This window comes from Heloderma suspectum, chromosome 7 (genome assembly GCF_057233095.1).
Source record: "Heloderma suspectum isolate Gila_16-S chromosome 7, 16-S_ref, whole genome shotgun sequence".
Taxonomy (NCBI): Eukaryota; Metazoa; Chordata; class Lepidosauria; order Squamata; family Helodermatidae; genus Heloderma; species Heloderma suspectum.
Genome location: NC_139464.1, coordinates 45,054,165 through 45,307,530, shown reverse-complemented (window position 1 = coordinate 45,307,530; position 253,366 = coordinate 45,054,165). Strand labels below are relative to the sequence as shown.

The 253,366-nt window shown below is 42.2% G+C and overlaps 2 protein-coding genes across 14 annotated transcripts; both read right to left on the bottom strand.

Moving 5' to 3' along the window:
• Positions 1 to 14,226: 14,226 nt before the first annotated feature.
• TNRC6B (trinucleotide repeat containing adaptor 6B) lies at positions 14,227 to 156,707 on the bottom strand. Of its 13 annotated transcripts, none has more exons than XM_084809896.1 (26): positions 156,639 to 156,707; positions 149,322 to 149,394; positions 147,005 to 147,090; positions 128,693 to 128,760; positions 81,066 to 81,153; positions 76,512 to 76,533; positions 72,665 to 73,009; positions 65,581 to 67,902; positions 63,521 to 63,676; positions 59,878 to 60,056; positions 58,658 to 58,732; positions 55,858 to 55,903; positions 55,022 to 55,170; positions 46,807 to 46,977; positions 45,999 to 46,124; positions 44,769 to 44,900; positions 43,859 to 43,969; positions 43,517 to 43,688; positions 37,075 to 37,212; positions 36,489 to 36,665; positions 34,705 to 34,851; positions 34,132 to 34,227; positions 31,366 to 31,590; positions 21,091 to 21,161; positions 17,934 to 18,073; positions 14,227 to 15,127 (listed from the first exon to the last, which is right to left on the bottom strand). In XM_084809896.1, exons 3-26 carry the CDS (start codon positions 147,047 to 147,049, stop codon positions 14,740 to 14,742), a joined length of 5,589 nt encoding a protein of 1,862 aa, XP_084666022.1. In that variant the 5' UTR covers positions 147,050 to 147,090; positions 149,322 to 149,394; positions 156,639 to 156,707; the 3' UTR covers positions 14,227 to 14,739. The 13 variants fall into 13 exon arrangements, with proteins under 13 accessions (XP_084666022.1, XP_084666020.1, XP_084666017.1 ...); XM_084809894.1 differs by lacking the exon at positions 156,639 to 156,707 and adding an exon at positions 156,025 to 156,242; XM_084809891.1 differs by lacking the exon at positions 156,639 to 156,707 and adding an exon at positions 150,135 to 150,273.
• A 14,637-nt stretch (positions 156,708 to 171,344) lies between these two features.
• SACK1F (scaffolding CK1 anchoring protein F) lies at positions 171,345 to 211,832 on the bottom strand. Its single transcript, XM_084809890.1, has 5 exons — positions 211,265 to 211,832; positions 198,017 to 198,184; positions 186,844 to 186,965; positions 182,777 to 183,489; positions 171,345 to 178,056 (listed from the first exon to the last, which is right to left on the bottom strand). Exons 1-5 carry the CDS (start codon positions 211,718 to 211,720, stop codon positions 177,992 to 177,994), a joined length of 1,524 nt encoding a protein of 507 aa, XP_084666016.1. The 5' UTR covers positions 211,721 to 211,832; the 3' UTR covers positions 171,345 to 177,991.
• Positions 211,833 to 253,366: the final 41,534 nt, after the last annotated feature.

Genomic DNA, 253,366 nt, shown 5'->3' with positions numbered 1-253,366 from the left:
GGCTGAAAATCCCAGTTCACTTTGTCCAACATAGAATCATAGAATAGTAGGGTTGGAAGGGGCCTACAGGACCATCGAGTCCAAGCCCCTGCTCAATGCAGGAAGCCTTATACCCAGGCAGTCACCCATCCAAGTACTAACCAGGGCTGACCCTGCTTAGCTTCTGAGATCAGACACATCCAGCCCAATTCCCTTAGCATGGAGGTGAGATTTCCTCCTCCAATGTATATTAACAAAGACATCAAAGGAATTCCTATTTTCCTGCTAAGTAGTACTTGGAAAGTTCACCTACCCTAAACCAACAATTGAGGATTGGCAGAGAGGCCCAATAATAGCTGTGCGGTGTCCTTGATATCCAGGAAAACCCAATCAGATTCCGGGGGCCTGGCATTTGACATCAGAATGACAAGATGCTAGTGTGGTAAATTAATGAAACACACTGCCATTGCTCAGAGTGCACTGAAGTAGCTATTGACATGGAAAATGTACCACTAGGATACAGTAGAGCAGCCCCCCCCCCCCCGGTGTCCTCCAGATCTTTTAGACTTCAACTTCCATCACTCCCAGCCACCATGGCAAATGGTTGGGAATGCTGGGAGTTGTAGTCAGAAACATCTGGAGGGCACCAGGTTGGGGAAAGCTGCAGTAGTGTACTCAAACTCATCTCTTCACTTAAGCAGCAACCAATTTAGTAGCTCTTCCTATAGGTGCAGAGTGCTGTGCAAATGCACCTATACATATGCCAGGAAACGATGGGGATAGCATATGGGAAAGAGGGCCCCAAATCCCTGACAGATGTTAAGCACAACAGAAAAACAAGCTCCTGCCACTTTTATAGTCATATAAAGACTATTGCTAAAAAAAAATATATTAAGGGACCATAGCTCAGTGGTAGCTTTGCATGCAGAAGGTCACAGGCTCACTTCCCTGGCATGTGTAGTTGATACTATACAGTAGGAGGTGAGGGAAATTTATCTGCAAGAAACCCCCGAGTTGCTGCTAGTCAAGAGTATACAATACTATGTCTACATGGACAAGAAGTCTGAGCTGATATAAAACAGCTTCCTACTTTCCGAGGACTCAAGCTGTATTTAGACCAGTGCAAGTCTCATTTTATTTTGGTTTTGTCTCACTGTCTTGGAACAGTTCTATACATATATACTTCTTCCTGCCGGAATTTAATAGTTCTTGCTTAATAAGTGCTGCTGCTCATAGCAGATGAAATTAATAGTCTAGAGATGACTGGGTTCACAGGCACAATAGTGTAAATTTATAAAATCCGTACAAACCCTTTAGGTCCAAACAGTATGTGACCGTGAAGATGTATGAGTGCGTCTACATGTTTGCAATTTTTTTTGCATATAGTAGGTGGATGCGGACTGCAGCGCAGTGGTGTGGTGGTTAATCCTGCCCCCCATTTCATTTTCTCAATTAAAATCTCTCCTCCAAAGTTATTTTCATCAGCAGGAAAAATGTGTGCATGCGCAAATACGTTTTCCCTCTCAACCAACGTATTTGGCTTGTGATTTTTCTCATTCTTCTGCACTGTAATAGAACATAAACTATTATGTACCCATAAAACTGGATCTTCAGTTCTTGGTCTTGTTGCAGAGGAACAAATGAGCTTTATCAAGTACATCACACTTAGGGCACAATCCATCCAGTACAGTGCAGGAAATCTGTATTATTTTATTTATGTGACTGAGGAGATAATGAAGGCAGAAGGTAAAGCCATCAACAGATTTGCTACAAGACTGTGAAGCGTATGCACTCCAGCAGGCATGATGCACAGCCAAAAGGGTTACATTCCAGTAAGACAGCCTTGTGTAAAACACCCAAAATAAAATAAAATGACAGGGAGTCACAGAACTAAATGCTTAGCAGCCAAACACATTTATTAGTCTTTCTTTTTCCAGGAACCCAAAAATATTTTGTAGTTATAATGTAAGCAACTGAGTTGCACATAATACAATCATATCTTAAAAAAAAACAAAATAAAAACAAAATAAAAACAAAAGCTGTTTAAAAGCAAAAAAACCTTCAGAAAACGTAATATATGTATTACACCATCTCTCAATTTCAATGAAATGACGACGACTTAATTCCTTATTACTCTCAACTTGTCACACTCCAATAAAACATCACCCTTTTGTTGGTTTGAAATCCAGCATGAGAAATACAGTACCTGCTATGGCAAAATACACATAAATGCAACATTTCAGCTTATTTGTACATTAGTAGAGTTTAAACATTTTATTGTCTTTTTAAGTGAACCAGTGATTTTAAGTACCACTATACTAAAATAAAAACAGAGAAGAGAGGGAGAAGGGGAGGGCAGTATGCCATGCAAAAGCACAATGTGCTGAGTTTCTGTGTCCATGTGAATCCTAGGATAAAAAGTAAACTGGAATTAAGGTTATATTGGGGCAAAATTAAGAGTAAACTCTAGTATGAAAAGATATTGTGCCTTTTCCTATTTGCCACTGTCCTGCACAGCTTGGATGCTCAACAGACAAATGGAGATGGGTATGTTATTTCAAGTATAAGGAAAAATACTAATAGGTATCTTTGCAAAGAGCCTCAATGCATGTATCCACTATTATGCCTGTGTGATGAAGGGACAGTGTTTCAGGCAATAGCATTTCAGCTGTACCTTCGTATTAGCTATTTATGTGCAAAGTAGAAAAGCTGCCTTTTCTAATCCAGATGGTTTGGACATAAAGGATTGTTTGATTCACAAATAAGGCTAGATGGAGTTTACTTCTTTCATTTCTTGTTAAGACATTTTCCACTACATGGCTTGCTCACCAGAAATGAAGGAAAATTCACGAAGTTGGATATCCACCATTGGTCAGTTTCCTGATCTTTGTAAACATAGCCCCATAGGAGCTCTAAAATTAAAGCAGCATATCAAGTCTCTAAATAGTGGAAGCTAAGGTAGTTCTAAACTCCTCATTCCACTGCTTTCCTTGTCCCTCCCACCACAAATTGTTTTTTACGTTAAAATGTTAAAAGTCTTCCAAAGGGAACAGTGCATAATTAGCAGAGCAAAGCTGCTGTGTTTGTTTTATGTTAGGAGTTTTGCACTTCATTTTTTTCTAGACTGGTGGAAAGTGGAATCCAGAGTAAGCATGCATAAGCACAGATCCTGTGGATACACCCACAACATGCTGAATTTGATCTCTGTAGAATAATTAATTACCAAACAGTTGTGGACAGAGTTGCTCCTTGGGGATAAAGAATGGAAAAGATAAGGGGAGTGTCCAATATGGAGATTTCAAATACAGAATGAACCACATCTTATGTTTTCCAAGATCCAAACCCAAAATCCTGGGCTCAATATGCACATCCCTGAGATGCATGTCTAAGATTGGAAAGAGTGACATTATAATCAGAAAAGGGAGAAAGTAGCAAAGGCTCCTTGACAACTGTGGAATTTACCCCAAACCTCTTCTTCCATCCCACCTCCCAAAGTTTTTGGGAAGGCTGTAAGGCATATTCGCAAGCAGCTTCTATTAACTAAAATGCTCTATTGGCATACAACGGCTTGTGCAAAATTGGGAATGAGGCGGCATATGTTCATCAATCAGGCAAGGAAGCTAGGATACTGTCCCCATCTTTAAGCAGAGTACTAGAAAGTTCTTGTCATTTTAGAGCCCTCATGCGAACTGCACAGTGATGTCTCTTTCTCTTCCCAATGGCAGGAAGAGATGCTCTTCCACTGTAAGGTGAATCTAGCCAAAAGTCCATGTCTAAATAAAAAGTAGGAGGAAATAAGACATGTAAGAAATGGCAAATCCTACATACTCCAACCTAAGAGGAAGTGTACTTTCTCCTTTAAAATGCACCTGTTAAAGACAGGCATTTTTATCAAAAGAGGGTGACTGACATAAGAGGGAAGGAGATAATATGTGAACAGTTCAGCTCTCTAATGCCTTCCTAATAGTTAGAAGTAGTTTAGAGTATCTGATGGCTTAAAAAGTAAAGAATTACAGAGATTCCTCTCCCATTCTCTATAGAACAGGATGGGAAAGGAAGTAATCTGTTAGGTATGTCCCCATATAATAATACTTATAAAAAGTACTTTTTCTTTGAAGCACTTCACAAAAACCTTTAATCAATCCTCACAAAACCCTGTGAGGTAGGCAAGTATTATTATCCCCATTTTATAGATGGGGAAACTGAGGCAAAGGTTAAATTACTCTTGCCCAAGGCAAAAAGAGGGAAGAGTAAAGGCCAGGACTAGAACTCAGGAGTTTCAGCCTCTCAATCCAGTCTTCAAACCCTTGGGAAAATTAAAGGAAAGTATAATCTCACTAAGTATGAGAGAGAATATAAGACTTCCAAAAGGCTGGTTATACTAAAGGTAAATATGCACCACGAGGTATGTTGTGATGAAGAGCTGGAACCTTTTTTTTTTTTTTTTAAAGGCATCTACCAGAGTAGAATCCTGATAAGATCACATCAGCAAGGCAAGTATGCATATGAGAATGAGTGATCAAGTCTATTATTCATTACAGTACTGTGAACACCAACAAAAAATTGCTGCATGAAAAACACTGAATTACAGGTAGGAGAATCTCTTGGCTATGATACTACATCCAAGATAATGCCACAGTGAACCAAGGCAGACACCACAGTTCACAACACCCAAGGGAGACAGTCAAGGCAACACACCTCCATCATCACAGGAAGCAGCCTTTACATTCTGGGAGGTAAGCATGTGAAATGTGTTGCCTTTTACAGCAATTTCCTGTGAGTAAAAATGATTGTTAGACCTAGAAGGTCTTCCATATAAATTTCCCCTTCTCATCACTACTATCATTCACCTCTGTTTTATTATTGGTAGCATTAGCCCAGACAAGTTACAGATGGTCACTAGCATGTTTCTGTCTTCCTTGACCAGTTCTGATCAGCATTAGAAGGAATTAAATAATGCCAGTACAGTATATATTCTACAGCAATTCCTGGTTGGTATTGCTATTAAAGTTGCATCTGTGATGGGAATTTATAGAAAATTTTAGGACAAAATTTCAGAAATGCAAGAGGGGAGAAGCCACACTGCAGCTCCCCTGAGGAGTAAGGGCAGTTGTAATGGAGAATAAGTAGTAGAGTAAACCCTTAAAGACAGTGCTTGATGTGCCATTTCCTGAGGTTGAAAAGAGGATGGAGAGGTGGTAGTGGTAAGTTCTCTTCTTGGGGAAAATAAGGATGTTTCATATGCTGCTGATCCTGGTTTAACACTGCAAGAATGCATAGAATGCATAGTCCTGTGGAACAGGCAGAAGTTACTTCTGAAACCAATTTTTAACACACACACACACACACCAAAAGTATTTGCCTGGCAATCAAAGTAGTCCTCCAATGATGACATCAACCTCTTCCTTCCTACACCAATGTGTGAATTCAGTGGACACAGAAACAGTTTCAACAGTTTAGCAGGGCTCTCTCTCTTCCTCCCCCAAATCATCTCTTGCTGAATGCATAGTTTACAATTCACTTACAAGATAAAGAAGCAATGCTGACCACATATGGGACCTTTTTTTGTTTGAAAAAGAAACAACCTCTTCTTAAAGTTCAGTATCAAAATTCACATTTGCATAATAATACATTTCAAGGCCATTAGAGAGGAATGAGAGCGAAGCAAAGAAAGCTGCAGCATCTCTCCTCCTTCTGTCTTCCTGAATGGAGCTGAAGAGAGACTGCTACAGCTTTCATTTGGGAAGGGAGCTGAGAGGTGCTACAGCAGCTCTTAATTTTGTACACCTTGCTTTTGAGGTGGGGAGAAGAAGAGGTGGAATATATATGAAAGAACAAATAAAAGGAGACACTGCAGATTCCCATGTTTAGGTACAAACAGCTTCAAAGAAACAAAGAATTACTTTAGTTTTTTTTTTTAAACAAACACAACACAACACTTCTTTCTCACCATTTCAAAAACATCTTATTTTCTTGTGTAATACCCTGTTCATTTAAATGGCAACATTAAGTGTGCTAGAAGTTATAGGGTAGAATTTTTTTCTATCATCAGGATGCTGACAGAGAGGGCAAAAGTGTGCCTATACCCACGACTGGCAGAAGTGACAAAATACCTTCTTTTCTACATGCATAAATGTGTCTCAAACATCACTGCGTTTCAGTTTTCCAGTGCTTACAAAAAAAAAAAAGGTTAAAGCAAGCCACATACACAAATGTAATAGATACATAATACAGATACAAATTCAACCAGCAACTGAGAGCTAGCCTAAATAAAGTCAATTTATGTGAAATACAACCCATCCACACCTGGATGCATCTGCCACACATGACTGCATATTGCGCAGCTTAGAGACCAGCCCCAAAAGACACTGTTTGTCAAAAGGTACCAGCAGGCTGGAATCTTTGCATTTGACCTTTAGAGAGAATAAACTGACCATCATCCCCCGCCGTCAAGCCCAAGTAGTCTCCTTGAACTGACAGTCACATACTCACAAAGGCACATTCAGAGATACCACATTTAACTTACTGCTTGTTTAAAACTAAAACAAACCAAACAAAAACCCCCACAAGGGAATGTTAAGCGCTTATATCCCAGATCCCATACCTACTGACCCAGCAAGAAGCATCACAATATATCACTTCGTGAGACCCTACTCTACCTTCAGAAGGTACATATTTCTTTAAGACGTTAACACCTCTTTTTGCATAAATGATTTTTTTTTTCATTTTTGGCTTACACAATTTGGAATACAGCACACCCTCACTATAAAGCTCTGTTGTAAGGCTACTCCCTAAAGTAAGGCTGCTCTACCTTGGCTCCCTTTTATTTCCTTTATTCCACTCCCACCCAAACTGCAAAGCACTCAACACTTTATATAAAAGGAGGGTGAGCCAATCTGGCTGGGATAAGGGAGGAGAAGAAAAGCACTTGATATTCACAACCATGCCACAAAAATATTACCCAGCAAGCTAAATGACTTTTATAAGGAGGATTCAGCGAAATGTTGCATTTTCTTAAACAGAAAACATCCATTCATTTTTTTCAGGTGAAAACATGGTAAGAAATGAGGAATTTAGTTATTTGAATGCATTGATTGGTACACTAATACCTAAGATGAGGCACTAAGCGCTTAAAAATACTTCTTGATCAACTCTGCCCATCTATGTTGTTTACGCATTGGACATCTTCCCATATCCCTATTTTCTTCTGTTCTACACACAGCCAATAATATGTCAAGATATATCCACAGTTTGCCTAGCACAATGCTTTACCTGGAGTGCACTGGTTTGTATTAAAATGGATGGTTGTTGGGCTCAAGTAAAAACACATCCCAACTCTATGGCTAAAAAATACAAAAAATAGACAAGGATATAACTTTAGCTGTCACCACTACCAAGTATATGAAGAGGAAATTGGCTCTTAGTTGAGGTTGATTCTTTTGATCCTTCTATGGCCCATTTCTCTGAGAGATTTGCAAATATATGCCATACTGCACAAACAGTATCAAGAAGCAGGTACGTGTTGACACTGTTCCATATGTCACAGATTTGGTTAGGTCAATGGTGCCCATTTAAACATTCTCCCAGCCATGTGGGAGCTGCTTTTTCTGTTAGAGAATCCTACCTAGCTGGGGACTGTGTTTAAACAATGTAATCAAAGTTGATCATATGGGTCTTTTCCAAAGAAGCAGCATCCTTACTTGGCTAGAACATATGAAGGGAACATGTTGGTCTGACAACATTTTAGGAGGCCTGCCAATCACAAGACTTGGTTAGAACTTTGTTCCCCTTTGTAGCATGGGAGGGGAAATAATCCTTTTAACTGGCTACTGCTTGTATAGGTTTTAAGAATGTTCTAAGCAGGATAAAAGTTCTCACCTTCAATACAAAATCTATTTCAGTCCACTCAGCCTTACAAGCACTACACAACATTTTGTACAACTTTGCATGTTCATAACAGATTAACAACTGAATGGCCGAATTGTATGGATCAGATTGAAAGGTACTGTATTTTTGCAATACTTTACTGGAGAAGGTTTAAAACCTTTGAGATGGATTGCTACAGTAGGAAATTCTGCAAAGCATTCCTGGAGTAGAGATTAGACAATAATAGTAGGACGTTGTCTAAACCTTGTATATAGCAGCTGCAATGGTAAGGTTTAACATACTATCAAGCCATGTATCTACATATCGCTCCCCATATAATTAACACGGAGAATAATCAGTATTGATATGAACAGTTAATTTTTTGGAAAAATTAGGGAAACCAATATTATAGATTCTATACATGTTCCTTCAACTAATATGATTTAAATAAATGCATGTTCCTGAGAGCATGTATTAATTTCAGCATGCATTAATTTTAACTTCATTTTGGGTAGCATTTATTTTGTATCTAGAGTGTTTTTGTTATTGTTGTTGCATATTTATAATGAAGGAGAAATATAGCCCAGCTAAGTGGAACCTTTTCAGGGGAGAACAGAGTATCTCAGTCAGCCATTACTATAAAATAATTAAGGTGTGTGATTTGTACAGTACTGTTTGGATAACTAATGAAAGGTATAAATAGAAGAGACAGGGTAACATTCACCAAGGCAGTGGAGGAGAGAATAAAGCGAAAGCTGGCTTGAAAGAGGAGTCAATACTTCTCACATTTGCCAGTTCAAAGGCCTGCAATTAAAATCAAACTGGAACTGTCTGCCTGTTTGCATTCACTAATTTATATAAAAACCTTCAACAGTAAATAAGAGAAAAAAAGTGTCCCAATTTACATTAACAGTAAATTGGTTTCTAATCTTTGACGTGGCTACTGCAGCCAAGATGAACAGTTATGTTTCAGGACAATTGGCAGAGGAGAAACATGCTTTAAAGTCTTCCTCTATAAAAGGAAGCCAAGGACTAAGAAAAAGCTCACGGCACCCAATTTATATAGGTGTGCTGCGAAAGACCACAACACTTCCCAAGCTAGGAGCCTGCCATAATAAGCAGGTTTCCAGAAATAAGGTCATAGTATTGTTATAGGAAAGCTGTTAGAACAAGACAAGAGAGGAAGACCAAATCCATCCAAATCAGATTCTGAACGTAAAACATAGGTCCATCTAGGCCATATTTTAAACAAAGTGAGAAGTAGAATAAATAAAAAATAAGAATTGAATTTTAAGTTGAGCATGTGCATTTACAATGATAATATAAGGCTAAATAGAGGAAGGACAACAAATTGATGTGGGCTGTTTCTCCCTTTCTTGGTGGAAGCAAGACTTTAAGAGAACAGGAATAATTTGACCCATGGCTTCAAGCTGTGAAGGGCATACCAGCAATTCTAAGAGGTCTCCAACACCCCATGCTATTCTTGCCTTTTTGTGTAGAACATACACGAAGATGTGGTAACGCCACTCCACAAAACAGCTATTGAAAATATTTTTCCTGTTGTATTTTTCAGAATCCTTCTTGAAAGTAGAAGCTATATGAAGCTACTCACTGCAAACATTGCTTGCCACCTTATGCATATTTCTATTTCTCATTTGGATCAGATAAGGCAGTCTGTCATCGTGGGGAAAAATATGTTCTCGGTATAGTTTGGTGCTTATGGTTCCCAAAAACATCATTCTCACAGGCCAGACAGAACACGTCAGATTCAAAACAGAAACAGTGATTGGAAACCTGTATTGCTATGGTCTAAAAAGGGACAACTACACATTTCAGACATTAAGAAAGCAATCCTATGTCCCTTAGACAGTGTCTGGAGGAGATAGGATTTTTTTGTTTCCCTGCTATGAGCTTGTAGCTTGGAAACCATGCTCCCCACCTCCTCCCCCTCGTAGCCAGGGCAGAGAGAACTGCATTGCCACCGCCTCTGTGCTCATAACACGGAACATGGAGGGGTGAAAATGGGGCATTCCTGGAGGCAGGGATGGGAGGAGACCAGTGAAGCTGTTTTAGACAGCTTCCTATGTGGTCTCCAGCCCCATTCACACCCCCTCTCTGAAGCACACTGAGACACACGAAAGACGCATCTAAGGCAAACTGCAGGGTAGCTGCAGCATGGAGGGAATCCTCTCCTCTTCGAGGAATCCTCTTCAACTATCTGCATTGGATAGTTGGTCACCTCCGACTTCAGTGGAGGTTGGAGGTTCCCGTCTATCTCTGTAGGATTGCACCCTAAGGGATGGAAAGTTGCTAAGATTTTGTTATTTTAGTTGACTTCTTAAAAGAAATGTGACAACTTCACTATGCATAGGTTGAAATGCTGAGAGGTAAAGGAGGCTTAAATATACCATTTTCAGCAGTTTTCAGCCAAGGTTCTTGTCAAGAAAGAAGTTTAGGTTATTTTTTTATATTTTTACTGAAAATTTGTCTTCTGGGAGTCTGTCAGCCAATAAGTCAAAGTCTCTCACAAAGCATTCAGATAGCTTCCTTTCAAAAAATAAAAGAAACAAATCCTATCACTGGCAGATCACACAAAATATTCAGTTGATGCACTTGAGAGAAATAATGCAAAACACAGCTACAGATGGCAACTGATGTCACAGAACACCAAGCTATTTCACACTTTACTATTTCCCTACACTAAGATAGCAGTAGCAAATGAAAATAAGAGTGGAATAGTGTTTGAAGTGCAGTGTGCATTTCCCTCGATTTTTTTAGTTATCAGCACACCAAACAGGTAACTGGGGTGGTGGCGTGGACTCTAGTACTCACACATTCTGGTCAACTAATATTTTCCTATATGAAGAGTATCTCAAAACAGGAAAATATTAATGCATGAGACTGCCTTAGCCAAGGAACATTTGTCCATGCACATCACTTTATGTGTAACTCTTTGCATAACAGGCCTTTGAGGCTTCTTGTTTGCATGCTCAGAACAATTGTTTTAATTTAGAAAAAATGGATTCATTATTTCCTTGGGAGTGACTGGACTGCATATGTCCTTTTGCAGGATGCATGGGTGTATTACAAAGGCACTAAAGCGGTTTGTGATTCCATTCTATCTAAAAAGCTTCAAGCAGATTAAGTCTTTCCCTCTCTCTGTTGGAAGCTAGGAGCTAACCATCCCAGAGCAGAGTTTCAGTAACTGATTCTCAAGGATGGGAGTCCTGATGTCTGGCAGCAACAGCTGGTGTATCTTACTTCCTCCACAACATTCCAAAATGTCTAATTTACACATCTCTGGATGAGCAATGAAAAAAAGCAAACATCAAAATCTTCAAAATGATTATTAAAATCAACCAAAACAATTTTTCTCCAATGTACACTTCACTGGATTCTTCAATAGTCACTCTTCTTTCTCATTTGCTGTTTTAAAATGAATACAAGTTAAAACTGCTCCATTACTCAGGCACAATAAAGATTCTGCCTTTCTGAAGCACTCTGTCAATTTAAAAGCGGTTTCAAGAAGCACCATCCTATACTCCCAGCAATTCCTTTTAACTGTGGTTGGCTTACTTAGTCAAACCAAACGCATTTTATATTTTTTCCCCTTTCTTTTCTTTTTTTTTTTAAAAAAAGGTGCTTGGAGGAAGATTATGTTCATTGTGAAATGATTACTTTCATTCATATACAATCCTCTCAGCTGCACACACAGCTCCCACTTGAGACTAATAGACTCTACAAGTATAAATCTTCTCACAACTTGGACTTTTAAGAATACAATGAATTTTTGTTGCTGCTGTTGAGAATTCTTTTATAATCAATTTGTACTTTTTAAAAAATTTGATCCCCAGTTCTGACAATAATTGGAGTTTGTATTCGTTAGGTTTTGTTTTTAATTTTTTTTGCTTTTTGTAAAGAAAAAAAACCTTTTAAACTTTTTGAAGATTCAGGAACTTGTAAAAGTTTATGAAAGAAACAGCCATCTATCTAGGATAAGGTAAAGGTTAAATAAACCATCTTCAAAAACTGGCTTCCTACCCTAGAATTCCTGAGAATGCTTGCAAATTTAAAGCAGGAAAATAAATGTTAAACACAAAAACACTGTTAAATGCTCCCAGAGTTAGTCTTCATCTTATATATATATATATATCTATATATATCTATATATATCTATATATATATATATATATGCACACGCACTTTTTGGTCTTTTTTTATAACTTTTAATTTTTTTCCCTTTAAGCTTGTGATGGAAGAACATTTTAGCTTTTCATTTTTTAAATATTTCATATCCCTCATTATGTCTTGTAAACAAGAGGGGCTCTAGCACCCGGCTTTCACCGTAGTATCGTAATGAACTCAACAAATCCAAAGTGCAGGCAAAGGGGCCATAGGGCAGATTGGGAGAGAGTGGTAACACAGTAGTGAACCAGCTTGTGTGTCAAGTCACATATTAAAGCACACAGCTGTTTTCTGGAACATGAGGTGCTGCATTCTGATGTTCTCCCAGCTCAGGGCTTTTTCTATACTTTATCCTGCATGTTTTCAACACTGAGGCCCCAGAGACAAATACAGCTGTTTAAGGAGCAGGCATGTGTAGGGGCTGTAATGGAAACCTAACTGGCAGGAATAGGGATGAAAAACATTTTGCTTCAATGTATGAGACAGAATGAGAGAAAAAAGGGAAAACACTTAAAAGGTCCACATATGCTGCAGATTCTGAAGTTTAAATGCGCAACACCTGTCTATGTTGACCAACAGACTTACTTCACGTCAAAACAATAAGCAGATATAAATGCAGCAATCCCCTTATTTAGTCATCTTTGTGACATTGGGTTCATCTTCAGAATTCACAAACTCCTCCCTTTTGACATAAATGTAAGGAATTTTGCTTTAATTTTGCTATCAATACTTATATACCAGACATATTGGTATTTTTCAATGAAAGCTGAAGGAGAAAGACTTTTCTGTTATGATCCCATACAATATGATCTGCTACTTCCAAGTGCCGGAGCATGTAGGTATTTGCTGGTACAGAATATTGCAGCACTTTGTTATTAGGTATAATGTAACGCTAGTGAAAAGCCAGAGCTAAGTTCTAACACTTCAAAGAAGAATGCCTCCACCTCCCTCCCTGTTCTTATCCTCTCTGCCCACCCCCAAAACTGCTTTGTGTAAAGGCAATGTTTGCTACAGCTTTCTTCACAACAAACAATTCTGTTCCCAGTGCACACACTGGCTATCTTCTGAATTAATGACAGGTCTCCCCTATCCTGCCCAGAGTACTACTACACTGTTGTTTAAAAAAACAAAACAACAACAACATACAACCTTTCTTTAAATACCGACAATAAAAAGCAACAGTACAGGGAAAAGTAAAAATAATAAAGGTGCAATACTTTATAAATGAAAGAAGTCTTTGCTAGTTATATGCCTGCCTAAGCAAAACCTAAGCAAGACATACACAGGAAAATACACAGAGAAAAAAAATGCTCAAAGTACACACTGGTTTAAGAACATTCGTAAGTAAACGTTTCTGTCAGTGATGGTCTGGTGCTGTAATACACCTAGGCCTGGCACAGGTAACGCTCACCATAGAGAAAAGGAGAACAGAAGTTGCTGCATGTGCTTTCACAATACGAGACAGGCCAGCAAACTACTGACGTTTTAGCTTTGTCACAAAGAGCAGATCACTTAAGAAAATACAGTTACGCCTGAATTTTTGGTGGATTTTTGGAAATGAATCTTCATATAAAGACTTGAGAAGTAGATACAAGACTCAGTTCTTAAGGACTGCAGAAGCTTCAACCATTAGATAGGTCTTTGTCACAAAGAAATGTTATGCCCTTTTCCCTCTGGTGTCCTCAGAAGGCGAAAGGCCTTGTCATAAAAAATAAGCTTGGGTTCACTCAAAATGTCTCATTAGAGACAATACACTTCTAGACAAAACAGATCCCCCCCCCCCCCCACGAATCCCAAACTCCCACACTGGCACCCATCTCACCAAATCCTTAGGATATGGCAGTGTTTTGCTCTATGACAGGGTCAGAACAAGATCTGTACTGCACTGGATACCCTGTTGAAATAAAAATACCACCAACAGACGTATTTTAATACAGGTCAATTTGATTTTGCATCAGTCACAGGCACCATCATTATTCAGTTTAAGAGTCTAGCCAGATAGGTTGCTGACCAACAGCAATGCAGCTTTCCAAGACAGAAATGTGCACGCGTGTGCACACACACACACACACAATCATGCACACATACATACTCGCACAGAAACACACACACATGGGCAGTTACATGTGCCAGAACATACTGGTATATATCAACCAGCCAATCACAAAGTGTTTTTTTTTCCTTTTTTTGTTTTTTAAAGTGAGGCTCCGTCAAGTTTTACCCTCCCACCCCACCCCCAATTCTTTTGAACCCCACCCCATCTCAACATAGTAGACCTAAGGACGGAAACACACCCAGTGCAAACAAAGTTAAAAAGCTATTTTTCAGTATATATGTTTCTTAGCAACAACTTCCGTATAACATGAAAAAGTGAAAAACTAGAAACTAATTTTTTTAATTTTTTGTGTTTAGATTTAAATGGTATGTGTACTTGCTTCACATTGTCTTTCTAAGTTGGCGTTCATGATTCAAGTATTTCAAGAGTGATATGTTCTCTTTTTGGATTCATATTCCAAACGAAAAAACTGAAGTTATAAGGGAGGCAACTATGTGCTCAGACAGTCCTGTCAATGACCCACCTTTTTTCTCTCTCCATTTTCTTTTTTCCTTTTAAAATGTATTTATTGCAAGTTGAAAAAAAAGAAAAGGTCAAGTTAGTGCTGCTGCTGTTCCAAAAAAGGTCACGAGGTCAGAGTTGAAAGTTTAAGTTCAGATTGAATCCGACCCTCCGCCTAGAAGGTCTCCAGGTAGTAAGGGAGCAGGGCTTCCCATCCTGTGGGGGTCTTCTACACTTTGAACCCCCCATAAGCTTGAAGAATAATTTGGGGGACCCCATAATGAAGCACCAGCAAGGTCACCCCCACTGCTGCCACCACCACCGCTGCTCCACTGCCCAAGCCCTGTTGACCCACCAAAAAGATTCAAAGCAGGTCCAACTGGATCTGTCTGATTCTGTCCTGTCTCTAGAGACTGCCAGCCTGCTGCAGGTGCGCTGGGTGTTGCTGCAGGTGTAGGAGGCTGAGCTTGTGCCAGAAAGCGACTAACCTCCTCGTCTGTGGCAAACTCAGCCAGGATGGTAGTGTTTCCCAAAACACACCTACAAAGGGGGGAGAGTGAAGAGAAACAGAAGTCAACAAAAAAAGCAAACCAAAAAACATGAGCAAAAACCAGTTTTGAATATTGCATGTGAAAGAAACTACATAAATTAATAGGGAAAATCGGTGTGCATGGTAGGAAACAGTCTGAACGCCTGCTGCCTCCTCTGCACCTCTCGGGGCCCACAAACCTTACCTGGAGCAGGAAAAGAGAGGGCAACAGCAGTAAATATCAAGCACCCATGAATGTTTTGCATGTGCTCACATGGAATGCTTGCAAAAGATCAAGCTCCTTTCAGGGTGAGCACAGGGATGCATGTGCATCCTGCTAGTTGAGTGGTAGAGAATATACCACTCATAATTTGGGGTTAAGAAAATGTCTTACTGAAGTTACTCAAATTATGGTTCATAAACACTTGCATATGTGGCAAATAATGAACTATAGCAGACAGGGACATTACCTTTACAAGAGTTAGAAAATGACATTAAAATAGTGTATGCACAGCATGAAGATTTAACTCATTTTAATAAAAGTAAAGGTTCTCAAATAAAGTCATCTTTGTATTAAAGACTGCAGCTTGAATGCAAAGAACTACACAAGGCAATCTATTTGTGCAACAGGGCTTTCCTACCCCCACTTCCTGCTGCAGCTCCTTATGTTCCAGAAAAGCTGCTCTTGAGGGTCAGGGTATGGTATGCGATGCAGCAAAGGGGAATGGTATGCGATGCAGCAAAGGGGGCTGTAGCTATGGTCTATGTGGAACGGGCAACCTTCCTATATACACATGGAAAATCTTCCATTCATGCAAGGGGCACTTTGGATCTTTAACTGATCCTTAACAAAGGTATAACTATGTTGATAACTCTCCCCACATTTAAAGAAGGTACAGATAATTCTAAAAACTGCCAAGTCCTCAGTTACTCTGTGCTTGCATTCAGATGTCACAAGAAGCCATGGTTTGCTGTGACAGTAATGTGCTACTGCAAGTCTCAGGCTTAAACCCCCTTCTCTCCTCCCACTTCAAAGCAGTTTCATATCCCGGTTTAACTAGTTTTACTAACCTTCCCAAATATGGTTCCCTCCAGATGTTTTGGACTACATTTCCCATAATCCCTGATGATTGGCCACTCTGGCTGAGGCTGATGGGAATTGTTGTCCAAAATAAATGGAGGGAACCACGTTGGGGAAAGTTGTTTTATACAAACCACAGCTTCCCATATTCAGACAAACGAAAAGTGCCGTTTGTTCCAAACTGTGACTGCATGCTTTAGATTTCCTTTTGTTGTGAGCAGAGGAGGGGAAGGGGGAGCACATGAACCAGAGGCTTGTTGTGGCTCATGTTTGTAATGACAAACCATGCTTTGCAATTATGTCTAAATCAAATCCCTGACTAATTACATCTCTTCTCAGACCTAATCTCTTTAAAGCATTATCTAAACCAGAGAAGTGAACTGAAATATTATTGGAAACAGGCAAGTGACTACCTTAAACAGAATACTGACTGAAAATCCCTTTGAGATTCCTGTTAAAAATTAATTTACATTAACTTAAATTACTTTAACTGAAAGCTTTCAAAAGCTTCTGTAGATAACACTAGTTTAGATTTTAAACATTTTTTAGGAGAAAGATCATTTATTTACTTTTTCTGTTTGTCTAACTGGACAGTTTGCCTAAAAATGGACTTTGCTTAGAGTTCGGAACAGTTTAATTAGATAATAGAGTACTCCCCTACTTTCTTCACTTCTAGATACTGTGTAAGAACACAGAAAGAACCCTGTTCGATCAGATAAAGGATCTGTCTAATCCAGCACCCAGTTTCCAAAGTAGCCAGCCTGATGTTTTTGGGAAGCTCATAAGCAGGGTGTGAAGACAACAGTCCTTCCCCGCATTGACTTATCATCCGCAAAGATGTTTAATCCTCAGTGAAATCCATCTAAATCAGTTACCATCACCATATCTTGTAGTAGTCACTTTTATAACTTAATTGCATATTGTGTGACATACTCTCTTATCGGTCCTGAAACAACTGCCAATCAATTTCAAGTTCTAGCATTATGAGGGGAAAAATTTCCTTCCACTTCCTTGAAATTACAATTATTATAAAGCTCAATCATGTCCCAGCTTAGTCACTTTTTTCTACCCCCTCCTCCAACAACATTTTAGCTTTTCTACACAAAGAAGGTGTTCTAACCCTTTAAACATTTGGTTGCCCTTTTCTGTGCCCCTTTCAGTTCTATGATATCCTTTTTAAGATGGGGCTATCAGACCTGTCCTTAGAATTCCTAATGTAGCTGAACCAATAGAACAACAACAACAAGAAGAAAAACTATAAATCCACACAAATATTACTTTTTAATGTGAGAATCACAATTACCACCAAAACAATACTGTCTGGAAGAAGGTGGCCCTATAACAATGAACAAAATTGCTGATTTAAGCCCCAGCATTCCTTCATGACTTCTGGTTTAGTTTTAAAATGAAACTGATTGCCTTCAAAGACTGAAGATGAATGTTTGTCTGAAGCAATAAGTTTTGGGAACAAGTAAATGGAATACTAACTTGCCAGTGGGTTCCAACCATCTCCCTGTCCACACTCCAATTTTAACATCATAGTATGCTACTGTTAGAATATGTGCTCAGTTTCATCAATTACTGCAAGATAAAGGCCTTCAAAAAGAAAGGAACTACTCAGTATAAATATGTCAGTCATATCTGGGCGCTGAGTAGACAAAACACACACACAGGGCTTGCATCTCCTGATAAAATGAGTCTGTGAATGGCTGAAGAAGGTTGTTGGCATAACTCACATGTGCAGTGCAGTCTGGGCCTTGGCTGCCTCCTGCTTGGTGCTGTATCGGATAAGGGCGGTGCCTTGGGTCAGGTTCAGATGGAATGTCAGCAGTGGACCATGCTGCATGCAGATGGTCCTCAAAGTTGACCCATCAATCTTGAGAAGAACAGGAAACACAAACAGCAGGTTTACGGAAAGAAAGGGTCTGAGATTTTTAATCTTATATATCTACTTGAAATGGCATAATTAATATATAAAGCAATAATATCAGGCAATAGAGTATAAATGCCACAAGGTAAATAATTTGAACTCCTAAGATTGGCAAGCGACACGATGTCTGAGACCTTATAGCTATCCTCTTGATTTTGTGCAGGCTAAACATCAACAAGCCACTGTGGGAAATGACTCTCTTTAAGAACCCAGTATCAATTTGTCTTCTAACTTTTATTTTGTCGGCTATACCCATGCATACACTTTCTAGAATGGTTTATGATATAAAGCCTGAGTGTTCTGTAGGAACAGGCAGCTGCTCCAGGGTAAACTCTCTTCTCTTGAATAGGAGACAGTCTGTTCTCAGGCAACAGTTATGATGACAGCACTATGAACAATCTGATTCATGGCCTTGAAGAAGAGCATTATAATGTTCATCTGCTTAAGGAAAGAATAGTAACAACAGAATGTTATCATCATCATCATCATATATACTGATAGAGATCTCAGTTCACCAAGTGCCACTCCTTGAGTACCACCCAAGTACAAGAGCAAGATACTGGCATGCTCAAGGGAATCCCAAAGTTTGCAGAAGTACGAAATATTTAGAAACAAACTAAAGGGGCAACAACACCTATAAGCAGCCCAATGAGGGCTGAGCATGCTTAGTGGCTGACTGTTGGGGTGTGTGTGTGTAGACGGAACCATGCGAGAGGGGAAATGGAACTTATTTACTGATTTATTTTTTTTTTGCTAAGTTATACCTAGCCTTACAGTTTTACTCTGATTACCATCATATTCCCTGCATTTTATGTTTTTTTAATACCTAAACAAGAGATTTATCAACTTGATACTATTTGAAAACTGGAATTTTAAAGGCATGATTCACAAACCTTGGTATTTTGCACCTGCTCCCATTTTTGTTGAACTTTGTGGGACAGGAAAACTATCAGCATTTCCCTAGGTTGATCAAGACACAAGGTTAAGTCCAAATTTGTGTCCATCACACAGGATGCTACCAGGGAGATCTTATTCATAATGGGGGCCATAATCTATGTCTCTGGGACTCAAAGAATGAGAGGTGTAGCAAAGTAGAAGCCAACTAACATGATCTTAAGGACTATTGCCCATGCTGTGAAATTCTGAATGGTTTTCACTTTGGAGGCAGGACTGACTCCTTAGACAGGGTTACAGTACCTGCCCTAGATGCAGAAAAAAACTGTGTTTCTCTGAGAGGAAGAGTATTTCTCAGAGCGGATTTGCCAATTCTGATAGACCTGGACAAGGCTGACCTCCCACCTCTTATTAACCAATCCCTTATTAACCTTTTAAAGGTGGCATCTAGCAGTATAATAATTGCATGCCTTTCAGTTGTTGGTGTATGCATGCCTGTGCAGTTGGGTTTTGCATTCAGGCACTATCTCCAAGATGCTACCTTCTACAGAGTCTTGGAGACAGTCTCACAGTGAAACCTGCCCTACTTCTTTTCCTCTTTTCTTCTCCATGGTCCAGAAGTATGGGGAATGGCCTAGACCCTGTGTTCTGTACTTTGGCCTACAGTACCTACAGTATACCAATCAACACTATACAAACTGGTAGTGCTAGGACAAGCCTGTCTGGAAGCACCCAAATGCCCTTTCCTTCTTGATTACAAAATAAATGTTTGTAAAGAATTAGTCAATAGTTGTTATATTTTAATATATTTTATATATCCTATTTATAAGGAGAGATATACCAAGTCTTTACTCTGCTTGATTTTTATTTATCAGCTTAAGGACATGATAAATATGCACGTTTATAAAAACTCCATACAAATACAGTCTTAAAATAATTTTTGTATTAAAATTAAACCCCAAATATGCCAACATATGCTCTTAAAATAAACATTATTTCAGTTTCTTCATGGCCAACTCTTTAACAAAAGAGGATCAATTACAATTGTTCTTTTTCTTGTTACTGACAGACTCCTGCTTTTCAGAGACTGCTGAATCATCCAGATATTAATTAACGCTTAGGAAAATTTCCTTTTAATCTCAGCTGACACAAAGTTCTACCAACCCCTATGCCTCCCCTCCACTAAACACAGAAATGTAACAGTGCAATGTGGTGCAGCCTCTTACTCTGGCTAGAGAAAACGAATGGGTTTGGACAAGCTGCAGCAGCCGCAAGTGCCAGATTCCATATGCAAACCCCCCTCAGGGATTGTCGTGTTATGCGAACCTGGCAAGTGTGGGTTATGTGAGGGTTAATTCTTGCCAGGTTTGCACAACACAACAACCCTGAAACAGGGGTTGCCTATGCGACCTGGCACCCATGGGTGCTGCAGCCTGTCTGAACCTGTTCATTTTCTCTAGCCAGAGTAAGTGGCTGCATGCACCCCATACGCATCACAGCCTCACTGTGGGTTAAATAACTGTGGGTCGTGTAATGTGAACTGCCCCAATACTTGAAGATCCCAATATCCCATGAGTTGGGGACTCATTTTATTTGTGATTGGTATCTAGCAGTAACAACATAATAAACTGTTGAAACCAGGAATGCAAAATAATTTTGCATGGAGAAACTGAGACACAAATAAATGCAGGAGCAACCTTACTAGACTGCGTTTTTCTGGAAACAGCGCTGGAAACATTCTGTGGTTTCACTATGGAAACCACAGACAGAAAACTGGCAGTTCTGCCTATCCAGAAGAAGCTGGAACAGTAGTGATAAACACTATGTTTTGCATTTGCATAATTGTACACTTACCGAAGTAAACAAGCATTACAATTAATTAAAAAAAACAAGAATGACTTAAGTTGAAAGTGTGACAGTATGGTTTATAACAGGTACCTTATGTCCTAAACATATTTATCACACCAGTTAGCTTGTATGGGGTAAACAGAACTACAATGGTATTAAAAAGAGTCAAAATTCAGAATTTTCAATTTTCAGTAATGAAGGGGGACAGAAGATGGAAATACCTGTGGAGTAAGATTGTGAAGAACCAGCCAGTAGCTAGGACGAACAGATCCACCATCACTCCAGGTAGAGGCTGCAAATATTAAAGCAGCAGACATTTGGATGAGACTCAGTTAAACATTTGTTAAAACTCAAAACCAAAATGAATTTTAGGATTTACAGAAACTATTTCACTTGCCAAATTAAGCATTAAAGACAGGTTGCTTAGCTGTAACTGTTGTTCAAATGGTTATCTGTGCAGTCACGTATCTGGGTCCTGTGCTTGCGCAAACCAACATTTGGAACATTTTAGAGCCAGGCAAAAGAGCCAGCCCAACCCTCAGTACCCATGCTCAAAGGGGAGTGGCTCCTTCCTTCCCCCTCAGTTCTTAACCGACTGTCACAGCAGCTATATAAGAAAGCACGTGAGCAAGAGCAGGACAAAAACAACACCTGCAGAAGGTAAGGAGGGTGGATTGTTTGACTGCAGAGATGACCACTCAAAGAATAACAGTTATGGGTAAATTACCTTTCTTCGTTATGGTTTCTGCGCAGTCCCACATATGAGAGAACAGTAAGCTGACTTATTTGGAGGTGGGAACCACAGAGCTCAGCACAGCCCTTCCAAAAGAGGTATCTGCTCTTGCCTAAACATCCAACACACAATGTCTGGCAAACATCGACAGCTATGACTGAATAACAACCCAGCACAGCTCAGGGACATGGACTAGAAGGTAGGGAATCCACCCATCCCTACACAGATCCCTCTAGGAAAGTCTGAAGGGTCTCATAAAATGTGCATGGACCTTTGTCAATACAAGGAGCTGAGCCAGTTCACAGCAGATTTTGATAGCTGACAAAAGCTAAAGCAAAATGCTGAGTCAACATTGGTAGACCCTTTCTAGGGTCCTTAAAACAGATGAAAATTTGAGTTATTCCAGAACCCAGCTGTTCTGTCAACACAGAAGGCCAGAGCAAGACTGATGTCTAGTGTACGAAAACATCATTGTAACCTCAATTAGTGGTTAGGATAAAACAGTGGCAAGACAATATCTTGCCTTAAGTGGAAATTAACTGTCTATTATCTTTGAGAAATCATGGAGGATGGGTGAAGTGCCAGATGACTGGAGGAGGGCTAATGTTGTCCCTATCTTCAAAAAGGCTAAAAAGGAGGAACCTGGGAACTACAGACCAGTCAGTCCGACATCAATCCCTGGGAAAATTCTGGAGCAGATGATAAAGCAATCCATCTGTAAGCACCTTGAAAACAATGCAGTGATTACTTGAAGCCAACATGGATTTGTCAAGAACAAATTCTGCCAGACTAATCTGATCTCATTTTTTGATCAGGTCACCTCCCTTGTGGACTGTGGGAATGCTGTGGACATAATATACCTCGACTTCAGCAAAGCTTTCGACAAAGTGCCCCACGATATCCTGATGAGCAAACTAGCTTAAAGTGGGCTAGATGAAACAACTATCAGGTGGATCCACAGTTGGCTACAGAATCAGACTCAAAGAATGCTTCTCAATGGGATCTCCTCAAACTGGGGAGAGGTAAGGAGCGGGGTACCGCGGGGCTCAGTCCTGGGCCCAGTGCTCTTCAACATTTTTATTAATGGCTTGGAGGAAGAGGTGGAGGGAATGCTGATCAAATTTGCAGATGACACAAAATTGGGTGGGATAGCTAATTCCTTGGAAGGCTGAAACAAAATAAGTGATCTTGATAGACTGGAATGCTGGGTAGAAAACAACAGAATGAAATTTAATAGGGATAAATGCCAAGTGCTGCACCTAGGAAAAAGAAAACAAGTGCCCAGTTACAAGATGGGAGATACTTGGCTCAACAATACTACAAGCAAGAAGGATCTTGGAATTGCTGGAGATCACAAGCTGAATATGAGCCAACAATATGATTTGGCTGCAAAAAAGGCCAATGCTATTTGGGGCTGCATTAATAGAAGCATAGCTTCCAAATCCCAGGAAGTACTAGTTCCCCTCTACTCAGCACTGGTTAGGCCTCATCTGGAGTATTGTGTCAAGTTCTGGGCACCGCACTTTAAGAAGGATGCAGACAAGCTGGAGAGGGTTCAGAGGAGGGCAACAAAGATGATCAGTGGACTGGAAACAAAGCCCTGTGAAGGGAGACTGAAAGAACAGGGCATGCCTAGCCTTGAGAAGAGAACACTGAGGAGAGATATGATAGCGCTCTTCAAGTACTTGAAAGGTTGTCACAGAGAGGAAGGCCAGGATCTCTTCTCGATCATCCCAGAGTGCAGGACACAGAATAATGGGCTCAAGTTACAGGAAGCCAGATTCCAGCTGAACATCAGGAGAAACTTCCTGACTGTTACAGCAATACGACAATGGAACCAATTACCTAGGGAGGTAGTGGGTTCTCCCACACTGGAGGCATTCAAGATGAAGCTGGACAGCTATTTGTCAGGGATGCTCTGACTTGGATTCCTGCATTGAGCAGGGCTTTGGACTTGATGGTCTTATAGGCCCCTTCCAACCCAACTATTCTATGATTCTATGAAAGCTGATACCACCTTAGGTCGAAAAGATAATATGGTCTGAGCACCACCTTATCCCTGCGAAGAGCTGAAGTATGGCAGATAGTCTGCACTGTAGAAGTAATGGCCACTTGGAAAATGACATTGAATATGAGCAACCACAGGTCACAAATAGCCAATGGCTCAAAAGGTTTTGCTATCAACTAAATGAGGACTGCTGACAGGCTCCACGGAGGCAGGGGAGCTCAAACAGGAGAGTAGAGATTCAACAGACCATTAATAAACTGTTTCACCAATGGATATGAAAAACAGTTTGGTCATCAACAAGACACTGAAAAGCACAAACAGCCATCAAATAAACTTTAAGGGAGGAGAAAGCTGCTCCTTCAGATCTAAGGAACAGCATAAAGCATAATATACCAGCTACTGAGCATGAAAAAGCATCAATACTGTACTGTGCCACAAACCTAAGTAAAAAGACCACTTGGCTGTGTAAGAGACCTGTGTAGACAGCTTACATGCTCTGTCTCATTGGGAAGAAGCGCTAGGAATGGATCCACCATGCTATCAATTTGTGGTTGAGGAGATCAGGTTAGAGAATCTACTCTTAGCCCTGAAAGTGGAGGTCTGACACTTCCTTGGCCACCACAGGATGATGAGAATACAAACCACCTCATTTTGTTTTATTTTCATTACTGTCCTCATTATTAACAGGATTAGGAGGAAAATATAAACAAATGCTTCTCCCACTTGAAAAGGAAACTATTCCTCTCAGCAATTTCCTGCTCACACCCACCCAGCTGCCCATTGATGGTGTCTAAAACCACGATGTCCCCCAGTGATAGAACAGGCAGTGGGCTCCCCACTGTGCAAGGGTCCACTCATAGGAACAATATGAGGCGTGGTTGAGGTAGTCACCGGGTCACTCTCTCCACTATAAAACTAAATTGTCATAGGAGTGATGCAACTGTATGCACCAGTCCCACAATTCCAATACAAGGACCAGGAATCTTTAATCCTCTACCAACTTGCTTATTTATGTAAAGCATGGTGGCCACATTGCTGGTCACCTGGATGGACCAACACTCTGACAATGGCTAATAGTTTGAGGGCATTTATGTAAAACCTTGACTCTGCCTGGGAGCATGTGGCAACAATCGTGAATCCCACACAGTGCCCTCTCAACATCCCTGGCAAGATGTGCTAATAGTAACTATAGCTAATAGGGACTGAAGCATGAATGAGGTCCAGTGGACCAGGTTGGAGTGCTGAACTAAGGGATGTGGGAAGAGATATTTGGTCTGGGAGTTGCCCTTTCCATTCCTGCTGGTTGAAGACGTTCAGGCACTGAAGAGGATACATTCTCAGAAGAGCAAAGAAAATGACAGCTGAGTGGTCAGGTCCAATAGCCACATCAGTAACCAACCCAATATGTGTTCAAGCTGTGTTAAATATATGCACAGCTGTCTCCAGAATCTAGGATAGTGCCAATGAATGTGCTAGTGTCAAGTGAGATGTGACACAAAGGCCCGGAGTGCTGAGGAGGCAAAATATGAAAGCAACTTGGCCAGCCAGATGGTGATTCATGGATGTGGCGAGTAGCCAATCATTTTAAGTACAGGAAGACTCAAGAGTCCTTCCAATGCCTCTCCAGGACTGAGTGCTGAACTGTTTCAGCTTCTACAGGATCAGCTGAGGGGAAAATGAAGCCTGAGCATCTGACACAGGCTGGTTGGAAGGTTCTCAAGATACAGGATTATCCCCACTTATCCTTGTTCTTTTTTAGGTTTTGAAGCAGCAGAGGGAGACTACCTAACCTTAGATTTCCATGTCTGACAGACCAATTGAGACATTTGCCTGATGTGGAATTCCTAACAACTCTATTGGTATCGAGGTGGTAACAGCCATGCCCAGTGTTGAGGGTGGATTTGAGTCCACATATGGTGGTGGTATAGCCAGGACAGAGGAGACTACCATGGTGACAGAGACCCCATGATCTGATGAGACAGTCTCTTCCATCAACAATGATATGGATAGAACAAAGAGGAGGCAAGTTGCAAAGTTTGTGGTGCTTGGTGTCCATTGTCAAAAGAGTCTGCTGCCACATCACACATAGCTGGGAAAAGAGATGCACACCTGCCTGATGAAAAACTGGCAATGGGAGACCATATCCACAGTATGTTGTTGTTGTTGTTGTTCAGTCGTTCAGTCGTGTCCGACTCTTCGTGACCCCATGGACCATAGCACGCCAGGCCTTCCTGTCCTGCGCTCTCTCCCGGAGCGTGCTCAAGTTCATATTCATTGCATCCGTGATGCTATCTAGCCATCTCATCCTCTGCCGTCCCCTTCTCCTTTTGCCTTCCGTCTTTCCCAGCATCAGGGTCTTTTCCAGGGAGTTTTCTCTTCGCATTAGGTGGCCAAAATATTGGAGCTTCAGCTTCATTATCTGTCCTTCCAATGAGCACTCAGGGTTGATTTCCTTTAGGATGGACTGATTTGACCTCCTTGCAGTCCAGGGGACTCGTAAGAGTCTTCTCCAGCACCACAGTTCGAAAGCATCGATTCTTCGGCGCTCAGCCTTCCTTATAGTCCAGCTCTCACAGCCATACATTACTACTGGGAAAACCATAGCTTTGATTAGACGGACCTTTGTCGGCAAGGTGATGTCTCTGCTTCTTACTATGCTGTCTAGGTTTGCCATAGCTTTCCTCCCAAGGAGCAAGCGTCTTTTAATTTCATGGCTACAGTCACCGTCTGCGGTGATCTTGGAGCCCAAGAAAGTAAAATCTGTCACTGCTTCCATTTCTTCCCCTTCTATATGCCAGGAAGTGATGGGGCCAGATGCCATGATCTTCGTTTTTTTAATGTTGAGTTTCAAACCAGCTTTTGCACTCTCCTCTTTCACCCTCAACAAGAGGCTCTTGAGATCCTCTTCGCTTTCTGCCATTAGGGTGGTATCGTCTGCATATCGGAGGTTGTTGATAATTCTCCCGGCAATCTTAATTCCGACCTCTGATTCATCCAACCCGGCATTTCTCATGATGTACTCTGCATATAAGTTAAATAAGCAGGGGGACAATATGCAGCCTTGTCGTACTCCTTTCCCAATTTTGAACCACTCGGTTGTTCCATGTCTGGTTCTTACTGTTGCTTCTTGACCCTCGTACAGGTTTCTCAGGAGACAGGTAAGGTGGTCTGGTACTCCCATCACTTTAAGAATTTGCCACAGTTTGTTGTGATCCACACAATCAAAGGCTTTAGCGTAGTCAATGAAGCAGAAATAGACGTTTTTCTGGAATTCTCTTGCTTTCTCCATGATGCAGCGAATGTTGGCGATTTGATCTCTAGTTCCTCTGCCTCTTCGAAACCCAGCTTGTACTTCCGGTAGTTCTCGGTTCGCATACTGCTGAAGCCTAGCTTGTAGGATTTTGAGCATCACCTTGCTGGCATGTGAAATGAGCGCAATTGTGCGGTAGTTTGAACACTCTTTGGCGTTGCCCTTCTTTGGAATTGGAATGTAAACTGACCTTTTCCAGTCTTGTGGCCACTGTTGAGTGTTCCAGATTTGTTGGCATATTGAATGCAGCACTTTAACAGCATCATCTTTTAGGATTTTAAATAGCTCGGCTGGAATACTGTCATCTCCGCTAGCTTTGTTGTTACTAATGCTTCCTAAGGCCCACTTGATTTCACTCTCTAGGATGTCCGGCTCAAGTTCAGTGACCGCACTATCATGGCTATCAGGGACATTCAGATCTTTCCTGTATAGTTCTTCTGTGTATTCTTGCCACCTCTTCTTAATCTCATCTGCTTCTGTTAGGTCCCTGCCTTCTTTGTCCTTGATCATGCCCGTCTTTGCACAAAACGTTCCCTTGAGATCTCCAATTTTCTTGAAGAGATCTCTAGTCTTTCCCATTCTGTTGTTTTCCTCGATTTCTTTGCATTGTTCATTTAAGAAGGCCTTCTTGTCTCTCCTTGCTATTCTCTGGAACTCTGCATTCAGTTGGGTATATCTTCCCCTTTCTCCCTTGCTTTTCGCTTCCCTTCTTTCGTGAGCTACTTGTAAAGCCTCATCAGACAGCCACTTGGCTTTCTTGCATTTCTTTTTCTTTGGGACGGATTTCGTTGCTGCCTCCTGAACAATGTTACGGACCTCCGTCCATAGTTCCTCAGGCACTCTGTCTATCAGGTCTAATCCCTGAAATCTATTCCTCACCTCCACTGTATATTCATCAGGGATATGATTTAGGTCATACCTGAACGGTTTAGTGGTTTTCCCGACGTTCTTCAATTTCAGCTGAAATTTTGCAACAAGCAGCTCATGATCTGAGCCACAGTCAGCTCCAGGTCTTGTTTTTACTGACTGTATGGAGCTTCTCCATCTTTGGCTGCAAAGGACATAATCAATCTGATTTCGATATTGACCATCTGGTGACGTCCATGTGTAGAGTCGCCTCTTGTGCTGTTGGAAAAGAGTGTTTGCTATGATCAGCATGTTCTCTTGGCAAAACTCTATTAGCTTTTGTCCTGCTTCATTTTGTACACCAAGGCCATGCTTGCCTGTTATCCCAGTGATTTCTTGACTTCCTACTTTAGCATTCCAATCCCCTATGATGAAGAGGACATCTTTTTTTGGTGTTAGTTCTAGAAGGTGTTGTAGGTCTTCATAGAACCGATCAACCTCAGCTTCTTCAGCCTCAGTGGTTGGGGCATAGACTTGAATTACTGTGATGTTGAATGGTTTGCCTTGGATTCGTACTGAGATCATTCTATCATTTTTAAGATTGTACCCCAGTACTGCTTTTCCCACCCTTTTGTTGACTATGAGTGCTACTCCATTTCTTCTAAGGGATTCTTGCCCACAATAGTAGATATGATGGTCACCTGAATTAAATTCGCCCATGCCTGTCCATTTGAGTTCGCTGATTCCCAAGATGTCGATGTTCAATCTTGCCATCTCATGTTTGACCACCTCCAGCTTACCTTGATTCATTGATCTGACATTCCAGGTTCCTAAACAATATTGTTCTTTACAGCATCGGATTTTCTTTTCACCGCCAGACACATCCACAGCTGAGTGTCCTTTCGGGTTTGGCCCAGCCGCTTCACTCTTTCTGGCGCTACTTGGAAATACCCTCTGCTCTTCCCCAGTAGCATATTGGACACCTTCCGACCTGAGGGGCTCATCTTCCGGCGTCATATCTTTTAGCCTTGTGATACGTTCCATGGGGTTTTCTTGGCAAGAATACTGGAGTGGGTTGCCATTTCCTTCTCCAGTGGACCACATTTTGTCAGAACTCTCTGCCATGACCTGTCCGTCTTGGGTGGCCCTGCACGACATAGCTTATGGCTTCACTGAGTTACGCAAGCCCCTTCGCCACAACAAGGCAGTGATCCATGAAGGGGCATCCACTACTGCATCCACAGTATGCCCCTCACCAAAGCAAGGGAGGCAGTGCATGTGCCTGTCAGCGGGAGGGTAGTTTATTGTTACAATTCAAACATTTCTGGAGAAGTGTGTGTATGTGAAGTAACTGCATTTACTGGAGGTTCATGTGTTTTATTTTCGGACAGGGACTGATGTGTGTGAAGGGTTAACAATGAAGAGAGAAAATCGTGTCTTTTACTTTGGCTATGGCCAAAGAAGTGATGCAAAGTTTGAATGTTACACTGGCAGTCTGTCAACTGATAAACTGCCATTTTGTTGTTTGTAGTTCCCACGGAGGTGACTATGTTATGTGTTTATGAGGTTTCTGTCTTTTTATACTGGACTGTGAAATCAAAATGTGGTCAGATATGATTGGTGAAATTCTGGACATTCTATTCAGATTTTTTGGTCCATTATTATAGACTGGGAGGGGGAGATTCTACCCCCAAATGAGCTGATCATCAGGAGCAGGGCTCCCCGACCTTTTTGGACCCATGGGCACATTTGAGAAACCTCTGTGGGCACGAACCCAAAATGGCTGCCATGGTGGACGTGGCTAGTCACATAATGGCTGTTGTGGGGGCCTGGCTAGTGAAAAGAGGTGGGGGGGGGAGAGGAGAAATAATGAGGCTAGAGGCTGAGAGGGGGAAATAGCAAGGCAAAGGGGTAGGGGGCGAGAAAGCAAGACTAGAAGCTAGGAGGGGGGAGAAATAGCAGGGAAGTGGGTTGGGCAGAGAGAAATAGCAAAGCTAGAGGCTGGGAGCAGAGAGATAGAGAGCGCACAGGGGAAGAAGGACAGATGAAGACTGGGTGAGGCCAGGAAGCAACTCTTTCCTTTTCTTCCTGCCTGCTGAACAGCTAATCAGCAGCAGGCTCAGGAACAGGAAGGAGAACCTGGCACCCTAACTTTTAAAACTTTTTTTTAATTAAAAATAAAATTTTGAAAGGGGCAGGGAGTGGCCCCTGCTTGAAGTCCCCAGAGGCACCACACTAGGGACCCCTGGGCTTGAGGTTCCTGGCTGGCTGGGATATAAGGACAAGTTCAGTACTGGCAGAAGAAGAGAGTGGTCAGTCTGAGTTTGGAGCCAGACAGTGAGCAGGAGCAGCTCGGAGAAGCAGCTCAGAGCTGAAGGAAGACTAAAGAACCCTTAGGCTGAAATCACTTTAGGCAAGGGCTGGAGAAAATCTGCAAGTGAGAAGAGGGGATTCCTGGGGCAGCCTTCAGGAAGGAGCTGAAGCCCAAGTGACAGCTGGGTGCAATAGACCTGAAGAAATGGTGGTTGCCGGACCAAACCTGAAGACTGCAGGTGAAGTCTTGAGAAAGCACTGAGTGCAGAGAACACCTTCCAGAAGAAAGACTGCAAATTAAACCCTCAGTACAGCCTGGAAGTTAATTGTGGTGGAGCTTAGTAGGGAAATTGCCTTACAGTTGGATAGGCAGTGGAACTAGATCTAAGCTAACACATAGCCAGCTTCTTAAGGCAACAGTAACACTATTGTTGTATGTGAGGGATCCATTAAAAGAAACAGTAACATATTTTGCTATAGTTATATTGGGAGGGGGGGATAACATTTACTATCTTTGTTTTACTTATATGAATCTCTGGACTGTTTAGTCCTATGCCCACCAACTATACTGAGTAATGTAACAGGTAAATAAGAGTTTGTAATTTATGGTGACAGCAGAACTGGTTAATCGATCATTAACAGGTGGTGTGGGATAACTACATGGCTTTTCCACGTTTGATGGAAGAGGTGGGATAACCTAAAGGGATTCATACAGCGCTCAATGAGCCAGAGAGTCCCACTTCAGAGTGCTGAAGATGCCGACTAGCACAGAATTAACCCAAATAAAATAAAACACAAAAATACAACAAACACCGAAGAGAGAAAAGGAGCGAAAAAGAAAAAAGGACCTAGCTCATGCTCTCTCAGGGGAAGGTGGAAGCTCCTTCCGATGCTTCCCGCCAAAATGCTCTCATGTAGCTCTAGAAAGTTCTGAAGATTATTCTGCACAGGCACAAAACCCATATATGTGTGACTGCAGAGACGTCCACAAAGAATCCAACCAATCCCAACAATCTAAAACATGTTCTTCACCTATTGTGCTGTCAAGGACCCCTTGTCACAGCACACTGTTTTCAGAATTTCCTAATTTCTTCTCACTCAATTTCCCGAGTAGCTTCTAGTAAACATTCCAGATAACCATTGTTGTCCTTTTCAGAAACAGATATTCTTTCCTTCACTAAGCAAATATAACCATCTCTCATCTGAAGGTCTCATCATAACCAGACCATTAATGTTGGAGAATTTGTAAGCCCTGGACATCCAAGTAATAAGAGAATTCTACTCACCAGAGGCAAGCCTTGAATCCTGTGCCCCCCACCCCCTGAGTGAGCGGGGTGCTGTGCTGCTCCAGGGAGAGGATGGTTTTGGATTACTCAAACCAGGAGGTGGGCGGGGCAGCCCTGTAGTGTTTCTTGAGGAAATATGGTTTTTCCACATCTTGTTGGAGATATGACTGGGATTGGGTCCTATGGGATCCGGGGACCATGTTGATTTGTAATCACTGAACTTTGCTAAAACAGAGATAAGGAAAAGGCTATAATTAGTGACAGTTAATACACACAACACAGCTTAGAATAATTTAAACTTTGCCAACAAGTTGTCATGGTGTATCTGCATCTGATACAAATAATTCTTATTTATTTTAATTACATTTCTAATCCACTCAATAACCAATATTCTTCTTCACTCCCAGTTCAATAAATGCTTCATAATTTAAAAGAAGACAATGTTTCTGGGGCACCTTTAATCTGTGGATCTGAAAATTCTTCACCAGGGTGGTATTTAACACATATTAACTCCTTAAGTTTTAGTTTCTGTGTGCTACAATGCTCAAAGATGATACTAAGACAGGACACAAGATATCACTGCATTACTTTCCTAAAAACAATGACCCTCTTAAGTGATTTAACAAAGATAAATGCATGGCTCCTTGGGCATCCTACAATTAGTGTTAACAGTTTACAGTGTCTTTTCCCGCCCACCCCACAATATAAACCATGTAGGGGAGTATATGGTACTAAGCTCTCATGTCTTAAATTATTTACAAATATTCCAATAAAAATAATTTCCAAATAAAGCTTTGAATTTGAATATAACACTTAACCACAATAAGTGAGCTTTATTAATCGCCATCCCCCATCAAATATCTAAGCTTAAATACTTATGGATATTTGAAAAACTTTGAAATATTTATACAGCATGTAAAATTAACATGGCATGCTTTTTTGATTTATCTACAAAATATAAGTGAAACAAATGTGTAAGATCAAATCCCTATCCAGTTAGTGCATTGAAAGCTTCCCTGAAAAACCACATCAGCACACACAGTCCCTCCTTCCCCAAGCTACCATGCAAGTGAGGTAAGACCTCGCCTCTCTATCAAACTATCCATGCTTTCTAAGGGGAGATGTGGGCTCTTGCCTGACTTGTAGGAAACTTTGGTATACAAAAGCTGTGGGAAAAACATTTGCCATTTCCTTCTGTTGCCAGTGCTTCCTGAAAAAGAGAGAAGATCCCACTTTCCCACAAGCACTCTAGTAAGCACGGAGGGCTAGGAAAAGACATAGGGATTTTTCTAATTTGAGTTGCGGTTCAAATAAGAAAAGGAGCCTCGTGTGGCGCAGAGTGGTAGGTGGCAGTATTGCAACCGAAACTCTCCCCACGACCTGAGTTCGATCCCAGTGGAAGCTGGGTCTCGGGTAGCCGGCTCAAGTCGACTCAGCCCTCCATCCTTCCGAGGTCGGTAAAATGAGTACCCAGCTTGTTGGGGGAAAGGTAGTCATGACTGGGGAAGGCAATGGCAAACCACCCCGCTACAGTTTGCCATGAAAATGCCAGCGAAAGCAGCATCCCTCTAGGGATCAGTAATGACCCGGTGCTTGCACGGGAGGAACCTTTCCTCCCCCCGCCCCCCTCACATAAGAAACACCAGGCATTTCTCCCATTGTTTCTTACGTTATCCACACCTCCTTCAAAGTCAGACCACACTCCAGCTCCTTCCCAACATAATAAAAGCTGTGCTGGATTAGACCAAAGCCATAGCTAGTTCACTGTCCATTCAGCTACCCCAATAAGAAGCCCATAAGCAAGGCATAAGCGTAATAGCACCCTCCTGCTCATGTTCCCTAGCAAATGGTATTGAGAGGCATACTGACACAGATACTGGAGGTAATATACAGTGATCATGACTAGTAACTATTGATAGCCTCATCCTCCATGAATTTGTGTAATCCCCACTGAAAGCCATCCACATTGGTGGCCATCACTACATTTTATGGTAACAAATTCCATAGTTTTACCCGTGCATTGGATGAAAAAGTACTTCCTTTTATCTGTCCTGAATCTCCCAGCATTTAGTGTCATTTGATGACCCCAGGTTCTCTTATGAGAGCAGCAGAACAACTTCTCCCTATCCTCTTCCTCTACACCATGCTTTATTTTAGATACCTCTATCATGTCTCCCAGCCCACTCACTTGCCTTTTTTCTAAGCTAATGAACCCCAAACATTGTAACCTTTTCTCACTGGGTCCAGCCCCTTGATAATTTTTGTTGCCCTTTTCTGCCACTTTTCCTGCTCTGTAATATCCTTTTTGTGCTTGCCAGAGGTGGGAATGGACTTGGTAGTGAGGAAGGATAGTGGCTTCACTCATAAGCCAAGCTGGTATTTGTAAACCCCTAGACATATGGTAAGAGTCATTAGGCACTGTTGGCAGAATGTGGAGATTATGGTGACACATGACCCTTTCAATTTCAGGCATAGGATGTACTGCTCATGTAGTAATGTATTAAATATTTGCTCATTTTTGGTCCATTAATCTCTGCACTCTACCAACTTCATTAACACCTGTTTTGTTGTCAGCAAGACCCTCATCTTTGTCTGAAAGAAGTCAGTGCTTAAAATATTATTTTAAAAACTCATACTGAACCAAGGAACGGGACCCAAAACACTCATTGTTATACATGCTTAAATCCACAGATTTCAATATGCCAATGTCTTCCATCTACAGGAGAAAAAGAAAGTTAAACAGTTTGATAATGGAAACCTACATACCTGAAGTGCTATGAACATTTGTGAAGGAATTGTCAGAGGCACTGTAGGGCCAGGCACCAGGTGAAGGCAGCGAGGTGTTGAGGGAAGAATTAGACCCTGTGTCAAAATAAGGGAGAATAAGGAAAAATATCATATATCAAAACTTAGGGCAGGATTATATGTTCTGAGACAAAAACAGGGTTTCCACCCTGTGTTTACCTCCTGACACTAATGTGGAATGGAGGCGTTTGCAGGGGAGAATAAGCAAGTGAAAATAGGGTGCTCAACTATTTTCCAATGCTTCTCCTCCAAATAGACTTTTCCTTGATTTTCCCTCAGCTGATGCCAAAACTGCAAATAAGCCTTGCTAGGAGAAAAAGAATCTGGAAGAAGACGTTGCATGGAAGCATCAGTGCTTGTGGAGAGGTTAAGCACTTCCAATCTTGCTGATTCTTCTCTGCAAATGCCTCCTCCCGCACCCTTAATTACTGTTAACCAGCAAACACATATTTGCTGATGTAATATGTAGTTCCACTCTTAGTAACTGTAGGCTACAACATTTTAACAGAAATTAATAATAATAAACAAAGAAACCTGTGGTGTTGTCCCGCAGAAGTTGGTGATCAGTATCTACAATGGGGGATGTGGCTGTACCCCCCAGCACACTTCCTGGGGTCACATAGGGGTCAGATTCAGGGTCAATGTTTGGAATACCTTTCCATGGCACTCCTGGCTGAAACTCTGAAACATAACAATAATTACATTCTATTTCAAATAAAATGTTCAGCATTTTATTTCAAATTTTTGAATGTACCCTGCAAGCTATGATATTCTCTGGGATGTCAGAGAGAGTGTGAGAGAGAGACTGAGTGTTTGTATAAAGCATTTCTAGTTCTAGGGTTCTGGAGACAAGTTTGAGAGTGCATGGATGTGACATCCAAATAAATAAATAAATACATGGAATCTAGTCAAATATAGTGGCAAAAATATGCCTTCCTGCCCTTTATAATCAATCATTAACACATTATTCTAAGTTCAGGGGGGAGGGGGGATAACACCAAAATCAATATTGCCACAATTATTCAAGGTTAAAAAAAAAATATCCCGCATGCTGAATTTATTTGAGCATAAAACCAGTATTTTCTAAGCACAAGGCAAAACAGCCCAGAATAGTTGTTTAGGAATTACAATGCTATGTATAATTTGTTGCATAAAATAAATATGAGTCAGTTGCAAAAGACCCTTTAAGAACATGTGGAGCTCCCTCTTGGATGATATTTCAACCTTGCCTGAAATGCTGAATACTTTGATAAATGAGTGCACAGTGGGAAGGAAGGACGAAGGGGGATGTGGGTCACAGGGACACATTATGGGAAAGCGCGAGCAGTGGGAAAAGGGAAGACCACACTGTGGATACAGAAGGAGCTCACTCCTATGTTTTGTTAGCTGTGCCCTTTAAGGCAGCAGCAGATTCCTGTGCAACAGCACTTGTGGGGCTCCGTTCTCCTCTCTGTAAGACTACACTTCTTATGTAGCTCAACAAGTATATAAACTGGTTTCTTGTATGTTCCAGCTACCCTGCTACTGCAAATCAGGGGCCAATGCCATACAAATTAATATAACTAATGTTATGAGCCAATCCATCCCTAGAAGTTACACACCTCATTATTTTTAATAGATGGTTTTGTAATTGCACATTGCTTCACGCAATTTGAGTTTTGCAGAATTAAACGTGAAAAGTTGCTATGAGGGCAGCATAGCAGAATCCCTCACTAATAGGGTTCAGAAGAAAACCACACCAAAAGTAGGCAAACTGCCCCATGGAAGCAGGCTCTGGGTATATTATCATTATACGTAAGCACCAAAACAGGATATTAGGCAGTTTCCCAAAAAACTTAAGCTTTCATAAAAAGGAAAAAAAACCAAAATTATGTTTTCATCTCTTATAGTTGTAAAGACATGTGGTGGCAGTGGGGGTCAATGCCTTGTAAAACCTCAAAGCAGAGGAATTTCTTAATAACATTCCCCAGGGTCAAGAGTAGGGTTTTCTTTCCTGGAGCAGCTCCTTAACCCTCCCCCAAATAAATTACACAAAATAAAAACATAACTGATTTGCCTAATTTACACAGGTTATAGCTTTGATTTCTTTAAACACAGAGTATATACAACCCTGTTTATAACTATGCAATAGTTTCACACAACCTCAGGCATGCAAATAGTGGAAGACCTGAAAAAACTTTCACAAAGCACTGTTTGTACAGCAGCTGGCTACTGTGTAGACAAGTTGTCGATGTGAGAAACACATTTTATTAGATGTCCAGTGGGATGTACAGTCTATGAACAATATGAACTCATTTCAAGGAGCATGCTCAAATTACCTGGAGGCCAGCTGGCGTTGCTGGATTTGCTTCCAATCTTACTGGTTGGTGGAGATTTGGCAGGTAACCAACTATCACCAGCAGGACCTGTGTGGCTGCCCAGTGGGTCGCCAGGGATTATATCAAATTGGTTATAGGGCGATCCCCCTCGGGGTTTCCCAGGGGGCACAATCGTCCCTGGAAAAAAGAAATATATATTTTGATACAAGACAATCAGAGTAGCAGCTGAGGCAGGGCTCAAACTTAAAATAAAAGCAGAATGTGAATTCATACCAGTTCCATAGCAATAGTAAAGCTACCAGTGTGACAGAAAACAGAATATAGATAATTGGTGGAAGAGAAAATAGAATAAACTTGACTAGCAGTCTGGGTGAACTACAGGTGAATGGTAGAATTACATTTATGCTTTAGCAACAAAGCCTGTCAAAAAAAATTAGAGGTTGTGTGTGCGCTTTAAGTTACCAGGGTGAAATATACATTAAAGGAGCTGAGATTATTCTAGCAAGCATTTCACTAGGGGTGAAAAGTGGCATTGTAGAAGTGCCCTTATTATCCATTTCTGAGAACATAAGCTGGAATCTCTCACCATTTTTGTGCATATTGGCATCTTGGGAAGCTACTGATGGCAACCCATCCATCATAGAAGTCCACTGCTTAAAGCGAGATTCTGTTCCAGTTTCTTTTCCTCCCACCATGCCATAATCCAGGCCGCTTGAAGCAAAACCTGTGAAAACACCACACAATATAATTTTGGTTTATTTTAAATGCGTATATGGGCCATTATAGTAAGGAATCATATTAAATGAGGAAACCAAAATACTTCTGTCCATTTCAGACAGATCTGTGTAAGCCGCTTTGTTCATTCTCCCTCTTTCCCATGTCTTAACATATTACTTCATTAAACTGTTACCAAACGTTAAGTACAGTTTCCTACTCTTGATGCCTTTGAGTGCTGATATACAGAGGAACCATGTTCTACACTGACATGGTGAATAACGTACACACCTAGAACACATTAATTTTGACAACCCAAATAAGATTTAAACAAAAGATATAGTAACTGAGGTAAGGTTTTGTGCTTCTAGATATTGAAGTTGTTAAGGACACCTGTTTTCCCCCAATGTGCCACCACAAATGAAAGGCCCTTTTATCAAACACTACTTTTCAACTCTGTTATTCCCTCTTGAATTACAGCATACCTGAACAGTGGAACATAGGAAGCTGCCTTATACAAAGTCAGATCATTGGCCCATCTAGCTTAGTATTGCCCACAGTGGCAGTAGTTATCCAAGGTCTCAGAGAGGAGTCTTTCCCAGCCCTACCTAGATATGCCAGGGATGGAATCTGGACCTTTTACATGCAAAGCACATGCTCTACAACTGAGCTACAACCAATTGCCCATATGGTATTAGACAGAAGCACCCCATTTTTAACTACTTAAATAATTAACCTTTTGAGCAGTTCCCCAAATCTGGGACATATGGTGCATACTTTTGCAGTCTTACAAACTTAGGACACAACCCACTCACATCATGGGTGCAGAAAGACACTTGATTAACTTGCATGGAGGCAAAAGGGGGGGTGGAATGAGTATGGGAAGTGCATGCAAACTTCCCATTCCTCCTAATGCACCACTACACTGGCTGCCTGTGTGCCTGTGTGAAGAGAAGGGGAAAGCAGGGTTCAAGTATTTAAATTCTCTGCATGAGTTCCAAGCCTGCAGGGTAAGTAGAGTAGCCTCTTACACCTTTTCCTGCAAAGAGCTCAGAGTGGCTTATATACAGTCCTTAGGCAGTGCTCAAGGATAGACCCATTTAACTTCAGCAAAAGAACTGCAGCATGAGCCTTCAAACCATTCTTCTGAGCCCAAGATCACAGTTCTTTTGCCCCTTAGCATTGTGATCTTGTCCAGGATTTGAGCACAAAGCAAAACCACTCATATACACCAAAAAGACAGGTTGCTTACCCGTAACTGTAGTTATTCAAGTGGTCATCTGTACATCCACACATATGGGCTGTGTGCCTGTATGGATCCCCATTTGGGAAACTTCTATAGCTGAGGAATTTTGAGCAGGAACCCTCCCCCACTGTCCCAGTGCGCATTTCCCTAGGGGGTTCCTGCCTAGTCCTTCAGTTCCTTGAGACTGCCATTTGCAGCCTTGGAACCATGTAGAGCCCCAGTATTGACAATGATACTGGCTTCGACCGGATGGCTTTGACTAAGTGGCTGCTTGGCACAGTTCAGGGTTAGAGACTCATTTGCCGAACACCACTGAAGTTGCCACAGCATGAGTTGAGTGCACTTGTATCAAAGCCGACAGGTCAAGACTAGCCAACTCATAGGCCAACTTGATGGAATGAACCAGCCAGAATGAAAGTCTTTCCGATGACTTCAGATGTCCAAACCACTTGCCCCCATTACAAATGAACAAGTAAGGATTCTGATGAAAAGACTAAAGTCCTTAACTTGTAAAAGGTGAGCATCCGCCAAACATCCAGAGCATGTAGAGAAGGCTCAAATGGAATATCAAATAAGGTGGGTCCACATGTAAAGCACACAGGTCTCTGGACTGGCATGTAGAAGTAATGGTGACCAAGAAAGCTGTTTTCCAGAAAAGGAGTCAGAGGTCTACTGAAACAAGTGGTTCAAATAGTTTGGTAGTCAAAGCTAGCAGGATGACCAACAAACTCCAACTTGGGACCAGGTGCCAAACTGGAGCAAGATTTCAAACTCCTCGAAGAAACTGCTTCGTGATTGGATGGGAGAAGACAGAGAAACAATCCACCGGAAGGTGAGAGGCTGAGATAGCTGCTAGATACAACCACAGAGAAGAAAACTTCAAGCCTTTGTGAATCAGAGAGAGTTAGAATGGCAGAAGCTGGTGCAATGGGCAGGGGAAGAGAAGGAGAAAGAGTGGATGGTGAACTGGAGGAAGCATAGGTATTTCACAATTATGGCAATATGTGCCCTTTAAATCCACCAGCGCAAACCAGTCCCCTTTCCACAGCAGTGCAGGTATCAAAGCCAATGTAACCCTCCAGAATCTCTTGGGGGTAATGAAAGAGTTCACACCTCTGAGATCCAGGATCGATCGAAGCCCCCCATCCTTCTTCAGAACAGTAAAGTACCGAGTGTAGCAACCATGGTAAAGCCAATGCAAAGGGATGCACTCTATGGCCCCCTTCACCAGGACAGTCTCCACTTTGCCAGGATGGTCTGTACAACTCCTGTGCAGATGCTGCGCAGGAGTTGTAGTCCTGATGGTACCGAGGGGAGAGAGGGCATTGGACTCGATCCTGTAAACCCTTTGGATAATGGAGAGGACCCAAAAGTCTGATATGATGCAGGCCCATGCTGGTAGAAAAGCTGACCAGAGAGTTCCGAAGACAGGGTGAAAGACAGAGGGGTGAATAAGAAATTGAGGAGAGTCAAAGTAAGAATTTGTTATTTCTAGGGCCCTTCCTGTGAGGGCTATGGAGCTTGACCACCGTGTACTGTTATTTCAGCATAGATGCTTTGGTTTGGACTGCATCGAATACTGGATCTTTTATTCTGACAACTGGCTGTTGTCTCTAAAGCAAGCAACTGTGCCATCCTAAGGATTTGGTACAAGAACGACGAAGCCGGGTCGTGAGTGATTACTGCTGCATCTAGTGAGGAAATGGATGGAGCCAAGGAAGAGTTAAGACGTCGAGTCAGAATGATACTCAACTGTGCCAGATTGCGGCAAAACCTCAGTATGGGTGGTTGGTTGGGGATCATCAGACCATGTTGGCATTCTATCAGTGAGGTGGCCAGAGCGGGAACCAAGCATGGGCCCAAAGTTACCTTAGGGACAGCTGCACTGTGGCATCCAATTGTTGTAGCATGGCTGATAGTAAAATCACTGGCAATGCCAATGGGAGTGAACTCTGAATTGACAGCTGCTATGTCAATGGGACCTCAGTAGGTAACTAGTGTGGTAGAGGCACTGGCTGTGGTTCTAAGAATAGGCCCTAGTCAGGAGGTCTAGATGCTGTTGCCAAAGGTGCGGCTCAGTATTAAGAAGAGGTCTCCCTAATATATTGTGGACACCCAATGTAATTGGGCAATCTTTCATAACTGGGATGAGAGTCCCCCCCAAAGGAATGCATGCAGAGGAGGCATGTTCCACTCAGAGTGTCTATTGCAGTCTGACATAGAAGAGCATGACCTGTATCTGGGATGCTCGCAAAACCTATGTTCCCTCTGAACTGATGGACAATATCTGGAAAACAATGAATTTGGGGATTCTCTGTGGCATAGTGATTGGTGGCCATACTGAGACAGAAATAAACTCCTGCGATAACCAGTACCAGAGCTGGTCAAACACCTCTAATTTCACCTTCCAACATAGAGGTGATTGGTTCTGAGGCTTGTATCAGTTATACTGTGCCAGGCCAGATTGGTATTGGCAAATTCAGCAGTGATGGAGGAGTGGGTATGACCGAAGGTACAGTTGGTGTCAACTCTGTTAAATTGGTGTTGAATCAGTAGGTCGCTGTACAAACTCCTTTTTCTTCTTCAGCTCAGAAGATTTCTGAACGATGGCCTTTTTAGACAGCTTTTTAGCAACAGTATCAATGACACCCAGATATGGGTGGGTAGGTACTGCCCATGGTTTTATGAGTATTAAGGGGGGGCCTTGTAAGGATTTTCTTGGGCCTTGCAATTTACATTTGAGTACAATATGGTGAGGGGGTTAAAGCTAATGGGCAACAGGGCAAGTAGGGGAGTAAGATCCAGTGTATTAAAAGCATGCTAGATGCTAATGCTGATAAGAGATTTTTGATAACCTTCCAACTTTATCACTGTGTCTTCCTTATAAGGAAACTGGGTAAAAAGTAAGGGGTCACAGATAAGAACCTGTTGTGGTTTAGGATTGTGCTGTCTGGAAATGAAGGGAAGAAAAAAGGAGCTGTTGACCACATAAAAGGAGAACTTAGACCTATTTCTTAGGAAACAAGATGCATCAGAGGTAGGAGGGAATATATGAGAAATGTGTCATGAGATGGGACGTACAGGATGACATGGACCAATAGTTGTAAAGATTTTGGAATATGTATTAGAGGGGAGGACACCAACTTTGAGAGGGTATATAATGGGGTACACGGAAGAGATCTGGGTCTTCTTTCTTTACTCTGGGCCAAGCCTTCTACACTGTGGTCTATGTTATAGGCTATGGATGAAGCCAGGGTTCGGAGTGGGAGAGAGTCCCTTTCCTGTTTTGGGTAAAGTAGCACTTTGTGTATGGCTTCGCTTGGTTGAAGGTTTGTGCGCTTGTTAAACTTTTCTTTATCTTTCTTTAATAAATGCATTTAGCTTATGTTGTTGTTTTAATCCTTATTTATAGAATTTAAGTAAATCTGGGTGAATGTGAGCACTCTGGTCTCAGTCCCCAAAGGAACCATGCCTACCACATCAGGGCCAAACCCAGGCTGTTTAAAGTAGGTGTGCCTAGGTACCCAATACCAGGGACCCTGGAATTTTAGCCTCCAGTTTTTCCCTTACATTAGAGCTTGATATGAGGAGGAGGTAGATCATGACACTTCTGCAGGCCGCAGTGAGAGAGGGTCTTGGGGGCTTAGTTGAAACCTGTGCTATCAGTCGGCGGCAGATCCACCATCTCAACCACCCTTTTCTGGAAGATAGCCCAGAGCCTATCTGAGCAGTTGCACCTCACTTGCTTCATAAATGCTTGGCTATGGGCACACGTCTCCACTTTATGACTTTCCCCAAGGCAGAAAAAACATAGGGAATGCTCATCTGTGGATAGGAGCTTACTACCACAGCAGACACACTCATGAAAAGGTACCCTCAGGTGATAAGGGGGTCACAGAGATTGCAAGTACAAAAACGAAAGAAAATGCAAAGGGGAAAAATAGAGATAGCAATAGAAGAATAAGGTAGAACAAAACCTCAGCAGTTTGCAAAAGCTCACTGAACGACAGGGAAGTTCCCAATGAGGCTAACACAACAGTGGTTGAAAGAGAACTGAGGGAATAGGTGGTAACCTCCTACATGCGCACTGGTGGGGGGAGGGTTCCTGTCAAAAATTCCTCAGCTGTAGAAGTTTCCCAAACGGGACTCTGTGCAGGCAGAAAGACCATACATGTGATGCACAGAGACCATGAATAAGTACCTATACCTCTAGAATCTAGATGAGTCTTCCCCAACGTAGTGCCCTCCAGACATTTTGGACTACCAACCCAGCATTCTTGACCACTGTGCATACTAGCTAGGGTTAATGAGAGTTGAAGTACAAAACATCTGGAGGGTGCCAGGTTGGGGAAGGCTGGTCTAGATCAATAAGCTGTTTTGTAGGGAATGTTTGTGTAGAGAAGTTCTTATGAAGAGACATAGTGATACATTTGTTTACACTGAAGAGAAATCCACAGATTTAATATTCTATGTAGAGACTGAGAAGTATTCGTGTAGAAGCCACCGGACAGAAACCAAGAAATCTCATTATTTCTAACACCCTGTAGCTTTGCCTGACCTTAACTGAGTTCTTTGCTTTCTATGGGATTCTGCTCTCTTCCACCTGCCTTTAATTATTTTTCCTCTAGAGTGCACAGAACTAATGTTCTTAGAACATGATTGTGGACACCAGGTGTTACTGTAATGCTTAAGAACTGCAGCTAGATTCCAACCATTAACTGAAGTTTAACTAAATTGCTTCCTGATTAAGCTTTCAAATCATATGAATGGCTGTGATGATGTGACTCCTGGGTCACTGCAAGGCTGGTTTATGCTCTTGTACAAGTAAACTACTTATGAAATGATATCCTGCATTAAGCGAGCCAGTCTTAAAATAAAGTTAGTGAGTCAACATAACATTAGTTACACTCTTTTGGAAGGAAACCAAAGCTAGAGTTCTATGCAGCAAGGCATTTGAAGCAATACAACCGACATTAAAAAATCCAGAGTTTGAGTTTGGTATATGGATTCTCCGTGAACAAGATATCAAAGTAGGTAATAGAGTTTTATAGCTATTTGCAGTACTTACCTGAACTATATCCAGGAATTTGCCCTTTGGTAGATATATCTGAGAGACCCACATTTAGACCACCAGTTACTATACTGTCTAAATGTGGCTTAGGCCCAACTGGATGTGATGGAGAATGTTTCATCCCAGGTTGCCTCTGTTGTTGCTGAAGGGCACTCACCATACGAGCAAGCTGTAGCCAAGGAAACAATTAAGAAATAGTTAACCTTAGTACAAACAAATGATTACACTTTAAAGAGCATCTAGTTTAGAGGAAGTAATGAAGCTTTAGTAGAATCTTCCTGATATATTGCCAGGGTTTATTGTACGCAATGCAAACATCTTACTAATTACATAATGTACCTGTTGCTCTTGCTGTTGTCGTACAGCTTGGGAAATCTTTCTCTGATTCTGTAACAGTTGTTGCTGCTGCTGCTGTTGCTGCTGCTGCTGCTGAAGGAGGAGTTGACAAGCCTGCAAAGCAAATGGAGGGAAAGCAGCTAGTTTATTTGAACAACAGCTCTTACCAGATGTAACTGCTAGTAAACAAGCATAGCATATGATTTTTATAACAAAAAATGTTACTATGAAAGGTTTAAATTCTGGAGGGACACAGCACCTCCCCTTTTACATCTAATTAATTAGAAATGGTAATTCTAGCAACAAGTTAACACAAATAAGTCATTAAAAGTATCAGGCCACAACTAGCTTTTCAAGCAAAGCCCTTATTAAATTGAGTAACCAAGTGACTAGAAAAGATTCTCCTGATACAAACTCACCTGGTTTGCACATAACGACATCCCACTGGTTTAAAAAGTGATGGGTTGTCATGCACAAGTGGGTGCACTGCTTGCAGTATGGCCCACCTCTTCTGCTTTTACTCAGCAACTCACAATAGGTTCCTGCAGAGCGTGATGACTGAACTCAGATTCCAGGGTTGTTTAGGGGCTAAACAGCCCAGCAGTTAACCCATGGTCTGGGTTTGGATGTCAGGCTCAGCAGGAGCGGAGCACAGGTTGCTGAGCATGGGTTGTAGAGTAAAGCTGAAGTGGTGGGCATGATGTAAGTAGCGCACCCATGTATCCCCTACAGCCCATCGGTTTTTAAACTGATGGGTTGTCGTTACGTGAACAACAGCCTCCCTGTCTAAGTGTCTCATGTGTGCATTTTCCAGTACACAGTATACCTATGTACAACAGATCCAAAGTAACATATTAAAAAAAAAATATGCATAACAATTTCAGACTGCCACTATAGGAGACTGGCTACTTACAAGTTGGAACTGGGGAATCTGTGGAAGTTGGCTCAACATAGCAATCTGCTGAGGAGAAAGCTGGGGCCCCATATTGAAAAGACCTGGGTTCAGACCACTGTTAGGAAACTGCTTGAGCATGGAGGCAGACACCTATATAAAAAACAATACATACTTCAAAAAAGAAACTGACAGAACTACAAACACATTTCTAGACATAAATCTCTATCCAAATCCCAAGTTACTCGTGTTAATTTTTTTAAAGGGACACCAGATCTTACTCATAATAAGGGGTGAGGAGCTTTTCCTCCATCAAGGGCTGTATTCCTTTGGGTGTGATGTACTGAGGACTGATGCCAGTGGTGCGCAGGGTGAGAGCTGGCACTGGGTGTTGCCAGAATGCCGCTGTCAGGAGCGCCCTAGCTGCCTCTTGCAGTCTCCTCCCAACAGCCAACTCAGGACACAGATGACGAGGATTCTTTCCGAGGCTTTATTACTTTATGACTCTTTCAGATACTAATCACTAGCGACTAAGCAAGGAACAGAACTGGGGAAAGATAGCAGAGTAATCTAAGCTCCAGGTAAGGCAGTTGGTCCCCGTTTGAAGGAGAACCGCGGGAAGACTCTAAACTTATGGGCTATGGAGAGATCCTCCCTCTTTCCCTTGGGTCCTCGGGACGCAACCATCGTTTTAGCGCCAAACGAGCAGAGCGCCTCCTTTCGGCACCCTCCATCTGTCGCTGCTGTCTGCGCCGAGCGTCCAGCAAGCCCCCCTCCAGCACTCTCTCACTGCCAGGGTCATTATCTCTCTCAGAAAGCTGGCAGGAGGAATCTCTGCCAGCTACTGTGCTTGTGAGAGATGAGTGAGCTCCTCTCCCATGGATTGCTGTTCCTCCTCAGAATCAGAACTGCTCTGGCGCTCTATGGGCTCAGTTTCCACCCTGACAGCCACTCACTCACCAACTGAAACCTAAAGGTCCTAACACTAAGAAGTCAACCGAAAAAAATTCCAAATGACAAAGCAGGCTACTCTCTGCTAAGAAAGAAGTATATATGAAGGCACTGGACCTGCTGTCCCTTGGCTCTTAATGAAGCCATACAAAATATATAGCTGTGAGACAGGGGCTGATGCCACCTCAATCTGTCAGAGCTTTCAAGAAGTTTCTGAAACTGCCCAGGTGCAACCCCATATGTGGAACTACAAAGAGACCACAACAAAATACTTACACTGAAGCTTTTAGAATGGCTTACCTGGGGAGAGAGAAATTGGGGAGGCACTTGTGCCCGGATATTGGGGGAAGGATTTAGTGGTTGCACTGGTGGGTGCATTCCTCTCGATTGTGCTGTGCTGTTTCCAAACAGACCTTGACTGCCACCCTAAAAATAAAATTTTAAAAATGTTAAGTACAATTGTTTAAATACCTTAAGTGGAATCTGAAGTTTACTTCAGATTTACATATTACTGTAAATACTGTTTACATATTACTGTAGGAATATGCCAACGAACACTAATTTTGTGCTACCTTATATTTAGAACATGCCAACGCTAGTCATTATTTCAACCTGATTCCTCTGCCTGCTATTTTTCCAACCTTATTCCCAAGACGTTTGATTACATATCATACAAAAAGCAAAACCAAGAACACAGCAGCCCCCTCCACTGCCTAGAATCTAGACAAAGACATTTCTGCACAAATTTAATGTGTAGTTTTGGTGTCAAATTGGGTTGTTAGAACAAAGTGGAAAGTGGTCATTCTTGCAGTGTATTCCAAGAAGTCTATTCAGTGAATTTTAATGAACTTCCTTGAAACCATGTATCTACAGAGACTGCTGTGAGGTGTTAGTAAGAGGTCAAAGTAACAGACACAAGCAACATGTTGAATGACTAGAAGGAGAGAGGCTGATGGGCTCCTGAATTTGAGGTTCATTTATTTTAATACATTTCTATGAAGAAAACATGTTTTAATTATAATGAATGGGGGGGGGGGAGAACAGCTGACCAGGATTAAGTATGGGGTGCAGCCAAGTAGTAATATAACGAAGAATGTGCTCTCCTTACTTGTCTAGCAGCGAAGTTTTGGGGGTTGAGCCCTGAGCCGATTGCCCCAAGGCAGACGTTGGGTAGTGTGGAACCAGAGGGAGATAGCTTGTAGTTGGGAGAAGGGGAGAAGGGAGAGCAGGGAGCCTCATCCCCAAGGCACCCATCTTGATTGGAGAAAGGCAAAGTCAGCTGAAGCAGTAGTTGGTTAGTGAAGCAACAGAATGCAAGAAGAGAGTGACTGTCAGTGACCAAGAATATGTAAAATTGGTATGATTTTAACCATTAAAAGGATAAATTCCAATAAACTACACTACTTACTTTGGAAATGTGGCCTAAAAGGAGACAGTCAAAACAAACAATTCAAATCATTTAAAACCCTTACCCATAACTAAAGCTATCCTATTATGGAAGTAATCTTTTTCTACTGAAAGGTATGCAAGACTATTCTTACCAGCAAGTTCTGTTTCTCTTCAGGACACTTACAACTGAGCAATACCTATAGTAGCGGATGCAAGTAGATCAGTTCAGCCAAGTGGGAAAGGAAATGCATCTTCTAAGCACTCCTCGAAATGCTAATCCTGCCTCTTGACAATTTAAAGGGTTTGGCTTTGGCCTTCCACCCAGTACATTATGCACGCAGTACTTGGCGACATTAGTATGCACATCTTTCTTACAAAACAGGAGAATGGATATCCTTACATGGGGTTAATATTTTGTCACTTAAATGCCCTTTAGAAGCAAAAACGAAATACAGACTGTTCTTCTTCTTAGGGTTCCTTCCCTCTGGTTAACATCCATATTTGTCTCCTGTGCACAGTGTTAGCCTGTGAGATCAGTATGAAATTCTGAAAACCTTTGCTGTCTGATCAAAGAAAAGAGGAGAGGGATGGAGAGAGAGAGAAAGAGAAAAGAGGGCAGGCAGGGCAGGGACAACAAGGCAGTTTTGATGAAGATCTGTTGGTTTCACTGTGAGATTGACACAGTTCTCTACTGTCTAGATGAGAATCAGGCCAAATTCAAGATAGCTTAGGGCTGCTTTACACTTAGCTTCTTTCATGAAAATGAAAATGCATAAATATGAAATAATCCTTAATGTCTCCTGAGACCAACCAGATTCTTGAATTTGGCTCTGCCCTTTAAGCACGCACCTAGATGGTGGATGACATAGGTGGTAGACACAGCTTGGTGTTTATGTTTTATTTATGTTTTATATTTAACAATGTACAGTGAGTGAAAAGTGGATTATTCCAAGAAATCTCTGGCAATCTGAGAGCTCAGAAAGGGAAACTGGAACTGCCATATAAGAAATACTCAGCTGCTAATTGGCAGCAGTGTTTTGTTGGACCTTGAGACTGAATGATTGTGTCATGAGCAGTATTTGTCTGGAATACAGTCAAAGGTCTTCTGTTGGAAATATCAGTTATACATCAATGACAACATATTCTGCGGAAGGTTCTAAGGCATGATTTGCATCATCAGAGGATTCAGAACTGTCTTCAGAAACTGAATCGAAACGTTTCTTGTGATGAAATGACTGAAGTACCATTGAAGATACTGGCATAGTTTCGAATCAATGGCAGTAACAGAAGTGATGAAACTGGCTGGGTCTGTGTAAACACTGGAGAACTAGGCAACAAGAATGAATGCAAACCTAGTTAGAAATGGATTTTACACTTGAGGGAGCCAGTTGTTGATGAGCCAAGGGATGGGTACAACTAAGAGATGTCAAAGCAATGGCTGTACTAGGAGATCGTAGAAATCACTGCAATAGAAGTTGCCATGGTCCAATGGCAGACGCAGGTTGGTGATGAAACTGATGGGCCTGGAATGGAGGAGGACTTAAGTGGAGTGATGCGTCACATGATGAGATGAAGTTCATACCTACTGTCATGCAACTGGGTTTCTAGGAAATCAAAGTACTATGCTCACTCAGGAATAAGCAACCCAGTTTCTTTCATAGTAATTATGGCTACCCCAGAGAGTAGAGACAGAAACCACGTCCTCAGAGATAGTAACTGAATTCCACTACCAAAAGAAAATGCCTTTTATTTATTTATTTTATTTATTATTAAATTTGTTAATCGCCCATCTGGCTGGTCACCCAGCCACTCTGGGCGATGTACAACATACAATAAAAACAGTTTAAAACAATAAAATTCTACAATAAAAACATTTTCTAAAATACCCAAACCCACCCCAAATGCCTGCCTGAACAACGTTTTTAATGCACGACGGAAGCTCATTAAAGAGGGGGCATGATGGAGTTCCCTAGGGAGGGAGTTCCACAGAGTGGGGGCCACCACAGAAAAGGCCCTCTCCCTCGGCCCCACCAGTCTAGCTGTCCTGGCTGATGGGACAGAGAGAAGGCCATCCGAGGCTGATCTTGTTAAGCGGCCTGTCTGGTGCTTCTGGAGGCGCTCCTTAAGATAGGCTGGGCTGGAACCATATAGGGTTTTAAAGGTCAAAACCAACACCTTGAATATGGCCCGGAAAACAACTGGTAACCAGTGCAACTCCTTCAGCACTGGAGTGATGTGATCTCGCTGGCGGCTGCCTTTAATCAGGCGAGCCGCCGCGTTCTGTACCAGCTGCAGCTTCCGAACCGTCTTCAAGGGTAACCCCACGTAGAGCGCATTACAGTAGTCTAAACGAGAGGAGACCAGGGCATGTAGTACCGATGGGAGCAGATGGTCGGGAAGGAAGGGACGCAGCCGCCGTATCAGATGGAGTTGATACAGCGCTGACCGGCTCACAGCTGACACCTGAGCCTCCATGGACAGCTGGGAGTCCAAAATGACCCCCAGGCTGCGGACCTGCTCTTTCAAGGGTAGCCGTACCCAATTCAACACCAGGTCAACATCCCCCAGCCTCCTCTTGTCTCCCACCAAAAGTACCTCGGTCTTGTCGGGGTTCAGCTTCAGCCTATTCCTCCCCATCCAGCCACTCATCATCTCCAGACATTTGGACAGGGATTCTACGGCTAACCTTGGTGAATATTTAAATAAGAGGTAGAGCTGTGTGTCATCCGCATATTGATGACACTGCACCCCAAACCTCCTGATGATAGCCCCCAGCGGCTTCACATAGATGTTAAATAGCATCGGGGAGAGGATGGAACCCTGTGGCACCCCACAAGTAAGTGGCCACGGGTCCGAAACCTCCTCTCCCAGTGCTACCCTCTGGTACCTGCCGGAGAGGAAGGACTGGAACCACCGCAATACGGTGTCCCCAATGCCCAAGCCCTCCAGGCGGTCCAGGAGGATACCGTGGTCAACGGTATCGAAAGCCGCTGAGAGGTCGAGGAGAACAAGGAAGGAGCATTCACCCCTATCCAGAGCCCTCCTCATATCATCTACCAAGGCGACCAAGGCCGTTTCTGTCCCATGCCCAGGCCTGAAGCCCGACTGAAATGGGTCCAGATAATCAGTTTCTTCCAAATGTGCCTTCAACTGCACCGCCACCACCCGCTCAATCACCTTGCCCCAAAATGGCAGATTTGAGACTGGGCAAAAGTTGTTGAAAACTTGAGGATCCAAGGAGGACTTCTTTAAGAGCGGTCTTATCACTGCCTCCTTGAGGGCTGATGGCATCACTCCCTTCTCAAGGGAGGCGTTCACCACCGCCTTGATCCCCTCACCCAGTCTTTTTGGTACTAAGGGATGACTGCAGCGGTATCTATCTGGTGACCTAAATCCCAAGGTATGGAATCAGTGAGAGGGATAATGCTGGGAGAGAAGCTGTGATTTACACAAGAGAACCCACTCTTGGTGAGGAAATAGAACATCGCCCTAATGTTCAGTGACTGAGTACAAGCTGCAGCCCAAACAGTGTGTCATCTATCTCTCTTTCCATCATGGAACCGAGAATTTGAACATCCAAGTTCATGCTAAATACTGTAGACAGAATATGAATCAAGCAGAGGAAAGATTCAAGATATTCTAAACAGATTCAGATTGAGCAAGTCTCTCGGTAATGATACACTTGGGACTATATGCAGACATATGAATAGGTATCAGTGGAACCTCAGCAGGTTTCTCAGATGACAATGTGAAACGAGAGTTAGAGATGGTTGCCCCTTCACTACCATGCTGCTTATTTTTCTCCTTCACTCATCAGAAATCTGAGGATCTGAAGTTATGGGTAGTATCCAACAGTGGTTCCCAGTGTGCACAGCTGGCCCTGGCGCACACAGCCCCTACCACTGGCAGCAGTAGCGACGTAGCTTCCAGGGGCAAACCCCCAAATGAATGGAAATGCAAGTTTCTGGAAGGAGTGATCTGCACCTTCAAGAAACTTTCATTTCCAATTGTTTGGGAGCGTGTCCCCAGAAGTGCTACACTGCTGCTGCCACCAGTGGTGGGGCTGCATGCACACCAGGAATTGGCAGTACTGGCCACTAGTGGTAGGACACCGCTGGATCCTGCCCTATGTGTTTCTTTTAAACCGAATGCTTAGCAGCAAGCACCAGCACATGTTTGGCCTTAAGAGACAGATGCAAACAGGCACCAGTGTAAGAAAAAACTGTAGTGGGCAGTAATGGTAGAGAGGCCAGTTTAGTAGCCTCCAAGTCTGGCCGCATTCACATGGAACAATAAGGCAGAATTCCAGAGAATCTGGAATTCACGAGCTGTGTGCTAGTGCCTGCAGCCCTTTCACTCCCACTTGGCTCCTTCCACCAGCAGTGCCTAAACTAACCATGCTAGATGCATTAGTATGCTCTCCAGAATCCTGGCTTATGGTTCCATGTGAAGGCAGCCTCAGAATGCTAACATGTCAAAGCCATGTCCTCAGAGATGATATCTGAATTCCACTACCAAAATGAAGCACAGAGTCTAGACCATCTTTCCCCAACCTGGTAACCTCCCTGTTTGGGACTTCAATATCCATCAGCCCTAGATAACATGGCCTATGGATGGAAATTGCTGGGGGTTGTAGTCCAAAACATCTGGAGGGTGCCAGGCTGGGGAAGGCTAGCCTAGATGAACAAATCCTAGAGGGTTATTTTGTAGATTCTGGCAATGAAAACACCAACAGACATTGTGTTCCTCCCCCTAAACCAGCTGTCCTCAACCTGGTGCCCTCCACATGTGTTAAACTACAACTCCCATCACCACCATCCTAGAGGGCACCAGGAGAATGCTGAGCATGAGAAAGGCTGCCCTAAAAAGATTAAACAATGGTTATGCCTGTTTCATGTGGGGATTATACGCCCGCAACCATGGTACATTTAAAACATGATCCATTGTACCACAGACACATTGGCTTGAAAAGAGATAAAACCTCCTGCAGAATAAAAAAGTAGTGTAGCCACACCAAACAAAACAGAAAACGGAAAAAAACTTGAGACGGAAGACAACAGAACAAAGCTCTTGAAACAAGTTTCACAGAAAGTTCTCAGCACTGTTGTGACAATTAGAAAAACATTTTGAAGTAGAAATTTAGAAATAAAATTTAAATATGCAATACTTTCTTAGTAAGATTTTATAGACTTATGTGGAGAGCAATCCTACGGCCCAAAGACAGAGTCGGGGGGCGGTGGCATAGGATTGTTCAGATTACCAATGCCGAGGTCGTAAGCAACCTCGGAATTGGAGTTCCAAGTTCCCTGCCCCCTCCCCCTTGCAGTTCGTGTGGAGAGAACCGTGCCGGCCGCCTCTATAAGCTTGCAAATGTGAGCTTATAGAGGAGGCTGGGGTGGCCAGCTTATGAAGAATCCTCCAGCTGCCCCAGCCTCCTTCCTTCCCACTTGGTGCAGCCCCAGCTAGACAGGCAAAATCACCCATCCAGCTAAAATACAGAGCAGTAGGAATATGGAGGGAAAAATCGCCTTTCACTCCTCCCACTCTGAATAGAAGTTTGGAGGCTAATGGGGATCCCATTAGGACTGCACTCTAAGAAACCTTTTTTAGGTTTTATGAGTATGCATAACTCAGCACATGAAACTGAACTGTGTGATATACAAGTGTAAATGCTTTCACTTTATTAGAATAATTACAAATATACCCAGTGTTAAAAGATGGAGCAGCTGCACCCTAAATTACCCAAAGATATCTAGGAATAGTAGGGTTGGAAGGGGCCTATAAGACCATCGAGTCCAACCCCGTGGATATCTTAGTTGTTCCAGTTGAGAGGATAGAGAAAAATAGAACCATGAGCATTGTGGTAGACAAAATGAAAGTTTTATTATCTGAGCTTGGAAAGATTATTTAGACCTCAGTATTATCACGCAGAAAGTGAAAAATCATTCTTTAGAGAAAGGTCAGAAAACATTCCTATAACGTAAAATTAATGAACAGCAATACATTATATGTTTTAACAGCATGACTGACGAATTCAGTGTTACTTCCTCACCATACACAAGTGTCATACTAATTGTAGATAGGTTATTATCTATTGTTACTTAATAAAATTGTATCTTGTTCTGCCTCAGTAAATAATATGTCCTTGAACATAATAGCATGACTCATTTATTTTTCTAATCTGAGCCAATGTCTAAAAGATACGGAGCTTCTTATTTTATACTTTCACTTTGAGCTTCATGGACTACAGAAAATGAAGATGAAACAAACTTCTCCAACTCTTTTCACGTTAGTTTTTTAACTGACTTTGCATAATTTTCATTTCATGTAGAACAGGGTGGGCAACTTGTGGCCCTCCAATGTTTTGGGCTACACCTCTCATCATCTCTCACCCTGGGCTTCACTTGCTAGGGTTGATGGGAGTTTTAGGCCAAAACATCTGGAGGGCCACAAGTTACTGATGTACAAGGTGGAGGAACCTGAATCAAGTGAAATGCATGAGGCTTTGTTGTATAAAGGCCTTGCCACCATATTGCCAGAGCAATATGATGACTGGCAGACTTCAAGATTGCATTCCTCTTGCACCAAATAATTGAAATATCTGAAGATGTTCTGTATTTCCAATATCAAACCCTAAGAATGTTGCTTGTTAAGTAATCCAATCAAATGCTGTAGCAATAATATTATCACTAATATTTTTATATTTGTATACTGATCTAAAGAGTTGTATAGCAGCGTGATTAGCTGTAACTATTATTTTTAAAGCTACTTCAAAAAGTATTTTCATTCTTCAAAAGAAGATATTTCATAACAAGTTTTTCAACTTTCCCGAAAATTCCCGTTTTTTCTTTCATTTCATGCCTCAAATAAATAAACACACCCCACTTTCCATTTTTCCTTGGGCATCCACAACTCTAAAGAGAACTGAACTGGTACTCAGTTCATATCTTACGTGGAGAGGCCAATCTGCTCTACAAGTGAGGAAAAGGCAAATGTTGCCATCTCCTTGATTCAAGTCCTACATAGTTTTACAGATGATCTGTGCATGCACAGAAACTGACTGTGAGATTGCACAAAGACCACGAAGACAGCACACTTTGTAATATACTGAAGTTAAGATGGTGCTCTAAATTAATATAAATATTAATATAAAGAGCAGCCATTTAGAGGAGTATTACGCTATTGCAGTATATAATGTCACAGGGGAAATGATTAGTCAGTGAATATAACGTAGCAAATTGGCAGATATTAAAACTATTGTTTCACCATGATTGTATTTTTTAAACAAGTTCGGATTGCATCTATCAGAGAGCCACTGAATGTTTGAAACAGATGATGGAACTATACAATGGGCACTATCCAGTACTGCAGTTCTGCTTCTGCACCAGCAGGACCCACTGCTAGCACGAGGAGTTTGTTTTTCATAAAGGAACCCTGGAAACGTGTAGAAATGCTCATTTCCAGATTGGGTCAGGTCAGCAGTGCTTCCTTCTGCAAGCTCCACTGATCTGCCCTATTCCAGAACAAGTATTTCTGCTAGGTTTTTTTTAAATTGTTTTAAGAACTGCTAGCTCTTAAAGAATCAGTGGGTCCTGACGGCAGCATATGATACTTACTGCCCATTATATTCAGAATAAGAATTAACATCTTTTCAACAAACCCATATGACTGAGTAATCTTCATGAGAAATGTTTTTCTAAAGTAATAATCATTATCCCAAAGATTATCCGTATGTTCAATTCATCACTGTATTTCGTATTTCCACCAATAGTTCATTCATTCCTCCAACTGACTCCACTAAAGCACCATCCTCCCCCAGCCAATTTCTTGTACTAAAACATTGCCTTCATGTTCACAGATATGGAATGCTTAAATTATATCTAGAAAAAGCAGCAGGTTTTATAGTAGATTCTTAACAGGGAAATTTGTCTCACCTTTTCAAAGTAAGGCCCACTGTCTGGGGTTCCCATGTCTTTGGAATTAGGAGGACGAAAACCAGACCGACCCTTTCTCATTATGTCATTAAAGTCCCCAAGATTCATGCCTCGTTTGTCCACATCAAACTTCTTATCCTGGAGGCCACCTGAGGGAAAAAGTGGGAACTGAAGTATCCACGTCAACTGCTGTTATAGGGTTGTGGCAATAACTGGAAAACTACTAAATGAAATATTTTTAATTCATACCCATGCATACACAAAGCATGCTTACAGTCCTAACAGACCGAGAATTTAGACAGCATCTTGGGAGGAAAAACAAATACTATAATTTTATTGAGATTGTCAATACAAGCAGGGGTAGCTGTTTGTGTTAGCTCTAGCTTTTGAGAAAACAGCAACAACCCTACTATGCTCTCATGCCTGCACATCCAGGAAGCATCTTAAAAGCATTTTCTCTGTGTACTACACCCAAAGCAGTTATTTCTTTATCCGGATAGTGAACCTATATTTTACCATTTCCCCTAGAAATGCAAGAATCTTTATGTACTGTCCAGCAGGATGAAACCCAGTTATCACAAAGAAGCTGTGCTCAAGGACTGTCACCTTATCAATGCACACACACAGCAACTAGACTCTTAAGCCCCTTTCCTCCATCCCACTCAGACCTTCCTTTCTTTTCTTGCTCCCCACCACTACAACTCCTTGCCAAATTACATAAAAGATTCGTAATCATTCAAAAATCCTCTAGAAAAAGACCTCATCATACTGCTCAGCTATAATGTTTAAAAAGCTATACATATAATCATAAACCAAGTGCCTTATTAGATACACACCTACTGATAAGTCCATCTTATTACCCGGAGTGTCCTCAGTTTGATTCTGGAAAAGAAAAAAAACCATACAAATTCTTAGGAAATTCTAGATTGGGACAATTTTGCAAAAATGTATTTTCTTGTTCCAACAAGTTCAGAATTGAAAGAAAAAGCCCATGCATATGTGAGAGTAGAGAGCCAATCTAACAGAACTAAGAAATGGAGCACTGAACTGACCTTGAACACAGCTTATTATAAATGCCACTTACACACAGGAACCAATTGCCCAGAGAAAGATAACTGGACAGCTGCTCTGGAAACAAACCTCTGTTCTTATGTTTCTGTGGTCAAGGGATAATATTCTGAGAAGAGCGGCCAGAATGTTACTTCATCCTGAAGACACATCTATTCTTAAAATATGCTGCCAAATAATTCTCCTGGCAATCTCGGACAGGACGTTCTCATAACTTTGGAAGAGTACAACCTACCATGTTGGAGTTCAGGTTGAAATTTACATGCTGCTTGCTACCAAACTCTGGGCGACCCTCAAGGGTTACCATAAGCATTATCGCAGTACTACAATATCTAATTTACCATTCTGAGACTGGGACACAAAAGGTCTTCCATATCCCAAGCAAAGAGTTCTCCATGTATTTGTAATTGCGCAAGGTTTAGGTTGTGCATCGGGTGCCTTCCTACAAGGGAAACCTCTATATGAAATTTTGTCCCATTCCTGCAAACTTCCAAGGGTTTAGAGCCGCCACCCCCCTTTTTGGTGCAGGTGGGCAGGGGGAAAGGGCGGTGCGGGGAGAGGTGAAGAGCACCGCGGGCTGGGTGGGGCGATGGCGGTGGGGGTGCAAGCACGCAGGGGGGAAGGGAGAAGCATGGAAATCCAGCTGGGGACTGGGGCAGTGGAGAGCAGTGTGGCGCAGCTTGGGTGGGGTGATGGTGGTGCTAGGAAGTGGCAGAAGATGTCCCCTAGCACGCAGCTGGCCAATTCGAGAGAGGAACGTGATGTAGCTGCAGCATGAGGATCAGCAGGGAATGGTATCCAGTGCAAAGGAAGCTGGGATACCATCCTGGACGAGAGGGAGGACTACAGAGGGTGGGGGGAAATAAACTACTCTGTGTAGCTTATTTGTCCAATCATGTGAGTAGTTTATAAACCACTATGGCTTAAAGTGATGTGCAAACCCGCCCAGGGACTTGCTCCTGTCCCCTCCTCAGACACTGACAGTAGCTCAGGCCCAGCCTGTGTCAGGTATGGCCACCAATATTAGAAGCAAAGCTTAGAGCTTCCAACTGTGATCCTGTACTAATTCCCACCAAACAGAAATGTACAGACAATACTCTCTCAGATCTAAGCTAGGTATTAAATAAACAATATTTATTACTGTTTTCAACTGGATTTCAGATACACCAAAGCAGGTATTAAAAAAACAAAAGATGGGACTTTGCCATCAGCACAACTCACAAACATTCGAAACTGCCCAAAATTTTAGGCAAACATTCCAAAGCTGTTGAAATCTTTGCAGACTGGAAATACACAAACTGGAAATCACCATGTGCACACCTGAGCCACTGCTCCTTTACTTCCTTCAAATCCTTCCCCAAAAGGGAAGAAGAAACCTTTGGAATAAGCTGCTTGTCTCAATACCCTACTCAAGACTTCAACAAAGGTACTTGTCACTTCGCCAAGAGTAGATACTTTGGTCCAGGATTTAGAATCCTTGGAGCTAAATGACAATGGGTTCAGAAGTGCCTAATTACATATAACATCCAGACACTTCATGCCCTAAAACAAGGCTTGTGGATAGAGCAGCATTTGCATTCGGCAGCAATAGCAGCAGGGGAATGTAGGTTCAAATCCTGCGTTCATGGTGATTTGCATTAGGAAGAGAATTGTGCTTGGTGCAGCTTAACAGGTGAGGAGCAGGAAAAATTAAGCCGTTTACAGCCCCAGTATGCATTTGCCTTGGGTCTGGAGGGAAAGAACAATTGTGTAAGATGCTGAGCAATGGAAGCATCAGGGGGTTGCTTCCATGAGGTGGAGGCAGGAGGGATGTTTTGTGCTATCTGTGAGAATGCAGGGGGAGGTTGTACCACTTAGCAATGCTCCGGCAGCCCTTTACAAATTTTCTTCATCTTGCAATGATTGAGTTAGGTAATGAATAAAATGTTAGTGTGCAACTGAACTGTTTTTATTTACTGAAGTACCATCACCCTCTTCTCTCCCCCCACAATCACATAATCTATCCTATGCACATTTACAAGAAGCGCGTCTTGTTGAGCTGAATGGGACTTACTCCCATGAAAGCGTGCATACAACTGCAGCCAAATCCTCTATGAACTGGAATGTTTTGTACAGTTGAATTATTTGCAGGGTATCTGCAAGCAGGTGAACATCTTGTTTTTGTTTGTTTAGTATGCATGAGACAAGGTGAGCCCCTTGTCACAGGCAGCAGATTGGGATCATTGCAGGATAACAGTCGGTAGAGACCTGTCAAACCTGTTCTTTGCAAAGTGCCATATAAACAGTAGTATATAAACAAATAACAACAATGAAGCAGGCAAATCCATTAATTTTTTTTCATAAGTAAGTCTCTCAAATGAGGCTACACGTTTTTTATTAGTGTATGGTCGCCATTTGAACCAAATTAATGCCCTGACTGAAAAAGCAACCTCATCTCATCCAGTTTACAAAAGTTTTCCTGCCTGGTCACCACAGGTGCCCAGACAGGTGACTGTTTATAAACCTGTCATGTATTTGTTAGTAAACTTTTTTTGTGAATATAATCATGACATTTAAAGGAAGTCTCACCAGCAATCCCATATTTGAAATCTGATCAGATAAAGTATTCATCCATGAATCATTACTTCCACCTTTTAACGAACACTAAAAGCAAAGAGACAATTGATCAGTTTCTATTTCACCATTTTTTCATTACATCCTTGGCTACAGAAGCTTCAATATAAATAACCTTATATGGCACAGCAATTTAAAACGGGGGCTAAAATATGGAATTTCCTGGTTCAAATCTCAGCTGTCATAAACAGAAACCAAGCAAGTCTTAAACAAGCTACTAAAGTCAAAGTTTCCCCATCTGTAGTACAGGGGCCTACCTTACAGGGGTTTGGTTAGAAGGATTATTTAAATACTAAGCAGAATTACTAGAATGGTGTTACTATCATAATTTTTAAACTTAAGGCACTCACTAAGCTTTAGGAAGATGGGGCAGATTATAAATTTCTGGAGCTGAATGTAGTGCATGTGGGGTTCTGAGGCTGTCTCCTATCCAAGCACTGACCAGATCAGCCCTGCTTAGTTTCAGCAAGATAGCTGCATCATGTGCCCTCAGACCAAGCCCTGGGCTATAAGAATTCACTGAAGCCTGTGAGAAAGATGTCAGCAAGGGGAACAGTAAGCAGCTCTGCAGCATTTATTGCCAAGATGCATGCTCTAATGATTCTAAAACTTTCATGCTTGAGGACTTTTGCAGACACTGATGATGCACTACATTCAACAGTAAAAATCAGTCACTACACAAAGCACCTTTCAATACTGGCAAAGCTACATGATTAAGATTCTTTGTTACTAGCAGCCAAGAGAAAGGCTTGATATATTAATTTATCTAGTGAAAGACTGACCTGGTTTGCAAGACATGGCACTGGCTCATTGCTGGTTTAAACCACAACACCTTCAGGTATCACTTCGCATATCCAACTCCTGCTCTGGGGTTGCTGTGTTGTGAGAACCTGGCAAGCATGGCTTATGTGAGGGTTAAACAACCGTCACATAACCCATAGTCTGTTCTAGGGTTATGGCAAAGTTGTTTAACTATGGGAAGGTTGTTTAACCCTCGCATAACACACCCTTGCCAGGTTTGCATGACGTGGCAACCCCTGAGCAGGGGCTGGATATGCAAAATGGTGTTCGCATGCACCCTGCACGTGCCACAGCCTCACCACGGGTTAAATAACCCTCAGTGGGCTTTCATGTTGTACGAACTGGCCCACTGTATCATATCAGCAGTTTCTCACCTTAATTTGTGGTTTCTTTCCTCCTTGTCCCCAGCTTGTTGAATTATGGGAGGAACTGCTTCCCTGAGAGCCTGCTGTGTTCCAGACTCCTCCCTCTTCTTCCTCTTCCCAGCTGGAATGCCGTGTTCCTGATACTGGCCCATCATTATCTCCCCAACCATCCTGAGGTGGTTTGGAACCTTTGATGGGAAATATAATATTGTCAAAAGTTAACCACAAGTATCAAAAGAAATAATGTTATTATACTATATACCAAAATCAATGGATGTAAGTCCCGCTAAGTCCCAAGAAAGTCTGCACAGGATTGCAGCCTAGCCTTCTTCATGCCTAATCAGAAAATACTAACAAAAAGACAAAGTATCATAACATTGGGTTGTATCTAATGCTAGTCCTACTTAGAGGAGACCTAGTGAAATGAATGGGACGTAGGCTAGACTAACACTGGATACAACCCATAAGGTTTTGGGGGTGAACAAACAGAAGCAGATTTCGGCTTTATGTTCTATTGCAGTACTTTGCTATAACTTAACTATTTGGGGGTGGGGAAGTCCCTCATTTTACAGTATCCAAGATACGGTTTCTATTGAAGTGCATTACTTCCACTTAAAGGGAGAATGGTCAGAAAGGTAAGCTGGAAACTAACCACACAGAAATACGAAAAGGCTGCCCTATTTGTTAAAGTAATTAGATAAAAGAATAATGGCTAATCTGTAGTCAAATTCTACACAACAGCATGTAAGCACAGAGAGGTATAATACTGGGCACTATAACTTTTTTAAAAAATCAGTGTTCTAATACATTAATCATTTCATCCACTAAAGCCAACAGAAAGAATTCTTGTATATTATGAGACAGTCTTCAAACTCTAATAACAATCTAGTCTTGCCAGCTAATCTGCAGCTCAGCCTCCACTTCACTGGCTAAATATATTTTCCATTCCTTTAGTACCTACTATGCTGTTCATCTCTCCACTCCTTTATTTTATCACCTAAAATTGATTTTTGCACTTTCCCCATATAATCATTTAATTACTTAAGATTAGAATGTATTTGGTGCATAGAAATTGAGAATGTGCACAAAAGGCAAAGTTCTGAAAAAGTAAGGTACACATATAATCACGATGTGTATACTGCATATGGTACTAATGTATTATTGCCATAAAGCATCAAGAATGCTTGATTAGTAGGCTTAAAATTTGTGTTCCATTAAATGTGCTAATGAGGCTTTACAATTCTATAAAAGGTCATCAATATCCAATGAAAACCCAATATTAATCATGATGTTTTTCTGCCCAAATAGAGGCAAAAACCCACCCATGTTTATGCCCAAGAATAAAATGTGTAATTCTGATTACTGAGAGGCCATTATTTCTCAGACACTAGCTACCCAATATGAAATGCTTAAAGGTGTAAACATGACTGTCTTGATTCTTTAACCTTTAACTGTTAAAGCTATGTATTTTAGTTATCCTGTGCATTTTGGTCAAAACCTGGTTTCCTGTATATCTACTCTGAAGACTAAATTAAGTTGTCCAAGAAGGTAATTTGAGAACTGACAGAAGAAGACAGTAAATCATATGTCATCCAGATCTTCCACCACTTAAGAAAGTAAAACATCCAGCAGTCCAATTAAGTAATTTGGCTCAATTTGGCTTTTATTGACTCTAAACCCAACGAGTTTTCTAAAGTTAACCTCTATCTTTGCGAAGGTACAACAGCTCTAGTGCTGGAACAAAGTCTACCCCCATATACTATAAATTAGTAGGACTGCAGTCACCTACTGAATAAATAATTAATCAGAAAGTTACTTTAGTTTTAGAGATACATCCAAATTACTGAGGTGTAAGTCTGTCAGCTTCCACTTTCTAATCACATAATTTTCCAAGAGGGTTATTACTACAATACTCTTTTCAGTGCTTTGACCAAAAGGATTAAGGCATTATTAACATGGAATAAGGTAAGCATATTTGAGTCTTTGCCAGATCAGAACAAAATAGTTATTAATTAACATATACAAGAGTTGCAGCAAAGAAAATAAAAAGCAAAATGTTGCTTCCAAACTTAAAATACTTGCCATAAGTTTGATTACTACAGAACCATAGAAAGGAACAGTAATAGTTCTTGAGATGAGAATCAGTCTGACTGCCATCTTGGCAAAAAGGCACAGTATGGAATTCACCAAGCATGGTTTTTATTAACTCCACACTGCAGATACTTTGCAATAGCCCTAGCTGAAGCCATAAACATAAGCTTATCTGGCAACTAAGGTGCAGAATGATACAAGAAAGCCAGGGCGACTGAGATGGTTATTCTATTGAAACTTGTCACATCTGTAGTATTATAAAGTGTAGGAAAAGAAAGGCCATTCCAGAGTTAAACAGCATTCAGTGTTAATTGCTTACTGTTCAGATATAGATTGGGTTTGGATGATTGCACAGGGAGAAGAAACAATTGCAATCGTGGCTCCCCCCACCCCTCCGCATGTGCCACATGTGCGACCACCATTTGCTTAATTCCCCGCAATGCAGTACAGGTTAGCGTGTTGTTGGCACTTGCAGTAGGGGGTTGTAGGGTGGGTACGAAGCCACCGCTGCTGTGCCGCATGCTGGGTTCAGACGACACAACAATCCGCCCTACATCACTGGGAACTATGCAAATCACAGTCATGCACACAGCACACGAGGGAGGGGAAGAAGCCATGATGGCTTCTTCTCCCTACGAGATCATCTGAACACCTGCACAGAGGGCAAGATTTACCCAAGCTTGTTCCAGCAAGACACACATTTGTGATAACTCTTGGTCCATTTCAAATTTGTAATACAAGGACCTCTTCAAACCACACCACATGCCCTCATCCGTTTTGAAAATTAACAAGGAAGGCCTTGTCTTGAAAAGTTGGGAGAACTGATTTCTGTCCTTTGTGTCACTTTGTTTAAGATCTTTACGTTTCTGGATGCCTAATTTGTGTTTATAGCAGTTTGCTGCCAAAATCTGTCAGCAAAGCATTCTCATGCTACTCAAAGGGTTATATTAACTTATTTGCAAGCTAAATGTGACCCTTTTTGCACCTCGTAGCTCTAAAAGTGGCATTTTTTTTCATTAACCCACCCCCCCTGCTGGTACCAAATTTGGCAGTATGATAGGGGCTGCTGGGGGGGGGGGGAGGTAAGGGCCACATACAGGCCACAGGCCCCAAGTTGCCCACTCTTGTGTTAGCATTTAAATTTCCTCTATTACAATGTTAGCACTGAAATAAACTCCAGGCAAGGGCTTAATACCATACTTTGATTCAGAAACATTTTAAAATCCCTGTTAAAAATCTGAAACTCCAGCCTGAAGAACAGTTCTGTGCAAATCAAAAACTTCCATACTGCTTTAGGCACATTGGTTGGTCCTAAGAAAGGTATTGTTTTACTTGAGTCTGCAAATATTAACCATACTTTGGATTTATTTTTAAACCTTTTATAAAAATTTAACACTTTTTAAGCAGTACATTCAAATTTATAGCATTTTACAATAAAGCATGTACATGTCATAAGAAAAATTACAAAGCATGTAGATATTTTATCAATAAATACAATTGTTACAGAAATGGAATCTGACAGGTACTTTTTATATTAGTACTTTTTATGACAGGTACTTACTAGGTTTTATGGCATTTGCTACACTGGAGGGTCCATTTCCCCAACCGGTTGAAGCCCCTGCATCATCAACTTCACCCCATCCAGGACTGGTTTCATTTGGTTCACCCCAAGCAGCTGTACCATTATCTGGAGCTGGAGGTGTGCTTTTGTTCCAGACTTCATATAGAAAGAGTTTTCATTATGCACTTTTTATGAACTGAAGAGGCTTTCAGGCATTTAGCACGGCATCACTTGGGGAAAAAAGCTACGTTTTGCTATATACCTGACCCCATTCTGTCATATTTCATGCTTTAGTATTTGTTCTGTATCTTATGCTATTTGATTCTTAGTGCCCAAAGAAAGTACTCAAATAGCACTGTGTCATTTGTATTAAGAGTAATCTAATCCTACCCCCCAATGCAAGTTCTCTCAATTAATAATCAGAGGCTCAATATACTAAAGGGCAAGGAAAGAAATACTGCAGCAATGTGTAACAAACTGTTACCCACACTTTGCTAGGAAACAGTGTGAGTGTGTGGGCCAGTTCACACGATCGTTGCTGCCCACTGTGGCTTAAACCACAGTGGGTTGCGGTGTGTGCTGACAGCGATTTTGAATATTCAAGACATGGCAGGTGGTCACCGAGGCTTATTATGTCAGCAAGGGTAGGCGGCTGGGGTGGCTAACTAAAAACCACCCATAGGTTGTGGGTGGTTTATTAACCATATCAACAACCCACCCTCGCCAGGTTCGGATGACATGATAAGCCATGGTGACTGCACATCATGGCTTGAATATTCAAAATGGCCACTGGCATGTGCTGCAACCCACCATGGATTAAATAAGCCACAGTGGGCTGTGGTGATCATGTGAACCAGGTCAGCGTGTGTGGTGGAGGGTGTGATGGGAGGGGAAGGATAAGCATTCCCTTCCCTTAGTTCCCTTCTCTGATGCAGATCACCCTTCCCCAGAACCCTTTGCAAGACAGAAGGAGCCCTCGGTGCTTCAATATATCGGGCTTCAGGACAACGTGTCACGCCCCTTTAAATGACCTTTAACATAATGCTACTGAATAACCCCCCTTCTAGTATCTGGAAATCCAAACAATTTAAGACAAAATTAGATAATCTGTACAATGAACAAATCACATTTGTTTATTTAAATGAACTGCAGACCAAATGCTGCCTGTAGATGAAGCTATGCATTTAAGAAAACGAGATTATAAGTACTCATAAAGCCAGATTGTCTGGCAAAATCATTATCACTGATAGCGATGCATCTTCACAGACAAGTTCTCCAATCCAAAGATAAGTGTATGTATCAGTAGACTGGTTGGATAGCTAGCTTTGAAAGCACCACTCAGGGGAACTGAATTCAATTCCTTCAGTACCTTTTACTCACAGAAGCCTTCTGCTCAGCGTGCAAAGGGACTCAGCCAGCACCAGGAAGAGCAGTCATTCCTCCCAGTGCTGGTCAAGTCCCCACCACCTGCATCCCTGCTCTTATCTCCAATCTGATAACAGTGGGGGTTCCAATTGGGAGTGGGAGCCATGCACAGGGGAATCCCCACTCTTATCTCTGGTCTCAGTTTGGAGATGACAGCAGGAATTACTGGGGGGGGGATTCCTTCAGGGGGTGGGGCTTAGAGGCTAAGCCCTGCCCCCTGAGGAACCCAAGGAAGCTCGATGTACTGGATGCAGAACCTCCACAGGTGGGAGGTTCCACAACCCTCCTGTATTGGCATCTAGATGAGGATCTGGAGCAATACTGGTATCAGATCATTCTGTGTCACATTATTCCTTAGAACATTCCACTCCATTTCCTGTCACATCAGGCAAACAGCCTTATGTATGAATAGTGAACATTTTATAAGCAGCATAAGACAAACAACTCAATTTCTCTGTTCTAAGCTCACTTATCTCAAGAGCACTTTTAAGTATTCATGTGTGTATGAACGTGTGTCTTAATAGGAAGTTTTAATGCACAGACCTAGCTCCAGATTTGGAGATTATCCTCTTACTATGTTTAGTTTTGTAGTAATCAGTTTCTACCATAATGAACAAGAAAATTAAGCAAAATACCTGAGGTTGCTACTTTGCTAGGCCTTGGAGTAGGGAGGCTCTGTTCTCGTGGAGCTTGTCCACCTTGTGAGTTCTTGTCCCACAGGTTCACATTCTTGTAGTTGTAACTGCTGGGGTCTCCCCATGCTGAAGTGCCATCATCAATATCCATTTTACGACTTATTGATTGGGGGGATGGTTCTTCCCAGCCACTAGGTTCCTCATCCTTTGAGGCAGTTGGCTGTGGCCCACTGTTCCAGTTAGGATTGGGTGGCCTCGCATTACCTGGAGGCTGTGGTGGGGGGCCCCAGGAACCAGGAGCCTCTGACTGCTGATGGTGCTGCTGCTGCTGCTGATTATTCCAGGTATTGGGTTGTCTACCAGTATCATTCCATGCTGGAGTTCTTTTATTATTATCCCACCCTCCTTTTGAAGAACAGTTCGCATTTGCACTATTACCCCAAGTCCCAATCTCATTTTGACCAGCTTCACCCCAACCTGACATTGACTTGTTTCCTGAATTTTCCCAGTTGCTGTTTTTTGTTTGGTCAACATCCTCTCCCCAGCCATTCTTTCCAGAAGACCAACCTTGATTAGGTGGCCGTCCATTCCATCCTGGGTCCTTGTTAGAATTTTCATTCCAAGATGCTATCGCTTTTTCATCTGGTCTTCCTCCTCCCCAGTTAGAACAATTGTTCTTGTAATCATTCCATCCTCCAGTGTTTTTGGGCTCTTTCCACTCTGTTGGAGTAGAGAGCTCACCCCATCCAGACTTGATTTGATTGCTTTGGCTGGGTGCATCTCCCCAGCCCCCTGAGCTCTTTGTCTGTATGGCAGAACTCTCCCACCCCTCAGTTCCTTTATCAGCCTTTCCCTCTGCCCTTGGCATCTCTTCTATATCCCAAACAGTATCTTGCTTGATTTGAATTTGACCCCAGCCAGTATTTGAAAGCACTCGGGGGTCCAAATCAGTCCTGCTCAACAAAGTTTGCAAGACTGCCTGGCAATCAGGATGTGTAGGCCTATATGATCGACGTCCAGAATTGTGACTATCACTACTTCCTGCTTTATGGTTGCTTCCAGTGCTTTGACCTCCAACCTCACTTCCTGTAGAGCTGGAAGATCTTCCCCAGCAGGGAGCTTGGGAATTGCCTTGGTTTTCAGGAAGGGGGTGGCCCTTTTGATTGTCCCATGCTCCAGTGCTAGAATTTGGTTGGTTTGGACCACTCCATTCTCCAATCTTCAGTTCATCAGACCCAGACGGCTGTTTCCATTCTCCCTGAGACACCCCTGATGTCATTTTGTTCCCTTCACTCCATTTGCTTTCACTAGAGTGTTGAGGGCCAATGGTCCAAGACCCATCACCCGTAGACCTGTTACTGTTATCCCAAGAATCATTTCTTGACCCATTAGATTTTTGAACAGAAGCTCCCTTCCACGAGTCCTCCCTATCCTTTCCATTGTTCCCATGATTTCCAGAATTGCTTTGACCAGAAGCACTGTCCATTCCAGAAGGCCCCCTAACTGTACCCCAAGACCCAACACTCCCAGTCTTTCTCTCTCCAGTGCTTTGTGAAGGGGCATCAGTGCTCCTGGAGGAGTTCCCAAAGCCCATTTCAAAGGACATTCCCTTATTCTCCATTGGGTTTGGTGAACTTAAGTTCAAGGAGTTAGTGTTTCCATTTTTTGGTCCATCAGTGTTGTGAATTTGAGCCTGTTCTCTGCCAGAGACAAAGTTAACACCCGCATTTTCCATCTTTGACTGCTGTTCCCTAGAATTCTGACCTGCTGTACTAATCTGTGCATTGGAGCCACCATTATCAGATTCCGAAATCCCTTTCCTTGAATTGCCCTCTTGAATTAGTGCTGGCCAAGCAGATGGGTTGCTAATTGGGTTAAAGTTGCTGAAGCCAGGGCTGGGCCCAATTCTGTCCTGTCCGCTCAAGTTCCTCCAGCTTGCTATACCACTGTTACTCTCTGCTGCAGGATTGGAAGATTGAACAGATTTAGCTTTAGGGTCAGATTTCCAGGCCCCAAGATTACATTCGTTACCAGAGCTTCCAGACTGGCACTGGTTTCCTTTTCCTTTGCTGCTAGTGGTGCTTCCTGGCAGAGTGCTCTTCTCCAAACCAGGGTTCGAGGCACTGTTGTTGTCTGTGGTGTTTTCGGAAGAAGACTCAGTATCTTTGCTGGCAATACAAGGCCACTCTTCCATGTCAGACCCGTCTACAATCACCTTGTCCCAGACGTGAGTTGGGTTGGCATTGGTGCTGTTGGAGGAGGATCCAGGACCCCAAGTGGAATTTGCATAATTTGAAGCAGCAGCACCTCCAGTTGTTGAATCTAAAAATGAAACATATTCAGAATTATTCACAAACACACAGAAGACCTCAAACAGCACACATCAGTTGTTTGTATTCAACATCTGAATTTCAAATTATTTACAACCCACCATTTATACTCGAAATTACAAAACTCAGTAAGATATGTGATGGCCAGTACCTTATATGGCTTTTAAAAAAGGATACAACAAATTCACATAGAGTATTGCCAATCAATAGCTACTACTCATTATACATAAATAGAACCTTTGTTTAAGTATCATGAATTCTAAATGCTGGAAACAAACAGTACGTAGGACTATTGTCTTCAGGCCTGCGTATGGGCTTCGCAGAGGCTTGTGGCTTGGCACTATTGGAAATAGGATGCTGAACTAGTTGAACTTATGATCCAATTGGCAACCAGCAAGGTTGTTCTTAAAAATGCCATATTGCATTTAATGTTGCATGCATTCTGTCCCAGTACTCACTAAGTAGGAATGCCACACAGGGTCAAACAAAATATTATTCTAACCCAATAAATTCTGGTGGCCAATATTAACTGCACTAATTAACTTCCAAAGGCAGGGTGTGAGAGATATGAAAACTAGATGAAAAACCAAAAGTTAGGACTAGTTTAGGTTGGGTTCCACAAAGTCTTTTTCTGAGAAAAATAGTATAAAATCCCTTAAAACATTTCAAGGTAGCATTTTCTGTTAGTAAGCCTTTGAATTGGAGTATTACAAATGGAAGATCCATTCACTGGTGGATTTTATTTTTTTTAATTTGTATTGCATAAATTTTGGGTACAAATAGCAAAAACTGAACATAACCAACAAACAACAAATTGGGATCATACAAAGGGTAACAGTCTTATGCGATAGAGCAAAAAGATCATTAGGGACATATAACATCATTCAGTCTGATGAAGCCCATCCGAGTCAGTAAGTCTGTCAAATCACGCAAATAAATCTTTCCATACATTTCTCTACATCGCATTGAAAACTCAATAAATTTCTACCATGATTTAAATTGCTTCTCTGAGAGACTCAATTTTAATTATTTAAATCACAGATCACTAGTGAGGAAAATTCTATTTAATCATCATAATTTTTTTTTTTAAGCAAAAGTACACTATTGTTTAATATCACCTTAATACATATTCAGAAATGTAAGTTTCATTAGAAGGTAGGTATACACTAAGCAATTATTCCGAATTCTTTTCAGATTAATTTTCATAAAAAATGGGTTGATAATGTGGTCATTTTAGTACTAAAGCAGAATGAACTTCTGAAGTCATTCAGGAGATGAACCAGCTTCAACTGTTCAATTAATCATGATATTTTTGGCACGATGTGCCAGAATCACTACCACCAAACAGGCTTTTAAATTGTAGTAATAAGATTGTTGAAGAAAACTAACAAGACGAATAAACAAACAGCATTAACAAAACACGCACATGGATTTTTGTGGAGGATACATGCAGCAGAAGTTCCCTCAGGAGTCAGAACTGCATGGATATGTTCTGTTCACTTTTGGTTTCACTTTCTATTCCCTTCCCCTATCCCTTGAATTTATATCCAGACTCCTCCTCCTTGTTCAGATTGACTCCATCTCCCCAAATTCTCTATTCATTTACCTTCTCTATCTTTGCACTTAGAGAGAGGCAAGGCCTTGAGAGAGAGAGAACGAGAAGGACAGAGAGAGAGTGCATGTACTTCTGTACACCACCTGCAGTGCAGAATAGGACTGATCAGGTTATCTCCCATCTCCATAAGCTGCTGTGAACATATTCATAGAATATAATTAGAAGTTGTATAATTAGTAATCATTATATCTTTGATCTAGGCTCTTTTTCATAGTGGTCCATCTACCCCAGAATTCTGTTTCCAGCAGCAGTCAGATGCTCATGGACAGTTCATATGCAGGACATGAAGGCCACTGTCCTCCCCTGTTGTTTGTACCCAGTATCTTTAAGTCAAAGGGGTAGTACCTCTAAATATGGAACGTAATCAAAGATTCACCCTAAAGATCTATGATTCATTTTAAATGTTTATTTCAGTTTACATTAAAAAGTTATCAAAAGTTTTATTAATATCAGGTCTGATGCGCAGATATATTCACACGCTAGAAATGCTGGTAACAACTGATCACCCATTCCAACAGCTAGTTCCAGCATTAATTAAACAGAACAATTCCATGGCAATGAGGTGGTGTAGAACCCATGGCAGAGGAAACACCACATTCAAAGTCCTCCTGGACTTATGCCAGCCAGGGCAGAAGAGGTAGGGATGGAGAGGGTGTTGTTTTCTCTCTTGCACTTTTTAAAAAACTTTGTCGGCAGCCATCACTAGCCTTTTCTATTTTATCCTCCATCAATGAGATGAAAAATAATCATGCCAATTCCAGGGCTGGGGTAGTCCCTCCCAACCCTCATCGTGGACCTGTCAGGAGAACAGGAGAGCTCTGAATCCAACAGATCAAAGCACCCCCCCCCGCCGCCATACTTCTTTTCATTCCCTATTGCCAGAGCCCTCAGGGCAGAGGAATGATTTTGGTGGAGCTTTCAATAGTGGATATCTATGTCCTATAGCCTTTGGGACATCCTCCAAGGGACCACAGGATTGTGTTCTTAATTTGTAATCCTATTTATATGTTAAATTCAAAAGTAGTAAAGACCTTCCAGATCTTCCATGCAGGATCAACAGAAATTAGATTTTTTTTTTTTTAAATCTTAAGTAGACATGGGATGCATTGTAGATAATACACAGAATAATATGTCCATGAACAAAAAATTGCAAATATTTACTTCCCTTTCCTTTGGAGAAAATTACTTTGCACAGCAAACAAATATAATTTTTTGAGAAGATTAAATGTAGAACAACTTGCAATGTCAACTGTTGCTTGCAGTGCCTATTTACTGAACAAGGGTGCATTCTTTCTTACAGCTGAAGCACTATCCTAGCCTGGAAGACGGGATTATGACAAGTAAAACAGTGGAACTTAGAATTTACAACAAGAGGCAGTCTAAGTGAAGACTTGACAAACATCAGTTTGGGTATCTGTATAGTGTAAGACTTGTGACACTCAACAACTTGCACATATAACTAAGAATATATATATAAGTAGTGGGCCATTACAGCTTATATAGACGTTAATATTTTCAGCTGCCTCCCATTCATCCAAGTATTGTCTTGGACATATCAATTAGTTTGATCCCAGAATGGGTAACTGCTTAAAAGGAACTCATCTACAATTATAAAATGACATATCATAATATACATATATGAATTCCTTTTGAACAATATAAAATAACCAATTTTTATTATAAACTATACCAGTCTCAAAAAAGCAAATATTGGCTAAGTTCCTGGTTTCTATTCCTGTTGTGTGCTTGGAACGCTGTCCCAGACAATGGTGTCACCAGTATATAAGCTGCATTTTTAATGACATAAACTGGAAGGAACCTGTTCCCCATCCCCAAACTAGATTCAGAGTGGTACAAGCAGGCTTATATCCGCTCCTGATGGTGTTCCTGAAACCCTCCCTTTATTTTGTCCCATGTAACTGGAGGATTTTCTCATGGGAAAGAAGTGCTACACTTAAGGACACTGAAGGCAAAACAGGGGTCTCTGTAATATATGGCCACTTTGTATTTCACCCCTCTGCCAATCATACTGACATAATCAAATGACATTTAAAGACAAGCACCAAAATCCAAACCTGTGAATTCTAGATAATGTGAGTGAGGGTCATGTCCAGTAACTTAACCTAGCAATCAAGTATATCTATATGCATATATGGGGCAATGGTGGCTAAGGAATCCCAGTTCACACACTGGGAATTTAGGATGATTCAAGATGAGGCTTTTATTGTGCAATCACAATAAAATATAGAGAAGAGCGGCTGAGGATGATGGGGTGAGTTTCAAATTGACTAGAAAAAGCAAGCAGGCAAGTTCCGTAACCAGGTTGTAAAACTGAGCAGAAAAGGTCAGGTCTTACAGCCCCATTGTAATTATATTTACTCAGAAATAAGGCTGCGATCCACTAGACCTGTACTGCAGACACCTTTAAAACAAGTTTAAACATACACACAGAGATAACAGAGTGGTAAAATTTTACTGAGGAGCATACAGTTCAAAATGTCAGGAAAAGGGGCGAGGAGTCAGAAAAGGCACAACACTGTCCACTCGGGTGTCACACTCACTGTGAGTTGCACACCCCCCAAAAGCACTAGACACCCTGAAGTGTGGACAGTTAATACGAATTCTTCTTTTATCTGAATTTTTAGGGAGGAGATTTCACTACTCTATCGTCTAGCAATTTAGTCCATAGAGACCATTGCAGAACAAATGCCTACTGTCCTTTTAACCACAACTTTGTTAACGTACTCAAAATCTTTGTCCCTTCCTAATGCTCACTTTCCTGAATTTCAATTCTCAAGGTAATTCTCTAATTACCAGCTCCTTCAGCATCTTTGCAATATTAATGGGATAATTCAAAAGTATTCAATATCTGTCCTATAAACATTATTTTCCCTAACTTTTAAATTAAAATAGTGACGTTAAAATGTTTTAGAAATTGGATATACATTTTGTTGTACCTATTTTTGTGTTTCTTCTCCAGCTATTAATATACAATATTTATAGGCCATTGAGGGAGACTCACTGAACAAAAGTTCAAAATTAGTAACAATAAAAGATTCAACAATATATGATGCAGCATATGTCACATTCAAAATCCAGATCAAAATCAAAGAGCAGAGAATTACTAAAGCTTTCATACCTGTTGCAGTCCCACTGTCACATGGCAGCAGCACTCCTGTTACTGGTTGTGCGTTGTTTGGATTTGCTCCAGGTGCTGGAGACAGAGACGGCCCTATTCCGCTGCCAAGGAGCATACAAGATGGCGGAGGGGGCTGCCCACGCTTCAGTAACACTTTGTGGTCCTGCTGGCAACGGAATCGCGGCGGCACCTCCCGAGGCATGTAGCGGGCGGCGCTTGGCGGTTGACCGTTCGGCACTGCCACCCTTTTGGCATTGTTGCCACCGTTGACAGGTGGCGATGGAGAGCTGCCAATTGGGCTGGCGGTCACTGGTTGGCTTAAGCTTGGTTTTGTCGCTTCGGGCACTACAATGAAAAACAAATTGGTGTTCTGAATTGTTTTGCAAATTGAACTGTGCTTACGCTATTATATTACATTAAGGATGATCTACTAAAACATTTTTAGCATTGATATGTGAGAAGCATGAAGAAAAGGCAATAGCCATTTTCAGATTGGTTCACAAAGGCAATAAACATTTATCAAAAGGGAATTTTCCTATGTGAAGAACAACAGCTTAAGCATCCAAAATCCCCAACAAAAATGAAACCAAGATGACTACTACCATCACCTAGAGCCAAAGGGTATTTAATCCAGAGTCCCTCTCCACTGGGAAAGGGTCACAAAAAAAGAGAAGACTGAGAAATTAAGAGAGAGGTCCTACTGAATCCCCAGCATCAATCAATGAACAACTCTTCTCATGACACAATCAAGACAGAAATGTAAGCACACACACACACATGCATACACATGTATACAGGCATACCCACGCGTGTGTCAAAAAAGAGCTCACATATCCGTTAGTACCTGCCAGCAGCCCCTTAGGGAGAACCATAAATTGAATCCATATAACGAGACAAACACAGAGTTTGATAAACATCTGTCTCAGTGTTCTAGAGAGATACTACATTACTAACACAAAATGACCAAGACTTCACTTTGCTCAGGTAATAAGGCAAGCCCAGGAGAAACCTGAGGAACATATTTCTACTGATATGGATAGAAAGGAAATCTCTTCTGAGGAACAGAAGCAAATAACTCAGCCAAAGAATTGTTAGAAGCAGCGTTAGATGTCAAAGGAGTAGAAGTACTGAGGAGACTAAATACAAATTAAACAAATTATTTGCATCAGTCTTCATTGCAGAAGAGATGGGCAAGATTCTCACAGCTGGGGCACAGGTTTTTTTGGGGGGTACATCTGGAGAACTGTGCCAAATAAATCCAAGATAACTCAAAATGAGAAAGTACTGATCTTTTAATTAAAGAGGTACAACTTACCAGAGGATTGGAAGATAGCCCCAAAGCCCTCTCAATTTTAAAGCACAAGGAAAAAGCCAGGAAGTTACAGACCTCTGAGCTTAACGTCTCCCGTGTAAGATGGTGGAAAGCACTACAGCTACACTTGTAAGAATCATACTGAAAAACAAGCCTTGTTTAGGGCAATCACCAAAGGGAAGTATTGCCTTAACAATCTTTTAGAATGTAAAGAACCTTTTAGATAGAAGTGATCCAGTAGATCTTCAGGCTTTCAAAAACCTTTTGACTAGTGACGTGTTCATCAACGGACAGTCATAGGATTAATCCTTTTTGGTGCCAGGGAATTTCTTATTTTTGTTTTCAAGCATTTTATGCTGTTTTTAGGTTGAAATCATTTGTTGCACTGTTGATTTCATGGTGCGTGTTTTTAGATTTTATTATTACCTTTAGTCTGAAAATCTTTTTGTACATTGTTCTGAAAGGCTTCAGACTGAGTGGGGTATAAGACACTGCAATAAATAAGCATTCATGTGTAAATGCTTCACTACAGATAGTTTTCATACCACTCAATATCCATTCAAACATACTTTTCCATGGAGGCGTTCACACATCCAGATGCAAGTCATCAAATCAGAGCATGATGAAGCAATGTGAATGAACAAGCCCAAAGTCCTTCACCAAAGTCTCTTAAGAAAACCTAGTGGTCATGTGCAGGATGGCAGGGTCACTTCTTCGATTGGAAACAATTTTTTAGAAGTGGAAACAGATAACAGTTTTCACAACGGCAGGAAATTAAGCAGTAGGATTTCCTCTAAGGATCTAGATAGGGGCTGGTGCTATTTAAGTAGTTCATAAACTATCTGGAGTCAGGGTGGTCAGTAAGGTTTGCAGATGGAATGCTAGGTCGTGGTAACTTAGGTAATGCTAAATTATGCATGATGTTAAAATCCCTGGCAGACTGTAAAGAGAGCCCAAAGGATCTCTTCACTCTAGAGAAAACAGGAAACAAAGTGACAAATGAGACTTAAAGCACAACATAATGCACATTAGAAAAAAAAAATATGCAAGGTGATGGGGTCTTACCGACTTTGAGTACCCAGTAAAAACATCTTAGGTCATAGTGGGAAGTTTAGTATGCAATAACATCAGTTCATTGTGTTGAAGCAGAAAAAAGCAAATTCTATGTTGGGATTTATTTATTTATACATGTAAATAATCTTTTCTCATAACATTTCAAGGCGGCTCAAAAACAAGCATAATATACAATAAAATCAAAACTACAATAATCAAACAGAGCAGAAGACCAAGCAATGAAAGCAGTTAAGACAACAGAAATAAAATAAAATAAAATTATTAAACCCCTATTAAAAGCCCCCCTCCCCACCACTAGAGAAAGCAACATATGTTTTAACACCACAGTGGAAGGCCAGTAAGCAGGAGGTGAAGTGGATCCAGGGTGGGTGGGGTGGGTCCAAAGTCTAGGTGTCATAACAGAAAAGCCCCCCTCCCCATTGTTCTTAAACTTGAGTTCGGAACAAAGAGAAGGCTCTCTGTAGATGATCTTAATGTACAAGCAGGCTCATATGGGTCAAAAGGATCTTGCAGATACCCTGGCTCAAAACCATATAGTGCTTTAAAATTCTAAACAAGCTCTTTGAATTGGGTCCGGAAACAAATAGGGAGTGCCAATGCAGTTGTTTCATCAAGTAACATGCTCCCAATACCTGACTCCAGTCATAGCTACTAAATTTTGAATAAGCTGAATTTTCTGGACACTTTTCAAAGGCAGGCCCATGTAGAGATTATTTGCAGCAGTCCAGTCACAATGCAACTAAGGTGTATGTTACCATAGCAAAATATGACTTCTCCAGAAATGGGCATTTAGCACAGGCCAGGAGGTGTGCATACATGTATGTATGTGTGAGGATTCTGACTCATCAGACCTTGAGGGACATATTTAGATCAGGAGTTTTAAATGCAGCAGCAGCTAGACTATATTGCACGAAACACTGGAGTATGGTTTAAACCATGTACTCTAATTTTCCATTTTGTTAAAGCATAATTTTCTTTTATCAGCCAGCTAGCAGATCCCATTAATTTCCAATGTCTTAAAAAAAGAAGAGGGAAGTTAATCAGTGTTGGGGAACAAGTAACCTTAATTCCTGCCTTTGCTAACAGATGACTCCATTATTCATTGAAAAACACAGGCCACTACCAGCACAAACGCACTATGGCCCAGATAAAATGAGCTTGCACTATTGCATCTGATGTAACGAACGAAGCGCATACCCACCAAGAACCTCTTATTCAGAGATCTTTTTCTTCTCAGACTTGAGGACTTTGCTTACATTAAGGCAACATATTTGCCCATTTCTCATATAGATGGGTGGATGGATGGATATATTCCATGCTCTGCTCATACAATACTATACCCCAATATTGGAAGAGTGGATTAACCTTTTCGCTATTAAGGGTAGTGGAATTTTGTTGGAAGAAAAAAGCCCTGTTCAAAGAGCAAGAGAAGTAATTTTAGACAAATTAAAAGCCTCTTACCTTTGGTTTTTTGATCTGTGACCTGTAAGTTAAATGATAAGAAGAAATAAAAATAGATGCAATCTTTTTAACTTAATTAAGCTTGTTTTAAAGGTGAGATTATCTATATATTGAAAGTTAACAAGTTTAGGCATGTGAAAACATTAAATGTCAGCCAATAACTCATATTACTTCTATCAGGATGCATACTTGTTATTAAGCAACACTTTCTCCTCCTTTACAAATGTCTTACTTTTTGTATTGCTTTTTTGCAATTAAGCCTATACAAGAAAACAGACTCCAATGTAGGTAGTAGGATCCATATCTCAAGATTAATAAATACATTGCTTGGGAAGATAATTTACTTCATCCAACAATGGAAGTATTTTGAAAAATCTCCCCAATTAAAGCACAAGCCTACTGACCTCAAAGTACTGGATTATTTTAATCTCGACAGCAGAACTACGGCTTTCATGAAGTATATGCTAGTAAAAGCAAGCAAAGATGGAGATTCTTCAAGACACACTATTATACATTTCTAGGGGCCACTCTGAAAAGCACCAACTAATCTCCCTGCAGATTATACCACTGCTTTCTTACACTGAATTGTCACAAGTAGAATGTCATAACTCTAGCACTTAATTCAATACAAGTTGTGTATAGAGGTCTCACTGAAAAGCTAAAACCTATTCAGGAAGTTAAACCAACCTGAACTGAAAACCAGAAAGAGCATTTGCTTTTTCCAAACCATTACAGAACCCAAATCATTATTTGAGGGGCTTTTGAATACAGACTAGTAAGAAAATTGAGATTACTTCAGAACAAGTGTTCTCACAAAACATTTGATGTGCTGGTAAACTACTGGCCCCCAACTAGAATGAACAGCGAGCACATAAAATGTTATATGGAAAGATTACTCTACAGATAGAATTGACTAACAGACAGTGAGATAAAAAGCTTGTTGGAGGAAGGGGAAAGAGAGAGTAGGGGGAGCTTACTTGTTCTTTGGTTCAATTCAGACAATCCTGCAAACCAGTTTAGAAGACTGAGAATGTGCCATGAGCTCATGCACACCCTTCTCCTGCACAGATTCCCTAATCCATTTCCAAGCTGCTGTAACCATAGCTTGCCATGATATCCAATTATAGTTAACATTAACTTCCAAATCATGGTCCGAAGTGGATTTGCAAAGCATAAGGCTCACAGTAACCATAATTTGCCCAATTTGAAATCATAGGAAACTACAATCATTATTTTATTTTATTTATTTAATTTATTAATCGCCCATCTGGCTGGTCACCCAGCCACTCTGGGCGATGTACAACAATAGAACAGTTTAAAACAATAACATTCTACATTAAAAACATAATATTTCTAAAACATACCCTAACCCACCCCAAATGCCTCCCTGAACAACCACATTTTTAATGCGTGGTGGAAGCTCATTAAAGAGGGGGCATGGCAGAGTTCCCTAGGGAGGGAGTTCCACAGAGTGGGGGCCACCACAGAGAAGGCCCTCTCCCTCATCCTCGCTAGTCTAGCTGTCCTGGCTGATGGGACAGAGAGAAGGCCATCCGAGGCTGATCTTGTTAAGCCGCCTGTTTGGTGTTGCTGGAGGCGCTCCTTAAGATAGGTCTAAACGAGAGGAGACCAGGGCACGTATTACCGATGGAAGCAGATGGTTGGGAAGGTAGGGGTGCAGCCGCCATATCAGATGGGAGTTGGTACAGCGCTGTCCTGCTCACAGCTGACACCTGAGCCTCCATGGACAGCTGGGAGTCCAAAATGACCCCCAGCCTGCGGACCTGGTCTTTCAAGGGTAGCCACACCCCATTCAACACCAGGTCGACATCCCCCAACCTCCTCTTGTCTCCCACCAAAAGTACCTCGATCTTGTCAGGGTTCAGCTTATTCCTCCCCATCTAGCCACTCAGTGTCTCCAGACGTTTGGACAGGGATTCTATGGCCAACCTTGGTGAAGATTTGAACGAGAGGTAGAGCTGTGTGTCATCTGCATATTGATGACACCGCACCCCAAACCTCCTGATGATAGCCCCCAGCGGCTTCACATAGATGTTAAATAGCATCAGGGAGAGGATGTAACCCTATGGGGCTCCACAAGTGAGCGGCCATGGGTCCGAAACCTCCTCTCCCAGTTCTACCCTCTGGTACCACTGCAATACGGTGTCTCCAATGCCCAACCCCTCCAGGCAGTCCAGGAGGATACTGTAGTCAACGGTATCAAAAGCTGCTGAGAGGTTGAGGAGAACAAGAAATTCGCCCCTATCCAGAGCCCTCCTCATATCATCCACCAAGGCAACCAAGGCCGTTTCTGTCCCATGCCCAGGCCTGAAGCCCGACTGAAATGGATCTAGATAACTGGCTTCTTCCAAGTGAATGAAATGGAAACAGCATATGGAGGAGGGAAGGAGGAAGGTTGAGGAGAAACATGTACGCTTACAGCATGATCTTAAACCTCCAAAACCTTGTTTAGACTAGAGGAATGAAAAGTGATGTCTCAACAGGCCACTATTTCTGTGCATTGCAAAATGCTTTCCCTGTGCTGCTAGCACTAAGCTATTCCCTGTAGCATTCATCTTGTTGTCTTAAGATATTGTTGTCTAACTTAGATCAGAATATGCAGCGTAATTTCTTCAACCTTTGGGGCTAGGTTTGGAAGGTCCTAGGTAGTAGAGAATGCAGCCACTTCTCTATGTCCAAGAGAGTAGAGGGAATATTGTAGTAGGAACATAGCTGGTGTGGCAGTAGACAAGAGTGCGCTACATATAGGAAAAAAACTCACATGCAAACCATGATGGCCAAGTCAAGTCAATTTTCAAATTCTCCCACATGAATGAAAAACTAAGTTGATTGAGATGTGCCAAACGTTTTACTGAACATTTACTGGCATGAAGTAGAACCAAACTGACAGCTTCAGACTCAGCTGAATGCAAAATGACCTGAATCAATTCTTTACCATTTTGATTCCCAGAACTTTTTAATCAAAATTTCTCTTTACAGTAGAATCAAATATACCACTGTAGGTTCCCTTAAATTCTGTGTTCTGGCACACATCTAGATAAACTTTAAACTTTTTACTCATGAGCATTTCTATATAATAAAGTGGAAAGCCCCCTAGATCATCATGTGTTACACTTTCAGCTACCTCTTCCTAAAAGAATTTGCTTAGCCAGACCCTAATTCTGGTTGGTGCAGTTACAGTATATAATAATACAAACACAATGTGAATGAATTGTTTGCACCAACCTAGCAAAATCTCTTTTGAATAACACACACAGACTGGATTTGGACGACCCACTGTGGCTCATTATGGGTGAGCCGTGGTGCCCATAGGTGGCAGATTGCATACGCAATTCCTGCTCAGGGGTTGTTGTGTCATGCGAATCAGGCAAGTATGGCTTATGTGATGGGTTCGGATGACATAACAGCCCCAGATGGGCATTGCATATTCAAAGTGAGGGCCACCCATGGTGGACTGACGTTGGGGATGTAAACAGCTGGGATACAGCTACTACATATAACAAATTGAAAATTATCAACATACCAATATTCGTGCATAGCGCTTAGACTAAACCAGTTTTCTCTTTTTTCCTTCTCTCTCCCAGATTCTGTTCATTCTACCAAACTAGGAAGGCTAGAGCTACCATCTCTGAATCTAATCAAGATAACCATGTCAGATCAATCTAAAAACTTTCTAGTATATATCTTAGTATATATTTAGAACCTCTGAGCAGAACTTTTCATCCAAACTTTTGGTTATAGTTCATCCACACATTATTTGGTGTGCAAATAATGACAGCCCATGATTTAAACCACCCAGAGTTCACAACCCAACAACAATGGGTTTTCTTTCTGGGTTGCTCATGGTTAACAAACCATAGTTTGTTAGCGCAGCCATGTTCACACAGCACGACAACACAGAATTCAATAACCCATAATGTGGGTTAGCATTATAGGTGAACCAGGTCAGTTTAGTGGAAGGGAAACTTTTTAACTGTTGCTTTTCTTAGACAATTGGGAGTCTACTGCTGTACTGCAAATTAGCCAAAGTTTTTCCAGTAGATCCTGATGTAACTTATGCCCAGCTTTGCTTTAAAGTGGGGGTGGGCAATGTGATCTTGCAAATGTTTTGGTTTACAACTCCCATTAGCCATAACATCATAGCCAAAACATATAAAGCATCACAAAACATGTACATCCTTGCTTTAAAGCAGCCTTATAAGTCCTACTCACCTACTGAGAAGACAGCAATTGTTGGCAGGCCAGCACACAAGCAGCAAACTACACAAACCAAACCAGATGATTTTGCAGTTTCATCAGTACTGTGTTTAAAATGGCAAGGCTAAACTAGCTGCACACATAACTCGGGGTGTCTCCTCTTCCAGCCTCAAAGACATAGCAGGCTAGAAGCAGATGCTGGATGTACCCCTCTGCTCAGCATCATGGAGATGGGGGAATAAGGACAGAGCCGTTGCAAAGTAAACTGCCTATTAATCAAATTGTGCTGATGCCCACGTTTACCAGCCTTAAAAAATGGTCAAATACCTGGCTTACCTTCTGAGTAGATTCCTTTTTTTTCTTATCCTCTTTCTTTCTTTTCTTGTCTTCCATTAACTGTTCTTCCTTTTCTTGCTCTTTCTCTCTGTTAAAAGTTTAATAAAATTTATTCCTATATAAATGCTCTGTTCCAAAAATCAAAAGAACAAATCAAAACCATGCGTAAGATACTGACCACCTCTATACGCTATAAAACAGCAATGTTTTATCAAATGCAAGATTGGCTACTTTGAGTCTAAAGTTAAGCTTTGATCCATTTTTTGAATTAAACTTAAAATGACTTTCAATTCTATAACACACTGACCTAAATTCAAAGCAACTATAAGCACGCAGAAGAGAGAATTTGCATAGTTTGAGGTTTCCTTTAACCTCACTATTACTGACAGCCAAAATGTGAATTGATTTTTAAATTTAACAGAAGAGAGTTTGTCTACAGAAGTTGCTCAGAGAAAAAATCAGAGGAAAATATCTGCACTGTTCTCTCCCCATGTATACATAAAGCATCTTTGGGCTGCCATATTCAAACAGAAAAGAGTGTTCTGGAAGATCATTTCCAGAAGGGGGTACTGCGAGACTGCTGACTTTCATGTGCCAAGTCCCACAAGGATCCATTATCATCTCCCATGCTCTTTAAAATCTATCAGTGCTAGGGGAGATCATCAAGATGCTGGGGTTAAAGTGCTACGACAATGCAGATAATATACATCTTTACCTCGTTTCCACCTTCTACTCCTAGGGAAATGGTGGATATCCTGAACCAGCTCTTGGAAATACTCTTGGCTTGCATGGGGCTTTACTAACTGAAACTTAATCCAGACAATACAAATGTGCTGATTGTCAGGGATGCTGGAAATCTACGTACAGTATACAGCTTGTCCTTGATGGGGATGCATTCCCCTGAAGGAATTAGTAGACAGCCTGGGGATGCTCTCAAACCCAGTCTTATACCCAGATACCTAGGTGACAACAGTGGCCCAGAATGTTTTTGATCTGAGAGCAGAAGCTGTACATGGATAAATCAGATCTAGCCTTAGACACGCATGCTTTAGTTACACCCAGTCTAGACTACTGAAATGCTCTCTACATTGGGCTGCCTTAAAATAGTTCAGAAATTTCAACTGGTGAAGAATATGGCCACCAGAACGTTTTGTTTGTGATGATCTCAGCACATTACATCACTTTTATATCAACTGTACTGGTTGCAAGATTGGATTTCCAGACCCAATTTAAAGTGCTGGTATTGCCCACTTGCCTCTATGAGCCTGCCCAATCTCCTCTCTGGCCAATCCCCTCTGGAAATATGGTTGTCAGGTACCTAGGACAGGCCTTTTCAGTAATGCGCTCTGTGAGATCTAATAGGCTCTCCACTCTCCTTACTTTTAGACAGGAGGTTAAGATATTTTTATTCAGTCAGGTTTTTAGCGTTTATTCTTCTGCTGTTTTAAAATGTTTTATGCTATCTCTGCTGCTGCTTTTTTACGTGTCATTTTACTTGCCTTAAATGTCATTTTAATTTTGTTACTGGGTGGTATCCAACATCACGTTGGTGTGAGTTTGTGAAAGGTGACTTCCCCATCTCTCCTTACCCTGGCAGTCCTGAAAGTCCCCCCAAAGCCTCTTTTTAGGATTGGGGACCCTCCTGAATGGGGTGGGCTATGGTGCAGGGGAGTGGAGGGATGTGGTGTGGGGGGTGGACGAGCAATATCAGAGGCACCTTCCACAAGTGAGAACTCCACCAGTGGAAAGTGCTACTGCCCAATTACCAGGAATCACTCTCTTCCCCCTCAGACCCCCACCATGCCATGGACCACCCCATTCAGGAGGGTCCCCCAATCCTCTGGAGAAGCTTTTTTGAGGATTATGGGGACTGCCAGGGGAAGGCGCAGTTGGGGAAGTCAGCTTCCACAAACTCCCTTCCACCAGTGTGAAGTTGGATACCACCTATGATACATTTTATTATTTTGCTCAATGCTTTGAATGTGTTAATATATGGAAAAGTGAGGTAAAATGTGAAATACATAAATGGATATCTTAATATTAATACACAACAGCTTCGAGCAGATCTGAAATTTGCATTAATGATGATATAACTCACCTTATTTGGATCTCGGTCATTTTGACAGCATTAGAAATGTAGGCTCTCTTTACACACATGAAACTAATTTTGAGGATATGATTTTTACCATATTGTAGTTAAATGAAACTGATTTTAAGTGAGGAAGAACTAACAGATTTTAACTCGCCTTATAAGCCAACCCAAAATTTCTGGTCACCAGGTTTGGGGGGGAGAGGACTTCTCACTGACCTTGCACTGTGCCTCCAAAATCCAGGGCAAGGTCAGAGACAATGACTTACTCCCCTCCACAGTTCCAAAATTCAAGCTGGAGAAGGGCAGTGGGGAATCATTCCTAAAATCATGCTGCACTCAAGGGTGCTTCAGAAAACACAGCAAGAAAATCAAACTTACAAGCTGATTTAAAAGGAAGGCTGACGCTTCTCATTTTGGCACTGTGATTCCAAGGTGCCACAAGAGCCCAGTTCCACAACAAGAAGCCCCTGCCTTCCTCCCAACCTTGAGGCAGGGGTGGACTGGCAGTGGGAATCATCATTTCAGTTGTACTGGCTTTTGTGGGAACCTGCAGGGTCTTGAAAGCCCAGCACTACTGCAGGAACAATCCCTGTCTTCCTCTCCAGTCCAAAGTTGAAAGGAAGGCTGGGCCATGTTTCACCCCATGCTTCCAAAATGCCTCAGAAGAGCAGCAGGAAAATAATAAGGCTTTATCCCCAACCCAGCTTCAAGGTTATGAGGATGGCTGGGGCTCACACTCAGAGGGTGGCAGAACACTTGCCATGACAAGTAAATTGCTGGACGCCTGTAAATTAGACTAATAAAGGAAATTAACAGATTCCACTGTTATATTCTCTTGTTGCTGCTATTAAAGTGCGTATGGTTGAAAGTGACTGGTTAACTCCCCCCATGTGTTCTATTGAAAGGGCATTTCCATTTTACTAGCCATTTCCACTCACAGAAGTTAACATGATCTATCATGTTTCAACCCACTGGCATTAATTCCTCAGGCAGAATGTGGACAAGAGAGATTGAGAAACATCTTCTGAAATTCAGTCCATCTGGTACCTCTTGCCATAACTTTACAAAAATAACAGCTTCAAAAAAATAATATCTTCCAAAATCTATTTATCTTTCTATAATAAGGCAAATGCAAGAGAACTGAAAATTCTACCATAATGTTTAGCTTAATTTATCAATTCACAAGATTAGTCAACTGGATGAAAAAGCTAAGATCCAATGTACTGAATCAAGTGAAGTCACAAGTTTAAAGTGTGGGCCACAAGCCTGAATAGCATGGTTGCTTGTTGCAACAGCATTTTAAAGCATTCTTGGGATAAAATTATGCAGATACTATTGAATCCATCCAGAGAGTTATGCTGTAGTATTTTTGCCCCAATCTGTATTATTTAAATTTATTTACTTCATTTTGAGTCTTTGTAAATTTGGTACAATGTCGTCATAGTCTTAAAATGCAGCAAAGTTGTAGCAGTTCTCAACTGAATTACAGTGAACTCAAATGCAGGCTAAAGGATACACAGACACATGTGTAGCATACATTATTAGTTTATTTCTGTCAGGCACACATTCTCTAACTTCAATATTCCTCGGGTCCTAGGTTGAAGGGAACCAAGCATCAAGTTACTTGTTTCCCCTTCAGTCCCACTTCCCCCACAGTGGGCAGTATCCAATACCGCCGCTCTGGCTCTGACTGAGGGACCAACTGTTTGAGCAATTGAGAATTAGCAGTTCTTAAAGTAACACCAGAAATGAGTGGAAACACTCATTTCCAGAATGGGACTGGTCAGTGGAGCTCCCTTATGTGAGCTCTGAGCCCCGCCAGAAACAAGCTTCTGCTCGTTTCTGGCTGCTTCAGGAACCACTCCGTCCTCTGGAAGGTTTAGCTCTAGAATGTTCCGAATGACTGTTCTGCACAGGCTCAAAACCCATATGTGTGAGTCACATAGACCACGAAGGATATAGTTTAGACCCAAACCCCAGTGATTTGAATAAATATTTAACAGTTTGAAAATAACCTCCCATGAATCAAACCTTTTCTGCATTAATAAAAAAACTGCATGCTGCAAAGCCTTGGGTATAAGAAGTTTTTAAATACTAAAACTATTTACTAAGCCATTTAAAATACTTAATTACAGCTAAAGGAGGCACTTATTGAACCACCCCTGAAAAAGCCTAACATGGACCTGGAAGATATTACAAACTATAGGCCGGTTGCTAGCATCCGCTTCCTGGGCATGGTGCTCAAGCAGGTGGTTGCCAGGCAACTCCAGGCACTCCTGAATGAAACCAATTATCTAGATCCATTTCAATTGGGCTTCAGGCTTGGTTTTGGAATGTAAACTGCCATGGTCACCTTGTGAGCTGACTTCTGCCAAGAGAGGGGCAGGGAGAATGTGACCCTGTTGATTCTCTTGGACCTTTCAGTGGCTTTCGATACCATCGACCATGGTATTCTTCCGGATAGGTTCTCTGGGCTGGGAGTTGGAGGTACCATGCTGTAGCAGTTCTGCTCCTACTTAGGATGGCCGACTGCTGAAGGAGGTGCTGGTGGATTATTGTATTGCCCCTTGGTAGTTATGGTATAGGGAGCTACAGGGCTCTATTTTATTCCCCATGCCATTCAACATCTACATAAAACTGCTGGGAGAGGTTATCTGGAGATACTTAATGAGGTGTTGCCAATATGTGGATGACACTCAGCTCTTTCTCTCCTTTTCATCAAATCAAGGTGAGGCAGTGGGTCTTCGGAATCAGTGCCTGGGTGTGTTAATGGACTAGATAACGGCCTACAAACTGAGACAATCCAGACATACTATTAGTGAGTGGTTTTTCTGTTTGGATGAGTGATATTCAACCTGTTCTAGAAGGGGTTGCATGCCCCCTAAAGGATTAGTTTCATAGTTTGGTGGTGCTCTTAGTTCCAGAACTGTCACTGGAGGCACAGGTGGCCTTAGTGGCATGGAGTATCTTTTAACAGCTTAGGCTGATATAGCAACTGCGATTCTATCTGGACAGATATAGCCTAGCTACAGTTATTTATGCTCTGGTAACCTCTCGACTGGATTACTGCAATGAGTTATACATACTTTGAAAATGGACTGGAAACTTCCACTGGTCCAAAATAGGGCAATGAGATTAACAGGGACTAGCTAATGTGAACACATTATGCCAGTACTGTTCCATCTGCACATTTCTGGGCCCAATTCAAAGTGCTGGTGTTAACATTTAAAGCCCTAAATAGCTTGCAGACAGGTTACCTGAAGAATCATCCCCTCCCATATATACCTGCCTGGAAGCTAAGATCATCTTCAGAGGTTCTTTTCTGGGAGCCAGCACCAAAGAAAGTGAGGTGAACAGCTATAAGAGGGCCTTTTCTGTTGTGACACCCCATTGTGGAATGACCTCCTCCGAGTGGCTCATTTGGCACCTATGCTGTGGTCTTTTTGGTGCCAAGTGAAGACCTACTTATTTCCCAATCATTTTAGTCTTTAAGTTTCTGTTGTTTTTAAATATGTTACTGTACTTTAAATCGCTGCACTAGTGCTAGGTTTTATTTTGTTTCTTATTTTTTATTTTGGTTTTAAACTATTATGTTTTATTATGTTGTATTTAATGGTTTTAATTGCTGTGAACTGCCCAGAGAGCTTTGGCTACTGGGCAGTACAATAAATAAATAGAATTCCTCCAGTGCCAGCATTTAGATCTAGTTCTCTCCTTTGTGCCAGTTTCTTCACCATACAGTCTTCACTCAGCTCACCTACTGCAGAAAAAATAAAGCAGAACACCAACATACTTGAGTGCCAGATTGGTAACCCTAACACTACATATCACAGCCTGGTATATACAAAATTCCTCAATATCTAAATAGGCTATTTAATTGTCCTTTAGGGATTTAGGTATTACAATACTAAGCCTGAAACATTAGGGTAAATAATTTAGAATAGTTTACTTTTTGTTTTGAACACTTGGTTACTAGGTCCTGGTTGAGTTGCTGCAAAAGTATGCATCAGAAATCAACTACAAATGCTTTTCATGGGGCAGAGTAATACAGAGGATGAAAAATAACATGATTTTTCTCCCTTTTGTTTTCTCCTGTGTTGCAGGGTAAACAGGAAAGAGAGATGGGAATCTGGTGTCTATGGCAGAAACTCCCAGGAGATATGAAATAAACTGCTACTCTGTAGCTACAATTTCCCTATGGCTATGACAGTTCTCTCTGAGAACTGAGAAGCTCTCTGGGGTTTAGGGAGTTGGGGGAGGGGGAAGTGGAAAGAAGGTAGACTCTACAAGGAAGAATTAAGGTTTTTTTAGTGCCACATTTAGATCAGGACGGCTAACCAATTTAAAACAATCACTCTGAGAGGCAGAAAGTTGTTCACCAATAAGGAATGCTTGCTGTTCCTTGGCAGAAATCCAAAGCAGCATAGCAGCAAGGAGTCTGCCTTCTTTAAATAGAATATCTGGAACCACTGATATTGAGGACTCTCTTAGTGAAACATCACACGTTTAATGCAGTTAACTAAGATAACAACTCAAATGGCCTGAGGAACATCCATGTTTTGATCATCAGACTTCTGAATGGAGCGTATGTTCACACAATTACATATGTTTGGGAAGACTAAATTCATTTCAAAAAAAGTCTACGAAAAGCATAATTTAACCACTGAAAGTTAAAATTATAATTGTTAAAAGCAGGACCCTCAAGATACCATTACTTAAGATTTTCATCAGATGGTTTTCTAAATTCTTCCATAAACACGATTTGTAAGGTCCCTTCCCAAAGTATTGTTGAGAACTTACAACGAAGACCCTTGACTCTGTTATTCTGGCTGTAATAGACAAATACAAACTGTTCGAGCCCACTGCCCAAGAACAAGCGGATGTCAAAAAGCTCTTGCAGGTTTTTGAGCTTGACTTGCCTTAGGCCAGGGCCAAGACGGAGGTGCCTTCTGGGCCCCAGGCTGACCCTGCTCAGGCAGATCAGCCAATTGATATCCCACTTCTGCAACCCCTGCCCACCCTCTGTTGCTTGCCAATCTCCCAAGATGTAAGGTGCCTGACATCTCAGGCTATACCATTGAATACAGTGCACCAAGTCAGGGTTGGACGCAAGTCACCACCAAAACTTGGAACACGCCTCACAGACGGGCTGTGCAGGTGGAGGGTCCGAGAGCACAGAGTCGCCACTGCCGATTATTATTATCTGCCTTTTGTTCTCCAGCACATCCCCGGACGCATAGGAGGGAAACTGCTGGCTTATGAGTACCAACCGAAGTACATGGCCAGCTACAGCTTAGCTGTGGGATCTGGTCGACGTTCAAGCCCAAGTTTAAAACTGTGCTTTTGCCTGCCATTGGTCAGACCTGGGCACAGTTGGGTATAAGAAAACCAGGTAATTGGAAGCCCAGAGATCCTTACCCACTGCCAGGAGCACCAAAGCCCAAACCTTGAGAACTTAGTATAAAAAGCATTCAATATAAAACCAGACTAGACAAAAGTTTTTAGCCCCGACCTCCTTCCACGGAGTGTGAAGTTTAACAAAATCCACTGACCCTGCCCCCCTGCAAATATCTGCTAAAAATAAATGATAATTCATCAAGACAATATTAAAATGGATCTTCTGATAACCCGAGGAATATTTAGGACTGATTTTATATTAAAAGAAAATATTTAATTATCCTGTGAAGCCAGAAACACTGGTACGTTCCTGGCTTCACAGGTACACATTTACAGCATGTTTCATGTTTATTGGGAAGCGAGTCTCACTGTCCCTAAGTGCTGTATTTAGGATTACAGTCTCAGTCTCAAAAAAGAAAAAAGAAAAAAAGACTTGCTTTCATTTTTATTGCACACAGTACAGTAGTGTCTTAACAGAAAAAGCTTGCAAAACCTATTGCTACTCATCCATTTAAAATGTTTTATATAAATGTAGAATAGTTAAGTGGAAAAGTTTGCTACCTTCTCATTTCCATCTACTTAAAATCCCTTGTGATGATCAAACTCAGGGCAGTAAACACTTCTGAACAATATTTTTAAGAGGCACTTCAAATGTTAATATAAGCGCCACTCTTTTCCTACTTTTTTAACCATAGAGGCATTATTTGGGCAAATAATCCTGAAACATACAACAAATAGATGTATGAACAAACTTCACCACAATGAGCTCTGCTTACCCAAAATGAAGCGGGTTCCACTTCTTACACAGATATTTTGCACACAGATTATTTCTCTCAGGGTTTCTTTTCTACTTTACAGAAAAAAAAGTATACCCTCTTTATTAATAGAAAAATCTACTGCCAAGATACTCGAATAACCCTACTTCTCATGTGCGCTCTGTTGTCAGAAAGGCCATGGGTTGTAGGGTGATGAAAAGTTACTACATCAGTGCTGTGCACCAGGTTCAGACAACATGGCAGACTGCAGCATGGGTAATTAGGATAATCCAGGTCATGTGACCAGTACGCATGAGGGTGGTACAAACAAACAACACTTCATTGTTTCCCCCGCTGATCGTCTGAACCTAGCCTCTAACTCCTATCATAGGTTTGAAGCTGGTTCACACAATCCAACATTGTTTGCTTGTGCAAGTAACTGCTCATGTTGATGAGCAGTATAATGTCTGAGCAAGGGATCAAAATCCTGTCTCTCTCCAAAACTGCAGTTCAAGCATAAGTGCCCCATCCTTACCTTCTTTTGTTTAACCACTAGTAGTGCTACACCAATAATAACCAGAATTAATGCTATTCCTTCTTAACCAGAGTTTGAAAATCCAGTTCCTATATTTGCAAATGTAACACTAAACTATGGTTAAGAGGGTGGACTTTTATAAAAGAACCAGATTCATTTTTCTTTACAATCTGAATTACAGTAATACAAGCAAACTTATAAAAGCCTACACATCTCTTAAACCAGAACCATGACCACATCTCTTAAACCAGAATCCAAGCAAATGGCACTAAAGGCTATTTTTCTGTCTAAAAAAGAATTGTGAAGAAAAATTATTTATTTATTTCATTTCTATACTGCCCAATAGCTGAAGCTCTCTGGGCAGTTCACAAAAATTAAAACCACGGACCACACACTAAAACAATATAGAGTATATAAAACATTAAAACCATAGTATAACAATACAACCAGACTAAAACCAGAATAAAACCTAGCAGCAGTGCAGAGATTTAAAATACAGGTTTAAAAGAGCAAAGCTAAAAGTCTAAAAAGCTAAAACACTAAAATGCCTGGGAAAATAAAAGGGTCTTCTCACCTGGCGCCAAAAGGAATACAATGTAGGTGCCAGGCGAACCTCGCTAGGAAGCTCATTCCAGAGCTGGGGTGCCACAGCAGAAAAAGCCCTCCTCCTAGTAGCCACCCACCTCACTTCCTTTGGCCGGGGCTCACGGAGGAGGGCTGCTGATGATGATCTTAAGGTCCGGGCAGGCACATATGGGAGGAGGCGATCCTTCAGGTAACCTGGCCCCAAGCCGTTAAGGGCTTTGAATGTTAATACCAGCACTTTGAATTGGGCCCGGAAATGGACTGGCAGCCAGTGCAGCTGGAAAAGTACTGGCGTAATATGAGCTCGCAGGTCAGTCCCTGTTAACAATCTTGCTGCCCTATTTTGGACCAGCTGAAGTTTCCGGACCATTTTCAAAGGCAGCCCCACGTATAACGCATTGAAGTAATCCAGACGAGAAGTTATCAAAGCATGGATAACTGTAGCTAGGCTCTCTCTGTCCAGATATGGGCATAGTTGGTATACCAGCCTAAGCTGATAAAAAGTGCTCCGTGCCACTGAGTTCACCTGTGCCTCAAGTGACAGTTCTGGATCCAAGAGCACCCCCAAACTACAAATGTGATCCTTTAGGGGGAGTGCAACCCCCTCCAGAACAGGTTGAATATCACCTAGCCGGGCAGACGAACCACCCACTAACAGTACCTCCGTCTTGTCTGGATTGGGTTTCAGTTTATTGGCCCTCATCCAGGCCATTAGTGTTCCCAGGCACTGATTCAGAACAGCCACTGCCTCACCTGGGTTTGATGAGAAAGAGAGGGAGAGCTGGGTTTCATCTGCATATTGATGGCACCTCAGCCCACACCTCTGGATAACCTCCCCCAACGGTTTCAGGTAGATGTTAAACAGCATGGGGGATAAAACAGAGCCCTGTGGAGCCCTGCAGAACCCTGTGGCATAATTGCTATGGCGCAGAGCAATAATCCCCCAGCACCACCTTCTGGAGTCGGCCATCTAAGTAGGAACCACTGCAGAGCAGTGCCTCCAACCCCAAACCCAGACAACCTATCCAGAAGGATACCATGGTCGATGGTATCAAAAGCTGCTGGGAGGTCCAGGAGAATCAACAGGGTTGCACTCCCCCTCTCCCTCTCCCAGCAGAGGTCATCCCACAAGGCAACCAAGGCAGTTTCTGTTCCAAAACCAGGCCTGAAGCCCAATTGAAATAGATCTAGATAATCCCTTTCATTCAACAGTGCCCGGAGCTGTCCTACAACCACCTGCTCAAGCACCTTGCCCAAGAAGGGGATGTTGGCCCTCCAAAAACTGATTTCTGCAGTTAAAACATTTGATACATACATTGTAATTATTACTGTGGGATTCTCAATGGACTCAAGGAAAGTTATCATTGGCAGTAGAATCTAGGACAGAGATGGGAACGTGTGGCCATCCATATGTTGTTGTACTGGAACTCTGATCGGCTCCAGCCAAACATGAGCGATGATGGAACTGTAGTCCAAAGCATCCGGAGAGGCGCATGTTCACTATCCCTAATCTAGGAGATGCCAGGACTGCACCAGGATCAGCCACTCAGTCCAAGTGGGAGACTTTGTGCTATTTTATACCCTACAATTACCTGCATCCGCAATGTGTTCAGTTCTCAAATGAACAGCATTTTTGGCTCTCTTAACCAAGCTGCACTTCCCAATATTATTCTGCCTACTACCAGCCCTCGTTTACCAAAAGTTCTGGACACTTACAGCCTGATCATATCCATGCCTCTAATAAGTAAATCCCACTTTCTACAACAGGGCTTACTTCCTAATAAGTGTGCACTTTCTGCCTTAGCAGTGAAATAAATTATTTTGCAAAGTATTATTGCATGGGTACAGGGAGCCATAGTGTGGAGAATGTGGACAGGGAGACATTTTTCTCCCTCTCTCAAAATACTAGGAATGTGGGGTCATCCCATGAAGCTGATTGGATAGATAAAAGTACTTCTTCACACAGTGCATAGTTAAACTATGGAATTCACTACCTCAAGATGTAGTGAGGGCTACCAATTTGGATGGCTTTAGAAGGGGGTTAAATACTTGGAGGAGAACACTATCAATGGCTAATAGTCCTGATGGCTATGTGCTACCTCCAGTACCAGAGGTAAGCTTATGTGCACCAGTTGCTGGGGAACATGGGCAGGAGGGTGCTCTTGTACTCATGTCCTGCTTGTGGGTTCCTGGTCAACAGCTGGTTGGCCACTGTGTGAACAGAATGCTGGACGAGATAGACCCTTGGTTTGATCTAATATGGCTCTTAGGTTCATACTGAAATCTCTCCAAAGAAAGCTCTACTTGTTGGAAATCAATGTTTTAACTGCTTTAGCAACCACTTAGCACGCTTGCTTGTACAGAAACTTTCAAAATAGTATACTCTGATTCAAATCCGACCTAGGCAATTTTCAGTGTCATAAAATGGGTACAACTGCAAATACAATTATACTCATACGATTTATTCTTGAGTGGCCCAGTTTGTGGTTCTGCCAAGTTGTGACATTTATGCATAACTAGGTACTCATCCCTTATATCTGGTAAGAAAAAACTACACTAAGTTCAAACTTCAATCCAAGCTCTTGGCTATACAACAAGCTTAGCTGAGCAATTTCTCAGTGATTAGGAAAACAAAATTACAGTCAGGTACAGTACTGAGGAAGTGAATCCATGTGGTTTAGAGGCCATTCTACCTCCTTGACCATCTTTCTTGCTAAGTGAATCTATGCTGTTGCAATTTTAGAAAATTGCAACCTGTGCACAAATAACATTGTTCAGTGATAGTAATGAGGGGTGAATTTTTTCCAGTGCTTTTTCTGCAGAAAATTTTCTGTTTCATAAGTTCATTAGTAACAATAAACGGATGCCAGTTGCAAATATAACATTAGGTGAGCTTGGCAGTTTCAAAGTTGCAATTATTCTTTTTCCAGTGAAAGTATACCACCTGTATATTGTGGCCTGCCAGGTGCCAGACAACTTGTGTTTTCTTTATTTTTTGACAGCCCAGGTTAATTGAGTCCTGGGCTGCCAAATACAGATGGTAGGCTGCATTCAAACTAGTGGGTTACAAAGTGTAGAAGCATAATCCAATCTATCCCTAGACTATTATCTGTGCTTATCTGACAGCCCTAAAGTCAACAAGGAGAACTAGATGGTTCTCAAGACTTCAACTCCTTCATGTGCAGATCTCTGTTATACCTGCTGAGGGTAGGGGACTATTGCTACAGGTAAAATTCCCAGACTGAATGCTAGTAATGTTCAGCTCTTGAATCTTCTAGGATACATGCAAACTTGAGGCAAGGCACTGACAACTACATTGCAGGCATGAAAAAGGAACTTTCAGAAACTATGGCAGCAAAGATGGAAAGGTGCCTACCAATGGATCCATCCAGTAAGGTAGACAGTTTGTGATCCAATTAGTATAGTCTGTTTAAATTTTTAGCTCCTATATTTTAATGTCACTAACCTTCTTACATAGTTCAGAGCTCCTATTAATTGAGCTGAACTGTACTACTTTGCTATTAAGCTCGGGGTGGGGGGAGAAATATTTTCCCCCTAAAGATGTGGAACAATATCCCTGAGAAAGTAACCAAAAAATAAATCTTAATGAGAGAGGTGCACACACTAAGAAAAAAAGTAGGGATTTATTTCTATTTGATACAAGTAGCAGTATAACAAAATAATTGGAAAATTCTAGTACATTTATTAAGAAACACTGTACTAAGCGTTAAATATGAATATACATATTACACTTAAGAAAAAAGCTTACAAAAAGTTAAAATCACAGGAGCTAATGAGTATGAGGCTTATATCAAGAACATATTCAATTAGATGCAATTTATAATATTCTCAAGTTTTTAGTTTATTCTAAAAGTGATATCCATCACCTCTTTCTTGATTGTATACCTCCATGAGTGATATGCAGAGCCACCACTTCCCTCAAAGTCTTTAGAGGAGAAAGTGAAGCAGTATTCACCACATTCTGTCAACTAGGCAAGCTGCTGAAAACATCATGTTCCAACAGCTTTTATATTCTATCTGAAAGAGCACGGTAGATGTATTGGGAAACATTAGTCCAAATACAGTCTTGACCAGCACTTGCCTTTACATAATGAGGCAAGAAAAGAACATTCACATAACAAGGCTTTATATGGATTTTTTTTAAAGCTGAGACAAATCTCAGTAAGAAAGATTAGCCTTAGAAAGTCCAAGACTAATGAAGTCTGTTTATTAGTTTCCTGAAGTTCAATTCTACAGCTCAGTGACTCATGCTCTGGTAATCTCTAGGTTAGATTACTGTAATGCACTTTGTGGGGCTCTCTTTCAAGACTGTTTGGAAACTGCAGTTAGTTCGGAATGCTGCAATTAGAACTGGGCATTATGATCACACAAATGGGACCTGTGAAAAACATTGAAGTGTTGAGTTCTCCTATTCAGGGTTCCAGCCAATGAGCCATGCCCAGCTCCATGCCATTTCATTCCCCTCTAGAGATGTAAAATTTCCAGAAAAAAAGGAAATTTGGAGGGGAAACGGAAAAATATGCAATTTATTATTTTTTTAGCACTCCATGCATGTCTTAAATCACATTGTTACTTTAGGAACAAGGTGTATTGTGTATAATTTGGTTTGCTCATAAAGTTATCATTAAAATTAAAACACTTTAAAAGTAAGATCCATTAGTAAATTTGTTATTGTCTGAATTAACCAGAGACCTTATCTGATAAACCACAGTTAAAATAAGCCAGGATCAGAAGCCATGGTTGTCCAGCCAACCCATATTTTAAATCAATCACATTTTGTATCTGTTTAGACAAAATTATAGAGTGCATTTAATTGAAATGGGAGCAGATGCTTCCAATCTCCTCCTCACCATCATGTGTGGGAAGGAGGGAAAACCAAGGCTCATTCATGCAGCACTGAACTATGATTTAATGGTTTGGTTTGCACATAATGCTAACCCATGGTATGGTTTGATGAATTCTGCATTGTCGTAATGTGTGAACGCAGTGATGTGTGAACACAGCCATGCTAACAAACCATAGTTTGTTAACCACAAACAGCCCAGAAGAACATCATTTGTTGTTGGGTTGTTAACTCTTGTTTATTTAAACCATGGGTTGTTCTTACTTGTGAACCCACCACTGTGGGTTGTTCATGGGTTGTTTGGACAGGCTACAGAGGCAACAGGGAAGAGTGATAAAAAAAACCCAGCCACACTACATGCCAGTACTACAGTGCTACAGAGGCACTTGGGATACAGGGAGGGAACAGATGAAGGAGGAGGGAAACAAACAAGTCAGAGATTAAGAAAATAAGTTGTAGTATGTTCAATCGGCTTCCCAAGGTTGGGTAAGGAAGACAAACCCTACGTTGAACTACAAACCATGTGTTAACCAAGAGTTAAATAAATACTGGTTTAAGTGTTATGTGCAAATCAGGTCAGTGTTGCATCCAAATGTGGCCAGTATGTGTGTGTCTGCTACTGGCTGATGTTATGTTATTCTATTTTAGTATGCATTTATTATAGGTATTGAAAGGTATAGGTATTTGTTTGTAAGCCACTTTAGGAACATCTTTGCCAAGATGCAGGATAAAAATCACCAACAGAAGTTCATTTGTACAATTATAAACCAGTGTTTGCATCTTAGCTGATAAGGATTATGATCTACGGCACCATAATCTTTCTAATCATCACAGTCATCTTGCAATTTGTAAATGCACACTGTCTGGTACTTTACTATCTTGCATGTTATCTAAGGTACACTTCCTTCAGTGTCTTAGATAAGATGCAACATAATAAAATACCAGACCATTCTAAGAAATGGTCATCTTCTAATCTGTTAAGATAAAGAGGATAAGCAAAAGGTTTGAGAGAGGTCACTCAAAGTGAAATACAGATCAACTCTTCCCTGATATATTAATCTTAAAATTGAGCTAATGTGTTTGTACAGAACTTCACACATTTAGAAAGAAGTGCATCAGCCAAAGCCCTGGTAATTTCATGGAAGGATTACTCAAGTCAAGTAGAAACCACAAAATGTTTCCAAGATTGGAATAAAATTAAACTGTACCTTTAAAACAGGTTCTCATCTTGCTGTGATGCCAAATGCTTTGCCAACGTTGCCAATTCAAAATGTGATCTAAAATTGACAGGATCATTTTCTGAACAAAACCAACTGAAGCAATCCACATGTGTTGCCTCCAGTCATTTAAACTGGTACTTGTATTTGAACTTGGCATATAGTCATAGCTGACAATAATTTAAATAGCCCACAAGAAATTTCACATACCCAAAAATGCATGAAGAGCTTGTTCTGTTAAAAACACTAAAACCTCAGTATGTATCATTTAGCATTCTCCTATACGTCCAAAGAGGAAGGCCTGGCGTGCTATGGTCCATGGGGTCACGAAGAGTCGGACACAACTTACAACAATAATACGTCCAAAGGCAGAATCCAACAGGGTGCTTACATGCCCGTTGATTTTCTTGCGCCCTGAAGGTTCTGTTGCACAAGTGGTGGGTCTCGCCAATTCTGTTGTGCAAGTGGGACCCACCACTTGCACAACAAAAATTTAGCGCTTCCCAGAGGAAGCTCTCAAATGAGGGGAAGTGCTTGTTTCTTGATCGGGACAGGTCACTGGAGCTCCCTTAGGCGAGCTCCGCTGACCTGTTCCATTTGAGAAATGAGTGTTTTGCGCATTTCCTGCTGTCCCCGGAAGCACTAAATCTTTGCTGTGAAAGCAGCAGGTGCCACTTGCTGACAGGAACCAGCAGGGTGCAAGAGAATTGGAGGGGGCTAAGCACCTCACTGGATTCTGCCCCAGAACAGGATGAACATGGAACCCACAGTTTACATGCTCATAATTTACAACTCCTAACAGGAGTGGGCAACTTCCAGAGGTCCGAGGGCCATTTTTACAAGCATCCTGAAGTACGGACTCCTGGCTCTGTCTAACAAGGTCTAGCTAATTGAAAATCAAATAAAAAAAAAGTCAATGTTTAATTATAAAGGCAAAACACAATGGTGCCTTGACAAATTCCCAGTTTCCGCGTAACAACTGAAATTTATTGTTTAAGTATTCACTGAAATTGCTTATTAGTATTAACTAAAAACGGGAAGGTCCCAAAAGTTAAAAGTTCTTAAGATGTCACTTCTTTAGCAGCTTGTTCTAATTAGACAACATAGGAATGTGTAAATTCTTCTATCAGCTTATTTAAAATAAGCAATGGGCAATCATTACTAGAAAGAAAACAGGTGATTTAAAATGTGATTCAAAATTTGACACAACTCTGGCCAACTGGGTCCCACCATGAATTATGCCTGAAACAGCCATGCATATAATAGAAATGAAGCTACCCACAGTTTACATGCTCATAATTTACAACTCCTAACAGGAGTGGGCAACTTCCAGAGGTCCGAGGGCCATTTTTGACACCCACACCTTCACCCCTTCAGACAATGGGGAGAAAAATTAAAAATGTTGTCCACAACAGCTACAAAGGGGGCAATATTAGTTTGCATGCAAGCTAATTTTGATGCTTTTGGTGCTCTGTAGCCACTACAGGTGCCTTCTTAAAAAATGTTTTTTAAAAAGAACTGGGGGACAGCCATGCACTGCCCACCCATGTTTTATATTTTATAATAAATGTTATAGTTTAATATAAGGGTTACCTTCTACAAAAAAAATGTTAACATGTATCCGATGAAGCACACTGTAGTCAAGCTTTCCCCAACTTGGTGCCCTCCAAAAGTTTTGCCATGTAACTCCCAGCATTTCTGAGGCTGATGGGAGTTGAAGTCCAAAACATCTACCGTGCAGCAGGTTGGAGAATGCTGCTCTAGGACATAATAAATATGTTAGTCTTAGATTCCTGATGACACACTTTGCTGCCACAAACTCTCATAGCCACCCCTCCAGAAAATATTTTGTCAGCTTGATCCTATGCATGTTTACTCAAAAGTCATACTGAGTGTATTATTTTATACAGCACTATTATGTGCACTGATATGATGCAGAAAATTTGCCAAAATGAATTTTTTCCAGCGCTTTATTTTCCTGCAGCATTTTTAATTTTTTTTTAAATTTCAGCGCTTTATTGGTAACAGTGAATGTATGCCAATTGCAAATATAGTATAGAATCATAGGGTTGGAAGAGTCCTACAAGACCATCTAGTCCAACCCCCTGCTCAAGGCAGGAAGCCTGATTCCCAGGCAGTCTCCCATCCAAGTACTAACCAGGGCTGACTCTGCTTAGCTTCTGAAATCAGACGAGATCGGGTACATCCAGCCCTTTGGGCAAACTTGTCAGTTTTAAAGTTGTAATTAATGTTTTGCAGTGATTATTCTGTGTGTGTGTGTGTGTGTGTGTGTGTGTGTGTGAGAGAGAGAGAGAGAGAGAGACAGAGAGAGAGACAGACAGAGAGAGAGACAGACAGAGAGAGAGAGAGACAGAGAGAGAGAGACAGAGAGAGAGAGACAGAGAGAGAGAGACAGAGAGAGAGAGACAGAGAGAGAGAGAGAGACAGATCACTGAAATACATATATGCCTCATTGTGAAGTAGAACTAATCAAGGCTGATAAAAATCAATCGTTTTTTTTTAAAAAAATGTTTAAAAATTTCAATCTGATTTTCATTTAAAGTCTGATTTCAAAACATTCTTAAAACAATTAGTAAGAAAAGAGCCTAGGTCAAAGATATCATAACACTAATTATACAACTTCTAATTATATTCTATTAATATGTTAACAATAGTTTATGGAGATGGGAGATAACCTGATCAGTCCTATTCTGCACTGTAGGTGGTGTACAGAAGTGCATGCATGCATGCGCGCGCGCACTCTCTCTCTCTCTCTCTCCCCTCTCTCGAAGTGCAAAGATGGAGAAAGTCAACAAATAAAGAATTTGGGGCGATGGAGTAGATCTGAACAAGGAGGAGGAGTCTGGATATAAATGCAAGGGATAGGGGAAGAGAATGAGAACAGAAAATGAAACCAAAAGCGAACAGAACATCTTCACGCAGTCCTAACTCCTGAGGAAACGTCTGCTGTGTGTATCCTCCACTGTGTACCTACTTTCTAATCAACCCCACATCTCTGAATATGTATCAAGGTTATATTAAACAGTAATATACTTCTACAAAAAATGATGATTAAATAGAATCTTCTCACTAGTGATTTAAACTGTGGTTTATATCACTGAGTCCTTCAGAGAAATGATTTAAATAATTATTTAAATCAATTTGATTTAAATCAAATCAACCCTGGAACTAACAGGTAGTGACAGTGAAACTGGAGGTGCCCCCAACAACCTCAGTGGAAGAACTCTGTTGAAACAGATGAGTGGTTGTCAGCATATCATGGATAGTTCTTTGGGTTGAGAAAAAATTTATTAGCGTGTCAAGTTTTCAGTACCAATTACCCCATGCAAATTAGCACAGGAAAATTTTCTAATTCAAAATTTTCCAGAAAACCCGTATCACTAATTATTTGCAGGGCTCTTTAAATAAAAACACAGGTCCCTGCCTTGATGAGATTACAATGTAATTTCCCACCAGAGATGAAGATGGAGACAAGGGTAAGAGGGGAAACACAGATATTCCATTCTGCTTAGTCGCAGTAAGGGGAGTCTAGGGGGTTGTGCCAAATGCTCCATAGAAAAGGTGCATTTTGAGAAGCCTTTTGAAAAAAAGGGATGGTGGCGACATCCAATGTTCCAGGAACAAGGGGGAAAGGGTGGAGAACCTAACAAAGGTTTAGGCAACTTTTGGGGCCCATGGGCACATTCAGCAATTTGAGAAACTGTCCCGCACAACCACCACAAAACGGCTGCCATGAGAAACATGGCTAGTAAGAAGAGACAACTAACCTGCCCAAAAGAATAAGCACAAAGCCAAGGTAGGGTCTGATCCCTAGCACACTAAATGATTTCTTTCAATCTAGTCTTCAGCACCAACAACCTATTTTACAGACAGCAAACTCCCCCCCACCCTACTTTCTGCCAATCAAATCATTCCCACTTCTCTCTCTCTCTCTCTCTCTCTCTCTCTCTCTCTCTCTCTCACATACAATCTAGTTCGTCACCAAGAGACACACGTATATTTATGTGTATACACACACTCACCATGCCCTCATCCATCCATCCATACACACTGACTCACACATCCAGGGTCAGTTTCATACCCCCCTTTCTCTTCCTCACTCCAAGTACACAAAAAGCCACACTCATTCTTTTTCAGGATCTCTCCAAATTTCCCCTAAACCCCATCTGCATCCGTCCCACACACTCACAGCCCCCAATCCACTCAGACATAAGCATACAACCCTCCTTAGCCGCTAGGTTGCTCCCAGCTGATGGCACCAACCCCTACTGGCTTCCTGCTGCTCTCCACTGGCTTCCCGCTGCTCACCCCCTAGCTGACTTACAGGTGCTTTTCCTAGTCCTCTCCCCCACTCCTCTTCCTAGCCCCCTGCTGCTCTTTAACCCCCTTCAACTTACCAGACAGAAGTGACAGGATTCCTTTTCTTTTACCACCCTTTTTTCTTGGTTGCTGGACACAATACAGAGGAAAGCATCTACCTGCAGCCATTCATCATCACTTCCTAAGAATGTCTCTGAGCCCAAGTTGCCCAGAGGCACCCATGGGAAATAAAGATGGCAGTGGCTGGAGGCATTCACTTTGCTTTGAAGCAATTCCAGCTGCTGGCAAAAAAATGTGTTTTTTTTAAACTAAAAAGTGGGACGGGGAGGGCTCCCCAGTGGGCAACAAGAAAGGTGATGGGTGAAGGCAACAAGACCTTTGGATGACCAAGAATGGTGGAGCTGAAGGATCAAACATCACAGACAGGGATGTACTGTAACATGGTAGGCAAAATATAAATTGTATGGGGCATAAGTTTATGAAAGACTTTGAAGCTAAAGAAAAGGTGTGTGTGCTGCATCTGGAAACAGACAGAAAATTAGTACAGGGATGGTGTATCTTGGCCTAAACAAAGAATTATTTTCATAGCAAAATTGAAGGAATAGGCAAAAGGGCCAAGGGGCAACAACAGAAGGCTAGAGAGCGTTGCCGTGTCAATGAGGAAGGTAACTACAGCATGAACAGAGTTTTACCAAGCAGTGGGGGAGCACATAGTTTGCCCATGTTCTATAGAGAAGAAACCAAAGAGGGGGGAATCGATAAGGCCATACCCTCACAAGAGTAGATAGTGAAACTGTCAGTTGATAGGGAGACAATAAAGGAGAGGAAGAATTAAGCAATCAAGTGAAACATCCAAGTAAAATAGATGGGCAATTGGCAGTGTGGAGTTCAATGTGAGGTTCTGGAGCAGAGAAGAGCTGGTATTATCAGCGTATAAGTAGTAATGAAAGCAATGGGATCTGATGATATGACCCAGGGATGGTATGTAGAGAACAGCGGTAGACCAACAACTGACCTCAGAGAGATCGCAGTTGGGGGGGGGGGAGCAGAGGAGAGCAATTAGACAATTAGGAAGAGAACCAGCTGAGGACAGACTCACAAGCCTAGGGCAAGAACAGAGTCAAGCAGGGAAGGATGCTCAACAGGAAGGTCAAGTAGGGAGATTTGCCTGTGATTCTGATTAGTTTCAGTGGTATGCGAAAGGCAGATTGTAGGGTGTCAAGAGAAATTGGAAACAGCATGCTCCAGGAACATGGAAGCAAAGGGCAAAAATCAGATAGTGACAGGATCATGAGATTATTATTTTTTAGAATGAACAATGTGGAAGAATGTTTGAATATAGCAGGTAAAGAGCCAGAGAACAGGTGTGTGTTCATTATGTGGTAAAGAGGAGAGATGGGAAGATTGCAACCAGTAGTCAGGAGGGGATAAGATCTGGGCATACTGAGGGATTAGAAAAGGAAAACAGGGCAGTGAAATGGGAAAAGGAAGAGAGATGTTGGAAAAGTTGGGGGAGGTAGATGGAAGGAAAGTTGGAAGAGGATGGAGATAGAGAACAGAGTAGATAAAATTGAAGTTACATTGCTTCCTTGACAGGAATCAGCAGTATATTGCTTTAAGATTATCAAGAGGTAAAGAAGAAATGCTGAGGATTCTGGGAGCAAATAGCTCAGATTTGTCCAATATGTACATAGGTTTACCTATTTCTGTCAGGAACACCAAAACCATAGTAACCATATGAACTGAATAAATGTCAAATATGTCACTCATCTACAATGAAGATTTTTAACATGCTGAAATGAAGCAGTAATTTAAAAGTGTAATATTAGCTGGTCAAATAAATTTTTATCACCTCACTTGCTCTGTATGGCCTGGATCCAAAGAACTGCATGACAGGTTCTGACTGCACAAGGGAGCTTTGGAGATATTTCTCAAACAGTTGCCTCCTGGTCTGTGCTTTCTATTTCCTTTCAGTTCTTCAAAAAGTTAGTATTAAAAACACATGCTACATCAAATAGAACTTTTATATAGGTAGCTACTGTATTAGTGATTATTCAGAGAGAGAGAGAAAATATGATTATGCATAATTTTTGGTGGTCATTAACACTGTGCTTAGCATTGAAGCCTCTCTAGGAACATGACTTTTTCCTTGTATGATGTCAGAGTTCATCAATCATCCAGATTCAGAGGAAGCAAAACCTGCCTCCTTGTTTTCAGTTGTTTTTCATGCCACTCCTCCAAGAGCAAAATACAGCATGAAACTTGTTCATGTTGTTCAGCATCTACTTCTATTTATTGCAATCAAAATTATATGCACAAATCTACATTTATTGGGAAGGGGCCATAGCTTTGCACACTTTGCAAGCAAGAGACACCAGCTTCAATCCCTAGTATTCCCAGCTAAAAGCATTTCAAGTAGTAGGTGGTTGGAAAGACCTTTGCCTGAGACCCTGGAAAGCTGCTGCCAGATGGAGTAGATCGGGGTGGGCAGAAAGCAGAGATCTCCAGAAGTTTTGTACTTAAACTCCCAGCATTCCTGACCATTGGCCATACTGGCAGGGGCTTCTGGGAGTTGAAGTCCAAAACATCTGGAGATATTTACTTTCTGCCCACCCCTGGAATAGACAGCATTCCTTAGCACTCGCTCATACAACTTCATGCTAGACAGACTTACACAAAGGAGTAAGTTAATAGCATACTAAATCCTACATCAGCTTCATTAACAAAAGTTCATATGATGATATCTTTGCGAACACAGCCCTTCTTGCACAATGAAACCATTGTTTTCTAGCTTGTTGTTCAGTCGTTCAGTCATGTCCGACTCTTCGTGACCCCATGGACCATAGCACGCCAGGCCTTCCTGTCCTCCGCTCTCTCCCGGAGCGTGCTCAAGTCCATATGCATTGCATCCGTGATGCTATCTAGCCATCTCATCCTCTGCCGTCCCCTTCTCCTTTTGCCTTCAGTCTTTCCCAGCATCAGGGTCTTTTCCAGTTACTTTTCTCTTCGCATTAGGTGGCCAAAATATTTGAGCTTCAGCTTCAGTATCTGTCCTTCCAATGAGCACTCAGGGTTGATTTCCTTTAGGATGGACTGATTTGACCTCCTTGCAGTCCAAGGGACTCGTAAGAGTCTTCTCCAGCACCACGGTTCGAAAGCATCGATTCTTTGGCGCTCAGCCTTCCTTATAGTCCAGCTCTCACAGCTATACATTACTACTGGGAAAACCACAGCTTTGATTATACGAACCTTTGTCGGCAAGGTGATGTCTCTGCTTCTTACTGTGCTGTCTAGGTTTGCCATAGCTTTCCTCCCAAGGAGCAAGCGTCTTTTAATTTCATGGCTACAGTCACCGTCTGCGGTGATCTTGGAGCCCAAGAAAATAAAATCTGTCACTGCTTCCATTTCTTCCCCTTCTATATGCCAGGAAGTGATGGGGCCAGATGCCATGATCTTCGTTTTTTTTAATGTTGAGTTTCAAACCAGCTTTTGCACTCTCCACTTTCACCCTCAACAAGAGGCTCTTTAGATCCTCTTCGCTTTCTGGTTTTCTAGCTAAAACATTGTAAATGTGCTCGTGTCACCTTCACTTAAAATAGAAAAGTATTCCATATAAACATGATGTTGTTTTAAAAAAACTCAGGGAAATAATCAATTCTGTATATTTGTATCCTTCATTTCCTCATTTGGACTTTATAGATATCTGGCTGTTAGAATTTCAATTTACTGAAAAACCGTACAACTACAGGACTCTTTCCATCATGCAAAAAACCTTATACACATTTATACTCCAGTCACTAAAACCACCACTTAGGTTGCCTTTCAGTGTCCACAAATTGTAGCTCAATATAAAAACTTAATGACTACAAATGAACTGTAGAAGTTAGATTTCCCACAAATTCAGTTCTTCAGAACAAAAGGAATATTGGAGTTTGTATCAACGTAATTTTGTTTTTTAAATTCTAAGGAGGTCTGCACATCCCCAACTACTTTTTGGCAACTGGGCAATATTGTCCTCCAATTTCTTCTATTTCAACAGCTGTTTATAGTGAGATCTGAATTACATCTATTTAGTCGTACCTTCCTTAATTCTGCTTGTATTTTACCCCCTATAATTCAGCTCCGAAAAGAAACTAGGCCTGTAATTTGCCCCCAGAAGCTTCAGGACAGTCATCAACGATTATCCTTCAAATAAACTGAAAGCTGCCTGAAAGTGAAACTCAGCTGCTTGAAAGTGAATTTCTCGCCCGTTTCAAAAAAACATGTTTCATAAAACATTTTGTATTGAATGCACAATTGTTTCAGATGGAGGCATACTAAAAACTACAGCAGCACAATCAGAAAATATAACAGTGTCAGCAATGCAACAGTGTCCAGCACATGGACAGATATCTATAGCAGATTAGCTATGCTAACTGCTTATCAGGACTAGTTTGTGACCTGAAATCTAAAAGTTATGCACCAAAATTTTTCCAGAGGTTTTCTCCATTTATTTCTGAACTCTGCAGCAGCAGATGATATGGTCTTAAAGATGCCTACTAGTCCCAGGAAGAAATTATAGTGGCTCTCCTATTGCTTCCTTAGCAATCACCCATGCTTCTCACTTACTGAAAGTAGTGGGGCTAGAGGAGGAGGATGGAGGACACTGTCTGGTTGCTACATGGAGAACTGAAACCATACCTCCTCTCTCATCACTGCGGTAGCATAACAGCAAGGGGCTATTCAATGAAAGAGAAAGCATATTAAAACTCTTAACAATTGAACAACAGAATAAAGTGCTTCTTATAGCAATTGAACAACAGAATAAAGTGCCTCCTTACAGAAGTTTTTGCATTTCACCAGTGGTACCATAATCTGGCTCAGTTTGTGGAAAAGCAGAGGCTATTCTAAAGAAATTCAGGCAGAAAAGCATTTAAGAATGTTTCTGGATTCATATAAATTCTTCAGTTTCCCTGAAGCAGTGATGTGGGTTCTATGGAAATTTTGAATTGTAAAACTTTCCAGTGCCTTAAATAGAATCTGACTTAGCATGTTTATTTGGCTTATACTTAATAAACAAAAAGCACATGCTAATTTTTCATGTTACAGAAACATTTTTTTTTTAATTCAATTGCCACAAGTAGTTAAACTGTAATATCTGATTAGGAGAAAAAAATAAAGCACATTTAATGTGGTTTAGACTGTAGCTACACACCTGGGAATAAAGCTGCAATCCTATACCCACACCTGGGAGTAAGACCCACTGAACTCAGTGGGACTTGCTTCTGAGTTGATATGTATAAGATTGTGCTGCACATCTGCTTGAACTGCAACCTGAAATGTTATATTCAAAGAAATTCCCTTCTTTTCCACTGGCTAGGTTTAAATCTACTGCTTTAAATAGCTGGCCTTCATTTTTGTTTTTATCCTGATTTTGTACTGCTTGCACTGTTGCTAATTTAATTGAGAACTAGGGGGATACAATCCACACAATACAATAAATATACACATACAACTATATAAATAAAAACAATGCAAACCTTTACTTGGAAGTTATATTTATTGGAATACTTGACCTAAGCATTCAATACCACTGACAATTGCTTGGATCTAGCAGGGACCTTCTGTGAATGGAAGGGTATTTTCACTAGTTTCCCCTTGTATCCCTATATGCCACCATACTGCTCGGCAGGGATCAAGCAACCCTCCAGAACAGATTTCCAAATGAGTTTTTACATTCATAATACTGCATTTTAACCACTGTTGATATTGTATGAATATTGCATTACCTAGTGTAGTGAACAAATACCGAAGATTTACTGTGATAATGCCTTACATCTGCATAATTTTGATGCATGGGAGAAAATATAAATGAAATGAAATAGTTGACCACCTTGCATTTATAGCATTCCAGCCATTCCTAGCAGAATGCTGATTAATAGTCCAGAATGGCTGGGTGATTGTTTCCTCAATTGGAGCTAGTCTGCAATCTGTGTTTGAATGAGATTTCATTGTTGTGTTTGAATGCGATACTTATCAGGGCTTGGGGCAGGTATCAGGTTTGTGCGCTTTTATTTATATGTAAAAAAACCAGCAGGGTTTTTGAAAACAGAGACAGATAAAGAGTGTGCTCCAAACTGGCTGAAAGCATCTTGGGACAGGGCCATTTAAATTCTAATTTTATATTCGTAAAAAAACAAAAAAACTAACCAAAATTTAAAACATGCCAATTCTCCACTGCTCTTTCATTCACAAATCTGGTGTAATTATATTATTAATACATACACACCCTACCTTTTATTCCAAGGATCTTTAAGACATTACACTGAAGTGCTCATATGCATAAGACTGAAACCTGGCTGGCTGGCTGGCTGGCAAGTCAGAAAGACAGAACGCCTGAATACCAATTTATGAGATGTGCAGATGAACTTTGATATATTAATAGATATGAACTTTGTGTAAAGAACCTGCACAATTCCACCATTTGGAAGCAAAAGTAGTACTGATAAGTGTTGCTTGAAGAACAAAGTCAGTGGATTCATCCTTAGAACCCTTGGAGACTATCCAAGTTCTATGCCTTTATTTGGCTGTGTATTTATTCTAGTCAATTTTAGGTTCCTTTATCTAGTAATTTATGCTGAACTTTTAAATTAAACATTTGTTGTTGTATAGCTAGTGCTATTTCTTAGATTTCATATATCACTAGAAATACCAAAGTGTGTAGTTTAAATCTATGTGTTGTTTCTATCGTTTGGTTATATAGTGGACAATATTACTCAAAAGTTGAAGTTCCTTTGCAATTATTCATTTGATTAGTTAATGCTCCCACCTGTGTGATTCATTAAATTGTGTGCCATTTTAAATTTCACCCCCCCACACACATCTCTGTTTTTTCTTAAAACATGAAGTGCATGTTCAATGAGAACAGAAACTAGGAGAAGAGGAGGAATGGATGGCAATGATACTATAGAAGTAGATGCAAACAAGCTAGGTTACCATTAAAAGTGCTCTAAAACCCAGTTTCAAATCCAAGGCTCTATTTTGCACAAATGCACAGATTGGTTACTACAAAAGATGTGCCAACTTAGGAACAGAGAAACTGCTGCTTTGGACAACAAAGGAATGAGACTGGCATTAGCAGGAACTGTGAATGATCTTGATGGTAAGCCAGAGGTCTTCATCCGTAAGTCACTTCCTTGGTCTAAAAACTGGTCATATTTCATAACTTGACAGAAGGGTTCATCTTGCAAAATTTGTGTCAAATGCTAATATATCACACCATAATAAAATTAATGTTGCGGGAGGATTTGCATAGGAATTAGTTTAATTATCAACACTGACAACTGATGTCATTTCTTTTAAATATGATGACAAATTATCTGACCTTAAGCCACCTGGTACATCAGCCTTCCCCAACCTAGCGTCCTTCAGATTTGGGTGATTACAACCATTGGCCTTGCTGGCTGGGGCTGATGGGATTTGAAGTCCAAAACATCTGGAGGGCATCAGGTTGGAGAAGGCTGCTGTACTTGTCTGTAAGGGCAGGTTTTATTACTGTTGTTTCAGACATAAGGGTAGCCTGTTTCAGGGCAAGGAGGCATTCCATTATATTTCAAACTCTGTGGAAAAGCTGAAGTAACTTTTTCCCAATGATCAGCCACAGCACTAGTACCCTTTCATGTACAGAGTGTAACAATGCATCACAGACATCCAGTAATACCAATCAATCATCAGGTAAGGCTTAAAATGGCACTGAAATACACACAATTTGAAAGTAGGCAAACCACCAAAACCAGCAATGTAAATAGCCATGCACAGACTCTCAAGATGACACAGCATTTAAAATGTGAATAAAGCAAACTGCCACCAAAAGCCACATATTGTACTATCAAGTCCTATTCAGAGGACATTCCCCATTGTTCTATACCACTTCTCTCCAGACCAGTACCCTGTGAACACTGGTTGGTGGTTATCTGTAGCCTCCACTGGCTCATCTCATGTCCCAAGATCATCTAAGCAACATAAAAAAGAAAATGTTTTACTTTCAAATACTGTACAGAACACTCAACTACAAAATGCCATAACATGGCTTGTGCTACTGCAGCCAGACTGATGAAAACACACACACATATTAATGTAATACAGAGTTATGACTAGCCCAATAACAGCAATTTTATAGTCTCTAGTTCTTAGTAAATGTTTGATTCAGCAGTTGCACACCATAAAGGTGATATGAATTGTGCAACCAACTTTTGGCTAAAAAGCATAAATTAGAACTGCCTACATGAGAAATCTTCAGATTAAAAAGCCCATATCATTTAAATACATCACACTCATAACCAAGTTGGTTTAAGAGCAATACAATGTCTGCATATGGACAACATGGAAGTTACTTTAACTAGAAGCCCCTGGTGCCATAGTTGAAGATTCAATTAATGAAGTAAAAGAAGGTGACACAGCATTTTTAAATAAAACTGATATCCTTCTGTGCATGATGCAAGGATAGAGCACCCTTCCACAGACCCTTAATGAAAGGGTTTTTTTCCAATATTTACTCTGAACAGATTGCTTCAAGTATAATTTGCTTCTGAGGGCGTGTCTGGACCAGCTGTTTTTTCTAAGAACAGCTGGTGCAGTCCACATCTTATCACAATACTTTATGCAAATAGGAAAAGGCTCAGCTTGCTACTTCCGCACACCTTGGACAACTTATCACAAAATGATCAGCTTGTGAGAAAAGGCTGAAACCTCCCCACTCAGCATGCAGATTAATTTGCAGAGAGGTGCTGCAGCCAGAAAGTAGCTGCTCCTTGCCACTGGATCCACTTATGAAAAGGACATTTCAGCCTGCTGCATGACAAAGCCAGCTGCAGCCCTACTTATGAATTAAGTAGATGTTATGTTATTTGGGATGCCTCTTCAGATATCCTAAGAAATAATGCGGAGCAAGAGTAACCCATTATTGAAATATTTTTGCCCATCAAGGAAGTATGAGGAAAACCAGAATTTAATAGGAGAGATAACCAGGGATGGTATATAAAAAGGCGGCTACATCAATGGAGAGATACCTATGCTATGGACAGGGAAGTAGCAAATAGATACAGTGTATCTAAGCTACGTGACACTGAAGAAAATGGAAGGCAGCGAAGACTATGAAATGTAGAATTTAAAGCCATGAATGTCAATGACAAAATCTAAAGACATAGTGTTTATGCTTTTCTGAATACCTAACAATTTCACAAATGGAGCAGAAAATCACACATCTTTGCAGAAATGAAATTGAAGGAGTGATCCCAGATCAAGAATTACCTTGTTCTCTTTCTAGATTTCTGTGTCAAAAAACTGCGATAGCTATCAGGCTAATGTTAACAAAATAGATCATTTTCACAACTGAATACAGGAAACTGATATGCAATACCCAATTCAAACTTCAACTATCTGCTCTCACTAGAACGGCTATTTAGGATACAGTCCTATACTCACTTACCTGGGAGGAAATTCCATTAACTCAGTGGGGCTTGCTTCTGAGAAGACATGCATAAAACTGCATTACAAAGCAGAAAAATGACTTCTATCCAAAGGATGACCATCCAATGGCTAGTAATTAGTTCTTCCAATTAAATTCCAAGCATTAGTTAATAAATTGTACAAAACAATGTGATATTCTCAAGTGCTTAACTTAATGCTAGTGAACTATGATTTTCATTAGATACTTTCTAGTAGGAGTAAAGAAATAGTTTACAAGTTCATGTCCTCCATACCGAAAAGGTGCATCTAGTACACCCAACTGTAAATGAGTGCATAATTTAATAGAATGAGGAAAATTAAAGGCCACTGGATGTACCGTTGGCTATAGCCAGGGTGGATATCAGACCTTGGAGTCTAATAAAGCCTGCTGCCTGAAGACCAGTGCTAGAAAGGGTGCTTGATGGAGAGAGGCTGAGTAATGCCAAAACTATATTTCTATATTGTGCTTCATTGTCTCTCCGGTTTAGTGCTCAGTTGTTGGATTTATTTAGTTTATTTGTACTGTTTTACTGGATATTGTATGTATTAATATTTCTACTATGTATTATCTGTATTTGGTTAGTTGTAATTGTTTCTATTGTATTTTTGAATATTGTTATATTTACTAGTGTTTGATATCTTGTAAATTATATTTATATTTATTCATTTGTTATGTTGTGAGCTGCTTTGAACACAACGTTGTAGAAAAGTGGCATACAAATAAGTAGATGATAATGATAAAATTGATTTGAACTGCACTGATTTGAACTGGATCACTAATTTTCAATTATATTAAAAATAACCAGGTTTACAATGAAATCTCAATTCAATGCAAACCTTTTAAAGCCTACACATAAGCCTGTATCAGATGTGATGATCTTGATCTAATAAAACTATAGTTTATTAAACCAATCGTTGCAGCGACATGCTCGCTCCTCCTCCTCTCATGTACCATAACCAAAGACTTCTGGGTTTTGTTAAGCAATAGTTCAAATGAGTTCAAATCTCCAGGGCCAAATGAACTGCATCCTAGAGTAATAAAGAAACTGGCAGAAGAACTCTCAGAGCCACCGTCTATTATCCTTGAGAAATCATGGAGGGCTAATGTTGTCCCTATCTTCAAAAAGGCTAAAAAGGAGGAACCTGGGAACTACAAGCCAGTCAGTCTGACATCAACCCCTGGGAAAATTCTGGAGCAGATTATAAAGTAATCAATCTGTAAGCACCTTGAAAACAATGATTATTCGAAGCCAACATGGATTTGGCAAGAACAAATCTTGCCAGACTAATCTGATCTCATTTTTTGATCAGGTCACCTCCCTTGTGGACTGTGGGAATGCTGTGGACATAATATACCTCGACTTCAGCAAAGCTTTCAACAAAGTGCCCCATGATATCTTGATTCGCAAACTAGCTAAAAGTGGGCTAGATGAAACAACTACCAGGTGGATCCACACCTGGCTATAGACTCGGACTCAAAGAGTGCTTATCAATGGGAACTTCTTAAACTGGGGAGAAGTAATGAGTGGGGTACTGCAGGGCTCAGTGCTCTTCAACATTTTTATTAATGACTTGGAAGAGGAGGTACAGGGAATGCTTATCAAATTCGCAGATGACACAAGATTGGGTGGAATAGCTAATACCCTGGAAGACAGAAACAAAATTCAAAGTGCTCTTGATAGGCTGGAGCACTGGGCTGAAAAGAGAATGAAATTTAATAGGGATAAATGCCAAGTTCTGCACCTAGGAAAAAGAAACCAAATGCACAGTTACAAGATGGGGGACACTTAGCTCAACAATACTACAAGAAGAATCTTGGAATTGTTGTTGATCACAAACTGAATATGAGCCAACCACATGATGCGGCTGCAAAAAAGACAAATGCTATTTGGGGCTGCATTAATAGAAGCATAGCTTCCAAACCCTGGGAAGTAGTAGTTCCCCTCAGCACTGGTTAGGCCTCATCTGGAGTACTGTGTCCAGTTCTGGGCACTACACTTTAAGAAGGATGCAGACAAGCTGGAAAAGGTTCAGAGGATGGCAACAAAGATGATCAGGGGACTGGAAACAAAGCCCTATGAGGAGAGGCTGACAGAACTGGGCATGTTTAGCCTTGAGAAGAGAAGACTGAGGAGAGATACAATAGCACTCTTCAAGTACTTGAAAGGTTGTCACAGAGAGGAAGGCCAGGCTCTCTTCTTGATCATGCCAGAGTGCAGGACACGGAATAAGGGGCTTAAGTTACGGGAAGCCAGATTCTGTTGAACATCAGGAGAAACTTCCTGACTTCCTGAATACGACAATGGAACCAATTACCTAGGAAGGTAGTGGGCTCTCCCACACTGGAGGCATTCAAGATGAAGCTGGACAGCCATCTGTCAGGGATGCTTTGTCTTGGATTGCTGCACTGAGCAGGGGGTTGGACTTAATCGTCTTATAGGCCCCTTCCAAACCTACTATTCTCTGATTCTCTGACAGTATTCTGTTACATATGAATCAGGAAACTGTAGTTTGCAAACCTGTCTCTCAAACCAGATTCTGGTTTGTAATCCAAGATTACTGAACTGCACTTTCCCAGTTCCCATGTTAACAGGAAATTATAGATTAAACAAACCTCAGAAGTCTCTCATTACAGTACATAAGGGAGAGGAATGAAAAGTGCAGGGCAACAAAATTTGTCCTCAGTATGATAAACCATAGTTTTATTAGATCAAGATTTTTACAACTGATCCAGATCACATTAAAATGGAATTATGACCATCTATCAAATAGAATTGAACAACTTTTCCATGTTAAAAAAAGAACTGTAAGGAGAAAATGCCCAACTGAAAGGAAGTTATGCATTTATTTATACTGGGCTTCCTACGAGGCCCACAGATTAGCAAGTGCTAGAATCCAGAAGATATCAGTCTGCACTGCACCAGGATCATCTACTAAACCCATATAGGTGATGAAGAAAAGGCAATTGGGTGGATGAATTCTAAGAGGCGCAGAGAAGGGCAACCAAAATGATCAAACATTTGCAGTGCCTCCCCTATGAGAAAAGCTCAGAGCATTTCAGGTGTTTTCGATTTAAAAAATGATGACCAGGGAATTATGGTGAGAACAATTCCTCCTCCCTCTCCTGTAATACCAGAAGTTCTGATCACCCAATGAAATTGATTGGCAGTAAAGTCAGTACTGACAAGTACTTCATACCTAACTGCTGTTTTTCAGAGAAAGGCAGGATAGAAGTTTAAATAAATACCTCAGTTTCCATAACTAACTCCCACAAGATGCGATGGTCATTAGGTTAGATGACTTTAAAGGGGGATTAGACAAATTTATGAAGGATAGGTCACCCACTTCTTATTAGCTGTAGTTGCTATATAGAATCTCCATGTTCAGAGGCAGTATGTCACAGAATACCACTTCTTACAGGTCAACCGCAGGAGAGGGCTATTACTTTTATGCTGCCCTTTTTGACTTCCCAGGATACTGGATGATTGGACCCTTGGACTGAGCCAGCAGAGCTATGTTGCAGAGCAGAGAAAATACAAAAGATGTATTTCTAATTTATGCCCCGTCCCTATCTGATGTTTTATATATATATATATATATATATATATATATATATATATAAATACAATATGAAAATTTGGTACTATTAACCACGTATGATGTATATTTACTTTCCATCTATTTCATGAACAGATTGTCCAATAACAGTCAGCCCTTCCTTGTGGAATGTTGTCCAGAACCACAGATGTCCAGGCTACTCTTATGTCCGCGTTGGAAGTAACCCCCACTGAACAAGATATTCACAGGATTGCCTCTTTAGTATTGGAGTGAGTGGCCTTGCTTAGTATCCTTACATTTGTAGAGAGAGCCACAGAGAAATGGATCCTCATCTCTTAAGATATCATTGTGCATGTGGGCTGCATAACCAGAAACTTGAATTATGCTCATAGGTTGTATAAAGGTTGTTTAGTTGCAAACCAATCTGTTTGAATTATCATAGCAACAAGCTAGTACTCATGCTTGTTTAAAAATATGGATTTCAAAATGGTACTCAGTTTTTTGGGGGTGATTTAATCAACCACCCTGGCCTTAAGGTTCTGCAGCCTTCACCCAAGAAATAGTATATATCAATCAAATCTACCGGATGGCCTGCATGGCTCAAGTCAAGACAGTACTCACTACCTTTGCTGAACTTCCAAAACTATTACTGTTTCTTTAAACCATTAATTCCATGCCCATCATCAGATCTTGTGAGGCAAAATTATATGATATATGCAGAAGCACACAAGCTGCAATACATACTTAATCTGTTAACCCTTCAAAATTGAGCCAAGGTTACTTTGTCTTAAGTAGGTCACCCACTTCTATAAGAATAAAGCCACTCTTAATATGACTCAAACTCAACAAAAATAAGTATTATTTCCTCAGTAATACATAATCCAATTCAACAGTCAATTTTTTAAAAATCTGGTAATTGTGCTATCAAGTTGTGCAACTGGCTAAATATCTGGTGAGATGGTTTAAGTTTTGCTTGATCTGTGCTATAAGAAACATAAAAGGATTGAAGAATAGTACCAAGACAGTGAGCTACTGTAAAGTCTATAATCCAAAAGAAATATTCTGCTAATTTATCAATTTCAGTATAAAAACTACGACTAGCTCCATCTCTTCTCTATAAAAAGAATCACAACACAAACCAAACACAAGGCCTTTCAGAAAGAGGGAGAAAATACATATCAAAATGTGCCTTATCCTATTCAACTCTACCCCACAGAGGCATTACATCACATTCTCACAATGCAGGGGGAAGGGCTTGCCCATAGAAAGCAAGATTTACAATGATCTCTCACTGCTGTTCTGCTTCTTTTGGAGAGAGATGTGAAACACAAGTCTTAAATGGAAAAGCATTTTAAATCCATAGGATACCATCTTTATCCAACTCACATGAATATTCACTTGCAACAGCACAATGTATTCAACATGTAAAGTAAGTATTTATTTCACATCTCATTATTTTTTTAAATAATGGTGCCAATATAGCCAGATTTTAAACTTGCAGAGTAAGATGGGGAAAGCTGCTAAAGAAAACGGCTACAGCAGGATATCATTTCTTAACTGGAACTAACAAGACTGCCTCTTTCAAACTACATGCCATGTTTACAGAGCACGACCATTTGGTTCCAACTGCAATCCAAAATGCACCGGCTACAAGGGAAAGGGGGGGAAGGGAAGTAGTGGCAGGGGTGAGCACCCGCACACCACGGAATGCGCAGTATACATCCTGCATGGTAAATTTTGAACTATAGGTACCTTCCAAAATCCCAAACTGCTTCAATACTGATTCTAAAGCCATCTTTAAACGGTGCAGTGCTGCATTATTTTAGCCCCGTGGATCTCTAGAGGTATAGGTTTATTATAAAAATATGTACCTCCCCCTCCTTTGGCCAATCCTAGCAACAAGAAAGAATGCAAGCCCATTTAATATATGCTAATTTTTGCAGCAGATTTAAAAACCTCAGGAGTGCGTGTGTCTAAGAGTGAGAGAGATTGGAAAGAGTGCCTTACGAAAAGAAAAGATTTGATACAGTGAAGCACTTTAGGCTAGAATGCAAAACAAATTTAAAACGCATTAAAATCCTCCCAAAATATGCCACATATTTTTTACTGATTTCCCCAAAAACCTGTCAACTGGATTTGATTCAGGATAAAATTATCACAAATGCTTATGCGAGGCAAACGTTGTGGTGCAATGTAACACGAAACGGTCAAACTAAACGCATACACAAAATTCTGTATGCTACACAAAAGCAGATATAAAACTACTAACCTCATAAAGTGCAACAGTGCTTAAATCCAGCAAGTTGAGGCATACAAGGTAAAAATGGAAGCGAAGGGATCTCAAAACGATTTTGCTGTATTTCTATTTTCTCAATTGTAAATGTTCAAAGGCCAGCGCAGACTCCGTCGGCCATTTTGGCTTGAACTCAGTCTCTCCCTCTCTCCCCCGCTCTCGCGCGCGCGCGCTCTCCCGCTCGCTCTCCCCCTCTGTCTCTATAAAGGAAGCAGCTTTCTGTGACCTTCAAACAGAGGCAAGTCATGTGACTCGGGTACGCTGTCAATCAGGAAAGGGGTTGGAAAGGTATAATCTTAAAGGGAACGCAGCTCTTTAAGCCAAAGAAGCTCTTTTATTCACTCATTTCTACAAGTTATAGCAGCGTACGCTTTCTACTACTTTGGTCTGTATATACACAACAGTATTCTACTTTTTAACAAAAATCTAGCAATAGGTTGAAGTTATTTTTCCCCTTGGATTTAAACCAGCTAGGTTTTTATTTTTGCATTAAAACTAAGTCATCACTTTAATACTCCATTTCGCAAAGAGATAAATTATTAAGTTGGTGATTGTTTTAATGGGAAAATACTTCCCTACTAACGCTAGTAAAAGGAATCGAAGTTGAAGGGAAATTTAGGATACACCAAGCTGGAGGGACAAAGCACAATCATGTTTAGTTGTCCCAGTTTAAAACAAAATACATCGTTAAATCCACAGAATATAGTTAACTGGTAATGTGAGCATGCAACCTAGAGTAACCTTGTAACTGTTATAATTTATACACCCTTACTTCTGCCAGCTATTCAAAGGTAAAACTTTGATTTTCGATAGTTAATGACTCGGAATAAAAAAATTCAGCTTTTTAAAAAGAGTGTGCATTGGCAGTTACAATTACAAACGTTTTAACACTCTTCAGCATTCAGATTCCTCTGATTAAAGGAATCTATTCCCCTATGGTACTGTGATACAAGCCACAGAAACCACAATATGTAACAATTGCTCCAGGTAGTTCTACAAAATGGATTGTTATATTAATATTCCTAGTCCTTTTAATTTAGCATATTCAGTAATATTTGAATATTAATGCACACAATAGTGTTGCACATACAAAATTGGCTTAAACACTTTGCTTACTAATGGAGCCCAATTTATTTTACCAAGCCCATTTGTTTAGGGAGCAATCCTATGGCCACTAGACAGTGGCTAGACAGCTACAGGATACGGTGTTTTCTGGGAACTGACCTCCCCCCATTTCCGTGCTGCCTCCAAGGCAGCACAGAACAGCCCCATCCTTTGCACTCACAAGAGGAGCATGGAATGGCTGGAAAAGGGCATGGCTGGGGAGCATTCCAGGGCGGGGAGAGTGTAACTGCCTGTACAGCACATCCAGCAGCTTCCTTCCCTGCGCAGCTAGACAGCTGCAATTGGCCGTCTAGCCAAAAAAGCAGGGCAGGAGAAGCGCGGAGGAGACAATCCCCTCCATGCTTCTCTTGCCCTGCTTTGGATTAGAAATGGTAGGCAAACTTTTGCAGGAAAGTCTGTCTGCTATTACTGATCTTTTCATTGATGAACTTGCACGTTTCCTGTAAGTCAATGCCAGACTGTTAATCCTTTCAGGGATCTGCTTGAAGATCCAAAGCAGTCCATGAGGTGTTGCTTAATCTCACTGAGCACAATCTGAAATAAAAGTAGTTGGCTGGTCTCTGATGGTCCATTAGAGAAGAATGCAAATACAACATTAGGACCAATGAAGCAAAACATGGGCAAACTTTCCAGTTCACCAAAAATTTTTCTTCAGGGGAAAAAAGGGGAAGTGTTTGTTACTTTTATTAAAAATCAGCCCAATATCCTAAAATTAACTTGTAATGGGCCACAGAAAAAGACGCAGGGATGATACTTTGCACCCAAGGTGTTTATGTCTTTATGGATCAAAGCCAGCACCATGAATTGAGACAACTAGAGTAGAACAATGCATTTCTATCAACGAATTCCAGTGAACAGGTAGACTTGAGTTTGGGCCAGCTGAACTTTCAATTGTTTTGAAAGGTAATGCAACATACAGCATATTTTATCAGCCTAGAGCCTCTAATGTACTATGGATCTGTTGCAGTGAGATACCCCACAATGGCCAGAGTGGTAATGTTGCAGACATTTTTCATCTTTGTGGAGCAGGCTATAAAATAGATTTTATGTACAAAAATCCTTCCCCTGAGTGTCAAATACCACAATAATCTAGCTCTTTGCCCAGCCAAGATGTATGTGAAAGTCTAAACCCAGGTAGGCTAAGAAGGGGGGTCTTGCCACTCACAACCACCTATTGGGATAGACAGCATGGACACTAGGGAGATTCCAAATATGTACATACAAAGAAAGGGCACTGCACAGCAAAACCATCAGAACTTGCATTGTAAGCGGTAGATATGGTATCAAGCACAGCAGAGAAAACCAAGAATGGCATTGCCATGGGGTTGTCCTTCACTACATCATTTCCATTTCAAGAAGAACTACTTCACTTTTCACACAATAGTTCCTCCAATCTCAGACAAACAAGAATGCATTGGGAACAATACACGCACCTTCTTAATAGTCCGACCTGAGAGAACCAGGTAGGACAATCATCCCTATATATTAAGTTTATTTATACATTTATTTTTCCATTTGTTTTTACTATGCACCCAAAGCAACTTACAAAATGAACAAATGCAGGCATCATTAAAAGCAACAATGCATCTTAGAAATCTTCCAAGAAAACCTTTCAAAAACAGATTTGTCATCTAACACTATGCAGACTAAACCTAGTAATTCTCCCTAGGCAGGGAGCTTCAAAGTATGGGCACTACTAAAGGAAGGGGCTGAAATTAAAGCATAATTGGCAATTAGCTTATCTCCACTGTGAGAATGGCTCTACTCCCCCGCTTCAAAAAGAAAGAAAAAAGAAAACAGCAAAAATGTAAGCATTAAAGTTTTTATAGCTACTGGAGGCAAGCAAATGATTGGTTATTGGTTGGTGTGGGCAGCATATAAACACAGTATGCTCCTCTATGAGCCAGTTTCCATGGATTTTGGCTTGGGGTGTAGCTGTGTAGGCCAAACTTGCTACTTATGAGTAAACAGTAAAGTATGCAGACCTTTAAAATGTAACTCTTTGTATCACCATTTATATAAAACACATTGTTGATTGCTCACACACAATGCTACAAAGGGGGAAGAGAGACCAGCTATTAGAACGGCAACACCCATAATAGAATTTCTTCTGAAGTCATAGTTCCACAATGTTTGCTTCCAGAAAACAGCAGCTCTGCAATGAAACTAGTTCTGCAAAGCACTAACCTCAATTTGTGCTTTATGTACTGTTCCTTTTAGAAAGTCTAACTGGCATCAGTATTCTGCTGATCAAAATCAGAGATGAGCCAAAGGAACTTCACAGCCAAATTAAGCTACTGGCAATGAGTTTTGGCAGAAAATCAAACTAGCAATAAATTTGAGGACCAATAGGTGTGTCTTAAACAGACAAAATTCAATTTATGGATATTCTGATTTTTTTTAAAGTATTGTAGTACCTTTAAGACCAATTGGCTTATCCGAAGCCAATATTTCACAGAAATATATTTAAGAATGTATATGCCACCTTTCAAAACAAATGTTTTCCCAAAGTAACTTACAATTATTGTCACAAGATCATTTAAACCAATAGCTGGGAATGTCTTAAATAAAAAACAGCTGCATAACACAACTCCTAATCCAGTCAACTCCCCCACAATATTATAATTTAAAGAAGAGGAATAGAGTTAAAAATCCAGCCCATCATCTTAGACAAAAACAGACAGAAATAAGAAGGAATATAAAGCCATCTTAAAAGTAAAACAGGAAAGGAGCCAAATGAACCTACCTTGAAAGAGAGTTCCATAAATACACAGCCACTGCTGAAAAAGCCCTGTTTTTGTGCCTGCCAACTGGACTGACATTACTGATTGGACATAGAGCCCTGCTTACAGGCCTATCTTAAATTCATATGGGTGGTCCTTCATGTATTTATTTATTTATTTCATTTCTATACCGCCCAATAGCTGAAGCTCTCTGGGCGGTTCACAAAAACTAACCTGTAACCTGGTCCCAAACTAGTTTAGGGATTTGAAGGTCAATATCAGCACTTTAAATTGGGCCCAGAAGCGAACAGATAACAATCTACAGGTTTTAAACTTACAAATCCAAGTATCTACATATGCTCTGCTCCCTACACTAGCCACCACTTTGGGAATCTCTACACAAAGACTTTCATAACTAGGATTCTTGCTGCTCTTGTAAACACTAATACAAATTCAGATACCAGGGGACATGAAGCCTGGTGTGTGAGATCTGTGGTGACTATAAAAAGCAAACTCATCAGGTTGTATCCAAAGGTGTCCTGACTAGCAAAACAGACATCACTGGTGGACTGAATTCCCCTGCTCATCTGCAGCCACCCCTGCGCCCCCCAAATCTGCTTTGGAGGGTTGGGGGATCCTTTGGAGCAGATTGGAGGGGCATGCAGGAAAGGAGAAGGGAAACCCTACTGTGCAACGTTAACTCCACTCAGATAATGTTGCATTTGGCCCACTAGTTTTTCTAAATTATGAGTCAAATAGAGCAACAAGCTGTACACAAAAGTTTACTGAAGTGTAAACACCAAAAGTAGGATGTTTTATTAATTTGCATATTTGAGCTGGTGCTAAGTCATCCTGCAGCACCTGCCTAAAAGGCCTTTCGGAATTTGGCTCTCAACTTTATCAAAATACTGAAATGGGAAAGAAAATTTGTGCAGGATCTAAGAATGCACAATAGGTGACCATAATAAATGGTTAGTGGCTCCAGGGGCTGGAAGCTTGGACTTCAACAGACCTCTTCATATAAAGTAAAGTGTTTGTATTTATTTCTTTAAAGCTAGTATTGCAGAAATTTAAACATACACACACTTTTCATTCCTCATAGTCACTGAGCTGATACAACCAAAGTGTGCATCATTAATGACACAGACTGTGTCAGCAGTATTAATAATGTCCATCTGGGTGGAAAACTGTGCCCTCAGTTGAGTGCTGGCAAAACTTTTACTAGCCCTACTCACCTTCCTTAGGAAGTTCTAGCCAGACTGGCACATGTCTCTGGCCTGCTTCACCCATTGTATCAGGAACACACATAAGTCTTCCTAAAGATACATACTGCACAGAGCCATTGGCCAATTAAGAGCTCCCTTCAGTATGTATATGTATCACATGTCTTGAATACCAAACATGTTAGTATATAGAAGTACATGTGAAAAGCAACATACTGATAGGTTGCATTAATTGGTATAATATGCAGCTACAAGCCTAGAGATTTGTTTTGGTTTGTATCGGCTAATCACAGGTGAATTAACATTCTAAATAACCAGTAATTTGAGCAGGGATGAATTACTTGCAAACACAGTATGGTATGGCAGTTATCAATCAGGTCACTGGGGAACACTGTATTGTTGATAATGAAGTATAAGAAAGGTGACTGATGGTCCACCTGACAATATTTGCTGTTTATGTTAAGTTTCTTCTCCCTCCACTGAGGCAGGGTGAATAACCACTTGTATCAATCTATATGAAGTTGTCCAGGCACAGGGTGGATTTAAATCAAGGCAATTTGAAACACTGACCTAAATTCTGATTTAAATCACCAAAAGAAAACTGTGATTTAAGTCATTTATTTAAACCAACGTTGCCACTGATAGTTCTCCACATATTTCTTAAAACCAGAGATAAGTAACCTGGTACTCTCCAGACGTTTTAGACTACAACTCCCATGCTCCCTGGCCATTTGCTGTGCTGGCTGGGGCCAATGGGAGTTGTAGTCCACATATCTAAAAGGCACCACATTGCCTACCCCTAATTCTGATCAATAAAACATGTTAATTGACAACTCAGCACAGCATTTTACAACATCAAGGAGGCTATACTTGTGTGATTTTTTAGTTAGCTCAATGTTTATTAGTTTAGCAAATAGTACATAATACTCATTACCTGTGTCAAGTGCAGATGCAGCAGCAGTACATTAGGAATGGGAAGAACTAGATCACACACAGAGACACAATAGCACCTTTTCTTTCCAATCCACTCCACTGTTCTATTTTACTCTCCCTCTGACCATCATTTCAAATATAATCTATCTTAACTCCTTTGCCTTGCTTGGATCAGCTCCGCCATCACATAAGCACAGAACAATCCTATACAGCCTGTGTCTTTGCACATGCGACTTAAGTGAGAAAAAGGCCTGATGTTTCAAGAAGCATGGCCTGGTAGTTAGGCTGGACAGAGTCATTTTCAAGAGATGACAAACTGAAATGAATACCCATGTTTGGTAACTTCATTTTTATGAGACTGTAAGTGTCAGTGTAGCATTTTTGTGATGAGATGTAATTGTAACTATGCCATTTTTTAAACAAGACACACATTTAGTACTGTATTGCTGATTCAGTTTTGAGCAACTTATCAGGGTGCTGTTTAGATGTTACTCTCCACACTCATGCAATGAAACAAGGAGCTGATCTTAGGCTCATATGCTTGCTCCCTCATCAAATGTAGACCTAAACACCCAAAGCAGGAAATCCCATTGTTATCTGGATACAAGATCACTCCAAAACTGGTTATTTTTTTCCTAGAAGAGGCAAAGTAACATCCATTCAGCCTTCATCTCAGCCTAATTTACATAACAGAAGATAAAACTAGGGTGAAAACTAGAGTTTGCACAAAGAATAGCCATACAGAAATGATTAAAATGTAGATCCAGTTGCCTTCAACTTCTCCTGATCTATGACCCAACTTTAAACCTATCTTCCAACATGGGATATAATTAGATACTTTTATCTTTAAGATTAATTTTTTTATCTAGGTCTGTCATCCTTGCTCATGTTCTCTTTGAGAGGAAGGAGGGAGGGAAGGAGATAAAGTAGAGAAACCATAACACAATCGCTAGTACTATTTAACTTTGGTCACCGACTTAGGTGTGGGTTCTAATCTACCAGTTAAAGATTAATAATGCTGGCCATATATATTCAAGTCTCTGTGCTGTCTTCACTGTCTCAACATGCAATTAAAGGGGCTGTCTATTTTATGAAGGTAAGAGACAGATAAACTATGGCAGGTTTTCACAAGTCATCTTATGCAGTCTGGCATCTATTCCCACAGAATTCAGTTCACTCTGAAACCTTTAAAAAACAGGTGCATTCAGCATCATAACTTTAGACTGAAAAATATAGTAGAATCCACAGCAAGCAGATTTGAATCTAATAAATGTAACAGTATTTTTAACTTGTGCATTTTAGTACTTTCTCCTGAGTTTGTGATGAATGCTCTAGAGTTCCTCAGACTACATGTAAATCCCAGCAATATTCTGAAGAGTTTAATGACAATAGGCTGGTTCACATGACACGACAGCCCACCCATGTGTCAATTTACCCACTGGGGCTGTTTCATTGTGTCAGGCAACTGGCTTGCCATATTGTGTGTACCAAAGCAGCAGGGGCTGTCTGGTTAGACAACCCTCAAATAACCCATGGCTTGTTTTAGGGCCAGCAGATGCTCGCCATTATGTGACAGCCCCCACGGATAAATGAACCCATGATGGCGTGTTGTGTGAACCAGGTCAAAGAGAATTTCTATAACCCCAGCAAAATCAGAATATAGTAAAAAGATAAGTTACACACTGGCTGAACTATGGCCTATCATACAAAATCCTGAATTTCGAAGACCCCAAACGTTTCTTAATTAATTAGTAGAAGTAGCCAAATCTAATAATGTTCCCCAAAGAAATAATAATGGAAATACAGTAATTTTTAAGGCAGATTTCTTTGCAAATCAGGGATAGGAGATCAATACTAACCCCCAATTATTTTACTACCCATATTTTTATTTATTTTATTTATTAAATTTATTAATCGCCCATCTGGCTGGTCACCCAGCCACTCTGCGCAATGTACAACATATAATAAAACAGTTTAAAACAATAAAATTCTACAATAAAAACATTTTCTAAAATACCCTAACCCATCCCAAATGCCTGCCTGAACAACCACGTTTTTAATGCACGGCGAAAGCTCATTAAAGAGGGGGCATGGCGGAGTTCCCTAGGGAGGGAGTTCCACAGAGTTGAGAAGACCTATAAAACATATAGGTCTTCTCAACTAGTAAGATTGTAACACCTGAACAATTTCCATAAGTAGCAGCAAACACGTTTACAAAAGGTACTGGAAAGTATAGGAAAAGGTAGAGTTGCAAATGGAATTGTTTGGAAGATACATTTTTCCAAAACAGTGCCTTTGATACAAGGAAGTTCTTGTAACAATTAGGTTGCAAAAACCAAGCAGCATAAAATGTCCTGGGTCTGTTTTTTAATTAGATCAGTTTACAGATACTCAACTATTATAGAAGAGGATATTCCCTTAAAATGCTCAACTGAACTACTGATTGATACAAGGCATTTTAGACTCACTATACAACAAAAGAGCTAGCTGGTGTGGTGTAGCGGTTAGAATATTGGACTTAGACCAGGGTTCAGATTCCACATTCAGACCATGGCTCACTGTGTGACCTCTGACGAGTTACTTTCTTCTAGCTTAACAGGATTGCAGCAAAGATAACACAGGTTTAACCCCATCTTTGTATGTATAAGTGTGAAGTAGGAATAAATAGTTGGGAACACTTTTCACCAGCTATTTCAACATTACTGTTCTTTAAGAATAAAGTTATGGCCTCCAGGTGCTGCTCCCATGTATTCTGCACTCTTGCTATATCCTAGCATTTAAATGGTAAGAAACAGAATTTGTCATGCATGAGACACACCAAATACAAACTTAATTTGCTGGTCTCATGCCACCATCACATTTTATTCCCCCTACTGAGAAACAGTGAGGAAAATGGGTATATTGAAATTTATGGCATAGCAGCAGCTTGGAAATACCTGAGTTTAAAACCTTCTTGAGCCATGAAGTAGCTTGAGTAACACTGGCCAGTTACTTCCCAGTGTGAACTGCCTCACAAGGCTGTTATTGGGATAAAATGGGGGAAACCTATGTGTGTCACCCTGTGTTCCATGAAGATGGGATACAAATGTTAATAATGTATCCTTCTATAAAGTTACATTGGCAATGATTAGACATACAATGTTCATATTGTGACAGCTGTTTATTAAATGGGTCGTTTTGTACTTCTGAAAATATGCACTGTGGTCCTCCCATCTTGAAGACTGGAAAGTTTAGGCCATCTTGTCAGTGTGTGTAAAGTCTCTGGGAAACTGATACAGTAGGGAAAGAATGAAATTCATGGATGCTACTGCCAAAAAATAAAGCTGTACAGGTCCCCATAATAACCATGTTCTCATTTTTCCAACACAGTAATATTCAGGTAATAGGAAGTAGAAAGATTGGTTCTCCAAACAGAAGAACCTGCTTGTAAAGATTCTCACCCCCAGTCTGTCTGGCTATATTTATGAGTTAATCCTATTTATTTATTTATTAAATTTATTAATCGCTCATCTGGCTGGTCACCCAGCCACTCTGGGTGATATACAGCATATAATAAAACAGTTTAAAACAATAAAATTCTACAATAAAAACATTTTCTAAAATACCCTAACCCACCCCAAATGCCTGCCTGAACAACCACATTTTTAATGCAAGGTGGAAGCTCATTAAAGAGGGGGCATGGCGGAGTTCCCTAGGGAGGGAGTTCCACAGAGTGGGGGCCACCACAGAAAAGGCCCTCTCCCTCGGCCCCACCAGTCTAGCTGTTCTAGAGAGAAGGCCATCCGAGGCTGATCTTGTTAAGCGGCCTGTCTGGTGTTGCTGGAGGCGCTCTTTAAGATAGGCTGGGCCGGAACCATATAGGGTTTTAAAGGTCAAAACCAACACCTTGAATTTGGCCCGGAAAACAACTGGTAACCAGTGCAACTCTTTCAGCATTTGTTCCCATGGTTCCCAGATAGTGATGGCCTAGCCATGGTGATCCATGCACTGGTAAACTCACGATTGACTGCTGCAATGTGCGCGACATGGGGCTGCCCTTGTGCATGGTTCAGAAGCTGCAGCTAGTAGAGAATCCAGCAGCTAGAGTGCTCACTGGGACACCCAGGTATGCTCACAAGCATCTGTGTTAAAAGAACTACACTGGATGCCTATTAGCTACCGAGTGACGGATAAGGTTATGTTATTGTCATACAAAGCCCTAAACCACTTGAGACCAGGATCCCTAGCAGACCGCGTCCCCTTATACATACCCAGGCAACCTTAAGATCGTCAGAGGAGGCCTTGCTGGTCATTTCAAAATTAACAGAATGTCACCATGCAATACCTCACCAGTGGGTCTTCACAGTAATGGTGCCCATCCCTCCAAAACCCCTCCCTTATGCAGTTTGGAAGGCAGAAAATGTGGCGTCTTTCAAACGCCTCCTGAAAATACACTTGTTCATCCAGGCTTTCCCTGGATTGAAATAAAATTAATCATGCTGCTCCATCTTACTGCTCCTTGTATTGCTTTTATTGCAATTGGAATTGTTTTAATGTTGTGTTTTTAATGTTGTATTTCAAATGTGATTTTAATATTTATATGTAAACTGCATAGGGATTGTATCATTTTTATCAGTATATAAATATCACTAAATAAATATTGGCTATAGCCTTTTTGTGCATATGATAACTGCAACTCCATTCCCTTTTTTTGGTTAAGTATCAGTAATATCATAGAATATTCAAAAGCAAAGGACAAAAATATCAGCAATGTAACACTGAAAAACTACATAGCTTGTGACAGAAGTAAAAAAAAGAAAATCACGCAAGATAAAGAGTACGCTGTTGGTATGGTTGAAGTACAAAGGCAAAGATGCTGGACAGGCCAAGAGTCTGAAGGCTGAGAAGCTGAATGATGTCAGCCTAGGAGGAAGGTGAACTAAAACAAGAAATAGAGGCAGGGTAGCTGGAAGTGGACATAAGAAATGAAATTGTGAAATGAAAACTGGGGATCTAGGAAGGATGGGTGGAGGAGGGAAAGGTCCAAGGGGTAGATTAAAAAATAAATCACTTTCTAGGGAAGCAGTGACAAACCTCTTTCAGGCTGAAGGCCGAATTAAATTTGGGAGCAGGTCCCAGGGGCCACATTCCAGCACTGGGCAGAATGAAAGGCAAAGGGGGAGAGCCAAAAATACCAGCATATTTTAGCTTAAAGCTGTTACCGCCAATAACTAAGCCTTAGGATAGGCATTTCAACCTTTTTGAATGGAGAAAAACTGTGCAAAAGTCAACCACAAAATGACTGGTGGTTGGGAGAAAGGACCAGGGGAAGGGGATGTGGTCATCTGGCGAACCCCAGAGGACCAGATTAAGACCCCCAGCAGGCCAGATTTGGTCTGAGGGCCTGAGATTTAACAACCCATACTAGGGAAAAATAGGTGCTATGTACCGTTGGCAGGAAGGGAGTGGATAAGCAAAGGAGCTTTGGAGGCTGATCAGATAGCCAGGGTGGGATGGGAGAAAATTACAGCCTACACTGGTCTGAAAGCCATCTTGTCAAATTATTCATTTCAGATTGCCAGTTGACACAAACAAAACATTGGAGAGTTTAAAAAGGACTGCCAGGATCATCTAAAGCAGTCTTCCCTAACATTATGTCCTCCAGACGTGTTCTACTAGAACTTCCATCATCCCCAGCCAGCACCACCAAGGCTGACTGAAAACCTCCTGCATGTTCCAAGGATCAGCTCTACTCTAGGGCATCTCTTTAAAACCCATTACGACCAATCAAAATACTAATATAGCAATCAATGCAACAACATGCCTTCTTGTATTACTGAACATGTAAACAGAACAGTTTTCTTCAGAAACTGTCAAGTTTGACTGCACTGCCAACAGTCATTCGCTATGACACCAAACCGGAATACATATTTTTATTTTGGTGTGCATTAAAAGTGACAAGCCAGATTCAAATGAATTAGGTTTATCACCAACATATTTGCATATACTAATTAGAATATAGTAAACTACAGTTAAACCACAGCTATTACTAAAATCAATGGCACTTACTCAAGTAAATTTGTTCAGAGTTGAAATGTAAGGCTCACATCTAAAATTCACATTAGTAAGCAGACTGTTCTTTGCATGCTCCTGTGCTTCTTCTAGTAAAATGATGGAAAGTGCTACACACCACTGGTAGTACACCATGCCCTCAGATTATTTCCATCAAAGTATTATTTATCCTCTTGCTCCAGAAGTAAGAAGCCTACTATGCAGATAGCACACTTACACTGCAACCCAACGCATGCTTACTCAGAAGTAAGTTCCACTGTGTTCAATGGGGCTTACTCCTTAAGAAGTGTGTTTAGGACTGCATCTTTATTCTGGCAACTGAAGATTTAATCTTAAAACAGCTAAATGGTGAATGCCTTAAAAAGGAAGCAATGCTTCAGTCACATTTACTTAGGAGTGCTTTGTATCATTTACTCTATTAAGGCCCTTTTTAAATAAACATGACTCACTGTTTGTTTTCTTCACCAGGAGGTGGAGTCTTGCCATGCCCTTCCATTACAAAATCCTCATGTTCCATCTGCGAAGGCAAGCATTGGAGGTCAGCATCGATGGAGTAAAATACATGCTGTCCTATGTGGCCCTTTTCCCTGTCACAATGTATCACCGCTTTCAACAGTTAGCTCTAACCAAGAGGTTGTCATTTGTAGTTTAACAAATGCACACGCCCATGGTCATATTGCTACTCCATAGTACACATTCCTGAATGTATGTTCATAGCTGGATGAAGGCAAGCAGGTGGAAGAATGTTTTAAGTAGCTACAATATGAAGTTAGTAGATTTGGAGATTAGATTATTTTCCTCTTCATATAAGGACTTCCTATTTTAAAATATTTTTTGCATACTTGCACTCTGACTTGTTGTGGGAGGAACAAATATTTTTGCATAAATTATAGAATCTAGTTCCATAGTTAAAAGGGTGTTAAATTATTTTGATTTTTATAAGAATTCGTCTAATCACTGACCCAGTTCGCACGTCACAGCAGCAAATTGTGGATTATTTAATGGTTTATTATTTTATAACCATCGTTATAAAATGGTTTATAACAAATGGCTTGTTGTTGGGTTAACCACTGGGTTGTTTAGCCCCTAAACAACCTATCGGTCCAGCTTTGTATGTTATGCTCACTACCGCTAATAGGAGGTTATTTACAGAAAATGAAAGCAGCTCACACGCAGCATGTGTCCCAGAAAATCATGGGTTAATTGTTTACGAAGATTTGCTGGGCCACCATAATGTGTGATCTTTGAAATCTGGTATAGAAATCTGTGAAATTTGGTACAGAAGATTCTCTTTAGTGAAGATTCTGAACTGACCAAATACTGAGGTATTAAGATAAAATATTGCTGACTTACAGTCACCTAAACATTGGAAAAAGAAGGATGTTCTTTGTAGGTTTTGCCCTTCATTTTTCGTTGAATGCAGAAATGTGGTTTAAACTTCTGTTTGGTGTAATGTTCAAATCTGCTGATGAAGCATGCCTTTCATTTACTCTTTGAAATGTGGACTTTTAATGTTCTCATGTTATTCAACTGAAACAGCTGAAGATGTAACCTCCATGCATGCTCTGTGGCAACTGACACTGAGGGGCGGGGGGGGGGGGCGTCCAATGGGTTTAAGTACCTAGCTGGAAGGGAAAGCTTTGTGAGCAGGGATCTGGTAAACAGAGCCTAATTGAAGTCATCCTAGAGAGGTTACCATTTTGCCACAACTGCTGCCACCTCCAGCAATACACTGGTGAGAAAGAAAGGAAGTGTTGTTTTGGGGACACAAGCAGATGGAGAAGCAAAAGGTGAGTAGCGTGTGGGAGAAGGCTGTGGGGGGACATTTGGCTCACTTTTTTTTTTTTTAAGTCACTGGTGTGGATAAGGAGTTCTATGAAAGGGTGTTTTAAAAAACTTGGAAATCTCAAGAGCGTTTCAACATGCCACATCCTGCCTTGGCATCTAGGGTCTAGCTCTCACTGAGGCAGTAAACCTGTGTCTGGTGTGCTGCCTCAGACTGCAGATAGAGACTCACATAACGGAATGAGTCTCCAAAAAAAGTCTTTGTACACAAGAAAGTAGCATGTCAGGGGAAAGGTCACGCTAGAAACCTCTGATATTTTACATTATGTTAAACAATCAAAATTCTATTCCTTATGAAAACAGATCTTTTCCTTAGACCCGGTTTGCATGTAACGATTAATCCATGGTTGGTTGGGGTCACACACAAATGAACACAGTGCTTCCTGCCCACTCGCCACTTCTGCTTTGCATCTGATTTAACAAACTACAAATTTAACAAAATCAATAGATTGCTGAGTTCGGACATCACAGAAAACAATTCAGGAACAGGATGTTCTTAGGTTGTTTCCTAAAGTGAAGCAGCGAACGGGCAGGAGGTAGCACACAGTCCCGACAACCCATAGGTTGCTGATACATGTGAATCTGGTCTTCGTGAACCATTGCTCTGGTGAGTACAAACTATCCACATTTCAGAGATGTTCAATGAAAAATGGCTGAATTATAGCAGTTTAAGTACTGGAAGCAGAAGGGCTTTTTTCCCCTAGGCACTGCCAAATGTTTTTTGTTGACTTGGGAAACACTGTTTCAAGTTATATTTGGAAGCAATTTAGAAGATTCAAGAGCACTGCAAGGTATGTCTTTCAATTAATTTTTTAAACTCCACAGTGTATTTAGGTTTTAAGATTTTTTTCAGTCCTCATTTTATTCAATAAAATGTGTGCATAGGTCAAGGGGGAGGAGGATTCTTTTATCACTCATGCAGAGAGAGAGAGAGAGAGAGCGCATTACTACTGGGGAGCACATTATATGCCACACTATGCACCCTCCCTGGCTTCACTCAATCCTATTGCACCTAATTCCTTGTCTATAATTTATTAATGAAGTATGGCCTGGAGCTGCCTACCTCCACCATATTCTCTGCCACAAGCACTTCCAGATTGAGCTGGCCAGCTTCATCTTGTGCTTCAGAATGTGCAAACACAGGGTTCAGGGATTTCTTCTCTACAGCTTTGAACACACTCAATACAACAGCCATGTAGCCAGACACTGAGTGCGCAGTACAGCCACTATGACTGCTTCCTGCTATCTCTAGCTGGCATACAATGGATCGAAGAAGGCCAGACTGGCTCAACTTGGGGTTGGCCTGTGAACAAAGGTTTTCACAGAGGAAAAAAAGAAAGGATAGTTTTATACTGCCTTTCCTTTTCATGGTTAACGTTGCACGTGCAACCTTAAAGCTAACCATGATTAGAATCAGGTTTGCAAACTCTGGATTCCTGCAAATCATGGCTAGGATTGATAGCAGTGCATATGTTAACACTATCCATGGTTTAGAGATGATACAGCATTAGATCTACACTGGCCCACAGACTTGTTACAAATCTATGAAATGTATGCGTTTAAGTAGTTGCCAGGATCTTCCTTTTGGAATGGAAACCATTACAGGAATTTTTAAAATGTTAAATCTGTTTTTCCTTCTTGGTTGTTTCTGAAGCGATTTACATATATTGTGGTTCCAACCACCTCCAAGGTGGGGTGATGGGAAGTCTAATACTCTAACATATAAGCTACCTTTGCACATGATGCTAAGCCATGGTTTAGCGGGATTTACACAAGCTGAAGTGAACCTCAGGTTTGTACACTCTGCCTCCCCTCTTCCCACACAGTTGGAGGATGAACTTGCAAGCTTACCCTTCAGCTTTCAGTTAATCACAGCTGGCCATGTCAACTGGACCCAGAATTGTGGTTAACACTATGATTAATTTCAATATGCCATCTTCATAATCCATGGTTTTAAGTGGGTTTGTCTGAAGTTAAACATAGTTAACCTTAACTACAGTTCGTTGTTTCAGATGACATGACAAACTGTGGTTAACCAAAAGCAACGCTTCTGAAGTCCTCTTGGCCATGCAGGAGGAGAAGGGGGTGTGCTTAAGGTCATATAATTAATGGACAAACTTGAAAATTACTAGAAAGGAGGAGGGAATATATGACAATATTCCTTCTTGCCATAGATGATTCAGAACAGGCTCTTCCTTTCCTGGTCTAAGCTTTTTAGTCAATTCTACAAATCCCTTACCTTTAACATTTCACACATTTTATTCAGTGTTCACTCTCCTCTAACCTCTCCATACCTAGGGCACTACCAGAATTCTTAAAATTCACACAAGCCTATGCTTTGAAGTTAGAGCCTAAACACCTTGTTGGGCTTTAGTGATAAGCTCTTATCATCCCTAGCAGACATTCACTATTTGGTTGTGCAACACAAGATGGCCAATTTTAAACTCTTGTCTTGCATAACTGATAGGAAGATTGTTTAAAAAAAGGGCAGGAAGTTAAAAATGTTAGAATCTAATTCATCTGGATTCAATTTAAAAACCAATTCGAAAGATGAAAGCACCCTCCTACAGGTGAAGCTGTGAGTAAAGAATAAATACAATACAAATATGGCTCAACAACTATTACCACAAAGGCTACTGTAGCAAATAAAATACCTTGCCTAACTTTTTAAATAACACACACACACACACACACTATCCTAATATTGCTAGGCACTGCACAATTAAATACCATATGCATTGTTCAAAGGCTTACAATCTAAAAACAAAGACAAATCATGTTAGGGAGGGAAAGAGAGGAAAGTAAAAGAGAAGAGTCAATTGGGATAAGCTGGGGTGAGGAGGTACATTTTAAGAAGGTACTTTAATGTAAAGACTCATGTAGAAGTTGTAGAAGAGCATTCTAGTGATAGGGAGCTACACAGAGAAAAGGACACAGACAGGGAAAGGCTTTACTTGAAGAACAGTACCTGTAGAGTGAAGGATCCAAGGAGAAGCATATTAAAAAAAAGGGGGGGGGGAGAAAACATATAAAAGAACAAGACCATTGATGTGGGGTAGAAATTTTTCTATTTTTAGAAATGTTTTAGCTAGTGAAGGCATGGATACAATACAAGTAACATTTAAAATCCAAAGTATAATTAATTCCAGCTGACTATTCCTAGGAAGAACATCTATTGATGAGCACAGCTATTCAGGCATTAGTACATTAACACTAATTTACTAATTTAATGCCTAATATTCAGGCATTAGTACATTAACAGTTTTCACGGCCTTCACTCCTCCCCCTCCCCCAGCCCCAACTTAGAATCTAAATAATGTAAGGGAAATGGCATGATATTGAAATATCATGTAAATATTTAAATATCCCAATAAAATATTTTCCAGGACAGATTATGAATTTGACATTTAAGTTACATTAGGAAAAAATAATCAAGAAAATGCTCTAATTAAATATCGTAGTACAACTACTTTGGACTATTGGAAGAATCTTAAAATTCTTATGCAGTACATACAATTAGCATGGCATTCAGTTCTCAGCAAGCGAAAACAAACATGTCAGATCTGTATTTAGGGCAGTGGGAAATTAAACATTTTCCGGAAAACCCACATAGCTAAAGACCATGGAGACACTGGAAAGTACAAAAAGCTTTATAAGACAGGGAAGGTAAGGAAAGGAAGTAGCCAGTGAAGGAGAATGGTTTAAGCAGTAAGATGATCAGAATCAGCAGCAGCATTTCTGACTGCATGAAAAGGCTTAACAGTAGAAGCAGGAAGTCTAACAAGAATACAATAACCAATACAATAATTAAAGAGAATTTAATATTTTGGTAGCATCTATAGAAAGGAAAAGTTCTAGATATATCACCTCAAAGTGACAAGGCTTGGCAAGAGCTTGTACATAGGGAGAAAGGGAAATAATTTTTTAAAATGACTTCCAGGATTCCAAACCTGGGGAGAACTGCAGTATTATCAACAAGCAATAGTTGAAAAACGCTGAGAAACAAAGAAAAAACAAAAGCGTCATTTTAGCATAGCTTAGTTTAACTCCCTGGAAAAGACCCTGATGCTGGGAAAGACTGAAGGCAAAAGGAGAAGGGGACGGCAGAGGATGAGATGGCTAGATAGCATCACGGATGCAATGAATATGAACTTGAGCACGCTCCGGGAGAGAGCGCAGGACAGGAAGGCCTGGCGTGCTATGGTCCATGGGGTCACGAAGAGTCGGACACGACTGAACGACTGAACAACAACAAGTTTAATTAGACCCTTGTATGGCGCAAAGTGGTAGACAGCAGTATTGCAACTGAAGCTCTCCCCATGCCCTGAGTTCGATCCCAGAGGAAGCCGGGTCTCAGGTAGCCGGCTCAGGTTGACTCAGCCTTCCAACCTTCCGAGGTCAGTAAAATGAGTACCCAGCTTGCTGGGGGAAAGGTAGTCACGACTGGGGAAGGCAATGGCAAACCATCCCGCTATAGTCTGCCATGAAAACACCAGCGTAAGTGGCGTCCCTCTAGGGGTCAGTAATGACCCAGTGGTTGCACAGGAGGAACCTTTCCTTTTTTCCCTTAGCTTAATAAAATGTGCATTCATCAAATGAGACAGAGAAGGCAGCAAACATGGGACAAGAGGAAAGATCAGGCAGAGTTGTAGGTCATCCATGTAAAGGAAGTATGAAGACCAAATATAAAAAGAGTAAAGAGAAGGGGGCCTATTATTGATCTAAGAAACTTCTACAGAAACGGTAAAGATGAAAAAATGGAACTATTGAAAGAAACCTTAAAAGAGCTGCAAGAGTCTGACTGAAATTGTGACAAAACAGTACTTCATCTGATACTTTTGAAATTCGTAAACTCTGCCCCACGTAATGGCTCAGTTTACACATAATGGCAATCAGAGAATTTTCCTTACCCGAGAGTGTTCCTTCTATTTGTTAGCCAGACAGTGATCCAGCTGTGGTCTCCAATTTGCCAATGAGGGTGTGGGATCTTTTAAAATGAAGACAGACTTGGCCTGTGGGCAGGATTAGGCGGCATCTCCCATTTCCTATGCAAGGCCAAAAAGTGACAAAACAATAACTCTCACACTAGCTGGCCATGCCACGACCATGGCAATAAAGCTAGGGTAGGAGCTGGACTGCTTTCTGGCTAATAAGTAGGAGAATTCACAGGTAAGGAAAATTCTCCACTCTCCCGAATTGGAGCCATCCAATGTTCCAAACATCGGGGCATAACAAAACAGTGTCCCAATAACCTGGGGCAGGGGGGAAGGAGAGTATGAGAAGACTGTAGATTCATGGCTGGATCTGCAATCAAAGGCTGCCTCTGTGGAGCCTTGGGTAGGAAAAAAAAATACAGTTCTGCTTTTTTACTTCCTTGAGAGAGGATGCCCTGATCAGTATATTGTCCAGATATGGGTGAACTTATACACCCCTCAGCCTGAGGTCTGTGAAGACAGCCACAAGGACCATAGTAAATATTCTGGGCAATGTGACAAGCCCACAAAGCAGAGCACAACTTTGAGAATGCTGCTCCATATGTAAATTGCAGGAATCTGCAGTGAAATGGGAAGATGGGAGTATACAGATAGGTGTCCTTGAAGCCACTGCTACAAGGATGGAGGACAGAGGCTCCATCTTGAAGCACTGGAATTTGATTAACTTAAGTGTTTTGTGATAAGGGTACCTCTGAATTCCCCATACTTTTTTTTTGATAACCAGAAACAGAAGGGAGTGCCTCTTTTCCTCTGACAGCTGGGTATCAGTTCTATAGTTCTGACTTAGAGCAGTCTGAATACAGCTTCTTTTATATGCTGAAGTTTGGGTATGTGGGAAGGAGAAACTAGGAAACTGACCGAAGGCATTTCCTGGAATTCAAGGGATTATCAAAGATGGGCTGTATCCTGGACCCAGAGATCTGAGGTGATCAGATCCCAGACTGGAGCAAAGTGTTGTAGGTGGTCCACCCACCAAGGTGGAGGTTTGCCAGGACTGGGCATGAGTTGAACTTTTTGGGATGCCCCATCTGGGTGGAGGAAGATTTGCTGTTTTTTTGGGATGTGAAGAGTAGCTCTTGGATGGAAAGAAGGGCTTGAAGGGCCTTCAAGTACTTTTGAGTCTTAAAGCATGCCTGGACAAGGATAGTTGTCAGACCTGTAAAAGGAATAGCCCTCCAACTTTCAGGAATGACAATAAATCCTTCTGGTAGAAGAGAGGAACTTCTTCTTGTTGTCAAGACTCAACAGAGGCCTCATTCATCCTTTCATGGAAGAGTGTCTTCCCTTTGAACTTGGCTGACATAAGGACAGCTTTGATTGAGGTTTCATTCCAATTACACAGTCAAAGAGGTATCTTGGGTATCACAAGAGAGGCTGTGGTCCTACCAGAGTATCAGACAGTATTAAGAAGTCTGTCAGAGAGAAGAAATTGTGTCAAAAAGTTCACTGAAAGGCAGCTGCAGGATCTCAAGCTTTTCAGAATGGAGAGCTTTTAGCCAGGCTAGAAAAGCCTTGGAAATAAGGAAAAGGAAGGAAGCCATCTCAGATATTAGAATGTTAAGATTCCATGGCTTTGTGTAGCACTACCTTGATCTTGCAGACCATCTGGTGTTTGGATAAATTATCAACTTCTAGAGGTAGGCAAGAGTCCCAACAAGTGAAGCATCTGCCTCATCCACAGCTAGAAGTATGAATTCCCTACAATTGGGCATGTAGAAGTAGAAATTTCCAATATTTTGTTAAATAGTGGGACCTTATCCTGTCTAAACATGTTCAGTAAGAATATGTTTGAAAGTTTGACCAAGAGCGCTAACTCTTTTAGGTCTGGGCACTTGGAGCATGAATTCCAACTCAGGAGAATAATTTCTAAGCATCCTGCATAGTAGGAGAGATGTAAGGTTTTCTAGCATCTTAGAAGCCTATCTTCCTGAACACTCTAGGCCCAGGGTTCCTCAGAATACTTCAACGAGAAGACCGATCATGGGAGAGAAGCTTCTTGACAGTTTTGTCTGTTAGCAATCTTCCTTCACAATATGCAACTACAGGGAGATATTAGGCATGTTCTAGCGTGCACACTCGTAGCAACAGCTAAGTCCAATATGTCTGGCTAGCACACTACACAAACTGAGGATATGCCTTAAAATGAGTCTCAAGATTTCTCATGCAGAGATTCCATAACAGGAGTGGCAGACAAATCAATGTGGAAAGGATTTCTCAGAGTTACTTCTCTGGGCTTTACTAAGTACCAAGGATGTTGGCCTACAGTATTTTAATTACAGTTTTTTATCCCACTGTTAGTCCAAGAAGCTCAGTGTGACTCACATGGTTCACCCTTCCTCCTCATCCACACCATTTTACCCTCACACCTGCCCTGTGAGGCAAGTTAGGCTGAGTATATGTGACTGGCCCAAGGTCACCCACAGTTTGGGGCTTCATGACCAAGTGGGGAACTGAACTCAGGTCTCCCCAATCCTAGTCCAACACTTTAATCACTACACTGGTTCTCCACCGGCTTAGGAGTTGGAAATCATAAGTGCAGCCATAGTATAAATTCTTAAAACAATCTAAGGAATATTAGGGAAGTGTGCTAGAAATTGTAATAATCTTAGAGAACTTACTACCTTATCAATATTACAGAGAACTGGCAGGCTATTGGAGGTAGCATATAGTCATCATGATAGCCTTAACCTCCATGATTTGGCCTATTCTCTTTTAGAGTCATCTAAATTAGTGGCCATCACTACATCTTGTGGCAGTAAATTCCATAGTGAACTATGTGCTGTGTGAAGAATATCATTTTTATTTTCTACTTGATGGCAGATACTATTTGATAGCTGATAATGAATAGTAGAAACTAGGTCATGAACTGCTTTTCCCTGTGAGACACTTGTGTCAAGCGAAGTCTGGGTTGTTGTTGTTGTTTTTGTTAAATAGTCCCAGTTCATCTTCCCATTTCTTCCTCCTCCCTTTGGAGTCTGGAGACTTCAGACAGAGAAAAAGATCCTTAAAAACACGGAGCATGAGATGTTGTTTATCAGAAATCTACTTCTTGACTTGGATGGGATTAAAGAAAGGGGCTTGGTGTTAGCAGCTACCCGAACTCAGCTCCCATACAAAATCTGATTGGCTTACTCTCTGTCTGAGTGATTAAATTGTCCCAGAACACTTTTAAGTGTCACAAGCAAATTGAGTCACCAAGAGCTAACTCTGGACGTAAATTTGGTATTGCATCAGTGAGAAGATGTTAAAATGAGAGGAAACAAAACTTGGACTTCCCAACAGCCAGCTAGGAGGGAGAGATGGAAATGCAAATGCACCAGTGAGAGTAAAGACCCTGTTCTTGCCAGTGGATTCTGATTTCCCTCCTTCCCTTCCAGACAATACTTAATTGAGAGCTTGCAGGGCTCAAGCTACCTGAAAATCATAGCCTCCATAAACATAAGAGCCTTTCCTCCAGTGAATAGCTGCCAGATGCAATTAAGGAGTAAGTAACTTACAGATATGATGGCCAGGCCCACACAGCACTGCACACACAGGAGGAAAAACTATCTTCCTGCCTTCTTCAACAACCTGGGTATCAGTTGCCAGGGCCAAAGAGGGCAGAGGGGGGATCAATTTTTATACTAGTTCAACTAGAAATGGGAAGTTTCTCTTGTAATATCATTATTAAGGAATCATTGAACCCAACAGAAATAATCTCTGGACAAGTATTACACAGCTACACAAAAGCAATCCAAGATCAAAAGCAAATAAACATAGTTTATAAATAATCCTTATTTTGTTTAGAAAACTAGAGACACTTTTTTTTAAATAGGAGCAAGGGAGCACTGCCCCATTAGCTGCACCATTCCTTCTCTTCAATTTCCTAACCCTCACTCACTTTCAAACTTGCCCTGACTTCCATTCTGGCTAGTATAGGAGACAGCTAGTTTGAGCATCCATTTCTGTAGCTTGGAGGACAAAGGATACCCAGAGCCCCTTGAAGCAGCACTTCTTGAAGGCCTTCCTTGTCCCTCACCTTCCCACCACACAGGCGAGGTGTGGGACAACAGAAGCTGGCTCCATTAGGAGCCACCACCTCAGGGATAGCCTTGAGATGGCATTTCTCAAAGGCTTCCTTTGTCTGCCTTTCCCAGTGACTTAGTTCACATGTAACTGCAGCGAGTCCTGGGATGTTTAACCCAAGAATTGCCACTGGTGAATGGACAAGTTAAAAGCCAAGGAAAGCTTCGTTTTCGGGTACCAACCCAAGAACTCCATGTTCCTGGGTTGTTTCATGACTTTCGAACCCAGAAACTGTGGGTTAACTCTAGGTTAAACAACCCAAGGTTAACCAGGAATGGTCCGTGGTTCATTCCTGAGTTAACTCTGGATTTCTAACCCAAAGATAACCCAGTTTCTGGGGTTGTTAACTGAAAGAAGCAACGAGTGTGTGGCTAGTCACTGGGTTAAACATCCCAGGAATTGCCACCATTACTTGCAAACCAGGTCAATAAGTCATGCATGGGGGAGGTGAGGAGGGAGAAAGTCCAGCTCCCTCTTCCCCATTGCTCAGCTAGTTCCTGCCCCCCACGGTCTGAATGGGAGGACCAGGTGAACAGAAGGAAGCTGCTATGTTTTTGTGAGCAGCTGGGGACTGCAGGGCAGGGGAAGAGAGTGCACAAATTCCCTGCAGTCTCTCCCACCTCCATCTCAGCTGACTGGTAAAGAAACAACCAAGGAGCACCTATGACTGTTGCAACTTTTTTTTTTTTTTAAGTCCTTCTATTCTCTCTTCTTTTTTTTTTAAGGCATCAAGCTCTTCTTAGCTGGCTGGCACACACATGCTTATGTGTGGAAGACAATGAAAATGAATACCCATTTTTGCCCCTAGCTCTGCCCTTCTCTATTGGCTGCCCTGTCTTCCACCCCACCAACCACTACTGGGAAACACATATGAATACATTTCAGTTATGTAAACAGAATATTTTGGAAAAAGCTAGAATACGGGGGAAATGGTGTGGGCTGGAAAAAGGGGGAACTGAATTGCACACTGCACAGAAAACTGACTGCTTATCCACTTTAACAGATTTTAGTGATTTTACCACAGTTCAATTTCGTATTCACAAGAGCGTTGATTAGAAATGTGCTTTATGAAACAACCCTTAAAGTAGATAGATTCTCAAGATTCCAAATTGTATCAGAGTTGATTCAAGAAGTTACACACAGCATGCTACTTTAATAACTGGTTATCATGGTTTTTAGTAACTATATGAACTTCCCTTTGAAATTTTTATTTTGGATAAGAACAGATCAATCCTATAAAGTTTAGGAAAAACAACAAATTAATGTTAATCGAGTAGTGATGCAAAACAGCTTCCTGTGTTCTCTAGTCACTATTTTCAGATATTATTCAGCAAAAAAGACAGGGAAAGATTTGCAACTCCGTGTTCTTTCCCTTTCTCCCCTTCTATATGGCACTAACAGTTTAAAAGTTTCATAAAAGAAGTCACCTTTCTCTATATATAAATACCAGGCAAAGAGAAAGAAAGTATCTTTACACCATGGACAAGAGAAGTACAAACCAAATAATCTAAGAAGGTCCAGATGAAACTAAGCCCCAGCAATAAATTGGCCAGTTTGACTACAGATTTCAGCAGGTTGGATAGCTTAGAAGGAAAGTAAGTAAAGAAGAATGTTACACTGCTCCAAACAAATATTACAGCATTTATACCCACACAAGTATTTTTCAGTTATGTCTCATTCACCTTAATAACTAAGCATTAATTATGCTTTTAACTGGGACAGAATGCAATTTGTCCAGGACTATCCAGTAAGTTGCTAAGAATCTAAATTCATGATGTTAAAATCATTCAGTGTAATTGCCCACTCTGGGTCTCTAACAAGTAGCAACAATAAAGCATGCAAAGCACAAGTCCATTTTCAGATGTCCAAACATTTGGATAAACTGATTATCTAGACCCATTTCAGTCGGGCTTCAGGCCTGGGCATGGGACAGAAACGGCCTTGGTCGCCTTGGTGGATGATATGAGGAGGGCTCTGGATAGGGGCGAATTTCTTGTTCTCCTCAACCTCTCAGCGGCTTTGGATACCGTTGACCACGGTATCCTCCTGGACCGCCTGGAGGGCTTGGGCATTGGAGACACTGTATTGCGGTGGTTCCGGTCCTTCCTCTCCAGCAAGTACCAGAGGGTAGCACTGGGAGAGGAGGTTTCGGACCCGTGGCCACTTACTTGTGGGGTGCCACAGGGTTCCATCCTCTCCCCGATGCTATTTAACATCTATGTGAAGCCACTGGGGGCTATCATCAGGAGGTTTGGGGTGCAGTGTCATCAATATGCGGATGACACGCAGCTCTACCTCTCATTCAAATCTTCACCAAGGTTGGCCATAGAATCCCTGTCCAAATGTCTGGAGACGGTGAGTGGCTGGATGGGGAGGAATAAGCTGAAGCTGAACCCTGACAAGACCGAGGTACTTTTGGTGGGAGACAAGAGGAGGCTGGGGGATGTCGACCTGGTGTTGAATGGGGTACGGCTACCCTTGAAAGACCAGGTCCGCAGCCTGGGGGTCATTTTGGACTCCCAGCTGTCCATGGAGGCTCAGGTGTCAGCTGTGAGCCGGTCAGCGCTGTATCAACTCCATCTGATATGGCGGCTGCGCCCCTTCCTTCCCGACCATCTGCTTCCATCGGTAGTACATGCCCTGGTCTCCTCTCGTTTAGACTACTGTAATGCGCTCTACGTGGGGTTACCCTTGAAGATGGTTCGGAAGCTGCAGCTGGTACAGAACGCGGCGGCTCGCCTGATTGAAGGCAGCCGCCGGCGAGATCACATCACTCCAGTGCTGAAGGAGTTGCACTGGTTACCAGTTGTTTTCCGGGCCAAATTCAAGGTGTTGGTTTTGACCTTTAAAACCCTATATGGTTCTGGCCCAGCCTATCTTAAGTAGCGCCTCCAGCAACACCAGACAGGCCGCTTAACAAGATCAGCCTCAGATGGCCTTCTCTCTGTCCCATCAGCCAGGACAGCTAGACTGGTGGGGACGAGGGAGAGGGCCTTCTCGGTGGTGGCCCCCACTCTGTGGAACTCCCTCCCTAGGGAACTCCGTCATGCCCCCTCTTTAATGAGCTTCCGTTGTGCATTAAAAACGTGGTTGTTCAGGCAGGCAAGCTAGCGGAGATGACAGTATTCCAGCCGAGTTATTTAAAATCCTAAAAGATGATGCTGTTAAAGTGCTGCATTCAATATGCCAACAAATCTGGAACACTCAACAGTGGCCACAAGACTGGAAAAGGTCAGTTTACATTCCAATTCCAAAGAAGGGCAACGCCAAAGAGTGTTCAAACTACTGCACAATTGCGCTCATTTCACATGCCAGCAAGGTGATGCTCCAAATCCTACAAGCTAGGCTTCAGCAGTATGCGAACCGAGAACTACCGGAAGTACAAGCTGGGTTTCGAAGAGGCAGAGGAACTAGAGATCAAATCGCCAACATTCGCTGCATCATGGAGAAAGCAAGAGAATTCCAGAAAAACGTCTATTTCTGCTTCATTGACTACGCTAAAGCCTTTGATTGTGTGGATCACAACAAACTGTGGCAAATTCTTAAAGTGATGGGAGTACCAGACCACCTTACCTGTCTCCTGAGAAACCTGTACGAGGGTCAAGAAGCAACAGTAAGAACCAGACATGGAACAACCGATTGGTTCAAAATTGGGAAAGGAGTACGACAAGGCTGCATATTGTCGCCCTGCTTATTTAACTTATATGCAGAGTACATCATGAGAAATGCCGGGTTGGGTGAATCAGAGGTCGGAATTAAGATTGCCGGGAGAATTATCAACAACCTCCGATATGCAGACGATACCACCCTAATGGCAGAAAGCGAAGAGGATCTAAAGAGCCTCTTGTTGAGGTTGAAAGAGGAGAGTGCAAAAGCTGGTTTGAAACTCAACATTAAAAAAACTAAGATCATGGCATCTGGCCCCATCACTTCCTGGCATATAGAAGGGGAAGAAATGGAAGCAGTGACAGATTTTACTTTCTTGGGTTCCAAGATCACCGCAGACGGTGACTGTAGCCATGAAATTAAAAGACGCTTGCTCCTTGGGAGGAAAGCTATGGCCAACCTAGACAGCATAGTAAGAAGCAGGGACATCACCTGGCCGACAAAGGTCCGTCTAATCAAAGCTATGGTTTTCCCAGTAGTAATGTATGGCTGTGAGAGCTGGACTATAAGGAAGGCTGAGCACCGAAGAATTGATGCTTTCGAACCGTGGTGCTGGAGAAGACTCTTACGAGTCCCCTGGACTGCAAGGAGGTCAAATCAGTCCATCCTAAAGGAAATCAACCCTGAGTGCTCATTGGAAGGACAGATAATGAAGCTGAAGCTCCAATATTTTGGCCACCTAATGCGAAGAGAAAACTCCCTGGAAAAGACCCTGATGCTGGGAAAGACTGAAGGCAAAAGGAGAAGGGGACGGCAGAGGATGAGATGGCTAGATAGTATCACCGATGCAATGAATATGAACTTGAGCACGCTCCGGGAGAGAGCGCAGGACAGGAAGGCCTGGCGTGCTATGGTCCATGGGGTCACGAAGAGTCGGACACAACTGAACGACTGAACAACAAAAGGGTATTTTAAAAAAAAAAATTATGGTAAAATTTTATTGTTTTAAATTGTTTTATGGTGGGTTGTACATCGCCCAGAGTGGCTGGGTGACCAGCCAGATGGGCGATTAATAAATTTAATAAATAAAAAAAAAATGAACCAACTTGCACATGCATACTTTCTTCTTTCACTTCCTGTAATATCTGAAGTCTAGTACTGGGCCCTCAGTAAAATATAATCCATAAGGTTTTAAATACGTTAATACTTTACTCTGGCTGATTGTGACAAACATATAGCTCAATGGCAGAGCGCATGCTTTGCATGCATTAGGTCCTAGTTAAAATATCTGGTAGTAAGGCTGGAAAAGACCTCCATCTTCAAAACTGCTTCTAGTCAAAGTGGACAGTACTGGCCCAAAGGATTAGTGTTGTAACTAAGTACAGTTGGGGCCAGAAATATTGGAACAAGGATAACTGTTTTGGCAGTTGGCCTCTGTACACCACCACACTGAAGTTGAAAGGAAACACACCCAGATGGGAGCGAAGTCAGGACTTTCAGCTGTAATTCAAGGGGTTTGGCAAAAGTGGGGCACTAACCATTCAGGAAGTACAGCCAGTGGCATACATACACACCCGTCGTTGGTGGCTCATAAGTAATGGAACAAGCCAACATCATTTCAAACTTAAGGATCTCCTTTAATACCTGGATGAAAATCCTTTGCAGTCAATGACTGCCTGAGGCCTGGAACCCATGGACATGACCAAATGCTGAGTTTCCTCCCTCAAGATGCTTTGCCAGGCCTTTACTGCAGCTGCCCTTAGCTGCTGCTTGGTTGTGGGTCTTTCTGCCTTCAGTCTTGTCTTCAGTAAATGAAAAGCATGCTCTATTGGGTTGAAATCAGGTGACTGACTTGGCCATTGAAGGACATCCCACTTCTTTGCCTGGAGAAACTCTTGGGTAGCTTTTGCTGTATGTTTTGGGTCATTATCCATCTGCAGTATGAAGCGGCATCCTATCAGTTTGGCAGCATTCGGCTGAATCTGAGCAGAAAGTATAGCCCTATATACTTCAGAATTCATCCTGCTGCTTTTATCAGCAGTCAGGTCATCAATAAACACCAGTGACCCGGTTCCATTGGCAGCCATAAATGCCCATGCCATAACACTGCCTCCACATGTTTGACAGATGATGTGGTATGCTTCGGATCATGAGCTGTTCCTTTCCATCCTCATACTTTTCTCTTCCCATCATTCTGATACAAGTTAATCTTGGTTTCATCAGTCCAAAGAATCTTACACCATGAGCAGAATTCTGCGGTCATCCACTTTAGTTGTCTTCCGTGGTCTTCCAGGCCTTTTGCTGTTGCTGAGCTTGCCAGTTAATTCCTTCTTTGTCAGGATGTTCCAAACTGTTGTACTGGCCACTCCCACTGTTTTTGCTCTCTCTCTGATGAGCTTATTTTGTTTCCTCAGCCTAATGATGGCCTCCTTCACTCGCATGGACACCTCTTTGGACCTCATGTTGGGAGTTCCAGTGAACAGCTACCAAATGCAAATGGAACACTCAGAAACACCTCCAGGCCTTTTATCTGCTTGACTGGCCATGGGGTACCCAGGAAACAGGCCACGCCTGGCCATGCAGCTGCTTATCAGCCATTCGTTCCATTACTTATAAGCCACCAACGATGGGTGTGTGTGTGTATGCCACTGGCTGTACTTCCTGAATGGGTAGTGCCCCACTTTTGTCAAACCCCTTGAATTACAGCTGAAAGTTCTGACTTCGCTCCCATCTGGGTGTGTTTTCTTTCAACTTCAGTGTGGTGGTGTACAGAGGCCAACTGCCAAAATAGTTATCCTTGTTCCAATATTTCTGGCCCTGTTTAAAGTAGGTTCTTATATACAGTGCCAGTAATATATCTCCAATATTAAATTCAGCCATGCAGTTTGCCACTCACTTGTGGCAAATAGCAACTGACCCCAGATAAGCAGCTCTACATAAAGCTGTATGTCACTTCATGTATTTTTGAACAGAGACATTATTTATAAATACCATAGACAAGTCGTATAGGCCTAAACTCCTAGCATAGCACTATGTTTGCCAGGCTGGGGAAACAGCACTCTGATGGCTGTGCTAACAAATTTCAGTGTTCTGGCCTTTAATCCTCTCAAGAATGTATGCAGCCCCCACCTCTTCTGGCCTTAATACAATCACCATCACACAGCACTGATTCACTATAACAGTTGGGTGAAGAAGCAGAGCAGGGGATGAGAACTTTTCGTAAAATTATTCACAAGGAAGAATATAACTTATTAAGCATCAGAATACAGTACTATGCTATTGTGTTGGTGGACTAATCTGAACTCTGACAACTCTAGCATTAAAACCTTCCATCAGCAACAGATTTAGGCAGCTGCATTTAAAAAAAAAACAGGCTAAGGTTGCTGATTAAACAGTAGTAGCACAACAAGTATGAATCAGTTTTACAGACTGCAACTTGCCATTTAGTATCTGTTCAGTACCATAATAATAATTTGTTATATAGAACACTTGCACCTGAGAGCAGAGAAAGATCTCTGAACTGTCTAAGACTCATCTAAACAGATGCTGAAAAGCAAGTCCATCATATTAAAGGAGTTAAAGTGAAACATCTATTAAAAGCTATGCAATGAGTAACATGCGGTGATTTGAAAACGGTTATACACCCTTCTTCATTAAGTCAACTTCAACCATTTCGATTTTAAGCCAGACTTGCAAATAAATCCACAAAAGTAACTAAATGATAAAGGTGTCAAGCCCACACAAACTCCTACATTATTTACAACACAATCCTATGTCTACTAAGAAGTCCTAATAAGTTCAATGAGACTTACTCCCAGGTAAGTGGGTATAGAATTACAGCCTTACAGTACCAAGAAAGAAAAATTCTCAACATTTAGTTTACAAAAGCTTCCCTACCCAATTGCCAAAAGGCAACATTTTCTTCTCACAAGCAGCTAGGTGTGTGACTTACAGCCCTATTTTAAATGTGTATATATTGACCTGAAATTATATATATATTGACCTGCAACACACAGGTGAGCAAATATCTTCAAGATATAAATAACCTGGAGAGAGCAGCATTCTTCTATTAATTGCCACATGCTCTAGTCTTGTTAATAGTAGCACAGGACTGAAAATCTTGTAAGAATTTCATCTTTATTAGTGCAAAGACTTTGTTTGGAAAGACCTTGTATGAATTTCAAACCCATTTCTGAATAATCAATATGCATATCAATGTTTATCCTAGCCTCATTCTGTTATCTCACTGACCTTGGAACTGCGTTCCTCCAAAATTTCTCCCTCATCAGTTTGCATGGGAACAGAATCTGTGCAAAATTCTGCTGAAATACGAAGTTCTGCCAAATAAAAAAAAATAAGGGAAGAAAACACATTGAAAAAATTAAGTTGGAATTTGAGTTTTTATGACTCATATTGCACATTGCAAATACTGAAACTCTTGGCCCATAAAAATAAGTCATCCAGCATAAGGTATTTCAGTTGTAAGCAGGGGGGAAGTTAGTGGACACAAGTATCTCAGTAGCATCAGCACAGAAGAGACAAGAGGGCTGATGTACACATTATGTATCAAGAGTTTTTGGCCTCATGGATGGAGCCTGTAGAAGGGCTTAATAGCCTCTTTCAGGACAGAAGTAGCTTTAAGAAAAACAATCTGAGCTAGACCCAAATCTGCTGTGTTTCCACGATGGTCAGAATAGGCACAAACCTATTATTTTGTTTAATCACTCAAGAAAGCCCAATCTTCATTCTCATACAGATTGTGGTTTATGAACTCTACTTCTAGAGATAAAAACAAAGTTAGCAGTCTTGCAACGTCTGCCCTAGCATCAACACATGGTACCTTGAAAGATGCAACATCTTTCATGTACAAATTCAAGAAGTATGCCACCTCTTTAATTGAAACAAAGTGGAAAACAAAGGAAGTTACTTAAATCCTTATTGTTGCACAAACAGCTAGTTCCTGACAAACTGCTTCTGTGTTCTTACTGTACAAGTACAAGGACTTCCAGATCTCACAGTATGGGTTTCTGAGCAGAATTAAAATGCCTCAGTGCATTTTTGTAGCATGCACAGAAATGTTGATTTGCTCCTTGAGTATGCATGATTCCTACTGTTGTTCACCTTGCAAGAAAATCAAATCGTGGTTTAAACAGCAACAGTAGAAATGGACCTGGGCTGCAGAAGTAGCAGAACAGAGAAAGACAGTACAGCTCCTATAGTGGAGGGGAGCAACTTTCAGGAGCCAGCTTCTGTGCAGTGTGGAATCTGCATGGGACCTGTGATTAGTGTTCAAGTGTATATTGAAATTTGGAGGAAAGCAAAATCTATGGCAGGCAAAAATGACTGAACTCTCCAAATGTTGAGGGCATCTACCACAATCAAACAAGCTCATTCAAGCAAAACAAAAATATGAAAGGCTATACAAAATTCTATTTTTTAGGAAGGGACAAAGTAAAGAAGAGACATTCCATCCTTCCTTTCCTTCATTGTTACTGCAGGCAACATTGTAGGAAAAGCGTTAAAATAGGCAATTTAACCATCAAGACAGATAATGAAACAGCTTGTTATGAGGTAATCTGGTACCCCATAAAACCAGATTGCTGGTAATATGGGGCAACTTACTTTATGTTTATGGTAACTGGATGTTCTTTGGGAATGGTGTGTACTTCCATAACCTGAGTCCTTCCAGATGTTTTGCACTACCAATCCTATAATTCCTGACCATTGGCCGTACTGGCTGAGGCTGATGGGAACTGTAGCCCACAATATTTGGACACAGCAAGGACCCAGAGAAAGCTCCTATAGAGGATGGGGAACGCTTCTCCAATGCCTATGTTGTAACCAGGCCTTTTCTGCTGAATATCAAGATGATCAGGTCTTGATTACTGTATCACTGTAACTGACATAATTATCTGAATATATGAAGCTTGAGCAATACTGGGCACAGTGTATCTGAAGCCTCACATGAGATTTGGCAGGGCTAGACAAACAATATTTCTGTACTGACAGGTATAATGTGCAACTACTCTACAACAACGGGCTGGTTCACATGATCAAAAAAGCCACCATGGGTTATTTAAGCCACGGTGGATTGCAGGGCATTCAAACTGCCATTTTAAATATTCAAGCCATGGCCGCAGCTTGTCATCTGAACCCAGGTGGTGCGGGATGTGCAAGGGTTAAACAACCCTCATATAACCCATGGCCAGTGCTACGGTTATGCAAAGGTTGTTTAACCCTTGCACAACTTCCGCAGCCTGGATCTGGACAACACTACAAGCTGCGGCTTGAATATTCAAAAACCGCCTGGCACACACCAGAGCTCACCATGATTGTCTGAACTGGGTCATTGTGTCCTTGTTCTCCTAACAGATTTGGTGTATTCCTTCAATAATTGTACAAAATATTGCACATAGGAATTAATCTTTCCTACACATTCTTCATTACATTATGACTTGTGATTCAAAAATAGTCATGCATCAGTACAGGTTTTGCCTTCTGTACCCACCTTATCCCTCTATTCCATTTCCTTATACTAATAATGTACTTGTACTTAAACAGAAGTTACCTTGACTGCTTCTCAGGGCTAATGAAGCCCGAAAGGACCCGTCCTGGCTACATTCAGTGCAAAAGTCAATCCACTGTAAAAGAGAAGGAGCACAGTTACAACTGTTCAAAACAAATAAGCACAGCAGGTAAGAACTCCCTTTAAAAGCTTGTCTAACTTCAAAGTGAACAAGGCAGCACAAGTTATCTTAAGAGAGATTTGTTTTGTTTTTGCAGTTTTTATTTTTATAACTAGCAAAGATTGCAGGAAACTTTCACATAAAGTTAACATAACATGATTGCACTTGCTGTTTTAAAACTGACACTGACAATCCAGAAAAACACTGCATTACAATGCTGTTTTACGGATTGCCATAATAAAGTAACTGGCTAAAATACATTGTGGCTGTTAAGACCAAACAGCTCCTCATACTGGTGTACTAAATTACACCCTGCAGCTCCTAAATTAGCAAAAGAACCTAAAGGTGAGAAGCAGGAAGCATGGTGGCAGCCACTGATATGCAATTCAGCAGCCTGACATTAATGAAAAGCATCAATCAAGTTGAAGTTGCTCTTTCAAAGAAATCACATTGATATACATTAGATCCCAAAGAGAACTTGTTATGGAAGTCAAGCTGTCCAGACAAAGCAAAAAATGCAATCTAAAGTTACTGGACCATCCAGGGCCACCTTGCAGGCTTGTGAAAACACAATGATATAGGGGAACATGTCCATTAGTAGCTGAGAGTGGCAAGTAAAGAATGTGGGCTGTACCCAGTGTTAGTCTAACTTAAGTGCCATTCATTTCATTGAGTCTACTCTAAGTAGGACTTACATAGGATACAATCCTGAGAGTTGATGTGCTTTGAACACGGTTCAAAGACTCCACTTCAAGCATCCACAGTAGTGAGTCTGATCATTATTGACAAGCAAATCAGATTAATTTTTCCATCGGGTAAGTCTTCTGTGCAACTCATTAAAATAATGCATTAAAAAGAATGCAGGTCTACTATCACAGTGACAATTGGGGGGAGGGGAGAGAGATTGATGCCTGATTTTAGACACCCTAACATAGTCTGGCATTTCAGTTTATAATACTCACACCTAGTTTAGCTGCATTATGTGCTAGCAATAGCTTAACTATTAATGGAATTCACTTTTTCTGTTTTATCACGCACACGTGGAATTTGTTAAAAACATAGCACATGAGAACAAAGCTTTTCACTTTTGATGGGCACATTTCTAGTCATAATGATTTCAGAAAAAACTTTGGGGTTGGGGAAAACTTGGGTATTCCTCATGGACAAAAAGGTTGGAAATGCTCTTGCCTGCTATGAGGCAATATTAGAATTATGTTGGCCACCAGAGGTGGGGCAGGAAGGCGAGTGAAGGAAGATGGAGTGGCTGCAGCACTGCTCAGTCCCTCAGAGCGTTTAGGTATAGTCTGTGACTGGGTTTGCACAACATGATAAGCCATGGTGGGTTGTGAGCCGTGTATATTTTAGAATGACTGGGTTCAGACAACCCACAGGTCACAACCCAACAACAAACCATGGGTTCTTTTCATGGGTTGTTCATAGTTAACAAACCATGGTTTGTTAGTGTGGCCGGATTCAGGGAACACAATAACCCATGTTTCAATAACAATTGACAGCTCAACAACAACCCACACTCAACCCATACTGGGTTATTGTGTGGGTTATTGTGTTGTCTGAACCCAGCCAGTGGCTTCTCATGTTGTCTGAACCTGGCAGCATGGTTCGTTCACCAGGCACAAACCACTCTGACTGGGTTCACACAATACAACAAGCCACTCTGAAACAACATAGCTCATAAGCCACCATGGCTTATCGTGTTGTGCAAACCTATCTCTAGGTGAAGATGTGACAACCTTACACGCTACTAAGCACTTGCTATGGTAAAAACACATTTCAGAAGAGCAAATGCTTTCCATCAAGTAATATACATGCAAACAAAATTTTGCACAACAAAACACACAAAAAATGCATTTCCAAACTGAGAACACACATAGCACTGGGAACGTGTGCTTTAAGGACATTCACAAAATAATCAGTGCCAATAACAAAGAAAGGCACAGTTTCTCATAGTGGTCAGTTTGTCTGGTGTAACAGAGTCTTGAGCGTGACAACTGACCCATCTCTTTAAACCAGTCTTCACCAATCTGGTGACCTCCAGATTTCTGGACAATTCCCAGTGTTCTTGACTACTGACTATACTGACTGAAGCTGATGGGAGTTGAAGTCCAGAACATCTGGAAGGCACCAGATTGGGGAACAGTGCTTTAAAATCTCAAAAAAGAAACTAAAGCCCCCAATGATGTTACATTTCCATGAAAAACAAACTGGTATAACCAAATGTCTACTATATCTAATCACCTATATCAAATCTGCAACACTCACTGGCAAGCAGCAACAACCTACGGACCCAGCACAATCAATTTAAAGAGAAGATTTTTGAGTTAGAGATGGTACTATATGTGTGCTACGTTGTTATGGCTATTTTTAATTTTGCTGCCAATTTTTAGCCTTTCACTGCTCTTTTACTTGATTTTTACTCTTGTATACAGTTTAATTTATTGTTTTGATTTGTCATTAGGCAAGCAGGAAGCCATTTTACTGAAAGCTGGGATAAAAATGTTTTAAATCAAAGTAAGATGAGCAGCCTCTAAACCCTTTCTTCATGCAGCTGAGCTGACAGCTGTGTTCTCGCTATGGTTATTTAGTATACTGCAAGCTACTGTTTAGCCATTTAGATATGAATGTGTGTGCTCCCCCATCCCTACTCCCCTCTTCTGATTACTGAACTACAAACGAACTCTGAGAATGAGTCATTTGTGCACAGAGAAAACAAGCCCTTTTGGCAACTTATCCATAAGGTGAAGGAAACAGAGGCCCCTCCAAATGAGGGAGAGGGCCTTTTCTGTGGTGGCATCCTGATTATGGAACAGCCTGCACCCACCGCCAATAGGCTTGCAGAGCATCATCCTTGTGATCTTTGGGACATCAAATAAAGACTTTTAAATAACTTTTTTTTAAGCTTGGTCCTCTCCATTTAAAATCCAGCATTCTAAATTATCTGTTTTGTTTTACTAGTTTTCATGCTTTTATACTGTATTTTAATATTACATTTGTTTGTGAGCCATCCCAAGCACTTTTGTTATGGGATGGCTATATAAATACAGTAATAAATACAATTTATGGTTAGAAAAGGCTTTTAAAAGTTTAGAAATTTGAAATGATAGAACACTGCAAAATCATTCCATATTTTGAAACCAACTACTCAAAACTTTATTGCAAGTTTAAAAGCCCTCCAATTATCCACCCTCCCTTTTACAGTAATGTTATTAAAGATCACAACATGCATGCAGCCTGAATGGAGTGTTAAATCATGTGTGTCACAGAACTGGCATTAAAATTCTTTCTTGAATCTTTCATTAACCAAAAATATCCTGGTTGTGATTTTCATACAATCAGACAAGGAGTACATTACTGAAAGGTAAGAAGCAGCCTGTCTGTCATGGTAGCTCAAATTATTTTTAAGGGCGGAGTAAAGGGCTAACAGGAGTTTCAGACTTTGTATGCTGAAATAACTAGAAGACAACTGCTCTGCGGCACACAGGGTGAATGTAGATGCAGTGCCAACTCTTTTCCAAACTGCAGGATAGGGACTAGGAGCCAGCTATAGGAATGTGCACTGCCTTCTACAATCCCAATCCTGTCACATTAACCATGGTCAAGGGATATTTTGCCACCAACTTTAACCATGGACAACACCAAGTAGAACAGAAAATCTGGCTTGTGTTAGCTGCTGCGAACTATCCCTAATGTAAACTGAATCCCCAAGTGCAAGACTACCTCTAATCCCTTCCATTGTGCTGTTATTAGCCAATGCTTTTCTTACGCTAGTTGATGAAAGTGCCATACTCAGAAAAAAGGATTGTGTGCTTAGAAGCACATAATCAAGACATCCTTATAAACCACTTGCTAATGAATTCCTCATTCTTTCAACACAAAATTCTGCTCTGCCTTTTATTGGCATGTGGAGGAAGAGAGCTCTAAAGGTAATGGGGAAGGGGGATACCAAGACCTCTACATGCTCTCACAATCAGAAACTCATCTTGTGGGTGGTACCATCAAAAGGATGCATATGGCTAAATACAATGTTTTCACATGGGACTAAGTGAAGGATGCAATCTTGAAGGTATAGAGGACTTAATTATCATCTTGAATTGGATATGCCACATCAAAGGACACTAAGGCTATGAAAGGCCAGTGTGCACATTATGTTCTGAAGTAACAGAATCCAGAAGATGGTATGTCATACTCTGTACAAGTTAGAGTCTTCCATCTCATTTGGTGTGTATTTCTGTAATCAAGTCTTAAAGTTAAAGATATGAATTTTCACTAGTCTGTGAAAAGCACTGCCAGTTCAAAGAATCTCCAGCAACCCTCCCCCATGCCCAGTAGCAAGTAAAAAAATGTTTCTACTTCTGAGGATGCCAGAATTAGCTCAGAGGGGTAAAAGACACATGTTACTCTGAGCTAACCTGTAATATGAACTACAAGCCACGCAAACAGTATGAAAAACCACAATGCCTGAATACCATCACAGTCCTTTTTGCAGCATTAAGCACTATGACATATACAAAAGCAAAATGCTTACAGTAATTCATCAGAATAAAAACTTAGTGCTAGTTTAAAAATGGAAAAACACTATTATATGTTTTCACAAAGTAGAAGTGCTATTTCTTTTTAAAAAAACAGTAACATGAGGAAAGCAGTATTTAGAAAGTTAAACTTGGATGGCAGGCACAAATCTGAAAATACATTCCTAATGTTCAAACAAAAACAGATCCCAGAATCCCTGATGAATACTCACAATTCAGGACAGAGAAATAGGAAATTACTAACCCAAAATAAAAGGATCCTTAACCAGCCTAGGAAAAGCAACATTTATCCGAGGATTCCACCAATGGCATAAGACCATCAAAGGTACTTTGAGGAAAATTTTAGAGCTAAACAAGTAATGCAGGATAGGCACTTCCTTTTAACACTACTTTGAAGTATTACACATGTCAGTATGGGCATGCAACAAAGTTTAATGCAAATAACCAGCATTACCTTGGACTAATTATGAAGGAATACAACTACCCTACTATTCTCAATTTCCATTCTACACTTCACAACAGGTTCTTAAAGATTAGGTCACTTTATTGTCTTGGCACAGGTTGTGGCCCAATTTATACCCAAACAGTAGATTTTATACACTGCTCCATCACTTACATTATTTAGGCAAGAGCAAAGAAACACCCATTTTGCCCTACAACCATGTCATTAGAAACGCAGTTGAAGTGTAGTAAGAATAGACCACTTTGAACTTGCCTATGAGTTCCCAACATCTCAATTATTTCCTGTTCAGAGTACTACATAAAGAAGATGCAGCAAAATACTACACATCAGAAAGGGAAGGGGGAACTCAAATCTAATCTATTATTTTATATGAGCTAGTAGTCTGCTGCCAGAAACAGCTGTTCTCACAATACTTATTGTACAAAAAGCTCTTCTGAATTTTGCTATTCCCCTCTCTTGCCACCCAACTGCACACATGTCAATCCAGCACAGTTTAGCATACTATGCCTAATTATCTCAGTTATCACAATTAAAAGATACTGTCTCTAACATGGGAGGGGGAGCGCTCCACCCTGCAAGGCACTCGTTCTAACATTTCTTTGTAGCTTCAAATATTATGTAAGGTGCAACACGAGTAACACTTGAGGCAGTCACCACCCTTTCAGTGGAAGCGAGAGTCCTGCTGATTGGGGCGTGGGGAGGAAGAGGAGAGAAAGAAGCAACCAGCCGGTTATATTTATTTATATCCTTTAGGATCATTTTTCATGCTGTATTCAAAGGGCTAGGTATTGCTACAGCCAGCGCTGCTATAAATAAGACTTTACACCAACACTCAGGGTACTTGGCTGTCCTCAGTAGAAGTACCCGATCTTGACTGATTGCACCACAGAACTCGACTCTAGAGGGGAGGGGAGGGGGAAAAAGAGGCGGACAGGACGGTTCTGCAGATCAGTGTCCTCTCGCACCTTTCACCCTTTCAGGACTTCCCACCCCGAACTGATAATTATCCTACGTGCTACGGAAATCACACAATTAGCTCTGTGAGGAAAGGAAACTGCTATCCACGGTAGCCCCCGCAGGTTCATCGCTCGCTCGCTCGCTTTCTCTCACTCTCTCTCTCTCTCACACACACGCACACAGAGGGGTGGCTCGTCCACCTCCCAAGCACCAGCTCTCCATCACGAATGCCCTCAGAGGGAAGCGCCACTGCGCACGCGCAGCAATGGAAACCCCGCTCCTCCCTCCCCCCCCCCTTTTTGCAACAGCCAAATAACCCCGTTTCAACTACCGAGCGGAGTTTTTGCAGTTACAACCATGGAACTGAGATGAGGAAGGGCCTCCCTACCCCACCCCCATTAAAGTAAGATGATGATAATAATGGCACTCTGGTAACCGAGAGACAGCCAGAGGGGCCGAAGCTGAGGCAGCCCTTTGCCTTCCTCTGAGGAGATTTGCGGTCTTTCCTGGCAGAAGGGCGAGGAGGCCGCGAAAAGGCCCCAACGGCCTCCAGTTCGAGGAGCCCCGACCACCGGGGAGAGCACCGAGCGGGTGCCCGAGGCCTGCCTCGCCACTCACCTACGAGGAGCCACGGCCGTCGCCGTTTCGCCCGCCGCGGTGCACAGGGGGAGCCCAACCTCCTTCTTACTGGCGCTGCTGCGGGAGCCGCTTTTCCCGCCCGTTTTACCCGCCGGGAAAACTCAGGCACCAGATACCGAAATCAAAACAAATGGCCGGAGGGGGGGAGGAGGGGGAACCACCACCAAAAAATAAACTTTCCTCGTCGCCGCCGTCTCACACTCCCTGGAGGAGCACGAACCCAAACACATCGAGACCCGCCCTCAGTGCCTTCCATTGGATAGCACTGCGATAACGTTAACGCCTATTGGCTGAGCTACCTGACCGTCTTAAGACGCCCAGCCCCTTTTCCTCCTCCGTCTCATTTCCCATTGGCTGACTCCTTAACTATCTCACGACGCAGTAGTTACAGGAGCTGCCCATCAAACGAGACTCCTCCTCATAAGCTTATGATAATAATTGGACAGCGTGTAAACCATCCAGCTCCCTATTGGTGAAACCACCTACCGACGCTGTTTTAACTCGCACTTTTCAGCTTGCTCCGCCCTAGCTTTTCTCTAATTGGTCAAGAGCACAGTCCGTCAGGCCAAATCACGCATTTCTCCCTCCCTTACCGTTCCTTACTCCAAGCGTATTGGTTATGTGTTTCGTCACTTTGTTCAGTCGTTCAGTCGTGTCCGACTCTTCGTGACCCCATGGACCATAGCACGCCAGGCCTTCCTGTCCTATTCGTCACTATAACCAACCAATACCGCCCACCGGTCTGGACCCCGCCATAAAACTAGTACCCCAAGGCGCGCCCGCGGATTTTATCGCTGGGCCTTCTAAGCCCGTAGATTCCGGTTGGCCTCTCCCACCCCCTCCTGTCATCCACATCCTCGCTCTGTGTGTCTCTGTGCGTATCGCCGCTGACCGCTTGGTAGTATAGCGAAGATGCCAAGAGAAAAAAAGATGGTTAACAGCGCAATCCCACACGCGTCTCATTGAGTTCAATGGGGCTTGATCTCTGGTAAGCGAGTAGGTCGCGGCTTCAGCCTGCGTTGCGCCACAGACTCGGAGGCGTTGGTGCAGCTGAGTCGTATAGCTCGGGGTTCAAGACGGGCAACGTCTCTGATCACCTGGGGGCCCGGCCCGGCCAGGCCTGGGCTGCTCTCACATAGGGCGACGTACGCCTGGTCAAGGCACTCCAGCCCCTCACAGACTTAAAACGGCCCCCCCGCCTCCTCCTCGCGCACGCGTCGCTCGGGTCCGCGCCGCCGCAGTGCTGAGTTCTCTGCGCAGCGGCGGCCCCACGTGGGGAGTTTTGTCGCCGACGCCTGCACGTGGCCTGGGGCGGGCTCCGCGTGACGGGGGCGCGCCGCGCTCTCGGAGGTCTGGCCGGAGGGCGGGCGCCCCTCCCCCGTCCCGCTGAGCTCGCTCCGGGCGCGGGCGCGAGGCCTCACGGTGTGTGAGGGAGCGAGAGGCGGAGGCGGTGGCCAGGCGAGGCTCGGCGGCAGAGCCTCGCTTGATATGCCTGTATAATGCCGAGGGATATGGCTCGCTCTCTGCGCGGGCGGACGCCGCTAGCCTACGCAGTTCGCTGAAGCAGTGTATTAAGAGTGCTCGATTAGGTGTTACGCGAGAGGGGAGGCGTGAAAGTTAAGCCCCGCTCCAGCCTTCCCCAATCTGGCGCCTTGCAGGTATGTTGGACTACAACTCCCAGTATCCCCGAGCCAGCCAACACATCTGGAGGGCATCAGCCCGCAGAAGACTATGACTGGTTACCCTATATGCCTGGCGATGTCTGTGCCCCCAGGCCGGACGTTTTCCATCCCTGCCTTAAAACAGTTGCTCGCTTTTTCCCTGGCACTCAGCTTTTCTGGTGCAACTGCTGTCTCATTCACGATTTTTCTGGGGGTCCAGACTGCGTCTTCCACTCATAAGTCTCCTGTGTTTCCCCACCATTTCTTCCATCTTTACCACTGAAAATCCATTAAGGAAAAAAAGACAGTAACTGCGCAGTGCCTGCTGATTTGTAGTGCTAAGAACCCGCAGTGTGGAAGCAACCACTGTCAACTGCATGGTGAATGTTGTTTTGTTGTTAAGCATTGTTAATGTACATGGCATTTTACAAAGGATGACACTACAGGCCCCTACCCAAGGGGCTTACACAATATAAGCACCACAGATCCAGTGCTCTGTGGTATCAAAAACATGGATCCTCTTGAGCAGGCCTGGCCCAAGACATTTTGTTGCCTGGGGTGAAGGACATTATGCCCTCCTGCATTCTTTGGGTGCTTTTAAGGCCTCCTAGCATTGAAGGAGGGGCAATCTTGCTGGAAACACAGTTATAATTGGCACTTAATATACCGCTTTATCCTCGCCAACATCCCTGTGACAGAGGCAAAAGTCATTGATCTAAGGGCCTAACTACGCATTACATTAATTGCATGGCGTGAAGCCACATCATAGGATTTAGGTTAACTATTCCCTCCCCAGCTACAATGTCGACAACAATTCTCCCTCCCCCAAATTGCAAATAGTGATAGAATGAAAGCTCCTATTGACACAAATGGGAGCTTTTTTTCTATCATTAATTGCAATGTGTGGGAGGGGGATTTTTTATTAAGATCATGGCTAGAGAGGGAAGAATTAAACTTCCCCTCCCTGTGGACTACAGGCACCCCACCCACCTAGGTTTAAATTTTGTAAATCCCGTGATGTGGCTTCAAGCCACTCAGTTAACATACCATGCTGTTAGGCTCTTAGATTGCAGCCTTACAGTAAGAGCCTGAAACGTTTACTCAGAATTAAGTCCCTTTCAGTGCAATGGGATTTAGTCAATAGAAAGTGTGCTTAGGATCTTAGCCTTTTGATGTTGCAGGATTATTTGTTATTTTAGTACAAGCATTCTTCATTCCCTTTGGTGTGCAACAATGCAAGTTCAGTTGTTGACACCCTTGCCCAGGACAACAAAATAGGGATATTTTAAAACAGGAAGACCACAGAATGTTATATTGCCAGGGACTGAGAGATGCACTAATAGGTTTTTTTTTTGCCTCAGAGACCCAGAATGTTAACTTTGCTTTATATGATTTGGGTTTGTGTTTGTTCTATTTATAACATATTTTTAGATATGTAGTACCCTTTGATAGTTTTGCTGAGTGATGGTTTGATGACTCTATACAAATAAACAAATAAGAATCTGACAGCCTTGCACTAAGTTTAAAAGTAATGTGTGATGTGCCCAGATTCTAAAAATATTTACTTATCTGATTTTGAAGAAACTGCCTTCAATATAGCATGCAGCAGAAAATCTCTCACCTAATTCCCCCAGAACCAACACACACAACAGGGAGACCAGTCTAGTCCAGAAACTATGGGTTCAGCTACATTTACTATAGACCAGTGGGGTACCCCCATATTCAATTTAATATAGCTGGTGCCTGGTTCTGTGTACTGGTGGATGCAGGGGCATTCACTTCAAATGTTAATATTGACTCTAGCGGAAAGGGGATAAGGCAAATACAGTCTTCTCTCAAGACCTGCCCCACCATTAGCCAGAGTGAGGCAGCTGCCTTAGGCAGCTGATTTTGAGTGTCATGAAAAGGCAGCAAATTGTAGGTTGCTTAATTATTGTATTTATATTGCCAGGGACTGAGAGATGCACTAATGTTTTTTTTTTTGCCTCAGGTACCAAAATAACTTGACTGGTCCTAGGTACTATGCATCTTTAGGAGGAGAGGCATTTGCTGTTCTACCTCAGGCATCAAAATGTCTTGAGTTGACCCTGTCTGCTCTTGCATTAGCAATGTTAGAAGATGCTGCTATTCTAGGCCCAAGCCACTTGGAAAAGGGAGTTAAATTTTCAGCTAAGTTTTGTAAATTTAAGTTACAATTAAGAGGGAATTCTGGGAGCAGAATGGTGCAATTGTAGATCATGCAATCTAGTGCTTGTTATGGGTACTGAATTCTTTAAGGAGGCAAAGAATAGGAAGATACTGCCCTGATGGATGCAGTCCATGCCATATATACCATTAACCTAGTGGAGGTGCTGGAGCAACCAAGCCACAATTATTCTGATGCATAGGTAATAATCATGGATATAGAAATGGGGGCAACATCAGATTACACATGTGGATTTGTAGAGGAGCAGGGGGAAAGTGGCATATAAAAATCTGAAGGGAAGACCCTCTACCACAGCATCAAAATACAGGTTCATCCCAATTTTTCCAAAATTGGTTTTCTGTTGTTCAGATTATTGGCCCAAAGAAAACAGAAAAATAGGAAAGTTTTCTTGCCCTTCATAATAGATCAAGATTGTTAAAGACACATATGATAAGCTACATGAAAAGTCCATGTGCCCTACAGACTTGGGGATCCCAATTTCAGTTTGCCACTTATCATTGTTACTGATGCTGAGTCTGGAAGCAATGTTCAGTCAGAAGCAAGAGGGAAAGGAAAGAGTAATCACCTATGCAAGCAGAGCATTAAGAGACAGGGGCGGGGGGAGTAAACATTACAATGTGTTTAAAGCTGGCCTGGAACTGCTGGCTGCTGGCTTTGATGTGGCCTGCAATGCCCTGATTAGGTTGATTACTTTGTGGAATCTGTACCCTGAACAATGAGAGGCCAAGCTGTGAGCAGAAGGGGAGTGTTGGGAGATTTAAAGAGGAAGTGAGAAAGAACTAAGAGAAAAGGAAACAAGAGAGAGATGAGGAAAAGATGCTTCAGGAAAGCAGACAAGCTCAAGACAAAAAAGAAGCAGATTCTGTATGAAAATGCCCATCAGTGACCAACAACCTATGTCAGGAGGGCCGCTGGTAGCAAACATCAGTGAATCACACAGTCTACAACTATGGGATTCACATTGGCAGAGAACATGAGACTGGACTGAAGTGCTTCATCACCTTAGCTCTAGTTTGTGAAAAATGAAAAGGATTAGAAAAGATCAAACAGATTAACTGCAACGTTAAATCTAAGGTTTAGCACTCGTCGTAACTCAGAGAGGAAGTGTTATAAGTATTACGAGTCTGTTATAAGTTAGTGTAAGTAAGCATTATAGCACTGTTAGTTTTATAGCCTTATTATGTTGCTGTATTTATAAATAACTTTTATTTTTCAAACTCCTCTGGTGTTGATATTGATTCCTTCTGCTTCTCCTCTATTCCTAAACTCTCTAAATCAAATCTGTGTGCAATACAAGCTGGCAATTATTTGTTATACAGAAAGTTTGTTGTTTGCTCTGAGCATAACCCATTGCAATATTTGAATACTCCTTGAGACAACTGAACAGCGGTGTGCCCCTGCTCAGCTAGCTGATTTTCTGTTTGATGTATGATCCTAGCCTAGATGTTCCAGAGTGTAGATGCTCTGTCCCATGTAATTTTGGGGAAGGAAGTTAATGACAAACAGCGAGATAATGGCTTCGTTCTGATTATGGATAGGAAGAGAAGTTTATGGATGAGAAGTTCACATTTTGAAGAGAATTGCCAGAGGAGTTTGAAGACGAAAGTAGCATTTAAAATGTTTAGGCAGAGTTAAGCAGAAACATCATGTTAAGAGGTCTCTGAAAGTGCTGTCCTGTTAAGTGACATTTAATCTCCTCTTGAGGGAGCTACACTCCCCCTAAAGGAGCAGGTTCATAGTTTAGGGGTGCTTTTTGATCCATCATCGGCACAGGTGGCCTCAGTGGCTTGGAGCGCCTTTTATCAGCTTAGGCTGATATACCAACTACGACCCTACCCAGATGTCTTGCAACAGTTATTTATGCACTGGTAACCTTCTGTGTGGATTCTTGCAACGCATTCTACATGGGGCTACTTTTGAAAACAACCCAGAGGATGGCTAGACTGCTGACTTGGATGGGCCAATATGATATCATGGCAGTAGTTCTCCATCTGAACTGGCTGCTGGTTGATTTCCAGGCCAAATTAAAAGTGCTGGTTTTAACATTTAAAGCCCTAAACAGCTTGGGGCCAGGTTACCTGAAGGAACGTCTCCTCCCATATTTACCTACCCAGACATTAAGATCATCCTCTGAAGCTGTCCTCCAGATACCCCATCAAATGAGGCAAGACAGGTAGCAACAACAGGACGTTTTCAGAGGTGTCACCCTGTTTGTGGAATGCCCACCCCACAGAGGCTCTTTCAGTGCCTCTGTTATCGTCATTTTGGTGCCAGGTAAAGACCTTTTTATTCTATCAGGCATTTTAAGAACTGTTTTTAGTGCTTTTAGTATTTTATGCTGCTGCTGGTTTTAATTTCGTTTTATATGCTAGAATGGTTTTATTCTTCACTGTAGGTTTTATTTTGGTTTTCTGTGTTGGTCTTATTCCGTTTTAATGTTGGTATGGTATGTTTTCAATGTATTGTATGCCATGCAGAGAACTTTGGTTATTGGAGGGTTTAAAAGTACAATTTGTTTTAAAATGCTGTGAAAAGGAAACTAGGTAGAATCAGAGAATTGGAAGGGACCCTGGGGATTATTTAGCCCAACCTCCTGCTCAATGCATGGATTAAGGTGCAAATTATTTTGGCTTTTTTTGAAAAGTTGGGATAGAGTGAACAGGGGAGTTATTGGAGATGTTTCAAGCACCCTGACTTGAATGCCGGTGAGCAGGATTGAGGTGAGCAGAGGTGACTTGACAAAAATAGGCTTCCACCCAGAAGGGGTTGCCTCACCCATGATATGAACACTAACCAGGTCTGAGCTCCTCTCTCCCACTCCTTTAAGGAGTGGGAGAGTCCTCTCAGACACACCCCAGTCAGGTGCTGGATGCTCAGTCACTAAGGGCCAGCTGTCAAGAACAGTGATGTTGTCTGCTCTCCTCCTGGCACTTCTGCTGGTCATTGTTTCTCAGGGCTTGGCCAAATCCTATGGGACAAAACTCTCACTTCGTATGTATATATGGTGTGCTGTTCATTTTAAGAGAGCGCAACACCATCACCTCTGAGCACTAATGCCATTACTCTTTACCTGAATGAACTATTCGCCTAGTATGCTTTCCTAATTTGAACCCAGGTAGACCAATTTCTTATTCTCTGCAACACAAACCTTTGGCCTGTTCAACACGACAGCCATTGATTGAAGGTTATCTAACCCTCAAACAACCAATCCCCTGGGTTCACACAACATGGCAAGCTGACCACCCATGGGTGCCCAAAGCAATGCAACAGCCCCCATGAGTAAATTAACCCACGGTGGGCTATCATGTCATGTGAACCAGGTCATTGCGAGTCTTGATGGTACTAGAGATGGAAAGATGCTTTGCAATCTAATTTGTGTTCCTTGGCTGAAATGTTATCCTACCTCTAGTAAAAGCTATGCTGCCCCCCACCCCTCCAGATCAGATGGATTTATAATGTAATTAACAAAACCTTTTGGCTCTTTGTTTTAAACCTTTGAACTCTTTGTCTGCTGTGTTAATTACACCCACTTGGGCATGTAGTATCACTCTGTATTGTTGCCGTTTGCTTTGAAAATATGTACCTGAATAGTTCTATGTAACTTGGAAGCTCACAGTGACAGTAGTTTGAACATAGAGCCTAATAAAATATACTGACTGCTGTGTGTGCACTTTAAAATATGAGAGGAAGAAAATGCATGGCTTCCTTTAGCCACTATGTGTCACTATTATACTAGTGGATAGTAGTTGCTGCATGCATTGGTAAAATAATTTGTGTTAGACCAACTTAAACTAGATGTGAAGTCAACAGACCGAGGATTGAATCACCACAAAGCATGGGAAGGGAACACTTTATAACACAGTATAGGAGAAAGTAGGGAATGAACCCTTTTCCCACCAAAACAATTTTGTTCTTTTTTAAAATGAGAAGTATCTGAATTAGTCTATTAGTTCGCTTATTCCTGATGATATCTGCCATCACCTGTCCAGGTTATTTATATTTAAATCTTGCCTTTCCTCCAAGGAGCTCAAAGCCATATGCATGGTTCCTTTGCCCATTTTAATCTACCCAGCAACTTGGTGAGGTAGGTGAGGCTGAGAGATAGTGGGTAAATTTGCATGACACCCACCCTGCAAAATAAGCCACAGAGTGGCTTATTTTTCTTTGCACGAGAAACAAGGCTAGAAATGGGGGCGGGGGGCATTTTCCTGGCCTTGGGGAATGTGTGCAAAAGCCTTATTTATTTAGTGGGTTTTCGGAGTTGTGCACTTGTGCAACTCTGTCCAAAATATACAGGCTTGCCCTGTCTGGAGCCTTGTATGTTTGAACTGTCAGACATGCAAGGTAACAGTCAAGGCTACACTGGTTTGACAGTCAAGGTTGGTTTGACAGCCTTTGATATTTGACAGGTGGAGAAATGGGATGTAGAACACCCCCGCAGCAAGGGGATCCCCAGGGTTCACAGGGTTGCTCTGAACCTTGGTGGTGCCCTGCTTTGAATTCCCACTTGCCCGAGTCCCCAGCAACAGTTTTCCATAGAAAAGTACATGACACCCCCTTTTTTGCTCCCAAATGCAGTAACCGCATCTGTCAAACTAGATGCAGTTACTGCTATTGGGAGTGAAAAGGGGGTGGCATGAACTTTCCTATGAAAACCAGTTGCTGCTGACTTGGGGAGGAGTAGAGTAGGATGAGGGCACCCCAAAGAGTTGGGACAACCCTTTAAGTCCTGGGGATCCCCTTGCTGAGTAATGTTGAGCACTTGACAGATGGGGAAAACAAGCCACATTGGGTTGTCATGTTATCCGAATTTGGACTGCTTCCCACAGGGTGGCTTATTTTTTGTGAATAAGCCACCCTGACAACTGATGGCTTGTTCTTGTTTAACCCACAATGGGTTGGTGTGTTGTCTGAACCCAGCAGAGCCAACCCATTGTGAGTTGCGGTGATCAGGTACAGAGCTTCTTGGCAAGAGTGGCAAACCCCCCTGCTGCTCTTCCAAGTGATCTCGCCTGTGCCACAGTGACATCACTGATGCCAAAGCAGCATCATAGGTGCTGTGCTTCCATTCCACACTTCCAGGTCTCCAGCAAGTCCTTTTAAGAGAGATCTACATTCACTGCCTTTTTGCAGCTCCCCTCTCTGCCACAGTTACTGCAAATGGGAGCCACAAAAAGTTGCTGGGGGTGGTGGTGTAGATCTCACAGGATAAACATGTTAGTCTCTACATAAAATAATAAATGGGCACATATCTGATATTTAAGTCAACATTCAGTGGGAGATCATTCTAGTCTCCCTGGATACAATGTTGCTGACCTGAAAAATCATACTCCAACAAATAAACTTCACAGAGACTCCAAAATGAAATAGCTGAACTAGTTTATCAGTAAATTTGATTGCATTTATTTAGGACTCAGTCAAGACCAAGTTTTCCTCTCCCACCACTACAGATGTTAAATTGACATAGCTAAGGCTGCAATCCTATAATCACCTGAGAGTAAGTCCCACTGAACTCATGTACTCCGAGTAGACATATATAGAATTGCATTGTGCACTAGGAAGTCTATGATCTCCAGTTCAGTACTATTGTGAATACTCACTGTACTCGTATAGATCTAGGCTTAACATAGAATTGTCACCGACTACCTCCTGCATTTCATTACCATTTGGCTCCTGTGTTTATAATTTTTATTCTCTATGAATGTGCCATGTATGCCCATATTTCTTTTACATTTTATTTTAAATTTTGTATACCTTTTCTCTTAGGAGCTCAAGGTGGCTTACAATAAAACACATACATTTAACAGTTAAAAGAAACGCATCCTTACAGCTTAAAACAATTTGCCACAATAAATTTTTGAGTTGCACAAGACTCTTGTGTTTTCTTTTTCAAAGTCATCTTTGTCCTGGTGGGTTTCTGTTACTGGAAGTAGCCTGTGCCAAGAGAAAAACAACTGGGGGGAAAGCAGTTCAGTGGCTAGGGGAAGTGCAGTCAGAAAAGCTTTCAACTTCTACTTCTCCCTGTTACTTCGTAAGAATTTGGCACATTCTGTGTTGGGTCGCATGGCATCATACCTAATTTCAGTCTTTAGCTTGAACAGATGTAGGCTTCCCAACATTCACAGAATTCTTCATTTGGCAGTCAATACGTTTGTTGGAAATGTAATGCACCACAGGCAGATCTTTATCATATGTGGTGGAATTATTGCTTTGCCCAGAATAATTGCCATCAGTTTTTAGGTATTATTTCACAGATAGTGGGAAATTATTTGGGTTTATCCACCTTGTTAGTGAGGACAAGGGCTGTCTTTTTATTGATCTGGAAGTTGCTCTCAGAGCTTTTCTGGCTGAAGAATGAGGTACAAATGCTTTAAACAAAACATAGCCCCTGCCCTTAGGCTTACAGTCTAAAAAGACATGAATCAAAAGGAAAAAGGGATGGGGAGGGAAAATAAGAAAATGTGGGCAACAATTTTATACAGTTCCTATAATGTCCATTTGTGATGGAAGCACATTGCTCACAGTTCAAAAACAGACCTCTACAGAATAGCCTGGTGACCCAACCTTCCTCAGATGTAGCCAGAAGTTGTCGACCTTACAGGGTGGGTCCTCAGCCTTCTGGTTCTTAGTTGGGATCTGCTGGGATTTTGCCATTCAACAGATGGTCCGGCTGCTCTTTGTCACAAGGCAGTCAATTTCGATAGCTTCTGTGAGGAAGGACCCCACCCACCTGGTAAGAGCAGCAGTGAGAGGAGATGGCAGTTCATTGTGGTGTGCTGCTGCTTCTCTACCTCATAGAAAAGTTGGAACTGATGGCCTCTGTGAGGATTGGGGGTAGACCAGCTGGCAAAAGCAGGAGTGGGTAGAGATGCATGAAGAATAACATGAGTTTCCCTTCTGATTGTGTCTGGTTTGGGCTTTGTTTTAGCTTCCAAGCACGGTAATCTAGAATTAGCTTCTGTATTTGTCTCTTTTGATGAAAAAGTGTCATTTTCACCATGCTGACATGTCACTCTTCAGTCACTGTTATATTAAGATAGGGTCATCCGAAGTCCTTTAAATTGCATTCTGGGGTTCTCCTGTCATCAATATGCACTTTTCTGTCAGCACCCACCAGTTCTTCTCCCTCTCTTACAATACTAGCACCTGGGGTCATCCAGTGAAGCTAAATGGTGGGAGACTCAGAACAGATAAAAGGAAGTGCTTCATACAGCGCATAATTAAGCTACGGAATTCATTACCATAAGATGTAGTGATGATGCCCGTCAACTTAAGACAGCGTTAAAAGGGGGATTAGTTAAATTCATGAAGGATAAGGCTATCAATAGGTTCTAGCAATGATAGCTGTATATTACCTCTGTTGTTGTTGTTGTTCAGTCGTGTCCGACTCTTCGTGACCCCATGGACCATAGCACGCCAGGCCTTCCTGTCCTGCGCTCTCTCCCGGAGCGTGCTCAAGTTCATATTCATTGCATCCGTGATGCTATCTAGCCATCTCATCCTCTGCCGTCCCCTTCTCCTTTTGCCTTCAGTCTTTCCCAGCATCAGGGTCTTTTCCAGGGAGTTTTCTCTTCGCATTAGGTGGCCAAAATATTGGAGCTTCAGCTTCATTATCTGTCCTTCCAATGAGCACTCAGGGTTGATTTCCTTTAGGATGGACTGATTTGACCTCCTTGCAGTCCAGGGCACTCGTAAGAGTCTTCTCCAGCACCACATTTCGAAAGCATCAATTCTTCGGCGCTCAGCCTTCCTTATAGTCCAGCTCTCACAGCCATACATTACTACTGGGAAAACCATAGCTTTGATTAGACGGACCTTTGTCGGCAAGGTGATGTCTCTGCTTCTTACTATGCTGTCTAGGTTTGCCATAGCTTTCCTCCCAAGGAGCAAGCGTCTTTTAATGTCATGGCTACAGTCACCGTCTGCGGTGATCTTGGAGCCCAAGAAAGTAAAATCTGTCACTGCTTCCATTTCTTCCCCTTCTATATGCCAGGAAGTGATGGGGCCAGATGCCATGATCTTAGTTTTTTTAATGTTGAGTTTCAAACCAGCTTTTGCACTCTCCTCTTTCACCCTCAACAAGAGGCTCTTGAGATCCTCTTCGCTTTCTGCCATTAGGGTGGTATTGTCTGCATATCGGAGGTTGTTGATAATTCTCCCAGCAATCTTAATTCCGACCTCTGATTCATCCAACCCGGCATTTCTCATGATGTACTCTGCATATAAGTTAAATAAGCAGGGTGACAATATGCAGCCTTGTCGTACTCCTTTCCCAATTTTGAACCAATCGGTTGTTCCATGTCTGGTTCTTACTGTTGCTTCTTGACCCTTGTACAGGTTTCTCAGGAGACAGGTAAGGTGGTTTGTTTTCTCTCCCCCATTAGGCAACAGAAATACTCAGTTTACATATATTTGCCAGTGCAAATGAGTGGCTGCTATATTTCACTCCCTCTGAAATAGGTGCCTACACTTGACAGTATTCACCTTTGTTCCTGTACATAAGAACCTAAGAAGAGCCCTTCTGGATCAGACCACAGGCCCATCTAGTCCAGCATTCTTTTTGCGCAGTAAACAAACAGATGCCTCTAGGAAGCCCGTAAGCAGGACATGAGTGCCATAGCGTATGCACACATGCTAGTGTTCCCAGCAATTGATAATATAGTTATATTACCTCTGTTATATTCCTCTCTTGTGCAACTTAGCCCACTCCTGTGAAGGATAATTTACTGAAGAGCGGGATATAAATAAATTTCCCTCACAACTATAGAGTCCCTAGTGAAAGAAAGCTGGAAGTGGTGATTGTGAGGATGCTTCCCTGTCAGAGGCTGATGTTTCCAAGCCATGACCTCAGCAAGAATAAAATATATGCACATTTCATACAAGAGACTATACACCCATGCTGATGTGTACGTAGCTGCTTACATTGCTACTGAAGCACTCTCCTGGTCAGTTTAGAATCACAAGCCAGAAGATACTTTCACCCAACACCAGCATTTGAAAAGTTAAAAGTCCAGAAAATGCACACTCAGAAAATGTGCATTTATTGAAAAACTCCCTTACCTAGATCCCTTCCCTTGCTCTGCATTTATTACTATATTCCTACTTTGAAAGAATAACAGCACACACTTTGGTAAACGGAATGGGGGTCATTTTGTTTCACTGCTGCAGCTATCAGAGCTTCTATATACTGCGCATTTCAGTACAGGTAATTTGTAACTCTCTGACCAGGAGACAGAGGGAGGAATAGACTCCTGTGAAATACAAATGGTTGAATCATTTACAAATCACTAGAAAATGTACTGTGGAGAATAATAGCACTGGAAAAGAGCAACGGAAAAGATGACCCATGGTTTTTTTAAAAAATCTAAGTCTAATTTCTATGATCGCTGCAGTTATCCTTCAGCACACTAAAATGGAGCCTTTTCCCATTCTTTCAAGCAGCAGCACAGTGCCACTAATGGTAATGCTAAATCAGAGCAACCAATCTTTTTATACAAATGCAGAAGCTAAAAGTGATCCCATTTTGTTTAGGCACTTCTCTTTTCCACCTTTCAACTATAAGTGTTCCATGCAAGTACTGCTGGCAGATCGAGATAATTCCTGGTAGAAGGTTAGAAAAAACAGCCCTTGTTTTTCTGAAATATGGTAAGAGTAGCAAATATTTTAACAGAAAAGCCAATAGTTTTTGAAGTTTTAAAGTTTACCTGTCAAAAGTAAAGGCAGTCTATATTGTCGCCCATGGTGGTCAAAACCTTTCTACACTTTGAAGCTTCTCTCAAGTCTCAGAAAAAGCAATCATATTGTTTTTGCTGGTAGTCCTAGTTCAATTTCAGCCAGGTCTCAGCCCCAGCATTCTGAATGTCAGGGCTCTACTTCAAAACATGTAATTAATTAATGCAGAGTGATTCCTGGTATGTGAGCGGACTTCTATGCCAAAAACTCTTTTTTTAAAAAAAATTAACCGCTATGATACTTCCTCATTTTAGTTCCTCCACTCTGCAAATGGAAAGTTGAACCAGACCTTAAAACCATCCTTCCAGTCAAGGCAGGCTAAATGCAACTTTAACCCTGATTTACTACTGCCACAGTAGAAAATGACAATATGGCTAGCACTATACTACAGGGCTCCAGTAGGCACATTTGGATTGGGTCCCTCAGCTATACCAGCCTGGAACTAGCACAGCTAATGCCCTCCATTGTTTTCAATGGGGCATTGAAAATGTCCCATTGTTTTCAATGGGGGGGAAAGAAGTAATATAAACAAAAAACGTTCTGCTGGGATGACAAAAACCAGCAAACATGCCCTGCCCAAACTGGTCTGAGCTGGCAGGGCTTTGGAAGTGGCAGAGGATCCACTCCCACACACAGGGGTGGTGTCAAGCATTGGCATGGTTGGTCTCCTGCCAAGGGCCTACACTCCAGTAGGGGCCCACTGACATGAGCCCCTTGGACTTGCTCCTTCTCTTCACCATTGCAATCTACTTGTTCACCTGCCTTTCCCTCTGGCCACAAATAGTAATGGTGAGAAAGAGAAGCAGTAGATGTCACTAGCTCTCTGCCTGTCAGGCAAGCAAGTGGCAGCAATTATGACAGAAGATGAGGAGCAATAGTATCTGGTAACAATGCTGGTGAGAAGGTAGACTCCCTGAGTGAGGGGGCCCATTGCAGGTGTCTTGCCCAAGGGCCATCAAAAACCTGGAGCCAGCACTGGCCACACACATTTAGGATTGCTCTGCCACTCATTAACCAAATACCATCTTATCATTTATTTACCTTGTGTGAGGGATAGGGAACCTGTGCCCCTCCAAAAGTTGTTAGATGTCATCATCCCTGACCATTGATCATGCAGGCCGGGGTTGATGGCAGTGTCCAACAACATCTGAAGGGCCACAAGTTCCTTACCCCTGCCATATGCCCATAGTAAAATTTGACCCTTGTTGAGTTGTAAAAATCAATAATTGCTGCAAGAAATATGTGACAGGAGCAACTTGCTCCTGTCACATACTTCATTTGTAAAAGGAGAAAAGAGAAAGAAGAGGGCTCCTTTTCTCAGCTGCATCTGCACAAACATCCATAGTTGGGCAAATATCTTTATTAGGATCAACCAAAATGTCACAAAATGGGAAACAAGCTCTTGACTTCCCTAGAACTTTTAATCAGGCCAAATGTTAAAGAAAGTAAGAAGAGGGGAAGGGAGCATTCATAGTTTACCATGAACTACCATCAAAAGGATTCTACCTCTCTATAGAATCAGTGATATGGGGTGGACATTTTTCCAGTGGTTTCTTTTTCTGTGGAAGATGTTCTATTTCATAAGTTCATTATTATTTATACATTCGGTTTATGAGTTGTCCTCACAGCCAAAGTTCTCAGGACAACAGACACAATAAAACCAAATATATGACAAAACCAATGATAACACACATCATAAGAATGTTTTAAAAAGTTTTAAAAGCAGCAATGATAATTTTAAATAATTTTAGAAGAGACAAATATCCAAGCAGTTAAAACATGGGAAAAGACCATCTTAAAACACAACATTAAACATATTAAACATAAAACAAGCAGCAGTTAAACATTCTTTTAAAAGACCTGGGGGAATAAAACAGTATTTGCCTGATGTCAAAAAATCAACGAAGTAGTTGCCCGGTGAACCTGTGTAGCCAGGGCATTCCACAATTTGTGGGACATCACAGAAAAGGCCCACTCACAAGTAGCCACCCATTGAACCGCAGTTTGTGGGGACACTTGGAGCAGGGCTTCAGATTATGAGCTCCAGGCATGGGCAGGAATATATGGGAAGAGGTGGTCCTTTAGATAGTGTGGCCCCAAACCGTGACAGGCTGTAGTTAACACCAGCATCTTGAATTGGGCTCAGAAATGAACTCGAAGCCAGTGAAGATGGTATGATACTAGTGTAATATGCTATATTGGTATAACGTGCTTTACAATTCATCCAAACTAGAAGAGAATTAGAGGAAAATGAGGTGTAATGGGGACAACCATATTTGTTCATTCACATGTCTGTCTGTTTACATATAAATGGGGGGATCACTTTGAATTGAGCCCAGAAATGGACTGAAACCAGAGCAGATCACAAAGCAGTGATATAATATGATCATACAATCTCACCGCCCCATTTTGGACCAGCTGACTTTCTGGACAGTTTTCAAAGGTAGCCAGTAGCCACACATATAATGCGTTGTGGTAATCCAAATGAGAGGTTGAATGATTTTTGGGACCTTGACCCCTGTTAAGATGTGTCATGATGATTTTTTTTAAGGAGAGCTGTATGTAAATCTGACATCTGCAATTCACATGAGTCAAAACTTCGACCCTGGAGTGATTCCCACACCCCCGCCTGTCTGAACTGCAGGGAGGTGCATACACAGCCAAAAGAGGATGGAGCTGTTAGAACGACATGACAAGCCACTGTGGATTATTTAACACATGGTGAGACGGTGGCGAGTGCACATGGAGCCACCACTTTGAATATGCAATCCCTGCTCGAGGGTTGCATATGCAATCTTGTGCCTGTGGGTGCTGTGGCTCATCATGGGTTAAATAACCCACAACGAGTCACACCATGTTGTCCGAACCCAGTTGATGTACAGTTGCCACAATCTGATCTATGATGCAAGTAAAAAGGATTTCTTGTGCCATACCATGCTTGCTTTCCATGCTTCCAGCTTAGTTCTACATACCAGAGCAAACGTGTGGCAGAGTCCTGTGCAGACCAGATGTACCCTCAGAGGCAAACTGAAAGCCTTAACAAGTTTTTCTCTTCAGTATTTTGCCAGGAAGAGTGATGCCACATAGATCAATATCACAGGCTGCTGCCATTTATTTCTCAAATGTCAGGAACACAGAATAACCAGGACTGGCCAAAATAACTAATACTTATACCTCCCCCCGCCCCTGCACATCACTGATGTCATGGAAGCTGCCAGTGTCAACTTCAATATGCCAATACATTTCAACACACTGAACATTTTCATTTGACCAGAAATAGTCTAAGTAAAATCCAAACTGTCAACATGTGCAAAAAAGTTTCAACTGATACTATCAAAGCAGATAATTGGTAATAAAGACCACTAGAGTATAAGAAAGCAAGTGCAGTGGAATTTATATGAAATCCAGAAAGTGTGGAAAGAAGTGTTAAAAAGCAAAACACTGTGTAATAAGACCTGAGATTAGATGCCATAGTTCAGACACAGAGAAACCAATTTCAAGATTCACTAAAAACTGTTCTTAAAAGAGTAAAAGGGAATTAGTAATGCGGAGAAGGCTTTTAAGTGTCAGGACGAAAATAGCGAAGCATAAATTTATATTAGCCACTGAGGCTAAAGCTTTCGGCTCCAGTACACACACTGGGACTGGTTTAGTATGCAGGCTGCTTTCTGAATGACATTTTCCTTTGTAGAGATCATCTCAGTGCAGGAAAAAGGTGTCCTAAGGTGCAGTGCAAGTATTTTTGCTGAGAGTACACAGATCGGTAACCAATGTATGCAGCACGTCACAAATGAACATATGAAGCTGCTTTATACCAAGTCAGACTATTGGTCCATCTAGGGTCAATATCTGGTTTACCCTAACTGGAAGTGGCCCTCCATGGTCTCAGGCAGGAGCCATTTCCAGACCAGCTATCCAATATCTTTTTTTAACTGGGTGTACCTGTACTTGAACCTGCATCATTTTGCATACCACTAAGTGAGGGGCCCTTCAAATAACAGTGTATACTTTTGTTTCCCTTCTAGTATTTATGCAAGTAATTTTAAGTATTGCTTTTTGCCCATAAAAAGGCAGTTGATAAATCCAAAGTCTCTCTCCATTAAGTGGTCCAAGAAGTTTTATAATCAGGAAAACACGCAAAGTCAGTAATTTTATATGGGAGGATGGGATTAAATCTTTCAGCTATTGGAAAGACAGCTGGAAGATTTTCTTGAAAGCTTATTCTTAATTAGAAAAACACAGCAAGAAAATTTGGATAACTAAGAAGTACTGACAACCTTTAAATCTACTGATCAAAATTACTCAGAAGTTGGGTATACAATAAGTCAACAGGCTGCGAAATGAATCTCCTAATATATTCCTGAGATCAGTTTTTAATAAAAACCTGTTAGTCATGGAAAAATGGAAAGTGTGGACTGAAGAAAGGTGGTACATTTTTTAAAAGAAATATTTGACAATTTTGACAAATATGACCAGATACACATTTTCAATCCTGGATAAATCAGTGAAACAAATCCCAATAATATGCAATACATTTAGTACCACAAAGGAAGAGTCCTGCACAAAAAAAATCAGTAAACGTAATTTGCATGACATTCACATAAACTGGGTTGAGTCGCGACAGCTCAATTACTCTGTGCTGCTGATTTCTAGTGTGAGAATAGAACTGGTGGCCTTACAAATATTCTCAGATGATCATCAGTTAATTGTATTCTCAGACTGAAATCCTGCTCCCAGTTACGCGCTCTTGAATTGCACCAACTTCAATGGAGCTCAGGTGCATATTACTACAATGTGCATATACCAAAGCATCAGCAATGAGAAGATCTGCTTGCTAGCATAACGTATTCCTATTGATCAGCTTCAGATGTTGTTAAAAGCTACACAGTTAAATGCCATCTGCTTCCACTGAATCAGCCAGACAATCAACAATCATTTCACATGCACACAGGAAGTTGTCTTCTACCAAGTCAGATTATTTGTCCATTTACCTCAGTATTGTCTGCTACACTGACTGACAGTGGCTCTTCAGGATCTCGGGCAGAGGTCTCTGTCATCACCTACTACCTGAGATCCTTTTTACTAGAGATTGCCAGGGACTGAACTTGGAACCTTCTGCACGCAAAGTGGATGATCTACCCACTGAGCTAGGGTCCCTCCCCAAGGTTTGTGGTAGAAATTCTACTTATTGCTAGGCAGGCTGATACAGAAAACCAAACTAACATAGGATAAAGGAGTTGATACCAAGGTTCATCCCAAGTAATTTGGTTGACTATATAACCCTGCCTAGTGTAAGGAGAACTTCATCACACATCTGTGGTAGGATATGTGAAGCAATGGTTGCTATAGAGCGTAAAGTCTCACTGTAATCTCCAAAGGGCAATTTGCGTGGCGAGTTGTGCAAAGTTCAGATACACATATGGCTTGCACAGACTCCATATACATTTGCCTTCCAACCTGATAGTGAAAGTGCAAGCCCTTTGTACGTCTGCTTGTTGGAGTGTTTAATTATATCTGAAGCTGCTCATAGAGAAGGTAGATTAAGGACGTGTACAAATGAATATAATATGAGTGGTAAACCCACTGTGGAAACACGCCCATGTTTTGTTAAGAGATAGAATTTCCTCTTCTAGATCAAGTTCAAGGAGAACCAGTATTGTGCATTTACAGCAAGAGCCAGATGTGCACAGACAGAACTAATTGGCTGGAAACAGGCAACATCACTAATTCACCTCCCCGCTCCTCTCTGAAGTAGTTCTCCAATATTTTAAAAATTCATTCTAGTTTTAAAAACCAGAATGTATATGGAAAAACCAGAATGAATATGAATGAATGAATGAATGAATGAATGAATGAATATGTGGGAGTGAATATGCATTTAACTGAATAAATGTACATACATTTATGTACATACGCAATTATTTAAAAGAGTTATTAAAAAAAAACAGTGGACATGGGAACAGAGATAAGGAGGATTACTGAATCACAGTATATCTATTAAACACATTGCAAAGATGGGAGAGGATCCTGGACAAAAAACAAGAGCTAGAAAAGTGTATTTGGAGATGCTTGGAAGGATTCATGGGACCCCATGTGGCTTGTTATAAAGGATATTAGAACCCATTAAAAAAAAAAAATCACTTGCATTTACAATTTCCAGAATGCAAAAGATTTAACCTTGCAAATACTTGCATGTACACATGGGATTTAAACATATCATTGATTTATGAAAAGAAATGGTATTTTAAGTATAAATGTACACAGTTGCTTTACATATTTTCCTATAGGTACAGGCCTGTGTAGGTAGAGCTATTACTAAATCAAAACAGACCATCATTTTCAAGGGGGTTGAGGCCGTTTCCAAGTAAATGCACTGTCACTGTAAGCTGTGGCTCTTGCAGCTACATTGTGTTGATGTGTTTTCAAATTACAACCACCTTGCTTGGCAGCTAAGCATACAGCATACACATACCACCTGTGACTGAATGCTGGCCCTCTGAATATATAAATGGAGCAGTGGAATAATTCCATTCCAGTTTTTATACATTGCTCACCTCCATGGCATCCAGTATAACTGGCCATTTTGACAGTGGAAGGGAAATCACTGCAATGACTGCTTCTAGGCAGAGTACAGCATGTGCCCAGTAAATAGATGATGGCCTAAGATATGACCTCCCCACTCCCATCCATCCAAAATTGTAATCAACTCCTAGACATTTCCTTGATATACAGACCGGAACAACAAACAAATACAAAGCAAAGTGTGTGTGACATTTTCTCTTGGATGTCTTACTGAACACTCAGAATGTATACTGAACAAGGCAAACTCTGCATCTCTCTCTCTCTCTCTCTCTCTCTGTTGATTAGTATTTTGTATTAGACAAACAGGATACAAAAAGGCAGACAATCTCTGATCATACTTTAAGCAGAAAGCTACAGTTTAAGGCAGTATAAAGCTGTAGTCTGAACTGCAGGACAGCTGTCTGGAAAACAAAGGATTTATCTTGAATAAATCCACCAGGCTTATATAAAGCAGTATGAATCTCTCCTGGATTTTGTACTGACAATCTTGACCTTTTTTTTTTTTAAACCTCTGTAGTAAGGAACTGAATTAGGCACTTAAATCATTTGATATTATAAACCTTATAGAAATACATCTGGAAAAGGATAAGGAAAGGTGAGCGAAGATTAAATACAATGTTCTTTATAAAACCCAATATTGTATTGTTTTACCATCCGCAACTTTATTATTCCATCTTTATGAGTTGTTCTATTTAGGATGGCCATGCAGAACCTCACCTGCACACCTTAGTAAGCATTCCCTGATATGATAATCCATGTCTTCATTCAAACAGCCATTCTGATGCACAATGTTTGCTTAAAAGTCTCTATACGGAATGAAGAGAAGTACTGGTATATAAATTCCATTGTCCCCTTCTCCATTGCACAGAACCATCTTAATATATCCCTCAAGAGTAACAACAATCCTGTACAGAAATTCTAATGCCATTTTTCTCTCTCAAATGAAAGTCATAGGGCACCAGAGGAGTGGAGACAACATGCACAATGTAGCACATTTTTACAAGCTTAAAGTCCCACTAAGGGAATGGTGACCACTCTTTTTTGGCAAGTGTGTTAAAACAAAGAGACTTTAGTATAATTTTTTAGTCTACTGAGTAGGCAGCCATGCAGCTCCAGACAGACAGGCAGAAGGATGGGCCTGAATCTATGCCGTAGCCAGGACCAAGGTCCCACCTGCTCTTATCTAGGCATACCACAACCCCTTGTTGCCTATGGTACTGCTAGCACCTGTGCCATGGGTTGTCTACTCATACATTAAGTTTACTGAAAAAGTTGAGCGAGAGTTCAGAAGACCTAGTTAAATTTTTCAAGGGTGGTTAGAGATGTTATAAACACTACCTTAGACAAACAAAATCTTCAGGTTTGACAATCCTCTGGAATCTACCTTTTACCTTTCTAGTTTCTAACACAAATTAATAAAAGTGCAGTACAATAAACAACAATGCAACAATCTCCTTTTAAGTCTGTAGGCATTAAAACTGAAACACCACCACAAAGAAGTGGAAAGCTCCCCTGCATGTATGTTGGGATAGATTTCAAATCCAGTTATTAATTAATACTGCTACCCTTTCACACAGGAATCTTCCAGGTCATGTTTTACTCAATACATGTGCTTTAAATTGGAGTTCCAGGTCTATCTTGGACACCACAGTGGTTATACAGACCATTGTGAGGAAATCAGATTATAGGTTTGAAGAAGCCCACAGATGTATATTTCAGCAGATGGCCCTTCAGATGCTAAGTTTTCCAGTTGTTTTTCCTCCTGTCATGAGACCACACAGGTTGACTGTTTGCCTTTTTCCCCTGGAAGGGAGCTTGGACTCATTTTACCTGTAGAAGAAAAATAAAACAAAATTAAAAGCTTCTAATAAAAGATTTCAGGCATGCTTTTTAAAAGGAGTCTCACATTTAGCCAAGCCCTGCAGGATTCTCACTTTTTATTTCGGCAGATCATGATACCCACCCACATAGTCACAGGAGCAAACTCTAGAAACACTTCCACAGATGAGCTTCTTTTCAAGCTATTTTCTCACTCTTAATTAATTTACAAATTTCATAAGGCAGAAAATAAGATCTTTCAATATATTAACAGAATTGTATATACCCTCAAGGCTCCATTTAATTAATAATACTTTTACAGAATTTTGTGCATCCAAGGCATTCCTGTAAGCAAAGCTTATCTTCAGTATTTAACCATTAGATGAACTGAATGCATTCAGTTCAAAGTAAAATTATCTGGATATCTGAACACAGGCTGGCCCTACCATTAGGCAGAGTGAGGCAGCCACCACAGGTGACAGATGCTAGGGACAGCAGCAGCCCTGCCCCCTGATTGTTCTCCCTGCCCCCCAGCTGTTCCCATCCTCTTGAACTGGCACTCCATCAGCGGTGATGCTTGCTCATTGTCTTGCCTAGTCACCTTCTCCCAATGCATCACAGACAGCACCGATGGGAAAGGCCCCCAACTGAGTGAGCAGGCAAAGAGGCAGCAAAGTCCAGGCCACACACACTCTGGAAGGCATCACACATACACATGTGTTGCTCTGTTGATGTGATGGATATTGGTGCCACCACTGCTGAAGTGCAGCATTTGTTTGAGCAATCAGTGAGCAGGTGACAGGTGGAATGAAGAGTGAGACGCAGCAAGGGACTGGAGAACAGAGCTGGGTGTGTCACATGGCCTGCCCACCATCTTCTAAACTAGCCTACACCTTCAGGTGCAGTGGAAAATGATGTCCTGTTGCCAGTGTTGAGGTAAGATTCAACTGCCCATCTTGCTGGCATCTGTATATGGTGGGGCAGGGCGCTCCTGGCCCTAACCTCAAGTAGATAAATGTCTTGGGCCAGCCCTGCTAAAATGCTGCATCTGAAGAACTCCTTGTTTTTCAGCTTTGCCTCTGGGGACTAATAATGCAAATGCATGTAACAGAAACTTTTAAAAAAACCTAATTTTTGAAAGAGGATTTTTGGAGGAGAGAAGCTGCTGGGAGGAGGTGCCTAATACTTTTCTTGTTTGCCACTTTCCCACTTTGAATAGCATATCTTCAAGCTATCCCCACCCACCCACCCCCAATTTGGATTCCAAATGCATGCTTGCTTTTCAATACGCATTTAACATGCATCAAACATACAAATACATAATGTATAGCCCATCTGAGCATTTCATTATGTCGTTTTTGACTTAGCGGAATTCCAGTGTTGGAGAGGGACCATAGCTCAGTAGCAGAGCATGTCTTTTCCACTCAGAAGGTCCCAGGTTTGCTCCCTGTTTCCAGTTAAAACAGAGGTGGGAACATGTGATCCTCAACTTATTGGTGGGCTGCAAATCCCATCAGCCTTATCTAGCGTAGCTAGTGGTAAGAGATGATAGGAGTTGCAGCCCAACACCATATGGAGGGCCACATGTTCCTCATCCCTGAGTTAAAAGGATCAGTTGATGGCAAAGACCTGTGCCAGAGACCCTGGAAAGTTGCTGCCAGTCAGAGTAGACAATACTAGACTATACGGACGAATAGATTTAGTTAATATAAAGCAGCTCCCTGTTTTTATGTTAGAACCTCAACAAAAATCACGTTACTGAACAAGTAGCCCTGTGACCACCTACTGACCCCTCCCCTACTTTTCATATTTTTTTTGGCACCTTCTGTTTGAATAGTCCCCTCTAAAATGACTATATGATACCATGGCAGGCTGGTACCAGGATACTAGTCCATGTTCAAAGGTTAAGCTTTAGATTCCCCACCATCTGCCTTTGGCTATTCTGAATAAAGCCATCTTTACATCTATAGCAGCCTTCCCCAACCTCGTGTCCTCCAGATAATTTGGACTAAAACTCCCAAGATCCTTGATCATTGTTCATGCTAACTGGGGCTGATGGGAGCTACAGTCCAACACAACTGAAGGCCACCAGATTGAGGAAGGCTGCTCTATGGGCAACATGCTTATTAGGCACCTGAGTTAAGCTGCCATTTTTAACTTTTAATTTCTGGAAAATAAAACTGAGAACAATATTTTTCACTACAGAGAATGATAATTTTCTGCATACAGAAAGTTTTGATAATGCTCATTTTGGACTAGAGTCCTGTAAAAGGCAATGCAGAGATATTTTAGAGCAGGAAAAGGCAGAGGTTAAATATAATCAAATGCAGGTTTTCCGAATTCTCAGAGAGAAGGACAGAGCCTCTGTTATTTTCTAGTTTGTCACTAGGGGTTGCTACATGCCCTCTGGTCACTTTAACAAAAATGTTACAAAAGATAAATCACTTTCTCTTGGCTGAAAAATAAAACCATCAAAGTGTTCGAACCTGTGTACGTCTTGCATTATAAAGATTTCTACTCAAAAGAAATAAGACTCCCCACTCTAATGCAGCCCTTGACATGCATCCACTTAAATGTAAATAATCTCTCTATGAATTTCAGATTCTAGTAAGAACCTTTGGTGCTTTTTCCACACTAAAATGGTATAGTTCTCAAATGTCCACCCAGAATGTTCTAGTCTACCCATTTCCTTTCCTCAACAAATGGGAAGCACCCTTCACATATCCCAACAGGGAAATACTAGTCCAGCCTTCCTCAACCTGGCGCCCTCCAGATATGCTGGACTACAACTCCTGTCAGCATGGGAATGATAGGACCTGTAGTCCAACACAGCTAGAGGGCACCAAGTTGGAGAAGGCTGCTGTAGTCATAGCCTCAAACACTTTAACTTTTCCTTGTAGGGAATGTGACCAACTTCTTCATTATTTGGGTTCCCCCTTTTTGCACTTTTCCCAGCTCAATGACATCCTTTTTGAGATGGGATTACCAGAACTGTAAACTGTATGCCAAATGCAGCTGCACCATCTGTAGACAAGACAACAGATACAACAGTTTAGATCAGACTTTCTCAACCTGGTGCCCTCTTCTCACGCCCAGCCATCCAATAGCCATTTAAGCTGGTGTTAATGAGGGTTTTAGATCAACACATTCAAACAGCACCAGGCTGGGGATGGCTGCTCTAGTCACATGAAGTCTCTATTCCTTGCCTCCGCATTTAACTGCAGCTAAATTAGGATAACTACCTGTAATTTTTCAAATCCAGGCTAAATAATGCCCCCATTCTGAATTCTCCACTCTAGTATAAGTAAGATATACTCCAGGTTGTCCCCTTCATGTTTTAGCTTGGACTTTCTTATGGAGTTAGCTTATCGTATTTCTGAATTTATACACTTTCTGAACATTTTTCAGAAGGGCTGTTGAATAAGGCATACTATGTTTCAAAACTTTGTGTCTCAAATACAACTGGCCCCAGTTTTACTCAATATTTCCTATGCTGAAGTTCCTGTCTAGGACCTTCAACTCCCAGAGTTATCTCTAATTTTGGCAGGACGAGAAGAAACTCCTCTTCTACTCTAGTTTATTTCTCCCCCATGGTTTGTGTTAATTTTGCAACTCCCTCTGTTGCACCCAGCCCTGGTCACAGTGCACAGATTGACTTTAGAGGGAGTAATTGGTGCCTACAGGAGTTAGCTCAGGTCATTAAAAGCTAGAGAAAAGCCCACCAGTTAAGGGGACGACACAATTGTAACACTCATTGTAGCCACTAACTGTTAGCTAAACAGGAAGAGAGAATTGCTGTGAGGGAGTTCCAAAGACCTCTTACAGGGGTTCCTTAAATGTTATCTTAGCTTACTAGCCAGACAATTTGAGGTTGCTATGAATCTCCTCCCCTCTCCCAAGTCCCCTGGCATGCATAAAGGGCTTGGGAGATAGGTAGGATGTCATGTTATTTGTGTTGGGTTATGGAAAAGACAAGAAACAAATAATCAGACAACAGGGGTGCATGAACACACACACCACTAGTGAGCTGTAAGGTCTACTTTTACATGTGTCATTTCTAAACTTTTGCCATTAAGGGTCAGTAAAGAGGCCAAAATTCCACCCTTCACACTTTAAGTTTGGTCTGAGAAAGCAGATTAAATGTATCAGGGGGTCTTATGAAAGAATTAAATAAGCCAGGAGGAATCTATTTAGGACTATGCTGCTGCTGTACCTGGGATGCATCTTGAATACAGAGACTTCCCATGATTGTCACAGCAACTCTCTCCCAGCTATTTGGGAGGAGGTACCTCGGACTTTAATACATCTGAATCACATTCACACAACTCAGGATGACAACTCGCTTCCTCTCCGGAATCAAAAAAATCTGATTATTGAACCTAATTTATGAAAGGGAGAGGAATGTGAATTTTTTCAATGTGCATGTCAAACTCTCCTAAAACAGAGGTATCACATAAGATCACAGTAGAAGTGTCAAGCTTCAAGATTATACTATTAGATATAGCTTTCCCTCCTCCCACTTTGTCCTTTTAATATAGATGAGGAAAAGTTATTATGGGACCACCATTATATATTAGTCCTGTTATTAGGGAAAGTTTGGGAATATGAGTGGAGAGGATGAAGGCAAAGGAAGTGAATGGTATGCTTTTATAACAAGAAATCCTGAAAGCGTAACCTGCATTCGTTGGTAAATGCAAGAAAAGAGACTGAGTCTTTTTCCAGGGAGATTTACCTGAGTTGCCACCACTACTGCGGACACTAATAGGGCGAAAGCTGGTGTGGCTCTCCTTTGGTACCTTCACAATCACAAAGTCTTCAGCAGTCTCACTGGTAATGGAGTTGGCATCAGCATTCAAAGGAAGTGGTTGCTTGGCCCTTTTGAAAAATCTGCTGCCAAACCTCTTGCCCTGTCTGGAACCGGCCTCCCCACTGGCAGCATCATCCTTCCTGAGGTCACGGATGGACTCTCTGGATTTGGATTTCAGGTCTGGGTGGAACCGGGAAAATAACTTCTGAGGACTCCAGCTTGCTCTGTTCAGGCCCTCAAGTGGAGGCTCAATATCTGGCAGCACCTGCTCCACTGTTATAAGGTCATTCAGAAAACGATGTAGTCGCTTATTAGACTCACTTTCTTCTTCCCTTCCTTCTAGTTTCTCTTGCGACTCCTGCCGCTGGCGGGAGGCCCAGCGCATCATTTCTCCTGGGGGAACCCCCACCACCAGTCCATATTTTGGGTTGATGACCTTCCGGGCCACAGTGGAGGAGGGAAATCCTAGTTTCCCGACACCTTGACGGAAAGGGCATGGAATGTTCAGCTCCTTGTAAAGATTGACCTCCTCTGAAATGGCATAGAGCTCACGAAATTCAATGTCAAACATCTCCACATGTTGCCCAGTCAAGTACAAGAGAATGTTTCTGTCTATGTGGGATGACGTCCACGTGAAACTGTACAACAGAAGATGCTGTTAGAGAATTACAGTCAGAAACACTTACTTTCTCACACCCAAGTTCTTGCCATTCAGGAATACATAGCACAGTAATCGAGATCATTACTGATCCACCCAAATACTTTGTAAAAGAGCTTCTTAATTTTGCATGTTATTTGTAGACCACATAGCAGAGAAAGCCTTGTGAGGCTAGATGTGTGACATTCAAATCAGTGAGCTCAATACAGTTCCGCCAACTTCATGGAATGTTCCAACTAGGAACATTCCGTGAAGCTAGCAAGGAAATTTCCCTGGCAGAGGAAGGAAGGGGGCACAAAACTGCAGTGTCTATATGTACCCTTTTATTGACTTCCTAGGAAGTCCTTTATGTGGACTTTACTGTGGGCAAGCTATAATTCAGCTACATGGGAAGCACAACATCCCTTCAGCATAATGATCCCCAGGCTAAGCATGCATACATAGGCATGTCTTGAACAGCATCTGGAAACAGCAATTTGTTCAGAATGTGACAACAAGGCTGCTGATGGGGGCCCAGTTTTGTGACTATATTACACCAGTGTTTTATCAGCACTGGCTCGCAGTATGTTTCTGGGGTCAATACGCACTTTTAACCTATAAAGGTTTAAATGGTTTCAGTCCACTTACTGGAAGGAGTGCCTCCACCTACATCAGGGGTGGGCAACTTGTGGGATGCTTGGAGTTGTAGGCCACAACATCTGGAGGGCCACAACATAGCCACCCCTGAGCTACATGAACCTACTCACAAGCTGAGATCATTGGTAGAAGCCTTTTGGGAATCCTTTTACCTTGTGAAGCGCAGAAGGTGGGGACATGCAGTTGGGCCTTTACAGTGGTGCTGCCCAGACTGTGGAACTCCTTACCCAAGGAGATTCAATGTGGTCCATCTCTTAGCACTTTTAGGCAGAAAGGGAAAACCACTGCATACACTCTGTAATATTCAGCTGATGCTGTTCTGGTACTGTTTTTTGCTGGTTTGCTACTTCTTTGGCTTTTGTTTTGATGAAAGTGTGTTTTTATATCCTGTATGTGGGTTGATATTTTTCTTTTATATTTTTAATGGATTCTTATATGATTAAAAGCAACTCTGTGGGAACTTTGAGGTCAAATATGCAGGGTAAACTTAACTTAATAGAGGGGCTCAACGGAGGCAGCACTCTGCAATTTGGGGCCCACTACAAGTTTAGCAGGACTACATAGTAAAAGTTCCCCTGTTAAGTGTGATGCTCTGTTTAAACTCCCCCCATCCCTCTCCACAACAAACACCCCACACACCATATTTGCACACAGAGAGCCACCCATGGAAGGAAAGAGCCATCAGTTCCCCAGTAGGCAACTATGCAGTAAAGGGCTCCTTCTCTCAACATGCAGCATGGGAATGCAGCAAACTGTCCTGGAGGAAGATACTGATCTATTCTTCCATGGGCAGTTCAGCAGCAGGACTCAGCGATGCTCCTTTTTCCCCACTCCTAAGCTATAATTTCCTTCTCAACAGTGGAGAAAAGGGAGCCTGGGGAGAAACTGAAGGCTAGAGGTATTCAACCCATGGGACAGAGAATCCCCACCCTTCCCTAATGAATTTATTTATTTAAAAGATTTATACTCTCCTCAAGAGGGTATAATGTGTTTATCATTTGTGGTAAAACCTACAAACAGCAAAAGATATTACAAATATAATATAAACATATCTTAAAGGCAGCAGCAAAACATTAAGACCAGCTAAAAATTATAGTAGCAAAGCACTAGAAATAGCAGCAGTTAAACTCTCCTCCATTTAAATCACTAAAAAATGCATGTAATGCTGTACCATGATTAGAATTAAATACCTGGGCAAATAAAGCCATTTTTATCTGACACCTAAATGTCATAGGAGTAGGCACAAAGTCTCATCTCACGGCGGGGGCGGAGGGGACCCACAGAAGGGCCTCAGCAGAAGTTCTTAAGGCACAGTAAGTTCATATAGATGTAAGTGGTCACTGAGTTATGATGAGGGTCATTTCCTTCACATAGGTCCTGTGTCCTTTTTTTGTCACACTAAGGGTACAATCCTATGGCCACTAGAGAGTGTCTAGACAGCCATAGGATTTTTCAGTTTCTGGGAATTGAGCTCGGAGCCAGCGCTTGGAGCTCGGTTCCCAGAAATCCAACTCCCCGCCCTCTCTCCTGCCGCCTTGTAAGAGGCGCAGTTCATTCCCAGCTCCATGTTCAGAAGAGCAGCACAGAGCGGCTGAAAGGGGGGAGTTCCTGGGGGTGAGAAGGTAGCCACGGAAGCACTGTTACGATGCTTCCTATTAAATATAAATAAACTGTAGACAGGTTTAGCCAGCGTTCTGAGCTCGGTTCCCAGAAATCCAACTCCCTGCCCCCTCCCCCACTGCCTCATAGAAGGTGCGGTTTGTCCCCAGCTCCGCACTCAGAAGAGCAGTGCAGAGTGACCAAAAAGGGGGTGTTCCTGAGGGTAGGGAGGGGACTGTGGAAGCACAGCTATGATGCTTCCTATGCTCCGTCTGGCCTTCCCCCCGCCACTCTGAGGGACCCCAAAATCGGCTGTCTACCCACAAATTCAGGGTGGCCAGAGCACAAAGAAGAGGATCCCCTCTGCGCTCTACCCACCCTGCACTGGATAGTTGGCCACCTCTGATTTTGGAGGCAGCCAGCTATACCCATAGGATTGTGCTCTAATTCTCCAGAACCAACTTGCCAACAGAGAGATTAAAGCTCACCGTTCAAACATGTGTGTTGCAAATATATGAAGAGTCTTACTGGATCAGACCAAAGGCCAGAATTATGTTCCCACAGTGGCCAACCAGATGCCCCAATGAGAAGCCCACAAGAGGACATGAGAGCAATAGCACCCTCCTGCTCATGTTTCTCCAACAACTGGTATTCCAAGTCATACTGCCTTGAAAAGGTTTCCACCCTTAAAGGTGGCATAAAAATCATTTAAAATAAATACATTTAAAAAATACTGCCTCTGATACCGAAGATAATATAGAGCCATCTGAGCTAGTAGCCATTGATGGCCTTTCCGCCATGAAGCATAAAGAGTCTCCAGTTCCCAACACTTTGAAAGATTAGACAGGAAGACTAGGAAAGACATTAGCTCAGGGGTAAGCAACATGGTGCTCGCCAGATACTGGTGGACTCCAGGTCCTATCAGCACCAGCCAGCATGGCCAATGGTCATGGATGAGGAGTTGTAGTCCAACATCTGGAGGATACCAGGCTGGCTACCCCTGCCTTAGGCTTTAAAGAGCTATTACCAGTCAGGGATTACAATTCTGAGTACTATTATAATGTGTGTATGTGTGTGTGTATAAAAAAGAGCAACTAACCTGTAGGATCCAGTGAGAACTTTTTCACCATCCACCATCAGGAAACGGGAGGCCAAACTGCCTTTGATCTTCCCTGATGGCAGGTAGAACCCAACTCCAGTCACACAACGCACACGGATATTCTGACAGGGAAAAGATGCAATATACACAAAGAAGTCTTATGATATCTGTGAAGAGATGCCTGCATATAACTGTGTTGTTACGTAAGGATTACTTTGTCAGGCCGCTGTGTGTTACAGCATATTTGAGTAGGCCTGAGGTCTTGTTTTGTTTCTGTCAAAACCCTGCGTAGTAGTTACTGAATAACATTCTGAAGGGGGAGAGAGGCAATTGCTTTGAATATTGTTAGATGGGTCAGGTAAATTCTATTCTGATTGGCTGGGGATTCTAGCTAGGTGGAAAAGAGCAGATGGGAAATGACAGTTAAGGTAGGAGTTTAGTAAGAGGGAGTCTGTGGTAGAGAGAGGAAGAAGGTCTGCTGGTTGGGGTGTGGTGTTTGAGAAGGACTAAGAGAAAGCTTAGGAGAAAGGGAATAGCTATTCTTCCTCTATGAGATAATCTTACGTGGCTGAAGATTAGGAGTAGGGAGCAGGTGGCTGTGTTTATGCCAAGAGGCTGCCCTAAAATCTTGCCAGGGGAAGTTTATACAAGCAGGCAGTAAATACCCAGATAAACTGTTCAAGCAGCCAGTAATACAACTGGAGGAACTTGGGTATCAAAGGAAGACTGTACCAGAAGTTAGACCTGGTTGTAAGGATAGTTGGCTAGGGTGGAGGTTTAGAGAATTTGGCTGGAAGTAAATTAAGTCCTTAGAGGCTTGTAACAGCAAGTCTCTTGAGTCCTAAACAATTGTCACTAAGCAGTCTTTAAAAAAAAACAAACCGAAGTAAATATTAGTAATCCCTTATGTACAAAACATCCCTTTAATAAATTACTTGTTTAATAGTTCAATTTGTCTCTAGTGTTGGTGCCCATCTCATCTCCTATACCAACTACAAGGAGTTTTGTCTGTCAGAATGGATGGCAATGGGAAAGGGTCAACTTGTGGAACTCTGAGTTATAGTGGCAGAGAGTTCCTTAGGCCCATAAATATAACCATTTGCTATAAACAAGAAACACCATAGGTGGGTGAAGCTGTAGTTTCCCCATAGAGATATTCTGACAAGGAAAAAGATGCATTACACACAAAGAAGTCTTATGATATCCTAGATCAGCTTTCCCTAACTAGTGCCCCCCAGATGCATTGGCGTATAATACCCATCATCCCCAGTCAGCACAGCCAATGTCCATGTTGGCTGAAGGAATGAAGGGAGTTGTAGCCCAACACATCTGGGAGGCACAAGATTGGAGAAGGTTGTCTTAAGTGAATGATCTTGCCAGAATATACAGAATTTATGAGAATTTTTGACAAAGTTCATCTTGGCCATATTGAGAACTTGCAACCTTATTTGGTTTTCTCTTCATTTTTGGACCTGAGTCTATGAGGAAAAACAAAAAGACACTGACAGTGCTATCCTATATATGTCTACTCAAAAGTAAACCCATTGATTTAAAAGGAGCTTATTCCCAGATAAGTAGGTATAGGATTGCAGCCTAAATAAGGCTGAAAGAACCCGCTCAGGAAGAGTGTAATGACCTTTGGCTATATCCAATATAGATCCTATACACACCCAGGAAAGGGTGCTTGTTCTATTTTTAAAAATTCATATAATTGATAGGTTCAGCAGAACCAGTTTTCATACTTACAGTGCATTTATCTAGCTGCCTTTCCTCCACCTGATTTGGAGCTGGTATACCACATGCAAGAACTGTTAGTAAGGAGGACAAAAAACAGCCCTCCTATTTCTGGAACCATGATGGATTCAGAAACATGTCACAGTAAATTGGTTCTATGCCTTACTTATGGAGGAGACTGAGGTACGTTAGTACATGACATGGTAATAATCATATTATTCCACAAATTGTTAGAACAGATGGGCAGGGAGACAGCTTTTAAGGGAAGAAAGTTACCCTCCATCCAATATTCTAAAATGCTGCTCACCAGGCAGAATCTAAGCAATGCCTGCATTCTGTCCTCCAACAGCTGAAACTCTAGTCATGCAAGATCCTGCACACCCCTAATCTTCCAGCTGAGGCATACCCTTGATTTCTAAAGCAAAAGTGCTGGAAGTGAAACCAAAATTCAAAGCTTTAATTAAAAACAAAAAGGCAAGCTTATTTGTGCAGTTGTCTAATGAGATGGGAGATCTTATTACTAGGAACACACTAATATAGCAAACACCCTTCCTATCATAACAAAAGTTTATAATGATTATTAATAATTTCAGTACCATATTGGATATTAAAAGTGCTTCACAGTTCTTATCTTGTTAATATGCACAACAGCTCTGCAAGGTAGATGGCTGATATTCCAGTTTAACAGCTAGGGGATTGCGGCTCAAAGGCAGGACATTGCCCAAGACTAAGTAGGTATAGAGGTGAAAGACAGTGAGCAAACATACTTCCTTCTAGAACAGCCTCCCCCAACCTGGTGCCCTCCAGATGTTTTGGACTTCAACTTTCATCCCCAGCCAGCATGGCAAAAAGTCAGGAATGCTGAGAGTTGTAGTCTAAAACATCTGGAAGGTACCAGGTTGGGGAAGGGTGTGTGTGTGTGTGTATGTGTGTGTGTGTGTGTGTGTGTGTGTGTGTGTGAGAGAGAGACAGAGAGAGAGAGAGACAGACAGACAAGAAATACTCTTCACCTGATACAAGAGAACACGCAAACGTCTGCAGAGAATGCTTAAACAGAAAACAGTAGAAGAACAAAGAACCTTCATTACTTGTATGCAGTGACAATGGAGTAATTGCCAGAACAAATTTGCAGACCAGGGCTGAAATCCTGAAAGAATTATTTGGAAGTAAGCTCCGCTGAAATTAGTGAAAATTAATTCTAAGTAAAAGGTGGCCAGGATTGGGTTGGTAGCTCAGCAAAGCAGTTTAAGATCACAAATGTTCAATTGCATGTCAGTATGCAATAACACAGTTTTAAAGCATACAGACAAGGATTGTTTATCCTCCTTTGAATTTTATTTGAAAGTTAAGTTCCTCCAAGTTCAATAGAGTGTATCCCCATTTAACTACACAGGATTGCAGGCTTAAAATGCCACATGCTTCTAAACTGGGTTAACAGGTGCATGTTTTTACATAAATAGAATACTAGTTAATAATCTACATTAGCAGAATTTGAAACTTCCTATCCCGAACTCAAGAGGGACTTTTCTACATCGATTTTCTTGCTGAAGAATCTGTGCATAGCTATTAGGTTTCTATGCAATCTACAGGATTTCCCCAAAGGGCACTTTAGGGCATGCACAGCCCGATTTACATGGGGAATTTACTGTGGTACTACTGTGCCTCACACATGGGTGAGACAAATGTTACCCCCAACCTGTTTCAGCCCTGGATTTTTTTGCTGTAAAAATCATGTTTTTACCAAGTCCCTTTGTGACAGATTTTCCCTATACCGAGACTTCCCTGTGTTTTAGGTAGGGATGGCGGAGAATTTCTCCCCGAAACTTCGGGGGGCCGAGCGCCAACGTGTTCGGCCCCCCGAACAAGTTTCGGGGAGAAATTCTCCGCACCCCCCCCCCGGGACGGGACTTACCTTTGGCGAATGTCCCTCCCGGCGGCGGGTCCGGCCGGCGGTTCGGCGGGTGTTCGTCCTGGGCGGGGGTGGCAGCCGATCTTTCGACCGGCTGCCGCCGCCGCCATTGCAATAAAAGAAAAAAAAACACGCCCCCGTGATAGGCTACGTGACGATTAACGTAGCCTATCACGGCTAGATTTGCAAAGTCAGCCGTGCTAGGCTACGTCAATTGTCACGTAGCCTATCACGGGTGACTTTAAAAAAAAAAAAAAAAAGCGCGTACGGATAATGGCGGCCCCCATAGGGAGCCGCCATTCCCGTTCCTTATTTGGCTGCTGTAGTCTACGTAAAGATTTATGTAGACTACGGCGAAAATAAGGGCTGTATTATTTGCGTTGCCCTTATTTTCGCCGTAGTCGACGTAAAGATTTACGTAGACTACAGCAACCAAATAAGGAACGCGAATGGCGGCTCCCTATGGGGGCCGCCATTAGCGTACGTGGTTTTTTTTTTTTAAGTCACCCATGATAGGCTATGTGACGATTTACGTAGCCTATCACGGCTGACTTTGCAGATCTAGCCGTGATAGGCTACGTTAATCGTCACGTAGCCTATCACGGGGGCGTTTTTGTTTTTGTTTTTAAACTTTCGAGTTCGCGGCCGGGCGAGGCGGGAAGCCTCCCCCCCAGCCTGAATTTCGGCCAGGCGAGGCGGGAGGCCTCCCCCCCCCGGCCTGAACGTCGCGGGGGGAGCAGCGAAGTGCCTCCCCCCCACCGCGAACAAGCTTCGAGGACCGGTAAGTCACTTTCGTCCACCCCTAGTTTTAGGGCTCTGTGTGTCCTAAATGTGCGATACTACGGGGGATGCATCAGCAAAGGTGGGACCTGAGGAGAGGAGTAAACGTCTTCCTTTCAGCTTCACCCTCAGCTGACCAAGATCAGGTGTTTTGGTTTTTTAAGTAGTGGTTGCTAATGAGGCTTACTCCCGAGAAAGTTGTGTTTGGGATGACTTAAAAAAATCCACTCTGCACAACCACATCTGCCGATAAGCTTATGCAAGGAAACTTGATGTCCCAGTTAACTTTTTTTTTTTTAAATCACCACTCCTTAATGGATGTAAAAGAAAGAAAAGGAAGGCAACTTGTTGATGTCCCAAGACTCCACCTACATAGTCAAATTAATGCGGTTTAAGATTATATGTTTGCCTCACAAAAGCAAGATTTGTGTCAAGTCTACACCACATTAATTGGCTACGTGTGCCACAGGAGGAGTAGATATGAATTCAAGAAAATGCGTTTTTAAATTGAATCAGCGTCAGAAGACTCCTCCATGTAGATTGGGCCCATTTGTTTTGTGTAGGGTGCTGGTCAGGTCATTTGGGCCTAGCTATTGCCCCACAGAAACTAATAATGCACCCTAGAATGTGTCCAATACTCTCTACAGCTGCACAGTGCAGGGGATGACTGGCAATGGCAAGCAAGCTGTCTGCTGGGTAGCTTATCTGCCATTATCGATCATCTTATCAAGGAAGTCCTGTTTAGCTTCAGAACAGGGTTTTTTTAGGAACAGGGTTTATCGTGAATAAAAACAAGTAATAAGGATCACAAAACATTAAACATAACAAAAATAGTATTAAGGATTACTTCAATGCATTCTTAGTCTTTGAACATTTTTAATATATGGCTTTAATATGTGCAATGTGTATATACCCCCACATATATGCTGCATGCAGTTAAATTCTATTACCTTCTGTAAAGAGAATCACATCATCTGTTGGTCTCTTATGTATAAAGTCTAATAGTTGTAATATTTAATTAATGGACACACTGCCCTTAACTTTTCCTTCTTTACTCTGCGACGGACCTTAGCATCCCTTAAGTCATGCCTCTTGCCATCCACCTCCTCCTCTGATCCTTGAGTTCTCATGGTGGAGGAATGGGGGAACAGTTCTGCCTGGGCCATCTGTTTGTCAAGGTCTTGGGAAGGAAGTCTTGCCATATCTGGGCTCACTAGGGAGGGTGCCTCCCTCTGTTCTTGCTGTTCCATTCTGATTCCGAATCTGAGCTGCCAGACATCTGTACGTGCTCAGATTCATTCCTGACACTAACCATTCAACCACACTGTCTTTTCATTTCACATTTGATGCTTACGTTCTTAAATGTTGTGGAAACATTTGATTAACCTTTCTTACAGAGTTCTTGTGATAAAAGTTTCAATTCTTAAACACAGATGAAGAAACAGAAATAAGGGAAGCAACTTGCCTATGATTGCAATGAGTCATCTATACAACATTCTGAATACTGTCAGGTATCAGGAATGAATCTGAGTGTGTGGAGATGTCTAGCAGCTCAGATTCAGAATGGGAACAGCCACTAGGGATGGAGCCTCCCTAGTGAGCTCAGATATGGCAAGGCCTTCTTCCCCAGACCTTGACACACTGATGGCTCAGCTTGAATGCCCCCCCTTCTTCCTCCATGAGAATCCAGGTTTCGGGGGAGGAGGAAAGTGAGAGGCGTGACTTGAGGGATGCTAGGGGTCTGTCGCAGAGCGAAGGAGGAAAAGTTAGAGGTGGAGCTCAGATGCTCCACCAGGTTGGCTATGCGTGAAAGCCTATGTAGGAGGGAGCCACCTTAAGGGAGGGGCATCCCTGCAAAGCGAGTCTGGTGGAGACGGAGACGTTCTTGCTGAGACTGCTGGCAACTTCTCTAACTTCCACTTTGGCTCCTCAATTGATATTCCTAAATGTGTGGATTAGCTGTTTTCATTGCAGTCTGAGAGTTTCCTCTAATCTCCTCAATTGATATTCCTAAATGTGTGGATTAGCTGTTTTCATTGCAGTCTGAGAGTTTCCTCGAATTTGTATTTGTAAGGAAGCCTGGTACCCTGGACTGTGTCAATTACGAAGGGGGAGGACAAAGGAACATGACATCAGGTAGCAACTCAAAGGATTGGATCACACAAATTGGATTTTCTGTGTAGGAAACTCAGATTAACACCATAACATGTGACAAACGTACATGTTTCTTTCAATAGACTCCATGTGGGAAAAATGTTATGTGAAACAGCTCCTTCGAATCTCATGGGTGTAGTATCATGTCTACATTTCAGGACTCTGAACTGTGCCAGGTTCCTTTATCATTTATTTATTCAGTTTCTTTCTCTTCCCCACAAGAGCTCAAGGCAGTTTATAACAGTAGTCATATAAAAGCAGTGTCCACAATAAGGAAAAAAATAGTGATTTATCAACAGCATGCGCTTATCAAAAGCCATCTATTGGTACTTAATAGCAACAAATTATGCATCACTGAAAGCCAGTTTGAAAAGGAAGGTTTTCATCATTTTGTAAACATCAATAGGCTCCAGTTCAGATGGGCTCCCCTCAGCAAGAGATTCTGTAAGATCAAGGCCAGTACCAAGAAGGCCCTGTTATGCACCCTAACAATTCTACATAGCACTAAGATGGAATGTAAAGCAGGACATACCTGGCAGACCTCAAAATGCTAATTGGAAGGAGTACGCTTTCAGGGCTGAATATTCTAATCTGCAAAACAGTAGTGGTCCTAGTTTGTATGCACAGGCTCGTCTGGGGTTTAGCTGCCCAGCCATCATCCCAGCCCTTGTGAATATTCCCTTCTCAGATTCATTTCCTACCAATTCAACTTTGATATTTTTTAACCTGGTAAGCAGTGCAAGGTCTGTCTTTTAGTTAACCGGTATGGCAGGTTATGCAAATTATCAGGAAGTAAAGGAACATAAGACTCAAAAGGAAGTCACTACAGAATTTGGCAAGCAAATGTTTTCCCAGTGAATTTACAGTTTATTTCTCTTCGCTGCCACCACCTTTTGACAAAAGAAAATAACTATTCATTGGTATACAGAGACGATAGGTCTCATACATGGGATGAAATTAGCTGTTAAGCTCAGTATGCTATTATAGCACAGACAGGGCCCTACTAAATTGAGGCTATCAGTGTAGTCTAATTTGGTCTTCTGGTTTAAAATATACACATTTTCTCTTATCTCCAAGTAATTAAAATGTATATACCTTCCCCCACAATAATATGTAGTTTAATTATGTAAGGCAAGGTCCAGGGAAAAGGGAAACAAAATACTCCCTAGGTTTTAGTTAATGGAGATTGCTAGCTGAGCTCAGTCATCAACAATGACCTTTGGGTCTTCACATAAGAAACCACCTTATACAGAGTCAGACCACTACCCCATCTATTTATAAATATAGGTAATTTCTATCTCACCTTTCTAACTGATGTACTCAACGCAGTTTATAATAAAACAACAGATCATACAATGCAAAATCACAAACCAACAAGAGGCCAAATTTGAAGAATGCTTGCTGGAATAAAATGGTCTAAAGGAATAAAATAAAGAGGCAGGCAATGACACAACCAAGTGTACCTCCCTAGTCAAGCTATTCCAGAATCTGGGTGTTAGAACTGAAAAGGCCCCCTCTCTTGTTCCCATTTGCTGTATCTCAGATGGCAAGGGAACACAGGAGAGGGCCTCTGTAGTGGAATGGGATCCTCGGGCAGGTTTGTAGAGGTGGAAGCAGTTCTGAAGGTACCCTAGCCCCAGGTAATTTATTAGAGTATATTTATATGCCAATGTGGTTACCAATTTGTTTCTGGGCTCAACTCAAGGTGCCCAGAAACAAATTGGTAATTAAACTGGCATACAAATATACATGGTTATAAATAAACAAACCAGTGCAGTTGGTAAAGGACTGGTGGAATATACTCTCATTGTTCCCCGCCAGACTTCTAGCACCTTCATTCTGAACCAATTGAATTTCCTGGACCATGTTCATGGGCAGCCCCATGCACAATGAGTTACAGTAATCTAGCCTGGAAGTGATTAGAGCATGAATTACTGAATTTAGGTCTGACCTCTCCAGGTAAAGTCACAACTGGCATACAAGATGGAGTTGGTAAGAGATGCTCCTAGCGGTCATTCCTGCCTGGAAATCCAGAAGGAGCACTAAATACAAGAGCACTTCTAAGCTATGAACCTGCTGTTTCAGGGGAAGTTCAGCCCCATCAAAAACAGGTGGTACACCACCCACCAGGACTGTCTGATTCCCAAACTTACAGTACTTCCATTTTATCTGGATTAAACTTCAGTCTGCTCACCCACATCCAATCAAAAAACTGCTCCCAAGCTGGTTTACACTGTCCACCACCTCCCTGGGATCTAACACGGTGCTGTCTACTCCGACTGGCAGTGATTCTCCAAGGCTCAAGCAGAGGTCTTCCCAGCCCTGCTAAGCAACTGGATATACCATATATTGAACCTGGGGCCTTCTGCACAAAAGCATGTGTTTTACCACTGAGCCACGGATCTTCCTTGTCAGCATAATTCACTGTGATTTATAGCAGACCAGAGGGATATGGAACAGGAGGATAGGAGTCTAGAATCAGGCTTCACCAAAACCAATTAAATGCTGCTATATCTTGTCAGAAGATTTCTACTGCCTCTTTGATTCCTTGTTTGGGCAAGATCCCTCAAGGCTCTCTGGCTTTCTCAAGACTATTTTGAGCCAGTTCCCACATTACGTTAGACCATATTTTTGCACATTGCAGAAAGGGATTAAATGGTCTGCAGTACAACACTGACTAGAACACAAAAAATGAGTTTAGCTGAAGCAACTAACATGACTCTTAATGTGCATTTTGGAACATCAAATGCAGATACTACAAAAGGTACTGAAATTGATACCTGGAAGTTAGCAGCTTAAATATTAATAAATAAGAACAATTTCCATGCCTACTCCACTGTCATATGGAAATTGATCCAACTCCCTCTCTTCTGAAAAAGGGATGCTAATTTCATGTGACTAATAGGGAAAGGAAGGGCTCAGAACTCTTATGATCTTTGCAATTAAGATCACAAGATCAGATGTAAACAATGTCCGGTTCACATGATGACCACAGCCCACCATGGCTTATTTTTAAAAAAAACAACTCCACCTAACATGCACTGCAACCCACCGTGGCTTATTTAAGCCACGGTAGGTTGCAATGCGTGCCAAGCAGCTTTTGAATATTCAAGCTTTGACCACAGCTTGTCGTATCATCCGATCCCAGCAAGGGTGGTTGGTTGGCATGGTTAACAAACCACCCCCAACCTTAAAACAGCCAATGGGTTCTGGGTGGTCTGTTAACCATGGCAACAACCCCCCTTGCTAGGTTCATACAACACAACGAGCTGTGGTCGTGGCTTGAATATTCAAAATAGCCACCCACAAGCATCACAGATCACCAGTAGCTTAAATAAGGCATAGTGGGCTGCTTGATCATGTGAACCAGCCCACTGATATGGTTTGGGCAATAAACCATGTTTTATTGTTGGCTTTTATTGTTTTTATGTTTTTATCGCTTTTAATATTTTAACTGTTTTTATGTATTTTATTGCTTTAAGCTGCCTTGGGAGGGCTTCTGCCCTGAACGGTGGCCAAGAAAGGTTATTTATATATATATATATATATATATATATATATACATATATATATATATACATACATACACACACACACACACACACACACATATATATACAGACATACATACACACACACACACACACACACACACACACAAATAAAAACACAACAGCCCACTAAAGGTTAACTAACCCTTGGGGTTTCACAGCATGTGCAATCTGCCATTATGAATACGCAAGCCCCAGCTGGGGGTTGCCACAGCTTATGTTATTTGAACCCAGGTAGCAGGGGTTATTTGAGGGTTAAACAACCCTCAGATAACCCATGGTTTGTTTTAGGGTTATGTGAGGGTTCTTTAACCTTCAAATAACCCCCACTGCCTGGGTTCGGATGACATGACAAGCCACAGCAAGCCCTGGCTGAGGCTTGCATATTAATAATGGCAGCTGCCACACACTGCAGCTCTTTGCAATAAATTGACCCACGATGGGCTGTCATGTCATACGAGCTGTCCCATTCTATAAATATCACCTTTCATTAATCATAATTTACCTTTGATCCCCAGAAATCAATAAAATAACTTACTGGATTTAACTTGTAAGATTTAAAATAATCTCATTATTCTAAAAGGCCTGACCCTTTTTTCCCGCATTTAACATAGTCTTCAGCTGGTAGGTTGTGACATACATACGTTTGAACCCTGATCTATGGTGGATCACACCAATAGCATGATCACCATTTTCATTTTTTGCTCATTAATAGGAGGAAGGGAGCAGGGAAAGAACGGGAAGGAAAAAGCAGAAAGAGGGAGGAATGAGGAAACTGGAGATACATGGTAAGAAATTAGAAATGTGTGCCACACCTTAGATTAGGGTTAAATGCGAGTTCTGGTTCTAAAAGGGTTGAAAGCTCTTACATTTATCTGAACCAATCAACCATACTAGGCACTCAAAGTGGCTGTATGACCTCAAGGAAGAATTGTCCTCTATCAAGACAATAGCTCTTCAATCTGTCTCACATTTACAGCAAATCCGTGCTCCAATATCTCTCAGTTAAGATGCTCAATAATCACTGAAGTGCACATCCTCTTACCCGGATGTGGAAATCGCTGAGCTCCATACATTTGCACATCTCCAGGAAGAACTTAGAGCCTTCTTCATCCAAGATTATATAGACTGGGATCCGACGCTTGTATGCTGCATCTACAGTATCCCGGAAGATGTCCCTCTCAGTGAACTGATCCATGACTATTGCAATGATCTGGCCATGGATAGAAGGAGAACACACACTTATTTTAAAAAAGCAGTACTGCAAAAACACACAGAAGTATGCCTTGAGGTTATCAGGGCAAATGAAATATATTCATGATACCCTACACTATGAGAAATGTATGCTTTAACAAATTCAAAAAGCCATATTTCATAGTGTGGTTCTTAATGCCTATACACACTAGAAAGCTTGTTAGCTCTTGCTGAGAGCCACCCTGTGGCTTTTATGGAATGTTTTATGTTAAGTAGGTGTCTAAAGAACACCATAATAATTTTGTGCTCTCTTTGCATTGTATGGTCTCCTGGCTTCTCACAATGATTTAACTTGCATTTTCTGGAAGACACGCCCTTCTCCCACTCAGCAATGAACCAATTTGGTATACATACATCCAGCAGCAATGATCCTAGTCATCCCTTATGCAGAATTTAGTCAAAATACTTGGGAGGGGGGGGGTTGAAATAATTATGCATTCACTCTTTCAGTTTTCTCAAAAAAGAAAACAGAATGGCAAAAGTTATAATATTAGTAGCTAATAATAGTGATAATAATCAGCCACACAAATGTCAGAAGGTATCAAGAGCTCAGTGGAAGAGCATATGCTTTGTATACAGAAGGTGTCAGGTTCAATCCCTTGCATCTCCAGTTAAAAGGATCAAGTAGCTAGTGATGCAAAAGTCCTCTTGCCTGAGCATCACTGCCAATCTCAGCAGGCCAGCTTTCCCCAACCTGGTACCCTTCAAGTGTGGCCTAGAATACCCATCATCCACAGCCAACATGGCCACTGGCCAAGGTATGGGAAGGCTGGACTGAACAGTACAGAGCTATCTGGACAAACAGCCTGAGCTGGAATAAGGCAGCTTCCTATAGTGACTTCAGAAACAGATGTTGCTGGTTCTATATTGCAGTGAAGGCCTACTTCAAAGCGCTCCTCTCCGCCAATATTTTAAATTTGACTGTGTGTGTGTAGCAGCCATATCGGGGGTCAGACTAAGTAGCCTCATGCAGTCTCATGCTTCATGTTCTTGCTGAGCTCTTTCTCCCTTGAATATATTGTTGTAAGCTGATGAGACACAGGAATTCCTTATCTTGTCAAAGGTCATACAATTGTATATCTTGTTCTCTGCTGTTCTCTTCTGTTCTCTCCTTATCATGGCTACCCTATAACCCAGTTCTTGTATTATAAACAATGGTGCTAAGAGAAGAAATGTTGAGGACTGCAACCCCACACGAGAGGAGGAGGAGGAGCCATTTCATATGTGTCACAATGTCTATAAAACCAATGTGCTGATGTATTTCGGGGCTTCTGGCTCTTTGGAAATGATTCCAGCCTTAAGCCCGCGTGTTAAATAAAGAATCTCTTTTTCCTTCAGTCCGTGGTCTCTCTGACTCTGGGTTCTGCAACATGTGTACACACACACACACACACACACATTAAGTCTCAAATTGCTCCCTCCTTATCACTAGACAGTTATATGTAAAACTAATAGGATTCTTACAGTGAAGTTCAAAGTGTGTTTATTCATAAGTCCCCTTGAATTTAATGGGACTTACTTACACCCAAGTTAAGTGTGCATGAGAATACACCCTTAAGCTTACTTGTTTTTCAGATAAATGCACTGCTTTGAATTAGACTAGGAATGGTTGTTTGAATGAGCTTTCTCTCTTGCCATATTGGCCCATCCTGAATATTAGGAACATACTGTGTATGTTGACCAGTGTTACAAACACACAATGAGTCAACTCAAATATGGGAAACATTCATTCAAATTTTAGTCCCGCTTTGGGGTAGACTGACTATTCCTCTCCTGAATTAGATGCATTTCAAAAGCAGAATGTCTTTGGAAATTTACCTGTACCATGGGCTGGCTTGCACTGTTGCCAATCCTGATGGAGGTCAGCTGCATTTCACAAAGGTTGGAATTTGCTAAATACTCTCCTAATGGAAACAGGACCATACAAGCAGAACTGAGGGCCAGCAAGTACAAGTAAGAAACAGGGAGGTGCTCTTAGAGCTAGGTGCAAATCTGTGCTACCACACACATACTACCTACTGGGGAAGCTCGTTTACCCTGGAGCATTGCAGAGTCCAGATACTACTTATTTATTTATTATATTTCTATACTGCCCAATAGCCAAAGCTCTCTGGGCGGTTTGCAAAGATTAAAACATTTAAAAATACAATATACAGATTTTAAAAGCCAATTCCATAAAAACCACACAAACAGGAAAATATACAAGAACAGTTGGTCTAACTTAATAAGTTAGACCCCTTTTTCTTTCCTCTGGAGTTTCAATATACTCTGCAACACTGGATTACAACAAAGGCAACCATCCTTTTGTTTGGGCACAGGATTGAGAAGCAATGTACTACTCGCAACAGTATGTCCACAGGCAACTTATTTAGGGTGCAATCCTATGCATGTTTAGACAGAAAAATGTCCTACAACTCTCAGCATTCCCCAGCCAGGCTAGCTGGAGAATGCTGGGAGTTGTATTACTTTTTTCTGTCTAAACATGCACAGGATTGCACACTTAAGTCTCTGTGAATCTCAGTTATGTGCACCCATAAATGGGAGAAGAGGGAATATCACACTTTTTGTAAAGGTGTCTCAAGGCCAAACTGCACATTCTGCTGAATATGCACCATACAGCTACATCTTTGGCTTTTCTTTACTGGCATGGGGTGGATTGTTATTAGAACTGCAATGTGTGGGGAGGGAAGATCTAATAACTGTCCTCGAATAACTGAAAATTACCCTCCCCCCACCCTGTTCACTGGTGCCAATGAAAACTTTTTTTTAAAACCTCACAGGGATGTGTGATTTTCTTTCTGATCATGACTGGGAAGCGAAAGGACAAACCTCTCCCGCTGCATGCACTGCAGCCCCAATAACAATCACCCCTCTCCTGCATCTGTAATTAAAGAAAACCTGATGATGTAGCTGTATGCTACGCATTCAGTGTTATAATGTGTAGTTTGGCCTTCAGTTGCTCCAATCAGAAGTATTATGGAATCACCTGGTATGACATTTACTGGAGTAGTAAATAAATAGGACCTGCAAAAGCAGATAGTGAGAGGCAGGTTTCAAGGGAAAAGTACGCAGGGGAAGGATTACCCCAGACTTTATCTATTGAGTGCCCTCTAGAAATTTTGGACTACAACTCCCAACATTCCTGACTATTGCCTATGCTATCTGGGGCTGATGGGAGTTGAAGTCCAAAACATCTGGACAGTACCAGGCTGGAGAAGGCTGGGTTATGCACTCCGCTCCCAGCTGCTTCTGTGCTGCAGACGGCACTCCTCTGGCACCTTAGCAGTATATCAAGATTGTCACTTATTTGTATATACTTTAGAGGAAGAGGAGCAGAGGAGGAAGGCATGCATGAACCCACAACGTGTTTCCAGTCTTCCTAACCATGATATCAAAGATCATCTGACTTAAGTCTTTGTTTGAGTTTCTTAAAGTTTTAAAGTGATATGGGTAAAAGCAAGGCTTTGCTTTACAGTGGAGCTGAAGATAAATCCACAGAAGATTCCTGTGGTTTATGAACAGAAGATTCCTGTGGTTTATGAAGATTATGACAAGTATTAACAATTATGGTATTGAAGCCCAATCACTATCAGTCAGAATTATCTTGGACCCACCTTCAAATTATTTGGAAATTAAATGGCCATAAATTAAGCCATTTTAAGACACAGACCACCCCTGCCTCAGTTCCCCAAACTAGCCTAAATTAGAAATAATTTGAATATGGCCACTGGTGTAAAGAGACCATCAAGATCATTTATCTTTACAACCCCTGTGGTGTAAAATTTGTACTCATGAGAACACAGGTAAAGTCACCCAACATCTCAAAACTCTTCTACAGGAATAAAGAAGAGCTTAGGGATATTATTACATGAGCACAGTATTAAGATATCTGATTATGACTCTCTTAAAATTCAAGCACCTTCAGGCTCTGCTGGGTGGAGATTTTCCTGTTTATCCAAGTCAGCAAAAAAAGGGGAATTATTAAAATTAACCCATTGTGTGTTTCAGCTGCTGAGGCGGCTGGATTACAATCTCATTTATCATTGTTCTGACTCTTGTAAAGATGTTTACTCCAGTGATTTCAGGTGCAACCTTATGCATGTTTAGACAGAAAAAAAGTCCTACAAGTCCCAGCATTCCCCAGACAGCCATGATGGCTGGGGAATGCTGGGAAATGTAGGTCTTTTTCTGTCAAAACATGAATAGGACTGTGCCTATATATATATATACACACACACACACACACATACACACACACATATACACACACACGTATGTATTTATTACGTTTATATCCCACCTTTTTTACTCCTTAAGGAATCCAAGGTAGTGTACATAATCCTTCTCCTCCTCCATTTTATCTTCACAACAACCCTGTGAGGTGGGTTGGGCTGGGAGTCTGTGACTGGCCTAAAGTCACCCAAAGAGCTTCCATGGCCGAGTGGGGACTAGAACCCAGATCTCCCGACTCTCAGTCCAACACTATACCACACTAGATATAAAATCTATCACACATGCACAAAAACATTATGATAACCCAGTTTCACAGACATTCCCATCTCCACTGCACTCATGCAAATGATTGCACAGGCTTGAAGCATGTCACAGCAGGGAGGGAAATGAGACTGAGATAACATTAGGGATGTACGGATCCCTTACCTGGTTCCGGTCGGGGCATCCACTGGGGGGGGGAAGGCGATCCGTTCCTCCCCCTAGAATCCTCGACGGGGGGGAGGCGATCCGGTTCTCCCCCCCAGAATCCTGCCGGGACGGCTCTACTCCGTGGCCATGCTGCGGAGCCACCAGCTGGGCCGATCTGCAGTGGGGCATCCAGCCACTGCCGGGCTGGTGGGGACGCAAATGGCGTCCCTATGGTATTTACAGTATTTAAAATATGTAAAAATATTTACGTAGCCTATGACAGCTAAAGCAGGGACGCAAATGGCGGCCGCTATGCCATTTGTGCCCCTGCTCTTTGCTGTGATAGGCTACGTAAAGGGAGACCAGCCGGAGCTGCCGCCGCCGCATCCGCCCCAGGTAAGCTCCATCCCCGGGCGATTCCGCGGGGGGGCAGGAGGCCATTCTGCCACAGATTCCGGGGGGCTGGATTCTAAAGAATCCAGCCTCACTGGAGTCCGTGGCGGAATTCTCTGACATCCCTAGATAACATAGGATAGGATGGAAGGGCTAAATGATAAAACAAGCTGTTTCCAGGTATAATGCTATGCTGAACATTATTTATAGACCAAATCAATAATTAATCAGTGGGGGAAGAACTGAAGTTCAGTGGTAGAGCCTATGTTTTGCATGCAGAAGATCCGCAGGTTCAATCCCCAGGTAGAGCTGGAAAAGTCTTCTGCCTGAAACCCTGGAGAGCTGCTGCCAGTCAGTGTAGACAATACTGAGCTAGATGGACCAATCGTCTAAGGGCACAATCCTATGCATGTTTAGACAGAGAAAAGGCCTACAACTCCCAGCATTCCCCAGCCAGCCATGCTGGCTGGGGAATGCTGGGAGTTGTAGGCCTTTTCTCTGTCTAAACATGCATAGGATTGCGCCCTAAGTCAGTATAAGGCAGCTTCCTATGTTCCTAAACCTGCTATCAATACAATACCCTGTCCAGGGTGTAAAATTCTTACCCAAGTCATTTTGATGGGGAAAAAGCCAGTTTTGATTACTAAAGAAGTGGCAGGATATAGAGGCTTCACTGAACACTAACTAGTTCAGTGACAAAGCATTTAAGTAGTACTGTTAATGGAAAGAAACTCCTTCCATTAATTTTATTTCACAATATACTGGCTACATAGCATTTCTGAAGCATACCTTTTATTTTTGCATTAACTACATTTTGGGTCAGTGAATTTCCATTCAGTGTTACTCTGTAACCCACTCAATCATTAATAAGGTTGGAGAGCAAAACTGGAAGCATAAGAGAAAGGTAGGTACCTCCACTCCCCTGCCCAACAATGGGCATGAAAAGTCAGTCATATGGATGGTACAGTTTACATTGGTCCCTGTCAACCATGCAGATCCAGCAGGGACCACCAAGAACTGAAGCACCTCACTTGTCCAAACAACTACGGACCAGAAGTACAGTTCCTGAAATGAAAGCTATCTGCAAAGGCCTCTAAAGACACTTGTTACTCAGTGAGAAGGAAGCCAGAAAATTGGCCATAAGCAAGGATCAAAACAGACAGGAAACAGAGGGCAAGCGTATCTATCTAAAGCAGGAGTAGGCAACCTTTTAGAGCCTTGGGCACATTTGGCCATTTAATAAACTGTCCTGAGCATCACCACAAAATGGCTATCATGGGAGATGTGGCCATCAACAAGTAATATGCCCAAAAGATTGAGTACAAGGTAGAGGTGGGGGCTGAGCCCCGACACACCAAACCACTACTTTGAACCCACAGTTTTTAGTACCAACAGAAACCTATTTCACAGCAATCCTAGCAGCTGGTAAGAAAATGTGTTTTTTAAGTGGGAGGGGTAGGGCACCTTGATGGGTGCCAAGAAAGGTGCCCATGGGCACGACATTGCCTACTGCTCACTGAAAGAAGCATCTCTTCCCTTATGTTATGTACCTGCCTGGATCCTTAGGTCATCTTCGGATGCCCTCCTTCAAATGTCCCTGCCAAATGACATTAGGCAGGTGGCTACAAGAGAGGGTCTTCTCAGTTGTGGCACCCTGCTTGTGGAATGCCCTCCCCAGGGAGGCTTGCCTGGTGCCCACCATTATCTTTTTAGCACCAGACAAAGACATTCCTCTTTTCTCAGGCATTTTACATTTTAGATTCTAAATTGTACAGTTTAGATCTGAGAATTGTTAAGTGCCTCTGGAATGTTGGAATAGTTTTTATATACATTATATTGTTATTGTTGGTTATTTATTGGGTATTGCTTTTATTATGTAATCCACCCAGAGAACACATTTTTGGGCAGCCTAAAAATATAATAGATCCAGAACAGAAAGAACGTAATTAACTATGAATTCACTATCACAAGATGATGGCTACCAACTTGGATGCATTTAAAAGGAGATAGACAAATTCTTGGAAAATAAGGCTATCAATGACTACTAGTCATGAAGACTATATATTACCCCCAGTATTAAGAGGCTGTATGCTCCTGAATACCAGTTGCTGAGAAACACAAGCAGGGTGGGGGTGCTAGTGTATTCATGCTTGTGACTTCTCATAAACATCTGATTGGCCACTGTGCAAACAGAATGCTGGACTGGAGAAGCTTTTGATCTGACGCAGAACAGGTCATAGTCTAATGAGCGATAAAATATTTTCAGTAAATTTCTAGGGCTTAAGTTATTATCACCTTCACACATTGAAGGACAAAGAAAGCCACAGAAATCTTAAGCCTTACTATATACAGTGTGTGTGTGTGTGTGTGTGTGTGTATGTGTGTGTGTGTGTGTATGTGTGTGTGTGTATATGTGTGTATATATATGTGTGTGTATATATATGTGTGTATATATATATATATATGTGTGTGTATAGATATAGATATAGATATAGATATATTTGTAATACTCTGCAGTATGGGAAACAAAAGCATTAGAGTTGTTCCAAATACAAACGGGCAGAGCAATCCAAAGCGGTGTCAGGAAGGAGTGGTGGATCCTCTGCCACATTCCAAGCCCTGCCAACTTATGCTGGCTAGGGCAGAAAGTGTATGTGTATAGGGGGTACTTTTTTGCTACAGCAACTCCAGGCTGGTGTAGCTGAATTGGGGGCTCTGTAAGATACAAAACTGCCAATGACCCTCCTCTGAAACTCCCCATTTCAGGGTCTCTTGCCATCAGTAGCATCTCCTCCCTTCCCTCCTGCAGACACAGACATACACCCCTGCATGTGTATTGGTGCACCTCCAACCAATCCTATTGTCCTGCATTGGCTGCAATAGACCCTGAATGAAGGGACTAACCAAGAAGCAAGGTAAGGAAACAGGCAAAGGTCAAAGCACAGGCAAGCAGTCAGATACATGGGCTCAGGCAGGTGTGGTCGAGTCAGATACATTACATAGTCTAGAAGCAGAATAAAGAGAGTCCATGGGTCAGTACCATGGAAAATTAATCACAGAGCAATGTCCAAGAGTCAAGTTAGAAGATACAGGAGCTGGAAGAATAGCATTGTTTTCCACAGTGGCTAGGCAGACACTGAAGGCTTTTAATACCAGAGCCTGCTGAGCCCCACCTAGGCCTCTGGTCAGAGCCCTACTCATGAGTCCCTTTCTCCTGAGGAGTCCTTTGTTACAGTTGGGTACTTCTTATAGGAGCCTTGCTGATTTACCTCTTAAGGCTATGAAGCATTCTGGGACTGGGGGGTTGCTTAGCCTCTATTTCTGAAGCGGAGCTCAACTCTTCCTGTGGGGATGGACCCATGGTCCTCTCCCTTGAGGGCCCAGGCTTCCCCAAGTCTCCTGATATAGCATCATCTGTCTCTAGGGGCTCTAGCTCTTGGAGGAGGAGGAGGAGGAATTGTCCTCCAGCATGACAACTATCGCCCAGCAAGCTACTCTGAGGAAGTAAGACTGCACTCCTAGATACATTTTCTATATGGATTAGGACATACTGGAGCACAACAGGTAATATAACATCTGATAGCAAAAAATGCTTTATGCTGCAGGACAGATGAGCTCCTCTATCTTAACCAAACATGCTGATTCAACTACTGTAAAGAGTGAAACCCCTTTAAGAAGCCTCTTAGAATCCTCCAATTCTTTTCTGCTTCCTGAAACAGAGCTATTAATTTAGAGTCAGTCAACATGGTGTGCAGGTTCTTCAGGGCACACTGCAAAGAACAAGCCTCCATTTCTAAATACACTAGAATCATGATCATTAATGCACTGTAGCTGAAGTACCATTATGCACAGAACTGCACTTGTACATGTACTGAAATCGCATTGACATTGGCGTCATATGCAAATACACAAGGTCACACCATTAAAAAAACTTTTAAATATAAACAATGAAAACAGGACTACACATCCAAAAGAGAGGATATGATACTAATTCCCAAGTACATAAGGTTGCATATTGAATCACACCTTTAAATCCACCTAGATTAACTATCACACCAGACTCCATACTAACAATCATGTAATTAGAATAGAATCGTCACTATGCTGTGCGTGTGCATGTATATTAACACTCTTAACTATCCTGACTGCAGCTAGTTTGTTTTATGTGAAGTTGAGTAAGCAGTAAATGTGTAATGTTCAGGCCTAAAACCGTAGTCCTCAAAACACACTTTACTCGTACTTTTACTTAAGATAATTTAATTCTAAACTATGTAGCCATCACAACTAGAGTATTGAGCTGGGACCAATAAACCTAGAATTCAAATCTCTGTTCAGTCATGAAATTCCCGGGGTGAATCTGGCCTACTTAGTTACAGTGCAGTCTTATTGTGTGTTTACTTGGAAGCTGGTTCCACTGTATTCAACAGTTTATTCTCAGGTAAATGTGCAACGCCAAAGAGTGTTCAAACTACCGCACAATTGCACTCATTTCACATGCCAGCAAGGTGATGCTCAAAATCCTACAAGCTAGGCTTCAGCAGTATGCGAACCGAGAACTACCGGAAGTACAAGCTGGGTTTCGAAGAGGCAGAGGAACTAGAGATCAAAGCGCCAACATTCGCTGGATCATGGAGAAAGCAAGAGAATTCCAGAAAAACGTCTATTTCTGCTTCATTGACTACACTAAAGCCTTTGATTGTGTGGATCACAACAAACTGTGGCAAATTCTTAAAGTGATGGGAGTACCAGACCACCTTACCTGTCTCCTGAGAAACCTGTACGAGGGACAAGAAGCAACAGTAAGAACCGGACATGGAACAACCGATTGGTTCAAAATTGGGAAAGGAGTACGACAAGGCTGCATATTGTCGCCCTGCTTATTTAACTTATATGCAGAGTACATCATGAGAAACGCCGGGTTGGATGAATCACAGGTCGGAATTAAGATTGCTGGGAGAATTATCAACAACCTCTGATATGCGGACGATACCACCCTAATGGCAGAAAGCGAAGAGGATCTAAAGAGCCTCTTGTTGAGGGTGAAAGTGGAGAGTGCAAAAGCTGGTCTGAAACTCAACATTAAAAAAACTAAGATCATGGCATCTGGCACCATCACTTCCTGGCATATAGAAGGGGAAGAAATGGAAGCAGTGACAGATTTTACTTTCTTGGGCTCCAAGATCACCGCAGACGGTGACTGTAGCCATGAAATTAAAAGACGCTTACTCCTTGGGAGGAAAGCTATGGCAAACCTAGACAGCATAGTAAGAAGCAGGGACATCACCTGGCCGACAAAGGTCCGTCTAATCAAAGCTATGGTTTTCCCAGTAGTAATGTATGGCTGTGAGAGCTGGACTATAAGGAAGGCTGAGCGCCGAAGAATTGATGCTTTCGAACTGTGGTGCTGCAGAAGATTCTTACGAGTCCCCTGGACTGCAAGGAGGTCAAATCAGTCAATCCTAAAGGAAATCAGCCCTGACTGCTCATTGGAAGGACAGATACTGAAGCTGAAGCTCAAATATTTTGGCCACCTAATGCGAAAACTCTCTGGAAAAGACCCTGATGCTGGGGAAGATTGAAGGCAAAAGGAGAAGGGGACAGCAGAGGATGAGATGGCTAGATAGTATCACCGATGCAATGAATAAGAACTTGAGCACATTCCGGGAGAGAACGCAGGACAGGAAGGCCTGGCGTGCTATGGTCCACGGGGTCACGAAGAGTCGGACACGACTGAACGACTGAACAACAACAAAATGTGCAAAGGATTACAGTGTTACTCTCAGTCTAATGACTGTTGTGAAGATACCCATATATGCCATCCTGAGCAGCTTTCAGGACACGCAGTTTAAGAAATAGCAAAACGTGCATGTAGTTTGTGGACTCTATGAATTTCTGGGACTGGTTCCTGTAATCTCTCTGTGATATTTTAATACCATACCAGTCAATGTGCTATCCAGAGTCTTTAAATGGGGCCATGAGGATTAAAACTGAATCCTGTAATCTGGGGGAAATTTTAAAGTGCCAGTTACATTGTTTTAAGCACTTCTGAAGAGGCTTGTTATGAGCCATTCTATATAAACCAATTGGGCATGACAGCTGTTTGCCAAAGCTTTGCAGATGGCAGGGTGCTCTTATAATTGCCAGATACTCTTAAAAAGGACATTCCCTGTCCCAGACAGTCCTTACCCCCTCAGAACACAGCATGTCCCATATTTTTACATTTCCACAGAAAATAATGCCTTTTACTTCAGTGTTCAAAACTCCTAGGTTCCTCGTCATTTAATAAAAAACACTGATATAGCATTCATGACTACTAATGACAGACAGCCTTATCCTGGCTAAGCATATCTACTCTGAAATAAACTCCACTGACCTCAATGCACTTACGGCTGCATTCCTATATATGCTTACCTGGGAGTAATTACTATTAAACTCAACAGGATTTAATTCTAAGTAGACGACTGCACTGTAAGTACATTTAACATTGTGGCCTCAGAGAAGAGTAACAATAAGGCTGCAGTCCTTGACCACATAATCCTAAAACAAAAAAAGCAGCAGAAATGGATCTGGGTTAATCACTGGATTTTGTTTTCATAAAATGGATGAGCCATTAAATTTAATTGGACCAGCAGCCTTTGGTGCAATCTGAAATCTATATAGCAGCTAGTACAGCCTAATGCAATTAAGGGTGCAATCTGATGCATGTTTAGACAAAAATAAGTGAAATAAGTCCTACAATTCCCAGCATCCCCCAGCCAGCCAAGCTGGCTGAGGAATGCTGAGAACTGATGGGGTTATTTCTGCCTAAACACGCATAGGATTGCATACCAAGTCTTCAGTCTCCTCCGATACTCTGTTTTAATACTGTGACTATATATAGACTTTATGGCTTCTTCTATCTCCCCCACCCCTCTTTTTACTTAACATCCTACCTGATTAAGACTTCTAGAGAACTTGAAAGCTCATTCACTATTTTGTGACATTTTGGCTGATCCTCCTAATAAAAGTATTGCCTGAGCATGGATTTCACATCCAGAAACCCAGCCTGGTGTAATGATTGGAGTGTCAAATTAGGCCTCAAGAGACTAAAATTCAAATCCCCACTCAAGCATACTGGGTGATCTTGGGCCACTCACCATTTTTCAACCTAACCTACCTCACAGGGTTTTTATGAAGTTCAGGTGATGGGGAAAGGGCAACACATGCTGCCATGAGTGCTTTAGAGAACGGATGGGATAAAAGTGTAATTAAGAGGGCAATCCTATGCATGTTTAAACAAAAATAAATCCTATAGTTTGCAGCATGCCCCAGCCTGGAGTTGTAGGCCTTTCTCTGCCTAAACATGCACAGGATTGTGCCCTAAATAAACTAAGCATGTTGGGCACAATCCACTGGTAAAGTCTGGTGCAACTGCCATTCATTTCAATGGGGCTTGAACAGGGGAGCAGATTGTGAACTATTACTATAACAATTGGCCTACTTTCAAGAAGATTCATTTAGCATTATGGTATATCTTCAGTGAGAGAAACCAACAGGGGATAATGAAAGAATTTTCTGATGAAAACGTCCAAATACAGGTCAGTACTGTACAAAGACATGTTGGGGCTTGTTCTGTGGAGTTGGGTTTTTCAAAATGAAGACATAATTACGATGTTCCTCAGGGCTGCGAATAAAGAGACAACCCTTTCAAATAACCTAAATTCCAGAATTGTTGCTGGCGTTAGCCTTTAGCGGCGGCAAAAACATGTGGCAGGCGCTTCAGTGGGCAGCGGCCTAGGTCCTGTGGGCCATTCAACTGGGTCCAAGAAGAGCGCTGCCCTAAGAAGTAGTTCCACAGTGCCCTCCTGCCTTAAAAAGAAAAAGAAGTCCTCTCTTAAATCACAGAAGTGATGTGGCAACCTTTGTCCACACTTCCCCCTGCAAAACACAGAGCAGGCGACTTCGAGGCCCCTGAGGAGACGCGCATCCCCGTCGGCTCTGGAGGGCTCATAGGCGAGTTACCCACCTTCTGCGCCTGCTGGATCATTTCGCGCACCACTTGCTTGACGTGAGGCGCGTTGTCTTCCTTGCGCGGGTGCGTATACAGAGCCAGGCGCGTAACTCCTCGGTAGAAAGTGTTGTGAGTCCAGCCCATGTCCAGCGGTGGGATCTCGGTGTCGGAGCGCTCGGGCCAGTAAGCCAGTGAAAGGGGCTCCCCCGAGGGTCCGGTGAGCGCTTTGCCGCCCTCGAGGTGAGCATCGTAAGGGCGCCAGCCGGCCCGCAAGGCCTGCAACTCCTGGCTGGAGAGGAAGTCGCGCGCTTGCCCTTTCTTCAGCTGCTCCTTGTATGCCTTTTCGCCCTTACCCACCAGGAGCTCCAGGGCCCGCCGCTGCTCCTCGCTGTAGTAGTAACGCGGGTGCTGCTCGCTGAGCCTCTCGTTTACATGAGCGTCGTCCAAGCAAAGCAGCTGCGAGTCCGCCATGCTCCCTCCCTCCACGACTCACTTAACTGTCGAGTTGGAGCTGCCAACGACACCTGGGGCCCGGCAAGGAGGGGGGAGGAGTCGGCTTGTCCTGCCTCGCCTCTGCTCACCTGAGGCGGACTCGGCCGGCGCGGGACTTGCTTTTCCCCCAGCTGCGAAGTCAGAAAAGAGGCGCTGGTTCAAGGACACGTCTCCTCCGCGCGGGAAGAAAGAAAAAGTTAAGAACAAGCAAAGGCTGCTGCGCGCTCTAGGGTTTTGATTCTAGCAGGCCTAACATTGCTGGCTTCGCTCAGCCAAACGCTTGGGCAAGAGGCGCGCTAAAAATTACACCAAATGGAAATTCAATTCATATATTCAATTAACGTATGAATAACATTTCTGCCAGTGGTGCTCTGTTGTCTTAAACTGCAATCCGATACCCACTTAACCTGGGGTTAAGTTTCATTTACTTCTTTTAGGGTGCAATCCTATCCATTTTTAGACAGAAAAATTATCCTACAATTCTCAGCATTGCTGGCCAGGGAAAGCAGGGAGATGTAGGACTTTTTTCTGTCTAAACATAGATAGGAATATGCCCTTAGGAGGTGATCTTCACTTCCCTGTCCTGCCCTGCATTTTTCATTTCCATGCTTTCCTTAGAAATAAAGGACTAATATCCTGTCGATAGTAGAGAACTCATATACAAACACAAGCTTCCCCTTTTACAGCATACAGCGCACACAATCTCAATTTCTCTCTCTCTGTCTGTCTCTCTCTCTCTCTCTCACACACACACACACACACACACACACACACGGGAAAGAGACACAACAGCCAAACAGGATGGGACAGGGCATTTTTCTGTCTGAGATTTGCTCTGGTGAGAAATGCCTCCCATTTCTTACTAGATGACCTACTTCTCAACCTGACCTACTTCACAGGGTTGCTGTGAGAATGAAAATGGGGAGGCCTTTACCTCCTTGAGGAAAGGCAGAAAATAAATGTCATAAAAGGAAGTAAAATATATATAGATATACTAGAAAAACATGAATGTCTGACAGTATGTTCATAATAAGCCACCCTAGCATGTAAAATGGCCAATTGCATTGTGCTTTACTGTGTGCACACATGTACATGCATCAGCACTAAAGACAAGATGCATCCACTTTGAAATTTATACTGGGACTGTAGCTCACTAGTAGAGCACTTGCTTTGCATGCAGAAGGTCCCACATTCGATCCCCAGTGTCTAGGGGTAGGAAAGGAACCTGCCTGAAACCCTGGAGAACTGCTGTTACATAGGGCAGACGATGTTGAGCTAGGGGGACCAATGGTCTGATTGAGTATAGGGCAGTTTCTTATGTCCAAGCATTCTGACATGTATAATGTCTGCAACGAAGTTCATACCACTGAGTTCAGTGGGGTTTCTCTCAAGTAAATGTGTAGGATTGCAGACTTTCTGCACAATCCCATGCATGCTTACTTAGAAAGAAGTCCCATTGTGTTCAATAAGACTCACTCTCAGGTAAGTGCCCATAGAATTTCAGCCCAAATCTCTCTTCTCTCCCTGCCCCCTTCTTTCAGGTTACTGTAAGGCACAGAAAGAACTCAACTGATAAAGAAACTTGGGCTGAAATGCTAAGTATGCTTATTACTGGGGAGCTAGTATGCTGCTGTTCTCCTGCTGGTGTTGTGGCAGGGGGTAGCTGACTGGCACAATAGACGGGAACACCTCCGCCATCATCAGTAGCTGACCCAGCAAAAAGCTGGCAAAGAATGAGTGAGTCCCCACCACTTCAAATTCCCTACATGCATGTGCTCACACCACTTCCTGGGAAGCAATGGCAAAGTTGAATATCCAAGGAGAGGCCTACCCTCATTGTCAGTAATGGGAGGAGGCAGTAAAATAGCCAGAGAATATACTTAGGGCATTTTTACACCAGCCTAAAATCCTGCATTTAAAACGGGGCTTTCTGCTTCCATTTTAAATGCAGGATCACAACTGACTCCCTTTACACGTGCTTCCCCCTCCTTCTCCCCCTATCTGAGTCTTCCATTATCTTTCATTGATCTCGCTCCTTTTCTTGCAGCTGTAACTCTTTTGACAGAGGGAACTGAAGCGGAACACAATGGGGTAATTTGATAGGTCATCTGCAATCTATTTAAAAACAGAACAAAGGGCATTTAGTGCAAGAGAGCTTGGGATGATTGCTGTGTCATGTAAAGAGCCTGCAAACTTCTGTGACGGAGCAATCTCAATCGCAGGATAAAAGCCCAGTGTGAAGGAGCCCTTAAGGTGGAGCAGTTGAGCTAACAGGAAACAAACAGGCAATAAAAAGAGTCCAATTTCTTCATGTCTACTCAGAGAAGTAAGTCCCAGAACTAAATGAGGCTTACTCCCAGGTAAGACCCATTTAGCTAAGTCATAATCCATGGCTTGTTCTAGAGTTATGTGAGGATTGTTTAACCCTTGCACAACCCCCGTCACCTGGGTTTGCACAACATGACAAGCTGCGGTCAGGAAGTGAATATTCAAATCATGCCCAGCACACTCCACAGTGGGCTGTTTTGATTGTATGAACCGGGACTCTCTCATTCATTCATTCTCTCTCTCTCCCCCCCCCTTCACTTGGGACATCCCACAGGACTACCTTACCTTTCCTGTTGCTCTCCACAGCCCTCCCCATCACATCCCAGGTCTACTCACTTCCTCCTACCCCCCCCATTGGATCATCCCCAGCCCAGCCCCAGTCTTTCCGCTCTGCTGGGTTCCTTTGTGGGCCACCCCCAGCCCTCTCCTAGTTGCCTTATGGCCATCCCCAAGCCACCCCTTTACCAGACAGCAGCAGTGGAGCCTGTCCCTTCTTTTTGGGGCTGGGGGACTTGGAGCACTTCAAATCAAAGTGTTGACCTCCAGCCACCCACCATCTTTACTTCCTAAGAATGTGGGTCCATGTGGTGCCTGAAAAAGGAAAAAGAAAGAAAGCCACAGGTATCAGCAGGGTACTGTGCAGGGGAAGTTGCCTACACTTGCAATATAGGAGTCACATCAGCTATGCTTGATGGATTGCGCTCCCAATGCTCTGTAGTTTTAATGGCAGTACAGTTTGCTAGAGGCAGGAGGAATTGCCTTCTACATTTGGATAAAAGGTAATCTTACAGCATAAAATGTTCTGATGGGATAGTATGTTAGGCTGCTTCCTGGGTTGAACTGCTCATTGTGTGTGTTGAGTGAGTAATATTTCTTGGGGGAAGATGATGAAAAATGGAGAGAGGAAAACAGCAAACATTTTGTCCTGCAGGATTTATTTGCTTTTTTAATAACCGAGATGGCTGTCTGACAGGCTGCCCAGCAGAGTGGAAAAGTATAGACATAGATGGATTATGAGGCAAAGTATTGATCAAGCAGTAAACGTGCTTGATGAATGCAATTTATGACACAGATTTGCAGTTGGTCAAACACATTGCTGTATCAGTAGTTCATCAATGTGTGTTTATTTCCAGTGTGCATTCAGTGTACACGTAGTCCTTCTAAGGTCCCTTAGAGAGGGTAAGGCTGTATCTGTTCCTTCCAGAAGGAAAGTTTATCTGCCAATGCAAAAGAAGAATTCCTAATTCTAACTGCCCAGGATTGGGGTAGTAAGATTGGAGAACATACATTTGAAGCAATATTATTCCTACTAAAATCAGGGAAATCAGCACCTTAATCCTAACCCTTTTTTTCTCCCAGGCTTTTAAACTGTTTAAATTGCTGTTTTTAACAGTTGTTTTATCATTGTTTTTTACTGCTATTATATTTCTTTGTAACTTTTCTTGCTGAAGCACTACATAAACATCTTTTAAAAAATAAACCATTTGTTGGGTAGCCATCTACTTGGTGTATCATCATGTATTGTTGCATCATGTATTGTGGCTTGGCTGTTGATACGCCTCATTCTAAATACGTGCTGATGCAGCAAGCATTACAATTTGGTTGCAAATCAGTTTAAAGGAAGATACTTCAGCTTAAGTGTTTTGTAGGTTACCTCATGTAGATATCTTCTTTAAGTCAGATGATATTATCTGACTTAAATATAAATAATATTTTATAATATAATATAAAATATTATATTATTGTTAGAGTGTTCCTGTCCCTCTAGAGATTTCATCAAGGGACAAATTGTTATGGATGATCCAAATGTCTTTGTGCAGATGTCTTCTTACCAAAGTTATTCTTCAGTTATATGGAATTGAATCTTCCCAGCAGTTAAACTAAGGTTGTTTCCCACTGTGAAAATGCATTTCCCCCACCCCATTTGTGATGGTAAAAATGTTTGTTTCAATTGCAAATACACTGTGGAATGTGGTTGCATTTGTTGGCTACTGCCTGTGACTTCACTGGTGATGAGCTGTCTCCATATCCAATGCCATTTTGGGCACAATCCTATGTGAGCCATCCTGGGTACTTGTAAGCCTCTGAAGTTGGTGGCTTACGGGTATCCTGTGCAGAGCAGGAGTTTTTGCCCATCTAGCAGAGGCTTCTGGGACAGTGAGGGAGGGACGCTGGGACAGCCATAGGATTTGTTGTATGGCTGCTGCCCCGGTCTCCTCCCTTCCCCCGGGAATGCCCCCCTTTCCCCCTTTCCCCATCTCCGCACTCTGTTTTCCAGGTGCAGAGAGGTAGCTGGCGCAGTTCTCTCTGTGCTGGCTACGAGGAGGAGGGGAGGGGGCCAGGAGTGTAGGTTCCTGGCTCCAAGGTCGGAGCTGTGTTTCCAGTGTCAGAGCCAGGAAACTAAACAATCCTATGTCCCCTAGCGCTGTCTAAGGGGCATAGGATTGCTCTTCCCGTAACCTTTTTAAAAGTTGTATTTTTAAAAATATTATTTTATTTTAGAGGCTGACTGTTTCCCTGCTGTACCATTGCATAGAGCATCTGATTAACCAGCAAAGCGGCCTCCTCTGCTCACATATTAATCCCCCCCTTTCCATTCATGGACCATTTCCTCCCCCTCTACTTTTTAGGATTTGAAGGCTGTGTGGTTCTTGCCTCCAGCACTGTAGCTTGCGCTGTAGTGTAGGATTGTAGGACTGCCCCACAAATTTTAAAATGCCAGGGAAGCATGCTTTGAATGAATCATCTGGATAACCCCTAATAATGAAAATGAACAAACAGAAATGAACTAAAATGGCGCCTTTATGACAGAGTAACTACCAATTTTACCATTTTATTGTTTGAAGATCACAGAAATCTTTGGCTTCAGACTTCCAAAGAGATTGTGCTTCATTTGTCTGCACGTAATTAGATCAAGTGAATTTAGAGGGATTATTCACATAAATTAATTGTATGTGAATAATGATATAGAGACAGAAAGCCAAAAACTGACCTGTTTCCATTCCTTATAAAAGTAGTCCCTTTGATCTTCAGATGTGTGGCAGCTTGGAATGCATACCGAGACAGTTGTCTAGCCCATCACTGGTGCTCTCCATTAGGCTACAAAGTTTTCAGGGGGAACTTTGCAAATGTGTGCCACCACTGAAAATATCCTCCTCCTGTCTCTAAAGGACCATAACCAAGAAGGATAAAGCAGAAGGAGAGCTTCTCTAGTGTGGAAATGCTGAACAAGCAATTAGACAAATGGGAAAAGAACTAGCTGAGGATAGAGACAGATGGAAACCTAGGGCATGAAGAAGGTCAAGGAGGAAAGGCTAATCAAGTGTATCAAAAAAGCAGAAAGAGATCAAGGAGGATGAGAACAGAGTAGAGACTTTGCAGCAAGAATATTGTCAGAACGTTAGGGAAGTTTCAGCGGTGTGCAGAGGGAGAAAGACATATTGTAGGGCTGGGTGTGAAGTCTGTGGTCCTCAGCATCATCCAGCTCTCCGGGCATTGCAGGCCCACTTTTGCTGTCAAGGCCGCCCTTTCTTGCCTCGCAGCACAGAAAAGCTGTAATCTATGATCAGCAGAGCAGTATGTAATGGCAGTGAAAAAAGGGGGCCTAGAGGGAGGCTGGTGGGCTGGATGCGGAAGCTCCATGGGCCATGTTCAGTCCATGGACTGGAAGTACCCCATTGTTGTTGTTGTTTATTCGGTCAGTCGCTTCTGACTCTTTGTGACTTCATGGATCAGCCCACGCCAGAGCTTCCTGTCGGCCGTCGCCACCCCCAGTTTCCCCAAGGTCGAGTCCGTCACCTCCAGAATATCATCCATCCACCTTGCCCTTGGTTGGCCCCTCTTCCTTTTGCCTTCCATTTTCCCTAGCATCAGCATCTTCTCCAGGGTATCCTATCTTCTCATGATGTGGCCAAAGTACTTCAGTTTTGCCTTTCATATCATTCCCTCAAGTGAGCAGTCTGGCTTTATTTCCTGGAGTATGGACTGGTTTGATCTTCTTGCAGTCCAAGGCACTCTCAGAATTTTCCTCCAGCACCACAGTTCAAAAGCATCTATCTTCCTTCGCTCAGTCTTCCTTATGGTCCAGCTCTCGCAGCCATAGGTTACTACCGGGAATACCATTGCTTTAACTATGTGGACCTTTGTTGTCAGTGTGATGTCTCTGCTCTTAACTATTTTATCAAGATTTGTCATTGCTGTCCTCCCAAGAAGTAAACGTCTTCTGATTTCCTGGCTGCAGTCAGCGTCTGCAGTAATCTTTGCACCTAGGAAGACAAAGTCTGTCACTGCCTCCACGTTTTCTCCCTCTATTTGCCAGTTATCAATCAAGCTGGTTACCATAATTTTGGTTTTTTTGAGGTTTAACTGCAACCCAGCTTTTGCACTTTCTTCTTTCACCTTCGTCATGAGGTTCCTCAGCTCCTCCTCGCTTTCAGCCATCAAAGTGGTATCATCTGCGTATCTGAGATTGTTAATGTTTCTTCCAGCGATTTTAACTCCAGCCTTGGATTCATCAAGCCCAGCACGTCGCATGATGTGTTCTACGTACAGGTTGAATAGGTAGGGTGAGAGTATACAACCCTGCCGTACTCCTTTCCCAATCTTAAACCAGTCTGTTGTTCCGTGGTCTGTTCTTACCGTTGCTACTTGGTCATTATACAGATTCCTCAGGAGGCAGACAAGAAGTCTAACGTTTATTATGGCATACATTTTCATGGACTAGAATGTTGTTGTTAGTATTTAAGGTCCTGCAAGAGACTCTTGGTTGTTTTTGCTGCAACAGACTAACAAGACTAACCCGATGAAAAAATATAGCAGTCATGTAGTTCAAAGGGTTTGTAATTCATTTTCCATTATATTTATTTTTATACAGCCTGCAAAAACTTTAATCACAGGTGTTTGTTTATTTAAGGAAGGTGTTCATTATAAATAGGTAAAAGTATTTGAACTTAAATATTACGGTTCTTATTTAGGGTATATATTTCTGATGCTAATAATTCATAGACACTAAAATACACACAGATAGGTCCATAATTCTGTTTGCCATGGCAAGTGTTACATTGCTCTCTGGTGATCATGTCAAGCTGACTTTCAGTCTTCCTTTCCAGCTTGAAGCGTTGGTGTGTGTGTGCAGATTTCCCTGCAATTATACTGTGCTTTGGAAGCACCTTGTTGTTTGATGCTGCTGAGCTGCCAAGGTACTCCAGGCACCAAAAGAAGCTTCGGGAATCATTCTTGTGCTGGGCTTCCAAGGGGGTGTCTCCACCAGCGATTTACCTTTATTTATTATTTATTTATTAAATTTATTAATCGCCCATCTGGCTGGTCACCCAGCCACTCTGGGCGATGTACAACATATAATAAAACAGTTTAAAACAATAAAATTCTACAAGAAAAACGTTTTCTAAAATACCCTAACCCACCCCAAATGCCTGCCTGAACAACCACTTTTTTAATGCTCATTAAAGAGGGGGCATGGCGGAGTTCCTTAGGGAGGGAGTTCCACAGAGTGGGGGCCACCACAGAAAAGGCCCTCTCTAGCTGTCCTGGCTGATGGGACAGAGAGAAGGCCATCCGAGGCTGATCTTGTTGAGTGGCCTGTCTGGTGTTGCTGGAGGCGCTCCTTAAGATAGGTCGGGCCGGAACCATATAGGGTTTTAAAGGTCAAAACCAACACCTTGAATTTGGCCCAGAAAACAATTGGTAACCATTGCAACTCCTTCAGCACTGGAGTGATGTGATCTTGCCGGCGGCTGCCTTTAATCAGGCGAGCCGCCGCATTCTGTACCAGCTGCAGCTTCCGACCCGTCTTCAAGAGTAACCCCACATAGAGCGCATTACAGTAGTCTAAACGAAAGGAGACCAGGGCATGTAGTACCGATGGGAGCAGATGGTCGGGAAGGAAGGGGCGCAGCCGCCGTATCAGATGGAGTTGATACAGCGCTGTCCGGCTCACAGCTGACACCTGAGCCTCCATGGACAGCTGGGAGTCCAAAATGACCCCCAGGCTGCGGACCTGGTCTTTCAAAGGTAGCCATACCCCATTCAACACCAGGTCAACATCCCCCAGCCTCCTCTTGTCTCCCACCAAAAGTACCTCGGTCTTGTCAGGGTTCAGCTTCAGCTTATTCCTCCCCATCCAGCCACTCACCGTCTCCAGACATTTGGACAGGGATTCTATGGCCAACCTTGGTGAAGATTTGAACGAGAGGTAGAGCTGCGTGTCATCCGCATACTGATGACACCGCACCCCAAACCTCCTGATGATAGCCCCCAGCAGCTTCACATAGATGTTAAATAGCATTGGGGAGAGGATGGAACCCTGTGGCACCCCACAAGTGAGTGGCCACGGGTCCGAAACCTCCTCTCCCAGTGCTACCCTCTGGTACCTGCCAGAGAGGAAGGACCGGAACCATCGCAATATGGTGTTTCCAATGTCCAACCCCTCCAGGTGGTCCAGGAGGATACCGTGGTCAATGGTATCCAAAGCCGCTGAGAGGTCGAGGAGAACAAGGAAGGAGCATTCACCCCTATCCAGAGTCCTCCTCATATCATCCACCAAAGTGACCAAGGCCGTTTCTGAAATTAAATTAAACAACAACAACTAAAAAATCCCCTTAAAAATAATGCCAGGCAGACGTCCGCGGGGAATGCCTGGTGGTGGTGGTGGTGGTGGTGGTGGTGGTGGTGGCGGCGGCGGCGGCGGCAACAGCAGGCCCAGCAGCAGCAGGCATGCCTCTTCCCCGGTGGTGGTGGCTTCTCCTGCAGGCCCTGGCTCTCCCAGGCCACCTTAGCCAGCCAGCTTATGTAGGAAGCACAGCTGGCTCAGTACCTGGGGGCCTGGTCCTGCAGGGACTGGCGGTCTGCCAGGCAGAAGCCCACAGGGAAGGCCTGGTGTCGGTGGCGGTGGCCGCAGCAGCAGCAGGCACACCTCTTCCCTGGTGGTGGTGGCTTCTCCTGCAGGCCTTCTCTGCAGGCTTCTCCTGGAGACAGCTTCTCCGAGCTGTCTGCATTTTGCAGAGATACATGACATCATGGTCATCCAGCAGCCACACCAGAGCTTATCAGGGAAAACTGGATTTCCTGAGAGTGCTTAAAGTCTGATTCTTTTCCTTAAGTTTTCCATGGTATAGCTGTTGTGTGCCCCAATCTCCGCATTTACCTCGGGCATGCTAGCCCTGCCCAGGGATGTGCCTTGACCCTGGTCAAGGGGTGTTTCCTGTCCCCTGTGTTTCCCAGCACAAACCAGTTACTGTCTACTCAGAAGTAACTCCCATTGTGCTCAGTGAGGCTTGCGCACATCAGAATTTACAGAGATCCCCCTGAACTGAAATATAGATTTTAAAGCACTGATTCTCTGAAGCCTGTAAAGCGCTTTATCAGACCTACAGTTCTCCATGGCTTGGTCTATTGCCTTCAGAAGTAACTAATTCACACCTCCATTGCAGTGATCCTGCACAGCATTGGGTTACAATGGGGGCTGGTTTCCCCAGCCCTGTGTTTACTCCTCTCTTTCCCAGAACAAACCCATTAGTGCCTCCTCAGAAGGAACTCCCATTGTGCTGAATGAGGCTTGCCTTCTGAATGCCCACATCATACTTTACAGAGATCCCCCTGAATTGAATACAGAGTTTAAAGTACTGATTCCCTGAAGCCTGTAAAGTGCTTTATCGAACCTGTGATTCTCTGTTGCTTGGTTTATGGCCTTAGGAAGTAACTACTTCACACCTTCATTACAGAGATCCTGCAGTTAGAAAGTGGGCTGGTTTCCCATCCCTGTGCCCCCCCCCCATTTCCCAGCACAAGCATATGTGTGTCCTCTCAGAAGTAGCTCCCATTGTGCTCGATGAGGCTTGCTCCTGAAATGCAGGTGCATCTGGAGTTTCAGGGGACAGGAGAAGTGGGGGGAAAGCAGGGGTGAAGCCTCTCTTACTGGTTGAGCAGCCCCTGCCAGTCAGATGACCTTCACTCCACCCCCCCACACACACCAGGAAGTATGGTCTGTGAAGCTATTTTTACTGGTGCAGAGCACTTGCTCATGGAGCCCTGCATGGACCAAAGCGCAGCAAAGCTGATTCCTTAAAAAAAAATCCAGTACTCCTCCATTCGCTTCTCCTTCCATTGTCGTGGAGACACAGCCCAAGACCCTGTGAGTGCCTCCAAAGCCCAGCACAGCTGTAGGTTGATCTAAATTTGGAGCTAGGGAGGGAAGCAGGGGATTGTCTCTGGCCTCAGTTGGGAGGGGCAGGATATTTGTGACTTTGGCCGACTAGCAAGGCCACTCAAAAATTGTGGACCCCTGCACTAAACATTTCAACTCAGCAGCAAGGATATACATGTTTCTTGTTGGCAATGAGGAAATCACCCATTTTAAATCGCCTCCTCCCATACATGCCTGCCCAGACCCTAAGATCATCCTCAGTGGCTCTTCTCCATGAGCCCCAGCCAAAGGAAGTGAGGCAGGTGGCTACCTGGAAGAGGGACTTTTCTGCTGTGGCACCCCAGCTGTGGAATGAGCTTCCTAGAGAAGTTCGCTTGGCACCTATTCCTTCCAGTGCCAGGTGAAGACCTTTTTATTCTCCCAGTATTTTGGCATTTTAGCTTCCTAGTCTTTTAGCTTTGGTGTTTTAAATCTGTATTTTAAGTCTCTGTGTTGCTGCTAGGTTTTATTCTGGTTATACTGTTATACTGTGGTTTTAAGCTTTCATTTATGCTGCACTATGTAGTTTTAATTTTTGTGAAATAAATGATATCTTTGAAGCAACACCTGGAAACATGGCAGCCCCACCTTGTGAAGAAGATTAGTACTATTCTGGACTTCTTCCCTGTCCTCAGCCTACCCCACAAAGATGCCCCTGTCTTTCAGGCTGACATGTGTTTTAAGCCTGGTCAGACTGACTGTTTCCCTTCCTCACAGAAGCTGCTTTGTTATGTTCAGTAACATCCTATTATAACATACCAGCTCAGTCAGTCCACCTTAGAGGCTTCACTGCCACAACCATAATGTAATACAGACAGATATTAAATAACTTGGTTTCAGGATTGCCACTGAGGTTCATCTTTCTCTTTTATAAAGATCTTTGCAAGTCTTCCTCTTTAAACTGTCTTGGTTTGCAGAGCTGCGGGCAACCTTTATAAGCAAGAAAATAAAGTGCTGTCTTCTTTGATTTTCATTTCATTTTAAATGGATAGATGTTTGTTTTGTAACGAGGCCTGCATCTGACTCTGCTGTTTTGAACCCAGCTAATAGTTAACATTTTATTTTATTTTATTCCCATATAATTTTATAATTTTATAATTGCACATCCGAAATGTTGATGTTTAGATATGGCTCCCATGTGAATGCAGCATCATCTTTATGTTTTCATGTCCCTCTTAATTTGGTTTTCTATGCATTAATTGAGAAGCAAATGCATGGGGTTTTTTGTGTTAAAAACCAAATCCAGATCAGGATTTGAACTGGAATTCTAGCATCTAGGCCTAAGCTTGGCATCATCAATCAGGGCTGAAGCCTAGTTTTCACAACTACGTTTGATATGTTAATGTCTCCACAAAGTCGTGTTATCTTTCATTTTTACATGACATGGTGTTCTTGTAACAGCAGATGCTTGTGGCAAAATCTCACCATGTTTGAATCCATTTTAAGAGCCTCAGCTGAGGAGCCAGCAGGCTTATTAATCCTCTTGGGGACATTAATAGAAACCATCTTGTGCCTGTGTCTTAGCATCCTGCTACAAGGCTTTGGGGCCAGACCTGTGCTGAGTTGTTGGTACAGGGAAGATGGGTAGGACTGTGCTCAGTTTTCTGTCAAGATGTCTTCATCTGGCCCTTCCAGGCCCTTACATAGGGAAGAGCCCTCACCACATAGGTGTGAAGGCTATAGAAGAGAGGCAGGCAGTTCCTACGGTGGATGGAATGGGAAGGGGATCTTCTTCAGTAAGTCCTCCTTGCCAAAGATCCTGCTACCCTAGATCAATATATATAAATGGAGGGGAAAGGACAGGGGGAAAGGAGCATAGGCATTGTGCAAAAATTAGGCCTAAATAGACCTCCCTAAAATCATGCCTAATGTAATGTGTAGTTAGGCTCTTAGAGAAGGAATGCCAAGTCTTATCTAACTGTCCCCTGGCAGTAAGGCAATCTGGGGAAGAATGAGAGGAGCTGTTTCCCTGGAAGTGAGGTACCATCTATCAATTAAGGGCCTTTTCACACATAAGCCTTAAGAGTTTTTGCCTAAATCAGTTTGTAATCTGAATGTAAAATGTACATTAGCAAGGGTGCACACCTGAATTATAAATATCTCACTTCTCTTTTCCATGCCACATTAAAGTTAATAACAAATCAACGTAAGTAGTAAGCAAGTGAGCGAGAGGCTTCAAATTGGCTACTTTAGCTTCACATGCAAAAATTCCCACTTAGTTGTGCTTTGTTGTTGTTCAGTCGTTAAGTCGTGTCCGACTCTTCGTGACCCCATAGACCATAGCACGCCAGGCCTTCCTGTCCTCCGCTCTCTCCTGGAGTGTGCTCAAGTTCATATTCATTGCATCGGTGATGCTATCTAGCCATCTCATCCTCTGCCATCCCCTTCTCCTTTTGCCTGCAATCTTTCCCAGCATCAGGGTCTTTTCCAGTGACTTTTCTCTTTGCGTTAGATGGCCAAAATATTTGAGCTTCAGCTTCAGTATCTGTCCTTCCAATGAGCAGTCAGGGTTGATTTCCTTTAGGATGGACTGATTTGACCTCCTTGCAGTCCAGGGGACTCGTAACAGTCTTCTCCAGCACCACAGTTCGAAAGCATCAATTCTTCGGCGCTCAGCCTTCCTTATAGTCCAGCTCTCACAGCCATACGTTACTACTGGGAAAACCATAGCTTTGATTATCCAGACCTTTGTCGGCAAGGTGATGTCTCTACTTCTTACTATGCTGTCTAGGTTTGCCATAGCTTTCCTCCCAAGGAACAAGCATCTTTTAATTTCATGGCTACAGTCACTGTCTGTGGTGATCTTGGAGCCCAAGAAAATAAAATCTGTCACTGCTTCCATTTCTTCCCCTTCTATATGCCAGGAAGTGATGGGGCCAGATGCCATGATCTTCGTTTTTTTAATGCTGAGTTTCAGACCAGCTTTTGCACTCCCCACTTTCACCCTCAACAAGAGGCTCTTTAAATCCTCTTCGCTTTTTGCCATTAGGGTGGTATCGTCTGCCTATCTGAGGTTGTTGATAATTCTGCTGGCAATCTTAATTCCGACCTGTGATTCATCCAACCCAGCGTTTCTCATGATGTACTCTGCATATAAATTAAATAAGCAGGGCGACAATATACAGCTTTGTCGTACTCCTTTCCCAATTTTGAACCAATTGGTTGTTCCATGTCCGGTTCTTACTGTTGCTTCTTGACCCTCGTACAGGTTTCTCAGGAGACAGGTCAGGTGGTCTGGTACTCCCATCTCTTTAAGCATTTGCCACAGTTTGTTGTGATCCACACAATCAAAGGCTTTAGCATAGTCAATGAAGCAGAAATAGACATTATTCTGGAATTCTCTTGCTTTCTCCATGATCCAGCAAATGTTGGCGATTTGATCTCTAGTTCCTCTGCCTCTTCGAAACCCAGCTTGTACTTCCGGTAGTTCTCAGTTCACATACTGCTGAAGCCTAGCTTGTAGGATTTTGAGCATAACCTTGCTGGCATGTGAAATGAGCGCAATTGTACAGTAGTTTGAACACTCTTTGGCATTGCCCTTCTTTGGGATTGGAATGTAAACTGACCTTTTCCAGTCTGGTGGCCACTGCTGAGTGTTCCAAATGTGTTGGCATATTGAGTGCAGCACTTTAACAGCATCATTGTTTAGGATTTTAAATAGCTCAGCTGGAACACTGTCATCTCCGCTAGCTTTCTTGTTAGTAATGCTTCCTAAGGCCCACTTGACTTCACTCTCTAGGATGTCCGGCTCAAGTTCAGTGACCGCACTATCATGGCTATCAGGGACATGAAGATCTTTCCTGTATAGTTCTTCTGTGTATTCTTTCCACCTCTTCTTAATCTCATCTGCTTCTGTGAGGTCCCTGCCTTCTTTGTCCTTTATCATGCCCATCTTTGCACAAATCGTTCCCTTGAGATCTCCGATTTTCTTGAAAAGATCTCTAGTCTTTCCCATTCTATTGTTTTCCTCATTTCTTTGCATTGTTCATTTAAGAAGGCCTTCTTGTCTCTCCTTGCTATTCTCTGGAAATCTGCATTCAGTTGGATATATCTTCCCCTTTCTCCTTTGCTTTTCGTTTCCCTTCTTTCCTCAGAGACTTGTAAAGCCTCATCAGACAGCCACTTTGCTTTCTTGCATTACTTTTTCTTTGGGATGGATTGAGTTGCTGCCTCCTGAACAATGTTACGGACCTCTGTCCATAGTTCCTCAGGCATTCTGTCTATCAGGTCTAATCCCTTAAATCTGTTCCTCACCTCCACTGTATTTTCAGAAGGGGTATGATTTAGGTCATACCTGAATGGTTTAGTGGTTTTCCCTACGTTCTTCAATTTAAGCTGAAATTTTGCAATAAGAAGCTCCTGATCTGAGCCACAGTCAGCTCCAGGTCTTGTTTTTACTGACTGTATAGAGCTTCTCCATCTTTGGCTGCAAAGGACATAATGTGATTTCGATATTGACCACCTGGTGATGTCCATGTGTAGAGTTGCCTCTTGTGCTGTTGGAAAAGAGTGTTTGCTATGATCAGCATGTTGTCTTGGCAAAACTCTATTAGCCTTTGTCCTGCTTCATTTTGTACACCAAGGCCATGCTTGCCTGTTATCCTGGTGATTTCTTGACTTCCTACTTTGGCATTCCGATCCCTTATGATGAAAAGGACATCTTTTTTGGGTGTTAATTCTAGAAGGTGTTGTAGGTCTTCATAGAACTGATCAACTTCAGCTTCTTCGGCCTCAGTGGTTGGGGCGTAGACTTGAATTTCTGTGATGTTGAATGGTTTGCCTTGGATTTGTACCGAGATCATTCTATCGTTTTTGAGATTGTACCCCAGTACTGCTTTTCCCACCCTTTTAAGCCCCTTCGCCACAACAAGGCAGTGACTCTTCTGCTAATGGAAAGCTCTTTCCTCCTATCTAATACAGAGAGGGAGATCAACCTTATTTTTCAGCAGGTATAAGACCTGAAGATGTGAAAAGTGCACAAATGTCCTCTGTCCCCTCCTACCACATTTTTACTTGGGTCCATTTCTTTGTATGCTGTCTACTTTTCATCACATCGACATGGTTGACACATAACGCTAACCCATGGTTATTGAGTTGTGTGTTGTCATGTTGTGCATACCCAGCCACACTAACAAACCATGGTTTATTAACCACAAACAACCCAGAAAGGGAGCCCATATGTTTGTTGTTAGGTTGTGAACTCTGAGTTGTTTAAACCATGGCTTGTCGTAACATGCGAACCTAGAACTGTGGGTTGTTCGTGGGTTGTTTCGCCAGGCTACAAAGGTGGCAGGCAAGAATGGAAACAAACCCAAGCTTCTGCACATGCCAGTAATACAGCACTGCAAAAGCATTTGGGAGTGGGTGAAAGAGAAAGGAAACAAACAACCCAGGGATTGAGAAAAGAAACCATGATTTGTTCGATTGTCTGCCAGATAAACCCTGATTAGGGAAATAAATCATGGGCTAAATCAACCATGGGTTAGCATTATGTGGAAACCAAGTCATTGGGCCGGTTTGCATGAAATGGCTGTCTTATCATGGGTTATTTAATCTATGATGAGTTTTGGTGCATGCCGGGTATGTGTGAATGCCATTTTGAATATGCGTTTTTTGCAAACCCAGCAAGTGTGGGTTATTCAAAGGTTAAACAACCCTCACTTAACCCTACTACTAATGGAGGTTGATGTCAGGGTTGTTTAGCATGACACGCCGCAGCCCCCAATCACCTTGATCGGGGGTTGCATATCCAAACTAGTGGCCACACATGCCTGGCTCGCATTGTGGCTCATTGTGGGTTATTTAACGATGACCCACCACGTCATGCAAACCAGGTCACTGCCTTCAAGAGGAACAGGATCAGGATATGTATGGAGTAGATCATAGAAAAGAAGGCCTATTTAATGCCTCTACACATGCTGGAGTTCTCGGAGGCAAAACTTATTGGATCTACAGTCAGGGCCAGAAATATTGGAACAAGGATAACTGTTTTGGCAGTTGGCCTCTGTACACCACCACATTGAAGTTGAAAGGAAACACACCCAGATGGGAGCGAAGTCAGGACTTTCAGCTGTAATTCAAGGGGGTTGACAAAAGTGGGGCACTAATCATTCATGAAGGACAGCCAGTGGCATACACACCCATTGTTGGGGGCTCATAAGTAATGGAATGAATGGCCGACAAGCAGCTGCATGGCCAGGTGTGGCCTGTTTCCTGGGTACCCCATAACCAGGCAAGCAGATAAAAGGCCTGGAGGAGGTTCTGAGTGTTACATTTGCATTTGGTAGCTGTTCACTGGAACTCCCAACATGAGGTCCAAAGAGGTGTCCATGTGAGTGAAGGAGGCCATCATTAGGCTGAGGAAACAAACTAAACCCATCAGAGAGATAGCAAAAACATTGGGAGTGGCCAATACAAGTTTGGAACATCCTGAAAAAGAAGGAATTAACTGGCAAGCTCAGCAACAGCAAAAAGCCTGGAAGACCACGGAAGATAACTAAAGTGGATGACCGCAGAATTCTGCTCATGGTGAAGAGGAACCCTTTCACAATATCTAGCCAGGTCAAGAATGCTCTTGAGGAGGTAGGAATGTCATTGCCAACATCTACAGTCAAGAGGCGGCTTTATGAATGTAAATACAGAGGCTTCACAACAAGGTGCAAACCACTGGTAACACTCAAGAACAGACAGGCCAGATTAGCCTTTGCCAGCAAACACCTAAAAATGCCTGCCCAGTTCTGGAATAAGATTCTTTGGACTGATGAAACCAAGATGAACTTGTACCAGAATGATGGGAAGAGAAAAGTATGGGGATGGAAAGGAACAGCTCATGATCCAAAGCATACCACATCATCTGTCAAACATGGTGGAGGCAGTGTTATGGCATGGGCATGTAGGACTGCCAATGGAACTGGGTCACTGGTGTTTATTGATGATCTGACTGCTAATAAAAGCAGCAGGATGAATTCTGAAGTGTATAGGGCTATACTTTCTGCTCAGATTCAGCCGAATGCTGTCAAACTGATAGGATGCCGCTTCATACTGCAGATGGATAATGACCCAAAACATACAGCAAAACCTACCCAAGGGTTTCTCAAGGCAAAGAAGAGGGATGTTCTTCAATGGCCAAGTCAGTCACCTGATCTCAACCCAACAGAGCATGCTTTTCACTTAGTGAAGGCAAGACTGAAGGCAGAAAGACCCACAAACAAGCAGCAGCTGAAGGCAGCTGCAGTAAAGGCCTGGCAAAGCATCTTGAAGGAGGAAACTCAGCATTTGGTCATGTCCATGAGTTCCTGCTTATTTAACTTATATGCAGAGTACATCATGAGAAACGCCGGGTTGGATGAATCACAGGTCGGAATTAAGATTGCCGGGAGAATTATCAACAACCTCCAATATGCAGACGATACCACCCTAATGGCAGAAATCGAAGAGGATCTAAAGAGCCTGTTGTTGAGGGTGAAAGAGGAGAGTGCAAAAGCTGGTTTGAAACTCAGCATTAAAAAAACGAAGATCATGGCATCTGGCTCCATCACTTCCTGGCATATAGAAGGGGAAGAAATGGAAGCAGTGACAGATTTTACTTTCTTGGGCTCCAAGATCACCGCAGATGGTGACTGTAGCCATGAAATTAAAAGACGCTTGCTCCTTGGGAGGAAAGCTATGGCAAACCTAGACAGCATAGTAAGAAGCAGAGACATCACCTTGCCGACAAAGGTCCGTCTAATCAAAGCTATGGTTTTCCCAGTAGTAACGTATGGCTGTGAGAGCTGGACTATAAGGAAGGCTGAGCGCCGAAGAATTGATGCTTTCGAACTGTGGTGCTGGAGAAGACTGTTACGAGTCCCCTGGACTGCAAGGAGGTCCAATCAGTCCATCCTAAAGGAAATCAACCCTGAGTGCTCATTGGAAGGACAGATACTGAAGCTGAAGCTCAAATATTTTGGTCACCTAATGCGAAGAGAAAACTCTCTGGAAAAGACCCTGATGCTGGGAAAGACTGAAGGCAAAAGGAGAAGGGGACGACAGAGGATGAGATGGCTAGATAGCATCACCGATGCAATGAATATGAACTTGAGCACTCTCCGGGAGAGAGCGGAGGACAGGAAGGCCTGGCGTGCTATGGTCCATGGGGTCACGAAGAGTCGGACACGACTGAACGACTGAACAACAACAACAATGAGTTCCAGACTTCAGGCAGTCATTGACTGCAAAGGATTTTCATCCAGGTATTAAAGGCGATCCTTAAGTTTGAAATGATGTTGGTTTGTTCCATTACTTATGAGCCACCAACGGGGTGTGTGTGTGTGTGTGTGTGTGTGTGTGTATATGCCACTGGCTGTACTTCCTGAATGGTTAGTGCCCCACTTTTGTCAAACCCCTTGAATTACAGCTGAAAGTCCTGACTTCGCTCCCATCTGGCTGTGTTTCCTTTCAACTTCAATGTGGTGGTGTACAGAGGCCAACTGCCAAAACAGTTATCCTTGTTCCAGTATTTCTGCTTCTGACTGTAAGTTTATGTTTCTGGTCTGGTTCCAAACATTTCCCAAAGCCACTAAAATATCTTTACAAGAAACACTGCCTCTCACTGGAATCTTACCTTTACTTCCCTTTGAGTCTTCTTCCGCCAGATGCCTCCCACATATATTCTGGTTACTTGGTCCTAATTACTTCACTTTACAGCGCCTTGCAGGTTGTGTACTACAAAAAAGATGCGACACCTTATATTTAACATTTAATTGTAGCTGCGTTTGTCTTTAGTGTACGTGTCCCTTGCCAGCCTCGCCTGTGTAATTTTAGTCTCTAAATAACCTCCCTCATGATATATTCTTAGATAAATTTCCTAGTGGTGTTTTTCTTTTCTTGCTTGTAGCAGTTTCTGTCAAAAACTCTTGATGTAAAACTTTGGAAGCCTGGCTCTATATGCAAAATCCTCATTTTACTACCTTTTTGTTTTTACAGTAGGTTCCTCGTATCATACCATCACCTCAACTGCATCAATAATCAGTTTCTGTGCTAGAAAAAAGTCTAGTGCACATGCCAATTAAAAATGAGCATTGAGAAGGAGAGGGGATTGTTTATGGTGCTCAGGATGAGATATCAGTCTCCAGGAGACCTTGAAGAGAACTGAGGCTCATGCCTTCTGTCCCATGCTACAGCTGTGACCAAAAATTCATGATCAGTTGTTTGATTGCAATTAAGTGGGTATGAACAGCCATTTCTTCATAATATAGACATTGACCCAATTTGCACAAACATGGTGGGGGAAATAAGCCACAGTGGTTTTACATTTTGCATGAACATGGTGCAAATTTGCACCATGTTCAATTCAATTTGCACGAACATGGTGGGGTAAATAAGCCACCGTTTATCTGTCCCAGAAGGTGGTGCTGGGGGATTATTGCTCTGTGCCATGGCAATTGTGCCATGGGGTTCCACAGGGATCTATTTTATCCCCTATGCTGTTTAACATCTACATGAAACCGCTGGGGGGGGGGGTTATCGGGAGGTGTGGGCTGAGGTGTCATCAATATGCGGATGACACCCAGCTCTACCTCTCTTTCTCATCAAATTCAGGTGAGGAAGTGGCTGTTCTGAATCAGTGCCTGGGCACGGTAATGGACTGGATGAGGGCCAATAAACTGAAACTCAATCCAGACAAGACAGAGGTACTGTTAGTGGGTGGTTCGTCTGCCCGGCTAGGTGATATTCAACCTGTTCTGGAGGGGGTTGCGCTCCCCCTAAAGGATCAGGTTCGTAGTTTGGGGGTGCTCTTGGATCCAGAACTGTCACTTGAGGCACAGGTGAACTCAGTGGCACGGAGCACTTTTTATCAGCTTAGGCTGGTATACCAACTACGCCCTTATCTAGACAGAGATAGCCTAGCTACAGTGATCCATGCTCTGATAACTTCTTGTCTGGATTACTGCAATGCGTTATACGTGGGGCTGCCTTTGAAAATGGTCCGGAAACTTCAGCTGGTCCAAAATAGGGCAGCAAGATTGTTAACAGGGACTGGCCTGCGAGCTCATATTATCCCAGTACTTTTCCAGCTGCACTGGCTACCAGTCCATTTCCGGGCCCGATTCAAAGTGCTGGTATTAACATTCAAAGCCCTTAACAGCTTGGGGCCAGGTTATCCGAAGGATCGCCTCCTCCCATATGTGCCTGCCCGGACCTTAAGATCATCATCAGCGGCCCTCCTCCGTGAGCCCTGGCCATAGGAAGTGAGGCAGGTGGCTACTAGGAGGAGGGCTTTTTCTGCTGTGGCACCCCAGCTCTGGAATGAGCTTCCTAGCGAGGTTCGCCTGGCACCTACATTGTATTCCTTTCGGCGCCAGGTGAAGACCTTTTTATTCTCCCAGGCATTTTAGCATTCTGAATTTTTATCTTTGTTGTTTTAAATCTGTATTTTAAACTCCTGCACTGCTGCTAGGTTTTATTGTGGTTGCATTGTTATATTGTGGCTTTAATGTTCTATATATTTTAAATTGTTTTATTGTGTGCTGTTTGGTTTTAATTTTTGTGAACCGCTCAGAGAGCTTCGGCTATTGGGCGGTATAGAAATTAAATAAATAAATAAATATTGCCCCCAATGTGGTGCCGGGTGTGTGCTAGGGGGATTAGCATAATTACTTCCAGCAATGCATTTTCTTGTGTCATCCAAACTCAGCCAGGGTGGCTTGTTGCTGTAGTTAACAAGCTACCCCAGAACGCTACTACAGCCCACAGGAACCCTACAACAGCTCATCCTGGCATGACATGGGAAGCTGTGCTGCCAAGGGTAATTATGCTAATCCCCCTCCTCTTGGCACACGCCCTGCAATTGTGTGAACCAGCCCAATATCTAAGGTTAGGGGTGGTGGTATTTTTATTACTACTACTACTACTACATTTGTAAACCACTCCACATCTAAATAGATTCTGGAGGTATGCATTTGCACGGTGATTTTGAAGTGGGACAGAAATATGTGCCTGTGACTTCATCCCATGCTGGACCCCTGTCTGTCCTCACCTGCTCAAACCAGAGACAATTAAGAATTGCAGGGCCAATGTAAGTCATGGAATCTGCATGGCAGATTCAGCCCAGAAATTAAAAAAGATATATTTTCCACTAGCTCTCCAGAGATGTGAAGCTTTGCAGCAAGGGAAGCCTGGGGACTTTGGGGCAGTTTGACTCCTCTTCATTTTGAATATTGATGGTGAAAGAATCCATCTTGTGAGACCAATGATAATTCTTTCATTTTGTTTATACTAATTAAGGGGAGGGGGATGGATAGCTTATTCCGTACCAGTTGCCAGTATAAAGCCAAACCCTAAACTTGTGTCATACAGACCAATTATGTTAATGTATGATCAACTCTGAGTCAGGAATTTAAAGTACACATTGCATTGCATTGCATTGCTTTGGTTCTACCTTTACTTATTCCAATATGTTGATGTAACACCCCCTATAGCTAAAATAACATGTGCATGGGGTGGGGAGGGAGGATGCCAGGTTATTTATTTATGGCATTTATTAAACACCTCATAAAATAAATATACAATGAATATATAAAACTATATAAAACTAATAAACATGATAACACAGCATAAAATACAATAGCAGGTATAAGAGTTACCTATAGTAGGGACAAAGGTATCTACTTTCTCCCTCTTTATGCTCTTCTCATTTTAGTGCACAAGCTAAAAATTGCTGTCTGGATAGTGGCATTCTACCTTTCTGGTCCCAGGCAAGCTCTGTTTTATTACTACCTGGCAGTTGTGAATCCAGGTTTTTGGATCAGGTATTAGCTGTCCAATTACCCATTAGTGGAGACGTGACTGCATCTTAATTGGTATTTCCATTGCAGCGTGGAGCCTTTGATCTTAATGGTCAAGAAGAGAGACTTGACTACTTAGTTCTGTCCAGGATGACTGGGCTGAAAAGATGCTTTCATGTAAAGCTGGTTGTATGGCAGCTTGTCTCATGAGAAGATTTTCAGTCTGCAGAAGCTGCACAGTCAGCATGTTTGCAGTCATATTTATTTTGAGTTTCACAGTTGTTTAAACAATAGCCTGTGGTGTTTTAAAAGCAAATCCCTCCATGAAATTACAAGAGAGCTTGTATATCCCCATTAATAGGTGAAATCATCTTTTAACATCCCATCTCAAAGGTATCCAACTGCACACTAAATATGCGCACCATCTTTATTAGAAGTATCAGTTTCACTTCACTCACTTTTTAAGTAACTGAATTTTTAGTACCTTGAGTTTTAGGAGCCTTCCTAGATTATCAGTTTATGGTTCAACAAATCTGCAGTTGTTGCTTATTTGTTGCACAGAATCCAGATGTATTCCCTCAAGGACACACATCTTTTTCAGGGATATTGCTCAAACCACAGTATATAATTTCTTTCACTTCTAGTGGAATTACTGAAATTTGGAGGGCCATCCTGAGTGCCCATGACATAAGCAACATAACTTCTGCCCCCTCCCATGCCTTGTTATGATTTGTAACATCAAACTACAAAAAAGGGACTTGCATGGGTGCTGAATTGACTAGTCACAAAGCAAAACAAGATGAAGCCCTTTTCCCTTTTGTTCCATGGCCTACAGACCGCCCAAGACTTTAGCTCAGCTTTCCTCAGCCTCGTTCCCTCTGGATGTTTTGGACTCCAACTCCTATCTGTCCCTGCCAACATGCCAATGGTCAGGAGTTGTAGTGCAAAACATTTTGAGGGCACCATGTTGGGGGAGATTATTTTAGTGTGTCTGTCTGAGCTCTCACAGTGTGGTGGTGGCTGTATATGCTGGGTATACAGCTTCCCAGTATTAATACAAATAAATGCATACCATGTAGCCACATGGAGCTCCAGGGCTGGCGTCAGCTCCTGCTGTCCTTGGGCAGCTACCAGAGCTTGAGCACCCCCACAGGGCCTACTGATGACCCCTGCCCTGGGAAAAAAATATTCACCTATGAGCAATGCCAGGCAGTGGGCTCTAGCCACTGTTTAAATTTCCCACACTGCCTCAGAGCAGCGCTACAGATGGAGTATTGTGGGGAACCAAAAGATCTGGGAGACCCAGCTTCCACACAGTGCTTGGAGCACACGTGCCTGCCTTCAGGTAAGGCCACTAGGGCCCTCTGATGCAGAACGGTGCCCACCAGAGGGCACTTTGCTCAGGGCCCCCTCGAATTTGGAGCTACCCTCCTGGAGCTCAGCCCTGTTAGTAATAAAGAGCAGCCTTCCCCAACCTGGTGTCCTCCAGATGTGTTGGACCACAGTTCCCATCATCCACAGCCAGCATGCCCACTTGCCATATTGGCTGGAAATAATGGGAAATGTAGTCAAACACATCTGGAGGGCACCAGGTTGGGGAAGGCTGTTTTAGCTAGAATTACTGCATTGATGAAACTGACATAGGTCTACTTCAGAGTTTGCCTTGAAGCTAAATAGTGGCAGCTCCCATATGAGTCATTTATCTGCAAGTAACTTGTGTCCAGGAACACACATAATCCAGCCTTTGAAATAATGGGATATGGGGGGGGGGGATATTGCATGCAATCCTCCTCTGCTCCTTGGCTATCCCCCTCATAGCAGGGCTATTCTCCCCTCCCTCCATTATATCTGGACTGCATATCATGTTGCTATAACATTTGAATCAGACCTTGAAGGCTATCCCATGAAAGTTAACATGTGGTTGGATCTTGCTTTGAACAATCTCTCCTATAAGTTGAACATAGGTGCGAAAAAGCATTGGGTGAAACCTTGAACAAGATGAAACCTTGTAGCACTCCCCAAAGAGTGGAGGAGCAGCCACCCATTGCTACCCATTGCAACTGCCTCATCAGATAGGATTGAAACCATTGCATACTTATACCTCCAGTTCTCATCCCTTCAAGGTGGTTCACAAGGATTGGCTGAACCAGTGTGTCAAATGTTACTAAGGTTCAGAACAAGTAACAAGGTCACAAGCCCTCTCTAGATCACTGGCCATGGCTACCAAGGCAGTTTCTGTCCAAAGTCCAGCCCTCAAATCTGACTGATATGGATCTACAAAGTTGGTTTGCTCACAGAAGGCCTGCAGCTGTTTCACCACCACTGCTCAACAAACTTGCCCAAGATATGACTATTAAGGCTGGTTTGTATGTAACAATCCTGACTTTAGAAACCATAGTTTATTAAACTGGGAATGAGTGTCAGATGTGTGCACTCCTTCCCTCCCTCACACAACAACTTATGGTTTTGATCATGGTTTCTTTAAACCACTGTTTCCCATTATGGCTGAAATGGGGAACTGTGGTTTAATATCAGTTTATTAATCAGGGTCTGAAACCACAGTTTGATCCTGGTTTCAGATCCTGTTTAGTAAACTGACATTAAACCACAGTTCCCTATTTTTGCCATAATGGGAAACTGATCTAAAGAAACTACAACCAAAGCATTGAAGCCAGTGCATGGGGAGAATGTGTGGGCTTCATGCTTATTTCCAGCTTAATGAACTATGCTTTATTAAGCCAGGACTGTTATGTCCAAACTGACTTTTAGAGAGATTTTTTTTATCATTTATCATGTTTTGGTGTTAATACATGAGACAATGTTCCATCACAATAATACTTCATAGAAATGGGTGTTTATCTTACTGGCCTCATGACTAATGCTTTTAACTTTCCCACATAGCAATAATGAAAATAAGAAAACGACATCTAACTTTCTCCAATAAGCATCTGAGGTTCTGAGCCATTCCCCCTCTATGAATTGCCATTATTAGAATTGCTGGCTGCATACCATCTAATTTATATGTTGAATATGACGGAGGCAGAATTAGAAATAAAATTCTGGATAGGAAGGAAAAGTGGGAAAGGTCACTCACATCCCAGGATGCTCGAGAGGCTAGACAAGAAAAAGGGACTGCAGTTCTGTGGCAAGATGGCTATGGGCTGACAGGTTGTTAAGCTGGAGGAAGAAAATGTGTCAGATGTTTTCTGCCTTTCTTGCAGCTCAGCCTCTGGCAGAAAAATTAAAGTGCCGATTTGGAAAATAGCTCTAGTTGAGTCATCCTATGTTCACATGACCTCTCTCTTTCTGTCCGTGACCCAGGAAAGCCAGACTTCTCATTCATTCCTTTACCTGCTGTTCCCACGCAAAGAGGTAAATTGTGGATCTGACTGGGGACTCCTGATGGGAACAAGACAGAACAAAAAGGGCTTCAGGCTGGTTTTTCTTGGCAGTTCTCACAGTGGAGATAGCTCCTGGAGGGAACAAGTCTGAATGTGTTAGTCTTCTGCTTGCTCTTCTAGCGCAACCTTCCCCAACTTGGTGCCCTCTAGATGATTTGGACTTCAACTCCCAGCATGCCAGACCATTGGCCATGCTGGGGTGATTGGAGTTGAAGTACCAAATATCTAGAGCTTGGGGAAGGCTGTTCTAGTGGTTTCTGTGTAAGTGATTAAGTTATGATCTTATTTTTCAAAGATCATTCCTGGGGTCTTTCTGCACAATTACTTTAGTGCACAAATAAATAAATGCACTGACATTCCTTCAAGAATTCTTTCCTCAAGGTAGAGTTTCAGTTGTGGATATATTGGGTTGGGCCTAGATTTAAGTGCATGCAACTAGGCTGGGGTAAGCAGACTTCCCCACTTCCTCCACCCCATAGTCAGCAATCCCTCTAGCCCCCCGCCCCCAATGCTACATAGAGGGTTGAGGGACCACTCACAAGGCACTTGCACCCAATTTTCAGGCTGTCCCTTTCCCCGCACCACAGTCTGCCCCATTCAGCAGAGCCATCCAACCCTCTACAGCATTTTTGTGTGCTGGAGGAGCTGCCTTGGGGAGGAGGGGTGGGGAAGTCTACTTCCCCCAGCTCAGTTGCATGCACCTAAATCTGGATCCAGCCCAATATCTCCACTACTTCTATTAGTGAGTGTTATAATTTCCTTACTAAACTATAAATTCATCTCATACTTCATTCAGTACCTTAGAAAAGTACCCATGTTGAAGATTTTGGTAACATTTGGAAAGCACTCTCTGAAAGAAGGAAACAGCATCTTTAACATTCTCTTTTTTGTTTTCTGTTGCAAAACACCCCTGAACCAAAATAACCAGAACGCTTGGCCCCACTCATTGGATGCTGAACACCTCTTTGCTGTACCATGCCAACACAGTAGCACTTAACCTAGCTGGACATTTTTTTAAGAAGTGGCATCAGCAAGGGCACTTGCTCCCTACACAGCAATGCCCTATTATTTTTGTGAACTATATGATGCATTTAAAACTTGTACTTATATTAACTGTTGGAGGCTGTACAATCCCTCTCTACTGCACTGGAGCACAAATATAACCAGATTTTTTAAAAGGCTGAGGGCGCAATGACATGGCTGTCTCCCCACAGCAAATGGGGATTAAGTAGTCATATTACTGACTGCTATGCCCCTTTCAAGACATTTGCTCAGCAAGGAAGTGAAACTGTTGGCAAGCCATCCAAGACTGGGGAATCAGAAGAATGAAGGGAGACAATTAGATCCAGAGAGGTAGTTTAGCACATCTAAGGGTGCCTTATAATATACTAGGATTTTACAGGTGGATGTCTGGCTTTAATAAGGAACATCAGTATACCCACTTGCCTGGAAGTAGGTCCTATTGAGTTAATTTTGAGTAGACATGTACATGTTTCCACTGTTAGATCGGGGTGGGGAACTTTTGGCCCTCCAGATGTTGTTGGACTGGAACCCCCATCATCCTTGACAATTGGCCAAGTTACCTGGAGCTGATGGGAGTTGGAGTCTAATAACATATGGAGGGGCATAGGTTCCCCACCCCTGTTGTAGAAAGATTGCCATCTTAAAAAACAAGGAAAGTAGTAGACTCTTGTGTGGCAAGAAAGCAGCCAGTGAATCTGATGGAGGGCTATATCAGAAGCACTGGTCAGTTTGCCAGGAGACTTACGTTGTAGACCCAAAGCCACCCCCCCAACCCTCCTAACTTTATAACTGTCTCCTGACCCTGTAAAAATCTGCTACCACCAGATCTTTCTTTTAGCCCTCTAGCTTTTGTGGTTCTTCAATTCCTTCTATAAAGCCAAAATTTCTGTGTACCAGTAGCACGGGCACATTAAGGAAGTAGATAAAATAGGCTTATTATTAGAAAATCCAGGTTACTTGTATTTAAAACAACCCTTTGAGCTAGGGTACGTCTCTAGTTACAGGATTCTAAGAGTTAAAAGTTTCTGAAGTTGGGTTCCAAGGACTGGAAGAGAGGCAAATTCCATGAGGCTCAAGCATAAGGAACATAAGAAGATCCCTGCTGGATCAGGCCAAGGGGTTTTGTTTATACAGTGGCCAACCAGCTGCCTGTGGGAAACCCACAAGTAGGACATGACTGCAACAAACAAGCATGAATAGAAACCTCTTACTCATAGCAGTGGACCCTTCAAAGAATCTTCCAGATTCTACCCACCACTTTGGGATGTGAACTAGTCAATATCTTAGATGACAAGAGACATAACAAGGCCTGAATGTCATCATGCTCCCAAGCTGGGGCAAGCTTCTTCTGTTTCGTTCAAACAAACAAATGGTTAACATTTAATTAGAATTCCAAAGAGGATAGGAAGTCTTTAGGCCATCTCTTTAGAGGAGTTTGATTGGTTACCGACTAGGTGACAGATAAAGAAACATACATTCCACTTTGATGGACTCCCTTGAAGCCTGTCTTGTAAAATAGGGCATGGGCCTTTAAAAAATAGAAGCCAGTCATGCCCAGCTGGCCAATCCTTAATTGTCATGGCCAATATAGGCCTTTCCTGTCATCCACACTCACATTCCCCACTCTTTGTCCTGAATAGAAATCCTGAGAAGTTATGTGGATGTTGCTCCCAAGTCACCACAAACCTAGCCACTTTTTTCAGTTCACCATCCAATTTCATTAAGCAGACTCCAGTGGCTTAATAATACAGGGATTGAGCTCCCTTTATTACGTGGCATCTACACAAAGACCAATGTGGATTCATTCTCAGCATAGGAAGGACATGCAGCTTTCCTATGGCCTCCCTGTGAAGCTGCCAGGACAAAAGTCAACCAGTGCATAACCTAACATTAGCTTTTATATTGCTTTACTTATCCCTTCATCAATTTCTTACCGTGTTTGTGGTTAAGTCAAACATGGCAGCAGTAGATGGGAGTTAACAGCGGGGTTTTGCTCACTGACAGCCTGAGCTGTCTATTTCTATTGTACATTTTCAGGAGAAAATATCAAAGTGTTTTTGTTCAATATTAATCACAACCTAACATGTACTTTGTGAATTGGGCATGATATGGCATTTAAAGGAATAGCTTGCAATCCACAGTGCAAGTGCTTTCAAGGGTATAGTGACTCCCCAGCCATGTGTAAGTCCACTACTAAGGGTAAAAGAAAGGCTGACATCTCAAGTCTCAAGCCCCCTATATCTCTTGACTAGGGAAATCATAATGTAACATAGCTAGCCAGTGAAATTAAGAACATCTGAATGTTTCCTAATGGCCAATGCACACATATCTGCCATGTCTCTTCTGGTGACTGTTACAGTGAATGGCATAATGTGTGAAGGGGAGACATGTCTATAATCACATACTGGACATGCCCCAGGAAGCCTCAGCTAATTGTGACTCTCCATCACATCTTGTCATTACAGAGTTGGTGTGGTGTCGCAGCTAAGAGATTGAGCTTTGAATCAAGGAATACCCAGTCTGAATCTCACTTCTGCTGTGAACTCAATAGGTGGCTTTAGGCAAGCTGCTCGCAACCTCAGTCCTAGCCCAAGGCCCCTCCCCCTTCCTGACATAATCCAGTCCTGCCCTTCGATTATAGTGATGTAGTGGTAAATTTTGAAGTGCAGGCATTTATCATGACAATCCAAATAGCCATGCCTCCAAGGGGTGTCTAAAATTGGAGGCCGCTGCGTTGATCTATATCAACAAACCAGTTCAAGCAGTTTTCCTCTCCACCAGGAGCAGGTCTTTTGTAAAACTAATGGGTTTGAATTGCCCATTCAAGACCAGGCCATTCCCAAAATACCTTGCATTACAACAGGGAACAATTGATCTTTGCTGGGGAAATTCATTTTCCACCCAGCTATTGCAGCTTCGCCTGAAGAATTGATGCTTTCGAACTGTGGTGCTGGAGAAGACTCTTACGAGTTCCCTGGACTGCAAGGAGGTCCAATCAGTCCATCCTAAAGGAAATCAACCCTGAGTGCTCATTGGAAGGACAGATACTGAAGCTGAAGCTCAAATATTTTGGCCACCTAATGCGAAGAGAAAACTCTCTGGAAAAGACCCTGATGCTGGGAAAGACTGAAGGCAAAAGGAGAAGGGGACGGCAGAGAATGAGATGGCTAGATAGCATCACCGATGCAATGAATATGAACTTGAGCACACTCCGGGAGAGAGCGCAGGACAGGAAGGCCTGGCGTGCTATGGTCCATGGGGTCACGAAGAGTCGGACACGACTGAACGACTGAACAACAACAATAAGCTTAGAGGGAAATCTGTGCCTCGTGGCAGATCATAGAATCATAGGGTTGGAAGGGACCTACAAGACCATTGAGTCCAACTCCCAGCTCAGTGCAGGAAGTCTGATTCCCAGGCAATCTCCCATCCAAGTACTAACCAGGGTTGACCTTGCTTAGCTTCCGAGATCAGGCACATCCAGCCCTTTACTGACATCAGCATTCCTGCTATTAAAAATGCTGGGGTTGCATCCCTGTGAGCCTTGGCTCCACTTCACTGCTATTCATCTTTTTGCCATGCAGGGAGAGGCATGGAGCTCTGCGCCTTTCTCTGCACAGAGAAAAGGACTCGATGCTCGGAGGAGCCGCCCCTCCAAGCACTGGCTGAGTCTTCAGCTTCACACACCACTTGTCCTGATAGAGACAGTGAGTGGCGTACAAGACCAAATCCCAACTATTATCTCCTATCACTAATCGGAGATAACAGGACACTGTTCAGCACAATGTAATATTCTTAGATATATTCCTGATGAATGAATTGGGCCTTACCGACTCTCCTCCTCTATCTATAAATTAAAGGTTCATTTGCACAGCTCCCCTCCCCCAAGCTGGCGCTTGAATGTGCAAAAGTTCAAAGGGTATGGTCAATGCAGCCCACACAGCCCCTGAAGCTTGCCCTGGGTAGTGTGGCATATGTTATCTTCATGGTCCATTGTATGATGCCACCATGGGGCTCTCATGCTGTACTACACAGTGATTATATTTTTGGAAGATTTCTCCTGTACGTCCAGCTAGGAGCTGAAGTGCACAAGCCAGAACTTTTCATGCAGGTTCAGCCTCTATATCAAGTGGCATGCCCTGCCCTCTTCTTCTAAGTTCTTATTTCATGGGACATTAAATAGGTTAGGGCCTTGACCTGGCCTATAATAGACAATATGAATTGCTTACAGCACAGATTAGACCCACACAGTTGTGCAATACATGAATGGGAACAAATAGCAAACTTTTGTTTGGAAAAGCTGCTAGTATGAGTTGAGTCAGCATATTATGAAGCAATATAATGCAGGACAAATATAGCATGATGATTATATCAGGAAGATGTCACATGGTACACACAGTGATTTCTTTTTTCATAATTAATGGACTCTGTTTCAGACATCCAGGCCATAAGGCTTCTGGCAGTTTTGTTTTGTTTAAAATAGACGCACTAGCAGGGTGGAGTAGCATTTATCCAGCAACAGAATATTGAGGTATATGGCTACAATAGAAGCCCTACTGGAGGAAAGAACACTGGATCCCTTACAGCAAATGAGCAACATATATTACCCTCAGTGCAATCACCTGGAAAAGACTCTGAGCAAGCCTTCCCCAATCTGGTGCCCTCCTGATGTGTTGGACTACAACTCCCAGCATGCCTCAGCCAGCTATGTTAACTGGGTCATGCTGAGAGTTGTAGTCCAACACATCTGGAGGGCACCAGGTTGGAGAAGGCTGCCCCAAGTTCAGCGATTCCTGTGATGAAAACTGGTTCTGTCTATCACTTTATTGGATTTGGAGTCACAAGCAACTTACTGATTGGGTCTCCCCTAAGAGAGTTCAGCATCTGGTTGGTTAGGTTCAGGGATCAAAAGGGTAGCCTGTCACATCTCCCACCCCCTGATCTTAAAATAATCTCATATGACTGGGCCTTCATTCCTCTACAGCTTTGCAGTGGTATTCTTTTTTCCCCTCCCTACTTTTAAAGTTTTAACCCTATACTACTTATGTTGAGTCTAGGACATGCTACAACTTGTCTTGGACTGAAGTGTTGCTGAAAGTGATGAACCATAATCTTAACATAGGTCAAAGCACTGAAAACGTACCAAAGAATAACTCATAACTCATGCTTTATATCTTTCAAGATAGCCATTACTCTGTTTCTGATAGGAGTTATTCTATCTGCAACATGCAGCATAACCAGCCACTGACACTCAAAGAGACCAATCATGAACAACTGAAATTAGCATTCATTTACCTGGTTTGCACATAACAGTGGCAAATCATGGGTTAATTAACCCAGAATTTGCCAGGGTCATGTGCTGCTGTCATTCTGAATATGCAACCTCTGATCAGCCCAATCAGAGATTGCTCCATGAAATGCGAAGCCAGACACTATGGGTTAATTATGGGTTAAAACAACTCAAAGTTAACTTACAATTAGTTGTTAATTAACGCATGATTTGCCACTGAAATGTGCAAATGGGGCCATTACGTGTTTTTAAACCACATGTGATGGTGGTGGTTATGGTGTGACTGCTCTAACTGCATGGAGAGCTTGTTGCCCACAGCTTCCACCCACATGGGGACCCACAAGCAGTACTATGCCCTTGCCTTGTTTCCCTGGAGGTGACCAATGCTCCATGTGGTTTAAGCTACTACAAGATAAGTTTTGAAGCAGCTACCACATCACAATACTGCCTGAAGCCACCAAAGGTGCAGATTTGGGGAACTGGACCTCATAGGCAGACAATGATAGGGACATCTTACAATGTTAGGGACAAAGCTAATGTCGTAACAACCCATGTTCACTCCTTGCACAGCAATATCAGCAACATTTCACTAGAATTGACTGGGACCTACTAAGCTATCAGAAACCCAAATGAAACTAGACAGGGATTGATGCTATCTTCCCCAAGTGACATGAGCATCCATGTGTAGTATGCACAGAGGGCTAAACTACTTGTAATGTGGAAAGTCTGTGATTAGATCTCCTGATGTATTTTTCTTCAGCTGCAAAGGACTGCTAATTTGATCAGAGAAGTGGCACTGGGGGATGTTTTTATTAAACCCTGCATCATTTACCTGATCAAAGCTGCTATTAGCCTTGCTGGAAAGAAAAGGACAGGTATCTATAATCAGGGACGCTGGAGAAATTTGAGACGAACTAAAATGAGCTCAGATTTCTAAGAATCTGACCTGCGGAATCCTCTGCAGAGCAACCCCCTCAGGCCGCATGGAGTCCGTGGACTTTCAGATTTATTTATTTTTTTACTTTCCTGAAATGTATGCATATTTATTTGTAGGAAAATACGCAAGTTTCTGCTGAGGAAAAGTTGAATGGAATGGGGGATAATACACTAAATGTTATGTACTAAGGTAAATTATGTAAATTCTTACAAAAATTCTTATATAATTATTTGTGCATTTTTCCACATGACCCCCCCCCCAAATATTTGCATCTGTCTGTGAACTGACGATGGAACAAAAGGCGCTTGACAATCCGTGAAACACACATGAACCAGATTTTACACAGTCCGTACATCCCTACCTATAATGTACGGTACCTGCCTTTTTGCAAGATCCCAGCCAGGATACAGATGACAAGCCACATCTGGAGAACTGTGTCTAGTTCTGGGTACTACATTGTAAGAAAGACATTGGGCTTTTCTACAGATGGCTGTTAATCTGCTGCCTCTACTTTTGGTTTCATCACAGAACTGAGATCTGAGCACTACATGAGGAGTGTTTCCTTTCCTGCTTTCCTGCTACATAAGCTCTAGGTGGCACTGTGGTATAGCAGAATAACACAAATACACAAGTGGAAACAACATTTTTTTCACCATAGTAAATAATACCCTATTTTCCCTGCTCTAAAAAACCTCACTGAAAGTGCTGTTTACAAACAGAAGTGAAACTGGAGAGTGACGATGTCATCTAAAAAACCCATAAACAACTGTGAGTAGGGAATGATGAGTGCACAATAAATGCGTTGTTTAGAAAAGCTCATTGACAAACTGGACCATGTCCAAAGGAAGGCAACCAGGATGGTGAGGGGTCTGGAAACCAAGTCTTATGAAGAGTGGTTAAAAAAACTGAGTATGTTTAGCCTGGAGAACAGAAGGGAAAATCAGCCTTGTTCTCTGTTGCTCCAGAGGGCAGGGTGGATTAGAACCAATGGTTCTATATGAACTAAATATAGCAGGAAAGCAGATGTCAGCTAAACATTAGGGGAAACTTTCCAACAGTAAGAGCTGTTTGGAACAGATTACCAGCCCTTCGGAGCTGGTGGACTCTGCTTCACAGGAGATATTTAAGCAGAAGCGGGACAGTCACACGTCAGGATTTTGTAGTTGCATCCCGCATTGTAAATTCTGTATTGAGTGGCAGGGTTGGATTAGCTTACCTTCAATGTTCCTTTCAACTCTAAGACTCTGTGATTCTACAACAATGTATAAAAGGGGGGGGGGGCTACACTCAGTAATACCATCTTCTCAAGGTGAGTAAAAAAAGACACTTTACAGCCTCAAAATAATAAAAGTAATGTTTATAGATGAATTTGACAATTACTTTCCCACTCACATTTTATTTTCTAATCCATTATTTTAAAGTATTTTTAGCATATTTTACAATTCTGTAAACCTGTTAATTCATTTGTTCTCATTCTTACATTTCATCATAGGTTTCTTGCTACATTGAGTGCAGTCAATCTCTTGCTCTGAAAGCTGTTTTACGGTGGAGGGAGCAATCCTATCTGGATTGACGATTGCCTCCGATCCCAGGGGTGACCGCCTGTCCAGTGCAGGGTGGGAGGAGTGTTCAGGAGCGGATGTCCTCCATGGTCCCACACCCTGCTTTCACATCTAGACAGCCAATTTTGCCTGTCTAACCACGGGGCCTCAGAGCGTGGGAAGGGACGGACGAGACATAGGAAGTGTTGTACCAGCACTTCCGACCTTCCGGGAACTCCCCATTTTCCCTGCTCTACGCTGCTCTTCTGAGCCCAGAGTGCAGGGCCAATCCGCACTGCCTACGAGGTGGCACAGGAGGGGGTGGAGGTTGGTTCTCTGGGAACGGACCTCAAAGTGGGGCTCCAAGGTCATTTCCCGGGAACTGACCAATCCTATGGCCGTCTAGCCGCTGACTAGCGGCCATAGAATTGCACCCTTTGAGACTTATAAGTCTGTCATAGTGGCCAACACAAGGTATGTCAGCCAACAGTGACGAAGGCACAAGGTAAAAGGCCTAAATATACCCACTGTGTAGTAAGACAAGTTTTATGGAAGATAGGAATACCAGTAACTTGGTGTGGATACTCGAGGCATTTATCCTACTTCGTAGTCCATTTCCAGACATTAAACAAGAGCTTAAGTTGTCATATAACACAGATTGTATTCTTTGTTGTAATATTCTCCAGCAAGCATCTGGTTTCTAGACATTATCAGAGGCAAGTTAATATCAAAAAGTTTTTTCACAAAGTAATCCTTCCACCCTATAAATCTAGCCTCTCTTCCATTCACAAACAGTAAAATCAGGACAGTCTCTGCAGCTCAGTATTTATACTTAGTCTTATCATACAGAGACTTCTTCATCTTCAGATAATTAATTTGCCCTTGTAACATCCCTGTGAGGGAGGTAATTAAGTATTATTATCCCCCTTAAAAAAAATATGGAGAAACTCAAAATACATAGCTGTTGAGTAATTCTTCACAAACACACCCACCTTCCCTACACCAAAACTATACTCACAATTAAATGAGTACTATGTAATCAAAGTAGAATTTCACCCACTCACCAAAATGTGTGAAAAGCACTGATTCAGTAAAATCAACTTATAATAAAAGATGTTTTTACAGAATACTCAAGGGCTCACTTCCAAGTGGTTTCATCCGTTGAATTCCCTCGTCTGCCTCTTTTTTCTAGCTCAAGTACAGAGTATTTACCTCTTCTTGTTGCACTTAAGCCAAGGAACAGTGTGATCTGATGCATGTCCATTTGTGCAGCTAGGTAATTTTAGACCCTGAAATTAATAGTCTTCCTAGGGCTCACTTTAGATGGTCATGTTGTGTTACTTCAGTTGAGAAGCACACAACTAACACTCACTGCCATTTAATGCTTTACCACTGCTTTTACATTCCTGACAAGTTAGAGCAAAAAAAAATTCCCACAAAAAACTGTTTGCTAACCCTGATTAAAAAGAAAAGACATTGTGAGCATGTGTAGTTTCGCATGTTAAACTCACTAAAATCATAACACCATCATGCCTGCGCAGAGTGGTAGGCGGCAGTATTGCAACCGAAACTCTCCCCATGACCTGAGTTCGATCCCAGTGGAAGCCGGGTCTTGGGTAGCCGGCTCAGGTCAACTCAGCCCTCCATCCTTCCGAGGTCGGTAAAATGAGTACCCAGCTTGCTGGGGGAAAGGTAGTCACGACTGGGGAAGGCAATGGCAAACCACTCCGCTATAGTCTGCCATGAAAATGCCAGCGTAATGCAGGTGTCCCTCTAGGGGTCAGCAATGACCCGGTGCTTGCACAGGAGGAACATTTCCTTTTCTTTGCTTCTGCTGCTGTGATGCTAAACACATTTACTTGGGAATAAGCACTATTTTGTTGTAGAAAAGTATAACACATTTTTAAAGTAAAAATAATAAAATGAGCATCTGTTACCATGTACATGCACAGTCAGCTGCCCCAACTCTAAAATGTTTAAAAATAAGAAAGGATGCTGTGGCAAGCAGTGTCACCCTTGGTGGGTCTTGGCATAACCACATTAGCCCAGATGCTGATGCTGGGCGTGTTTGCCACTATGCAAATTCCAGATGGCAAGCTCCAGCTATAATTCTGCTCATACTTTCTTCAAGACTTTGATGTGTAAGCATCAGAGGGTTTTACAAACTGATCAGCAGGAGAGATAGTTCACCCAACCCAAAATGGTGTCAGCATCCAGAGTTACTGGTTCAGCTAGGTTGGAGCACAGCCAGGCAGTCTAGCTATGAGCACATCTTAATCCCCCGCCACCCCCAAAAGATCTTTTGAGTAAATGGAATTTAGAGAGTACACAGGTGCACAAGCTCTACATTTCTTTTCCCTGCAGTAGATTTCAAGTTTATTGATAGGCTGTACCTCTTATCTTCTACATCTTTAATGATAGGAATTGCATTGATTTTGTGTTTGAAATAGGGCTGCAAGCTTAGGCTGCAATCCTATGCTTCCTGCGAGTGATTCCCAGGGACCATAGGATTCCAAGGACCCCTCCATGGACATGGACACACGCACACACATACAGAATTCTGCATGCACAGGGGGCAATCCACCTGCAAAAGTCTCCCCAGAGGGGTAAAGGCAAAAGGGGGGTGTTCCAGGGGTGGAATGGGAGAGACTTTAGATCTAAAGCCCTCTCATTCCCTGAACACCTCCCTCCCAAAACAGGCAGCAGGGGTAGGGGGATAAATTATGCCAGTCCTGGAGCTAGCATAGTGAATTTCCTTCTGCTCAAAGGCAACAGGAAGTAAATTCTCAACAAATTGAGTCCTGACTCTTTGCAAAGCAAATACAAAGAGGTATACAATAGTCAATTTAGCAAGCAAATGATCAAGCACACAGGATTTAGTCCAGTGGGGTTCAGGCTAAGGCAGGAGTGTGGTCAAGATAGCAGGCAGAGGTCAGACCACAGACCAGCAGTTAGATACATGGTGTCAGGCTAAGGCAGGAGTGGTTGAAATAGCAGGGAGAGGTCAAAACCTGGTTAGGCAGTTAGATACATTATACTGTTCAGAAGCAGGGTCAAGAAACAATCTAAGGGTCAGTAGCACAGAGTTAGGGATGTCAGAGAATTTCGCCACGAATCTTGGGGAGGCCGAATGCCAGCGCATTCAGCCCCCCGAAATCGGTGGCGAAATGGTCTGCCCCCCCGCCCCCCCCCCCAGGACGGGACTTACCTTGGGCAAATCTCCCTGGCGGCGGCGGCTCCGGTGGCGGTTCAGCAGCGGCGGCGGCTGCGGCAGCCGGTCTTCCTACCGGCTGCCGCCGCCGCCATTTCCAGTAAAAAAACAAAAAAACCATGATAGGCTACGTAAAGATTTACGTAGCCTATCACGGCTAGATTTTTAAAAAATACCGTGATAGGCTACGTAAATGTTTACATAGCCTATCACAGCTGAGTAAAAAAAACAAAACAAAACCGCGCGTATGCAAATGGCGGTGCCCATGGGCGCCGCCATTTACGTTCCTTATTTTGGCATGTCTAGTCTACATAAACATTTACGTATACGGCGAAAATAAGGGGAACGCAAATAGCGTAGCATCTATGCTATTTGCGTTCCCCTTATTTTCGCCATAGTCTTATGTAAATGTTTACGTAGACTAGACGTGCCAAAATAAGGAACGCAAATGGCGGCGCCCATGGGCGCCGCCATTTGCGTACGCGCGGTTTTGTACGCACGGCGCCCACGGCGTCCACTGCAAAAGCCAGGGAAACAGTCAGCGGTTGGGGGAAGGGGACATGGCCATCTGGGAAAACCAAATTGGGACCCCAGGAAGGCCAGATTTGGCTCCTTGGACTGAGGTTCCCCACCCCTGGTTTAGTGGTTCTCAAACTGTGGGGCAGCTCCTCCTTTGGTAGCATGAAGGATGTATGAAGGAGGGGCAAAGTTTTAGGGAAGGATAAGATCCTAAGACAGAGCGTGCCTGCCTGCTCCCACCAGCTAAGACCTAAGGATTGGATTAGTACCCCATTTCCCAGATCCTTGCATGCAGCAACAACAGGACACATGCAATTGTGTATGAGAACCTCCACACTTTGCTGTGGAACAAACTATTGGCATCGGGTTTGGGGTGTATGTGAACAAGGTAGACTACATTCAGGAGAGTTTGTTCAGTGTTTGAAAAATGCTGGTATAGCTGGATCAGGACTAATATTCCTCTCACTTCTGTCACTTCATATTTAGGCAGTATTCTACCTTTCTTTGAGAAGCCCCCTCGTGAAGCTTCACTGGGCAGAGAATTGCCATGACTTGTCTTCTGAAATGTTTTGCACATCTGTCCTAGTATGTTCTCCCTCTAGTTTGATGGAGGCTTTGATTTCTCATGAATAGATAAAATGTGTTTTGAACATATCTTTTGCATTTGGGTTCATTGTGAGTTCTTGCTTCACTTGTTTGTTTCCTGCAGACTACTAGCTGACAGCTACATTTACAGCCCTTTCCGGTTGTCACTTCTATTTCTGTAAATGGCATCTTTCATGTTTCATGCAAATTAACCCACTTCACAAAGCTGTCACATTAAAGGCTCTTCTGAAAGTGAAAGAAACTGGCAATGCTTTGTCACCTTCATGATAAATATTATATAACACAATCATATTCTACTTGTTTCCTTTTGTAAAACCCAACTTCTCAGCAGTTAGTTGTTTGGCTGACATATAATTCATTTTGAAAGTTATCGTACCATTTGCAAGGGTTAATGTTTATCTGTTTCTAGAGAATTACCTTTAAAATTTAGCTAAAACACATACTTTCAGAAATCTTATGAAACAGGCCTACTACAACAATGGTCCAGTTCACACAATGAAACAACCACAGTTTGTTAACCATGGGTTGTTTGGGAGCACGTGGGACCAAGCGAACGAGCTGGCTCCCCACCACTCACTTGCTTTCAGTGTGCTAAACAACCCAGGGACACACTGTCCATGGGCTGTTTTCCGTGATGTTCAAACTCAGAACTCTGGGTTCTTGAGGGAAAAACATCCCAGAGTTATAATCCAAAAATAAACCATGGGTTTTAACTCTGGGTTATTTCTCCCTCAAGCAACCTAGAGATCCAGGTTATGACATCACAGAGAACAACTTGGGGATGGAGCATCCCTGGGTTGTTTAGTACACCAGAAGTGGACAAGTGGTGGGGAGCCAGAACACTCACTTGCTCTCACTCACCCCTGAACAACCCATGGTTAACAAATAGTGGATTGTTTCATTGTGTGAACCGGGTCAATGTCTGTGCACAACTGAGTTCTAGACCTCACTACAGTTCTCTTTGAAGAGGAGGTTTGCAGCTGGAGTTGCACAGAAATACTGAAAGCCATTTTCACTGGGTAGGGTAAAACCAGGTGAAGAGCTTCAGGTAACACCAAATGGAATTGCACCGAGCCACTCCATGTTACCAGAGGCTAGATCATACTAACGACTTTCTCCACAGCTTTTGTTTTGTACACAAATATGCATTTGTAATACTTTGTTGAGCATACTATCTAGTGCTGGTTCCAGATTCCGTGTACTGGAGAAGGGACCTAGACAAGATGAGAGGGCCCTCCTCCTCCTCACCACTGTTGCCACTGGCTTCTTCCTCTGGGGTCAGTCTTCACCAACACCCAGACAAAGGGGATAAGCTGTGGGAAAGTTACTGCTCCTGCTCCTCACTCCTCTCCTTGCTCCCTCACCCAAGGCAGGTGAACAGGCAGCAAATTAGATTCCTGCAATGCATTTCACATGGGGCTGCCTTTGAAGACGGTTCAGAAGCTGCAGCTCATGCAAAATGGAGCAGTCAGACTGATAATAAAGACAAGGAAGTCTGAACATATAACACTGATTCTGGCCTGCTTGCTCTGGCTGCCTGGATATCTCCAAGCCTGCTTCAGGGTGCTGTTTTTAACCTATAAAGTCTTACATGGCTTGGAACTGCAATACCTGACAAAATGCCTCTCCTGGCATGAACCTAACCGTACACTATGGTTATCATCTAAGGCCCTCCTCCGGGTGCCTCCTCTGGGGGAGGCTTGGAAGGTGGCAACAAGGGAAGGGGCCTTCTCAGTGGTGGCCCTCTCCCACTTATGGAACAATCTTCCCAATGAGGCCCACCTGGTGCCAACATTGTTATCTTTTTGGTGCCAGGTTAAGACCTTCCTCTTCTCTCAGGCATATGGCAACATATGATGAGGTTTTAATCAGGTCCCGGATTTTTCATATTGTTGATTGTTTAAAATGGTTTAGATTTCTGTGTGTCTGTGTGTGCTATCTGTCTATAGGTTTACTTGTAAATGGTTTTTATACTATGTATGATGTATTTTTAAGGTATTTAATCTTTGTAAACTGTCCAGAGAGCATCGGCTATTGGGCGGCATAGAAATATAATAAATGAATTGAAATGAATGAGGAGCAGCACAGCTAGGAGGCACAAGGGGAGTGGAGGCTGATGGCTCTGATGTCAGCGGGGCAGTGAATCCACTCTGGGTTTCAGTCAGAATCAATCAGAACTCTGGAGGAGCTATTCAAGGTGCAAAGCAGTTATCAAAATGATAGAAGTTATTAAAAACAACTGAAAACCATAATATCCCTATATAAGGAAGCATCTTTTTCTATATTGCTATTGGGGCATTAGCTCTATTGTAGCCTGCTTCAGGAGTTTGACAACTGTACAAACAGTAACGAAGGAGAAGGTAACTCCTGCATGGCATGGAGCCTAGCTCTAGGGAAAACTGTGTAAGTTTTTTTAAAGGATGACATTTGCTTGCTTTTAGTGGTGGAGATGGAGAGTGCACACTGTCCAAAAGTAAAATGGAGATTATTATTTTCTTCATAAAAGTGACCAGGTATTCTTACAAGGCACTTGGTAACCTTGCATTCTTTGGGACTTATATGGCATTTGTTATCCAGGGCAGACAAGAGAAAATACTTATTCAAAGAACCTTTAATTAATCTATGGAATTCACTGCCGCAAGATACGGTGATAGTCTCTGGCTTAGATGCAGCACAGGCTCCAGGTTTTTGAGACCACTTGGGCAAAACCCCTTGGTCAATGGGCCCCCTCCCTCAGTCAGTGTACTTTTTTCTGTCTTGCACCCTTAAGGAGTGAATGATGGAATCACTGCACACTGCCTTTT

What these genes read in the sequence shown, in the direction of transcription:
- TNRC6B (XM_084809891.1), bottom strand. Translation starts at nt 150,197, where the DNA reads ATGCTTGAAGTGGAGTCTTTGAACCGTGTTCAAAGCACATCAACTCTC. An exon ending in AGCAAATGCCATAAAACCTA is followed by an intron (nt 60,057 to 63,520) that starts GTAAGTACCTGT and finishes TTCCCATCAAAG; the next exon opens with GTTCCAAACCACCTCAGGAT. An exon ending in GAAAGAAACCACAAATTAAG is followed by an intron (nt 58,733 to 59,877) that starts GTGAGAAACTGC and finishes CTTTGCTTTTAG; the next exon opens with TGTTCGTTAAAAGGTGGAAG.
- SACK1F (XM_084809890.1), bottom strand. Translation starts at nt 211,720, where the DNA reads ATGGCGGACTCGCAGCTGCTTTGCTTGGACGACGCTCATGTAAACGAG. An exon ending in TCAGCGATTTCCACATCCGG is followed by an intron (nt 186,966 to 198,016) that starts GTAAGAGGATGT and finishes TTTCCCTGTCAG; the next exon opens with AATATCCGTGTGCGTTGTGT. An exon ending in GTTCTCACTGGATCCTACAG is followed by an intron (nt 183,490 to 186,843) that starts GTTAGTTGCTCT and finishes TCTGTTGTACAG; the next exon opens with TTTCACGTGGACGTCATCCC.